At 54.8% G+C, this 273,765-nt stretch overlaps 17 protein-coding genes across 28 annotated transcripts in view; 8 read left to right on the forward strand and 9 right to left on the reverse strand.

Annotated features, from left to right (window-relative positions):
- Nucleotides 1-15,073: 15,073 nt before the first annotated feature.
- FAT2 (FAT atypical cadherin 2) lies at nt 15,074-70,648 on the forward strand. The gene is made up of 24 exons (XM_058034835.1): nt 15,074-15,123; nt 26,523-29,808; nt 30,204-30,518; nt 36,871-36,932; nt 37,844-38,155; nt 38,776-38,986; nt 41,315-41,454; nt 42,874-43,149; nt 43,583-43,793; nt 44,762-48,814; nt 51,141-51,337; nt 51,960-52,113; nt 52,786-53,019; nt 53,808-54,197; nt 54,979-55,193; nt 55,802-55,939; nt 56,773-56,916; nt 57,164-57,361; nt 58,485-59,292; nt 60,027-60,172; nt 63,248-63,689; nt 66,668-66,821; nt 68,474-69,066; nt 70,116-70,648. Exons 2-24 carry the CDS (start codon nt 26,544-26,546, stop codon nt 70,646-70,648), a joined length of 13,191 nt encoding a protein of 4,396 aa, XP_057890818.1. The 5' UTR covers nt 15,074-15,123; nt 26,523-26,543.
- A 2,488-nt stretch (nt 70,649-73,136) lies between these two features.
- On the reverse strand, nt 73,137-93,684 carry LOC131089878 (proton-coupled amino acid transporter 1-like). Its single transcript, XM_058034884.1, has 11 exons — nt 93,623-93,684; nt 90,053-90,200; nt 89,269-89,359; nt 88,583-88,671; nt 88,257-88,352; nt 87,483-87,567; nt 85,200-85,418; nt 84,863-84,961; nt 83,284-83,450; nt 78,456-78,625; nt 73,137-75,807 (listed from the first exon to the last, which is right to left on the reverse strand). Exons 2-11 carry the CDS (start codon nt 90,193-90,195, stop codon nt 75,539-75,541), a joined length of 1,428 nt encoding a protein of 475 aa, XP_057890867.1. The 5' UTR covers nt 90,196-90,200; nt 93,623-93,684; the 3' UTR covers nt 73,137-75,538.
- Nucleotides 93,685-94,759: 1,075 nt separating this feature from the next.
- On the reverse strand, nt 94,760-99,693 carry GM2A (ganglioside GM2 activator). Its single transcript, XM_058034692.1, has 4 exons — nt 99,434-99,693; nt 97,367-97,519; nt 96,342-96,524; nt 94,760-96,228 (listed from the first exon to the last, which is right to left on the reverse strand). Exons 1-4 carry the CDS (start codon nt 99,548-99,550, stop codon nt 96,073-96,075), a joined length of 609 nt encoding a protein of 202 aa, XP_057890675.1. The 5' UTR covers nt 99,551-99,693; the 3' UTR covers nt 94,760-96,072.
- Nucleotides 99,694-104,500: 4,807 nt separating this feature from the next.
- Nucleotides 104,501-113,588, forward strand: CCDC69 (coiled-coil domain containing 69). Its single transcript, XM_058035090.1, has 10 exons — nt 104,501-104,548; nt 109,441-109,510; nt 109,908-110,065; nt 110,258-110,333; nt 110,514-110,587; nt 110,797-110,898; nt 111,080-111,199; nt 111,434-111,531; nt 111,691-112,408; nt 113,580-113,588. Exons 1-10 carry the CDS (start codon nt 104,501-104,503, stop codon nt 113,586-113,588), a joined length of 1,473 nt encoding a protein of 490 aa, XP_057891073.1.
- A 348-nt stretch (nt 113,589-113,936) lies between these two features.
- LOC131090019 (cationic amino acid transporter 2-like) lies at nt 113,937-124,835 on the reverse strand. The gene is given in 16 exon segments (XM_058035091.1): nt 113,937-113,949; nt 114,022-114,179; nt 114,322-114,422; nt 114,671-114,779; nt 115,299-115,465; nt 115,775-115,917; nt 116,013-116,115; nt 116,434-116,570; nt 117,026-117,248; nt 117,626-117,762; nt 118,032-118,200; nt 118,457-118,612; nt 118,710-119,082; nt 123,350-123,760; nt 124,484-124,589; nt 124,798-124,835. Coding segments are annotated over 16 exon segments (2,544 nt in total).
- Nucleotides 123,098-139,872, forward strand: ANXA6 (annexin A6). 4 transcript variants are annotated; one of them, XM_058034840.1, is made up of 26 exons: nt 123,098-123,116; nt 126,193-126,250; nt 128,757-128,841; nt 129,088-129,182; nt 129,340-129,453; nt 129,560-129,650; nt 129,763-129,842; nt 129,919-129,975; nt 130,123-130,216; nt 130,299-130,394; nt 130,641-130,699; nt 130,956-131,078; nt 131,259-131,317; nt 131,735-131,810; nt 132,706-132,787; nt 133,120-133,214; nt 133,615-133,728; nt 134,141-134,231; nt 134,617-134,696; nt 134,891-134,944; nt 136,749-136,766; nt 137,568-137,664; nt 137,966-138,061; nt 138,344-138,402; nt 139,117-139,239; nt 139,516-139,872. In XM_058034840.1, exons 2-26 carry the CDS (start codon nt 126,233-126,235, stop codon nt 139,573-139,575), a joined length of 2,016 nt encoding a protein of 671 aa, XP_057890823.1. In that variant the 5' UTR covers nt 123,098-123,116; nt 126,193-126,232; the 3' UTR covers nt 139,576-139,872. The 4 variants fall into 4 exon arrangements, with proteins under 4 accessions (XP_057890823.1, XP_057890822.1, XP_057890825.1 ...); XM_058034839.1 differs by lacking the exon at nt 123,098-123,116 and adding an exon at nt 123,560-123,667; XM_058034841.1 differs by lacking the exon at nt 123,098-123,116 and adding an exon at nt 124,085-124,103.
- A 6,391-nt stretch (nt 139,873-146,263) lies between these two features.
- On the forward strand, nt 146,264-160,272 carry TNIP1 (TNFAIP3 interacting protein 1). Of its 4 annotated transcripts, none has more exons than XM_058034681.1 (17): nt 146,264-146,354; nt 152,051-152,221; nt 153,199-153,321; nt 153,608-153,690; nt 155,639-155,830; nt 155,999-156,093; nt 156,172-156,253; nt 156,490-156,582; nt 156,828-156,893; nt 157,179-157,310; nt 157,395-157,523; nt 157,799-157,915; nt 158,217-158,342; nt 158,637-158,717; nt 158,898-159,092; nt 159,343-159,433; nt 159,789-160,272. In XM_058034681.1, exons 2-17 carry the CDS (start codon nt 152,089-152,091, stop codon nt 159,812-159,814), a joined length of 1,764 nt encoding a protein of 587 aa, XP_057890664.1. In that variant the 5' UTR covers nt 146,264-146,354; nt 152,051-152,088; the 3' UTR covers nt 159,815-160,272. The 4 variants fall into 4 exon arrangements, with proteins under 4 accessions (XP_057890664.1, XP_057890662.1, XP_057890663.1 ...); XM_058034679.1 differs by having other exon boundaries at nt 159,794-160,272; XM_058034680.1 differs by having other exon boundaries at nt 156,493-156,582; nt 159,794-160,272.
- Nucleotides 160,273-160,892: 620 nt separating this feature from the next.
- GPX3 (glutathione peroxidase 3) lies at nt 160,893-163,594 on the reverse strand. The gene is made up of 5 exons (XM_058034791.1): nt 163,398-163,594; nt 162,257-162,410; nt 161,966-162,083; nt 161,698-161,797; nt 160,893-161,605 (listed from the first exon to the last, which is right to left on the reverse strand). Exons 1-5 carry the CDS (start codon nt 163,485-163,487, stop codon nt 161,384-161,386), a joined length of 684 nt encoding a protein of 227 aa, XP_057890774.1. The 5' UTR covers nt 163,488-163,594; the 3' UTR covers nt 160,893-161,383.
- Nucleotides 163,595-168,099: 4,505 nt separating this feature from the next.
- SMIM3 (small integral membrane protein 3) lies at nt 168,100-169,884 on the reverse strand. The gene is made up of 2 exons (XM_058034957.1): nt 169,821-169,884; nt 168,100-169,109 (listed from the first exon to the last, which is right to left on the reverse strand). The coding sequence occupies exon 2, from the start codon at nt 169,106-169,108 to the stop codon at nt 168,929-168,931; it is 180 nt and encodes a 59-aa protein (XP_057890940.1). The 5' UTR covers nt 169,109; nt 169,821-169,884; the 3' UTR covers nt 168,100-168,928.
- Nucleotides 169,885-172,298: 2,414 nt separating this feature from the next.
- DCTN4 (dynactin subunit 4) lies at nt 172,299-185,788 on the forward strand. 2 transcript variants are annotated; one of them, XM_058034934.1, is made up of 14 exons: nt 172,299-172,478; nt 173,749-173,819; nt 174,223-174,401; nt 176,301-176,344; nt 177,078-177,185; nt 177,753-177,773; nt 178,691-178,764; nt 179,102-179,214; nt 180,494-180,603; nt 182,000-182,073; nt 182,425-182,479; nt 182,947-183,054; nt 183,431-183,528; nt 183,699-185,788. In XM_058034934.1, the coding sequence occupies exons 1-14, from the start codon at nt 172,344-172,346 to the stop codon at nt 183,910-183,912; spliced, it is 1,404 nt and encodes a 467-aa protein (XP_057890917.1). In that variant the 5' UTR covers nt 172,299-172,343; the 3' UTR covers nt 183,913-185,788. The 2 variants fall into 2 exon arrangements, with proteins under 2 accessions (XP_057890917.1, XP_057890918.1); XM_058034935.1 differs by lacking the exon at nt 177,753-177,773.
- A 229-nt stretch (nt 185,789-186,017) lies between these two features.
- Nucleotides 186,018-193,236, forward strand: RBM22 (RNA binding motif protein 22). The gene is made up of 11 exons (XM_058034756.1): nt 186,018-186,101; nt 186,843-186,896; nt 187,800-187,829; nt 188,878-189,010; nt 189,277-189,377; nt 189,541-189,713; nt 190,245-190,445; nt 190,929-191,093; nt 191,501-191,589; nt 192,095-192,226; nt 192,890-193,236. The coding sequence occupies exons 1-11, from the start codon at nt 186,048-186,050 to the stop codon at nt 193,018-193,020; spliced, it is 1,263 nt and encodes a 420-aa protein (XP_057890739.1). The 5' UTR covers nt 186,018-186,047; the 3' UTR covers nt 193,021-193,236.
- Nucleotides 193,237-195,211: 1,975 nt separating this feature from the next.
- Nucleotides 195,212-199,385, reverse strand: MYOZ3 (myozenin 3). Its single transcript, XM_058035044.1, has 6 exons — nt 199,307-199,385; nt 198,838-199,001; nt 198,514-198,588; nt 198,267-198,411; nt 197,822-197,993; nt 195,212-195,374 (listed from the first exon to the last, which is right to left on the reverse strand). The coding sequence occupies exons 1-6, from the start codon at nt 199,335-199,337 to the stop codon at nt 195,212-195,214; spliced, it is 750 nt and encodes a 249-aa protein (XP_057891027.1). The 5' UTR covers nt 199,338-199,385.
- A 2,312-nt stretch (nt 199,386-201,697) lies between these two features.
- On the reverse strand, nt 201,698-212,026 carry SYNPO (synaptopodin). The gene is made up of 3 exons (XM_058035092.1): nt 211,741-212,026; nt 203,957-205,893; nt 201,698-202,750 (listed from the first exon to the last, which is right to left on the reverse strand). The coding sequence occupies exons 1-3, from the start codon at nt 212,024-212,026 to the stop codon at nt 202,016-202,018; spliced, it is 2,958 nt and encodes a 985-aa protein (XP_057891075.1). The 3' UTR covers nt 201,698-202,015.
- A 22,869-nt stretch (nt 212,027-234,895) lies between these two features.
- NDST1 (N-deacetylase and N-sulfotransferase 1) lies at nt 234,896-255,669 on the reverse strand. Its single transcript, XM_058034965.1, has 15 exons — nt 255,594-255,669; nt 243,647-244,547; nt 242,634-243,116; nt 242,341-242,428; nt 241,984-242,138; nt 240,777-240,962; nt 240,270-240,398; nt 239,929-240,111; nt 239,501-239,597; nt 239,233-239,356; nt 238,885-239,059; nt 238,219-238,389; nt 236,927-237,036; nt 236,102-236,204; nt 234,896-235,997 (listed from the first exon to the last, which is right to left on the reverse strand). Exons 2-15 carry the CDS (start codon nt 244,154-244,156, stop codon nt 235,878-235,880), a joined length of 2,634 nt encoding a protein of 877 aa, XP_057890948.1. The 5' UTR covers nt 244,157-244,547; nt 255,594-255,669; the 3' UTR covers nt 234,896-235,877.
- Nucleotides 255,670-260,572: 4,903 nt separating this feature from the next.
- Nucleotides 260,573-263,425, forward strand: RPS14 (ribosomal protein S14). The gene is made up of 5 exons (XM_058034693.1): nt 260,573-260,674; nt 261,851-262,001; nt 262,285-262,446; nt 262,630-262,706; nt 263,317-263,425. Exons 2-5 carry the CDS (start codon nt 261,853-261,855, stop codon nt 263,382-263,384), a joined length of 456 nt encoding a protein of 151 aa, XP_057890676.1. The 5' UTR covers nt 260,573-260,674; nt 261,851-261,852; the 3' UTR covers nt 263,385-263,425.
- Nucleotides 263,426-267,483: 4,058 nt separating this feature from the next.
- Nucleotides 267,484-271,397, forward strand: CD74 (CD74 molecule). 2 transcript variants are annotated; one of them, XM_058034618.1, is made up of 9 exons: nt 267,484-267,578; nt 268,743-268,918; nt 269,032-269,123; nt 269,212-269,265; nt 269,427-269,522; nt 269,755-269,839; nt 270,152-270,340; nt 270,665-270,757; nt 270,859-271,397. In XM_058034618.1, the coding sequence occupies exons 1-9, from the start codon at nt 267,508-267,510 to the stop codon at nt 270,864-270,866; spliced, it is 864 nt and encodes a 287-aa protein (XP_057890601.1). In that variant the 5' UTR covers nt 267,484-267,507; the 3' UTR covers nt 270,867-271,397. The 2 variants fall into 2 exon arrangements, with proteins under 2 accessions (XP_057890601.1, XP_057890602.1); XM_058034619.1 differs by lacking the exon at nt 270,152-270,340.
- Nucleotides 271,398-271,680: 283 nt separating this feature from the next.
- The window catches only part of TCOF1 (treacle ribosome biogenesis factor 1), a 19,805-nt gene continuing 17,720 nt past the window's right edge, over nt 271,681-273,765 (reverse strand). For 3 of the 4 annotated variants that reach the window (XM_058034617.1, XM_058034616.1, XM_058034614.1), the window contains exons 16-17: nt 273,200-273,297; nt 271,681-272,707 (exon numbers count right to left, since the gene is read on the reverse strand). In XM_058034617.1, coding sequence (XP_057890600.1) covers nt 272,675-272,707; nt 273,200-273,297 — 131 coding nt within the window. In that variant the 3' untranslated portion in view covers nt 271,681-272,674. The remainder of the gene's footprint in view (nt 272,708-273,199; nt 273,298-273,765) is intronic. The other variant, XM_058034615.1, reaches the window with a different exon arrangement.

Here is a 273,765-nt window from a genome sequence, read left to right on the forward strand (position 1 = left end):
TGGGTTTCACCTGATTTATTCCATATGCCTTCTATGGGCCTGTCCCTCACACAGGTCTAATAAATCACAAACCAAATCCTCTCAGAATAATATTAACAGCCATGTTTATAGTCAGCAGATTGCAGGAAATTCCCTCCCCACACCTATCACTGTCGGGCTTATCACTGAACTTACAGGGGCTGCGATTTTATTCCTGATTCCCGTGCCAGGAATAGATGAGCTGCGGGTCCCTCGCCCTGCCCCAGAGACGTGTATCTGAGATTCATCCCCTGCAGTTATTGATGGTGTGAATTACCACAGCACCTCTCAGCCCCTGTCCCAGGGTGCCTCAGCACCAGGCACGTGTGTGTGTGTCTGCCAGCAGCACCTGAAGGACGGTGGCACCACCAGGGTGAGGTCCCCTTCTGCCAAGACCAGCAGGGAACATCCCCATTGTTTGGTATCAAATAAGGCATGCATGGATGGGTGGGATGAGCCATAATACATCCTGAGAATGAAGGCAACCAGCAGTCTGATGTGATGCAGGATGAGGAGATACAGGTGAGTGCAGCCTTGCTGCCCTTTAGGGACCTGTGTCCAGATCAGACACAGCTTTGCTGCTGCTCAGATCACTCCTTGAGTAGGCAGCAGCAAGGCCCAACAGTCCTGGCCGATATTCCCACCAGAAAGCTCAGGTCAGAGTCACAGCCAAGCACAGAGCAGCCCCACACAGGGGAGCCCCAGGTGGGATGTCTTTGGTCCCCACCACCTCCTCCTGCCCTTTCTGAGTGCAGCAGGCTTTTCAGTGACTGGCCATAGGATTCCTTTGGCCTGTTAGGGACATATTTTTGCAAATCCCATCTAAAGAGATGCTCACCAGACATTAGCTTTTTGGGGAGCCTAAAGCAGCCTTACCCTCAGCTCCTAACTCCATTCTCCCAGGACCTGTAATGCAAAGAGGATTTTGCTCTAAGTGACTAATGCTCATCATGCTACACAGTGCACCAAAAGCAGACAGGTCAAAGAGGAAGACTCAGAAACTGGCTTTCTTTTAAAACTGGTGTCATTGCCACAAGTGGCTTTTATTGTAGTAGTTCTTAAATTAGATGCTCTTAACTGCTCTGAGCCAGTGGACAGCAAATGAAACAGCACAACATAAAGAACACAAGGAGGGTTTGCTCCATCCACACAAAATGGCACCCACTGCCTGAGGGAGGGGACAGCTGGGCAGGCAGGATGGCCCTGGAGCAGCTTCCCCAGCTGGAGAATCCCAGCCTGCAGCTGCAGCACAGCTGTGGGAATGGCAGAGAGACCAGCCCAGGTCAGGGCATGGCACAGCAATGTCCCCTCTGCAGTGTTCGTGTCCCAGCTTGCCTGGAGCACCAGCAGAGGATGAACCACGGGGCTGGGGACAATCTGCAGCCAGCACGGGGCAGGCTGGGCTGCTCTGCTGTCAAAGACATCTTTTATGAAATATCCTTTCCTTAGGATTTTTCCTTCTGAGAAGCTGAGAGGCCTCAGGAACAAAATGTAAACATTGATTATCTGCTGCTGTGGAATGCGACAGGTGCATCTGTGATTGGTCTCATGTGGTTGTTTCTAATTAATGGCCAATCACAGTCAGCTGCCTCGGACTCTTCTGTCCGAGACACAAGCTTTTGTTATCATTCTTTTTCTGTTCTCAGCTAGCCTTCTGATGAAATCCTTTCTTCTATTCTTTTAGTATAGTTTTAATATAATATATATCATAAAATAATAAATCATGCCTTCTGAAACATGGAGTCAGATCCTCATCTCTTCCCTCATCCTCAGACCCCTGTGAACACCGTCACACTCTGCTCTGCTCTGCTGTGTCCCGGGGCTGACAGCCACCAGAGCGCCCTGCAAGGCTGCACACGAGCAGCCAGCGCTGCATCCCTGATTCTCCCCCCTCTGCAGAACCTGCGTGCTGCATCCCAAGCAGCCCCGGGGCAGGAGGAAGGCCGCCCGCACTCCTCCTCTCCTCCCATGGCCCGTCCCGCTGGCAGCAGGCAGGGCTGGGTGAGCCACTCCTGGGTGATTCACTGCCCAGCAGGCAGAAATGCCTTCCCGGATACACACAGCTGGGCGCAGGGAGAAGGAGCGAGCGCTCGGAGCGCGGCTGAATCACCGAGCGCCGGCGTGCAGGGACAGCGCTCCGCTGGGGTCGCGGCCAGGTGAGCATTGCAACAGCGCGGGTGACTCACCGAACGGCACGGAAAACGGCATGCGGGGCAGCAGCGGGGAACGGGGGAGGAGAGCAGCCCGCCGGGGCACAACCCGGGGGCGGCAGGCTCGGAAACACCCAGGTCTGTCTCGGGGCGAGGAGGAGAACGCGCTCCTGCAGGAATGGGGCGCGGTGAGCGAGCCCACCCCGCTGAGGGAGCCTCCTCAGCCATGGATGCTGCACCCCAGCCCTGCCGGAGCTCCATGGGAAAGCTCCTCACTCTGCCACGGCACTAGGAGCTTTCCTCTTTGTGTTTCAGGACAGGAGGCAGCCACACAAGCTCCTTGTCACAGACATCTTTTATGGAAAATCCTTTCCTTAAGATTTTTCCTCCTGAGAAGCTGAGAGGCCTCAGGAACAAAATGTAAACAATGGTTATCTGCTGCTGTGAAATGCAACAGGTGGATCTGTGATTGGCCCATGCTGGTTATTTCTAATTAATGGCCAATCACAGTCAGCTGGCTCAGACAGAGAGTCCAAGCCACAAGCTTTTGTTATTCATTCTTTCTTTTTCTATTCTTAGCTAGCCTTCTGATGAAATCCTTTCTTCTATTCTTTTAGTATAGTTTTAATATAATATATATCATAAAAATAATAAATCAAGCCTTCTGAAACATAAAGTCAGATCCTCGTCTCTTCCCTCATCCCAAGACCCCTGTGAACACTGTCACAGCCCCCCATGAACAGGATGGTCACAGGAGATTTGGGCTGGATGCACCTTGCTGAATTCTGCCATGGAGTCACTCTCATCCCTGACAGTGGCACTGCCAGGTTCTGGGAAAACCAACCCGTGGACATTGCTCCTCTCCTCCCCTGCCCAGTCCCTGGGACAGCAAGACCTGCACCTGCACCCCAGCACCCAGAGGGCTCCATGGGCATTGCTGTGGGTAATTCCAGTGTCATGCCCTGTGCCCCAGCACTGAGCCAGTGTCCCCAGCACCCAGAGACTCCTATGGCACTGCTTTGGGTAATTCCAGTGGCATGCCCTGCACCTGCCCTACAGGGTAACAGGCTTTTTCCCACACCTATGTTTTCTTGCCTGTCCCTGAAGGCAAGGCAGCCCTGATCAGCATTTCCATGTTGTGCTGAAACAAGACACAAACTCCCTGGAGTCAGCTGTCCTAACAGCCTTGCCAGGGGCAGCAGGAAAATGGGCACAGATTCCCAGTCAGGTAACAAAACTTTCCCAATTCCTGCTAGGAAATGTGTGTCCCTAGCCCCATCCCTACTTCCAAGGAAGGGTGTTGGCTGAGAGCAGCAACGCTGAGCTGACAAGTCATGATGGAAAGCTGCATCCTCCTGCATCCCCCCAAACCAGCTGGATTTCCTCCTGGGGACTGCAGAGGAAGGGAAACTATGAACCTCCCACACCCAGACCAGCAGAGGGTCTCCCCCATCTCCCTCTAATGCCTCCAGTCCTCGGAGGATTTCAGGTTAATCAGGCTGGATCATTAGCTCAAGCCCTGTTGGTTCATGGAGCTCTGGGACCCCTTGTCCCAGAGGGCAGAGCCCACAGCATCCCCAGAGCAGTGTCCCCAGAGTGGTGGCAGTGTCTATGGGCATGACAACAGCATGGCAGAGCAGGGTACAGAGCCAGAGCCCTGCTGTGCAACATGCTGTTCAAATGGAGAACTGCAAAAAAAGGTAATACCTATCTATATAAATAAACCAGGCACATGTCCATTGGGAATTTCAGAAAAAAAAAAAAATCATTACCCTTTGGGATGCAAAGCAGCTAGGCCTGGAGAGCAGCTAAGAATTGTTATTAAATAAATTAATTAGCTCAGCAGAGCCCGCCAGGTACTGAACACTTTCCACTTCCAAGCAGGTAAATGAGTCCGTGGGAACAGAGGCTGCTCCACGCCTGCCAGGCAGCACAAGCTGCATTTTAATGTGCATGCAATTTCTGCAGCTCTGCCCCTGCAGGTGGCACACTGGGTGCTGTGTGACCCCAAAGAGCCCCCAAACACCAGGGAGCACAGCCACCTTCCCGTGTGCCTCAGTGCAGGAGGGGTTTGTGTGCAGGGATGCCTGTGCCCAGCTGAGCCCAGAGCCTTCCCTGCAGCACGTCTGGAGCCAGGGCTGGCACTGGGGTGGCACAGAGCAGTGCCAGGGCACGAGGAGTGCTGAGCATCACCTGGAGAGCACAGCCCCACGCTCTGCATGGCCCAGAGCTCTGCAGGCAGGATGGCTTTGATCCCTCCCCAGCCCCATCTCTGCCTTTAAACACCGACTTTGATCACCCTGGGGTCTGGCAGGAACAGGCTGAAGGAACTCCTCTGCCATGGTAACTGAGGGCTGGCAGCAGTGACAGGGCAGCACTGCCCTCCCTGCCAGGGCCAGGGGCTCAGCTGGGCTCTGACACAGCCACAGGAGTGACCCAGGGCCAGGCTGGGTCAGACACACTGGGAGGAGGTAAAGGAAGAGCAAAACAGGAGCTGGGAAGGAAAGGTGGAGGTGGTAAGCAGGAACTCTCCATCCTTCCTCCCATCCTTCCTCCAGGGCAGGTCCAGCTGCAATGACCCTTCCTGCATCACCCAATCCAAATTTCCTGCATCAAAAGGTGAACAAATCCCTGTCCCGCACCAGCTTTGCTGAAACTGAGAATTCCAAGGGGACTGTAGAAAACACCAGCAGTGCTCAAGCCTCCCTTCCAGGGAAGTGGGGAGTTAGATCTCTGTTACAAGAGGAAGTTCACAATTACAGCACAAGTCGTTACTGGAAAACAAAATTCCCTGGCATGTTGCAAATAAAATCTGAATTCCCCAGTCTGGGGTTCAAGACAGCCCACAGCCTTCATTCCAGGGCCCATCTGAGAGATAAAATGAGATGATATTTATGATGGCGGAGACAGATAAAAGTTGGTAGGGGAACAGCTCTGGGAGGGCATTTCAAACAAGGAGTATTACATCCGAAACAGCACAAGATTCACTTGCAGAAAGAAGCCCACAGTGCTGAAAACTCCTGAAATTAAATCTCTGTGCACACCCTCCCCAGTAACCTGAGCAGCACTACTGCAAACAGCTCCAGAGAGCAGGACCGTGCTGCCTCTTCCTCTCCTTGGGGAAAGAGGGTTATTAAGTCACTGAGGGTTATTAAGTCACTGAGAATCTTTGAACAGCCCTTATTTTTCACTGTGGGTGACAGCAGCTGTGTCCAGGGCATTCCAGAGCATCCAGCTGCTGCAGCACACCAGGACTGGGGTCTCTGCTTTGAGTGCAGCCCAAGAGTGACCCACAAAGCAGCAGTCAGTGCTCTCCCTACCCAGCAATGGATCCCCATCCAGGTTAATTCCTTAATGGACCCTGATCCCCACCCTGGATGAGCCCTCAGCATCCCCCATGGGGGCTGTCCTAAGAACAGAGCACAACCCCAACCTTACCAGCACTCCTGCCTGCCCATACAGATGTGCCTGCCTGTACAGATGTGTCTCCCTATATAAACACATCACCTGCCCTTTCCTCCCAGCCTCCTCCAGAGCCACCACAAGCCCCAGAAGCTCCCCAAGGAGCTGCAGAAGCCTCTCGTGTCACCCCACAGTTGAGCAATCCACAGATCTGCCACGTCTTGGGCAGGAATAGGCAGAGCTGCAGCCAGGCTGAGCTGCCCAGGGAGGACAGATCATTCCTGCCAGGAGCCAAGGCTCTGAAAAGGGACATTGTTTCAAGGATGATTTGCTGTTTTCCCCCTCACACACACACACACAGATCTGCAGCTCCAATCTGGCTTTTGTGTGAGGCACCTGCTACCACCTGTGGTCAGGGATGAGACCAGAGAGGGAAGAGCAAAGGAAGGAGGGAGTGGAAGCCAGGCTTCCTTAACCTTAACCTTAACCTTAACCTTAACCTTAACCTTAACCTTAACCTTAACCTTAACCTTAACCTTAATCTCCAGCCAGCTGCTCCCCTCCCCTTTATCAGGCAGCAAATCCCCACATTTTCCACATACCCTTTTTCTGCCAGCACAGTCCCTGGCCAGGTGTGATGCAGGCAGACCCACACCAACCTGACCTCTAAACTTCAGGAACTCAAATTAAAATGGGCCTGAGAGATAAACCAGCCTCCCAGGTTTACTTTTAAGCTCAATGCAAACAAACACAGAGGACATTTTGCAAAAGCTAACATTGCCTCCTGCTGCAGCACTTCAAAACCCAAAAAAAAAGAAACCCCTGGGTGATGGGATGGCTCAGAATGAGGTTTTGTCCATGGGTCAGAAGCATCTGTCAAACATGCAGCCAAGGAGGATGGAGAATGCCTTGAGGTCTCTGCAAAGCTCCTGCAAAGGGCTCAGTGGGAGGATTTGCATCTGCTGAGCAAAGAGCAGGGCCTGGGGCTGTGTCCCCACGTCCCACTGGTCCCACTGGTGGGGTTGCTCAAGCTCCAGGGCTCACCACCATGCTGGGAACGGGCAGGAGCACTGGCCAGAGCAGTCCTGTTCACACCCTGGCTCCTTCCAAAACACTCAGGGATGGTTTGGAGCAGGATGCCAGAACCGCCCGTCATCATACTTCACTTTTTTCCTTTAGTCTTTGCCTTAATCCTTTAATGAATTAAGTGGAGCAATTAAGCAGGATTTTTATTTCTTTTTAAAGTGAACACGCATGAAAATGGAGATGGGTATTTTTTGCAGTTTGAACGCTTAATATGATAATTAATGCAAAGCCCCTCAGCTTTAGGGATTCTCCACACCTCTCACCCAGGCCTTGTTCTGTTTATCTTCCTGGCAGACTGCCTCTCATTCCAATGAAGGTTGCCCCTTCCCCTTGCTCAGGCAATGCCCAAACTGCACAGATCAGGGCAGGAGGGAAGGGTGGGCACTCAGAGCTGGTCCACAGCAAAAGCCCCAAACAAGCATCAGGGGTGCAGAGTGCTGCCATAGCAGGAAATGGAGAAATCTCCTTTCTGGAGAAACTCAGATGGGACCAACCTTGCTGTCCAGCAGCGTATCCAGCCCTCACCTCAAGCAGATGAGCTGAGCCCTCATGCCCAGCTCACTGGGGAAGGTTTGCTGGGCAGGGTGATGAGGGCAGTGCCTTCCCCAGCCCTGACAAAACAGAAGTTTTGGCTCTGCAAAGGAGGCTGGACAGGCTCACCTTCCCAAGCAGCATCTCCACATCTGGTATCTTCTTGCCTTCCAGTCCTCAGGTCCCTGCTCCCTTCCTCTGCTTCCCCTCATCCATCTACTCCCTGTTTGGCTTAAAATATTTGCAAGTATGGCTGAACATCTCTGTGCCTCCGTTTCCCCACCAGTGAAAAGGAGGTTAACAGATGCCCCTGCTTCCCTGGAAGGATGCAGGCACTGGGAGATGACAGACATTTGGGGGATGCCATGGACCCAGCCCAACACCACTGAGGCTCTGCCACCCCTGTTCTGAGCACACATTTTAGACTGTCAGCACTACAGACATCATTACCCCCTGTTCCAGGGAGGAAGGGAAGGAGCCTGGGACAGATACACATCAGAGCAGCACAACTCCAAAGGTAAATTTCTCAGATATTTCTCCAAATGGTTGGACAAAGTGCTTCAAGGATAGGGAAGGCCTTGCTGTAGCCCCATGAGGTGTTACCAAACATGGCTCACTTGAAATCAGGCAGTGGGCCCCCAGTAAATCCCACAAAGACCATCCTGACTGGGCTGGATGGTATCCCTCAGCACTGGGATTTGCTGTTTGGGAAATGCCTCTGCGATCTGTGTTTCTTTCATTTTTCAATCCTTTTTTTTCTCTCAACTTATTATAAACTTCTTCCTTTTTTCACCAAAACACATTTCCCTGACACAAAAAGCTCCTGGTAAATGTTCTCTGACTCACTGAACTGCCCCAACAGATCTGCCTGCACAGGAACTGGACCATCCTGTTTGTGGGTACCAGAGCCACCCCCAGCCGTGTGCCCAGGGCTGAGGAAAGCTGTTCCATTGAGAAACACTCCCTGCCAGATGTGGGCAAGCCCTCCCTCACATCTGGAGAGCAGTCAGACATTTTGCTTTTCTCTCACAATTGTTTGTTTCCTTGTCCTGAGCAGGACAAGCCTTGGAGATGAGGTTCTTTGCCTCTTTCTGCAGAGAAGTCCACCAGCATTTTTTCCTGTAAGATTGTGGTTTTGCAAATCCAGAAGGAAGAAAATAATACACCCTGAAAAGCAACTTCAGTATTGGGAGAGAAGTTTGTCTCCTCTCTTTTGCTAACCTGTGAGAAATCAGTGTGTGTTTTTTACAATGGATTTTTTCAGTAGTAGAAATTCATGGAGGTCTGGGCTGCTGGTGCTGTGTCCCTTGGTGACCACTGCCCTTTAGAACACACCTGAGACCCAACTTTCTTCCATCCCAAGGCACAGAGTGCTGCAAAGCCTGTGGTGATCATGGCCAAACACAGCAGTCAATAAAGCTGATGACCTTTGCTTGGTTGTCCAGTCAGCCAAAGGAAACACTTTTCCCCTCTGGCTCCTATACTAGACACTTCAAAAATTATGGAGACTGCTCCCATAAGGTCCCTGGGAAATCTCAGGGACACACATCCATCGATATTTTGCAGTCTGAGACAGCAGCAACATCTCCTGCTGCACTGGTACAAGCCCAGACACCGTGCTTGGCTTCCTGTAAACAAAAGCTGTTTAGCTCTAAATTCCTCTTTTGGCTGAGGCTGCCCTGGTTCAGGGAGGATGGTATCGAGATAATCATCACATGGATTGTGTTCCTGGGACTGGGACTTGCACAACGGCGCCTCTTTAAAATGCCCTTGGAGCAAGGAACTTCCAGCCTGGTTTCTCTGCCAGGCAGGTCTGGGTGTCAGGTCTGAGCACCAAGGCAAAGGAGAAGGAGAGAGAAGGATCTGAGAGGGGAGCATGGAAGTCTGGGACTGCAATGGGTTAACAGATTAATAAACATTTACGGACTGCAATGGGTTAACAGATTAATAAAAATGTATGGACTGCAATGGGTAAACACATTAATAAAAACATATGGACTGCAATGGGTTAACACATTAATAAACATTTATGGACTGCAATGGCTTAACACATTAATAAACATTTATGGACTGCAATGGGTTAACAGATTAATAAACATTTATGGACTGCAATGGGCTAACATTAATAAAAATTTACGGACTGCAATGCAAAGAAGAGAGTACAAAGGATTTGGGCTGGAGAAGAACAGAACTTTCCCCCCAAAGCATGACAAAGCAGGAGAGGAGTGGTCTTTCCCAGGGAAAAGAGTTAGTGGTCCAGGGTTTTTCAGGCCAGACCAGAACAAGCACAAATTATTTCCCTATTTCAAAATTAACCTCCACTTTGAAAGAGTTTCTGCTCAAGCCAGGCAAACCAGAGACATTTGGGTGAAGCAAGAGTGTGGGCAGACCCTGCTCTGCCTGTGCCTGATCTCCCAGTGCCCGTGCAATCCCCAGCACACGATCCAGTGCACTGGACTAAAAGTTAAACATCCAGTCCAAGCTGGTTGTGTGGCATCAGTGAGGGGAGAGACTCATCCTCTGAGAATGGCTCATTCTCCCTGGACAGACACCTGAACTATGGAGCTGTAATTTAACTTCTCATCCTTGCTCTACCCTATAACCCACTGTCCTCTATCCCCAGCTCCTTGTAGGACCCAAACAATTCCCACCTTGTCCCCTCCTCTATTATCCACTGCCACCCCCACCAATCCCTTCCACAAACACCAAGCTGAAGTTTGGTTTCTCATTCAGGGTGGTGGAAAAGCACATCTGTGTTCACCCACCCATCACAGCCCCAGCTCCTTCCTGCAAAGCTGGGCCAGCAGAAGGCACTGACCATGTCCCTGCCCTGGCCATTATCCCAGGGGGATGTTATGATGCTTGCCTTGCAGTGCATGGTGGGGAGAAGGGGTCCAGTGCAGCAACTTCAGAAAGACTTTAATGTGGCACCATTCCTGGTGCACAAAAGCATGACCAAGCAAAGTCCTGTGAAGGGGACCAGCCCCTCAGTGAGTCACACCAGGAGGGTTTAGGGGTCTGTGATACACGAGGTATCTGGGAATGGCCAGGATACTGATAGAGAAACATCCTGCCAGAGCTGGAAGTGAGAGGCTGCTCCCTGAGCGTGCCAGAGAGGAACTCACCTCATCCCCCACCACCCACTCAAGCCTGGTGGGCAGTTTTGCTTGAGATCATTTCCCCAAGCCTCGCTGGGACGCGGTGGCTTCTCTTCCCACGGTGTCCTGTTGGGGACTGTGGTGACACGGTGACACAGCGCTCCGAGTGAGGGCTGGTGGCACAGCCAGGGATGAGATCAGCCATCCATGAGCTCAGCCATGCCTGAGATGAGCCATCCCTGAGCTCAGCCAGCCCTGAGCCATCCGGCACGCGAGGCAGGACCAGCGGCTCGGGATGAGCTCATGCACGGAGGGATGGAGGGGAGGAGGAGACACACTGACTCACCAGCTCATCCCATGATGAGGGCCTGCTACAGCCCCCTGTCCTGCCAGGAAAACCTGCAGCTCCAGCCCCCAGTGCGGCTCTGCTCGCAGGGATGATGGCAGTGGGACCATGGCACACTTTGGTACTCTGCCAGCGTGTCCTCACTGCCTTACCTGGACACCAAGCCTTCCCCCAGGGCCCTGAGCAGCACCTCTCCCCATCCCTTCAGGGTCCCATCTGTCTGTAGAGCGATGACATCCCCTTTGTGGGCTGGCATCCCAGCCTTCTGTTGCACTGAGCTCCTGACTCTGTCCTGGTGCCAGATGGCTTCGGAGGGAGATGACTTCATCTCTTTTAAAGGGGCAATGGATCTGTCAGCAGTGCCCTGTAGGAATCAATGTGCATCATGCTTGGTGGGAAGCCAACATGGGGAGCATGCCACAGCATCCTTATGATCCCACACAGGGCCCAAAGAGGCTTGGATTCCATTCCGACACTCCAACAGCCTCATGCCCTTCACTCTCAGCCATGCGTCATGCTTCGTCTGTCCCAACGATAAACTTGTGGAGTGGAGGACCAACAGGAGCTCCATGTGATGCCCTCCTGAGCGTCTAAGGGCAGGGACTACCCAGCACTCAGCCTCACAAGCCAAAGATGTCTTAATAGATCCCACACTGAATGGAGGGGAGTGGTCAGTGTGCATCAGCCTCTTATTCCCAAAATGATGTCTGATGGGTGGCCTGAGTCAAACTCATTCATCACCGGACTCCTCCTGGACTTCAGGCCAGGATAACCTGGAGCACAAAGGAAATCCCAGCTCAGATTTGCACTGGGTACAAAGGGTGAGTCTCAGAGTGAGAATGAGGTGTGCTCACAGAGATATGAGTCAAGGGCTGTGATTACCACCCTGCTGCAAGGGGAGAGATGGATCCAGCCTGTGCCCCTTGGGAGATTCCAAAGCACCCAAACGTCCCTCTCCAGGCAGCACCCCCTCATTCCCCAATGATCCTGCCTGTCTGGGAGCTGCAGGGTGCTTTACAGGAGCCATCCTGAGTCATGGGAGCAGCCCTGGTCAAGGAGGCTGCAGCCAGACCCGGCTCGGGGAGCCGATCCCTGCCCAGGAGTGGATCCTCCCTGCCCGGAGCAGACGCTGCTGCTGCCTGGGGAAGCGCTGCCGACGCCGTTCCCGGCAGATAATCGCCCCTTCCCCGGCAAGTCCCTGCACGCTGCCGTGCAAACAGACCCACAGAGCACGGCAGCAATGCAGGGCTGAAGGGCCAGACACACAGACGGGCTCTATTCCCTGCAAAGGGGAAACAGGAGCTGTTTGTCCCCGAGGGAGGGAACTCACAGATCCCAGCACACCCCTGAGCTTGCGCCAAGACTCTGCTGCCCACCCTCACCCACACAGCTGGAACATCCCAGCTCCAGCTCACCCTCACCCTCAGCAGGGACGATCAAGGGGTCACACCATCGTGGCTGTTTCTGAGGGCAGAAGGGTTTGGAGAAAACAAATCCAGTGCCACGTCTCAACAGCACTGCCCTGACCTGCTGGGCCACGGGGGCAACACTGCAGCTGCAAGGGCTGGCCAGGAAAGGCTCGTGTTTGGGAGGATGAGCTGCCAGATGGGCCTACAGGCAGATCTTCAGGGCACAGGCAGGGCAGTGAGTCCAGCCACAGCACGGAGGCCCCTGTAGATGTTTCTTGCTGGTCCAGAGAGGCCCACGGTGATTTCCCTACCCCAGCCTGAACATGCTGCTTCTCTGGAAAGCTCTGCATGCAGGTAACCCACAGCAGAACAGCTTGGCTTTATTACATGGAGATCTTGGGTGGAACCAGGAAATGAAATCTCTCCCCATGATTAGGGAGAAAGAAGCACCATTGCCAGCCAAGGATGGGGCTCTGACATCCCCCACACCCTGGAAAGGTCCCATTGCTTCTGGCAGGGTGAGATCCCAGCAGCAGGACATGTACATTTTCTGTAAAGGGATCATGGTGGCATGAAATGTTGACAGCAGCTTATGGAACCTTGCTGGCTTGTTTGACTGACTGTCTGAGTGGTGTGAAGAAGGACAAAGCCAGGCACCATGCACAGCCCCATCTTCTGTCTTTCCTCCTGGCACAGCTCCCCCAGCCAGGCCAATCCTCTCTGCTTGCAACCACAGGTAATTCTGCAACCCACCCCTTTCTGCAGGAGTTGCTCCTTGGGATAAACTTGGGACAACACTTTTCTTCCCAACCCTGCCTGACTTCAGGTTGAGCAGGAGAGCTGAGGAGGCAGAGCCAGAAAGTTTTCACCAGTTCCAGGTTCTCACTCACCACTGATATGGAATGAACAGCTGGAGCTCAGGAAAAGCTCTCCTCTGCTTCTTGTACTTCCTGGATCACTGGGACAGTAATCAATCCAAATGTGCTCTAAGAGACCATGTTTGTCTTTGTAAGGAAGGCAGAAGTCCATCTTAGCATCCTAGCTATGAGGATTTTGGGGGTTCCATAGCTAGATTGCTGCTTACACCAAAGCCATGATTTAATTAGGGAAGGTAATTTTGTTATTAAACCATCTGGTACATTTGAAAAAGCAGGTGGGCTTTTGGAAAACCAAGCCCTCCTTCAGTCATGTCTCTCATGGTCTGCTGCTCCATAGCCAAGGAAGGTTTTTTTCTGAGATCTCAGGTATCCACAGCCAACAAGAGCAGCCCTATGCTCTGCCACCTCTGTGGGAAGGAGCACCCAGTGCCACCAACCTGCTGGCAGCAAGGTGGAGTTGTCAGTGGCTTTTGCATTCACTGGATACTGTACATTTTCTGTAAGGGGATCAGGTAATAACCAGCTCACACCCAATTTTTCTGCAGGGCCTGACTGATACACAGCTCATCTGTGAGCACCAGCCTCCCCACAGAGCATTTCATCAGCAAAGAGAAGGGATGAAGGAGGGCCCCTGTCACCACCTGGGAGAGCAAGAAGACAGTGCAGACAGGGAGAGCTGGCTCGTGGGTGGCATGCTGAGATCAGCACTGCTGGCCTTGCTAGCTGAGGGCTCACACCTTGCTCCACAGGATGAGACCAGGCCCCCACTGCTCCAGAGGGAACAAGGCACCTCTGCAGTGGTGAAAGGCTCCAAACTCAGGGAATTGCTGGTTCTTGCAGCAATCAGCTGATGCCCTGAAGCCAGAGGTTTGCTCACTTGCACCTTGGTGTGTCTAAATATAATACAGGTATTGTTCTGAGCCCTGCGTCAGCCCTGCTGAGATCCAGCCACCAATACCTGATTTTCTCACCTTCCCCAGCTGTGACACATGCAGCTTGTGCCATTGTTGTGCCCATTCCTGTGCCGTTGTTGGGTGTAGCCTCATAAGGAGCAGCCAGGCACCTATGTGGACAGTTTGATGTTAAAACTGTCCAATTTTCATACTATTTTTTTTCCCTCTAAAACTATACAGAGGGCTTTCTGGTAATTTCATCTGCAAAAACACACCAGAGGGGAAGGAAACTTCACTTAAAGATGAGCATTTATTTCCCATGTTGAGAACTACCCTGTTCAAACCTCACTTCAATCTAAAGGGGGAACGTTAATATTTACTGGGGTTTGAGGTGGAAAGAAGAGAGGAGGCAGAAGGGGACAAAGAGGACTGAAGGACCCTCACAGAAGAGTCCGTGTGCTTCCTTGGTCCAGCCCTGAACAACTCCTCCGGAGCCAGGATGCTCTACAAAGATAAATCCCCCAAAGCTCCTGCTCGTTGTCTATCTCCCCACGCTGCCATCTCCCTCGCTGCCTCCTGCCTTTTCAGGGCAGGACCCCCTTTTCATCCCCTCTCCTCCGTGCAGCACGGAGCGCCCGGGGCTCGCTGGCACCAGCCGGCGTTTCTGGGGGCTCCCCAAACACAAAAAACAACAACAACAACCACCTTCAAAGTGCCTCTCGCACGCAGCTGCTCCGAGGGCAGATTCAGGTTTCCCCCACCCCCTTGTACCCATCCCTCCTCACAACACCCACCTGGCAGATAGCTAAAAACAATCTCTGAGTTTTTCAGGTGTGCTGGGAGGGATTTACCCGGCATATTCCGCCAGCCCACCACCGCCCCCCGCCCTGCAGTTGAAGCCCTGGATTTCAGGTTAATCTAACAGTAAAAAGCGCTGCAATTATTTGGCTCTAAGGCTTGGGTCCTTGCCCGGTTCTGACACAGGCACACTCAAACTTCACGGAGGGAGCGGGCGATGCCCTTCCTCCTCCTCCTCCTCCTCCTCCCGCAGCCCGTCACGGGAGGGCTGGCGCTCCTGCGAGCCAGTTCCACCCCTCGCAACTTTCCCCCTCGCCGCTCCCGAGCGCTGCCGCCGGAGCTGCAGCCGGCAGGAGCCCTTGCTGCAGGGATCTCCCGGAGCCCTCTGCTCTGACCTGCCCGCACCATGGAGCCCCGGCGGGCAGCCCGGAGCTGCTGCCGGAGAGGATTCGCAGCGCAGGGAGCGCAGAGGCAGCAGTGAACTTCAGGAGAGGCGCCTCTCCTGTTGCAACAGGTAAGGCACGCTGCTGGCCGGTGAGGGGAGTGGGAATGACTCAGGGAGCAGTCTGTGCAGCATGGATGGAGGAAGGCATGGAGGTTGAAGAGATTTAATCGTCAAACTGCTTTTGCATGTGAGTAACTTGCTGGGAGCAGCCTTCACCTACAGAGAGAGCTTTGGGATGCAGAGCTCTTCATCTCTTCCTCACTTGTGGCAGCCCTAGCACAGGGCTCATGGAAGGAGGCATGAAAAGTTTCATTCCTGTTTGCATCTGCCTTAGCTGGGGAGCTTCAGCAGGCTGCAGCCAGTGCAAGCAGGTGGGCTCCAGGTATCAAAGTAAAAGTGACGCTGCAGAGCAAGGCAGGTGTGGAGGGAGTGAGCACAGAAGCAATCCAGGTGTCTGAGCAGGGCAGGATTTCTGCAGGGAGCAAGCTTGTGCTGGAGTAAATGGATGAGCTGTGGCAGGAGCAGCGATGGCGTCTGGCTGTAGGCTCAGCTATTGGCCATGTCCAGCCCTGCTAACCACGGTGAGGTGACACAGCTCCAAACTCTGTCCCCACGTGCCCCACTGAGCCACTTCCACGGCTGCCTTGAACTGGGCTGTGCTTTGGGGATCCCCTGGGCTGTGCTCTGGGGATCCCCGAGTGCAGTCACAGCGCTGGTTTTCCCCTGCCCAGCTTCCCTGTACACCCAGGTTCCAGTAGCTCCTCACCTGCCCTTGTGCCCCTCCGCGATGGGCAGCAGAGCCACCCTTTGTGTCTGCACCTTCATTCACTGCCAGTGCCTTGTTATGGGATGAAACCCCAGACAGAGCAAGCCCAGTCCCACTTCAGGGCATGCAGGAATTATTTCCTATGTACATGTGCAGCCCTGATAAAGGAGGTGGAAATACAGGCAGGGAGGCCTGGGCACTGGGAGCCAACTGCAGTTATCAGCTAATCAGCCTCCCGGGAAATTGGAGTTGGACTCGGTGGAGCACAGCACTCCAGAGGGGCAAAGATCAGCAGTCACGCGACTGGGGTTGCTTCAGAGGAAACCCTCAAAGAAAGCTCCTGCTCCTTTGCCTTTGTGGCTGCGGAGGGCTGAGAGTTCCCAGGTGGTGTGGAAATTCAGGCTGTGTGGTGGTACGAGCTGGGCAGGCTCTGCTGGGCAGGCAGGGCTGTGGCCAGCGGGCTGCTGCGGGCCCTGGATCCTGGCAGGGGCACATGGATTGCTCTGTTCCCCCATTCCGGCGCTCCGAGGGGCAAAGAGCAGGCAGGGGATGTGCAGGGAGCTGCCGTGGCTCTCCAGGCTGTCAAGCTAGAGATACCTGGCAGGTTATTGGAGCTTTGGGATGGAAAGCAAACAGTCTGTACTGGGCTCCTGAGCAGGGCTGGGCTGTATCAGGATTCGGGACAGCAAAGTGTCCGGGCTTGGCATTGTGTGCTTTTATCATCTCCTAATGTGCAGCACCCCTCACTGTATCAGGAATGGTTCAGGGACATCCACCTGTGTGCTGTAGGATTGGGGTTCCTGAGGCTCTGGGCAGGGAGAGGTCTCTAACCCAGCCAGGGGTTCGGTCTCTGCTTCTCCCAGCCTTGCCGGTAGGCTCAGCGTGGTCTAGGACATTCCCAAAATGAGCCCGGGTGCCCTGCCTGGGCAGGGGAGAGCACAGCAGGATCCACTCTCTCCCTCCCGAGCCTTTCCCTCACACCACGAATGCATTTCAAACCCTAATGTTCCCAAACCAGTGCAGCTCCCAACCCTGCAAACAAACAAGCGCCGCTCATGTACGGAGGGAGAGTTCAAAGGAGGCAAGACACCTGGAATCCAACATCTGTTAGGGACTAATGCATTTTGCATCCTGCTTTCCTGCCAACTGCTCCGAGGCAAGCGCTGCAGGATGGTTCCAGCTCCCTGCGTGCTGCAGCAATGGCATTCCCTGCTCCCTGCACCTCGCTTTGTTCCGTGCCACGTGTGGAGCATGCAAGTGCAGCTGCACCTCGAGCTGTTAGCACCGGGCTTCCTCTTGTATCATGGACAAACATAAGAGGATTAAATACCCCTGAGCCCTTTTAAAATTTTTAAACTGGGTTGGCAACATGGATGCTGCATTGTCTATTAACAAGCTGATCTGCTGAGCAAGCATTTTTTTCCTCTAACCACACTTTTTCCTTGGCAATGAGGCAGGTAGTGCTTTATTAGCAAAGAAACTTTCTTCTCTAATTCTTGGAAGAAGGAGTCCAGGGAGGGGCGGGCTGCAAGGGCTGCTAGGAAGGTTTGTAGCTCCGAAATGGACAAGGAGCAGGGTTGAAAGAAACCAAAGGAAACACTTTCCTTTTCTGTATGGAGGGCATAATTAACTGGGGAACAAATTGCCACAGGATATTGCAGGCACCAAAAGTTGTGTTTGGCTTCAAACAAGGTTTTGATCCATTTGGGATGGATGGCCCCAGTGAAGGTTTTTAAATGCAGTAGCCCAAGTATCAGACAGGTACTTCCAATGATGCTGGAAAGTGGGAGAAGGAGTTCATTACCTGTGCCTTCTTTTTTATGCTCCTCCACTTAGCAATCAAAACTGGCCATTTTGGGAGAGGGGACAGAGAGGTAGCCAGGCAGGGCTATTTGGATGCTCTTCCATTGTGTGACTATTTCTGAGTGGCTGGGTTGCACGTGTGACAGGAGCTGTGACTCAGGCAGCCCGGGAGACGCGGGTTGAGCCATGAATAGCCGCTCCATATGGCCCCGGTTGACAGGGACACTCTGTGCCCTGCCTGCTTGTCACAGGTGCTCCACGCAGTGTCCACGCAGCCTTGCTGGCCCCACAGAGGTGCTGCCCTGGCAGATCTCAGAAATACTCTTAAAGCAGAGAGGATGGAGCAGGAGGGAGTGACCTGTGCTGGGAGCGCTGACAAGGACACAGTGTGGCAGTGAGGCCAGCCTGGGCAAACGCGGCTGTCTTGGGGGTTAATTTATTTTCTCGGTGAAACACCGAGCTCCCCAGGGCACGGGCTGGCCTTGCAGCAGCTTGGACACGGCACAGGAGGTGGGAGGCTGCGGGCAGCTCTGGGGGCTGAAGGGTTTCTATCAGCTCGCAGGTAACCCTTGCATTCAGTGAATCCCTGCTGCGGGGAATTTTTGTGGCACGGCTGTTGGCGTGCTGGCCAGCCATCCTTGATGCCCTGATTGTCTCATTCATTTTTTTTGCCCTCTGTGTCCTCACGCTGCCTCCAAAGGCAGGAAAGGGGCGGGAAGGAGCAGCTGGAGGCGGACAGATGGACGCGGAGAGAGAGGGGCTGAGCAGAGAGCTGCGCTCCGAGCTCACCTGCGGGCTGCAGGAGGGAAGGACCGGCAGGATCTGGGCCGGGCAAGGAGAGAAATCATCAGATCGGTGCAGGGACAGGTCTGCAGGGTGAATGGAATTGCCGGGTAGGAGGACAAGGTGAGGGAGGAGCGCGGTGGGCAGGGCTGTGTGCGGGGCAGACGAGGCTGGGCTGTCCCTCCTCACCTGCACCCAGCACAAGGGGCACAAGGTCCCTCACCAGCTTTCACACCAAGGTGCTCCTGGGCTCCTTCCCAAGGAATTTCAGCGATTTTAGGATAACGTGTGTGTTCCCCACGGGTAATCACAGAAAGGGCACTGGAGGTGATGAGGGCAGCGGCCTCGTTGCCAGCAGCCAGGCTGAGTTAAGGTGGCAGTGAGGACTGGCAGGGCCAGAGCCCCTTCACACTGGGCAGAGCTGCTGCTCTCCCCAGGCTGGGGTGGACTGGGTTGGTGTCCCTGGGTCAGGTGTGAGCTGTGTGTGGGACCTTGGCTCTCCCAGCTTTGCAGCACCCCGGTAAACAGCTGGTTTGTGAGCAGCACAATTCATGAAGCTGGGTTGCCCGCGGCGCTCCCTCTTGTGTGGATTCTCTGATGTCTAATAATCGGGTTGGGCTCACATTAGAGCTTTTTCTTCCAGCTGGGAGTCCTAATTTGGATTTCTCTCCTCTGTCCTGCTGCTTTTCACAAGCTTGTGCAAAGTTAACTCCTTTCAGGTCTTTGCCTATCTGGTTAAATGTGGCTGGAGCTGGCCAGTGGATCTGAAGGGTAGCAGGATTGACAGTGTGGTCCCACACACCCAAATCCCTCAGCAGTCTGCAGACAGGGGGATGATTATCAATGTAAGCTAACTTGCATCCCAAGCATGGGGAAAATGTGAAAGGCTCAGGATGAGTTTTGGCAGGAGAAAGCAATCAGAGAAGAGTCCAGGACCCCTTGTGGGCTCTCACAGATAGTTTGCAGTGACTGAGGTATGAGGTCCTTGGTGCTAAGGCCTCCATGGCAGCTGAATCACAGGGTGAGTGGTGCACAGTCCCAGCAGCAGCAGCAGAGCTGGAGCACACTCATGTGAGATCCTGGCATGCTCCACCTGGCTCTTGTGCCAACATGCTTGGGCTGCTGCACTGTAGTGCCCAACCCCAGGGCCCCTCACACCCTGCCTGGTGAGCAGCTCCCACCAAATCTCCTTCCTACCAGCACTGGCTGCCCCTTCTCCAGCCCCCAGGGCTGCTTCTTGTCCCAGCCAGCAGTGCCCATTCCCCTGACAGCCACAGTGGGATGTGCTGTCTCTCCCTGGCTCCTGGCTGTCACAGCTGCTGTCCTTATCCACCCCTCAACACCTCCTCTGGTTGTCTGTGCAGTGACATCTTTTGGATCATAAGCAGGATTTCCCCCCTTGCTCCCATAGCTGGTGAGAGCAGAGGAAAGGGATCAGGAATGATGCATAAGGATGGTTCCCTTTGCACAGCCCTTCTTCACTTCCCTCCTGCCATGCTTGCCCTGGGACAGGAGCCAGCAGCAAGGCAGCTGGCACTGCAAGGTTCCCTCAACCCCCAGACCTCACTGAGGGCTCCATAGCTCTGGAGCTGCTCAGTTAACTCCTGCTCTAGAATGATGCTGCAATGCCAAACAGAGAGAGATCATTGACCCTCACAACTCTGCAGAGAGTTCAGCTATGTTCAGGTTGTCCTGTGCCTAAAGATGAGCTCACAAAGTGACCCCTCAGCTAGGTGACACACCTGGGCCAGGCCTAGGTGTTGGCAGCAGTGCAAAATCCAGCTCTCCCTGGGTTCCTCACAGAGCAGGCAGAAATGCACATTGCAGGTAGAAAGGTGGCCTTTGGCTTCACATACCTGGTGATGCTGTGGGACAGAGGATGGCTTGGGGGCAAAGACACGCAGCAGCTGCCTGCTCCAGTGAAGGGTCACAGCAGGAGCAGCATCAGGGCACAGCCAAAGCCCCAAGGATGGAGGAATGGGTGAGATGTCCCAGGGGGAAGGGCGTGAGTGGCTAGCTGGAGGAAGCCACAGTGGAGCAAGGTGCCTTTAGAGTCAGTCTGGCTCTGAGCATCCAACCTGTGGAATTTGGGGGGAGGAGGAGTTGGACATCAGAGTAACTAAATGCTTCCCAGCTGCCCTTCCCATGGAAGGCCATCCTGCCATCTCCTCTCTGGCTCTACTCATCTGTGTCTTGCACCACTCAAGGGGCAGCATCCCCCCTGTTCCCACTGTCAGTCCTGAAGGGTGGTCCTGGCAGGACCCCCATAGGTGCCCTGGTCACAGCAGACCAGGTCTGGGGAAGGCAGGGCTGCCTCACAATGAAGCATTTTCACCAAGCCCTGCAGCAGTACAGAGAACAAGGTTATCTCTGCCAGATCCCCCTCTCAGCCAGGGCCCAGAGTGCCCCACATCACTCAGTGTCTTACAGGCTTCCCCCAAACTCCTTCAAGGGAGTCTCTGTTTCACCAACACCCTTAGAGGCTGCCGTCCCAGGCTCCCTGGGGTACCCAAACCCCCTGGGTTAGAGCCCCTGCCTGGTTCAGCTGGTAGATGATGAAGGAACATCTGCAGTGCTTTAGGGCTGTACCTGTCGTGCTCGGGTGTGTGGGACGTGTGTGTGACCTCGTGCCATGCTGGGCAGGCCAAGGAGAGAGTCTCTGCTCTGTATGCCAGCATGAGACTCATTAACCCATGGCTTTCCATGGCTCTGCAGCTGAGAAGCCCTCAGCAGAGCCCACCCCATCAATACCCAGCCCCTTTCCCCCAGGAGCAGAGCTCAGCCATGGAATAGCTGTGGCACAGGTCTGGCACTGCCCTGGCAGCATTTCATGGGACACTGGGAGCAAGGACAGTCCTTGGAGGTGAAGGGCACGTGCTCCAGGTTCTACATGACCAGCCACCTTGCTCCAGGCTGCCCAGCAACCTGGAAACAATTTCCAAAACTCTGTCCAAGCCATTCAGAGATTGGAAAGTGGAGATGGGGAAGGAACAGCCCAACTGTGCCTGGATGGAATCTGCCAGTCCAGCAGAAAGCTGCACCCACAGCAGCACAGCCCCTGAGCAGGCTGGTGCAGGCAGTTCTGCAAAACCATCCACAGGCGCTGGAAAACCCCGAGATACACTCAAGAAGGAAACACCGTAACTGCAGGGGCTCTTTTCATTAGTTTTCTGGCTTTGTGTAGTACCTCCAGGACGTGTTTCTCCTGTGCACTGCAAAAGCAAGCAGAGACTGCACAACCAAAGGCAGGAGCAGGATCTCTGAGGATGGGATAGTTTTGTTTGGTTTGTTTCAAAGTCCAGGAAAACAGTTTGAGAGATACCCATCTCCACAGAGCATTCAGACCCCACGGGGTGACTGTGAGCAGCCATCAGGGAGCTTCCCAATGGAAAAGAATCCAATTCCCACCAAAATCACCGTGGCAGAGGAGAGGGCGATCATTAACCAAGCAGCACAGCCTCCCTGCAGGGTGAGCACAGGATATTTCAGCTTTGGGAAGCAAAACATTTCACAGACATGGCCAGCACAGCGTCCATTTAACTCTGTGACTTTGCCGCACTGAAATCCCAGGGATTGCTGTCTGGTCGGTCCTGTTTGGGAGCAGCTGTAAGGACATTGGCCCTCTGTAGCTGGACCCCTTCTGCCCCACCAAGCCAAGGGAACAGTGTCCCATCTCCTATTGCCTTCCCAAAACCTTCTACTCACCATCTTACAGGATTGCTCCCTTTGCTCTCTGTTTCCCACTGGCCATTGAAATGCATGGTTAAACTAATTACTTGAACAGCCAGTCTCATCTCCTGTCTTTCCCTGTTCTTGCAGCCTCTGACAAAGAAGCTTGTGATGTGATTGGGGATGATTTTGCTTGGTCCTTATCATGGGGAAGAGGCTGTTTATTGTATTGAAAAAAAAAAAAGGGAGAGAAAATGGAGGGAGGTGAGGGAAGAAAATGAGAGGAAGAAGGAAAACTTGGGATGCATGCTGGCAAAAGATTAGTAAGGGAAGAGTTGTTCTGTTCCAGTGAAAATGATGATTTTTCTTTAAGCTTCTGATCTCAAAACCTTGTGCCAAGCCCCCACCACAGCTCGTGAGGGGAATGCTGCTCTGGGTGCACTCAGCACTCGCTTTGTTTTGTGTTTTGGGTTTTTATTGCTTTCAAATGCTGCTCTTGAAGGGAATCAAAAGGTGGGGCTGGGGCCACACCTGCTTCCTGGCAGGCTGCAGCACTTTGCTGCGATATGGCCAACAAACAGAGCAGCCCACAGCTTGCAGGAGACCCCTGGGAGGGCCCCCAGAGACCCCCTGGCCCTGCCCCAGCCCCTGACCCCAGCTGGCCAGAACAGCCTTTCCCTGCACCAAGCCCCCCAAATCACCATCTCCAGGGTCTCCCCACGCACACACTTTGAATCTCGGCGCTGTGTTTGTTCCCTCGTTTCAAGCCCGACAGATTTGGGCATGTCTTTGACAGAGGTTCACAATTTGGATGTTAAATTTAGCCGCGCGCTCGGGCTCTGATTAGAGATACCCGGGCTGTTTACTGCCTTTGTGGGGAGTTTGCATCCACGGGGCTGAGGGGGAAGCCCCCCGAGGCTCTCTGATCCTCGCCTGGTGATTAGGAGAGGAGGCTGAATCACCACATAATGATGCCCTGGTATTTCCCTCAGTGGGAGCGTGCCCTGCCTTCCTCACTCCATCCCACCGAGGGCTTCTCCAGCACTGCTGGCCCTCAATGCAGCAGCTCCAGCAGGCCACCAAAGAGAATCAGAGCACTCAAATAAATGAACAAATGGTCCCATGAGGTGAAGAGACCAGAGGCAAGTGAGGGTCTTCAAGTGTTAAATGCTTGCAGCTGATCTGCAGCCCTGAGGTGTGTTTGGCCCTTGCCACAGGTCCCATGGGTCATGCACTAATTACTGACAGCACAAGGACAGGAGGAATGGTTCTCTTAATCTGCATGAAAAATCTGATTGATTTCACCCAGTTTCCATCTGGAGATCCTTGAAATCTGTGGCAGGGAGCCCTGAGCTTGGCTGTGCTGCTCCTCCCTGATAGCCACCTGCATTTGGGAATTAGGGCTGGTAAATTGACTTTTTTTTGCTGGTTTCATGCTATGCAGAGCTTTCAACCCATGGAACAAAAGTCATAGAAACCCTCTCTTCTGCTGGTTCATTGCCATCATCTTCCAGGGTCAGTCCCAACAGGATTTTCCCTGGAGCTGAGCCAATTCACCAGATTTCTCCTCTCTTCAGGGCACTCTCCCCCATTTTTCTGTTAAGCTTCCCCAGGGCCCTTGGAAATGTCCCCCTGCCACTTCTGGATAATTTTGCGTTATGACTGTGCCATAAATGATTGCAGAAGCAGAGGACATATCAGGGACATCACAGACATCTCCTGGGGGATCTATTACACTTCAAATTGCACTAAAACCATGCTGGAAAAAGAGAAACAAGACCCTCAGAGCATGATTGCTTCCCAGTGCAGCCTACTAAGGGAGAAACTGCAGCAGCAGGTCATAGGGGATAATTTCCAGGCCCAGGGTGGGAAGTTGCTGTCAGGGGATACAGACTCTCTGTGATACTGAGCATGGTCCTAACACAAACTCTTGAAAAGTTGATGGTGATGCCTGCTAGACAATTCTACCCAGGTTTTGACTGTGTCTTTCAAAGTTTCAGATCACTTCCAGAGGAAATGAGGCTTCTGCCTCATGCCCCAGATGCGTAGTCACTCTCCATCCCTCGTAATAATTGCTGAAGCTGTTGATTGCTCTCAGTCCAGCTGGTAATTGAGAGCAAAGTTCTAAGAAATATTGAGGTCACAACAGGTTTTGAAAAACAATTATCTGGACAGAGGAATAAAACCCTGCTAATAGAGAGGGGAAAAGCAGCAATGTTAAGTGAAGCCCTTCTTAGATGTCAGGAAATAACACAGGGAAGAGGGAGGTTAAGTACATTCCAGGAGAGATTCAGACGAAAGCTTGCATCTTGTTAAATGCCAGAAAACCCACTCCTTGCTGAAGGTTATCCTCCCATATTGAATTGCTGGTGCCCAGGAAGGCATGTGCTCTGGATCCAGCTTTTCTTGTGGTTGTGGAGTTCATAACGTCTCTGCTCTGCGGCTTCTCTGATGTCTTATGAGAGATGAGTTCACATTGCCGTTCGAGTACAATTCAATTAAAAAGTCAATTAGCCCAGATACAAAGCCATCGGATTCATTAAGCCTGCTGCTGGTGGAGCAGCTCTGCTTTGGTTCTGGTTGATTCTGGTGCCTTGCTGCACTCTGGGCTGCGTGGATCTTGGCCCCAGCCACGCGTGCGCAGCCTGCCCACGTCTCCTCGCCAGGTTCAGCAGTTGAAAATGCTGCAAGGGAGTAGCTCTAGGCAGGTCCCTACATGCTGCACAGCTCTCAAGGGCTGTTAAGTAACAAGCAGCAAGCAGAGCTTTTAAGAACATGGTTTTCGACTTCTCAGAAGGAGCCACAGTGCCTTTCTGGGTCACCTATCTCTGCCCCCCCAAATTTTTCTTTAATTTGAAGTACATTTGGGGTTATGTTGTGTTTCCTAAAAGTGAAATGATGGCATGAAAAAATGAGTCTGAATTTTGTCAAAACTGAATTGTGTTGATTTTTCTCCAACTTTTGCTAGTTTGACTTCAGCTTCAGAGCAGTTGTTTCGTAAAGGGATGACCACAGAGTGATTTTTGGATATTTGGCTTCTGTTTACCAAGGAGAAAAGGATTTGAAGCAAATATGAAATTTACAGCTTTGTATTTATCAGTAATTAGATACCTCAGTGAGAGAATATGACACATACTGTTAGCTGGGATCTAACAATTTGTTCCTAACATTCAACTTGAGTTACAAATTGAACTAGTTCTGGTTCTTAAAGAGATGAGTCTTGAAAAAGTGTCTGGAAAAACAAGTCTTCCCTGTTTAAATTAGGAATGTGCCAAATGACTGGCAGGTACTTGATATATAATTTAAATTTAAAACAGGAAGAAACAGTTCTAGATAAAGATCTCCTAGGATATCTAGGGGAAATATATGCACCTATATTTAGCTTATCCCTGGTTTCAACCCCTAACTGCACACACAGCAGCATGCACTTAGCTTTTGAAAAGAACAGGCCTTGATCCTTTAACAAGCTCTGCAAAGCTCCCTAATAAAGTTGCATCCCTGTTAATCACATGTGTGCTCCCCAGTTCCTCCTTTGATACACCTTGTTCACAGAGATAAACAGCGGAGCCACAGGTGCTCGGGAGCTGTTGGAGAAGGGAGCTGATGGAAGGTGGTCATGGACAGCAGATCCTCCACAGGAATCCTGACCCTTGGGCTTTGCCATGACAAGGGAGCAGCCAGAGAGGTTACTGAGGCTGAGGGTGACATGGGCAAAGTGTCTAGCTGGAAACCTGCTCCTTCACTCAGCACACAGAGGACAGCAGGGTAAGGCCTGTGAATCAGAAGAGCTTTGAGGTAATTGAGACCGAGCTTGACTAGAAGGTGAGAGAAAGCTGTTGGAAAGGCCACATTGTGGGGCTGCACATTCAGAAGGAATTTTTACGACATGGCATGTGTTCCCCATCATTGCTGGGGAAGGACAACACATCCTGTAGCACAGGGAGAGAAAGGGAAGGCAACCGCAGAGAGGCACATAAATCAGTTTGTATTTTGACTCTCAAAGATAATTTTCAGAAATTTCAGTGGAGAGAGAAGTTAAGATGGAAAGGGGAGGCTGGAGAAACAAAAGAAGAGGAAGTTTGGATTATGGGTGGAGAGCGTAGATATGCTGTTTGACTTAGGAGAAAGCAGAATGAAGGGAGGGCAAGATTGTTCACAAAATACCAAGTCAGCCTAATCAGTGCATTTTGCATGTCTTAGCACATTTTGCCCCCTCTACAAAGGCAGAAACTGAAGCAGAGAAAGTGAAGAAATCTGAGCCAGCGTGGGGATGTGAGAGGACAGGTCTGTCACTGGGACAGAGGGAAGAAGAGCTGAGCTAACAATTGTACCAGTGAAGGTCAGGCTACAGACGAGCAGGGAGGTGAGGCTGAACCCTTGCAGACTTTTATCTGTAACACACTGACCTTAATGAGAATTACCAATGTTCTTCCTTTGACACCTGCAGGGCTCAAGGAGACACCGCACCATGGAAGTCTCCATCAGGAGTCACTTCCTGAGTGTTGCTGTTTTCCTGATGCATTGTGTGGTCCACAAGGCCAGCTGTGAGAAGGGCAACACTTCCCCTCTGCACTTCACCCACTTCTTCTACAATGCCACCATCTATGAGAATTCAGCCCCCAAGACCTATGTGGAGAGCTACGCCAAGATGGGTATTTACAAGAGAGAGCCTGAGTGGGACATCAGGTACAGAATAGCTTCTGGGGACAACACTGGTCTGTTTAAAACAGAGGAGCACGTGATTGGGGATTTCTGCTTCTTGAGAATAAGAACCAGGAGCAGCAACACAGCACTTTTAAACCGCGAGGTCAAAGACAGTTACATGCTAATAATCAAGGCCACAGAGAGCACTTTTGCCTACGAAGCCTGGGCCAAAGTCTTGATCCATATTCTGGACAGAAATGACTTGAAACCTCTCTTTTCACCCCCCTCCTACAAAGTGTCCATCAGAGAAGACACTCCTCTGAAAACAGTGGTCAGCACGCTCAGTGCCACTGATGCTGATGCTGGCCAGAATGCTGAGTTCTACTATGCCCTCAACACCAAGTCCAACCTATTCACTGTGCACCCCACCACGGGGGCAGTTATGGTCACAGGCAGGCTCAACAGCACCCATCGAGGCAGGCATAACCTGCAGGTTTTGGCTGTGGACAGAATGAGAAAGATCACAGAAGGGAATGGCTTTGGGAACTTGGCTAGTCTCACCATCCAGGTGGAGCCATCTGCCAGGAAACCCCCCTCCATCTCCTCGGTGAAGGTGACATCACCTGACTCAGGTGAAGACTTTATCTATGCAACTCTCTCTGTAGAAAGTGGTGACTCAGAAGCAGGGATTGATTCGGTCGAGTTTGTGGATGGAGATCCAGGAAGACATTTCAGAGCCATCAGATCCTACTTTGGGAGCACTGAGTTCATGATTGTGTCAAACAAAGAGATAAACTGGTTACTTTACCCCTTTGGTTTTAACCTCAGTGTGCAAGCCAAGGACAAGAGCAAGCCACCACTGTTCTCTCCTGTCAGAGTTGTCCACATACCTCCCTCTAAGTATGTTTCTGCCAGGTTTGAGAAAGAATTGTATCGGGTCCAGCTCAGTGAATTTTCCCCAGCTGGAAGCCAAGTTGTTATGGTGAAGATCACACCAGCTGTGCCACATCTTAAATACATTTTAAGACCTACTCCTGACAGCACAAGCTTTAAGATCAATCCTCACACTGGACTGATAACTACAGTCAGAGCAATGAACTTCCATGAGCAGTCTAGTTTTGAGCTTGAAGTTACAAGCAGCAACAGTCACACATCCACCACTGTTATTGTTGACATCACTGACTGCAACAATCACGTTCCAGTTTTTACTCAGTCTTCGTACCATGGGGCCTTTGATGAAAATGTTCCTCCTGGCACCAGCGTCTTTACAGTAAGGGCTACAGATGAAGACAAAGGAGACAATGGCTTTGTCACCTACAGCATAGCCAACCAGAAATCAGTTCCCTTTGTCATTGACCCCTATTCTGGTGTCATTTCCACTTCCAAGTCGATGGACTACGAGCTGATGCAGAGATGGTACCACCTGCGGGTGTGGGCGTCAGACTGGGGCTCACCCTTCCGCCACGAGACCGAGGTGTACGTCTCCCTCACGCTCAGCAATGTCAATGACAACGCTCCTGTGTTTGAGAAGGCAAGCTGCAGTGGCACCATCCCACGGGACTTTCCAGTTGGGAGCCCTGTGGCCACGGTCTCTGCAATCGACAGCGATGAGCTGCAGCATATCAAATACGAAATCAAGTCTGGCAACGACTTGCAGCATTTTGAACTGAATCCCATCTCTGGAGTAATATCCCTTAGAATATCTCTGCGAGATCTTCCTTCTGAACAGCCACTTTTCTACTCTTTGAAAATAACTGCAACAGACGGAGAGAACTATGCTTTGCCAACATCTGTAAACATCACTGTGGTCAGCCAAGGCCTCCCCGTCCAAATGCACTGTGAGGAAACAGGAGTCTTGAAGCAACTGACAGAAACCATCATACACTCCATCGAGTCTCAGTCTCAAGGCCATGGGCAGGATGATGAAACATCTCTGAACTTGCACCTTATAAACCATAATGCTCCTAAGTTTGATGACAGCTTTCCACGATCCATTGATATCATAGAGACTGTTCCCATCAACTCAACTATTGCTGACCTTTCAGCCTTTGATCCTGACACTGGTTTTAATGGAAAATTGGTTTATGTGATCTCAGATGGAAACGATGACAGCTGCTTTACAATTGACCTGGAACTGGGTCTCCTTCAAGTCCTTTCTCCTTTAGATCATGAGCAAACCAGCTTCTACATTCTCAACATTACTGTGTATGACCTTGGCACACCACAGAAATCATCTTGGAAACTATTGGCTGTGAATGTGTTGGATACCAATGATAATACTCCTAAATTCACTCAAGGTGCCTATTGGGTGGCAATACCAGAACATGTAGCAGCAGGGACAACAATAGCTCAACTGAAAGCAGAAGATGCTGATACTGATGACAATGGGAGAGTAAAATACTCCCTCCTAACCCCCACAGACAAGTTTGCCGTTAACAGTGTCACTGGAGAAGTGACAGTTACAGGTGCTCTAGATAGAGAATTGTGGCCTTGCTATGTGCTGAAAATAGAAGCTAGGGACCAGCCCAAAACAGGCTTCCAGCTGTTCTCTGTCACAGACCTCGTTGTGACTCTGGAGGATGTCAATGACAACACCCCTCAGTGCCTCCCAGCCCTCAACAGTGTGAAGGTCCCCGAAGACCTGCCCGTGGGGACCATTCTCCTGTTTGTGGAAGCTTTCGACCCTGATGCTGGCTCTGGTGGGGAGGTGAGGTACAGCCTCATCAACAATGAGGAGATGATGTTTCATGTGGATAAGCTGACCGGGGCACTGCGTTTGGACAAGGAGCTGGACTATGAGAAGAGGGACTCTTACAATCTCACCGTGCAGGTCAGTGACAGTGGGAAGCCCTTCTCTCGCTCTTCCCTCTGCCACCTGGAAGTGAACGTCATCGATGTCAACGAGAACTTGAACCCACCACGCTTTGCCTCCTTTGTCTTCAAAGGCTGGGTGCAGGAGAACAGCCCCAAGGGCACGTCTGTGATGATGGTCACAGCCAAGGACATCGACAGGGGCAGAGATGGAGAGGTTCAGTATTTCCTCCGAGAAGGCACTGGCCTGTCTGTCTTCCACATTGAGAAGGACACAGGTAAGGACATCTTCATTTAACAGTGTACCTTGAAGGCTTAAACTACCTGCTGTGTTTGGCTTGGCTCTTTACAATGTTCTATGCATTCAAGCCATTCTTGATTGTGCAGGGATTTACTAACTTACCCTTGGATTAGGGCTTTTTCTCCTTAAAATAACAGCACATCAATGTCTATCCTCCCCCAAAATACCATGGTTTTCTCTATCACCTGTGTACCAAAAATTAACCTCAGCAGCAGCAAGCCCCTCACACAATCTCACAGCCACACAAGGTGGGTGCGAGAGTTTGTGTGTGCAGCAAAGAGCAGGAAGCAGACTTGAGACTGCTCTGTCATCAAGGACTAAGCGGTCTGAGTTCCTTAAATCCCTCACAAACACTCCCTGTCCTTCTCCCAGGCACCATACGGACCATAGGATCGCTCGACCGAGAGGGAACATCTCACTACTGGCTGACTGTGCTGGCCCTTGACCTGGGAACAATTCCTCTGTCTTCTGTGACTGAAATTTATATTGAAGTCACTGATACCAATGACAACCCACCTCAGATGTCCAAACCTGTCTTCTATGCCTCTGTGATGGAGAATTCCCCACCAAACACATCCGTCCTTCAGCTTGATGCCTTTGATCCAGACTCCAGCTCAGAGGGAAAACTGACTTTTCACATCCTGACTGGAAATCCTCAAGGATTCTTCACCATTAACCTCATTACAGGTAAGACTGACCCAGCTCAGCATCTGTTTTTGAGGCTTCCAAGTGCCCAGAGGATGTTGCATATTCAATGTAAACAGCCCACACAGCTGCCTTTGTCACACTTCTCTGCTGCAGCAAAAGTCCCAGTCTCCAAATACACTCTGTGGGTCGGCTGAGGATTGAAACCCTCAACCTGAGGGCTGCCATTTGCATCCAGATGGCTCTTAGAATGACGCAAATGTGCTGCTTTCAAAGCCATAAACAGTTGCTTTTAATCTTCCCCCTTGTAAGCAACTGTTGCACATCCTGAGCCGGGGAACAACACCCTTCTGGAGGTGACTGTTCCTGACACAGACCCAGGCAGGATTAACAAAAATGAATTCCACTGCACTTAAAGGCTCCACCCATTCTCCAGCACCATTAATGTAGTAAGTGTAGTAAGCCTCTTCTGCCATCTTCCTAGACTATATCTTTCATCTGAGGATTATTTACCAGATCTTCCAGAGCCATCAAAAACCCGCTGATGTTTTGTGTAAACAGCTTCCTCAAACAATCCCAGCAGAGCTGACATTGGGCCAGTCTGGCAGGGAAGGCTGTGCCGAGCCCTTCATGCCATCAGCTCCTGGGAGAGGAGGGAAGGGAGGGCACAGACTATGGGAGAGGATTAATTGCATGACTTTGATCTCCTGGAGATGATAAAAGCAGTTCAGCTACTGCAGCGGGATGGAAGCTTGCTCTCAGATGAGGAGCTGGGTGGATTGGAAAAGGCTAGACCTGCTCTCAGCTGTGTGTTTCCAGTGGTGTGATGGCTCTCTGGCAGTGCTCTACAGCTGGCTAGGAGGGGAATGGAAGAAAGAAATTATTATTATTATGAAATACTAAAATATTTTTGTCACAAGAACCTCATGGGAAGTGTTTACATGGCACTGTATAAATGCACCTGGGGATGTCAGCTAACTGTGACCACTGCTGCCCACAGCTGGAGCTGTCTGTGCTGCCAGAAACCTTTTAGCCTGGTCAGGACATTGCTCTGCATCCAACTTTCCCACATAATCCAAACTGCCATGCACAACCCAGCCCCAGGGCAGCTTGCACAATGCAGGCTTCTGCAGAAATGTTCCTTCAGAAGCCCTGTGGCATAAAACCGCTGCCTGTTTGATGGGATGTGGAGCAGGATGGCTGTCAGGACACCGAGCTGGCTCCCCTCTTCAGCTGAGCAGCCATGCACCCTGCAGAAAATGCAGCCTTTATGCTGCAGGCAAAGCTTCCAGCCCCATTTGAGTGCAAAGTCACGATCCAAGGCTGTTCCGCAGCAAAATGAGTGACTCTGGCAAAATCCAAATGTTTGCTAATGAGACACCTCACCTCTGAGCCATCCCATTAATCCTACCTTAGACAAAAAAAGCTCTCTCAGGAATGAGTCATCTCCTCTCCATCTCTCCCTATACTCGAGTGATTTGCATGAGAAGAGTGATAAGTTTGTCAGTTCTGAAAGAAACTCATGGGCTGATCTTATCTCTTGGACAGTTGCTGGAAGTCTATTCTTTAAACCCTGAGCTTGGAGGTTGTTTAAGGTCCTGCTTCCAAGCCTGATGAGGATGCAATTATCCATTATTTTACTTGCATGTCACCCAAAAGAGCCTATAATACCTGTGAACATTGGCACAAATGGAGCAGTTATACCCTCATGTTTACAGTATCTAAAGAGAAATCATTTGCTGCTGCTGCCAGGAGGAATATCACAGCTTGTCTAACGTTCAGGGCCCTAGGCAGCCTTTTGGAAACCCAGTAGTAGTTTCATTCTGCAGGCTTGTTGTTCCCTTAAGTAGAATAAAACCATAATCTTTGGTCTCAGCTTGGTAGTGCAATGCTGGAAGATGAACTGCTGTCATCCCCATTAGTGCAGGATTATATATATATATAAAAAAAGGATTATCCCACTGCAGGGCAGAGACTATGATCAAGACATCTCCTTTTTGCCTATCCCACATGGTCATTGTCATCAAAAGACAGACAAATAAACACAGTGGCACTGAAATAAGAACACAAGAGGGCCAGAGGTCAGTCTGGGTCTCTCCTAGGTAGGACATTTCTGGTAGTGGCCTCTAGGCAAAGGGAGAGGAGGAGGAGGAAGCTCATTCTCATCCTGTGTCTTAATAGGAATTAAGGTCCTGATGTGCTGCTACAACAGGTGTATCTACACCCAGAATTACCCTGCAGAATAGCCCTGGATAATCATTTAGGGCAGAATGAAACACTATTGCAGGTAACCTAATTTGGTCCCTGGTTGTGTGTTTGATTCAGTGCCTTGACATGGGCTGGATTGTGGAGATATAACCAGCAGGGCCCTTGACTTCTCTTGAGGCCTTGCAGGGGAGCCAGAACAGCCATGGTAACTGTCCTGGCTTCTCCAGCATTCCCAAACACCACAGGAAGGCTCTAAGATCTCCAAGCTCCGAGCTCTCTAATGAGGGTGGAGGAAAAGGAGGAAAATACATGAAAGGCTGATGAGAAGAGGGAACAAAACTGTGCACTGAGATGAAAGCTCTGTGCCACGGGCAATGGAATCTCTCCAGCCCAGCCGGGCAGCTGGTGTGGAGCAGGGTTTGTGGGAGACAGGGGTAGAGGGATGCATGGAGAGATGGGCAGGTAGCAGGGCTTGGGGTATTATTGTGCCGGAAAGGTTTTCAGCTTGTTTTGTTCAGGATTTGATGTGAAGGGGGTTTGAGTGCAGACAGGACCAGGAGGAACTGGGAGGCTGTGGCAGGACAAAGCCATTCATCCTGCTGAAAGGCTGTTTGAAGAGTCCTTTTACTTTGGGTTATTTGTCTCCAGCTCTTATCTAGTGCTTGTTCTTCTGGTGTTTCTTGTGCTGTGGCAGTGTCCATTGGCTTCCCCAGGGTGTCTGTCGTTCCCTGCAAGGAGAGATTTCTCTGCATGGAGGGACATCCTGCTCTTTAGGCCCAAGGGATGGTTGCATGGCTGCTCCCCAAAATTAACATAACACACAGCTGAGCATGGAGCAGTGCACAGTGGGGTCAGAACAAGAGGTGGGATGGTAGGAAGAGAAGAATAAAAAGGTTAAATGGAAACAGGAGTAAGACAAGAGAAAGAGGGTTTTAGGAGGACAACCTCTTCCCTTCTCAAGCTCTTGTGAAAGCCTCAGTGCCTGCAAACCTGATTCTGCCTATTTTAGCTATCTTAGATTTTCCCCCCTGCAGCAAGGGCAGGGGGCCAGCAACCTCCAGCCCTGTTCTTGCCAGCAGAAGTTATTATTATTTTTTGTTCCCTGACAACAGTGCCCTGGTAATTCTGGTGCTCTTGTTCCAACATGACCAGCCTTCCTCTCTGCCCTTTGCAGGCAGCAAGCAGGAGAGAGGCAGACAATCCTTCCTCACTGCTGTGTGTGGACAGGCTGCTGGAGCACAGTCTGTGCCTGCCTGCATACAGGCAGCAGAAGGCATTGTTCCTGGGCCCTCACCTGGATGCAGAGCTTGGCTAATTGGCCAGCTGCAATTAAGACTTTTGACGGTGTTGTTCAGTCTCTGTAGGATTCAGCAGAAACCATCAGGGCCTCATGCAAGAACACAAATACAGGACACCCACTCAACTCCATCACAGGTCCCATGGGACAGGCTGGATGGGGTTTTCCAGCAGGGCAGGGCGCTGATAACTCACACACATGCACATGCACACACAAAACACTCATTAAAACTAAGCATGCACTTCCCAGGCCTTGTAGGGGACAGCAGAAAGAACCAAGGAACTGTGTCCCCAGGCCACAACAGCTGATGGCAGCTCCCTTTAATAACAGCTTCCACTTGCATTTTAGCCCTCTGGCCTCACAGGGTGTATAAGCAAGCAGCACCAAGAGAAAATGTGCATTAATCCCAGATGCCTCTCTCAGGAGCTGTGTGCAGGGTCCATCTCCCCAGCTCCAGGTGCTCCGTGCCCATGTGAACACTGCTGTCAGTTTGTGCATCTCAGCACCGCGGCTCCAAATGGGAATTAGGGTGATGAACCCTAATTAATTAACCACAAGGCCTTTCAGATCCCAGGGCAGAGTGGTGACCGGCTCCAGAGCGGGGAACCAGGAGTAAGGGACAGAGTTTGCCTGGGGTCAGGAGGAGAAGCCAACCCTTTGCCTTGTGGCTCAGCAGATGTGAAGATAAAGCAAAAAAATTCCATCTGGTGAGACTCCCAGCTGGGATACAGCACAGGTTATGTGACAGAGAGCAGAGTCAGCTCTTACTCCCCGGGAGAATGAGCATCTTCAGTGATACAGACATTCAAGTGTCATTAAATTCCAGTTCATCTGCCTTCACTACAGTCCTTCTCCAGCACTAGAAAGCTGAGCATAGTTCCTATGAGCTATGATCTTTCATGTTTTTCATTGAGTCATGGAAGAATTTCAGGCTGTGGCCAAACAAATCCAGATAGTTACTCTAGAGTGGTTAAGTTCTCTTCCATTAGCTGGTGTGCAGTAATCCAGTACAAACTAGGTGTTAGTCTGCTGCAACTGGATTTTGGAATTTGATAAACCAGAAACATCCCCAGTGTGCACATGAGTGTCTGTTTTCAATATCTTTGTGTCCTGTGGGCAAAATTATGAAGCATTCCCTGAAGTAGCTGCAGTCCTGTCCTCACTACCAACTTACTGGTAGTGAGGACAGGAACATCAGAGATCTCAGTGAGCTGCTGCTGCAATTCCTTCTCCAGGCCCCCATTAGAAGAGCATTTCCATGAGTTTTGCTGCTAATGGGGCCATACGGGCTCTCACTAACCTGGGAAAGTTTTAAAAGCTCCTCAGCCAGCGGGCTCTCTGCTGAGTCCTCTTCACCTGCTGAGATGTTAAAAGGATGATTAGGGAGAGGAAAAACCCCACTATGACAGACAAGCAAACAGAATTTTTCAAGCCATCTTGTCATAACGCATTAAGGAGTGTTGATTTATGATTGTAAGGGCATCAAATAAATGTTTATCACCGTGGCTGGTGCCAAATGTGAATAATCCCAGAGAACAAGTGGAAACGGTGAGCACGAGTCATGTTCCAAGCAGCTGCTCCTTCCTCCCTCCTTCAGCTGCCTCGTGTTTCCTGCAGCCATCTGAAATTTTCTCCTGCTGTCATGCTCAGACAGACATACACAAAAACTATAGTACACCTGAAGACAACACTGTTAATTAAAGCTGTCTGGTTTTGCACCAGAAATGAGAGTAGAGATGGGTTCGTGCAGCTGGGATGTACAAGTCTTTCATGGCACGTGCTCACACAGACATGGCATCCCATGGGAAGCATTTCCCAGGGTAGCATGAACCTCTGTCAGTGCTTGCTGTGCTCAGGGAAATTCACCCTGCCTTTTGCTGGTGTGAAGAAGGAAGGAAGCAGAACTTCCCTTCACAGGAGAGAGAGACCGTGATAACCGGGAGTGGACAAAAACACTCACCTGTGTCAGCCTTGATGACTTTCAGGAGTTCAAATATTATATATGCAATTTCCATTGTTGGTAAAGCAGTTGTAAAATGATTTGGAGCTGCTTTTCCTCAAAAGTGAAGAGTCAAGGCACTCAGCAAGGACTGTTGTGAAACCAGACCTGGAAAGAGAAGCCTCAACTCCATCCTTTTCGCTCTTTCATCTACTCAGCTTAGTCATTGATGGGCCAAAAAGGGGCAATTATGATGTTTTTGTTTCAACTCTATTTTGTTTCAACTCAAAGTTCTTCCCTCCTGCATCCAACCTATTCCCTGTGGCTAAACTACTGTTTATTTTTCAGAAATCCCTCAAATCTTGCAATTGTTGGAGGAGTCACCCTCTGTCTCAGCAAGGCTTAAATATTATACCAACATTATTTTTGACTGTGTACCTTATTTTTAGCCTGAATGCATTTGTTCTAGCAGTTGAGTAGAGGGTATTTCCCAAGACAGGAGACAAACTTTTGTCAAAACACTGTAAATTACAGAGAGCAAGGTTCAGCAGAGGAAAAACAGGAGTAGAGACTTGTTAAGAGGCCAGACTTGTGCCAGCACATGCAGAACGTTTCTTACTTAGAGGCATAAGAAAAGTTTTGTTTTCGTGGTCCTGCAGCTTTTCTCACCTAATGCCTTGCCAGCCCTCAACTGATGCAGGCATCTGGTAGGTGTTCCCCCTCCTCCGTGGTCTCTGTGATCAGAGAGCAGCAGCAACACCTCCACAGAGGGATTCAGGCTGGCAGGGGATGGGTTACCCTCTGGGGGTATCTGCCTTTCTCCTCTGATCACAAAGGGAGCCTGAAACGGGACAGGTGGGCAGGCTCATCTTGGGCATTCAGGGATCTGATCAGCCCCGGCTTTTCTTGCATGCTGAGTCTTGGAGCTCAAAGGGTTTCTTTCTTGGCAGGTCTGATTTCCACGACTTCACGGCAGCTGGATCGAGAATACAAGGCTGAACATATCCTAGAGGTGGGTAATGATGATTGTAATTAGCTTTATTTACCTACAAGTGTATTAAGTCCTCAAAGGGTTTTCCTTGCAAGTTGGAGCACAGAGAAAGAATCTCATCCCATCAGCTCCCAACTGCTGGGAAACTTAATTAAATGGTGTGTGTTAACCCCAGAGACAGCTGCAGCAGTACTGCAGGGTTTATTATTTTCTTGCTGAGGACTGGAGCAAAAGTTCTGTTCTGGAAGCTGTGGGAATGCAGGAAGGGGACTGGAACTGTCCTCTAGCAGGATGGTTTATACATCATGGGGGAAAGAACAAGCCAGAGAAACCCACCCTTGTTTATCTCATTGTATCAGATGTTGCTGTATAGCTTTGCTCACCAGCCCCCATCCCCAGCTGCTCACAGCTATGAGTATTCCCATCAGAGAGATCTGGAGGTTTTTGAGCCTATCAGGGTCTATCATTTCTGTCTGCAGTGCAACATGCTGGGAGCGTGCACAGGCAGGGCAGGGTGAGGATGGCTGGTGCCTGGCCAAGCCGTGGCAGTACAGATGTTTTCAGATCTCTAATCTGTGTGTGATCTCTAAAAAGCTCCTGACCCACTGCCCAGAGCAGCTGGAGGCAGGAACCCTGCAAACTCATCATGGACAGGCCCTGCACAGTGCCAGCTGCAGCCCCCAGGCTTTGCCCTGCAGAGAGGAGCAGTGCCTCTGAAAATGCTGAGATACAAACGCAGACCCACACAAAACCCCCTAGCTGAATCCTTGTCCACCAGGTTGGAGGCTGACTGGTCACACTCTAGGTCACCTAAGAGCCCTGTCACTCGCTCCCTTTGGTTGCTGAGTCCTTGCCCACCAGGATGGAGGTTTGCTGGTCACACTCTAGGTCGCCTCAGAGCCCTGTCACCTACTCCCTTTGCTTGCTGACAGGTGGCTGTCTCTGACAACGGAGAGCCAGCCCTGAAGTCCACCAGCAGAGTCGTGATCCAGGTGCTGGATGCCAACGACAGCCCTCCCAGTTTCCCCCACAAGCTGTTCATGGTGCAGCTCCCCGAGAGAGAGGCCTCAGAGACCCCGCTGCCCGTGTACAGGCTGATCGCCTCCGACCGCGACCAGGGCCAGAACAGCCAGGTCACCTACACCATCGAGGAGGAGGAGGAGGGCATCTTCACCATCAACCCCACAACCGGCACAGTCTTCTCCAGGAAAGCTTTTCCTGCCTCTGAATACAACATACTCACGGTGAGAGGAGGGGGAAGCGCAAAGAGCGGATGGGGAGAGACAGGCGGAGCGGGAAAGAGAGAAAGGGTTCAGAAAGAGAAAAGATGAAAGAGATGGAGAGAATGCAGCAGTGGAGAGGAGGAGAGCTTGAATAAGGCAAATGTGTTAAGGGAGAGAAAGTGGGAATGGTAGGAAGTGCAGACAGTAGGAAGCTATTAAAAATGGACAATAAATGTAAAATTAATTGTCCAACCTATCTTCAGAGAGGAATACAGTGATCCATGATCCCATATGGCTGTGGACCCAAACCTGAGCAGTTTTTGGGTTCCATCATGCCTCTATATGGCATTCTGATCAGGTCATGGAGCTTGGATGTGGGTTCAAAGCCTTCCCACAATCTGTGGTACTTGCAAACAAGGCTTGTGATCCAGGTCTCTGCTATGGATAGAGCTTGGCAGATTTACTTGACAGTAAAGAGGAATTTGAGCTGCATGGCTCTGTCTTGGAAGCAACCAGAGCATGAGCCACTGCCTCAGGGTCTGTTTCATGGGATTTTGGGCGCACTGGGAGCTGAAACTTTCCCTGGAGCTCCCATGAGCTAACTCAGCTCTCTCCCTGGGTGCACATGCCTTCCTCTGCAGGTCAAGGCCACAGACGGTGGCAGCCCCCCGCTCTCCTCCCACGTCAGGCTCCACATCAGCTGGGTCGCCCGGCCCAGCCCTTCCTCAGAGCCTCTGGCTTTTGATGAGCCCCACTTCAACTTCGCTGTGATGGAAACAGATCCTGTGAACCACATGGTGGGAGTGATCAGCATCGAGATGGGCCCCAGCCAAGTGTGGTTTAATATCACAGGTGAGGCACAGAAATCAGAGCAGTGTCCATGAGCGTTTGCTCTGGCTCCCTTGGCTTTCAGCGCTCGCATGCCTGAGCTAATGGAATTGTTTGCTTTAGGTGTAGGTGAGCTACAGGGAAAGCTTTCTCACAGGCACCAGGAGGTTTAAACAGCCATTAGACAAAGCTGCCCATCCAAGGCCTCAGGTGCCAAGTGCAATTACCCAACATGATTTTTTAATGGCAGTCTGGAACTTGCCTGTGTTTGAGGTGTTCTCCGATGTCACACGAAAGGCAGGGCATGCCAGTGCCAGCTCCTCCTGGAGTCAAGTGACACTCTTGGTTTTGTTAAAACTGCCAGCGAGGATCCAGGTGTGTGGCTGAGTGTTACAGATACCCCCCATATCTCTCTCCCTGTTGAGTCTTGAGCAGGGAATGGAGAAGGAAGCATTCCTCAAAGACTTGGTCTGCCCTAACTTGTGGGGCTCTCCCTTCTTCCTCACCACATCCCAGGGGTGATTTAGACATGGAATGTGGAACTCTAGGGCCTCCTTCAAGACACAGGATTCAGAGGGGACGTGGGCTGTCCCCCCAGGGGACTCTCCAGGCATTGTGTGCAGAACTGGTCCTACCAACAAGGGCCAATTGTGCTCGTGTAATTTGATGTTTTGAAGTGGTGCCCTAATCAACCTTGCACAGCCTTTCTCTGGTACTGCCTGCAGGGCCTGTCCTTGTCAGACAAAGCCTTAATTGGGCAAGTGAATAGTTTCTCCCCTTACTGTGTTAGGGCAAGGATAATGGTGTATAAATACAATTAACCAACAAAAGATACAACACTACAAGAAGCAAGAAAATATCGGTGCAAGGTTTATCTGGCATTAATAGTGTCTGCTTGGGTCTGCAGAATTAACGGTGTATTCCTCTGAATGTTATCCCATCATTTCCCTGCTAAGTGCTGGAGCGTAGCTTGACCTCATCTTTCCCAGTTCCCAGAGCTCCAAGTGATGCTGAAGGCTGTCTTGGTTTCTATCCTGCTGGAAAAGGACAGGATTTTATTTTCCCTGCAAGGGAAGGAAAGCATCATGGTAGCTGGCAACCAAGGGGATGATGCAGAGATCCAGGAGCCTTCAGCATCTCATTCAAAGCTTCCCCAGACCACAATCACTTTGTCACTGGGATTGATGGAGTCTGCAAAAACTCTGACAAAGCAACATCACTCCTCATCTCTTTCCTTTTCTGGGTGTCTTCTTTCCATCGGACACTGTGCACAGGGAGCTCTTCTGTCTTTTCTCAGGGAAAGACATCCATGGGTCTCTCTTCCCTCTGTCTGTGCTTCTTTCTGTCTCCTTCCCAGCAAGAGAGCAGTGGTCTGGATGGCTGGTGAGCACTGCATTCCTCCAGCAAGGGAAGATTTGTAATTCTACAACCAGCAAAGATTTTACCAGCTGGTAATAGAATAAAGCAGAACCCAGAGCATCCAGTAGCCAGGAAGGAAGAAGTTGAGACCTGAGATAAATTACAGGAAACTGTTTCAGCTTCTCCATATCTCAGAGCAGCTTTGCAGGGTTTAATGTGCAAGAGGGGCCCAACAGGCCCCAGCAAGTGAGGCATGAGAGAGGAGCTGCCATGCCAGGGCTGAGCAGCAGTAGTGTGAGGGACAGCTTTCTGCTGCTGAGCTGCTCAGGCCTGCTGTTCCTGGCCATTCTCAGCCATCTGGGTTGGAGTCAACAGGCTCTGCTCACCCTGGAAGCACCGTCTGCCTCCCCAACTGTTGGAGTGTTGAGAATTCAGGGAGCTCACAGGCTCCCAGCCACGATGATGGGGACCATTGCTGATATGCCCACAGTGTGACCTTGAATCAGAAGCCAGCAAGAGCCCTGTTCTGCCCAGCAGGTCCCTGCTCCATGCTAAGCTAGTGATGGTGCATGGCTGGAAACCTTGTGCAAATAAATCAATGCTCAAATGGGCCTGTTGCCAGTCTAGCCAGGATATCACATGCATAAGTGCATCCTTTCCCCTTCTCTTCTCCTCCTCCTCATTTTCTCTCATTCCCCTCATCTTCCTTTTCACACTCCTTGGTCACCATCTGTGACTGTCCCTTTGTCCAGCTTTGCCTCTTTGCCTTGTCCTCCCCATCTCCTGTGTGCATCCATCCATCCATCTATCTATCTATCTATCTATCTATCTATCTATCTATCTATCTATCTATCTATCTATCTATCTATCTATCATCTATCTATCTCATGTTATTTTGAGTTTCCAGATTTGGAATGAACCTTACCTGTGGCACTGTCCCCAGTCTGGCTGACTGTAACTGCCCTCCTGTTTCCCTGTCTCCCCCTGCCCCAGGTGGTGACGATGACATGGATTTTGACATTGAAAAGAGCACAGGCAGCATGGTCATTGCAAGACCTCTGGATGCAAGGAAGAAGTCAAGCTATAACCTCACAGTAGAAGTCACTGATGGGTCGAGTACGATCAAAACCCAGGTAATGTTTTTTTCTTTATTGGAGACCCTGTTGAGAGGGAGCATATGCCAAAGGGAACCTTTCCTCTGGATCTGCTGAGCTTTGGATCCCGTGCCAGGCACAGAAATGTCCTCACACTGTGATCCTCCATTACACAGTGACAGTGTAATGGAGGATCCTGCAGTACACAGATCTTACACCGAGCTATGATTGTTTTTATGTTGTTGGAAACACAGCTGGTCTAGGAAAGCTTGGATCTTTCCTGTTGATCCCAGGCAGCACACAGGGACACATCCACACCAGCCAAGCTCCAAAAGGAGGCACTTCACTCTCAGGCATGTCCCTGAGCCCCGGCTAAAATGATGAGATTTTGCTCATCTTTACTACCCTGAGGAGGGGTGTTCAAGGCATGATCTTTCACTAGTCATTTTCTCCATGCATAAGAAGCAGCCAAAAATCCAGCCCTCAATGCACAGGAAGACCTAGGATGTGAGTCACCTGTCAGTAATGCTTATCATGGGAAATTCTCTGTGGGGGATGATGAGTGAGGAACTCCACCATTCCTGTGAAACGTGATGCTAACGGATGGCCACATGTCTCAACTGTCTTCAAGTATTGTTCCAAATAAACAAACAAAGCCCCACCTTGCCTAGTGTGCATTCCATGCCACCTTGCATCTCATCCCCACGTTTATTTTGGCACTCAAGGCCGCGAGCAGATGTCAAGAAACCTGCTCGTGTAAAACCCCCATGGCATGCTCAGGTTTGCTGAAGGAAGCAAATTATTACACTTGGTTGAGGCTTCCTAAGATGCAGGAGGCACATCAGTAGGAGGGGCAGGACAGCCAGGGTAGGAGACCACACAGGAGAAAGCAGTGACTTCCCCAGCAGGATTCAGGATTCCCAGCATGTGCTATTCAACGCAGAGAGGAAAACTTGGCTAAAAAGGGTAGAACAGAAATTTTGCTTCTCCACACAGTTGCTGCTCTTGAGATAGGCCAGATCCTCCCTTCTTTAACCAAACATCCCCTTCTGTCAGCTTTCTGTTGAGTAAATAGTGGGGCTTGCTGTGTAGGCACCAGCCAGCAGCAAAGCTGGCACCACGACTGAGCTGCTGCTGCTTTCCATGGCAGGCTCTGACTGCTTCCCCATGTGCCAAGTGCAGGCACGTTCACTCTGAAGGCCTTGCCAGAGACTGGAGAGATTTTGAACAAGGAGAGGAAGCAAACTGAAAAACACAAAAGGGGAAAGCACAGCAGGTTTTCCTTGGGATCAAGGACAAAGGGGCTCTTGGTCATCACGGATGGCAAAGCTCCAAGAGTTGGAAAACTGTGATGGTTATGGCACTCAGAGTGTGTCAGCACCCAAGAAGGATTGGGAGCTGAGAGTTTACATGGCTGCTTGTCCAGTTGCTGCACTCACTGTGCTATCTCTCACACAGGCATTTATCCACGTGATTGACATCAACCAGCACCGTCCCCACTTTCTTCAGAGCCACTACGAGGTGAGGATTCCTGAAGATACCCCCTCAGGGAGAGAAATCCTTCGAGTCAGTGCAACAGACAAGGACAAAGGAAAGGGGCTTATCTACACCATCCATGGCAGTGTGGACCCCAAAAGCACAAGACTTTTCCAGCTGGATCCAGGCAATGGAGCCCTCACAACAGCAGAAGGCTTCAGTTCCCAGCCCATGCCTCAGCACACCCTCACAGTGATGGTGAGTCCTAACCAAGCCCAGCCAAGCTGAGTCCACCGGTTTGGCCAGGATATATGGGTCACTGGAGAAATTAAAAGTGGTTCTAGTCTTTGAGGGAGGATTTGTCTGGAGCAATAGGGAAGAGGAAAGCAGGGTGTTAACCTTTACTATATGGCTAAATGTAGGTAACACCCTGCATTCCTCTAACCACCTTCTTTGGAGGGCCACTGGATTCTTACAAAAGAAAACACAGTGTGTAATAGTTAATGTTTGCTTTCAAATTCAAGGCTGAGCTTTGGTTCTGAAACTTCCAGGCTCATTCCCAGCCAAGCGGTTGGTACCATTGCAAAACAGCCATCTCTGTAAGAGTGCTGATGAGTTACTTGGAATATGGTGCAGGCAAGACTGGCTCGTCCCTGGGTGTGACTGTTCCTGCTCTCTCTCTGCCATTCAGGTGCGAGACCAGGAGGTCCCCATCAAGCGGAACTTCGTCCGAGTCATCGTGCACGTGGACAGCTGCAACCTTCACCCTCCCCAGTTCAGCAGCATCCATTACGAAGCAGAAGTGCTGGACTCTGCCGTGGTGGGCACAGAGGTCATACAAGTCAGAGCCCTTGATCAGGACCAGGGAGCTAATGCTGAAATCCACTATTCCCTTCAGGCAGGTGAGAGCCATGCAACAAGAATGGTTTAGGTTGTGATCATACCTGCATTACCATGCTCTAACTGGTGGCCACTCGACCAGCTTTCTCTGGCTGTTCCAAGGAACATCAAATGGTTGCACAGTTCTAAAATGTGATTTTCTTCCTACCCAGAAAAAATCCAGAGTGAGTAGGTAATGTCCATATTATGGATTATTAGCATCTTTTCTTAAGAAGACAGCTTAATGTTGAGTCACTGGTCAAAGAAAAATAGTGACTGAACAAGTTAGAACAGCCTAAAATCTGCTCCTCTTCTTCCATGGGAACTATTCAGTTGTTAGGCAAAAGTACTCCCAATTCCCACAGGAGTCATCACCATTCCACTATTTCTACCAAGAAATACATCCTCAAGGAATGGTGAGAACCCTCTCAGCATTGACTGGTGGTGGTTTTGAGTCATTCATGTTCAATGGGCAAATATTTTATCATTCACTATGAAGGTTAAAACTGAAGTATTTATGTCTGTGCCACACGGCCTATTTAGCCTGTAAACTCTCTGCAGGAGACAAGCCATCCTTTGCTCCATCTTTCTCACTGCAATTTGGATCAAGGACTGAGGAATTTAATTGCCCCTGAAGTATTGGTAATTACAAGCATGACAGGGCTTGAAGGAACTAGTACTGTCTGTGCTACCATGTTCTGCACACGAGGCAAAAGCTTCAAGCACATGCTCTGCCACCACTAAATATGTTTAAATTAGAAGAGTGTTTATCTCCAATTTACATTTTGATTGATTCAAATGTTAGCTCACAGATCCCAATGGGTTTGTTGTTCTTACAATTAAAATTATTTAGAAATTAATTAATTTCTCTCAGTAGAAGAAACAGATGTTAATCAGGTCTGCAGTCAGGAGAATCTATGAAAAAGAGTTGTAGAAAACAAAGACCAGTAAGATGTCTGCATTCTTCACTCTGTAATTTCTCTTCTTGCAGGTAATGGGGAAGGCTTCTTTAGCATCGACCCATATTCTGGAATTGTTACAGTTGCCCAGAAACTGGACCCATCCAGGCAGGAGCGATTTACTCTCATTGTAAAGGCAGAAGATCAGGGGTTTCCTCAGCTTAAAGATTCTGCCACAGTACATGTCCACATTAGACCCTCGGATCGAACCCCTCCAAAATTTCCAGAGGCTGAATACATCACAGAGATCAGTGAATCCACTGCTATTGGCTCTCCTCTGATCCAGGTTTCAGCCACAAGCTTGTCACCAGTCAGCTATGAAATAAAAGATGGAAATGGAGATGGAGTGTTCTCCATGAACTATCAGTCAGGCCTTATTTCTACTCAGAAGAACTTAGATTTTGAGCAGGTGTCTTTTTACCAGTTGAAAATCCGTGGTACCAACATGGCTGGAGCATTTATGGACGCAGTGGTGCTCATCTATGTCATAGATGAGAATGACAATGTGCCAGTCTTCGTTAAGCCTTCCTTCGTTGGCTGGATCATGGAGAATGCCCCATCCCAAAGCATGGTTCTGGATGAAAGCAACGCTCCCCTCGTCACCTATGCAACAGATGCTGATCAAGACTCCAATGCTTTGCTGACCTATGAGATTTTGGAACCAGAGGCACTGAAATACTTCACCGTGGATCCCAGCACAGGGACGCTGACCAGTCGTGCTGATATAGACTATGAGCTCACCCCAGTTTTCCACTTCAGTGTACATGTGCATGACGGTGGAAGTCCCAGCTTGTTTGCATCCAAGCCTGCCAAGGTCACAATCCACGTTAAAGATGTCAATGATTCACCTCCAGTCTTTCTCAAAGACACCTATGACATTTCTGTCTTGCTACCTGCCCACCCAGGGATGGAGCTTTTGTCAGTGCAGGCGAAAGATGCAGACTCGGAGGTGACCTACAGCATCGTGGAAGGGAACCTTGACAATGCATTCCATATCCATCCACTAACAGGTCTCATCTCCATTCATAACACAACTGGCCTGAGAAGCTACCAAGAGCTCACAGTCAGAGCTGGTGATGGCTTGTATAAGAGCACTGCTCTGGTTAAGCTAAATTTAACTCAGGCACAAGGTACCAGCTTGAAATTTGAGCAAGACGTATATACAGCAACTGTGTTGGAGAACTCTACGGATGAGAAGACTCTAACCATTCTTGGGGTCAAAGGATATCAGCTAAATGAGCCCCTTTTCTACTCACTGTTGAATGAAAAGGAAAGGTTCAAAATGATCCAGGCCTCTGGAGTTCTTCAGACCAAGGGTGTGAAATTTGACCGCGAAATGCAAGACGTGCACGAGGTAGCTGTGGAAGTGAAGGACAACAGGAAGCCACCAAGAGTGTCCCAAGCCACAGTCAGAGTTTATGTAGAGGATGTCAATGACAACCCCCCACAATTTGAGAATGTGCCGTACTACGCCTCAGTGCAGGATGGCACAGAGCCAGGGGATGTCCTTTTTCAGGTGTCAGCAACAGACAAAGACATAGGGGATAATGGAGCTGTTACCTACTCATTTGCAGAGGAATACAAATACTTTTGGATTGACCCTTACCTTGGAGACATCTCCCTTAAGAGGCCTCTTGATTATCAAGCGTTAAATAAATACAACCTTCGGGTCATTGCTAAGGACAAAGGAGAGCCTCCCCTGCACGCTGAAGAGGAGGTTGTGATCAGTGTGAGGAACAGATCCAACCCTCTGTTCCAGAGTTTGTATTACCGAGTGAAGGTGCCAGAAAACGTCCCCCCATACACATCTATCCTCCACATCCAGGCCCGCAGCCCCGAAGGCTTGCGCCTCATCTACAACATTGTGGAAGAAGATTCCCTGAAACTCTTCAACACCGACTTCAAAACTGGTGTCCTCACTGTCACAGGGCAGCTGGACTATGAGCTAGAGACAAAACACACATTCACTGTCAGAGCCACAGACACAGCACTTGGATCCTTCTCAGAAGCCAGAGTAGAGGTGGAGGTGGAGGACATTAATGACAACCCTCCCATATTTTCTCAGATCGTTTACACAGCGTCTGTCTCGGAGAGTTTGCCACCACAGACCCCTGTTGTCCAGCTCTTTGCCTCTGACAAGGATTCGGGCAGAAACAAAGTGGTCTCCTATCAGATCATGGACGATGGTTCAGATGCTGCCAAGTTCTTTAATATTGATGCCAGCACAGGGCAAATAACAACAGCTCAAGCACTTGATTATGAAACAAATCAACAGTTCCGCATGAAAGTCAGAGCTGTGGATCACGGGGTGCCTCCACTCAGTAGCGATGCCCTGGTAATTGTAGATGTGACGGACATCAATGACAATCCCCCTGAGTTCAGCCAGCTTCAGTATGAAGCCAAGGTCAGTGAAATGGCTACGTGTGGGCACATTGTGATCAAAGTGCAGGCCCTGGACCCCGACAGTGGAGACACCACCCGGCTGGAGTACGTGATCCTCTCGGGTAATGACAACAGGCACTTTGCCATCAACAGCACTTCTGGGATAATATCCATGTTCAACCGCTGCAAAAAGGACTTGGAGCCGTCTTACAATCTCAGAGTTTCTGCTTCAGATGGAGTTTTCAAGAGCACTGTGCCTGTGTATATCAATACCACAAATGCCAACAAATACAGCCCCTCTTTCCAGCAGAATGTGTATGAGGCAGAGCTGGCAGAAAATGCTGAGATAGGAACCAAAGTGATTGAGCTGCTGGCAATTGACCCAGATGGTGGCCCCTATGGCACCATAGACTACACCATCATAAATAAACTCGCCCATGAGAAGTTCTCCATAGACAATAAAGGCTGTATTGCCACACTGCAAAAACTGGACAGGGAAAATTCCACAGAGAGGGTCATTGCCATTAAAGTCATGGCCAAGGATGGGGGTGGGAAGGTGGCCTTCTGCACTGTCAAAATAATCCTTACAGATGAGAATGACAACCCACCTCTGTTCAAAGCCTCTGAATACACCCTGTCCATCCAGTCCAATGTCAGCAAAGGCTCCCCTGTCATCCAGGTGCTGGCTTATGATGCTGATGAAGGTGCAAATGCAGATGTCATTTACTCTGTTGACTCTGTAGAAGATGTGGCAGAAGACCTTGTGGAGATCAATGCTGCCACTGGTGTTGTTAAGGTCAAGGAGAGTCTTATTGGTTTAGAAAACAGAGCCTTTAACTTCAAGGTGAAGGCAGAAGATGGCAGACCCCCTCACTGGAACTCCCTTGTTCCAGTGAATCTCCAGATTGTCCCCAGGGAGGTGACATTGCCAAGGTTTTCTGAGCCCCTTTATACATTCTCTGCATCTGAGGATCTTCCAGAGGGGTCAGAAATAGGGTCAGTCAAAGCTTTTGCAGAGGATCCCATTATATACAGCCTGGTGAAGGGAACCACTACAGAAAGTAACAAGGACGAGGTGTTCACACTGGATGAACAGACAGGGGCTTTGAGAATCAAAAAACCTATGGATCATGAGACCACCAAATGGTACCAGGTGGATGTCATGGCTCACTGCTCACATCTGGAGACTGAGCTGGTCTCTCTGGTCTCTGTGAATATCCAAGTGCAGGACGTGAATGACAACAGGCCTGTTTTTGAGGCAGATCCCTACAGAGCATTTGTCATGGAGAACATGCCTTCAGGAACCACAGTCATCCAAGTGACAGCTAATGACCAGGACATGGGAAGTGACGGGCAGGTGACCTACAGTCTGGAAGCAGAGTCTGGCAACCTCCGTGGGCTGTTCACCATCGACGGCGAGAGCGGCTGGATCACCACCCTGAAGGAGCTGGACTGCGAGGAGCAGGAGATCTACCGCTTCTACGTGGTGGCCACTGACCATGGCAGGAAGGTGCAGCTCTCTTCCCAAACCCTGGTGGAGGTCACGGTGTCTGATGAAAACGACAACGCCCCGCAGTTCACCTCAGAGTTCTACAGGGGGTCGGTCATTGAGAACGCGGAGCCGGGGCAGGTCGTTGTCACCCTGAGCACCATCGACGCCGACATTTCCGAGCAGAACCGCCGCGTCACCTGCTACATCACCGGTGAGTAGTTCCTGACTTCAAATCTCCAGTGGGCAAGGGGAGAATGTCATCTCAAAGTGAGGGTTTGAGACCTTGTCTTACAGGTTGTTAGTACAGATATAGTGTTATGCTGACAGTTCTGTCAGATGCAGGAGATGGAGGCTGAGCTCTGTCGTGAGCTGGACTCATATGAATCTGGGGAATACAAAACCCTTTAGTAACTGCAGTAGGTTGACCATTAAATAACTATCTCACCACTGAATAGTCCTATTTCTCTGGGAATAAATAAATAAGATACATATAAGTAATTATATGTAACTGCAGTGGGTTGATCATTAAAAAACAAATGATCATTAAAATAACTGTCTCACCACTGAATCGTCCTATTTCTCTGGGAATAAAAAAATAAATAAAATACATATTAGTAATTACACTGTACTGTAGAAATATTTATTTACATTTTCTTAAGAGAGGAATATTTCAGACAGCGTAATTGTAATGCCTAATGGAAGGACAGGAGAGGCAGTACAGCAGGGAGGAAGATTTTTTTCACACAGATATTGTGATCTGTATTTAAGTTATTTGACCCAGCCTTTTCTCCTGCCAGCACTGCAGTCAGTTTATACATCACATATGTACCTGTAGCCTATTTGTGTTTTTTAATAACTATGTATAACTTTATGGTATTAAGTATTGTTTCCTACAAAACCACTTGGAGGTTGGCTTAATAACAAGGCTGCAGATAGTCACTCTGCACTGGGGAATATTTAAGACTATCACGTCAATCTTAGAAAAGGTTTTGGCTAACAAGAAATACTAAAAATTACTCTTGCATCCCTGAAACATCACATATGCCAACTAAAATTAACCACTGCTGTAAAATAACAAAAAAGTTACACTGGAATGTTTGTTCTGCATTTGCACAAGTAGAAGCTTGCTTTTATGGTATTTTTTGACCCTAAAGGGTCTTTCTAAGACCTGGGGCAGATCCTTCAAATTAAAATGTTTGTTCAGGCTCAAAGGAGGACCCTTCAGGGTCAAAACATTAGGCCAGATCATGCTGCAGCCTGTTATCTATTGTTGTAACCATCTGAAACAGGGGAGGAATGCTGGTGCTTTCATTTGGTTTATGGCATGCCTAGGTATTTGAAGCCTTTGAGAGGAAAGATTTAATCCATTATGTATTCACGTTTCTGCCATCTTAAAGGTAGTAGTGACTTTCAAGTACTTTAAACCTGAGAGGATGCACACTTATGTCAGGGGTGAACACCTTGTGCTCTCTGCTCTGCGTGTACAAACACAGATCAGACTTCACAAATAAACATGGAAATGCAGCAAAAGAGAGGATTAGGTGAACACAGAGTCCAGCTTCCCCCTGTCCACACTGATTTCAAACACACAGAAACTAAATCTGGGCATGGGCTGGTGTTTCCCAGCATCAGAAGAAGAGCTAGTACAGGTGCCATTGTGCCTCCACAACCTCATCACTGCAGCACAAATGAAAGCAGAAAGGGAATGAATTTAATTTATCCCACTGTGTGAGACCCTTCAGAGTCCAGGATGAACAGATTCCACAGCCAGCTCTCTTCGCTGACCCCCATTGCCTGTTGTGTTTCCTCCTGGGTCAGCAGAGAGCACCAGCTCCTTCCCAGGAGAGAGGGATTCTCCTGTGGCAGCATCCAGCCCATTTAAAATCCAGTATGTGTGACGAGAGTAGGAGCAGCAGGGATCTGGTGTACCAGAGAGCCTGCCTAGTCTGGATTTACCTGTCTCTCATAATTTGGCTCTTACAGAAACAAAAAGTAGCCCCAGAAAACAAAGCTATATGTTAAATACTTCTACAGGTTAGAGGAAGTACAACTGTACATGGTACCATAACCGTAAGATCCAAACCATGTCTGCAGGGTGTTTACAGCTCTTGAATCCTTTTAGGAACATGCACAAAAAAGACTGACAGGCTCTGGGAAGGTGAGACAATGTGTTTTTGAGGCAATGAATATGCATATCTGCAGAACATTACTGACTTTTCTGCAATCAGTTGTTTCCTTCTGTCACTGTAATGTGCAGACAGGGAACAACTTAAATTGTGCAGGGTATTTCCCAGCTGTGCAGTGAGGTTGCCCAAAAGCTCCTCACCTGCTGGATGTGCCACCAGTGCCCTCTCTGCACCACCAGTGTGAGTCAGTCATGGAATCATTTGGGTTGGAAAAGACCTCTAGGAGCTTCCAGGTCCTTCGGGTCTCCCAAGGAGCCATCAGTGGACACACCCATATTCTGTTTCCTTACCCCTTCTGATTTTCAGCCCTTAGTAAATGCCTTTTTTTAATTGCTTCCTGCCCCCTTCTAGAAGGAGACGTACTGGGACAGTTCACAGTTGATGAAATTGAGGGCGAGTGGACAATTTCTTCCAAGAAGCCTCTGGACAGAGAAGATACAGAGAAATATCTCCTAAAGGTTATGGCCTCTGATGGGAAATTTCAGGCTACCACGGAAGTGGAAATTTTTGTATTGGATATCAATGACAATAGCCCTGAGTGTGGCCAGGTAAGACATCTGTTCTGGTACATCAGGGGCATAAAGGGAGATCCTGGGAGGAAAAGAAAACAATACAAAAGAAGAAAGAACAGGCAGAGCATGTTAAAGGATTTGGCCTGTCATAATTCTTCTCACACGATCCTGTTGCTTTGATTATGCTTAACAATTTTAATTAAGCAGCATGTCAAGCAAGAATATTAAATCTAGCCTCCAAGCATGTTTGCCAGCAGCAAGTGAGAGCCTAAGCATTATGAAGAGTAATTTTTGGAGATAAACAATGCCAGGAAGCCTCCTGGGAAGGGGCATGTAAATTACTGAGTTTTATATCCTGCTAAGCTGGGAGATTCCCATCAGGAGGTTAGCTGCTGTAGAGAGCTGATCGCTGGTGTGGACGTCACCCGTGGTGAGAACGAGCAGAGGTGGTTACTTCCCAAAGGAGATTCAAAGGCTTGTGTGAAATGAGCTCACTTGTCCCAGTCCACACCCCAGCAGCCAAGAATGGGAGGCACATTGTGTTCCCCTATAAAACACAGAGTTTATCCTCTGTGAAGCTTCTGTGGGTCTGTTCTCCTTCCATATGGGGTGGAGGTATTTTGGAGAGAGCTCAAATGATTTCTTCTGTCCTGGCCAGATACTCTACACTGGGAGAGTCTCTGAGGATGCTGGGCCAGGTCTTTTAATTTTGAAGATATCAGCAAGCGACCCCGACGTGGGCAGCAATGCTCAGATCACCTACAGCCTGCACGGCCCTGGTGCTGAGGAGTTCCGGCTGGGCCCACACACAGGTGAGAGCAGGGCTGCTTTCATCCTCTTCCTCACCCTCCCCTGAGAAATGCAAGCTCCCAACATGGCTCTACACTGACCTCCTCTCAGCCAACACAAGGAGATGTTTATTCCAGCTAGGAAGGAATGGCCACAGCGTAGAGGAGAGGGAAATCTACATCATCCCGTTTACTCTGTCTGTTTTGTTAAAATGAAGAGCAGACACCATTGCTAGCAGCCAGGTTTCAAGGAGGAAAGAGCAGCAAGTATTTGGCTTGAGCCAAAGACACAAGTTCTAAATCCCAAAACACCTCTTATTGTGTCTTGGTCAGTGTATTTACCCAAACAGACTTGATGATTGTTCTAGAGATCACTTGGGTTCATTACATTGCAGAAAGCTCAGTGCAGTGGAGTTTAGAAGTACAATTTATTTCTGAACAGTTTTATCCCATGATGGCATCCCTTGGATGAAGTTCAGCTGAACTTGCAGGACTGCCCATGCAAAGCCTTGCCAGGGCCCTGGCTGGCAATGATCCGAGGATAGCCCTGGGCAATGTGGCGTGGACACATCACCACTATTAGCTCAATTATTGTCTCCCACGGTTCATCCAGGAAAACAGCTGAACCTCTCTGAGGTCCTGTAGGCTGCAGCTGTGATTGCTGGAGACACGACCACCTCCTGTTCTTTCCCACAGGGGAGCTGACCACATCTGCACCTCTGGACCGTGAGCAGAAGCCCGTGTACCACCTCGTAGCCAAAGCCACTGATGGCGGGGGCCGTTCGTGCCAGGCTGATGTGACACTGATCATTGAGGACACCAATGACAACGCACCCAGGTTCTTCCCCAGCCACTGCGCCGTGGCCGTCTTTGATAACACCACAACCAAGACACCCATCGCTGTGGTTGCTGCCAGGGACCTTGATGAAGGTGAGTCAGAATGGGATTTACGTGTTGGTAGAGTTCATCTTTCATTCTGAATAGAAGCCTTTGAAACGCAGGGAAGTGCTACCGCAGTGGGTTTAGATGATTGAATCTTGGCGAAGATGTGCCTGGATCTCATCACTGACATATTCTTGACTACTGGGCTGGCATCAGCATTTTTGTGACCCTGTTGGAGCACAGTATCTGTAGAAACATGCAGACCTTCCTTGAGAATGTGCTCAGTAACTGTGGCTGTGATGCACAGCACAAACTGTGACCCAGGGATCCAAACTGGACAGAAACTTGTTCAAAGGTGAGGACTGAGAATGAGTGTAATAAAGGAGAAAAGGAGCTTTAGATATTGGTGGGGTAGGTAATATGGATGGGGAGGTCCTCCGGAAAACACAGAGATTCTCAGAAGTGTAGGTAAGGCTCCTAAGAAAGGAACTTTCAGTGAACTTCTCCAGCAGAGGCTGAATTTAGAACAGAAAGATCATATTTCTCTTCTTTGGAAGCAGATATGAAGAGAAATTACATTTGAAAACAAGGTAATTAAAAATGAGGAACACTAGTAAGTGCAGACAGCTGACACTGGTGGGTAATGGTGAGGGCTGGCTAGATGGCTGAACCTGCAGATGGACAGGAGCACACTCAATGTTGGTCTGATGTTCATACAGCCTCCATTTTCCCTGGGAATTGAAGCTCATTCTGTTAATATAATCCTAATGCATTGTAAATAAATAAACCAAACAGCATCCCTACCCATGAATTATTGCAATTTGTTTCCCTTCCAGGTCTCAACGCTGAGGTGGTCTATTCTCTGTCTGACTCTGCCAATGGACACTTTTCAATTGAGGAAACCACGGGGGTGATCCGGCTGGAAAAGCCCCTGAAGGACTCGCAGCACTCGGCCTTTGAGCTGACAGTCTGTGCCACCGACCGGGGCAGCCCGCAGCCCCTCTCTTCCCTGGGCACTGTCACTGTCTCTGTTGTGGATCTCAACGAGTACCTGCCTGTTTTCCTGGCCCCTGAGTACGTGGCCATGGTGAAAGAAGATGTGGCTGTTGGCACCGAGGTCCTCAACTTGTCAGTCCTGACGAGGGACAACGCAGAAAACACAGAGATCAAGTATGAAATTGTGAACGGCAATGACCACGGGAAATTTCAGCTCAACTCAAACACAGGTAAAATGATCTTGTGCCCTAGCAGGTCCAGGATGATCCAACATCAAAGGATGTCTTTGTGTGCATCTTCTCTGGTTCTTCCCCGTTTGGCTCCCACTTCTGCTTACCTCTGTTTTTACCCAGCACAGGAGTAGGGAATACAGTCTTCTTTTCTACTTCAGATTTTGCCATTCAAGTCACTTAAGGAGTGATCCAAATGTTACTGAAATTGATAGAAAGATTCCTCCTGTGTGTCTGAGACAGGTCCAGTGTGAATGAGGGATACATGGAGAACAGGATGAGAAAATTTTCCCACTTCAAAATTCAGGAGAAAGTGTTTTCATTTAAAAAGTCTTTCCATCAAGGTCCCACAAGGAACCTGCTGCCCAGGGTTACAGGCAGCTTTATTCAGTAGTGCTCAATGAACATAGATAATAGCACCCTAACCATGGGCAGGTGTTGAGCCCATAATTACCAGCCAAATAAAGCCCTGTACTGTTTGCACAGCAGTGTGATAAGAGCTGTTATCAGAAGGCCAGTGCTAACTCCCTGAAACAAGCCCTTGGCTGCATCAGCAATGACCTTCTGCCCTCGCTGTAACATCCTCATCAGTGGCTCCTCAGCCTCTCTGGTCACAAGGCTCTTGCTAATTCTTCCTCATCAAGGGGGTTAAAGTTAGGTCAACTACTGTTTCAGCTGGCAGTTTGGCAGTTGCCTTGGCATACCTGCAGTATTCCAAGAAATCTCACGTGCCATTCATTTGAAATATTTTCTGTCCTTTCCTCCCCATCTCTCAACGTAGGTGCCTTATACATCAACGGGAGCCTGGACTTTGAAGCAAGTCATGAGTATTACCTGTCCATTGAGGGCACGAGGAAGGGCTCAGCCTCTCTCAGTGATGTGACCATGGTGGTGATCAACATCACTGACATTAATGACCATGCACCAGAGTTCATCCAGGATCCCTACTCCACTGACATTCGGGAGGATGCTGCCATTGGAGAGATCATCCTCACGGTATGGCTGAACCACGCCAGCTGTCTTTACCTCCTCCTTATTTGTGCTATGCAATATTCACTCCTCTTGTGCACTTTTCTTTTCCTTGGACACAATGACCTCAGTGGGCTTGTGGTGTTCAGCATCTAAGATTAAAGTATGACTTTAAAAAAGGATGATTGGCAGAATTCCTGAAACTCCACAGGCATGGAGAAGACTTTGCCTTATGAGACACCTTTAAGTGAAAATTAAGGATGGGCTTAGGAGCTTTGAGAGAACATCCGAAGAAAACAAAAATGCCTGAAAAAGGACGATGCCCTTGTGGCTTGGGGAAGGCAGAGGCTCCCCTGGGCAGAATAGCAGAGTCCAAGGTGATGTGGAGTTCCCTGTCCAGCCTATAACCATCACAGGGGTGGTAAAATCAGGAAAAGGATGAGGAGAAAGCTGAGGAAACTATGTTGTTTTGAAAAAACTATTGGATGACACTTATCTGAGCTACCCTCCTTTCCCCCTCCTCACTTAGGCAAGGTCAAACCAATACCGTAAAATGACAAACTGGTCCCATTTCTCCATGGCATGTCCTTTTTGGCCCAAGGATCCTAGTGTTTTGTTGTTTTTCCTCCAAACAGGTGTCAGCTGATGACTTGGATGGGTCCATGAACAATCAGATCACATATTCCATTGTGGAAGGGAACCCACTGGGACATTTTGCCATTCAACCCAAAAATGGGCAGATCAGCATTGCCAAGCATCTGGACAGGGAGGAGGTGAGTTCATGAAAATGAGAATGGGAAGACTGAAACAGATGTGCCCCAAAAGACTTGAGGGAGAACAGCTTACTCAGCTACCTCCTGTTTTCTGAATTATTTACTCACAATATTGTAGGTAGAAGATAAGGCAATAATTTGTTTTCTAGACTCACAGATACTGCAGTAGGAAGGCTGGGCTTTAGGAAAGGCAGTATAGAATCATAGAAGGGTTTGGATTGGAAGGGACTTTGAGCATCATCTACTTCCAACCCCTTCTGTAGGCAGGGACACCTTCCACAGCTCTGAGTTTTGGTCTCAATATTGAGAATGTTGGTTGTGGAAACCAGCATGGTTGGGTTCTGCTTCTCTGCATTAGAGAAAACAGGTGTGGGGAGAAGAAAGGTGACCTGTACAATCTCTTATTCATAAAACAGCAGCAGCTTGTCTCAGCCTGCCAGAGTTGAGAAGCCTTTGGATAACACTCTGAGGCACATGATGGAATTCTTAGGATGTCCTGTGCAGGAACAGGAGAAGATCCTCATTGGTCCCTTCCAGCTCAGCTTATTGTGTGATTGTATGATTCTTAAACCACTATTGACAGGTGTTTGCCCAGCTTAGTTTCATCCATCTTTGCCAAGTTTCTCTTTTCTCCAACTGTTGTGAGGCTGATTTAGTTTAGCAATGAGCTTTGAGTGAGATTTATGGATGGAGAGCCTTAGCCAAAGGCAAGGCTGTTGTGGCCATGGCGCATGACCTCAGGCATTTCAACAAGCTGCAGCAGAATAAAACTGGGATGTGAAAAAGCCACCATTCCCATTTCTCCAAGTAATCCTGCACTACAAATCCTCCAGATCCCCAGTTACTCGCTGACAGTTCGAGCCACGGACAATGGCCAGCCTGCTCAGTTCAGTGATGTCCCTGTGCACGTCCGTGTGTCTGATGTCAATGACAACCCTCCTCGCTTCTTCCAGCTCAACTACAGTGTGGTGGTGCAGGTAAGCCAGGAGACAGTTTGTTCTCTCAATCCCTGTCATTGCACTCAGGAACTCATTCCTAGGCTGCTGTTGGAGTAAAGTGGGGAGACAGTGGTGAATCACATCGCTGCTTTGTACTCTGTGTGTTCTAGGGCAGGGTGGGATTTGTTTGCCTGTTCCTGATCCAGCAGCTCCTGGGGCACTGTGGGCTCCCCTGGGCCATTTCTCTTTGCTCTCCTTCCTCCAATAGTGTTGTTCCCCATTTCAGGAGAATGCTCCCGTGGGGACAAGTGTCCTGGAGCTGATTATGAGCGATAGAGACTCTCCAGAAAATGGACCACCATACTCGTTCCAGATAACCCAGGGCAATGATGGGAAAGCCTTTGAAGTCACCCAAAATGGTCTGCTGGTGACATCGTCTGTCCTGAACAGGAGAGTGAAAGAACAGTACCTATTGCAAGTCCAGGTAGAGCCTGTCTTACTGTCCTGGTGTCTGAATTCCCCAGTGAGCTTAAGTAGCAATAAAATGCGATTAGCATGGCCCAGCTAAATGAAAACATCTCTGGCTTTGAAGAAATCCAATCCAGGCACAAATTTTGCAGCTTGGAGCCAGCTGCAGAGCTCATTTCTCCACACAGTCTGCCCACAAGAAGCAGGGGGCCAGCTTCTGTGTTGATAAAATCAGATAATATGATCATGAACAATACTCTGTCAGCAGTTTCCTTAGACAGATGCTTTCCCCATAATCATTCTAGTGAATTGCAATTTAAAGTGAGACCTGGATCTGGTCCTACAAGCTTTCTGTAATTATCCTTGTCATTTAAGAAGTGGTTTCAGTTCCTCTTAAAAAAGGATTTCTATTGTTGCAGAATGAATTCATTATTTTTCAACGTTATCAGTAGGGATAGTCCATTACAAACAAAAGGATAATAACATGTAAAGTACATACTTTTCAGTAATGGCAATTGTTGCAAAAGCTGGGTACTATTATATTACAAACCTCAACCTCTAACTGCTTAGCATTAGGGAGAAATTTATCCCATAATCTGATTATTTGCATTTTTCTGTTTGAGGTTCCTTGACTCAATGCTAGACAGATATTGTCAGAGGTAGGACAGGGGCTTAAAGAGCCTGGAACGTGAGCGAATGTGTTGATGTGCGTAATTGCTTTACATCTCTGTACACTCAGTTTACACGTGGAACCACAAAGATTGGCAACATCACAAAAAATTATTAACCCTCAGGAATATTCAGAGCCACTCAGAGGTGCCTCAGCCCTGCTGAATGCAAAGGGAAGTGAGTGTGACCCCATCACTAGCAGAGGGCCTCAGTCAGTCTCCAAGGCCTCCTCAGTCTCCTCCATCCTTCCCTAAGGCAGGGAAGCTGCCCTTTCCCTAGGGCTTTCTCCAGGCAGAGTTCCAACACTGCTGCCAAGTTTTCCCATTCCTTCTTCACTCCCTGCCTGCTGCCTGAGAGCTTCCCCTCACTGCTCCCTGAAGGGCGCTCTCCTTTGCAAGACCTCCCCAGTCAGGTGAGATGAAAGTTAGTCAGTGTGTGGCTGTAACAGATCCTCCTCTTTTCCTTGCCAGGTCTCCGACAGCGGCATCCCTCCCCTCTCCTCATCTGCGTTTATAAACATCCAAGTGACTGAGCAGAGCCAATACGCCCCCTCAGCCCTTCCCCTGGAAATATTCATCACCACCAACGAGGAGGCCTTCCGAGGCGGCGTTCTGGGCAAGATCCATGCCACAGATCGGGACCCCCACGACACGCTGGTGTACACTCTGGTGGCACAGGTGCCCAAGGAGGGGCTCTTCTCAGTCGGGGCTGCAGATGGGAAGATCATTGCTGGGGACAAGCTCCCCCACGGGCACTACCTTCTGAACGTGACGGTGAGCGACGGGACGTTCACAGCCACCACGAGCGTCAGCGTCCACGTGTGGTGCTTCACGCAGGAGGCCTTGGACAAGGCCGTGGTGCTGCACTTCCGACACCTCTCCCCCGAGGAGTTTGTGGGGGACCACTGGCGCAACCTGCAGAGATTTCTGGGCAACATCCTCGTCACCCGGCGCCAGAACATCCACATGGCCAGCCTGCAGCCTGCAGCTGCCTCGGATGGAGTGGATCTGCTCCTGGCTGTGGGAGAGCCGCACGGCTCCTTGTACGAGCCGCGGGTGCTGGCCAGCAAGCTCACTGGGTCAGCTGGGGAGATGGACCAGCTCGTGGGGCTCCGGATGAAGAAAGCCATCCACGTGCCCTGTCACGGGTCAGACTGTGCCCACCGTGTCTGCAAGGAGACCATCCAGCTGGACCCAGGCATGATGTCCACATACAGCACGGCCCGGCTCAGCGTCCTCACCCCACGGCACAGCCTGGAGCAGATCTGCTTGTGCAACGGTGAGCAATCCTTCTATAAACCTGGGCATGTTGTGTTCTCCTTCAGTACATTATAGAGCACCTGGATTTTCCATGGAATTAGCTTGCCCAGTGACCAACAGTTCTGCCCACAACTTCAAAGACTTTAAAGTCCGAAAGTTTCATGTAGTCTCATTTTAAAAATTGATCTCCTGTAGCCTTTAATAACAGCAACATCTGTATCTCTCATTGGGAAAAGTCACTCATATTTAGCAGGAAATGAAGGTCAGTGATTAGAATTTTTTATCTTTGATCTCTTGTATTGATTCTGGACCAAAGCACAGAATAACAAATAAATTTGAGGAAAGCCCAATAAAATATATTTGTTACACTGGTTCTAGGATATTTCAAGAAATAATTGGAGGGAGCAGAGATCAGTGACATTAGGGCAGGAACGTAAGGGGATACCACAGAATAATATAAAAACTTACTAAGGACGGAGAAATTCAAGGGTTTTGTAGGCCACACTGAGGACACCTTGAAGGACAGAAATAGCCAGGTTGATATTTCAGTTCTTCACAGTTGAGTGCATAGAAGAAATACTGGGAGTTCCTGGTGGGGCTGTGGGAGATGCAGTGCAGGGATCCATGGGTTGCTGTGGATGGGACAACTCCTGGACAGCTGTGGCATCAGGCTAGCAAAAGAGGCAAGGCTTGATACAGTGCATAGCCTCAAAGTGCCACAGAGATGAGACCTCTCTTTCACTCTCCTTTCAGGAACAGCTGTGAGGTTTGGGGGCCACAGCTACATCTGGTACCAGCACTCCCAGGCTGGCTCCTGGCACATGCACTTTCGCCTCAAAACCCACCAGCACCACGCAGTCGTGTTCCACGCCAACGGGAGCGACCACGCCACGCTGGAGGTGGGTATGGCACTGCAGGGGACTGCTCTCCACAGCCACAAAAACCTCACTCTCTCAGGGAAGGGAATCACAGAAAGAATATGCAAAAATATGTACCCTTAGTGAAATACAAGACTTGGGAAGACTAAATGAGAGCCAAGCAGATTTTGGCAATTGCTGCAACTACAACAGGAAATCATTCTCTATACATGTAAATGCACGTATTGGTCTCTGGTGTGACTTCTGGTGAAGTCATCAGACACTCATAGCAGGTCTACATCACCCTCTTTCTGGTTTCTTCATTCGTCTCTTGCATCTCACCTCTCAGGGCAAAGAATTTATCAGGTGGAGTTGTTCCCAAACCAGTTTGTTTCCACTTTAGCAAAGGGCAAACTTTCTCCCATACCTCAGATTACAGGTTCTTTACAATAATGGACAGAAAAGAAAGAACAGGAATCCAAAATTGTATTTTTCACACAAACTCCCCTCTTTCCAACCACTTTCTTCAGACGGTTTCACTATTTTAGACACCTGCAGAGACAGGAGTATTTCATTCTGATTACTCTCCTCCCCTCAGCTGAGCACTGAACTTACCAAAGCATTCAAAGATCATCTCACTCTTCCACTTTGCCAACAGAAGGAAGGCAGCAAATTACTAAAGAAAAGCTGTTTTATGTATTCCTCATCAACTGAATTCAGACTAACTGGATACTAAGCTCACAGCACCTGCTTACTAGCTTACAGAGATTTGTCCTTGAGACTGATCACATTGAGATCTACACACTATAACCTACCTGGAAGTGTTCATCCTGTTCTTGGATTTCCCCATCCCTTCTCATGGTTTCACAACCCCATCTTCCTGTTGTTCCATCTTTCCACAGTTACTCAGACCCACTCAGACAGGGAGCTGCACAGCAGCCAACCCCCACGCACATGCCTTTTGCACATATTTCAAACTCCAGCTGCCACAGCCATCACTCCTGAAGAGCAGGAGAAGAGAAATACCATGCATGTGTCCTGTACCCATCTCTGAGAGTGACTTTAGGCTGAACTCTAAAGGGCCAGTGTGAAAAACTTCTCATAAAGGGTCTCATGCTTTCTACCTCACCTCTGGGAAGGAGTCACCAAAGAGCTCATCAGAAGGAATCCAGCACGCTGGGTGGTGCTCAGGAAGTACAAGATGACAAGAGACTCCACTGATTCAGGCCAGCACAGGGAGTCAAGGGAGAAAACGGTCATTATTGGTGGAGTTCAGTGAGCCCATGATGTCCTGTGGCCAAGCTTGTCTTCACAAACTTTTCAACAGGAAACATTCGTAAAGCCTCCTCCATAAAAGTGCCTGTAAATAATTTCTTTCCTGACTCACTTTATTAGCAAATCTTAGGGATAAAAAGATTTCTAAACCACCTGGCCTGATAAAAATGAAGGAATCCCTTAAGATTTTAAACTTTGTAGACTGAAGTACTCCAGATATGAGCCAAAGCCTTGAAAGGACCATAGCTGATGGTTTGTAGATTTGATGAAGAGGATGACCTCTCCCAAGAGCATGCATATCACCACTTTTCCATTCTCTAAGCTCTCCTGATGTTCAGAAATAGGTTACGGGAAGAGGATGGCAGACCAGGCAAGCTGGGAAAGGCTTGGCAGTGTGTCAGCTCTTGCTCCAGGGAATCGAGTTCTCACCTGTCTCCCAGCCCCAGAAATTGATAAGCCAAATCTACAGACCCATCTGAAGAGAAATCATGTTCCTGCAGATGAAATGAAGTGACAAAGCTCTCTGGTGTGCTTGCCAGTTGTGCAAAGGGATTTACACACATGTTGCCCCGAGGCCCTTCCATGCCATGTGCCAGCTGCTTCTTGTTCTTTCTTCCTTCAGCAGTTGCCATCTCCTCCCACTGGTATTTATGTATACCATGGGGTATAAACTCTCTAAGAGTTAGCTGTTGTTCTGCTCTGCCCCATAGTAGTCCCTTCATATTGTGTGTGGGTTTCTCTAAAGTCAGGGTAGCCCATAATCATTGCTACTCTTCTAACCCCTTCCAAGAATCAGACTCTCCTTGCTGTCTCTAATGTCCCCCATGGACATCTCTCCTGCCTGGGATCAATTGCTTGATGTTGCATAGCAGGCTCTGCAGGTTTCCCACCAACACTTCATTCCATCCCTTTTGTCCTTCTCCATAGGATCTTGGCTTCTGTGAGAGAGAGGTTTTATCAGCAAAGCACTGGGGAGATAGAGGTGAAAAAGGGGTTTAACCCTGACTTCACCCTGAAGCAACACAGCTAACTTTTCCTTTCTCTGTCTATATGACTTTTAAAGATGAATCTTGGGCCAGAAATAGGAATTTCTGATGTCCCAATTTAATGCAGAGGACGTTGGTGTGGTTCACTTTTAGCAGCTCAGTGCCTTGTCTCTCTCCAGTCTGTTGGAGATCAAGGATTGGATTGCAGCACCTATCAGTAACTTTGGCCTGGTTTTCCAGCATGGGTACAACAGTAATTCCTTTCTCTGCCTCCCAAGTCCTGCTTTTTCCCCCAGAGAAAGCTGCCAGTGCTTCTCCTCAATAAGATTCTTTCACCACCCTCAGCCCTGCCAAAGGGACAACTGCTCCAGCACCTTCCCTACCACCAATGAGACAGTGAGAACAGAACAAAAGCCACGTGGCCCAGAACAAGAGCCCATCTGTGACTGGTGATGCTCTTATGGATAGTCTGAATGCCAGGGCTCTGATCAGGCTCAGGAGGGTGGGAGAAAGGGCAAGCAGCTGCAGCAGTAGCTGTATGATCCCATGGCTCTATGACATGGAAAGATGGGCTTCCTTCCTTGCATGCTGGTCAAAGGCTGCCAGGAAGGACCACGGGTGAAATTGTGACTGAGAGGTGAGGGTGTTCTGCAAAATAAAGGAGTTGTAGTCACTTAATTCATCAAGACATAGGTTAAAAAAGGTGAAAGGGGCTGCATTTGGTACTTCTTGGAATCAGAAAATTGGGAGTAATCTCAACTGCCAGTGTGAAGGCCAGGAGAGGGGGATGAAGCAGCAGGAGAAATGAGTCCTCAGCCACCTGTGTCACAGCTACCTGTGATTGTGTGTTTTACAGATGGTTAATGGAGTGCCTCACCTTGGCTACAGCTGCCAGGGGAGCTCCTCTGGGAACCTGTCCTCCTCACGGTTTGTGAGCGACGGCGAGTGGCACTCGGTGTTCCTGGAGGTGAAGAACTCTTCCGTCCGCCTGCTCGTCGATGGCCTGGGCAACGCCTCCCTCCAGCTGCCAGGGACCTGTGGTGTCCCCCAGGGCAGGAGAGACCTGGTCTTTGGGGGCCTCCCAAAGCCGCTGCAGTCCCAGAGGGTCACTCGGGGGTTCAGGGGCTGCCTGGACCTGGTTGCAATCAACGGCAGAGAAGTGGTTCTCCTCCCAGGGAAAGGGCAGTCGAAGGAAGTCTTGGAGCAGGTGGGGATAAGGCAGTGCTGCTCCCCCAGCGGTGCCTGCAGCAGCAACCCTTGCCTCAACAACGGGATGTGCTCCGAAACTCATGGAGGAGGTACGTGAACATCCCACACAGGGCTGTGCAGAGCACTAAGCACTGAGGGGGGGGAAAGATGCAACAACTTTATTATCCCTGTAGAGGGGTTATTCCAGAGGGGAGGCAGAGATTCTCTATCCCAGGGGACCTCAGGTGACTCAGTGCAGCAGCAGCTGCAGGCTGTGAGATCATCATCCTGGCTCTCACCGGTGGACCACGGGCCCAGAGGGCAGGAAGGTGTTTCTGAGGAGTGTGCATGACATAGGAGAGCAGAGTGTTGCCAAAAACTCAAATGCATGTAGAGATTCCACCCACCCCTCTGCATCCTTTTTGCTTAAGGAGCTGTTAACAAGGCTGGAATCAGGCAAGATGGAATCATGTGGTGATGGAATCTGGGCAGAAACAAGCCAAGATCTTGGACTCTTCCCACTGCAGTGAGCGACTCCCCAGGGCTATGCAAAGGGATATGGGAAAACCGTAAGCTCAAATCCTAGAGTCCCAGGCTAACATGGGGTACACACACCCAAAAGAGGCTTGATACAGGCTCTGCCCCAGGCAGTGTCCCTGCTGCCCTCAGAGGGGCTCCTTGCAGTGAGCTGTGTCCTGTGTCACAGGGACAGGGGCTGTGAGCAGAAGAGCTGCTCCCAGTGATGTCCACCCTGTGTCACTGCCCTACAACTCCTTGTAGCTGCCAGCACAGCAGGGCTGCACCCCATAACACCCTCCGTGAGATGGGTACTGCCTGTGCCTCAGCCCCTCTGAGGGGCAGTGGGACTCTTCCCACGCTGCTGTGTGGGGCAGAAGCTGCTCCTGCAGCTCTCTGGGGCCCTTGCCAAAGCACACCCTGCCCAGCGAGCAAGTGAGGACAGAGGAGGCACCACCTTCCCCTGCCCTGCCCGCTGCCTCTGGGAACAAGATTCCCAGCCCTGTCGACTCAGCAGCTGCCTGGTTCAGGTGAACTTGTTTGACACCAGGTGTAAGTGTACAGAACAGTTAGTCTGGCTGGCACTCACACCTCAGCCTTCAGACCCTCTGCACAGAAAAGCTCACTTGCTGGGCTGGAAGGAGCTCAAAGCCCTGGAGGGGAAAACGCATCTCTGCTCTAAGTCAAGGCATCCCCTGCTTTCATTGCAGAGAGAATGCAGTGGGATGGGGAGGTGAAAAATCACTCCCTCAGTAATAACCTAATGATCATCACCTTTCCCATAGTTTCCTTCCAAGATGAACAATTTCTCCTGCAAATGGCCTAGGTGGCCAAGAAAGAGCCTGTGGGACGTGGCCCCAGGCAGGGCACTGTTGCAGGGAAGGGATTGCCTAAGGGATGTTTATTTGTGAGGTTATCCTGGTTCCCTGAGTGCCATGGGCTCAGTCCTGGGTACCCCAGGCAGGCAGCCCAAGTTTATGTAGAGCTGTGCCCACAGGGATCTCAGTGATCTCCTGCAGAGCTGTGCCCAGGATCTCAGTGAGTTCCTGCAGAGCTGTGCCCAGGCATCTCAGTGAGCTCCTGCAGAGCTGTGCCCAGGATCTCAGCGAGCTCCTGCAGAGCTGTGCCCAGGATCTCAGCGAGCTCCTGCAGAGCTGTGCCCAGGATCTCAGTGAGTTCCTGCAGAGCTGTGCCCAGGCATCTCAGTGAGTTCCTCCAGAGCTGTGCCCAGGATCTCAGCGAGCTCCTGCAGAGCTGTGCCCAGGATCTCAGCGAGCTCCTGCAGAGCTGTGCCCAGGATCTCAGCGAGCTCCTGCAGAGCTGTGCCCTGGATCTCAGTGAGTTCCTGCAGAGCTGTGCCCAGGATCTCAGTGAGTTCCTGCAGAGCTGTGCCCAGGGATCTCAGTGTAGGATTGCAGAGCTGTGCCCGGGATCTCAGCGAGCTCCTGCAGAGCTGTGCCCAGGATCTCAGTGAGTTCCTGCAGAGCTGTGCCCAGGGATCTCAGCGAGCTCCTGCAGAGCTGTGCCCAGGGTTCTCAGTGAGCTCCTGCAGAGCTGGGCCCAGGGACCTCAGCGTGGGATTGCAGCACAGGCAGGGACTCGCCTGGGGAACCACGTGGCCGTGTGAGAACACAGCTGTGGGGAGAGCACCCAGGCCAGCCCAGCACCACCCCAGGACCACAAACACAAGTGAGCCCCACATCCAGGACCTGTGTTTGGGCACACACAGCCCTGTGGGCAATGTCCAGCACCTGCTGCACCAGTGTCAGCACGTCCTTCTGGTACGGGCACTGACACACATGTGGGAACAGGCCCAGGTTGTTTGCCCTGTGCTCTAAAGCAGGGCTGTTCAGCTTGTGGATGAGTAGCAAAGACTTTTCAAGTGTGCTGGAAGGTGCAAACTCTGAATTTCCCTCACAGAAGCACCAGCCAGGTGACGAGCAGGAGCCCAGCACAGCCAGGGACATTCCCACGCTTGGGGCTATGCTAAACAGCAGCCAAAAGCACAAACAGCAGGAGCCCCTCCGAGTGCCTGGCTCTGCTGGCTTTCTCTCTGTCTGTGAGCAGACATCTCCTGCAAGCAGGAGAAACTCGGCAAGTTGAGACAGGCACTTCATACCACGAGAACTCGCAGGACCAAAGACTCCTGAGAACAACAAATTACAGGGGATTGCACTCAACAGAGTCAGAAACTGTGAATCAGCCAGCCAAGTTCCCCTTCCTTTATCCCAGATTTGTCCCTCAGCTTCTCCGTGCAATAAAGCCATGCCCTGGCTGCATCCCTGATCTGTGTCAGGAGAGGACGGGCTTGACTTGTTGCTCAATCAGCTCCCTAGTGCCACTGTGTTGTTCCAGAACAGCCACCCAGCCTCCAGCAGCCACACCAGGTCCTGTAATGAACCCACCAGGCCTCCAGGGATGGCCTGGGTGTCCCAGAGCATCTGCTGCAGCAGCAAATTCCTGTGCCTGGATACTGTGTGAGCCCCCTGTGGGGGCCATCAGCACCAGGCTCTGCTCCTCCCTGTCCTTGCCCGTTTTTCCTCACGGATATGTTCACTGTCACCCTCTCCAGGTTACACCTGCATCTGCCCCGGGCTGTTCTCTGGTGAGCACTGTGAGCTTGGGGACAGTCCCTGCGAGTCCAAGCCCTGCCTGCACGGGGGAACCTGCACCCTCTCGGCCACCGGCTACTCCTGCCACTGCCCGGACTGGTACCTGGGCGAAAGGTAAGGCCTGGGGGGGGTTTGGGACAGGTGACGTCCCCTGATGGGCTGAGAACGTGAGCCTTGCACCTTCCTGGAGCTCACCAGGTCCAACGCTCTGGGATTAATTGCAAACTGCAGGCGCCCGAGCATTGCAGCCAGGAGGTGCTGGAGGGCAGAGCTGAGCAGGGCAGGACACAAATAACTCTGCCATCGTGTGGCCGCTGCTCCTCTGAGCAGGAGGGAAAACTGAAACTTTCCTGCAAGTATTTTGGTGCCTGCAGGTGCTGTGGGGCAGTGCAAAGGCTCTCTGTGATGGGACACAGTGCTGCTGGCACACACTGCTGCTCCCTGTGACAGGAGCTGAGTTCAGCAGCAATGGGAACATCTTGGCTGTTATGGGGGGCCTGGCAGCAGGGTACAGGCAGGCGCTGCCCTGGGGCTGGGGGAACCTGCTGGCAGAGCTGTGAGGTGCCCCCTGCTTCAGTAGCCTCAACACCCACCCTGCAGAGTGCTAAAGGGGTTGTTTCTATCTGGGAACTCTGTGGGGTTCATGCAAAAGAAATCTCTGTCCCAGCTCGCAGCTGTGATTCATCCAGTTCGAATCCCAGCTCAAGACAGTGGGCATTACCACCCCAGCCCAGCAGCCCCTCTAAGACCCCCACCTTGCCTCCAGCCCAGCCTGGTCAGTGATTCCCAGCACAGGCTCAAACAGCATCAAACCCAGTTCATCCTTCTGCCTTGCCCATCACACCCAGTTCATGCTTCTTCCTTGCCCATTTAGCCAGGCTGGACACTGGTCCTGTGGATCAAGGCAAAAGCAGAAATGATCTGTTCAGCTCTTGGAATAAAGGCCTGTGGCTGAGCATTAGGTGGCAGTGTAATACCTGACATCGGCCAGAGCCTGTGGGTACACGTCACACACACCAGCTCACACATCCTAAATCACTGACTACAACAAGAGCAGTGCAGACTTCACAGAGTTTGTTCAGTAATGAGAACAAAAAAAGGGAGGAAAAGCCACTAAAGCACTGTATATTCCCCCCAGCATGGGGAGGTCATTGCTGTTGGAAGGAAAGGTCCCCTATACTGTTGGCAAACATTTACGTTGTGTGTGGGTTGGACCAGGACAGGGAATCAGAAATACCATCTCAGTTCTGCAGATGCTCCATAAAATGTCAAAAAGCCTCTTCAGCAAGGGTGTCCATTCACCATCTCACATGGTGGTCTTTTCCCAAATGTTTTCTGCAACCTGCAGATATCCACAGACCATCCAGAGGCTCCACAGAGCTTGGAGGACATGGGAGACTTCATAAGAGGTTAACACACCTCATACTGACCCTGGGCTTCCTAATTTAACAGGATGGGAGCATCTCTCTATGCAGTGCTAGCCCTAGAATTCCAAACACTGCTCTGAGGCAGAAAGCCCCCTATTTTAATTTGGGTGTACAACTGAAAAATAGCACCACCCTGTAAAACATGGCCTCTTGAAAACCATCATTTTATACTCAAGGATCTTCTGCCAGGATAAGCAGGTAGCAAGAATCCAGCGAGGGAGGGACAGCAGACCAGGACAGGGCATCTGTGGGTGGTGTAAGCCAGAGCCTGACCAGGATCAGGCAGTTCTGGTGCATCCCAGGCTCACAGGGCTCATCTCCATCCCTTTCTCCGCACAGGTGCGAGAAGCTGGCAGAGGAGTGCCCAGACAACCCGTGCCGCAACGCCGGGCGCTGCGTGAGCAGCCAGGGCTCCGTGTACTGCATCTGCCCGTCCGATTACCAGGGGGAGTACTGCACCCAGCCCATCATCACCCCGGCCATCGTGCCCACGCACTGGGCGCTGGGCCCCGAGGAGATCGCGGAGATCGCGGCCGGCGTGCTGGGGGCGGCCGTCCTGGCCGCGGTGTTCGTGCTGGTGCGCAAGCGCTGCTGCCACCGCGCCAAGGCGCACAAGCCGGTGGCCCGCGAGGACCCCGACCTGCTCTCCAAGAGCGAGTTCTCCAAGAGCGTGGGCGTGGGCACCCAGCCCGTGCCCCCCATCGAGCTCAACATCCTGGGCGACGCGGCGCACAACAACCTGGACCGGGCCGCGCCCGAGCCGCGCAAGGGCGCCGGCACCCCCGAGTTCGTCACCTTCAACTCGGCCAACGCCCCCAAGCACCGCGGCACCATCGTGTGCAGTGTGGCCCCCAACCTGCCCCCCGCCGCACCCCCATCCAACTCCGACAACGAGTCCTTCATCAAGTGCACCTGGGCCAGGGAGGAGATGGGTCAGTAGCCACAGCTTCTTCTTGTTCTTACATACCCCTCCTTCCCTTGGGAAGGGGATCTGAGGTTTGAAAACATGGAGGGAAAATGGTGTTGGCTGAAGCAAAGTAGTGTTGTCATCTCAAAAGTTCCATATCATCTTGGTGATTTCTCATGGGCATCACCTTACTGACTCTTTCCACGCTGACTCCTTCACAGCACAGCCAACAAACTCCAGCTTCCTTCTCACCCAGCTAACCCCCTCTTTTATAGCACTCATCCTTATTGGACACAGCTGTGGCCTGTTAAGTGCAGGCCTGTCTGAATCTTTGGTAATTAGTACAGCTGCAACTCCTCAGGGGTGAGATTACCTTCCACACTATCTTTATTTTCTTACATTCTATCTCTCTTACATTCTATCTCCTCCACAAAGTAGGGGCAAATGCTGCCCCAGCCCTGCTGTAGGGCTTTCATTGGCTCTTTCCTCCTGGTTCACCACTACATCCCAGTTTTCTGCTTTTTCTGCTTGGTTTTGTACACAGTCAGCAGGGAAACCATTAATGCACAGCAAGCTGTGATCCTGGGTCAGAAAGAAAACCTGTAAAAGAGAAAAATTGGGGAAAAAAAAAGTTAAGATCCTAAAAGTCAGTAGGAGTTTTAGTGAAGACATTTGCATCAGTACTCCTGGGCAGAAGGATCACATTCTCAGGGAAACACCTTGAATGGCTCTGGACAGCAAGGTTACCCCATGCAGGAGTTCCTCACAAAGGTAACTGCAGGGAAAGGGAGAGATCCAAGGCATCGCTGCCCCAGTCCCTTCATAACATGGGTTTCTTGCATCCAAACATAATGATGAAGTGTCTCTTTTGGGTGCTGCAGTAGTGGATATCTGTAGGCTGGTGGGGACCAGGGGTGATCTCAGGTTTCCACAATTCCCAAATTAGCGACCACATCTCTCTTTCCTAGTCTGCCGCATCTACAGGCTCAGAGCCTACAGAGAGAATTTGCAGGAGGGCAAGAGAGAGGCACCAGCTGCTAGAGCTGCATCTAACGTGACTTTCTTTCGTTCCAGTCTACCCAGCAGAAACCACCTACTGGCCGCCCCGGTACCTGTCATCAGATGTGCAGGAGTACTCCCACTACGAGATCATCCAGGGCCCCCCTGCCTCCTCCTCGCACCCTCCTCTCCCTCCGCCGCCCCCTCCCCCGGCAGACGCAGAGCCGGTCGCTCTCTACGGGGGCTTCCCCTTCCCGCTGGACCAGAGCAACAAGCGCGCCCCCATCCCGCCCCGCTACAGCAACCAGAACCTGGAGGACTTCCTGCCGCTGGGCCCCGTGGACGTGGGGCCATCCCAGTGCCAGAACGAGTACACGGCCATCAGCTACTACCCGGCGCAGCTGGTGCAGGGCGAGGGGGCCCTGTTCCAGCCCGAGCCGGGCTACAAGCGGGTCAGCATGCGCCTGAGCGTGGCCCAGCCCTCCTACGCCGACTGCGAGCTGGGCCACCAGCCCAGCATCCGAGCCCAGCCCCTGCCACCACCCAACTACGAGGGCTCTGACATGGTGGAGAGTGACTATGGGAGCTGTGAGGAGGTGATGTTCTAGCGGGGCTTGCTCCTGGCATGAGGAGAGAAGTTTCCACACAGAACAGAGGGCAGGGGGCTGGCACACGCTGCTGAAGGGAGGCCTGTGTGTGTCACTCTCAGCTTGCAGCATCCCCCCCCTGCATGGCTGGGTTGTAATTTTGGCTGGATCTTTCCCCTCGCTGCCCTCCATGGTGCTCCTGCTGCAGATGGAGGGGAGATGCTCCAGGCACTGCTGGGACATGGAGGATGCTCCTGGGATGCCAGTGACTAACTTGCCTCCTCACCGAGGGGACTGCCTCCAGCACCATGCTGCCTCCTCCCACGCCAGGCTTCCTGGCCACGGGGAGGATGAGGAGGAGGAGGGCAAGCACTGCAGGTATGGCAGCAGTCATGGAGGAGAAAGGTGTGGAAGGATTAGCAGTGCACAGCCTGGCAGCGCCCCTTGTGGGGTACAGAGGCTCCCTGCTCCCAGATCTGGCTCCAAGGGCTTGCATCAAGCCAACAGTTTGTTCGTGGAATGGATCAGCTGGTGCAAACCCTCTTCATGTCTGCTCCCTGACACTGGGGGAGAGAAGAGGGAATGCAGCTGGTCCCACCAGCACATCCCTGACTGGCTAACAGAAGTCCAAGGGGAAAAAAAAAAAAAAAAAAAAGAAAAAAAGAAAAAATAATTTGTGTAGAAAAACCAAGCAACAAGGTTTCTTACAGCAGGAACCGCCCACAGACTCAAAGCAGGCTGCCCAGCTGGGCTGTGTGCACACAAGCAAGGGGGACCCTGCCCTGAGGATTGTGTGCACAGCCTTGTCCCCGTGGCTGTCCCAGTCCCACGCTGATGCAGCTGCACACCCCGTGCTGTATCCCAGAAAGACTGGCCAGCACTGCCTGGAATCTCTGACCAGAGAGGGGCACTGAGGCTACTGAGCGTGGGTTTGCCTGTTTGTCCTTGTGCTTGGACATGTATTGTTTCTTCGTGAGAGGTTTGCTTTGGTTGGTTGTTTGATGTAATTTTTTTGTTGTTGTTGAATTTTTGGAAAGTATTAAAAGAGTTTGGATTTTTTTACTATTATGATTTTATTCAGTATCCCAGAGATTCTCTTGTAAATTATTAGGACATCCTTGCCTAGCTTCAGCCAAGGGAACAACAGCTTAGTATGGGCATGAAAAGCTTTCAGGGAAGTACCAACACAGCAAGTTAAACATTTTTTTGAGGATCCTCTATGTGCCACAGGGATGAGGCAGACAGACCCACAGTACCCTGTCTTGCTTTGGGAAACCATGAGCCTCCTCATGGTATCTCTTAGCTCAGGAGTAAAGGGCTTGAAAGGACCCAAATTGAAGCCTTTGATTTTTCGTCCCAAACAAACACCACTTGTTTTACCTCTCAAAGCTCTCATGCACTTCCATAAAACCTATTCACCAGCTCTGCTCAGCAGAAAGCAGTCCCTGCCTAGATCAGACCTCTTTTATCTAGGTGGTTTTATTCTGTTTGGTAAATTGCTCTGATCCTAAAATAATGCATTTCTGTAATTTGAGGACATTTAATTTTGAGGTGTCTCAGCAACAGGCACCACTTCTACCCATAGGGAAAACACAAATTGTTCTTCCCAGCAGCAGAAGCAGCACAAATAACAGTGATATTTTCCTTTAGATTTTTTAATTCCCCAGGGTTGCTTTGGCCAGTGGTCACAACACAGGGAAGGGCAAAGACAGCTTGTAATGAAGCTCCTCTAAGTAATACCTGGGAAGGAGCAGCCTCAGTACAGCCATTTTATGGGATGGGGACAGCCCTGCAGTGCTCACCCCTAAGAAAGGATGGCTGTGGATCCCACCATGGTGACTCTCCAGTCAGAAACACCCTGAAGCACCAGGAGTGCCTGTGCTCAGCAGTCCCTCCTGCCCTGTCATTCAAGTGACCTCAGATCCACAGTCCTCATCAGCCTGCAAAAGCCTCCTAGTTTAAGGAAAAAAAATCTGCCAGATTTCTAAAGATGAACTTTTTATAGCACTGATTTCCCAACAGCTCCATAATGACACACTGCAAGGGCATGAATTATTCAGCAGTGAGGATAAGCTGAGCTGCAGTAGTGCTGGCAGTCTCCCAGTGTGGGCTGACTTTTGCTCCTTTGATCTCTAGGGCGGATCTGCAGCAGCTCAGCATCCCCCATCTTTTTTCACATGCCAAGCTCTTTTTTTCAGCTGCAGCCCCACTTTTGGCATAAATATGGAGATGAAAAACCAAGGCCCAGCTTTGGTGAGGCAGAGAAGAGCTCAGCCCTACGAGCCCAGAAGCTCTGCCCACAACCTCCTTGCACAAATGAGGTCAAAAGAAAAATTAAATTTTCCAAGCAGCAAAGCTGGAACACTTTTATTTGAAACACTCACTGGGAGGGGAAACTGTGTGTGCTGTGTGGGAGCAGCACAGGATGGGATCCTGAGTGCCTGCTGGGCTCCACATCACCTGCTCCCTTCTTTTGGAAGAAAAACCCACACTTCACACCCCCAAAGCCTTTACACATAAAAAATAGATCATATTTATTGATCAAAGTAAGATACATGGTTCAGGTGCAGCACCAGCTCTTCTGCTGGGCAGGCACCTGTGCTGTACACTGACAATATCCATAGGCACAAGACATGGACGTGACCATTGCTATATTTACACAGACAAGTTTCTTGGTTACTGAGCAGCCTACAATACACAAGTGTCAAGTTTCCCTGTCCACCATTGACCCCTGGCTCAGCAGAGCCTCTCACACCACACGTGTCACCATCTTCAAGCAGCCCTGCTCACCCCATTAAAAGGGAAGAGCTGCAAAACCCATTTAATGCTTCTGTGATATCCCAGTCCCCTTGGAAATGAGGTCTGCGCTGCTGCTTGCAAAGCGAGTGCCAGGCTGGGGACATGCCTTGGCACACAGCTGTCCCTAAAATGTGGCCAAGCCTTCTTTGAGTGCACTACTAGCAGGGCAAGGAGAAGCATCACACATACCCTGCTGCTCACAGCACTCCCTCCTCTGCTTGACAGTTCTGACTCAAACCCAACCCCAAGGGCCACGCTGGGGTCAGCACACAGAGATGGACATGAATATTGCACTTGTCCCGCTCGTGTCATGCCCTGGAGTCCCTTCCCAGCCCTGGGTGCTTCCTCTCTATCCCCATGGCGCCCTCCAGAGGGAGGATTTGAGTTAAAGCTTTGCTCTGCTCCTGACCAAGCCAAGACCTTCCCCAGCACAGCCTTGGACGGGATGAGGTGAGCCCCAAGAGATGCAGAGAGCAAAGAGGGGCTGGAAAGGGGCAGAGACGTGGCACAGACCCACCCCACACCCGGCCATGGGTGCACACCGTGGCATGTGGCACCCAGAACTGCCAGCAAAGGGGCACAGTGCAGACACAAGCAGCACCCAAGGGAGAGGCAGGCTGCAGGGACACTGCTCCACACAGCCTTCCCCTCACAGCACCCGCTCAAACACCGAAAATAACTGCAAACCTCAAAACCTCACCCTCCACCACAGATGGGAACACAGCCCACTGGTGCTGTACTCAGCCTCCTTTCCCACCACCAGCAGCCTCTGCCCACCCCCAGGGAGACATGGCTGCAGTGGGATGAGGGATGAAGGCTCTCCAGAGAGAGCTGGCATTTGGGAGATGCTGTGTTAGCAGGCAGGAGTTCAATCTGTCCTGTGGAGGATGCATTTGCTCCCTTGTCTTAAAAAAGTAGAAATCCAGTAGAAAGGTGAGGAAACTCTCTAGGGAGGAAGCTGGGCTCTGAGAGAAAGGAAAGCAGCAGTGCCACAGGACCATGCCCACCAGGCATGCACCAGCCACGACAAAAGAAGCAACAGGAGCACAGGGAGAGGTGCCAGGGAGCTGCATCCTACAGGAGGAGAGGAGCTGGGCAGAAGCAGAGGATGCAGAGGGAGTGCAACCAGGAGAGGAAGGGTTAAAACCAGAAATATTATGGAGTTTTTGTGTGTGATTTGACATTCAGTATCAGCCTGCAGACGCAGGTGGAGCGTGCCAGGGCCAGCTCAGGCACTGTAAACAAGGTGATGATGTATCCTTGTGGTGTGTGGGCAGCATGTGGTGACCCCTGGGGAAACACCATCCCACCCAAAGGGGACCAGCTCAGCCCCTCATGATGGCAGAGCCTGTTTGCTCCCCACACACCTCAGTTCTGTAAAGCTTCTGAAAGCCAAGCGTTGGGTTGTGCGCTGGATGGGATAAAGAAGTGTCACCACTGAAAGCGTGGACCAGGGGTCAGCACACCCTCCCAGTGCCCAGCTCCAGGGCATGCTCAGCTGGAAACAGAGCTGAGGCACTGCAGGAGCCATGCCCACAGATGGGGATCCCACTGAGAGGGAGCGGTGGGCCCCAGCACGCTCCACACCTCAGGCTCTGCCCACTCTCCCTACAAGGCCGAGGTGAGGAGAGATCTCCACACTCTCTAACCTGAGCTGAGGTTTGTCTGTTGCTGTAAAAATAAAGTGCTCAGGGAAAAAAAAAAATAAAAATCAAACTGGCACAAAAAAAGAGCAGTCCCTGTTCCCCGCCCTGACTGAAAGGACAGGGGAAATATGGAAAGGTTGGGATTTTAAAAAATAATAAAATAAAATCTACATCCCTGGGATTCCTCACCTCTCAAATTGCCTATTTACAGAGGAACTGTTTTGCTCTACCATCTGCCCTAAGAGCCCCCAGAGAAGGCAGTGCCCCAGCCTGGATCCCACCTTCCAGGCAGAGCCAGGGCAGGATCCTGCTGCATCTGGGCTGTGGTGCTGGGCAGCCCCATCTCCTCACAGACCAAACCCACACTTCCCAAGAGGAGAGGGGAGCCTGTTCCCAGGAGAGCAGTGCCCAGGGTCCGTGCACCCCCAGCTCAGCACCCAGAGGGGCCAGCAGGGCGAGGGGGTGGTCACTGCACCAGGACAGTGGTGGCATTCACCACGGTGGCCGCGGGTGCCACCAGCTCCACCAGCGCCTCGTACGTGCCCACCACGAAGCCCACGAAGCCGAAGAGGCTGATGGCGATGTCCTTGGCAATGACAAGGGGGTGCATGCCCTCTGAGTAGTAGGTGGCAATCTCCAGCAGCGGGGGGAAGATGAGAGCCAGGGCGCTGCTGCTCACGGAGCCCACCAGGGAGATGACGAGGTCCAGGCGCGGGATGAGGATGGCCAGCACGCCTGGAGGAAGAACGGGCACAACATCAGCGCTGCCACCGGCCAGAGAGGCTCCTCCCCGTGTCAAAGCTAGCAGAACCCCACCCAGGAATGCCACTGGCTGGGTCCCACCTCTGCCCTCCTCCCTGACAGAAGACAAAGCTGCTTATTTTTCCGGTAACTCCTCCCCAAGCAGCAATTAAGCTGTTAAATTAACAAGGCTTTTTGTCGCCCTGGGCGCCACCAGAGCGAGCTGCAGGGCTGAGCAGGATGGGTGCTGCTGGCTGCCAGCATTCCCGACCCCCCTGTGCGAGCCAGCACTCCTGCTCCCCACACCTGGGGAGCCATAAAGCCTCAGAAACCCCATAAAAGCAGGAGAAGGGGAGAAAAAGGCATCTCCCCCCACCCCAAATCAATCCGTGTGGTTTGCGTGTGTTTAGAGCTGCTCCAGCAGCAGCACGCCCACGGCACAGCCCGGGGGAGAACATTTGTTAGGAATCATTTGTTAGGTGAAAACTGCAGCCAAGGAAAATCCCCCTGGGAGACTCCTGACAGCTTGAGCTTAGCAGTGTGAGCTTCAGCTTTGGGATATTTCTGCTCCTCCTCCTGCATGGCACCAGGAGGGGACAGAGGGATGTCACAACACAGCAGAACCCCCTGCAAGCAAAGCAGACTTCAGTGTTTAACCAATGACCAAGATAAAAAAATTGGTTTATTGCTTTGAAAGCTTTTCTGCTTAGAAACAGGAGACACCTAGAAGGGCCTAGGAGGAACAGCCCCTGAGGAGAAGGGACATCTCAGGGCTCCTTGTTGGAGGGATTTGTTCTCTCCCTGACAATCAGCTACAGAGAGCCTCCCTAAGCAAAAGATCACCCATGGAACTGCAGAAGGAAAGTTTGGGAGACTGACTGTGCCACCACTGCAACACTGCTGTTATCTGGATAAGCCTAGAGATAAACCATCCCTTCACCAAGGGAAACAGTAACAAAAGTCCTGAGCCAGTTTATCCTGGTGCTCAGCCCTGAACAGAGCCAAAGGAGTGCTCTGCTGCAAGCAGCATCCCTGCTCCAGCAGCCTCTGAGGAAAGCAGAGCAGCTCCCCTTCAACAGCATCAGCCCACCCCACACTGCTCTTTGGACTCAAAAGTAAACAAAATTATTAACTCCCCTCTAAAACAAGCAGATTTGAAGCACCAGCTGCAGTCCTCAGCCTCCGGGGAAACGGTCTGATTTCTGCAGGTATTAATTCAAAGAGGTTTTAAGCATGCTGGTTTTGAAGTTTAAGCTTGAAAGAGACCCATACACCAGACTGCATCCTCTCTTTAGGAGCCAAAGCTCTGGTGGGGGCTTGTTGTGTGGCCACGCAATCCTCCAATGAATATTCATGCAACCCCTCTAATGGCTTTTATCCTCAGCAGGAGCCAGAGATCCCTTAATGGAAGGGTGAGGGGAGGAGGTACAAAGGAACCTGCATCCTTCCACCAACACCTCTGCTGCCTCCCTGCCCCCAAACAGGAGGGTACTGCTGATGCCTAAAGCCATCCCAACTCTTCCATGGCTTGGCACAGCCCAACACCCTCCAGGAGAGGCTCCAACCCCACAAGCAACTTCCAAGTTCACCCACAGCATGAGGGTGGCCAGAGCATATCACCCAGCATGGCAGGATTTCATCCCTGCACCCTCTGAGGACATGAAGGCTTCAGGAACTCAGCACAGAGGAGATGGGTCTTGCCCACCTCTGTTAATGCAGCACTTCTGGCCTTTCATTAGTGAGAGCCAGAAGCAGCAGCACTCTGCTCTCAGCCAGCTCCACCACCCTGAGTTAGCACCCCACTCCTCTCAAACCCAAGCCAAAGCCAGCTGGGACACAGGGCCAGCTCCCTGATGCTCAGCTCTGCTGCTTCAGCGGCATCAAGCCATGGAGCAAAGCTCCATTTCAGCAGGGGACACCAGGGAGCTCAGTCAAGCATCTCAGCTGTGCTGACAACAGCAAGCATTTGGTCTTCAGGAATCAAAGCCAGGCAAAATCAGATACCACCTGATTCACTCCACCAGGCTCAAGTCAGGAGCCTGATCCACCAAAACCTCACTACTGGCCCCACACACCATGAAGGGAAGGGACCCTGTGGGGCTGCTCCAGGCACACGTGCCCAGCAGCACATCAGGGCTCTGTTTATGGTGTGCTGTGTCCTGCTGTGCTCTGCACTGCAATGAGTGTGTGAACAAGAACAGCCCATCCCTCACAGTCAGTGACCCCTCTGCAGCCATGTCCCCATCACACAGGCATGAGGAGCCTGGCTGCACACTGCCTACAGAAACAGCCTCTAGGCTAGGCTGCCCTGGCACTGAACCCTGTGCTGGCTGTTCATGCAAACCCTGGTGGGACTCAACATCCTGCAAAACTGCCATCCCCAGCCCTGAGGCTCCATGGGGATCTGCCACTTCTAAACAATGCAGTTTCCTACTCCTCCACTGAGAAGGCTGATCCCATACAGAGGGGGCAAAGGACCACAGCTGCTGCTCCTTGGAGGCACCTTGTTTGTATTAGCCAGGCCCAGGGACTACCAGCTGTGAGGGCTAAAGGCGAAGGCTTCAGGGACAGAGGTGAAGGCTCAGTGGGAAGGAGGTGCCACAGCCTCACAGGGAAGGTCAGACAAGGAGGTTTGTACTCACAGGTCACACACACCAGGGCCATCCTGAGGAGCAGGTTGACCAGCCAGCCCCAGCGCTCCGACACGCGGGCCACGAGGGGAGGGATGATGATCTCGGCAGGCACGTAGAACTGCACGGCGTAGGTGAAGAAAATCCCAAAGGAGAAGAGCAGCTTGACAGCTTGGTACAGCCTGCAAAGGACAAGGACACAGTGACACCGGGGCTCTTCCTCCAGCCCCTGCAACATCAACAGCAGAAAAGGAATGTTCTGCAAGGATTTTTGTGAGCTAGGGGTCTCAACTCCTGAACACCCTTAGAAAATTAGGGGTGATGCATTTAATCACTGAGCAAGAGACAGCAAGATGTATCAGCTGCAGCCATGATTACACATTCCAGCTGCTGCTTGGCTTCTGAGGAGGGGGAAAAGGACAGCACTGCTGGAATAAGTCTGGGCTTCCATGCAGAGTGAACATCAGAATGTTCCAAAAGCAAAGTCATGTGAACAGGTAACTCAGCCTCCTCCATCAAACAAAAAAGAGCAGCTATTTTTGGAATGCTGGTACATGTTTGGGGGAAAGAGAGTTAAAAGAGCAGTTTGGGCTGAGCAGAAGGAAGGCAGAGTGCAGACAGGCTGCAAACAGCACCTTGGGCTCACCCCAAGTCAAATCTCAGGGTGTCTCAGATCCTGCAGTGATACAGTGTGGCTGCAGGAGAGAGCCCATCACAAGTGACCAAAAGGCACCTCCCAGCCCCATCTCTGCCTTCAGCTTCCCAGCAGCAGAAAAAGCCTCTCCAAAAGAGAAGAAACATCTGGTTACCTCACATGTGATCCTAACCCTTCCCCAACTGAAGACACACTAACCAAGCAGGAAACAGGGGTCCTGGCCACACCACTTGGGTAAATATGGGGTGGATCCAAGCTGAGGATGTATCTGGCTCCTGCCTTCCCTCTACCTTCGTTGGGCCTGTGCCCTTCTGTATGTTGGGTCTTAGCACCCACCTTCTACAACAGCCTTAAATCAGAGAAATCCAAGTATTCCCATGCAAGACAGCTTGGAACACTAGTGGCAGAGTCTGGCAGAGTCAAACATTTCTCACAGATGGCATTAGGGATCACCTAAGTGAATGGAATGTTACACAAGTCTGTGGGACCAGTCCAGATGTATTCAAGGTTGCAGCCAACAGGAGCCTGAAGCCACCTTATCATCTTCAAAAGTGCTCAGGGAAAGGACCTATTGCCTTGGGAAAGGAATAATATCCACCTTCAAGAAGGATGAGGGAAGGTAGAGGCTAATCAGCCTCACCTCAATCCCCAGAAGAATATGGGTTAAGTCCTCCTGGTATCTATTTCCAGGCACATACTGGACAGTAAACAGCCAGCAGGGATTTGCCAAAGGGTAATCATGGAAATATCCTCATCAGTGACCTGGATGAGCTTTCAGTGACCCAGAGTACATTCTCATCAAATTCCAAGCAAGATCAAATTGGAGGAAATAGCTGACACAGCTCAGAGCAACAACATGATGTCACAAGCAAAGCTCAAACACAAACACAAATTTGCAAACACAAATTCTCATACATGTGAAGGCCTGGAGCCAGGAGAACAGAACCTGGGGGTCTTGGTGGGCAGCAGACTGAACATGGCCAGTAGCAGGACCCTGCAGTGATCAAGGTCAATCACAAAGCAGGTTGTGCTAGCAAAAGCACAGCCAGCAGGTGAAGGACAGGGATCAAGAGATTATTTTCTTGTTTGGGGCTTGTGCATTCTGAGTATTGTGTCCAGCCCTGATACTCCAGGACAGGACACTGACTTACTCTGCAGAGCAAGTTGAGTGCAGGCTACTAAAATGGTTGGGGTGGAGCATGATGTCCAAAAGAGGCTGCAAGCCCTGGGCTTGTTCAGCATGATGGGAAGGTTAAAAGGGGATGTTATTAATCTCTTCAGCTGCCTAATAGGAGGGCATGGAGGAGAGAGTATCAGCTCTTCTTGGAGCTGCACAGCAGAAGAACCAGTTGCAGTTAGAGCTGCATCTTCAAAAGATGGCTAAGGGCCTGGATTGGTAGGGAATCACTATCCTTACTGACAGTCAGCACTTAAGCTGGTGAGAGGACCCAGTGATCCCATGGTGTCCTCTCCAGCCTGAAATACCCTGAGGTTCCAGAGGCAAGCTGAACACAAAGTTATCTCCAGAATCCAGAGTGCACCTGTGCAGCCACACGTGTGCACAGGAGCCTTGAGCCACCAACCCACGGTTGGCATATCTTATCACTGCTTTCCCAAGACAGGGAATCTATAAAAGCCATAAAGTCCTCCAGGGCAATTCAAGCTGTTAATAAAAAAAGTACAGAAGAAGGCTGTGTACCTGTCCTGCACAGGTCATGAACCATGACAACAAGATCAAAGAGCATTTTAAATACCAAGAAGAGGAAGAATTCAAGCATTACCCTTGATCCACAGAAAAGAAAGGCCCATGCAGGGCCAGAGAGGCATTCTGCCAGCCACAGCAACGCCTGCTTCAGCCAGATTGCCATACCAGGCCATCCCTAAAGGCTGCAAGAAGTGAAATACTCTCCTGGGACCATAAGCTCTGTCATTACCTTCAACTGGCCACATGCAATGCAACAGCTTCCCCCTCATTACAGCATTTCTTCACCCTTCACATAGTGCAGTGAGGCAACCCTTCCTAGGAGGCAAGGAAGGATTTCTGCATAGCAGCACCATATTTTGGACACTGTGGTTAGACCTGGGCACTGGGAACTGACACACTCCTTGTTTGAGGAAGCTGTGGTTTCAGAGAAACGAGACTGGAGAAGTCCTTAGTCACCCTGCAACTCAACGATTCCTGCAAATCTGCTCCAGAGACCTCCAGGCAATGGCTGCAGCTAAGGAAGGCTGCAGCACCTCCACCACAATCCTTGCCTTGTCTCCCAGGCTGCAGGCAAACCCCATGACTTCTCACCCACAGCCCTTTATGACCAGCTCCTACAGCCCAGCCTTTTACTGCCAGGAAGAAAAGCCATGGGCGAGGCAGGATGGGCAAGACTTTCATTTCAAGAGCAAGTCTTCACCCAGCACCGTGGTTTAATCTGCAGGAGTGGTAGTGAAGACTTTATCACAACTGTCACAGCCCTTTAGATACCCCATTTCCAGGTCCAACATCCACTGCCAAGAGGCAACATGCACAAATATCAAGGTGTCCTGCATGCCAAGTGACAAGGACCACAGCACACCTTCCCTGCAGCTGGGTGTCACATGCCCAGGCTTCCCCAGACACTGCTTCCAAAGGGCTATTCTCTTCTCACTATCCAAAAACCCTATGGCTACTTTTAGAAAAGTAACTTTAGAATGCTTCACTTTCAGAAAAGTAGTTTAAGAAAAAGCAGAAAGTGTGGATACTCCTACAAACATGGATTTGCACTCTTCTCTCTGCAGCCTAGCAGGTCAGAGTAATCCCATTCTAAGGATCTGTTCTAAGGGAATGTCATTCCTCAGGGCACCCAGAGCTGAGATTCCTTGCAGAAGCCCCTTTGCAGCATTTCAGGTCAGCAGATGTCATTGCAGGCTGTGGCATGCAGAGCCCAAACCTGGAAAGGACTTGCTTTTCACCTTCAGGAGGAATAGCAGCATTTCATCCCCTCCACACTGTACTTCAGTTTACTGAGCAGAAGGGATTCACACCTCCTGTGCTTGGCATGGTGGGATTCAGACCTCCCTACAACACAGGCACATCCTTCCACCAGCCCCATCCCTCCTCACTGAGAGCAGGGACCTGGCAGAACTCCCAAAGCCTGCAGGGAACAGGACAAGGCTCTTGGCAGGAGCAGGATCTTCTACCACACCAACACCAACATCCAGCAGTGCAGTCACTACACAGACCCAGCATGAATGAACATCCATGCACTCAAACTGAAAAGAAACCCACACAGCAATAATTAAAGCAAAACCAGGCTCTATTTTTGTCAAATCTTTGCTGTCTCCAGAGCTCCAGCTGTGCAGCTCTACCAGGACAGCATGTGGGAGCACCAGTGACTCAAAACTTGAGTCCTGCCCAAATTTACACAACAGTGAGACAGTGAGTCCCACTGCAAGGTGCTGGGTGCTACTAGGAGAAGAGAGGATGGGCTGAAGTGGAGGACAGGCATGCCCAGCTCCAGGTCTCACTCAGAGACCATCAAAGAGGACTGCTTGCATTTCTCCTGTGGAAGAATATGGAGCAGTGACACTGAGCAGCCACCCATCCTCAGGGACAGAGCAGCACAGATTGGGCAGCTGCTGCAGCAGCCACCAGCCCTGGCAAGAGGAGAAACAACCCCTTCAGGCAGGCAGGCAGGCAGAGCTCAGACCCCACAGTAGGATGGGGTATCCTCATAGCTCCAGTGCTCATAGGCAAAGCATTGGCTCAATGTCACATCTCACTCCCTCTGGGAGCTCCCAGCTTTGGCTTGGTTTTTCATGTGCTACATTTGAGGAAGAGAAGTTTTGCACAATTCAGTGATGTTCTGGTACGGCTGCATGGGGGTTGTGTTCAACATCTGCTAGTCAGTGCATAATGAGCCTTAAAAAGATGCCACAAGGCTCCAAGAAAAGAAAAAAAAAAGAGCTGCACCTACCCAGGCAAGGACCTCCAGGGACCCAATGAAACAGCCTGAGCTCCAAACCCAGGCTCAGACACTACAGCAACAAGACTCTTCCAGCACATGCATCTGACAGTCTTTGTCAAACTCCTTGAAGTTTGCCTATGACAGTTCCTCAAGCTCACCCAGATTAGTGAGGTCCCCCTCTCCCACCTGCCTATCTGGGCCCCTCATTCCACACCCCCCAGTCCCTCCAGTGCCCACAGGGACTCACCAGCAGTTGGGCAGGTTGAGTGTAATGCTGGCCTGAATGTCTGCCCCGAAGCGCAGGTAGCCCAGGACACCCAGGCTGATGTACAGGATGGTGACAATGCTCATCCCCACGTACAGGATCACTGGGAACTGACGGGGCTTCTTCATCTTGTTCTCCAGAGGCAGCACCTGGGACAAGAGGAGGAGGAAGATGACAGAGCAACAGATTGCTCATTCCTCTATACCCCCCTCAGCCCCAAAAAGAAGGAGGGGCAGCCCCATGGTCAAGCACAGTCCACCATGCCAGGATTGATAGTCCCACATGAAGCCTGGAGAATCCAGCTAAAAAAAAAAACTACACTGAAGATCTGATTTCTGTGCTCCCATTGGAGCATAGCAAGTCTCCAACAGATCACCCACACCCTTGTCTTAAAGATGGGACCTGCTCCCTGCCCTTGGCATGAGCTGTGCCCCGTGCTGGGTCTTGGGGCAATGCCAACCACCCATATCTTGGGTGCATTATGCTCTGCACCTCAAAATAGCACAGCCATGCCCACTATTTTACACCGTCCTACTTTCCCCAGTAAATTCTGGGAAGACCAAGACACATTCTCCTCTGCTAGCAAGTTTATCTGGACAGATTTCAACCAGACAGGACAATAAAAAGAGCAAGAAGAGGTAATTCTCCCACCTCTATGCTACTGACACTAAATATAGGCCTTCAGTAAACAATTTTATAGATGTCCTTGGGTGGTGTTCATTTCAAGAAGAGAGACAATGGCAGTCTGGTGAGGAGGCAGGACAAGAAAAACTTTTATTTGCTTCTTCGCCTCCAAGTCATGTGAGGAAGAGAGCATTTGTGCCTCAGTGCTGGCAAGAGCCCTCTGCCCAGGGCACAGCATTCAGTGAGCACTCCTCCTGTAACGGACCTGGCCCTCTCCAGCCCTGTGTTTACACAGCCAGCTTATATTTAAGAGATGAAAACATTTTTTCCTCCTTTGAAGGGAGCTCCCGGAAACAACTCACAACATCTTAGGGAGTAATTAAGCTCTCCACCCACCCACCCAGCTTTTTTCACAGACACAGTTGGTCTATTTACAGCACCTTGCAGGAGAGGCCCATTTGCATGGGCAGGCTGGGGCCACGCTGCTGCCAAAGGGAGATCTCAGTGCCCCCGCAGCAGGGTGGGAAGGGAAGGATCACATCTTTTCATGCCACACTTTTTGGCCTCCCAATTAGGCAACTGCAGGATCCAGCCTGGTTACAAGACTCAGGACAATTCCTCATCTGCAGGTCAGCCAGCAGAGCCCAAGGCAGAGGCTGGTGTGATTCCCAATCTACTGCCAGATAAAGCCACCTCTAAAGCAGCAACCAACCTCATGAGGTTGGCAGCACGTGCTCCTCCAGCCTCAGATGGAAGCACCAGAGTTTGACCCAGGAGATAGCCTGGAGCTAAAGCTAACAGCACCATCCAGAATTTGGGCTACTGTCAGAAAAGTTCAGCTGCAACTGCAGCTGCAAAGCAAAGCAGGTGCTGCAGCAAGTCCGAGCAGGGCTGAGCCTCCTGTGCAGCAGCCCCACTGCCACATGCCCAGACTTACCACACCAATGCCTTCAAAAGCAAAGATTGCAGTGCCAAAGAACAGAGGGTAGGTCTTCCAGGCTGCTGCTAGAGGCAGGTTTCTGGGATCAGGAATATCCTGGAAAAAAGCCCATGCAGAGTTCAGACATAGGGAAGACAGGGAAGACCTGGCCTGTTCCCATCACTCCCTGTCACAGCCCCACGAGGCAGGAAAAGCCCTGCAGAGCAGAGGGAACCATCATGCCCACATTAACAAACAGTACCCCCAGCATCCAAATACCCCATTGCCAAGCTCTCTCCACCTGCCAAAGCATGGGAGAGCACAGCAATGAGAGAGGGGAGCCATACACACGTACCCTGACGATGTACTGGTAGATCACTACAAGGCTGCCAAGCATGGCCACGTTGGCCAGCATGGAGAAGATGGACAGGACCTTGAGGTTCTGGATGAAGGTGAGCAGCACCACAAAAGGCAGGATGGACAGCATGTACAGGCGGGAGTCCATGGTGGGGGTCATCACCACTGTCCTGTTTGGGCTGCAGTCATTGGTGGTCCCATTTGCAGCAGACACAACCTGGGGAAGCACAGGAAGCCCTGGTGAACTCCATCACACAGGTCTAAAAGCCACAGATCTTAGCAGCCCATTGCAGGTGGGTCAGAGTACCCCAAGAGGTCACTTCGAGCAGAGATAGCTGATTAAAATCAAAACAACAAGCTGTTTTCAGATAGCTCTGAAGCAAATCCCTGTTATCTTGCAGGGGGCAGAGGTGGGACTGGCTATGGCACCTCAGCCAGAACAGCAAATCCTGCCCAAGTCCAGATACACAGAGCAGGAGGACTCAGCAGCCAGGCACACAGGGGGCAGAAAGCACAGGCTGCATCTTTGCACTGCCCACGAGGTCAGCTGAGAAGAGAGGGAAGAGGCACTAAGTGCTATTTCCAAAGGAGTCCTTTCCCTCTTGCTGCACCAAGTTGTTATTTAAGTCACACAGTCCTTCAGTTCCCCAGTGCCCCGTTCACAAGGACACCTGGAAACTACCGCTGGCCCCAAGTTCACTGTCTCATGACAAACCATTTTTTCCCTTGGGGTCTTTCATTCCAAAGGCACTCCAGGCCATGTGCTCACTTCTAGAGGCAGCTCAGGCCCAGGGTGGCTGAGCCATCCCTCCCAAGAGAGCATGGGCTCCCTGAATCACCAAAACAACCATGACCAAGCTGGTTCAGGTACCAGGTCCTGTCCAGTCACTGCAGCAAAGAGCAGTCTGCAAACTGATTTAACCTGCTCCAGAGCAAGTTCTGCCCCAGAGGAGAGGCTGAAGGACTCTGTGTAAACCAGCATCCTCTGTGGGAGAGGGCAGTGCAGGGCCATGCACCCAAGGGACAGTGCTGCTCAAGCCCCAGCCTGCCCTGCCTCTTCATGCCTTGCTCCAAAGCCATTTTCCAAACCAAAGCCCTGCCCAACACAGTGGCACCTTGCCCAAGGTACCACCTGCACCATGACTTTCCACCTAACACGCTATTCCTCACCGCAAAAAGAAACAAGCAACACTCCCCTCACCCCACCCAAAAAAATTCCAAAACCAAAGCCAAGGGGTTTCCCACCTGTGGCCTAAAAAACTAGTGTGGATTTGCAGGTTTTTGAAAATTTCCCCTGAGGCTTGAGACAGCCTTCAATCTTTGCTGTGAGGGGCTGAAGAGAAAGAAGCCCACCTTGAAGTGGGGCAGGGGCTGCTCCCAGGGGTGGGGGCCAGCAGCAGCCTGGCCCCTGCACACACCCTGGACCCTCCTGCTGTCAGGGCTGGTAGATCACCAGTGTTGACCTATTTACTCCTCCTGCCACCCAACCATGGGAATCTCCTCACTGCTGCTCCAGGAGCATATGAAGAGTCTCACACTGGATGGACCCCCCCTTGCTCCCCTCTGAAGCTGATGGCCACCACTGAAGAGCTGACAAAGGGCACAGCCGTGGTGGCAGTGACCAGAGCACTGCTGCAAGGGCACAGCAGGAGCACATGGGGAAAAAAGCTAAGCAGTGCCTGCAAGGCACTGAGCTGGTGGAGGCTGGGAATGGGGACTCATTATTCCCAGTTTCTTGCAGAACAGGAGCCAGCCAAGCGGTTCAGGGTTTCTGTTTATTTCCTCCTGAGGCCTGGCAGGAAGAAACTCTTTCTCTAAAGATGTAATTAAGCTTCAGAGCCACAGGATGAGGAAAGAAACTGGAATGCAAACAGATCCAAGGAAGGGAGAAGAGATGTTCACAGCAGGTCCTGGAACTTACACGTTACCATCGACACCAATAAACCAATTACCGAGGGGGACAGGATAGAAAATGCACAGTCCCTCTGCTTTCATCCCTTTCCTGTTGTTCCCTCACTAAGGACAGCCTCACTTTTCCTGAGCAACACAGACACCTCCAGCACCTCTGCAAAATCACAGAGAGTCTCAGGAAAACCTGCTCTGTTTGAACAGGAAAACCAATCCTTCAAAATATCTGGGCAGAAGAGCGGACTTTTCAGAGCAGCATATCCTACAGAAACCAGACCTTTGGGGGAAAACAGGGCACAGGAGCTAAGAAAAACCCAAGCACCTTCACACCCTCTCACCTCCCCCCAGCTCATGAAGGAGGTCTAGGTCCAACCTGTTTCAGATTGTCCGCCAGAAAGACAAAGTACACACAGCAGAAACCCAGCTGAGTGATGATCAGGAAAAGTCCCACTATACGCCTGGAAAGCAAAAGAACAGCATCTGTCAGCCAGATCAGAAGATCTGCACTTGCAGAGCACAGCAATGCTGCTGTCCCCAAGGTTGGGGTGTACAGGTCAGAGCACACCCAACTCACTTCTCTGTGATCAGGAGAGAGGACTTTCTCTCCACCCAGCCTCGCCGATCTCAGGTTCTCCAGTCTCCCCATCCCATCCCTTCCACAAGGTCAGGACCAGCCTCAGGAGAAAAGTCTCCTTTTTGGGTTCAGCATACCCAGTCTGTTGCTGAATTGTCAGCAATATTCCCTGGACACAGGAATAGGTGAATGCTCCCACCCCCTGATGGGCAATGATCTGTGTGATGCAATGTGGGACACTCACAGGGCAGGGAGCAGTCACTGGACACGTTCCATGTCTGGCAAGATGGGCCAGCACTGCAAGACCCTACTCACCCCTTTGTTATGCTGTGGAGACTTAGTTATCCCACACATTTAGTGTAAGTCAGATCTGGCTGGGGACAGTACTGGATCAAAGACCTCAGCATTACCCTCTGGGGGACACTGAGCACTCAGGGCAGGTGAGCCAAACAGCATTTTATGGCACATGTGCTTATCTGCTGACACAGCTCAGGGACCAGAGGCCCTTCTGTCCCAGCTGCAGCACATGCTAGGCTCAAAGAGGAGTCCCTGCCTGGGGCAGGAGAACAGTACCTTCCCCAGATGGCATGTGTCCTCAGGCAGGCACTGGGAGTTGCCTCCAGCCCATACATCACAGCACCTCCATAGTCCAGGAACTGCTTCTGGAACCTGTCCAGAGAAGGGAGAAGGATCATCACATCAGCCCTGTCTGCTAGTTCCCAAGGCAAAGAGTGACATTAAAAGGAAAACAGTTCCTGTGAAAAACAAGAGAAGTTCCAAACTGAGGCTTTGGCATGGGCAACTTGCTGCTGAGGGGCTTCAGAAACACCCCAGGGCTTTTTGGGCAAGAGGGAAGAACTGTAGGAGTTGCAGGGCTGAGAAGGGGAGTTGCTCCTTACCTGTTGCAGAAGTGATGGGCACATTTGACCAGGATGCCCATGCAGTGCACAGCCACGACTCCCATCACCAGCAGGCTCAGAGGACCCAGCTGCAGGGAAGAGAGGGGGAAGGCTGCACTCTGATGGCCAGAGGCAGAGCTGCACTGTGCCTTCTACTTCCAGACAAAACTCCATGGGCTGGGTGAGTACAAACACTGCTGGAGGCTGAACCAGAGCTTTGGTGCAGCTCCCAGGAACCAGCCCCCCAGGACCAAGTAACCTGACAGAGCCACGAGGTTGGCAGGAACGATGCAAAATAAGCAAGTTGGGGCAGTTTGGGTGTAGCAAAGCACTTCTAGGATTGTTTTCCAAACTATTTTGCATATCTCTACTATGCAGGTGATGAAGAGGTTGTGACCTGGACACAGTGTCCTGCATGACCCCAGCAGAGGAAACCATGGGCCCAGCTCACACATTGATCTCCCCCACACCAGGCAGCAACAATGCAGGAGCAGCAGGAACAGTCCCAGCAGTGAAACAAAGCCACAGAGCTTAGGGTGCAAACATGTGCAAGTCACCAAACAATGAGAGGTGTCTGGGCAGGAACTCAAGCCCCAACACCCCCAACACTGGCCATGTAAGCTGCCCAGTGCCTTGGGGTCACTCTGCCCCACAGGCTCCAGCACAGCAGGGCTGAGCTGCCTTACCAGGATGCCAGCATTCTTTACAGCCAGAGGCAGCCCCAGCAGCCCTGTCCCAATATTCCCCTTCAGCAGATGGATCAGGGTCTGGTACCACCTGAGGGAGAGCAGATGCAGAGATCACAGTCAGCAGATGCCCACACCCAGACCATACACAGCTTATCCTGTTAAGGGTCCACAGCAGCTCTGAAGGGCTGCAGTGAATGCACATGGAGGTCATGATCCTGTCCCCTGAACCCAGCTTAACCAGCTGGGACCCAGCTAGGTGTGAAAGCAAAGACTGAACAAACAGATTTTGGATGGGCATTTGCAAAACCAACTTTATGGTAAAACCCAGCATAAGCAGAGCCCAGCACCAAGGACCTGCATAAGGAAGTCTCTGAGGTGAAGGGATCAGTCTCTCTCAGGCAAAGACAGCATCCTCTGCACACCTGGGCACAAGGAAGCCCCCAGAACATGGCTGGCTCTGAATCTGGGCATGCTGTTTGCTTGCCAGAGTTCCTCATCGAATGAAGGTAGAATGGGAAAATATTGGGAAAAGCATCAATCACTGCCCACTGCCAGCAAGCCCAGCTTCACCAGAGAGCAAAGAGCTACACTGGGGCAGCTGCCACTTGCTGCCAGCACCCCACAGATGCAGGACCACAGCTGTGCCCTCATCACCCTCATGAGAACTCCCCATAAAACCACAGTTCCACCATCCTCTAGCAAAGACAGCAGGGAGCCAGCATGACCTCCTGCACCCTCCCCAGTGCCAGGCCAGCCCAGGAAGGAGGGAAGCATCACTCACGTTGTCCCGTTGGTCTCCCCGAAGCGCTGGTAGGACTCGGGGTGGGCGAAGCCGTTCATGCCATCGGGAGGGCTGCCCTCAGGTGTCACATCTGTGGAGCTGTAGTCATTGTAGTCCTCGCTGCGGAGGCGCCGCGTGGACATGGTCCCTGTGGGGGCAGTGCCATCAGGGGTGTCCAGCTCAACAGCCCCATCCTCAGGCACCTTGGGGCCAGCCATGGTGCAGAGAGAGCGGCTCGCGCTGCCAGAGCAAGGTCTGCTCCAGGGCTTTTATACAGCCACATGCTCCCGCCCCAGCAATCACACAGTGGCATGTCCTAAGGTCAAAGGTGCACAGCACATTCCCACCGGCTCTTCCTTCAGGCTGGTGCCCGTGTTTTGGGCACACCCAGACAGAATGGGGTCAGGATCCTGCAGGCAGAGCCTGGATGTGACCTAATTCATGTCAGGCATGGGAACTGTGCACCCCTGTTCTAAGGGTGGTGAGTGTGGCACCACAGGCAGCGGGGTAGGGGGTGACATGCTGGCACTGTGTCCCCTGCTCTGGCACTTGGGACTAGGGCTGTCAAGTGGACGGGCCAGGAAAGTGTAACTGCTTTTAACTTGCACACACTGTGCTGCAAGGGAACAGCTTGCTCTTGCCAGGGAAGGGAAAGTTTCCTAACTTCTCTTTTTTTTCTTTTCCCTTTTTTTTTAACTTATTGAGGAATTTTTATGAAGGAGAATTTTTTTACAAAAATTTATTATACTCCCATTAGTGAGGAGCACAGATCATGTGCTGACAGCAAAACACCTGCCCCAAAGGTTTCACAGCCAAGGAGGTGACTATGGGGAAAAGGGACTTCCCAGGACGAGGCACCTGCACAGCCTGGAGCTCTTGCTCCAACAGAAACTCCAACAGTGTCCAACAAACCAGGGGCACCAGCACAAGCCTCACCAAGGACACACACCTCGTGCCTTTGTCCGGAAAATAATCAGCTGGTTCATGATGCCACACCCAGTATCCCAAACACCCACTGGGAAGGAGCACCAGAGGCAGGGAAATTATGTGTAAGGCTCTTGCGCCACAGACTGGTGATCCAGTCCCTGCCCCACGGCTCCTCTGGGCTGTCATGCCTCAGGCTTCACACCTGCCCCAGCAGTCCTGGTGCTCCCCCATCCCACTCCCCAGCACTGGTAAAGAACTGGGAGCAAGAGGAAGCAGCAGAGAAATGTTACTACTGCAAAAAACTGTCTCGTTTCCTGCCAGAGCTCTTCATGAACCCACCAAGTCATGCAAGAGCCTTCCAGATGCAACCTCAGCACAGACCAACACAGCTGGCTGTGCCAGGAAAGCTCAGCCTGGGCCACCTGGGTGCTGCTTCACCCACAGAGCACCGAGGCATTCTCCAGAGCACTGCTCTGCAAACCTGGCTGCTACATGGAAAACAAGCCAAGGGCTGCAACCACTGGGAGGGTCCAGCCTGGTGATCAGAAGGGTAGCAGAGAGCAAGGGATTTCCCCCAGGTCTGGATGCTCCAGATCCCAGCTGCTCTGGAGCAGCTATCCAGGCCACAGCAGTGCTGTATTTCCTGCAGCACCAGCAGCAGGAAGGAGCAGAGTGTCCCATGGAGTACCAGGCTCTGGAGCAGCAGTGAGGCTGGCTGGCAGGCAGGCTCTCCAGAGCCAAAGGCAGCACATGCATCACTCCTGCCCAGCCTCCTCCCTCACAGCTGGGACACGTCACGGTGTCCTGAACCGGCTCTGCCGCAGGCAGGGATCCGGCGGGGCAGGGAGCGGGAGGAGCGGCAGGAGGAGTTTACACAAGGAAAGCGTTAGAAGCTGTTTGTCATCACTGACAGGCCCGAGGGGCAGCACAGAAACCTGGCAGGCTCTGCCAAGCACCATGGGCTGGCAGAGGGCAGAGAGAGTGGGCAGAAGGGGTGCAGGACTGGGTTGGGCATAGGTGCCCATCCCAAGGAGGGCCTGCACAGCATCCAAAGCACCCAAGAGCAGTGAGTTTGAGATAAACACAATGTGCTGACATCACTCTACCTGACTGCTCCCTGTGGATTTTGTTTTCTCTTTCAAGCAGGCCCGTCTGCTTTCTGCTTTGAAGAGCCAGGGAAATGCATTCATCGTGACTTGCCTGCCTCGTGTCTGGATTAAAGGTTGCATAGCAGCAGGGAGCGAGCACTCTGCTCTCCCACAACCAACAAGGAAAAGCTGCAAAACTTGTCTCATCCACAAGAAAAACATTTAAAATCAAAGCAAAACCCCATTACACCATTTCCTTGTCACTGGAAACAGCAAAGGCAGGAACATTCGGTTCCCACTTCAAACCCAACTCCTCAGCCACTCTCATGTGCTTTTTTTGCCACCCACACACAGAAGCAATTTCATCCTATTAGGAAAGCTGGGGGGGGGGGGTGGTGACAGAAATTTGTCCCTTACAGCGACAGCCTCATGCCAGAAGTCAAAAGCAAGCTGCTACTTGCTGCTGACCATGACAGCTGTCCCCAGCTGAGCTGGGGCTGTGTGTAGATCAGGAAATCTTCGAGAAAAGTGAGCAAAACTCACTGTTGCTTCCTACCACACATGTTGAATCCTTCATTTCCAAAGCACTTCTTGTAATAACCCACCTCCTGACACAAAGGAGAGCCAACAACAAGCCCCTTCCCCAGGCCACCATGTCCATGCCAGCCTGACACCTCCCAGTCACAGCATCAGTCCTCTTGTCCCTGCGCTACCCAGTGCTCCCACAGCTCCAGAGAACCCCCAGATTCACCTTTCCGACGTTTCACAGCATGAGCCAGTGCCCTCAGCCCAGCTTCTCCCCACATGGAGGCTGCTGGGCACAAACTCCACCAGTGCCCACAGCTCCCACTGCAGCCAGGCTGTGCTGCCAGCTCCCCTTGCCCCTCCACAGAGCAGCACAGCTGAAGCCTGCACAGTGTGGGGCTCCCTGCACCCTCCCAGTGCCGCAGAGCATTCCGCACCCTTCCCAGCACCTCACATCGGGGGCTGTGCCCCCTGCACTGCATGGCACGCCCGGAGGAGCCCCATGGGGTGCCAGCCTTCCTGCAGGGCATTGCCAGCAGGCCCATGTCAGCCTCCAGCACCTCCAGAAACCCCCAGCACCCATGTCAGCCTCCAGCACCCCCAGGCAGCCCCAGCACACCCATGTCAGCCTCCAGCACCCCCAGCACACCCATGTCAGCCTCCAGCACCCCCAGCACACCCATGTCAGCCTCCAGCACCCATGTCAGCCTCCAGCACCCCCAGCACACCCATGTCAGCCTCCAGCACCCATGTCAGCTGCCAAGACCCCCAGGCCCTGAGCACCCGCCCCTGCACAGGGGCTGCCAACGAGGCCCCGGAGCCCCGAGTCCCTCAGCGCGCCCCGGCTGCCCCGAGCACCCACGCGGGACGGCGGCACTGCCGGCACGCCGCGCATCCACCGCAACCCCGGCTCTCCGGGCACGCGGCGGGCTGACAGGCGGCTGACAGCCCCCACCCATCCACCCGCAGCCCCCCGGTGCCCGTCCCGGTGCCTGTCCCCTCGGTCCCGGTCCCTGTCCCGGTTCCGCACCTCTCCGCCGCCCGCACCGCCCGGCCCCGCCGGGCCCGCTCGCTCGGCCGCGCCGTCACGTGACCGCGGCTCAGCTGAGCGCGGCGCATGCGCGCGGGCAGCTCTGAGGGCGAGGGGCGGGGCCGGGCGGGGCCGGGCGCGGGCGGTGGCGCCCCCTGGCGGCGGGCGGGCCCCGAGGCCGCTGCGGGGAAAGGCGGCGGCCGGGGATGGGAACCGAGCTGGGCAGCGGTCTGGAGCACAGCACTGTGAGGGATCTGAGCTTGTTCGGCCTGCAGGAGGCTCGGGGGTGGCTTTATCACACTCTTCAACTCCCTCAAGGGAGGGTAAAGCCGTGTGGCGTCGGGCTCTGCTCCCAGGCAGCCAGCGCCATGATAGGAGGACAAGGTGCTGGGCTGCGCCAGGGAATGTTTAGGTTGGACTTTAGGAGGGCTTTCTTCACAGAGAGAGTGATCAGACTGCCCAGGGAGATGGTGGAGTCACCATCCCTGGAGGTGTTTAAGGAAAGACGGGACATGACACTCAGCACCATGGTGAAGGGGACATAGTGGTGCTCAGTCAGGGGTTGGACTCGCAGAGTGAGGTGGTGATCACAGAGATCTTCAAGCTCATTGATTCTGTGCTTCTGTGATCCCCTTGCCTTGGGGCAAACCTGCAGAGCCATGGAGTTGTCAGGGTTAAAGAAGGTCACCCAAATGTGTGACACCCTCAAAGCCCCCCAGCATGAGCTGTGGCTCCCTGGGCCGTGGCTGTGTCCCTGTGTCCCCACATCACAAAGCAGCGTTTGCAGATCCCTGCTCCTCACACAGGAACTGCCCCCAGGGCTGCTCAGCTCCACTGGCCACAGCATCCTCCACTGCTGTCCCCACCACAGCACCTCCACTTCCCCAGCTCACACCCACATCCACACTATTCCCAGCGAAATAAATGTCACCTCCAGGTCACCCCCACCACAGCACCTCTACTTCCCCCAGCTCACACCCACATCCACACTATTTCCAGCGAAATAAATGTCACCTCCAGGTCACCCCCACCACGCCACCTCTACTTCCCCCAGCTCACACCCACATCCACACTATTTCCAGCGAAATAAATGTCACCTCCAGGTCACCCCCAGCAACAAGAGGCACCAGCTCCACGTCCTGGTAAAAAGATTTATTAAGAACCTGCAGAACCTGCCCAAAAGGAGGTTGCTGCCGTGGCACTGAAGGGGAGCAGGGGCAGAGGGTTAGTGCTTCTCCAGGCAAAGCCAGAGGGTGAAACAAAGTGAGTGGAGGGCACAGAAAGGCAGTGGGAGCACATCTGCGTGGTGGAGGAGCACCCGCAGCAGTTAAGGCCTATAAAGTGCTTGTAGAAGACCAGCCCTATGGAGGGGCTACAAAACACAAGCACGCAGGGACAGCAAGGGATGTGGGTGGCTGGTGGCACCTGGCACAGGGGAGTGATGACAGGCTCACGCCCTGCCCAAAGCTGCAGCAAGAAGGACTCTGCCTGCCCACATGACAGTCCCCAGCCACAGCCAGGACACCCCAAAACAGGATCTAGGCTGGTGGATTTCATGGTCATCTCCCAGTTATCCCATGTTCAGGATGCTGCTGTGTTTGGGTGCCTCTGCCAGCACAGGGGAAGGACAGTCCCAGTGCAGCATCCTGCCTTGGCTCACTCTCAGAGGAAAAATGAGATGAATGTGACTGGTCCTCAGCTAGGCTGTGCCCCAGCAGTGCATCACAGCCTTGTGTCCCCCTCTGGAGCACAGTCATCAACCAACAACCTCTTCTGCTGCTGGGAGTCACCAGCCTCTTGGTCCCCCTCTAAGTGGGAATGCCCATGTGGGGCTTGGGTGGTTTCTCAGGTGTTCCTGTTTGCCACAGGAGGAGCATGGGGAGGTGCCTTTCACAGGTGCCTTGTGCCACCAAGCTGGTTCCCCATGCAGGACAGGGATGCAGCAACAGCAGGTTCAAAGCTGCTGTGTGGGGTAGGGACACTTCTGCAAAACAGTCCTGTGCTCTGGCCAGAGATGGTGGGAAGCAGGAACACCCTCTGCAACTAGTGCTGCATCCCTCTAGCCTGCCCCAGCACTCCCAAACACTCCCTCATCCCCACGGACTGCTCCAAGAAATACTGCTTTTCTCTGGAATGTTTTTGTCTAAAATTGCCCTGATAGGAATAAGAAGAAAAAAAAAATTGGATAAAAAATTACAACCCCAGGTCATGCTGGAGTTAGGCTCCAAGGCCACCCTGTCCAGGCAGGAGACACCCTGGTGATGGGTTTGGGGACAGCAGAACAGCCAAAGGGGCCTCTCTGGGTGCAGCAGGGAAGGAGGCACTGGGGGGGACAGGAGGTGCCTCCTCCTGACAGCAGGAGGGAAGGACCTCACAGGGATGGGTTGGCACAGGATGGGATGGGACAGGGGACCAAGCTGGAGGGGATATGAGGGCAAGTGTGCCACCCCTCAGTGGGAGTGCAGGGAGAAGGCCAGTTTGACACAGCTGAGCTCCTCCCCGCCATTGCTGACCACCACCCGCACGCGGTAGTTGCCGTTGGTCATCCAGGAAGGGAGCTCCACATCGGGCACATCAAAATCGCTGGCTGGCAGGGAGTAGGAGCCCTGTGGAGAGAGGGGACAGACAGACAAGAGGTCAGCCAGAAGGCCAGCCCAGCAGCAGAGGGCACAGGGGCACCCAGTGGCAGTGCCAGTGTCACCGCGGGGCGCGGCCGTACCGCTTTGAAGGGGCAGTGGCAGGGGATGCCGTAGGTCAGCAGGGGCTCCGGGCAGGGCGTGCCGGGTGGGATGAGCTCATCCAGAATGCTGCAGACGTCGTTGTAGGTGCAGCTGCCCAGCTGGTCAATGCAGGGCAGCTGGATCCAGAGGTCACCCAGTGCCTTCTCTACCACCAGCGCTGCCTGCAGGGAAGGTGTTCAGCACCAGCACAACCAGCAGGGGCACCCACAGCTCCTCACCAGCCAACTCAACTCCCTCAGCTCCTGATCATGCAATCCTTGGGATGTCCATGTGGTCACTAAACCCCCCTCCTGCCTCCCCCTCCTGACTTTCAGTTCCTCTCAACCTGCAGCTTCTGTTCCTCCAACCTCAGTTTGACCCCTTAAGCTAACACCACCCCACACCTCACATCCCCACCTGCTTCCCCACTCTTCTGCCTGTCCCAAAACTCCCAGGGTGCTCCCATCCTGCAGCTCTGGCTCCTCACTCCCCTAGCACTCACCCCACAGTCCCAGGCCCAAACAGACACCATAGCATTGCTCAAGACAGCCCATGCACTCTAGACAAGAGACATGTTCTATCTCATTCCAAAAAACTCCCCAAAAGTGTTGCAGGGCAGCTGGCATGGCCCAGGGCTCCCAGAGCAGTGCTGTGCCATGTCCTTGGAGGGAGCAGCTGGGTTGGCTGCTGAAAAACAAGTGCTGCAGTGACATCCAGAAGCACCCACAGCACTTGGGTGTCACTTCCCTCCTGGAGCCAATACATCCCCAGGACATGAAACAACTCAGGTGGTTTCTGCCCTAGGAACAAGGTTGGGAGGCTCCAGCTGAACTGTCTGCTCCCAACACAGGTCTCCTCATGCCCACTGCCCTGTTCTGGCTTACAGAGCCCAGTGTGCTCAGCCCCACACCTCTCTGCACCTCACTCCCCAAGGGCTGCTCATTCCTGCACCCATTTCCCAGCTGCCAGTGGTTTGGGGAAGCTCTGCCCTCCCTCACCACACAGAGGGACATCTGGCACTTACCTTCAGAGGGGAGCCCATGGTCTTGCCACTCTTGACAGCCGCGCTGACACGCAGGCTCCCCGGGATGCTGATGGGGTCGGGTGCCACAGAGAGGCTCTGCAGCACCACGGGGTCCCTCTTGTCACCACAGTTCTCCCAAGCAAAGCCACCAACCTGCAGCACCAAGGGACAGGAGGAGTTAGAAGCGGGGCAAGCCTTGCCTTGTGTTTGCAGGAGGTTTATCCAGAGCTGCCCCTCTGACCCCTGCCAAACATCTGCTCACAAAGAGCCAGAAAATGACCTTCAGCCCCTTCAAATGCCAGTTCTTGAACTCCCGGCTCTCCAAGACTGAGGACATTGCAGAACCCTCTGTCCACGTGCCTCTGCATGTACTTTACACCCAAAGAGCATTACCAGACTGCAATTTCCAAACTTGCCTCAGCTCTGCCTCCAAACACCTGACGTGTGACCAAGGCAAGATGCATCCATCATGCCAACGGCACCAAGCAAGGTGTGTGAGGACAGGTCAGAGCAAGCTGGGACCAGATGGTGGCTGCACTGTCCAGTGGGATGCTGGGCAATGGTGTGGGGGGAACCTTGGGGGGGCTGTGGGGCTGACACAGCCTCCCACCTCATCCAGGACCAGCCCTGCTTTGTGAGCCCTCATCCACCAGTTCCAGCCACCTAGCTCCACATAGGAGCAGGAATCACACTCGGGGACCAGATGAGTGTCTGTGCTCATCCTCTGCCTGATGCACCCCAGGGGCCTGGTCCTGAGCTACAAATGAGTACAAATCCTGATCCAGAGTACAAATGAGCCAGGGAAGCAGCACTGCCCTAATGTGATAATGAAAATCCACACATAAGGAGATGTTACCCGAATGAGAGACATCACTTATGTGTCTGGTCTGAGTTAAGAGTCACTCTGGGACATCTCCCCTGTTCCCTACAAGCCACACCAACCTCTCCAGCCACCACCAGTAAAGACACTTTGGTTCAAAGGTGGAGGGCTAGCAAGACTTGTCTGGAACAGCCACTTCTGAGCCTGCCAGAGGCAAATGGCAGAGACCAGCCCCAGCTCCCTCCCAGAGCAGGTTTGGCTGGAGCATCCCGTGTCCCCACGGCATGACGCGGGGCTCTCCTGCCTGCTGGCAGCCGCAGAACCGGTGGAGGCTGTATTGCCTGGTGCCACACGGCAGCCCCAGCGGGCACAGCGCAGCCCACGCAGCCGAGCAGCCCATCCCACATCCCGCTGGCCCGCCGGGAGCAGCCCAGGGCAGGACACAGGGCTCAGGACAAGCCGGGACACGGGTAGGCTGCACCCCAACACTGAGCCAGAGCTGGGGGCCCCCAGCCCGAGAGTCTCCGGGCAAAGAGGCTCCAGCGAGCTGAGCATCAGTGTGTGGCTGCAGAATGCTGCCCGCCGAGCACCCTGCAGCCTTCCCAACCGGTTTCCCCTTCCCTCGGGCAAGCGCAGGAATCCTGGAAAATAAATTGCGATATTTCCCTTCACACCGCGTGAGAGTTACACATAGTAACTGGCTGTGTCTTAATCAGCGCGTGTTAATGAGCCAGACCAGAACTCCGTGGGAATAGGGAAGAAGAACCTGGGCTGGAAAAGATTCATGAAGGGGCAAAATGAGAGCCGGGATACGACCAGCCGAAAGAAGAGGCCGCTGGGTTTCAGCGTTGAGAAGTGTTTGTAAACACGATCCCTCCTGCTCCGAGCTGCCTCCAACCTCCAGCACTGCTCCCAGCGCGGGGGGGTGCGGGGCTCCATGGACCCACTCCCCTGCCCAGCCACAAACACCAGCGATCTTCCACCGTGACTGGATGGGAAAAGCTCCAGGGGTCCACGGACCCACTCCCCTGCCCAGGCACAAACACCAGCGATCCTCCACCGTAAATGGATGGGAAAAGCTCCAGGGGTCCACGGACCCACTCCCCTGCCCAGGCACAAACACGCACCCACCAGCGGGATAGGAAAAGCTCCTGTCTCCTGCAATCCCAGCGGGATGACGGAGTCTCACCCCTCTCCGCCCCGCCGAGTCCCCTCCGGCGGCCCGGGGGCTGCGGGGTCCCGCTCACCTTGCTGAGCCGCCGGGCCCCGCTGCGCTCCACCAGCAGCGGCGGCTGCGGCCCGGCCAGCGCGGCCGGGACGAGCTGCAGCGCGCACAGCGCCAGCGCCAGCCCCGCGCACAGCATCCTCCGGGAACGGGCCGGGACGAGTCCGGGAGCTGCTCCGAGCGGTGGGGAGGCGAGAGGAGGGCAGGCACCTCGGCGGCACCGGGCGGGCAGCGGCCGGTCTTTGAAGCCCCGAGCAGAGGGGACGAGCCCTCTCTCGGAGCCCGGCCCACCACCGCCCGATGCCACTCCTTCCCCCGAGGACGCTCCCATTTTCCCTTCCCCTTTTGCTCTCTTTTTTTTTTCCCCTCCCTTCCCTGGTTTGGCTGCCAAGCGCAGGACTGGACTCGCAGGGATGCTGGGACGGGAAGCGCCGCTTTCCCAAGATCCCAGAGCCGGCATTGGGAGCGGGGGGGCGGGAGCTGCACCCACCCCGCCGGGGCACACACATCGCCCCGCTGCCCTGGGGGAAGCACGACCGCCTCCCCACCACCCACCCCTCCAGCCAGGGCTGCGGCCCTCCGCACATCCCGCCCGGGGGTGCCCCGGCTGTGCGAGGGTCGGTACCCTCTGGGCAGTGCCCGGGACACCCACGCTCCCCCCGCGCTCGGCACAGGGCAGGCGGCAGCTGAAGAGCAGAGATATTTGAGATATTTCAGATATTTGAGACCCTCACACCCGATGCGTGTGAGCAGGGGGGAGGGGACGCTGGCATCGGGTAGCCCCCGAGTGGGCAGTTTGCCACAGCACCCCTACCACCCATCTATGTAAAATGCTGGATTTATCATCCCCTCTTCCATTCCTACCCCCTGTTTGCGGATCATTTTCCAGACAGAGCTGCCCCAGGCACCCCCATCATGCTGGAATGGTGACACGGGTACCCCTCTATCAGGATGGCACAGCAGCATGGATTTTCCCATATATTTTGGTGGACAGATGCTTTTATCCTGCGCAGGGGACTGAGCCAGCCGAGCACTCATGACACAAGTGTGGCAGGTCTCAGCCCTCCCCCCCTGCCACAGCGCAGTCAGGAGCCACTCGTGAGACCCTTCCCCACATTCAGCTCTGCTCTCCCTCGCACACGGACACTGCTTGGCCTCCCCGTATTGCTCCCAGCCCTGGCAAGGGTTGCCTGCCTTGTCCAAAGCCCCGTCTCAGCTCTATTTTTAGCCTTCCGTCCTTATTTAGCAGCGAGGCCGGGCGGCAGCGAGCGGCAGGGCGTGGGAGCAGGCAGGGGACGCGCTGGGCGCTGCTGCCCACCCCGAGCCCGCAGCGACAACTGCGCCGCCGATCCGCTGCCCAGGCTCCAGGGTGAGGCATAAATAGCCCGCACCTCCCAGCCGGGAGCGGGGTGGAAAGTTATCCCCGGGGATTAGCTTTCACTTTGAGGCCCTGGAGCAGCCGGAGGACAGGGATAAGGGTAGGGAGGCATGGGGACACAGAAGGAGCATTGTGTTTGGGGCTGGGAGGGGAGCAGAGCCCCTCACCTCAAGCCACTGGTATCTCGTATGCTTTTCTGCTTCTCACAGCCATTGTGAGTGAAGGTTTCACTTCCCTTTTCCATCCTTTTCCACTTCATTTTGCCATGGGGGTAAAAAGAGAATAAAGGACTGCGAGAACAGGTTAACCCACATCTTTTTGCTTGGAAAAGCACAGGCAGGGACAGGAATGACTTGAAATCGTTTCACTACCTCAAGGCAGAATCATGTGTGACCTAAATCCCCACTAAAAGAGCCTGTGACTTTTTTTGGGCTCCAACACATGTGAGAACTTCTCCAATTCAAACAGTTTTTTCAGCTATCTCACCCATGCAAAATTGAGTCACGAGGTCTCAGCAGACCTGGCTAAACACCTGAGATTTGCATTGAAGAAAAGCAGCCAGAACATCATTACCTCTCATTTACAAAAGCAAACAGATGGCAAATGATGAGCACGGTTTAACTACGACCACTCTCTGTCCCTTGCTTGGGCTGCAGCTCTACCAGGACCCATCAGGCATCACCACATGCCAGCTCATCACCCAAAAACCTTCCAGCAAAATATCCTCCACCTCTCTTTTTTTTTATTTTTCCAGACTAGGTTTCTGAAAATAAGACATACAAACAAGAAAAAAAAATAATTACCCCATCTGCACTCACAGAACCACTCTGCAAACAGACCATGCCAGGCTGGCACTGACACTGCCTTGTACCCATCCTGTTGTGCCCAGTCCTTACCAGCTAGAACCAGAGAGAGAGCCACAAGAGACATTTCAACAGTTTGCACAAATGCTTTTCTTATCCAAAAGCTTTGGCAAACATTTTAAATGACCATTGGTACAAATTACCTCGACTTTCCAGCTGTTATCCCATTTGCGGCAATTCAGCCGAGCATGTGATAAAGCCTCCTTGTCTCGCTTTTCTAGACAAAGCCCTGGAGATGTCTCCAGCTGCTGTCATTCCTGGGGAGACATCAAGATAACACCAAAAAAAGACATTAGAGCAAACTTCAAAGTGAGCTGAAGCTGCCTCAGGTGGGGGCACCACACCACCTCTGCTTTCCTGGACTCATTTTCCTGTCTTTGCATGGCTTGAAATTCCCTCGCTCCCACAGTCCCCTTTTTCTCCAGGCTGCCTCATGCAGTCCCCAGGCCCTTGTGCTCCCCGGATCCCCAGGGTGCTCTGGTTACCCCTACAATGCCATGGAAACCCCCTGCTTTGCTTAAAAGCAGCTGAACAGAACAGTTTCTGGCTGCTGAAGTGCTGCGCTGAAAAGGGAGCAAGTTTTCACTGCATTGGGGCAGAGGAGGATAAGGCAGGGCTGAGATGAAAGACCAGTCTGGCAGGCACATATCCCATGCAGTTTCCACAGGAAAGACTGGAGAAACTGAGGAATTGCTAAAAGCAAGCTAGAATAAGAGAGGTTTGGGGTAGCACAGGCAGGGCTTTTGGCAGGCAGCCTCACAAGTGCACCCACAGGCTGAAGGGAGGATGTAACATGGTCTGGGCAGCCGTGTCCCCAAAAGGCAGCAATCTAGAAGCACAGGGCTGTCACAGCAGAGCCTGCAAGCAGAGGCTGGGGATCTGGGGATGGGGGTGCTGCAGCTGGCTTTGCTGAACAGGCACATCCCCAAGCCCCAGCTCTGCCTTAGTCTGATGTGACCAAACTGTTTTTTCTCCACCATCGTCATGAAAAATCCTACCAGGAGCCCCATTTTGTGGCACGGGGGTGTCTCCAAGCACCCCCTCAGCACCTCACAGTAAAAAGCTGAAATTCCCACCAGCACATGTGCAAACTACTGTCCCTTTGTGCACCAGCAAGATGTGATGGCAGCTGGACAGGGTCCTCATCAGCTGCCCACACAGTTGCTTCTCTTTGCAGCCAGGCTCCAGCGATGTAAATTCAGCCTGGAAATCTGCATGTGCTTTGTGCTTGCCACTGTAGGCCTGCAGTCTCTGAAGTCTGGACCAGGATTTTTAATTAACCCTGGAGAGGTGGAGAACAGCACCTTGCGCTTGGCTTTTATCCCACAAACGATCTGCTCAGCCCAAATAAGTACTCTCATGCAGGGAAGGAGACTTGCCCCATGCTGAAGTGCTGGGAGAGATAAGAACTGAGACGCTCTCGGTGGTTTCTGAGCAGTGGGAGCAGATGCCAGAGGCTTCTGTGACTCACAAAATTTCACTCAGGTTTGGCAGCACCCACCCAAGAGGACGCAGGCAACTGGCCCCACCAGTCCCCTGGAGACTTGGGGCATCGTGGGCCTGCCCCTCACCTTCCCCACCCTCCCATCCAAGTGGTGTTTCACAATTTCCTCCCGTGCCAGGGTTACCAGGGCAAGAAAAACACCTCCAAGCCGAACGTGACAGGACAACCAGGCACCTCCACTCCTCCCTCGCTGCCCAGGCTAAATGCCAAGGTGTTGGCATCCCCAGAGCCACAGGCTGCTTGGACTTCTCCCAGGGGATATTTGGAAAATGTCAGAATAGAAACTTGTTGACAAAAAACTTGCGATGTTTCCATACAGGCACGGCCTCGTGATCAGGTTCAAACATTCCCATTTCAGCAGTTCTGGTTAGCAGCAATGGGTATTCAGGTCAAAATGTGTGGTCATTCAGGAATCTATAAAAATAATAATTTTTTTAAGTATTTCAAAAATAAAATCAAAATCAAAACATTTGGAAGAACCTACCTTTCCTCGCATTATTTTTTAGATGGGACACTTTCAAATCCATGTGTTTCCCTACGTGTTCAGGACCCATTTCCAAAGTGTAGGATTTCCCCCTGGAAAAGGAACCCTGGCTCCAGGCCCAGCGTTTGGGGTGTGTGGGATGCTCAAGGGAAGGGTTGTCAGGATGCAATCCCTCAGGCAATATGGATCACACCAAAACCCTCTCCAGCCAGCACGACGACCCCCAGAGCAGAGCTCCTGCCAGGAGTAACACCCCAAACCCACCACTTGTCCACAAGTACCCCCACACAAGCTGAAACTTGGTGGGCTGATGGTAAAAGGCAGATGGATTCTGCTTTCTCACTCTCATCCCTACTCCGAAGCGGGCTGGGGTGGGTTCAGCAGAGGCAGCCCCCTGAGCAGCTGGTCCTGCTCCCACCCCAGGAGCCTGGTGCAGGGCTCCTGTTCCCCTTTCTCCTCGCCCAGGAGGGGACACCTCCAACGCAGGGGTCCGGCTCTCCCTGTCCCACACCCAGAACGGAGCATCCTCAGTGCAGGGGGTCGTGGGACAGAGCATTCCCGCAGCACCCCGGCCCAGGGCGGGGACACCCCGGGGTGGAGGGGGCGCAGGGCCAGCCCCGGGGGCGGGCAGGCTGCGGCCGGGGGCCCTGCCCGCGGCTCGGGGGTGCAGAGCACCCTCTCCCGGCTCTGCCTGTCAACAGCTGCCGGACGTTTTTATTACTTTTTTTTTTTATTTTTTTTTTTTTTCTGCCTGCCAGCTGGGGCGGCTCATCCCGTCCCGTCCCGTCCCGGAGCGGTGCCGCTCGCCGGGGGATGCCGCGCCCCGCGCCCCGCGGCTGAGCGGGTCCCGCCGGGGCTCCATGGGCTGCACCGGCAGCGCCCTGCGCTGCTGCCCCGTCGGTGCCGAGGTAGCGGCTGCGGGGGCTTTGGGGCTGGGCTTGGGCTGGGCTTCTCTCGGGGTCGGGGCTCCGTGGGGTCGGGCTCTCGTGGGAGAGAGTGCACACGTTGTCGGGGCTCGATGGAGTTGGGGTTCGCGCGGGGCTGATGTTCGCGGGGAGTCCTGCTCGCACTGCTGGGGACGTGGGGTGCTGGGGCACCCGGCGTGGGTTCCTCCCTGTCCCGGGAGCGGTGGTGTCGGGCGGTGTGGCTGTCCCCGGCTGTGTGGGACCCCACGGGCATTGTGGAGGGGGAAATGGCAGCGGGGACAATGAAAGCTGGCAGCCACCCGCCCTCCTGCATCCTCCTGCACTCTGCTGCACCCCTCCAGGCTCAGGCCGACATCACGGGGATTTTATAGTTAACGGGGTGCAGGATCTGGGATGCCCGTGGGAAATGCTGGTCCCATAGATGACAGGGATGGGTTCCCCCAGCTAGTCCTCTGCCAGCTTCCCACAGCATCCTCCCTCATCCCAAAGGCTGTGTCCCCTTGAGCTGAAGGCATCGCTCCTGTAGGGGAACACTCTGAGTCCCCTCAGATCTCAGCACGTTGCTCTGTACTGAAAAGCTCTTCAGCAAGGTCTGAAATTATCTGCTGATTGTTATTATCATTGTTATTGTTATTATTTGATGTGCTCATGCTGCCCCAGTGCCTCACCACTGACCTCGGGAGATGTTTTTGCTGTTGGATGTGCTGTGCTTACTGCTGTTGCTGTTGTGATTGCTGGAGGGTGGCAGGGGAAGGAGGGAAGGCAGGAACACCCCTGGCACGGGTGGCCCTTTGCAGATCCAGCTGTGAGAGTCCCCACTTGGGAGCACAGAACCCACTGCAGGATGTGCAGGGGGAGCAGGCACGGCTCACACGCATCCAACAAGTGCCTTTATTTACAGCACTTGCAGGCTTGGTCGCTTCTCCACATCATGGAAAAAATCTCACTCTATGCTATGCCATAAGATCAGATATTTCTGGGCTAGTTTGTGACTCTGAGAGCTCTCAAGAACAGGCAGAGGACAGGGTGAAACAACAGCCCCAAGGCCCCAGGTGCTGAGAGCCCCACATTCACCGAAACACGGAAATTTGTCATTTGCCTACAGACGTCTCCCTTCCTGCACTTGCCCGCGCTCTGCTCAGCCCTGTGTCACCAACAGTCATTACCCATAAACAGCCCTGCTGCTGTGACTGAAAGTCATTCTGAAAGAAGCACTTAAAATCCCCGTTATGGTTTAAAGGCATAAGGGCAGGCGTGGGGCCACTCCTGCCCATGTTCTCATGTCCAGAGTACCAAAAGGCAGGAGGAGAGACCTTCACCTTCCATGCTGATGGGTGGATTTGCAAAGTTGGTCCCTTGAGGTTGCTTAGGGTTAGGGGAGACTTCAGACCCCAGGGATAAGCCCATCCAGAAGGCATGTGCAATTCATGGGGCTGGGGACTCCAATGGGGCTGGGGGCTGCATTTGAAGCCAGTCCCAGGTTTGACCTTGAGGAGCTGGTGCTGGGCTGGGTCTGGTGGGTGGATGACATACCAGGAGCCACTGTGTGCCCTGGGGGAGGTGCCTTGGCAGCCTCATCCTTCCCTGGCACCAGTCTGCGGGCAGCAGGGCGATAAGGGAGGCACAGAGAGAACCCAGCCCTGAGCTGTGGGTGCTGCGCCGGGGGTTTCCTTCCCCTTCAGCTCCATCCACCCCGGCTTGGCCACTCACGGTCACCACTCGCGCTTTGGTCACGCTCCTGGCGTGAGAGAGGCCAAGCTGCCTTCCCAAAAGTCAGGGCTGAGGTTTGGCCGCCTTCCAGGGCTGGGGTGAATTTATTTTGAAGTGCTAGAAACTGTACGGAGCACCAGGAGTCAGGGAAGGGTCAGAATGCAAAACTCGGGGCTGTCAACAGTGTGAAGTGTTTGCCTATGGTCTGCGGCACAGATCTGACTGCAGGAGAGGCGATAATCACCTCCCAACACAACCATCACCATGGCTGGAGGAAACACAGCAGCAGGGTTAGAAACAGGTCCCACGGAGCTGTGCCAGCACTGCTCTGACAGCGCTGAGCGTCGGCTGCGGGTCCTGGGAGGTGTCACAGTCATGGGCCAAATCCTGGCCCCCTTCTCCGCAGCCACAAAGCAAAGCCTCCTCCCCAGGAGCAGAGTCAGGATTTAAATACTCATTTCCTGCCTCTTTGTGATTTCCTTTGCTAGGTTGCATGGTTGAATTGCTTAATGTACTTGTAAAACAGGAAAAGAGGAAGAAAAATACAGTCCGAAACCGCACCTCACGCTGAGAGCTGAAGCAGAGGCTGCAGCCACCCCGGCTGCCCACACTGTGCCAGCTGCTCTGCACTGGTGCTCCCCACCCCAGAACCCTTGGAGATGACTCAGGTCCTGTTGGAAATCCCTATTAATCCATCCATAAACAGTTCTGCTCCAGACTATTAGAAATATTTAGTTCTGAGAATGTAGATACTTTTGGTTTTTCATAGCTAGAAGGTATTTTTGGCAGAGGTTCCCAAGAACTTACAGGATAAGCTACACTGTGGATGGCCCCCACCTGCAGGATGTATCAGGCTGCTTTTTCCCTGGCCAAAGCTGTTCCAGCTGGAGCAATTCCCAACCTGCTCCTTGCACTCACTGTGGATTCCAGGATGATTTTCCAGCTCTCCAAAATGCATCAGGCGATACCAGAGGTTTGGGTGCCGCAAAGCTTCTCTGGAAGTGACAGTGGAAAGTCCCTCCATATTTCAGAGCTTTCAGCCAAATTTTGCTGTTCACCCCAGAGGTGGAGCTTTTATTCCAAAGGACAATTGAGTGCTTATGATTAAAATTAGCTCTAGATGCTGTTTTAATTGCTCCTAGAGGTAGGAAGGTGCCTCACTCATAGCCTCAGGGCAAGTATTTAGATTTGTCTGTTGATGCTGGTGAACCTGTTGCTCCCTTCACCTGTTTCTGAATTCAGTGCTGGTGTCTCAAATCATCTTCCTTTAGAGACTGAGGGGCTCTGAGGTCCCATCCTGCTGGATTTGGGGTGTGGGGGAGAGGTGAAGATTCCCTGGGTGTGTGCTGGGGACATTGCTTGTGCTATGGAGGTCACCAGCCCTCAACTCTCTGTCCTTAGGCATCACTTATGCCAGTGAGCAGGACGAATGCAGTAGAGGTGGTTTGGTTTGGGGGTTTGGGGTCCCTCCTGGAGCTGGTAACAGCATCCTGCTCTCAGCTCTGCTGAGATCACCCAAAACCCTTGAGGTGTGTGTCACCCCCCTGTGTCAGCAGGGTCCTCCTACACAGACTTTGAAAAAGAGGGGGGGATATGGGGTGTGGGGCTAGGGGAGAAGGCCTTTTAGGACTCCTGTGATGCCCTCAGGACTGCAGAGCCTCAACTATCTCATTTATCTCTCCCCTTGCCCCCATCCCCTGACTTCAAAACCCCTGACAGGACAGGGGTACGGTAAATGCCAGGGAGATGCGGGCTGGCGTGAGGCGTGTCAGGGGACAGGCAGGGATTCCTGCGGACACTTTGCAGTCAGGTGTGCCAGGATTCAGCAGCATCCCAGGGCACCCCTCGCTTTCTGGATGAGCTGCATGGACAAGGAGAACGAGCCCTGTGAGCTCGGACTGCCGGCTGCCTCCTCGCCCCCTCGCCTGGGCCGCGTTCAACGCCGCGGCTGCTCATGCCATAGAAGGGAAGATAAAGCCGTGGCTTCCCAGAGCCTTGGAGCTCTCCTGCTCGCTGGAACTGCGCCTGCCCCCAGCTCCAGGAGGGGGGCTGCAGGGGAGGCGGGGACAGGGGCGGCTGTTTGCTTTCCCGTGCTTTTTCCCAAGCCAGGCTCCCTAATCCGGGCCGGATTTGGCCGCGCCGCCGTGCGGGGCCGAGCCGGGGAGCAGCCGGCACAGCGGGCACAGGGCTGCTCTCCTCAGCGATCGGCAGTTTTAGGGACAGCTCTGCCGGGGATGGAGAGCAGCTCCGTGCCTTCAGGCGAATTTTCTCACTCCTCGTGCACCTATGCAATATCCAGAATCACATCTCAGTGATGGGCATCAGGGACCACATTTGCCCTCTGCCAGCGAGGCCGAGCCGAGAGCCTGCGAGCTTTGCTTCTATCTTTCAGCAACTGATAAAAATATATCCACTTTTTTTTTTTTTTTTCTTTTCTCCCCTCCAAGTGACTAAATTAATCCCATGCAGGGCTGGAAGGCATCCCACGGAGCTGTGTTGCTGGAGGCAGCTCCTGGCTCTGGGTTATCTCAGCCCCGAGGCAGCGTGCGGGGCTGTGCAGCGCATTCCTGCACTCCTGAGCTCATTGCTTGGCCGCCTGCTCCCGCCTGCTGCCAGCCCTGCACAGGGGCTGGACCGCCTCTGATTTATGGCTATTTCTCATTTCTCACTCCTGCTCCAGCTGTGTCAAAGCCCATCTGTGTAAGGCCCTGGCAGAGCCCTGTGTTTGGGGGGCTGCAAGGTGCCAGGGACCAGACTGAGCTGAGCGTCCCAGGACAGGAGGAGGGTGGCAAGGGGGTGACAAAGCTGGGCCCTGCCAAGTGCTGCCTGCTCTCCCCAACCAAAAGTTTTGCTAATGGAGCCCATTTTGCACCAGCACCGTGTCGGTGGGGGTGGCATCCCCCAGGTTTTCCAGCTGAATGCTACCTGGTGATCTGTCTGGGATGCAGGGAATTGGCATGAGCTTGAGGCTGCCTGATGGGCAGTACATGCACACCCATGGGTGCCCAGTGCTGGGAGAGGGCAGGGGGCTGGGGAGGGGCCACTGCTCCACCAGGACCTGTGTTTTAGCAGAGCTGATGTGGGCTGAGTGCAGGGTGCTCTCTGCCTGCAGCCACCTGCCCCACTCTGTTCCCCCCTGCTCCAGCCCCCTCTCTCTCTGCCAGAGACAGCTAAAAGCCCAGCAGCAGAGGGGATCGGCTTCCCAGGAGCTCTCAGCCTTGAAGACACAGAATGGTGAGGAAAAAAATGTGTTTTCCCCCTGCTTTGCTTTCTCAGAGTGATATTAAGGAAGCAGTGGTCAGGCCCCAGCATGGCACCAGGGAGGATGGGGAGGATGTAGGTGCATGCTGGTGCAGGAGGGCAAACAGGGCATCCCAGAGACAAGGGCATCCCCTCCTGTCAGTCAGACAGGTCATCCCCAGAACAGGAGACTGACAAGCTCTGTGCGCTCTCTGAGCCTGGCAGCACCATCCCGACATGGACCAGAGAGATGGAGGGAGGTGTTTCTCCAGTGGGAGGGCAGCAGTGCTGAACCCGGCCCTGGCGCTGGCAGGTTCAGCTGCCCAGGGTGTGCAGGCAGCCCAGCCAGGGGGAGGCAGCCAGCGCTGCTTCAGCCGTGTTTGTCCCGCAGCCAAGGCCTGCCTGCTTCCTGAGCACGGCGAGAAGGCAGCGCGGCCTGAGGAGTGGGCGGAGAGCACGAGATTCCTCCGAGGCCAGGAGGAGGAGGAGGAGCAGCAGGATGCCGGCCAGGCAGGCACTGCCAGCATCTCCCAGGACATCGAGATCCAGGTGAGCTGGAAGAGCTGGTGCTGCTGGAGGCCGCAGCTGGGCATGGAGCATGTCACCAGCCTGGTCTTCCCTGGCACATGCTGGGCTCTCCCATTTTTGGGAGAAGGATGGGTCTAAGAAAGGGTGAGGAAGCCCAAAGCAGTGAAGCTCTACATCCCTCACACTGAGATTTCTCATCCAACTTCTTCCCAGGTGGAAAAGAGAAAAGAGTGGGAGCTGAAGGAACAGCTTGATGCCCTGAGGAGAGAGCACACAGAAACCCTGCAAGGTGTGTGCCAGGGCACTGGGGCTCCCTGCAGCTCCCCTCTCCTGCTACTGCCCTGTGCCTTTGGCTGCCTGTGGGGCCATGGGGATGCTGTTCCCAGCTCTCCACCTCTGTGGGGCTCAGGTGGAGCCAGCTGCCCCAATGTCCCCACACTGGTGGCACTCAGCTCATGTTCCCCCACAGAGATCCAGGGAGCACACGAGCAGGAGAAGCTGCTGCTGACAGAGTCCCACCACAGGTCTGAGGCAGCCTTACAGGTACCAGCAGAGAAATCCCTGGGGAGGGAGGCTTGTGGAGGGCTTGAGGACCATCTGATGGTTCTGTCATGGTGCCCCACATGGCCACCTCAGTCCCTGGTGTGCTTGGGGACTGCACCAGCTCCTCCAGCCCTGGTGTTATTTGGGTACCACAGCCCAGAAAGAAACCCCAGATACCTCTCATTCTGCTTTTCCCCTGGTTCTCCTAGGAGAAAATTCAGGCACTGAATTCCCAGCTGAAATCCTTCCAGGACAGGATGAAGCGGATGGAGGAGTCACTCCTGAGAACAGACTACAGGAAGCACATCCAGGTGCAGGGAGGGTGGCAGGGAGGGACCTGCTATGGGTGCTGACCCAGAGCCAAGGGGCCTCTCTGATGGACCCTGGCAGGGGGGGCTGGAACCAGAGGGGAGCACAGGACAGCTGAAGGGGGGAGCAAAGCCTGTCCTGGGGGGTGTTGAGCTCCCTTGGACACAAGTGATGGCCCTGCAGGAGCACGGGAGCCCCAGCCCGTTCTGGGAGCAGGAGCTGGAGAGCCTGCACTTCGTCATCGAGATGAAGAACGAGCACATCCACGGCCTGGACAAGAAGCTGCTGCACCTGGAGACCGTGGTGGGTTGAAAGGGGGGGTCACAGATGGGCTTTCCTCTTTTCAGCTCCTCTACCCACCTAAATTCTGCCCAGAAACTGCGGCTGGAGTAAAGGTGGATGGAGCCCATTTCCTCTCTTGGCATGGGGAGGGGATGGGTGAGCAATGCCACCAGGCCAGCATTTCACCCAAAATGGGGTGGCAGGGGGCTCAGCAGTGCTTCCCAGCTCTCTCCTCACCCTCCTGCCCCCTTCCAGGAGGAGAGGAACCTTCAGCTGGAGGAGAAGGTGAAAACTCTCCAGCAGGAGAACGAGGACCTGCAAGTTCGCACCCAGAACCACTTGGTCATGGCGAGGTGAGTGCTGGTCCCACCCCTCGGGGCACAGGTGACATCTTTGCCGGCGGGGACAGGCGGCAGTGCGGGAGCACCTCGCAGCCTGCGGTGCCACCGGGTGCTTTGCAGGGAGCAGAGGGGCTGGTGGGCGCTCAGGCTGTGCCCTGTGCCCGCAGGCAGCTCTCCGACGAGCTCCAGGCGGCCCGCGGGGCTCTGGAGAAGGAGGCGCAGCTGCTGGACCAGGCTCGCCGGGAGAAGGAGGAGCTGCTGTACCGAGTGCTGCACGCCGGGGACGGCGCCGCCTTCCCCATGGCCACCGGCGAGGTGCCCCTCATCGCCACGTAGCACCGGCGGCACCGGGGACTGCGGGGCTGCCCTGCGAGCCCGGGCTGCTCTCACCGGGGCTGCTCTCACCGGGGCTGCTCTCACCGGGGCTGCTCTCACCGGGGCTGCTCTCACCGGGGCTGCTCTCACCAGTGCCCCCAGTCGGGGCAGGGCTCTGGGCTGGCCGAGCCCTCGGGGCGCCTCACGGACCACAGTGATGGAGCCTTTCATGGCAGTGATGGAGCATTTCACAGCAGTGATGGAGCCTTTCACGGCAGTGATGGAGCATTTCACGGCAGTGATGGAGCATTTCACGGCAGTGATGGAGCACTTCACGGCAGTGATGGAGCATTTCACAGCAGTGATGGAGCATTTCACAGCAGTGATGGAGCCTTTCACGGCAGTGATGGAACATTTCACAGCAGTGATGGAGCATTTCACGGCAGTGATGGAGCATTTCACAGCAGTGATGGAGCACTTCACGGGACATTTACTCCTGCATTTCCCCAGCCCGTGTGGGGCTGCAGAGGGACCCTGGCCTCCCACCCACGCAGTCCGTGCACCCTTTGCTCTGGTGAGGGGGTGTCTGGGGGTGAAAGGGGTCAGCCGGGACACACAGACTTGCTTTGGGCCAGATCTGACCCAGCACTTGGCTCTGAATATAAACAGCACCAGTGCTGCCCCAGGGCATGAGGACAGTGAGGAGGCCACTAGGACAAGCACCAGGAGGATGAGGAGGGCACTGGGGACATGGTGTTAACGTCACCAGGCAGGGCTCCCACCCTACTATTCCCATCACCTCCTCCACCTTCAGCAAATGTCCCCCAGGTACAGCTCCTGCAGCTCAGGCATGTCCCAGCTCACAAAGACCCCAAGCCCTACGTGTCCCTGCTGCCCATCAGCAGCACCACCAGTCCCATCTCCTCCCCCAAAAGCTGGAGCAGCACATCAGGGAGCAGAGCATCCTCCAGGGGTACCAGGCTTTGGCAGGGCACACCCTCTGCTCCAGGCAGGGCATCCCCAGCAGGGAAGGTGCTGCCAGCAAGGCTGAGGGTCAGGGCTTGGATGCACACAAGCACTTTCCCCTGGGTGCACCAGTGTGGTGGGAGTCACTGCTCTGGGGCTGTCACAGACTGTCCCCTCCCTCCCCAGTGCTGTTTAACCAGAGGTGTACATGTGTGTGTGTGTGGGTGTGTGTGGGGGTGTGTTTGGGTCTGTGTAGGTGTATGGGTATGTGTGTGGGTGTGTGTGTGCACCAGCCAAGGTGCTGCTGGCTGTAGGGATTACAGATCTGCAAGAAGCAGCAGCCTCAGCAATCCCATGTCAGTGGTTTGGGGGACAAAGTGGGGGCTTTGTGTTCTCCACACCTCATACAGTGGGGAGAAGGGGAAGGGTGGGAGCTGGACCACAAAGTCTCAACAAAGAAGCTCCAGATGAGGGCCTCAAGGCTGATCCCCATTTTCCTGCTCCTTTTCCTCCATTTCAATGAGCTCCCAGCTCAGGGCAGACCCGGGCCCTCCCAGCATCAGGGCCACTGCATCAGCCACTTCCGTCCTTTGTGCTGACCCTAATCACAAACACAGCAGCTGAACGGGCAGCCAGGAAGGCAACGTGGACGTGGGGTCCAGCTCTGACCCACACACCCCCATGGGGTGGCCACAGCGGGAAATGGGGGAGCCTGTTGTGTCACAACCACGTCCCACCAGGGCACCCTCTGCTCCCCACACCATCTGTGCCCCCCCCAGGTGCTGTAACACAAAGCAGGGATAGCCCAGCAAAGCCTGCCTGGCTATGGCTGGAGGGATCAGGATTCTGGCACAAAGGGATGTGAGCTGGTGGGCTCTGGGATGCTGCTCTGGACACCTGGTACCACATCCCAGAGCCCCACAGGCAGATCCTGCGTGGGACTTGGAAGAATGTGCCCGACTCTGGGAAAGGGGACACCGGGAACTGAGGAGGAGGAATAAATGAGTGCAGAAAAGGACTTGCACACTGTGAAGGGGGAAAGCCTGGATCAGGCAGTCATGGGGGGGATGAGAGCAGCTCAGGCTGGGTGCCCAGGTGAAATGGAGGGTCAGGGCAACACGAGAGGCCTGTCCACCTCATTGTGAGCAGCTGAAGGAACAGGGTGGGCAAGGGGCCTGTGGGGGGCTGCAGGGAAAGGTTTCGAAGGAAAAAAAAACCCACAAAAACACAGCCCAGTAACAACAGCAAAACTACTTGTGTGCTTTATCCTCTCCAAAGAGAACTCTGTGTGCAGGGGCTCGCTGTGAGGATTTGGGGTGCTCAGGGAGGTTCACCAGACTCGGGCAGCAGCTCCTGCAGCTCTGGCAGGGCTGGCCCCTCTGTGGGACAGGACCCACAGCCCAAGGGGCTTCCCTGGGCACAGGCACAGGGTGGAGGGAGCCAGGCACTCAGGAACTGGCCAGCCCCTCAGTGCCCTGGAGCAGATGGGCACAGGGCAGTCCCACGGGGCTCCAGGGCCACCTCCCTGGCTCTGCTTTGGGGCAGCTCCTGGGGACCTGTCCCTTCAGGCCAGGGGCTCTCAGTGCTGTGCCACATCCCATAGCCAAAGTAAATGAGGAAACCTGGGAAAGGGCACAATAGGGTGTGAATGGGCTGCTTCTCTTCCTTCCCCTCCCAGCCACCGAGCGCTGGCCCCCTCCTTAGGGCCACATTTCAGAGGACACGGTGCTCCCACCACTGCCGGACATCAAGGGTCAGCATCCCCTCCCTCCCCACCACTGCTCAGAGCAACACTGGTGCCTCAAACCACCAGCCCTCCACCCAGAGGGGCTGGAGGCAGCCCCGGGGCCTCGGCAGGGGCCGTGCTCACCCGCAGCCATCCAGAGCAGGTACCGCAGCCAGGGGGCCGCGCTGAGCCGGGCCAGCAGCACAGCGTTGGTGGAGATGCTGAGGAGAGGCAGGAAGGGCAGGCAGGGAACCTGCAGGGTAAATTCCACGGCTAAATGCAGCTCTTTGTTGCTCTGGCTGGTTGTCCACAGGCAAGGGGAAGCCCAGCCTGGCTGTGAGGCTCAGAGACCCAAGCTGGGGCTGCAGCCTGTGCTGGAGAGGGATGCTTGGGAGGGTGTTTTGGTTGACAGGTCCTGCACTGCAGGATTTGAGATGAGAGGCTTGTAAAAGTATGCCAAGGTGTTAGGGCCAGATATCTTTTTTACTGAAGAGCACCTCTGGTTCCTCAGCAGGCACTGGGCTCAGCTGGGAGATGCCCCTTCAGCCCATGGGGGGAAGAGCCCTCATGGTCCCTATGGAAAACCCCACAAGCCACATGCTGCCTCCAGCAGTGCCTTATTAATGTGGATGCAGCAAAGATGTGCCTGACCTGCAGCTGAGGGAACAGCCCCAAATGGAACCCTATCCCCACAGGGCTGCAGCACCTCCTGCTCCCTGTGCCCCAGCTACACCCTCCTGGGCACACCCTGAGGGTTGGGCTGGGTGCTCACCATGAAGGACGCCTTGTCCTGGCTCTGAGGCTGCCTCCAGATGAGAAGAGCTGCTGCCAGGATCCCCAGGAGAGGCAGGGCCAGGGCTGTGATGCACCAGGCACCCCCAGCCCGCAGGCAGGGCAGCCCAGCAGAGCTCACCCAGCCCAGGGCACAGGCCAGGGCAGCTGCAGAGGGAGCACAGTGTCAGGGCAGCTCCCCTGGGCTGTGCCATCCCTCTGCAGGGCTGCCATGGAGAACAAATGACAACCGGGGGACACTGCTGTGGCTTCTCATGGTGGGTTTGGCTTTTCTCTCCCTCTGGGAGGTTTCCTGAGGTCCCACTGGGCAGTGGGGTGAGGGCAGGAAGGAGCCATGCAGCCCCTGCATCTGCTGCTGGGTGGTTTCCACCAGGCCAGCCCTTGCTACAGCAGCGATGTCCCCCCTGGGTCCCCCAGGCCAGCTCCCTTAGAGCCCATCCATCATCCCAGACACACCTGCAGCTGTCAGAGCCCAGACCACCAGGGCAGAGGAGCGAGGGGTGGCATGGGGGGGTGGCTGCACCAGGTGGTTCCACCATGGCTGCACAGCTGGGACCTTCCCCACAGGAGGGTCCCGAGGGCCGGGGTCAGGCCGGTACCTGAGGAGCAGACACTGGGTGTCAGTGCACACAAACCTGCACCTGCCCTGTCCCAGAAGCTGGGTGAGCCCTGTCCCCTGTCCCAGCAGTCTCACCTGAGCAGCAGCACACAGGCAGCCACCATGGAGTAGGCCAGCAGTGTGCCAATGGACATGGTGTCAACCAGGGCTTTCAGGTCGAAGAGAAGGGCCAGGAGAGCTGGGGGGAGGAGAAGCCCTTTCAGCCTCTGAGCAGAGCTGGCAGTGCTGCTGTGCCCACCTCAGTCATACTCTCCTGACTCCCACTGCAACAGAACCTGGTGGTGCTTTGGTCACTAGCACAAAGCATCCCGTCACCTCCTGCCTGGCAGTGCAGAGAGGCTGGGACTCCATCAAGGCCAAATGGTCCTCACCCACCGTGAGGAGATCTGGCTCTGGGTGAAGAGACAAGGCTCAAACAGCTGCAGGCAAGCTAGAGGGAGGGAGGACACCCACCAAAGCCTGCTCACAGCTGAGGGTGACCCAAGCACTCACCCACCTGCCACTGCCCCCGACACCAGAGTTGCCACCACCGGGCACTGACGGCGACTGACTTTGGCCAGAGGCTGGAAGAGGAGCCCGTCCCGAGCCATTGCATACAGGATCCTTGGCATGGGGAACATGGAGCCCAGGAGGCTGCATGAGACAGGGGAGGACATGGGGAAGAAGAGGGGAGGAATGCAGGAGGTGCCATCCTGCCTTTTGCCCCTCCAAGGGAGCTCCCATTCATCTGTATGGCCCATAACCTTCTCAAGACCATCTAACAAGGTCATCACCTTCCTCACCATCAGATGAGGGACAGTGTCAGTGAAGAGATGTCTCCAGTCACCTGTGCATGCCAGAACACCCCAGCTCATCCTTGTGGACATGGTGCCACCTGGCCACTTCCTTCAGTGGCATGCCAAGGACTTTGGCTGCTCTCCCTGATCAGGAAGGGCCAGGGTGGGAACATCTTTGTGTGGAAGGGATTTTAACCAAGCAGGAAAGGCAAGGAGGAATTCAGGAGAGAGGGCTTGGGGATATCTCCCGGATGTGTTCAGCTCCAGTAGCTGCTCTGAAGCACAGAAATGCCATCAGAGGATGCCCCTCACCTGGTGGTCAGGGCACACAGTGACCCCACAGCCACAGCGTACTTGGCACTGCTCCAGCCAATGTACTCAAAAGCCACTGGCAGAGGGCTCGTGGTGTCCAGCAGGTAGTAGGGCATCATCAGGGTGAGGGCAGCAGACACCCCAAGGTAGGCCAGGAAGCAGATGAGGAGGGAGAGAATGATGCCCATGGGGATGGATCTCTGCGGGTCCCTCACTTCTTCCCCTGGGGAGAACAAGCTCAGCTGTAGGAACAGAGGCTCATTTAATGCGCATGGCAGGCTAAGAGCCCAGCACAGGCTGGAGAGCAGATCCCATATCCCCCCAAGAGAGGACACAGAGACCTTCTAGCAACGACCACTGGATGTTCTGGGCCCCAGGGATATTGGGATATTGGGATATTGGGATAGAGAATGTCTCTGCTCCAGGATTAGCCCAGACATTCCACGAGGACTCAGGAAAGGCAGGCGAGGGTGGCTGCAGCACAGAGCTGGGAATGTGCCCAATTCCCAGCCTCACACCAGCTCCCAGCACTGTGGGGACAGTCACTGCCAGCCCAGCCTGCAGGGAGGGTCCCACCAGCAGCACCCCCACCCCAGTTACCTGTGGTAGCAATGCAGTCAAATCCAACAAAGGCATAGAAACAGGCAGAGGCTCCAGCCAAGGTGCCAGTGAAGCCATAAGGCATGAAGCCTCCCACCCCAAAGGCACTGGTGATGTTGTCAGCCATGGACTGATTCCTGGGGAGGAGGAAGAAGAACCAGGCTGTGCAGGGGGGTCAGTGCAATGGGGACCCAGGATGGGGTCAAGTTGAACATCCAGCCCCCTGAACCCACAGCATCAACCCAGCAGGGCTTAGGATTTTTTCTCTTTGGCACATTGCCAACAGGGAGAAACAGAGAAAGTGATGTCTCCTGGGATAAAGTGATGTCTCCTGGCATGAAGCACTGGGGGTCTGACTCCCTACCCCACTCTGAAGGCAGCACAGGGAGAGTGAAGCCCCTCATACCCAGCCTCCTGGGCAGCTGCCTGTGGCAGGTCGTCCTCCCTGAGCCTCCAGTTGCTCATGTGGCCTTTGATGAAGCCACTCACTGTGACAAAGAGCAAGACGAGCACGTTGAGAGCTGTGAAGGCTTTGTTGACCATGGTGGACTCCTTCACTCCAAAGGAAAGAAGCGCTGGAGAATAAAAAATCAAAACTGGATGAGGTCCTGGATGACACCAGGGTAGACATTCCTGGGGAGGGTGGAAAAGGGGGGCAGTGGTAAATTCAGGACAACTTGCAGATTTCCCCAGATTCCCTTTCCATCCCCCATTCTTTGCTCAGGGAAATGGCAAAGCCATCAGAGGGGTCAGCCCCATCCTGAAGAGCCCACAGTGGGGTGAGGAGCTCATCCTACCTGATGGAGGGTGGCACAGGGGGAGGCATCCTACCTGCCAGCAGGACCACCAGGCCAGCAGCAAAGGCATCTGGGTGCTCTGCCAGCCCCATAGAGCTCATGGCTGCATGAGCACCCAAAAACCTCCCCATCCTCTTGCCGAGGAGCTGGTCAAAGGTAGCACTCCAGGCCCGGGCAACGCTGGCAGTACCTGGGGAGAGGGGATGGCTGTGTGATGAGGCGATGGCTCGAAGCACACCCAGCAAAGCCACCAACACATGGTGAGAAAGATCAGGAGGGCCTTGTACCGATGACATAGGACAGCAGCAGGTTCCATCCAGCCAGGAAGGCGCAGAGCTCCCCCACTGTCACGTAGCTGTACAGGTAGGCAGAGCCAGCCAGGGGCACTCGGGCCCCCAGCTCGGCGTAGCACAGCCCTGCCAGGGCAGACACCGCGGCTGCAATCAGGAAAGAGAGCACGATGCTCGGGCCAGAGCTGCTCTTGGCCACCTCCCCGGCCAGGACGTAGACCCCAGCCCCCAGCGTGCTGCCCACCCCCAGGGCCGCCAGGTCCAGGGCCGAGAGGCAGCGGCGCAGGCTGGAGCCCCCCGGGCCGGCCGGGACTCGCCTCCTGCGGGACAGCAGCCGGGGAACGGAGCGCAGCCGGCTCCAGCACGGCACCTGCAGGACGGGAGAGCAGCAGCGGTGAGGCCACTGCTGCCACACTGTTTGCTGCCACACTGCTTTTCTGTCCCACTGTTTGCTGCCCCACTGTTTGCTGCCACACTGTTCGCTGCCCCACTGCTTTACTGTCCCACTGTTTGCTGCCACTGTTTTTCTGTCCCACTGTTTGCTGCCACACTGTTTGCTGCCACACTGTTTGCTGCCACACTGCTTTTCTGTCCCACTGTTTGCTGCCACACTGTTTGCTGCCACACTGCTTTTCTGTCCCACTGTTTGCTGCCACACTGTTTGCTGCCACACTGTTTGCTGCCACACTGTTTGCTGCCACACTGCTTTTCTGTCCCACTGTTTGCTGCCACACTGTTTTGCAGAGATAAACAAAACTCCACAACTTTTGTGAAAGTTGTAAAGCTGGAATGTTTATTACAGCGCTGGACACACGCGGGAATCATTCCTTTAAAATGACACGTGTACTTCTGGGAACTAGAGGTCCCTTTTTATCCCCCTCTCAAATCCATATGCATACAATTCCACAATAGGTTCAGACAGATTCATTTTTACGAATTTCGCGTGGCATTTGCAGCTAGTTCTTCTTTATCAGAAAGAATTCCTAGGTCAGGTTGACCTGCTCTCACAACAGTCTCTGTCTCTCTTTATCACCTTCTGTCTCCCCCCCTTCATCTCTGTCTTTCACTGAAGCAGTGTCTCTGAGCTCAGGCTTTTGCAGTCAGACTACACTGCAAGCTACATACTTAAAGATGTACGTTCCACCTAAATCAAAATGGATTTCTACCCTGGAAAATTTCTACTCTGCCTCACCCACTGACCACCCTGATGTGACACAAACCCAGCCTCAGTGGTGGCCTTGCAGCTCCCACCATCTCCAGTGCTCCTGGACTAGCTGGGTGCTGCCTGCTCTCTGTCCCTGCCAGTAAAACAGCCCATTTGGGAGCAGATTTGGGGCTCAAGCAGCTGTGCTGCTCTCTCATCCCCAGTGACAAATGCAGCTATGCATGTCCAATTTGAGAGAGGGGACAAGGACAAGTATTTGACCCCCCTGCCAGCTCAGAAAGTCCTGTTGCTCCGGCAGCCTCCTCAGCAGGGACACACAGTCAGGATTATCCCAGCTTTGACAATGAAACTATTTGAAATACAGAACCCATGCCAAACAAGGAAGGATGGGAGATGCTCTGCTCCTGGAAATTGCCTTGAAGTGCACCAGGGAGGACCCACGTGCTCAGCTGGAGATGCTCCCCCAGCCCCTGTAACTGTGGGTCAATGGCACAGCTCTGGGGGAGACGGGATCCCCTGGGCCATCAACCCGTGCAGTAATGCTTTGGTTTCTGGGGGCACCAATGGGGATGCCAGCCTGGCAGAAACCCCAAATTGTGTGACATCTGTGCTTGGGGGAAGGTGTGCTTGGTATGCCATGCCTGGGATTTGTGTGCCTTCCCCCATCCCACACATCCTTTCCCAGAAGCTCCAGGACTGGAGAATCTGCTCCACATCCCACGGTGCTGCCAGGACCTCCGGGTCACCCCACAGCAAAGCAAAGCCGTGCCACACACTCCAAACGCCATCATCTGCTCCTTCCATGGGGGGACACCCCGGGCAGTGGCACATCCCTGGGGCACAGGGGACATGCGATCGATCCCTGCTGCGGCCTGGAACTGGAGGGGACAGGGACAGCCCTGCCCGCAGCCAGACCCGCAGAATGAGCCCTTCCTGGTGTCGCAGGGAGCTCCAATGCCCAGGACAATGCTGTGCCCTGGGGGTGCGGAGGAGCCGCCCCCAGCATCTCTCGCCCTCTCACAGCCCCAGTCCCGCCCAGGACACCAAGCCCCGGCGATTTTCCCCTCTCCTGCAAACAAAAGACTCACCGCAGCCATCCTTTGCTCCAGAGCGAGCTGCTGAGGACAGGCAGCACCAGGAATGCCCCCCCGAGGCTGTCCCCTTAAATCCCTTCTGGGAGCACCCTGGCCCTCCCCCTGCTGACCACCGCTCCGGGCTGCACAATGGCAAATCTATGCAGAAATATTTTTCCCACAACGCCTTCCAAATCATACACACAGCCTGCAATGCTAATAGGCTCAGAGGTATTATTGAGGGGGTTTAATTCACTTCTCCAAGCTCCCTGGGCAGGTAGAAAGGGGAACTCTTTCCCTCTGTCCCCGCTCCTTGCACCGGGACCCACATCTGAGTCTGTGAAGCTGCTTTTGGAGGAAATTCAGGCGGAGAGGACAGTAACAAGGCTGGGTTGGGGTTTAGGGGTGCACATTTCAGTCTGTGGAGCTGCTTTTGGAGGAAATTCAGGCAGAGAGGAGCAGTAACAAGGCTGGGTTGGGGTTTAGGGGTGCACATTTCAGTTTGTGGAGCTGCTTTTGGAGGAAATTCAGGCGGAGAGGAGCAGTAACAAGACTGGGTTGGGGTTTAGGGGTGCACATTTCAGTTTGTGGAGCTGCTTTTGGAGGAAATTCAGGCAGAGAGGAGCAGTAACAAGGCTGGGTTGGGGTTTAGGGGTGTGTGCTCCTACAGCTATGACTGAGCCCAGCAGCCCCTGGGGAACACAGAGGGAGGTGAAATGGATTGCAGCAGCAAGGCACAGGAGCACAGACCCAGCTCCATGGGATGTCTGCAGCAGAATGTCCAGCTGAAGCTCCCCAAAGCAAAATCCTGGGGCTGCTTGCACTTCCCTGGGATGTGGGCATTCCTGGGGTGCAGCTCACAGGGGCTGAGCAGAGGAGGGCAAGCAGGGCAGGGGTAAATCCAGGGCTGGCCTTAAATGAGGGCACAGGGCTGTGTGGGTGGGGGTCCCAGGTGAGGTCCCTGGGACCAGAAGGGCACATGAGTGTCCTTGGGCACCAGCACAGTTGCTCTGCACGGCTGCTTCTGGCAAGGAGAGGCCATGGAGGAGGTGATGGGGTGACCTGGTTGGTCATCAGCATCCTGGGAGAAGAAGACCAAGTCTGGGCTCTGAGGAGGTGTTTTGGTGTGAGGAGCTAACTTTAATTTTATTGTAGATAGCACTCAGACTGGGTCTGCTTACAGTATTTTGAGACAAAAAGCTCTCAGGCTGTGGCTCAGCCCATCCTCTGGCTTTCAGCTTGCAAGGAGCAGAGGAAGGGAGTGGGAGCCATGGAGGAGGAAAGCAAGGAAGGATCCAGAGCATCCAAAGCATAGAGGTACACTCTGTCCTGGCTCTGTGGGGCAGCCCCATATCCAGAGACCCTGTGAGCACCTCTGGGGCAGGGGGCTCAGCACACAAGCCAGGGAGAGCAGGGCTGTTGTCCCACACTGCAGCACAGCCTGAACAAAGCCATGCTTGTCTCCCACGCCATCTCACATGAGCGAGGTCTCCAGATACCAGTGCCAGCCCTGGGGAACATTGCTCTGAGGGGAAAACAGGGCAGGAAGGAGCAGCCAGGGCTGGGAGGCCGTGAGGGTCTCACGCTGCCAGGGGAGCACAGCCCTGTGGCTGCATGCCAGCCATCCTGGGGGCTGTGCTGCCCCACACAGGCAGGGCTGAGCAGCTCAGCCGCCTTGAGAGACACCCAGGCCAGTGGGTACCACCAGGGCTGGGATGCCTGAAAGGTTACACACCAGCAGCCTTCAGCATTTCCAGGAGTCCTTTGGGGTTTTCTGCTCTGGCTGGTGTGACACAGCACCGCCCGTGGCTCCTGGGAAGCCCCGTCAGCTCCTCCAGCCCTGCCACTGGCTGGGTGGTGGCAAAGAAGGTTAAACGTGGGTGAGGCGGGGAAGGAAACGGCCTCAGGGCAGTGCAGGCAGCGGTACAGCCTGCCAGGAGCATCCTGGAGAGCCTCAGCCTGCATCTCATCCCTGTCTGCAGCACGGGAAGAGAAGACTGGGGGCAAAGCCAGCTCATCACTCCAGCCCGTGTCCTGTCCTGTGGGCGCTCATTGCAGAGCCTTGGTCAGCACCTCCCTCCTGAAACGGGTGCTGGGGGACCAAGGTCAGGCCGTTTGTCCCTCCTCAGACTCCTGCAGAGAGTCAGGGACGGACATTTCCCAGCGGTGAGCAGGGAAGGGGGGTGATTTGGGATGATTTGGGGTGATTTGGTGCGGGACGAGCTGGCTGGCTGGCGGCAGGGCCGGGAGGCACTGGGGTACCCCGCGCCTGGCAGGAAACCACAGCTGGGGGGACAGGAGGGTGACATTTCCTTGCGCTGAAATGCAATCAGCGGCATTGCCCGGCAGTGTGCGTGTGGCACCGAGCCACCGCTGCTGGCACAGCGCCCCGCACACACCAGCGGGGCTCTGTGCCAGGAGACCCCCATTCCCCACAGCAGGGCGACCTTGCGGGTGGCACCGGGCGCCGCCGCCCCGCGGGTGATTTTGCGGGTGATTTTGCGGGTGATTTTGCGGGGGTGACATTGCGCGCCGCGGGCTGAGCTCTGGCACGGCACCGGCGGTGGGATGTGGCCGTGGCAGGCGGGGACAGGGGGCGGTGACGCTGTGGCCGTGAGGAAACAGCTGCTGGCCAAGGACGAGCGCTCGGCCCCGCGCACAGCCCGAGCGCGGCCGCGGCTCCTGCGAGCGCCCCCGGCGAGAGCTCCGCGCTGCCGGTCAGTGCCCGCCCGGGCCGGGGCACCGCGGCTGCGGGGCGGGGGTGCGGGGCGGGGTGCCCGGCCGGGCCGGACACTTTTTACCGCAATGGCCTGGGGGGAGGAAAGTCGTGGAAAGCCTTGGCTGGGCTGGGCGGTGAGCTGCGCGAGGGGAGGCTCCATCCAAGGGGTGGCTGTAGGGGGAATCCCTGGGGTTTTTATATTTATGAAAAATCTTTCCTTCCTGACAAACCGCGGGGGCTGCGCTGCCGGTGCTGCTTTCTGAGGTGGGGGCTGCGGGCCCCGCTGGGTGTGTCCCGGCCGGGATGCGCCTCAGTCCGTCCCGGCTTTGGTGCTGCGGCGGCTGCGGAACCGCCCATCCCTCCTGCCCTCCTTCCAGCGGGGTCCAGGCTGGGGAGGGTTCCCCCCGCTTTGGTACCCACCAAGCTGTGCACAGGTAAAGGCAACCCACAGCAGCCCCGGGGCCCGGAGCTCCTCAAGGCCTGGAGGCTTTTGGCAGTGGGGTGGGGCAGGGCATTTTGGGGAAGCCCTGTCGGGAGGATGGTCCGGTATTTCTAACCCGGGGGAGCTCCCTTTGCTCCGGGACAGGGGGTGGCGGGGCGCTGGGTGTTGTGGCTCTGTGCTGGGGGAGACCCCCAAGCCAGTCGGGCTCTTGGGGTGCAGCCCTGAGCTCACAGCTCTGGGGGGGCTTTGGGGAGCCTGGAGGGGTGCACTGCTGGCAAAACAAGCTTCCACAGAGGCTGTGTGCATCACTCGGGACTTCCCACGGGATCCCCATCACCCACGTCTCGGTTGTTGGGTGGGGGGCAGGTGTACCCCCATGCTGCCCGATGGACGGGCTGTGTTTGTGCGGGGATTTTCCCGGGGCTGCTCTCCCGGGATCCGCGGAGGTGTCACCAGCAGCGGGGACAGGGACGGGACACTACAAGGACAGGTCGGGGACTGGGTGTGGTCGGCGATTCCCCGGCGCTGCCGAGATGAGCTGGGTGTTCTCAGCCCCGCTGCCACATGCATGGAGTGAGGGAGCGGGGCTGTGCCATGCTGGGATGTCCCCATGCCCAGGAGGTTTCACAGGCTCCAGAGGGGCATTACCAGGCTGCTTGTGCGGGGTGGGACCCCTTGGCACCCACCCAGCATCGGCGCTGCGGCCCCACGGCCTGCGGGACATGCGGGGCTGTCCCCGGCCCGCACCACGGGAAGGGGCGAGGCTCGCACCCTCCCCGGCTGGAGGCGAAAGGGGAGGTGAAAGCAGCTCCGCGTTTCTGCAAAACTCCCTGCCCTCAAGCACGGAGCCTGTGGGTGCTTTTGGGAGCTCCCTGTGCCCAGGCAGGGACACCCAGCTGCACAGATGGTGGCAGGGCTGGGTCTCCCCTTGCAGGGATGTGCAGCCAAGGCATGGGAAGTTCATGGGATTTCTCCTGCCCGCTCCATGGCATGAAACCGAACTCCTGTGGGTCAGAAATCCCCCGGGGTGGCCCTGCTCTGCTCTGCTCTGCATTTTTCTGCGACGTGTCTCAGAGGGAGGGTGAAGGAGCCAGGCGGGGCCTCAGCTGACGCTCAGCGGTTCATTCATGGCCGGGCTCCATTTTCCAGCTGGTTTTTTCCCTCTACCAGCTTCTTCTGGAGCAAATGGCGCTGCTGGGGGACTTTCTCTGGGAGGGTGAGAGAGCCCACACCGCAGTGGGTTGCAGTTATAAATGGTGCTGGTGTTAGAAAACAACCTGCGAGTTACCCTGGAAACCCAGCTGTGTTTCCTGGTCTCCAAGGATGTGTGGGACTGGTGGTGGCCTTGATGGCTGCACAGAAACTCAGATAACAGCTCTGGGGATGTTGTGGGGGCTGCCCAGCAACATGAGACAAGGAAATGTCCCCAGCAGCTGCTGAAGCTGGGATGGCCCCAGGGCTTGGGGCTGCAGGGGAGCAGGAGGGACATTGAGGGGTGCAGGGAGAAGCCCAGCCCTGCAGAGGATGCTCGGCCTGTTTCCACGTATTCAGCACATTTTTCTCCTCTGGTTTCTCTTGGTACTGACAGGAAACTGTGCAGGCTCTGCTCTGCCCCTGGCCTGTGGGGTGCCCTCAGTGCCAGATACCAAAGGCTCAGTAACCACGGGGTGGCTGTGCAAAGCCAGCAAAGCCCCTCTTCCTGATCCATCCTGCAGCACCTGGTAGTGCTCTCCCCTCTTCCTGATCCATCCTGCAGCACCTGGCAGTGCTCTCCCCTTTCCCCGATCCATCCTGCAGCACCTGGCAGTGCTCTCCCCTCTCCCTGATCCATCCTGCAGCACCTGGCAGTGCTCTCTCCCCTTTCCCTGATCCATCCTGCAGCACCTGGCAGTGCTCTCCCCTTTCCCCGATCCATCCTGCAGCACCTGGCAGTGCTCTCCCCTTTCCCTGATCCATCCTGCAGCACCTGGCAGTGCTCTCCCATGGGCACCACCCCCAGGAGAGAGCAAACCCTCCCTTGACTCACCCAGCCTGCAGAGAGGGGCCTTAGCTCACACTGACCTCTCTGTTCCCTTCCACAGCTCCTCCCTGCCCTCACGCCAGTGATTCCAGCTCTGAACCATGGCACCCCAAGGAAAGGTAAGGGTGACCTCCCCAGGGCAGGGCTGGGCCCAGGGCAGCCCCCAGGGCTGGGGCAGTGTCTCCAGCAGCAGCAGCAGGGATGGGGTGACGTGCATGGACGCCGTGCTGCCCAGAGCCTGTTTACATTCCTGCCTCTCCAGCCAGTGCTGTCTGGATGTGATGCAGATGGGGGAAGTGCTGGGCTGGGGAGCAGGGACAGCAAGGAGCAAAAATCCTTTTGGGACCACGGTGGGATGGGGAGGAGAAGCAGGGCCGTGGGAAGGGGATGAGAAGAGATGTTGCACTGGGGATTTGGGCATTTGATGGAGAAAACTCCTGCCTGAGCACGCTGCAAGGCATGCAGCCCTGTTTGGGCCTTTCCCCTCTCCCAGCCTGGATTATTTCCCACTCCAGGCTGGTGCAGCGTGGCAGCTGTGTGAGCAGGTGCTCCCCTGCAGCCAGGAAAACATCTCGGTGTGGGTGGAAGCCCTGCCTGGATGGGCAGGCGTGGCTGGCTCGGGGCAGCCTGCCTGCTGCCAGGGGAGGAGTCCAGCCCAGAGCCTCCTTGTGCTCTGCTGGGGCCAGGCTCTGCTTCCCATCCCCTGGAGAAATCCAGCAATTGTTCCCTCCCGCCTTACTACCCAAAGCCTCCTGCCCAGCTAAGGCAGTGCTCTGGGTGGGGAAACTGAGGCACAATGCAGCATTTTCCTGCAGCAGCCCAGGACCCCGAGCAGCCATGGGGTGGGAGAGAGCAAAGCCACGCTGGGAATTTCGCTTCCACCCTCCTGGCCCCAGTGTGGCTTATTTTTAGCTGGGAGGTCCCGGACAGGCCAGGATGACTCAGAGGCTGGAGGAGGGGAGGCAGGAGGCCCCTGGCAGCTGAAACAGCACGGAAAGGGGGAAGGGGCTATGAGGAGTATGGGTGAGCAGGATGCTGTTTCCATCCCAGCTGATGTTCCCACACTTGCCTGGGGCTCATCCCACACAGAATGCAGGGAGTGTGGGGTGATGCAGAGCACTGAGCTCCTGCCTCAGTTTCCCTTGCTCCAGCAAGGCAGGCAGCTCATGCTTTGATGGCTCAGCAGGCAGGAACACAGCCCTGCTCTTCCTCTCCATTTAACCAAAGCCAATATCTTGACTTCCCAATACCCCCCAGCCACCCTTGTCCACTCCTGCTGCCTCCAGGCACCTCCTTTGCCTTGCAATTTATTTCCATGCCTGTAAGGCATGTGTGTGGGAGCAGCTTGTGCCAAGCCAGGAGGGTCTGGGAGCTGCTGGGAAGTGGGGCTAAATGCAGCTCTCCTGATGAATCACCTGCAATACGATCTGTCCCGTGCCTGCCTGGTTCCCTGGAAGGGCAGCATCTCCTCTTGGGGACACCAGTGCCAGCAGCTCCTCCCAGAAGGGCCTGTGGGATGTGCCCAGCTTCTCTCTGGAGAGCAGGAGGAGAGAGGCTGGTTTGTTTGTGAAGGTGCTGGGGGGATGTGCAGCAGAGCTGCTGTGACATTGAGATGGGAGCCAGGAGAGCTGCCCTGAGTCCATCTCCTTGGGCTCATTCCTGGAGGCACTTCCTGGGTCAGGGACAGTGATGCCCATCTTCTCTGAGGATATGCTGGCTTTAGATGTCCATGCTGGCAGCAGGCCTGGGCCTTTGTGCAGCTCCTGAGATCTTCAGGAAGCCGTGCAGCAGATCCTGAGCAGATGAGCCCAGGGAGGTGCACAGACCCAGCAGAGCCAAGGAAGGATGCTCAGTTTCCCTGAGTGCTGACACAGCTGACAGCCCCAGCTCAGCTCCCTCCTGTTTGTCAGCATGACAGCTAAAGAAATGCTGCTGCTCAGTTCTCCCCACTCTGTGCCTCTGGTGGGGATGTATCCAGTTCCTCATGTGGGGCCAGGATGGTTTCACCTCTGCTTTCACCCAGGGTAGTGCTGATCTCATTCAGGCTCCTGTGGGGTGAATTCCCTGAACAAAGCTGACCTGGGAAGGGGGATTTTAGTCCCTCCTTTTTCCTGAGCTCTCTGGAGGTGTCATTCCTGGGCAGTCTGGAAGTGGCTGAAGAGCAGATAGAAGTGGCTGATATCAACCCCCAGGATCCCTCAGGCTCTCAGGAAAGCCTTTCCCAGTACCCAGGATCTCTGCTCCAGCCCCTTGGATCAGCCTGGGCCCCATGGCAGTGCATGCTGGAGCAGGACACGCTGTTGGCAGCTCTGGTGCTTCCCAGAGTTTTCCATTTAGCAGCCCATTTGTGCCTGTAATTTTGTCTCATCCTCAGCATCCAAAGTGGTTCCTTGCTTGCAACAGGCAGTGGAAAATTAATTCCCTCTGTAGGGAGAGTAAACAGGAAAGGGAACAACTGCAGAGGAAAACAATTGTTTATGTCTGAGCTTGAGCTTTGCCTTGGGCAACCTGAGCCATAAAGGATCTGACCTCAGTCCTGCTCAGCTTCAATTTCTCCTTCCCCCATCCCACTGAGGCTGCTCCTTCCTCTTGTACCTTCTCCCTCCTTTCCCTCCTTTCCCACAGGTCTACAGGGGCTCAGTGAAGGATTTCCAGGGCTTTGATGCCAACCAGGATGCAGAGGCCTTGTACAATGCCATGAAGGGATTTGGTATGGATGCTCCTCAGACTGTCCCAGGGCTACCCCTGGTGTCCCTTTTTCCTTGGTGTCCCTTTTTCCCTGGTTGACCCTTGCATGGCTGGGTGTCCTGCATCCCTTCCCCTCTCAGCTGACTGACTCTCCTGGTTTCCTCTCCTCCCTGGAGTCAGCTTGGCTCTGCTTGTCCTCCCAGCCCCAGCTCCAGAGCAGCTCTGGGCACAGCAGGCTGGCTGTGGTGACTCCTGGCTCTCCCCACAGGCAGTGACAAGGAGGCCATCCTCGACCTCATCACCTCCAGGAGCAACAAGCAGCGGGTGGAGATCTGCCAGGCCTACAAGTCCCTCTATGGGAAGGTAAGGCCGGGAACACTCCCTGGCCCTTGGCCCCACTGCAAACACAAATGCCAGGGCTGCCACCCCCCAGCCCATGCAGGGACCCACCCCTCCCTGGAGCCACTCAGAGATGCTGTGGAGCAGAGGATCCCCCAGCTCCTTTCTCCCCCTCCTCCAGGACCTGATTGCAGACCTGAAGTACGAGCTGACGGGCAAGTTTGAGCGGCTGATCGTGAGCCTGATGCGGCCCCCAGCCTATGGAGATGCCAAAGAGATCAAAGATGCCATCTCGGTGAGGAAGGGGTGGGCACCCTCCCAGGGGTGGGCACGCTGCCCAGGGCCCCTCTGAGGGCACCCCAGCCAGCCCAGGGCTCATGGGGCTGTGTCTGTGCCCGCAGGGCGTCGGCACAGATGAGAAGTGCCTCATTGAGATCCTGGCCTCCCGCACCAACCAGGAGATCCATGACCTGGTGGCTGCCTACAAAGATGGTGAGGGCTGAGAAGGGGAAGGGGCTGCCCTGTGTCCCCTTGGGCCACAAAAAGGGCAGAAGTGAAGGGATCCAGGGCTCCAGGCCTGACCTCTTCCTTCCTCTTCCACCAGCCTATGGGAGAGACCTGGAAGCTGACATAGTTGGAGACACATCCGGCCACTTCAAGAAGATGCTTGTTGTTCTGCTTCAGGTATGTCCATCTGTCCAGCATCTGCAGGTGGTGGGTGCCTGTACCCTGCAGGGCTGAGCCCATCTCTCTCCCACAGGGTGCCAGGGAAGAGGACGATGTGGTGAGCGAGGACTTGGTGGAGCAGGATGCCAAGGTGAGCCTTGGTGGGTCGCTCTGATGGGTGGTATCTGGGCAGGGATGGGGCTGGTGCACTGGGACATCTGGATTTAGGCTGCAAAAGGTGGGTGGGTGCCAAAGGAGCACCCTGAGTCAGGCTGTGCCACCTTCCCCATCCCACCAGGACCTGCTGGAAGCTGGGGAGCTGAAATGGGGCACAGATGAGGCCCAGTTCATCTTCATCCTTGGCCGGAGGAGCAGGCAGCATCTCCGCCTGGGTGAGCATCACCTGCGAGCTCAGGGTGGGCCTGAAGGTGCCTTGGCAGCTTCTCCAGGCATCTCCTTGCTCTCATCCCACAGTCTTTGATGAATATCTGAAGATTGCTGGGAAGCCCATTGAGAGGAGCATCCGGGGGGAGCTCTCTGGTGACTTTGAGAAGCTGATGTTGGCCGTGGGTAAGCCAGCCCCACATGGGGATCCTGCAGAAACACAGCACTACCCTTCCTGGGCTGGGAGGGCTCAGCACAGGGTCAGCGGGGTCAGGGCTGTGGCTGTACCTGGTATCTGGGAGCTCAGGGAGGCTCCTTCAGGATGGGTGGGGATGCTGGATGTGGTTCCCATGGGGTGTGGGTGCTCAGAGGTTGGGGGCACTGGTGAAGCTGGCTGCTGGCATCCCTCACCACACCTCAATTTCCCTGCAGTGAAGTGCATCAGGAGCAAAGCAGAGTATTTTGCTGAAAGGCTCTACAAGGCCATGAAGGTGAGTGTATTTCCCCTTATCTACAGGTCCCCAGCATTGCAGGCTCCCCTTGCCATGGGGTGCTGCTGGAGAGCAGGGTGACACAGGTCCATGAAGGCAGGACTTAGGTGACCTGGGGTCTCTGCCCTTCCCTCCAAAGGAGTTATTCCTTCAGAGCCAGGGCTGGGTAGAAATCAGATAGAGGGGTCCAACATGTGATGGGCTGAGCAGAGTTGCTCGGCCATCCCAGGCTTGATGTGGGGCTGGTCCATTGCAGGGTCTGGGCACCAGGGACAACACTCTGATCCGCATCATGGTGTCGCGCAGCGAGATCGACATGCTGGACATCCGGGAGGTGTTCAGGACCAAGTATGAGAAATCTCTCTACAACATGATAAAGGTAAGTGCTGGGGGTCCCTGCTCACCCTCCAAGCAGCTGCTGCTGCTGCCTCCCTCATGATGCCAGCACCCCAGGGAGGGCTGGGCTGGGTTCAGGGAGACCCCGCTCCATGAGCCCATCCCATGGCACTACCTTGTTTTTACCTGCTGCATGGTCCTCTGTCTCCATCTGCTTTTCCAGGAGGACACGTCTGGGGAGTACAAGAAGGCTCTGCTGAAGCTGTGTGGAGGGGATGATGAGTAAGACCACCTGTCACCCCCCTTTGTCCCTCTTTGTTCCCTTGGTGCTGGGTACAACATCTGGGTCAGAGCTTGGTGGAGCACCTGGACCAGCAGCACCCACAGTGACTGTGGTTTGGTACAGGGGCCCTGTGGCCCCTGTGAATGGCCAGCCACAACGTCATGGTCCCTTTTTGGCACATGGGAGCCCTGCAGAGCCTCCCTGGAGGGAGGATGCTCTGGTGGGGGAGGTTGGGATTCACCACACATTTCCTCCCATTCCCACCCATCCAGCCCCACAGCAAGCACCTGGTTCCTGCCCCTGTGCCCAGTGGATACAAAACACCCCTCGTGGAGGAGCAGGACAGGGTGAGGGGGGCTGCTGGCAGGTGCAGGCCCCCATGGCTCACTGTCCCCTGTCCTTGCCCTCCGTTGCAGTGCTGCAGGTGAGTTCTTCCCCGAGGCGGCGCAGGTGGCCTATCGGATGTGGGAGCTTAGTGCGGTCAAAGTAGAGGTCAGCACCCACCCCTGCACCCCTGTGTGCTGCCTGCCAGCTTGGGAACCCCTGGCTGCTCCTCTCTGCCATGGGGCACAGCCAGCCCCACTCCTCTGCTCTGACTCTCGCTCCCCAGCTTCTCTCGGTGCCATTTCTGGTTTTGGGGTACGAGGTTGGCAGGATGGAACCATGGCAGGGCTGGCTGCCCCCCGAGGGCTCCACTAACCCCCTCCTCTCTCTGAGGCCTTCCTCCCTTGGGGCAGTGGGTCCTGCATGTCTCTGCAATGCATCACATGCAGCCCTGGCTCCAGTGCCCACCAAAGAACTCCTGCCCCCTGGGGCAGCCCAGAGCTGGCCAGGGCATGGCTCCATATGGGGAGTGGCAACCTGCATGCAGCTGAAACTCCCACAAAAGGGTGCTCTGGGATGTGCAGAAAATACGCCCTGGGCCCTACATGAACACTCTGAGGATGGAGATGTGTTTGGAGCATAGGGACACAGGAGGATAGAACTGTAGGGCAGGAGTGGGCAACCTTTTAGTGACTCCTCCTCTGTCTCTCAGTGACATGGCCAGCCCAGGCTGAGATGTTCCAGGCTAGGGCAGGCAGGTGTAACACTGGGTAGGACACTGAGGCTCCAGGGACTGTCTGTTACTGTCCTCTTCCTGCACTCTGCTGGTCTGGCTATGGTTTGCCCCTTAATGGAAGGGGTGACAGTGGTGGGGAGATCCTCACTGATCCCCAGGTGCTTGCACTAACACAGAACCTGCTTTGGCCTCAGCTTGCTGGGCGGCACCTTCCCTCCTCTCCATCTCTCCTTCTCTCCTTCTCTCCATCTCTCCATCCCTTCATCCCTTCCTCCCTCCCTCCCTCTCATCCTGAGGGTGACCATGGCCCCCTCTCTGCACCCACAGCTGCGAGGAACCGTGCAGCCTGCAGGAGACTTCAACGATGATGGTGATGCACAGGTGCTGAGGAAGGCCATGAAGGGCCTGGGTAAGTGGGGACCGTGACTTTGGGCCCTTCCTGCTGCTCCTCAGCAGCTCCTGGGGCACAGAATCCACACAGGGCTGCATGGACGCCCCAGGGGGAATAGAGACTGTGGGAGTTCTCCCTTTCCTGTCTACCCAGTTTGCGGGGCTGGTGACGTGTCCATGATCAGGGGTGACACAGTGACACAGTGTGGCTCTGCTGTCAGTGACACAGTGTGGCTCTGCTGTCAGTGACACGGTGTGGCTCTGCTGCCAGTGACACGGTGTGGCTCTGCTGCCAGTGACACGGTGTGGCTCTGCTGTCAGTGACACGGTGTGGCTCTGCTGTCCTTGCAGGCACGGATGAAGGAGCCATCATAGAGGTGGTGACCAAGAGGAGCAACGCACAGAGGCAACAGATCATAAAGGCTTACAAGGCTCATTATGGCAGGGTACTGCAGCCTCCATCCCACCCTGCTTCCTCCTGCCCACATCCTGCCCCCTCCCACAGGGAGATCAGCCCCTCCCTGGAAGGAATCCTGCCCAGGGAGCAGTGGGCAGCTGGGGCACACCCACATGCCCTGGCATGGCTCCCCCAAGGAAAACAGTTGTCACAGCAGCCCAAGCGAGGGTGTCCCTTCCCCTTCCCTTGTCCCATCCCCAGCCCTGCACAGAGAACTCCAGAGCCAGAATCTCCCCAGAGCCACCCAAATATGTGACTTCAAACTGCCCCAAGGGTTTTCACACGTCTCCAATCCCTCACCTCTCCTCCCCTTTTTTTCTCTCATGTTGCCTCAACTGGTCCATCCCTGCAGAAGCAGCTGGGGACTGACCCCTCAAATGCTTTTGCAGGACCTGTTGGCAGACCTGAAGTCTGAGCTGTCGGGCAGCTTGGCCAAGCTGATCCTCGGGCTGATGCTGACACCAGCTCAGTACGATGCCAAGCAGCTGAGGAAGGCTGTGGAGGTAATTGTCAAACTGCTGGTGGGCCAGAGTTGTCAATGCCCACAGCTTCACGTGCCCCAGGGTCTCTCTCTTATGGAGAAGAAAATATCAGCATGGGAACAAAGACCTGGTTTGCACTCAAGACTTGCATGCCTCTTTGCAGCCCAGCATGCTCAGCCAGCTGGCAGCTACTGGAGAGCCAGGGCAGGGGCAAACCAGTGACATGCACTGGTATCCACCAGTCACACCAGCTGGTACCCCACCAGCAGTGTACTTGCACTTTTCCACGTTGATTCCTACCAGCCCATTTGCTGGGCATAGACTTTTGCCACATGGTTTCTGGACCCTTCCTTGCCTGGCACTGCAGGGCAGTGCCATCCTGTCTCCATTTGGTGTTGGCACCTGCAGCACCCACCATGGCTCTCTCTTCCAGGGGGCTGGCACAGATGAGAGCGTCCTCATCGAAATCATGGCCACGCGGAACAACCAGGAGATCAGGGCTATCAACGAGGCCTATCAGGAAGGTAGGGCACAGGTGGGACAGGGGAGCTCCCAGGTGCTGGGCACAGAGCACCCTGTGCAAGGTCCTTCCAGAGCCCAGGCAAAGTTTTGTCTCTGGGTTGGGTCTGTGGCTTGGTCCTCGCCTTTCTCCATCTCATGGTGACATGCCCCAGCTCTGCCATCAATGTCTCCTTCCCTGAGAGCTTTCACAATGATCCTATTTCCTCCAGAGTACCTAGAGAAGAGCTGTGCTTATGCTCAGGGCATTAGAGCTGCTGGGGTGATCCCTTCTTCCCTGGGTTTGAGTTCAGCATCTGCTTAGCCCTGCTTCCCATGGAGATCATGGGGACAACAGGCACTGGTGGGTGGGAATCTGAGCTGCAGGGCTCAGCCATCCCTTCTCCACAGCCTACCACAAGAGCCTGGAAGATGACCTGAGCTCTGACACATCGGGGCATTTCAAGAGGATTCTCGTCTCCCTGGCTCTGGTAAGAGCAGCTCTCACTGGGAATTCTCCTCTCCCTGCCACAGGCAGTGCTGGGGGTCTGGAAGGAGTGGCTGGAGGGACACAGCATCCCTGCCTGGCTGGGCAGTGCTGCTGGACTGTCTGCCACCCCCTCACGTGGGGCTCTCCCAGGAGATGTCCCCTCTCCATCTCCATGATTTTTGTGTCCAACCACAGGGCAACCGCGACGAAGGACCAGAGAACCTCACCCAGGCACACGAAGATGCCAAGGTAAGACCCATACTGGCAGTGCTCTCATGGGCTTTGCATTAAAAAAAAAGGAGAGGATGTTGCATGCCCTGGTCTGGAACTGACATTCTCAGGGAAGCAAATTCTGCTGGGCCAGGTGTCTGTGAACTGCAGGGGGAGATGCCAGGTGAAACGACACCCTTGGAAGCAAAGCTCCCATGCCCGATTCCTGAAGCTCTGCTGCTCCAAGCATGGGGAGAGCAGCCCCAGGGAGTTCCCCACCTGTAGGCTGCAGAGCTGCCACTCTGTGGTTCAGTAACACACACTGATGCTGAAATTTGAGTTTCAAACACAGCTTTGGGTTGGTCTGCAGGAGCCACCCACCTCTGTGTGTTGTGCAGGGGGCAGCCCTGACACACTGGGGTGCTCCACACCTCTCCTGGGTTGTGGTGAGACACCTGGAGGGGGGAGGCTGAGCAGCCAGAAGCAGTGCAGGGAGGTGTAGGGACCATTCCCTGGCTGAGCTCCTGGTCCCAGGAGACCTGTGACCCACGGGCTGTGTCCCCTGAGTCCCTGCTCCTCAGGGCTGCATCTTTTCTCTAAGGGGCTGGGAAGATCTGTGCAGGGTCCAACCTGAGATCTTGCTTGGCTGTGCTGTGCCAGCACTGCATGTTCCAACGCACAGGAGAGCAGCACAGCATTCCCAGCAGGGCTGCCACCAGCAGAGGGAGTGGATGCTGTGCTGCCTGTGTCCCTATCCATGCACTGCCTGCACCCTGCCACACTCTCTGCCTGTGTCCCTGTCTGTGCACTGCTTGCACCCTGTCACACTCTGCCTGTACTTCTGCCCTGGCACTGCCTGCACCCTGCCAAGCTCTCTGCCTGTACTTCTGCCCTGGCACTGCCTGCACCCTGCCACCCTCTCTGCCTGTACTTCTGCTCCAAAGGAGACTACCTAAAAACAGAGGCCAGACAAAATTAAGGGAATAAAAAGCAGTTATGTTTATTGAAGGGCCTTCAGGTACGTTTTGGGGCTACACCCAAAGTGGGTGACAGGTCAAAGGTTTTCATACTTTTATAAGTTTGCTCCATTTGCATATTAGGGGTTAATAGTCCAATTACAGCTTTAGGTAATGAAGTCATTTACCCCAAGTTTGCTCCCCCTCAGCTCCCTTTTGTTTACATTTCTTGGGGCCTGAGACAATAAGGTGTCCTTGATTCCCAGGCCTAGAGAGGAATTGTTTTGTCTGACTAAAATGGGAAAGCAGCAGATAATGGAGTTTAACTCTATATGGAGTTTAGAGTTATACACTAAGGCACTGCAGGATTACAAATACGTGAAAAACACAAAAGCTAAAAATCCTAAGGTATCACTGCCCATTCACTGCCTGCACCCCTGCTGCATGTTCTGCTGCTCACCTCCCCCTGCTGCACAGAGAGAGCCAGGGATGACATGCACAAGGACAAGCCAGCCAGGTGGCACCTGACCTGGCACCACACTTGTGTTCTGTCAGCACAGCTGCCCTTCCCCTCATCCCAATGGCAGAGGTGGGCTGGTGGAAGCCAGCCTAAAGCCAGGCAAGGATGCTCCAAGAGGAGCAACAGGCTGGCACCCAAGCTCCAGGGTTGGGGGATTCACTTTGTTTGGCAAAGACCACCCTCCCAAGGTCCTGGTGTAGAGGCCAAACTGGAGGAGGACACAGGTCCTGCTCATGGGGAAGCAGGAGACCTGGGGACAGGTAGTTTGAAGGGATTTTGCTAGACTTCCCTTGCTCTGTCAGGCAGTTATAAAAGTTGAGCAGCACCTTCTGACCCTGTTGTCTTCCTGTCTCTCTCTCTCCACCAGGTTGTTGCTGAGACCCTGGTGAGTGCCTGCCTTTTGCTCCTCACCCTTCTGCACGTTTGAAGGGATGCTGCAGCCCTGGGGTGCAGGGCTGGGGCTGGGAATTGCAGCCCCACAAGCCAGGCCTTTCTGATCCCATGGGCTGTGCTCACTGGCTTGGGACTCCTGCATCAGGATAGAGGACAAGGGGACAGATGGGACCTGCAATGAGGGCACTTCCCTGCAGTGTGGGGCAGGAGAGGGAGAAAGGCACCTGCCCTGCCCCTGGGGACCAAGCCTGCCTGCTGCCTGCATGTGGGACTTGTGTTCCAGGCAGTGTGGGACTCAGGGCTGCCTTCCCTGGCTCCCCAAAAGTGGGCATTGGGGATGGGGTGACTTTCTCCTGCAATGGCCTAATGGATGAGATGAGCACAGCCTCCCACTGATGCCCCCAGAGGAATGGCAGCCATTTCATTCATGGGCAGCACTGCTGTGGCCCAGGGTGGCTTCTGTATCTGGCAGCCCTGAATTTCCTCTTCAGGTGGTGTTGGTCACCCCTGAAACATCCTCCACAAAGGATAAAAAAAGTCTTAACCATGAGCATTGCAGAGCTTTTTCCATAAAAACTGGAACACATCTTTTCTTAGAGATAATCTCTGAGTATGCAGCTTCACATCCATGCAGAGGAAATGCCTTTTTTAGCAGGAAAAATCCTCAGCTATTTTCCTGCTCATAATCTCTTTACAAAAGGGTTTCCAGTCAGGATTTGGCTGTCCCAGGAAGAGCTTTTTGACAGCTCTTTGCTTTTTGACAGCTCCATGTTCACTCTTTGTTCTCTCCCAGAAACTTGCTGATGTGTCCAGCAATGACTCCAGCGACTCCCTGGAGACCCGATTCCTCAGCATCCTCTGCACCCGCAGCTACCCCCACCTCCGCAGAGGTAGGATCACACTTCTCCATCAGCTGCAACACCAGTGCTTGGAATTGGGCTGGGTGGGAGATGGGGAGATGGGAGTCCCCTCAAGGCTGAGGGTGAGCCCTGTCTCCCCAGCTGTGGTGGGCATGAGGCAGTGGGAAGAGATGGTATGGCCTGGCACTTGAGGTGGCCTGTTGAAGTCACCCAAGCCTGCTCTGGTCCCGCCTGGTCCAGAAGTCTCCAGAGCTGAGGCTCCAGTCTCTGGGGTGCCCAGGGCTGGGCTGGAGCAGCTCAGCAGTGACCCCTTCCTCTCCCCCATGGCCAGTGTTCCAGGAGTTCATCAAGATGACCAACCACGACGTGGAGCACGCCATCAAGAAGCGGATGTCGGGAGATGTCCGTGACGCCTTCGTGGCCATCGGTCAGTGCTGCCTCTGCACAGGGCTCAGAGGGCAGGCAGCCCCTCCAGCTGGCACTGCCAAGGCAGGGGGGCACCAGATTCCTGCTGGGAATCTCCATGCTGGGCCATGGAGACTCCACTGGGGCATGGGGTTGGGGCACTTATGGGGTCCCTAGAGAGGGTCAGGCCTGCACCCTTGTACCAAGGAGGGCTTGTGGCTGAGACAGTGGTGCCACAGCTCCTTGCTGTGCTGTGTCCCCTGGGTGCCATGAACCCTCTTTCTGTCCCCTCTGTGTGTCGCAGTCCGGAGTGTGAAGAACAAGCCAGCTTTCTTTGCTGACAAGCTCTACAAGTCCATGAAGGTGAGGACAGACCCTCCTGGGGCTGGGCTGGGCTCCTTTAGGACTGTGCTTTAACCCCCTGGAAGGGATGGGGTTTGTCTTCTGGCTGTCCCTGAGGGAGTAGGGAGGGCTTGGGCTCAAACCAACATCTGGGAGTATCAGGAGATGTGTCAGGCTGATGTATTGCTGGAAGCAAGTCCAGCATATGTGCAAGGAGAGATCACAGAACAGTTAGGGCTGGAAGGGACCTTTAAAGGTTTCATCTAGTCCAATTCCCTGCAATAAGCAGGGAAGTCTTCAAGACTATTTAAGGCCCCATCCAACCTGGTGGTGAATGTTTCCATAGAGGGGAGATCCACCATCTTTCTGGGAAACTTGTGCCAGTTTCACCACTCTCACTATAAAAAATTTCTTCCTTGTAACTAGTCTGAATCTTGCCTTTTAACTTAAAACCATTACCCCTTTTCTTATCACCACATTCACTGCTAAAAAGTTTGTCCCCATCTTTCTAAAGCCCCTTTTAAGTATTAAAAGATTGCAATAAGGTCTCTCCAGAGCATTCTCATCCTCAGGCTGAACAACCCCAGTTCCCTCAGCCTTTCCTCACAGGAGAGGTGTTCCAGACTCATTTTTGTGGCCTTCCTGTGGGCCACAGCTTGGACTGTGCTGGAGATGCCAGGAGCACCTGTGAGCCCCAGTCCCTGCAGGGCTCTTTGTTGAAGCTCTCCCTTGCAGGGTGCCGGCACAGATGAGAGGACCCTGACCCGGATCATGATTTCTCGGAGTGAGATTGACCTGTTCAACATCCGGGGCGAGTTCATAGACCTGTTTGACAAATCACTGCACCACATGATTGAGGTGAGGGGACAGGGACATCCCTTCCTGGCACATCACCTTGTCTGGCTGAGCTCTGGCCCTGAGCCATGAGCGGCACAAGGGCTGAGCATCACCTGGGCAGGGGGAACCTGCACCCAGCAGCCCCAGAGTTGGCTGGTCTGGGTCTAGAGAGGATGTGCTGGCATCTTCCACTGCTGCAGGGATGCCTGCAGGGTGTCCAGGACATGGAGCTGTGCCCAGCACCTGGAACCAGGCTTGCCCAGGGCTGGTTCTCTGACACAGCTCTCCCTCTTGCAGAAGGACACCTCCGGCGACTACCGCAAGGCTCTGCTGGCCCTGTGTGGTGGGGAGGACTAGGTGGCACCTGGGGCCCTTTGTGTCTGAGCCAGCACACAGCCACTGCCTTGATGTCACCGCAGCTTCAGGGGCTTCAGGGGACACTCAGTCCCCTCCGGAGAACAGCTCACTTTGCGCTGGAAAGCAGCACCACATTGCAAGCGGGGGAGTCTCGGGGAGGGGAGCAGAGGGGTCTGGGTAGGGAGATTGTCTGTCTTGAAGCAAAGTAATTCATACCTGAACATGCCACTAAACCAAAGAATTTACCCAGATGGAAAAGACAATTTAAAATCTGATAAATAAAACCTCACTGTTGCTGACCCTGGGGCGAGAGCAGTTGACTTACTGGGGCAGGTTTGGGTGGGACTGGGAAGCCCTGGTGTCTCCTTGCTCCCGTAGGCAAACTCGGGTAAGAGCCCAGCCCCAGCTCCAGGGAGGGCCCTGAAGACACCACAAAACCTCTCTGAGCAACGCTTCTGCTGAGACAGGGGCTGAAAATGCATGTGGGGCTGGCAGCAGTGCAGGGACTTCACCAAGGGCTTCACTTCATGCCTCTGAAAATCCCCAGCAGGGTTCATGCCGTTGTGTGGATGATGCTTTCATAAACCAGAGATACAAATCAGACTTGATGGCATCCACCCGTCCTCACACGCGGTTTCCTGTGCTTTCAAGCTGCTGAAGAAGCAGTAGAAAGGCACATGCCATACAGGCTACACCCCCAAACAGTTTGTTTGCACTTCCCCCAACACTCGGGAGAAAAGAACTGGAATTTCCAAAAGCGGGAAATTCCAGCACTTTCAATTGTTTCCAAGTCAGAACAAAAAGTTGTGAATACCCTAGTCTTCCTCAGAACAGCTGGGTGAGGAAAGCTTCACCTTCAAAATATCAAAGCAGTGTTAGGAATAATACCACAATATTATTACAACACTTCAAAACCAGCTGAGGTCAAGAAGCAGCAACATGTAGAGACAAACCAGGGAAGCTGAAACAACTCAGCTGGGTATTATCCCACTAAAAATTCCCTTGATGCCTTCCTGTAAAACATCCCCTTGTAACAAAATAGCCTTTCTTGATGAAAAACAGTCTGGTTGAAGCTTTTTCACCCTCCCCATAGAGATTTGGGTTCCTCTGTCTAATCTCTGTAAATAGGATTGGGCATTCCTGTCCAGACAGCGTCTTGGGGGCTCAACATACCCCACACCTGCAGCAGCCTACAGATCACCTGCTTGGCCAGGAACCTGCTGCAAAGACTGAGCAGCTGCAGAAGTTGTTTTGAAGGGAGGATGTAACCCCAACCTTCATCTGCCCGTCTCTTCCTGCGGCCCCGCACTGAGCTCTGAGCTTTGCAGCAGAACCTTCTGGAGACGAGGGTGGCACAGAGACTGCAGGGAGCAGAGCTGGGCACCTTCCTGCAGCTGGGAACAGGGCCCAGCAGTGAGGAAAGCCCAAGGAAGCTGTGATGCTTGGGTGACAGCCCATCATCCCTGGCAGAGCTGGATTTGGGGCAGTGGAGCCCTGTTCCTCCAGAGCAGGGGGAACCCTGCTCAGTGTTAGCACGGGGCCATGATACGTGAGCGACCATCTGCTTCATCCTTGGTGCCAAAACACACTCGAGGGGTTTGTACAGGGGGGATGTTCTCAGGAGTAAACACTCCTGGGAAATACACTATTTATCAGTGAATTTTCTGGCTGTACCACAATTGCTGTACACCAATGGACAGGGCCATTCACCACCCACAGTGTGGATGTGGCACAGGACTGCAAGTCAGCTCCTCAGGGCTAGTCCCCCGCCCAGCTCAGGGTGATGCCACCACCAGGAGGACTGGCTGATCAAAGCACACTGTTCCCAAAGGCAGGAATTTCCCTGGTGCCTGCTGCAGGCTGCTCCTACAATGCAGACAAGATAGCAGAGTCACACAATGTCTGGGCACAAGAAGGGACAGTGAGGTGGGGCTTCCTCCTTGAACAACTCCCTCTTCTGGAAAAATCCTGCAGACAAAAATCCTTTGTCTTGCCCCAGTGCCATAGTAATCCATCTCCTGCAGCACCTGCTGTTTCAGCTGGAGCAGAAAACAGCTGGTGGTATTTTAATTGCTGCAAATACTCAGCACAGTCAATATCCCATTTGAGCACAGGTTATTTCAGCACCTGCCCCATGCTGGGGTTGGGTCTGCCCTACAAAGAACCACAAACTGGCCTGAGTTCAACAGAGCTGCCTATCCTAAGGCAATGCCGGGAGGGTGATAGGATATTGGGAAGCACTAGCATGGCCTCTGGGACTCACTCATAAAGCAGCTTCATCCCTATCCCTGCAGCACCCCAGTCTCCAGAGGAAACAGACTTCATAACACCACTATTCATGAACACCTCTGCTCCCTGCTCTGGCTCCAACCCACCCAATCTGAGAGCAATCAGTACAAATCTCATGCCTAACCTCTGAGATCAACAAGGAGGTGAGCATTTCAAAGAAGGCTAGGAAAGGAAGGGGGAAAAATCAGCAAGGCTGTGAGCAGGGTAAGGGCTGGAGGCAGGTCCATGCTGGCCATCCACGCTTTAGCTTTCAGGGGTACTGCAGGGAAGAGCCTGGGATTTACACTTTGCGCATTGCCCAGCAATGTCGGGGGCAAGGGCTCGCTTCCAGGCAAAGCCAAGGCCAGATTTCACAGGTTGCAACATCCAGAAAACCCCACGAGCCCATGTTTGCTGCTCAGAGAGGGCCGGACCTCTGCTCTGAGTCAGCCACTAAAGATCCTCTTTGCTGCCAGCCCCGGGAGAGGAGGAGCCACAGAGGCACATGGGATGCTGGCCTAAATCCTTAGAACAATGTGAGCCCCTTCTGTCCCACCTGCCCTCTGAAGGGAGAAACTCAGCCTTCAGCCTTGGGAGGTGGAGAGCTGGGACTGGACAAACAGCTGAGCTCCCCAGGATTGTTCCCATATCTCTGGAGCAGCTCTACAGGACATGATGACTGCTGCTGAGCCCTGTTCTCAGGTATTGCAACTGGATGAGACACAGCCTGGGGAGAGAGGAAGAGGGGAAAATCCCCTCTGTGCCTATTGCTGGTTTCGTACAATGAGATTCCAAATTATTCAAAGCTTAAGTCATGCAAGGAAATCCTCTGAGCAATCCCACACCTGGTTCCCACAGTTTTTGGCGACACTATGCGACTGCACCAGGTCCCACCACAGCCCATCCTGCTGACTGTGAAGGAGGGAGAGGATGGCAGGAGGTGCTGATCTCCTATGAAATGGGTGACACTGAGTCTGGCCTCACATGCCAGAGGCAGAGGAAGAAGAGAGCCCTCATTCAGTGAGAAGGTAAAGCAGTGCAGTATCCCTGGAAAGCCAGGGTGTGATCCAGCCCCCCATGAAGGCAGGGTACTGCAGAGGAGCAGTAATGTTGGTGGAGGAGGAATGTTCCCCAATACCTCCCCTCTCTCCTATCTTGATCCTTTCCACAGTCCCTTCTGCCCTCCCAGCAGCCAACTATCCCAGGCTCCCTCCCCTGCCTCTCCCTTGCCCTCCATCCCAGAGCCCTCCCATCCTGCCAGGTTAATTTGAGTTTCTGATTTGCATAAGCAGCAGATCACAATGTTCTGGAAATCCCCTCCTGCAGCCAGAGCTTCCTCCCTGCTCTCACAGCGTCACTGTCGGCCTCCTGCTTCCTTTCGCTGCCGGAGCACTGGGACACATCCCACCAGCACTGCACAAACAGCAGCCCCCAGCTGCTGATCTGAGAGAGATCCATCGGCACAGCTGAGGCCTGAGTGGCCCTGGAATGCTGTGCCAAACCAGCTGCACCCCCTGCCTGCTCTGCTCCTGCCTTGCTCCAGATATGGGACCAGCTCCAGGCACAGCCAGGTCCTGGCTGGCCCCATCGCCCCATCAGGGTTCAAGTGAGCTCTGTTTGCCCAGCAGCAGAGGGCAGGGGGGTTTCTGAGCAATAAGAGCTGTTGGGCCAATGCCACTTTGAATTCACATCACTGGGCCCACCCTGCTCACTTCAGAGTGGGATCAACTTGAAGGAAGCCAGGCTTGATCTGAGACAAGCAGGACCTGAGGAGAGGGGAGTTCTACCACCCCCATCTGCAGCCTGTGCTCCTTCTCAGCCTGTTTCCCACAGCACAGCAGCAATCAGGGCATGTTCACATCAGTGAGCTGCAACTGAAGGTGCTGAATCTCTGTACCAAAAAAAAAAAACCCTAGTGTGTCAACGTGTCAGCTGTGAACACACCCTCACAGCCACACAGGCGTGCTCATAAACCACAGCTGCCATCAGGGGAGTCTTCTCCCCTGGGAGCATGGTGGGACCGAAGGAACGAGGAAGGACCAGCAGGACCAAAAGCCTTTCATTTTCATAGTGAAATTCATGCTGGTGTTTGGGCCAGCCTGAGCTGGCAACCTCAGGTAAAAACACAAAGAGCAGCTGGCTAGAGAGGTGGAGATACATCGAGTGAGGCTGTGCCATCCACAGGTTCCCAGGTGCAGGCAGACCCCAGACCCACAGCTCCTCACCCTCCTGCCCAGCACTCACTCTCCTGCCACCCAAACCAGATGGACTAAAGCCGAACCTTCTTCAGGCCTTGCAGTTCACACCTGGCAAGTGTAAACCAAACACCCTGCCAGGTACAACTCTACCTGCTGGCAAGGAGCTGGGGAAGCTGGAATCAGCCTCTATAAAATAGAAACATTTAAAGCTTTGGTGTTTATTCCAGCACCAGCTGGCTCCAGCCTTGGTTCTGACCGCCAGTTCTCCTGGCGGATGGTTTCCAGGGATTCTCTGCAACCCAGGAAAACCAGCACCTGTGCATCTCCATCAACAGACCCAGCTCTTCCCTGCTCCCCCAGGAAGATGCATGCCATTCTGACTACAGATAGGGACAAGGATGAGATGGAAATACACATGGAACAACAAAGCCTCTTGCCAGATGCAGCAGTTTCTCTGAGGAAGAGCACATTTGCAATCCCAGTGAAGTTGCCCAGAAACCAGGCAAGGAAAATGATGTAACGAGGCTCTCCAGTTGTCCAAAAGTGAATCACAGCCTCTACGACAGCTCTCCCCCCCTCCCCTTTTTGCTGACTAATACCTGACACGAAGGGCCCCTGGGAGGAACAGCACAGGAGAGCCCTTTAAGTGGTGCCTGGCTCCCTATCAAAACCACACAGAGGCTGTCTGGGACCTCCATCATGGGGAATTCCCCTTCTCCATGCCTAAAAGTAAGCTCAGCTGGGCCAGCCTCCCTGCATTTGGGGATCGCAGGCACAGAGCTCCTGCTCTGAAGGGCTCTCCCTCCCCCAGCCCCTCCAGGACCCAGCTGGTGAGTAGCACAATGATTTTTTTGGTGGGAGATTTCCCGTGATGGAGTGAGGGGAAGGCAGGCAGCTTTTGGGGTGCTGTAAAAACAAGCCACCCCTTTTGCTCCTCAAAGAAATAAGCAGGGTTTTGTTATTTCATGCAGGTTGAGGCATTAATTTATAGACAAGGTGTTTTTTCGTTCTGTGGGACTGCATTCAGCTTTGAAGACAGGTTTTTGAGGGTTTACAGAACAGCACTGGGCCTCTTGTTGGGGTAAAACAAGGCTTTCAGGGAACAAAAGGGAAGATGTTGGGCATATGTGGGGTCCTAGTCTCTCATTCCCAGCTGAGACTTCAAACACAAGCACAAAGAGCACGTCAGGGTCCCATCAGGACTGAGCTCTCGTAACCCACCAGGCTGACGTTGTACTGGCAGTGAAGGGCCAGTCAGTAAAAGGAGTTTCTGGGGTTTTAATTTTTTCGACCCAAAACATCAAATCCCCAAGAAGTGGTGGAGCTGTGTGAATATAGCTGAGTAAGAAGCCAGGCCTGGGGCAGCTGGAAACAGCTCAATCTGCAGTGAAGGTCCTTGATGAACCCAGCACCAGGTCACCTAAGGAGGACACGTCTGGAGCAAAGGCAAAGAGCAGCACAGCTGCTTACAGCGAGACTTCTTCATTCCTGGTCCATTGCTTTTATTTACACGTGTATTTAATAAAAACCTACCACCCTCTCCTTGTGGCAAAACCAACAGGACAAAGAAAATCAGGTAGCTGTTGAGCAAGTCTCGAAGAGCAAAGTGAACCCAGATGTTCCCTGTGCTTGGTGCTCCTCTGGCTGATTTCGGTGCTCGACCACGGCACAACTGCAGCAGCAGCACAGAGAAAAGGATCCCTGGAATACACTTAAGAGGGTGGAATTCCCTCATTTAACATTAACTTGGAGGCTCAGTGGGGAATTCTCTGTGCCTCAGAGGAACGCCAGCCTCGGCCAGCTGGCAGCACCGCGCTCCTCCTTCCCGGGGCTGAGGCCACCAGAGCGCTTCGGCACAGCCTCCCCTCAGCCATGAGGGGGTACACGAGGAGCCCCCCCGGCCCCGCCATTTTGTGTCTGCACAAGCCGGGGGAGCCGCTGCAAGGCTCGGCCTCGCCGCTCCCCTGCCAGCGCAACCTCCCGCAGGAAGAAGGCGCAGGCCGGCTGACACCGCCCTTCAGAGCCCCGAAAAGCCGGGCGGGACCCCCGTGTACCCCCAGGGAACCCACACGACACAGAGACGACGACTCCGCCATGACGAGCACCGTCCCCAGCAGCTCCCCGCCCTCCCCTTTATAGCCGCCGCCGCGCGCCCATTGGCTGCGCCGCCTGTCCGTCAGGCTGGGAATTTCCCGGGGGCGGACCCGGTGCCGGTGCCGGTGGCGGAGCGGAGGGACCCGGACCGAGACCCCCGACCCCGATCCGACCCCGACCGCGATCCGGGCGGCGGCCCCGCCGTGGGGCGCACGGCAGGTGAGCTCGGAGCGCTGCGGGGCCCTGCCGCCCTCGCGGACAGGAGCCCTGCCCGGGGCACCGGGGGCTTACGGGCACCGGGGTCGCGCCGCCCCAGCGAAGGGGCCCGGCCCGGCGGGAGCTGCCGGGATCGGGGCTGCGCCTTGCCCGTGTCTTGCCGGTTCTCGGGTGGTCGGGGTGAGAGCCCGGGAGGGGGCCGGGGCCGCGCCGTCCCCGGGGGATTGTCCCGGAGCCGCCCGGTGTCGCGGTAATGGTGCCGTGCCTCAGTTTCCCCTCTGCCGGGCAGGGCGGGGGACGGGCGGGCTGTCCGTGCTGCCGGCGGTGCCCGGGGGGTGCGGGTGGGGGTCCCCCGGCCCCCGGGCGGTGCTGGTGCCCGGGGCGGCCCCGCTCCTCCCTCGCCCCGCCTTGCACAACCCCGGCGTTTCCCCGGGCCCACGCCTCTGCCTCCCGGCTGCCCCCGGTGTGCGATCCCCCCGGGCAGGGCCGGTTCCTGGGCTCCCTCCGGCGGGGCGCGGCGGCCGTGGCCTCAGGTACCCCCCTGTCCGTGCTGTTTCTCTTTCCCTTTGACTTTTTCCCTCTGGGCCAACCGCGTGTGCCCGCAGCGGATGCTGATCCAGAGGTTCGAACAGCTGGAGTAGGGATGGCAGCATCCTCTTCTGTTGGGAGGGAGGCACAGCTTGTCTCCCCCTTTCCCCTCCCTCAATTCCATTCAAGACCCTCATGGAGGGCAGAGAGAAAAAAACCCCAAAAAAACCCCAAAAGAACAAAAAACCCAAACAGAAAAGATGCTGCCTGTCGCTGCTGCATTTGGGTGAGAGTAGCTCCAGGTGGGGCTCATGGGGATCTGCACCCCCTCAGAGATCTGGCTGTCCTGTGCCTGTGTCCCTGGCACACGGGTTGCCCCCTGTATCAAGAGGTCAAACACAGCCCTTTCCCTTGAGCAGGTTATTCCAATCGCTTGGGTGGGTTATTCCCATCACTTGGGTGGGTTATTCCCAGCCCCTGGGGGAATGGGAGCTGTTCTGCTGCCACAAGCTCTTTTGGAGTGCACATTTCATGGAGAGCACCGTCAGCTGAAGCATTCCTGAGACTGGACTTCAGGCACTGGGGTGAATTCTGGAGACAGGAAGGCTCCAACCAGGCACGTCCTTGAGAGCTGTTTCTGTGGTGAGGTGAAGCAAGCAAGAGGAAAACAGGAGAGGCTTTTTGCTGCCTTTGGCATCGTTCCTGGTTCTGCAAGAAATCCCACGACGCCCTTTCAGCCCGACCTACGCCAGGCAGACCTATTTAGCACAGGGCCGTGGGTTGTTGCTTGCCAGCAGCTGGTACAAAACTCTCGTGGGTGGAGGAAACCGAACCATCTACTCTTGTGGCATTGCAGATTTTGTTTTAAAGCAGCAGTTCTTGCACTTTGGGTGGCACTTTGCTGGTGTAGCTTTGTGGTGTCACTATCTGCTATCACCTATCAGCTTGGTTGTTGCTGGCTGAAGCATACCAGGCTGGACAGGAGTAGCTTGGAAGCTAGGGGAAGGCTGCAAGGAAAGGGGTGGCTGTGCCTTGTTCTGCTCTGGAGTGCTGTGACAAGCAGCCATGATGCTGCTGAGCTCTGCAGGGAGAAGTGGAGCAGGCAGGATGAGCCAGATGTCTTTGCAGCAGAAGACAGGGTCTTGCATAAATCCCCACCCCGTGCTGCCAGGAGAGCACCACCACCGTGCCTGGCTGCATGTCCTGCCTGCATTGAAGCCTGAGCCCATCCCGAGGAGCTCTGCAGCTGTGTGCGGTCAGCTGTGTTTGTAAACCTGGCAGACCCAGGGAAATGCTTTCTTTTCCTTGTGAGCAGCCTCATCAGAAGCAGGTTGTCTCATGAGGCCTCTTTGGAAGGTGGGCTTTTGAGCCAAGAGTGGGATTTCTGGCTGGGGGACATCTTTAATACCTACTGTGTTTTGGGTAGGGCTTTTGCCTTTCCCACCCTCTCTTTGTTGCTAAACTGGCTGGAGAGCAGCACACTGCAAGTGGAGGTTCAGACCTTTCCCTTTGAGACCTGAGCCTTGCAATGCATGCTTTTCCTTTCTTTTATTACTCCCAGCCCTGTGGACTGCAGTGCCCAAAAAGTCTCATTATTGCTGCCTCCTAAAGCAAACTCTACTTTTGCTTTCCTGCAAATTAGAGCAGTCCAGGAATGGTTTTCCCTTGTCTGGGAAGCTGCTGGAGCCCTGTGTAGAAGAAAACCAGTCTGGGGGCTACAGTGTTTTCCAGTAAAATGATGAAACAAAGAAACAAAATCACTCCATGTTGTCTGTGTGGCTTTTGCTTTCCCTCTGAGGAGGCAGGCTGGGGACCCAGCAGCCCCAGCCATGGGAAAATTATGCTGGCAGCCTGCAGGGATTTGCTTTCACCTCCTGTGATCCTGCTGCGGAGGAGGCTTCCTGTGAATCTTGAGCACTGAAGTAAGGAAAAACCCCTTCTCCTTAGGGGGTTCCCATGGTAGGATGGGAATTGAAGGGCTGCCAAGCTCTGGGAGGCTGCTCCCCACCTGGGGTCACTGCCCAAAGCAACCCCCCAGCAGTGCCAGCCCCCTCCTGCACAAGCTTCACATCCTAAGCCTTGCTATCTTCAGTGTTGAGTAATTTCAAAGTAGGAATCACATCTTTCTGCCACTTCTGCATGGCTGGAGCAGTGATGGCTGTGGCAGTGCTGCCTGTTGTTCTGGGTGACAGCAGTGACAGCTCCAGCTCACTCCCAAGCCACAGCACAGCTATTTAAACACCACTCTGCTTTCATCTTTGCCCATGAGTCTCCTCTGCCAGTTCACACTCTCGTTCTCTACTTTTGCTGAGTTGCCTTAAAAATTTGCTACCTAAAGGTCTTGGTGTCCCACATGGAAACAGCAACGCCCACAGGTGCCCGTCTGGCAGCCTCTGACAACGGCTGGGCACGGAGCCAGTGAGCTGCAGCCACGGTCTGAGCCTGGCCCTCGGGCCCCAGGGCTGTGAAATATTGTCAGATCACCTTAGGAACTGTTGACTGGCGAAGAGGGAAGTGTTCTCTGGTGGTTTGGTGGTTTCTGCTGGAGTTTGTAGTAGTTGTGTTTTCTTTGCGTATCTAACCACCGCTAGGTGCTGGTGTATGGTCTCTCTCTCCTCCACTTGTGTTTTTATTGAAATGAGATTTTTCACTGTAAATCTCACCTGTCAGAACTCTTAAAAAAAATACACAACAAACCAAGACTGGGATTGGTGACTTGGTCTCTGGACCCCAGGGTGACCTCTCTGTATCAACAATGCCTTGCAGAAATTGGACTGTGCCTTCACTCCAGGAAAACCCACCCTGTTCTCAGTGGTGGCCTGGAATGCTGTGGAAACCCCTCCCTCTTGCTGGCTATTGTTTGTTGTGAATTTGTGGCTGGTCTGTGCTAGGGTCAGCTGGAGACAGTCCAGTTCCTCTCTGCAGCTGTTGTTTGAAAGCAGCTCCTGTGGTCCCTTTGGTACAACCTCCCTGGTAGGGTACAGACCTTGAGTAGAAAAGTTCTTGATAGAATCTTGAGAACAGGGAATACCAGAGGCTTGCAGTGGCTCCGTCCAGCTGGGAGAATATGGGATCACTGTAAGTGCTGTGCTGTTTGGCAGGGTGGCCAGTGCAGCTGGACTCTGAGGGATTCCTGCAGGGGTGCACAGGGGACAGGCACCTCCCTTGTGCTATGGGACAAGGCAGAAAACCTCCAGGTTTGGGGTCTGGCATTAAGAGAATGAGGACTGGTATTTCAGGCTGCTTCCAAGCCACATGGGGAGATGGTACTGCAGGAGAGGGCAGCTCTTCCCTCTTCTTCATCCTCTTCCTACCTTCCCTGACACACACCTGGGCTCATGCTGGTGCAGGATGCAGATGCCCCACAAGGTGGTCACTGCAGGGTGGGTTTGGTACCCAGCTCCTCCCAGAGCCCCAGGTCTAGAGCAGCATGTGCTGACTGGGCAGCAGTGAGAAGCAGGCTGGGGTCCCCAGCCAGCCTGTGGCACTGTCCCCATCCTCTGCCAGGCTGGCCAGGTAGTGTGGACACAGGTGATGGCATTTCCCAGCCACAAGAGTCCCACTGGGCTGCGTGCTGGGCTCATCCAACCTGGCCCTGATCACTTCAGAGATGGGGCATCCACAGCTGCTCTGGGCAGCCTGTTCTGGTGCCTCACCCCCTCACAGTAAAGAATCTCTCCCTTATACCTAAATCAAACCTGCCCTCTGTTTAAGGCTGTGACAGTGCTGCCATCGCTGGGAGCCACAGCTCAGAAATGGCCTTGGCTCTTCCACAGCTTCCTGTCAGCTGCTCTGGGCTCCAGGAATAGCCTCTCCTCAGCTCACCCCACACCACACAGCTGGGCAGCTCCCAGTGGCACTTGCAGCTGCTTGGGATGGGGTCACTGGCTCCCCATCAAGGGGCCAGAGACAATGGAGGGCTTGGCAGCACCCACGGATGGCAGGAGGATGATGAGAGGCACCAGTGCACCTCCCAGAAGCAGAGAGCTGCTGAGGCCAGGGCTGATTCCCTGTCGCTGAGGCAGGCATTAATTGCTGTTCCAGTTGTGGATGCTGCCAGGTGACAGCTGTCATCTGGAAAGTCCCTGCCGCTCCCTGGGAGGCAGGTCATCCAAACTGGAGATCAGCCTGGATCACTCATGGTGTGAGCATTAGTCTGAGGCTGAGGCAGTTTTGGGTACAGACTACCCCCTTCCCCTTTCTGAATGCCTCCTCTCCTGCTCACCAGCTGTCTTGGCTGGGACAAGAGCCCCTTGGGGTGCTCCTGTTGTGCCCCCAGGCAGCATCCCAGCTTCAGCTGGCACCAGGACCTACTCAGCTGCTGCTCTGCTCCGTGTCCTGACAAGCTGGCATCAGGGGGGACAGGTCTGATAAGTTGTGCTGTGATTCACAGCTGCTGCTTTATCCCCCCAGGAGATGGGTGAGACCTGCAGCCAGGATCCTGCCCAGCTGTCCCCAGGCCAGACTTCAGCAAGGGGGAAGCCTTAGGCCACCCACAAGTGCAAGGGGTTGGAAAAGCAGTCAGCATCCTGCTTGTGGGTGTTTTGTCTCCTTGGGCTTTGCTCCCAGCCTGGCTCATGCCTGGATGTTTCCTGTGCCCAATTCAGGAACCATGCTGCTGGCAGCCAGTTTTTCTGGCTGAGCAGGAGGACAGAGTAGGTCACTGCCTGGCTCCTAGGGCTCATCCCCAATACTGCCCAAATGTCCCTCCAGCTGCTGGTTAAGGCTTTTGGAGTTGCAGACACTGCCTGTCCCCAGACAGCCCCTGACAAGCCTTCATGCACCCCAGAAATACCATGTGTTGAGCAGCATGCCCTGGTGACAGTGCCAGGTTTGGTCTGGTGTGGGTGAATGCTGCTGAGCTGCATCTCCATCTCTCCTGGCATGCAGCAACCACAGGTTGCAGATCTCTCTGTGACTGCAGTGCCCTGCATGGGTGAGAGCCAGCCCCAAGTGGGGCTGCTGGTGATGCCTGCTCGTGTGACAGCTCTCATGGCCGTGAGTCACCCCACACGTTCTCCCCAAGCAGGGCTGCAGGGGAAGTGCCTTCACCTGGCTCACTTGTTGGCTGGCTGGCAGGCAGTGAGGCACCAGCACAGCACCCCAGAGCCCTGTAGAGTTGTGACCAGGGGAGATAGAGAAAGGTGACACCGTGCTCCATTGCCTTGCAGGGATGCCTGGCTGGGAGGCAGGTGACTGAACAGCAGGCATGGAAGGGAGAGGACCTTATCATATCTATGACCCTGGTGGGGGCTCAGAGGAGAATGGATGCACGGCCCTGGAGCGGCTGGTGGAGGAGAACGCCCGCCTGAAGGAGAAGATGCAAGGCATCAAGTCTATTGGTAACTGCTGCGTGCCAGGGGGATGAGATCTGCCTTTGGGACAGCCCAGCCTGTGCCCACAGAGCCAGGGCTTGCTTGCTTGAGGAAAGGTGCTTGTAGGAGCTGGGGGTCTTGGCACTGGGGCAGCAGCAGCAAAGCTCTCCCTGTCCTGGAGGGTTGAGCAGGATGTCTGAGCTTTTTCACATGGCAGTGCAAAAAGAGCAAGAATTTTGCTGAACTTCTGGGGTGTTTAATGCTGGAATAAATGGCTGGAAAGAAAAGACAAGTGCCGAAGCGAGGACAACTCCTTGGAGTTCATGGGTGCTGGGACCAGTTCTGCTTTTGATGAAAATCCCCACCTCCTGCAAACCCTGTTGGGCCAGGGGCTTTTCCCAGGTGTTTCTCAAGGAACCTGCTGTTGAGTGCTCCCTGTGGCAGCAGGAACATGCCAGTGTTGAAATGTTCCAGCTGAGCTGTGCCACCCTCTTTCTTCTCCTTGTCAGCCTTCCCCCACTCCCACCCCCAGTTTTGCTTTCTGTCTCGTGAGCCAGCTTCCTCCTTTGAGTCCTGCTTCTGCAGCCGAATTTCCACCTGCCTCGTGATTCCTGTTGTGTCACCATGCCCTTACCTGGGACAGGGACTCACTGGTGTGACAGCAGCCCCCCCTCATCGGGGGAGGATCACATTGTTCATGGCAGACCCCAAAGTGGGGAGGTTGGACCTGTAAGTCTGCCACTCAGGCTTAAATTTGTCTCTTCTTGGAAGCAGAGGAGAGCCCCGGTGGTGCCTCCTGTAACCAGTGCTCTGTGTGTCAGCATGAGGATGTCTGACACCAGTGAGCCGCTGATCCAGCTTTGCCATTGGATTTATCCCAGAATAGTTGTTTCCAGATGAAGAAGGACTATTCTGGGTGCTGCTCCAGCCAGATGGGGTTTTTAAGTACTGCAGGACAGGCCCTGGGGGAAGGAGGCTGAGCACCCTTCTGTTGCCCACAACAGGAGAGCTTCTGGAGGAGTCCCAGGTCGAGGCATCCAAGCTGCGGCAGAAGGCAGAGGACCTTGTGAAGGACAATAAAATGCTGATTGGATCATCTTCCTTGGAGGACTTGGTGGAAACTGGAGGTAGGAGATGTGAGGCTCATGGGGGAGGAATAACCTGATGGCTCAGAATCCTGAGCTTGGGGGAAGGGAAAGGCTGTGCAAGAGACTTTAATGACTTCTGTGGTGTATCAAACCACTGCCATCCTCCCTTCTAAAAGGAGGTTTCTGTCCCATCCCCATAGGCTGGGTAGAAATCATCCATCAGTGCCTGAGCTTGCAGGGGTGTGCTGTCTGCATCCCTGGGCTGGGAGGAGGGAGGCTCTGCTCTCCACAAGGCTCATGGCTGCCTCCTCTCCCCTCTCCACAGCCGTCGGCCCCGATCCCAGCTTTGCACGGGCAGCCCCGGGCAGTGCCCAGCCGGACGTGGAAGCACAGAAGTCACCTCCCACTGTGAGTCTGCTGAGTGTGGAAGCTGGTGCTGGCATGGCTGCAGAGTGAGGCACTGTCCATCTCATTAAAGCAAAAGGAGGAAGCCTTTAGCCTCTAGAAACAGGGAGGAACCTGGAAGGAGGGGTCAGCTCCCCTGCTGCACTCCTGGTGGTTCCTCGCTTTGTGTGATGGGCATCCTGGGCTGCCATTCCCTGGGGAGCTCTGACCTGGCTGCCTCCCCTTGCAGGAATCCTCCTCAGGAGTTTCAGATTGCTGCCATCCAAGCACACATCCCCAGGAAGGCAGGAGAGCAGTGAGTGGCCCTGCTCCCTGCAGGATTTGGTGTTGGCAGCTGGGAAGCTGAGCCAGTGTCAGGGGTTTGAGGGTGTGAAGGGCTTCAGCTCTGTACCCAGGCAGGCACCAGCAGGGCTGGCTGACCCATGTCAAGGAAGCCCTTGGGCAAAGCACAGAGGGGGGATAAACTGGGCAAGCATCCTTCCCCAGACACAACTGGCCTGGGTGAGGGGTCAGTGAAGCAGCCCCGGCCATATGGGGACACCAATGTCTGCAGGTGCCACATGACAGTGACGGAAGAGCTGTGACAGCCCAGGTAGCTGTCAGTGATGCTCTGATGTTCTGCTCGTGCCCACACTGGGTGGAAAGACCAGGCCTCCAAGCCCTGTTATTGCTGACAGGGTCTGCCCTAGCCAAAGCTCTGTGTGCTCCATTTGCTGCCACCTGAACGCCCTCCTGACTGTCATTGTCCCATCCTCTTCTGGTTTTTTGTGTGCTGAAATGGAGGGGAGAAAGGATGGGGAGCCCAAGGGCAATGAACATCAGCTGGCACCAGTAAGAGGACATGTTCTCATTGCACATCCTATTCTCATTGCCCAGAGAGACTCTTGGAGGGGTTGGGTCTTACTGGACACTCCTGGGGTGCAGCTGTGAGGTGATGGAGAGCAGAATGGGATCTGCTTGGCCACCAGCTGCTGGTGCCTGAGCCAAGTCCAAGTCGTGTCCCCGCACCTGGATTCTCCCAGCTTGGGTCCTCACTGTCTCCCTTGCCAGCAGACACGGTGGGAGGAGCTGGCTGTGCTGTGCCCCACACACACCCTCCCACAGCAGGTTTGGGGCTGTAAACTCCGGGGTCAGGGTGCTGAGGACACACTGGGCTGCCCCTGTGGTGCAATCTGGGGCATTCCCACAGGCAGCAGGTGAGTCAGCGGGGCTGGGAGTGGAGCAGGCATAGGTGTGCCAGCACAACCCCAGCTCCTCCCAGCAGTCCATGTGTGCCAGTGGCACCTCCTAGGCTATGGAGGAGTTAACCAACCACACCAGAGGAGTATAAACCTCCTGGGGACACTCCCCATGGGCAGGGTGCACCCTGACACTGGTGGGTGTGACCTGGACTTTCCCAGGCACTGTTTAAAGCTGGTGCATCACCCATTTGGCTGTTACCTGCCAAAGGTCTCGGGTTCCTGGTGCCTGGCATGCCACAGCAGCAGGGAGCACAGAAGTAGGACAGGTGGAAGGAGAGCATGGGAGTTGGGGTAAGACCACCACCCCTTCCAGCACTGACCAGGATTTATGTAGAGAGGACAGTCTCAGGAGCTGGGATTTTTAGTCTTCGTGCAGATGGGAATAGCTCAGGTGGAGGAGACCAAGGGTGGAGATGCCAGCACTGCTGACAGCGATTTGAGAGTGTGTTCTGCCCAGACTGCCAAGGGGCACAGGGAATCCATGAGCTGCTCCTCCACCCAGGGACTCGGTGTGCCATACCCAGCAGCTGGGAATCAGACCTTTACAAAGCTGCCACAGTTTTTCAGCATGCTGAGAGGTGCTGCAGAGTGTCTTGGTGCTGGCCCAGCTCCACACCACAGCCCTGCATGAGACATGAAGTTGATCTGCCCTAAGAAGAACTTTACAATGCTCTTTTAGCTGCTCTGACCACACTTGATGCCATTCCCAGGACTTGGAGCAGGCCCCGAGCGAGGATGCCAACCTGCTGCCCCAGCTGCAGCAGCTGGAGAACACGCTGAGTGGCTGTGCCAAGGAGGCCAGCAAGGACCAGGTCTTTGTGCGCATGGGCTACATGGCCTCCGAGCTCAAGCGCTTGGCCTCCAAGGTGCACAAGAATGAGCAGAGAACGTCCTTCCTGCAGGTGAGCAAGGCTGGCACTTCATGCAGATTATCCTTGTGGTGTTTTTTCCCTCCAAACCCCTCATACCCACCCTGAGGTGGACACCCGTGTCCTTAGCGTGGCTTGGTGGGAGGTGTGGGTGGCCCAGGGCTGGCCGTGGTCCTCACACTGGCAGTGTTCACCCTGCAGACGTTGTGTGAGACGCTGCACAGTGAGAACAAGGAGCTGCGCACCAAGCTGGAGCATGACCTGGAGCAGAGAAACCAGGCTCTGGAGAAGCTCAGGTGAGGATGGGCTCTGTGGATGGGGACAGGGCTGCCCTGGAAGCTTCTTCCTGCTGACCCATCTCTTCCTGCCCACAGGTGTGAGAACCAGGAGCTCCGGAGGATGGTGACACTGAGCAGCCAGGACAGTGGGAAGAGGGAGGCTGCTGAGCAGCAGCAGGTGAGGAGGCAGCATCTCCTTGGAGAGGGCTGGGAAGGAGGCAGGGAGCCCGCTGACACTTCAGCAAAGATGGCCTCATTTTAATCCAGCCCCCAGTTTGTCCCAGTGTGACCAGCAGGACTTTTCAGGGTCTCAAGGGGATGGGGGAGGCAGTGGGAGGGGAACTGGCTCGAGTTTAGCCGGCCTTGGGCACAGCCTCCACAAAAGCCCTGAGGGTCCCCCCCGTGCGCGTCCAGCAGAGCGGGGCCATGGTGGAGAAGGCGCCGGGCAGAGAAGAGCTGGAGGCCAAGGAAAAGAAGGTGAAGATCCTGGAGCACCAGCGCAGGGAGGTGAGGACCAGGCTGGGAGGGAGGCACCACTAAGGAGGCGGGGAGTGGGCAGAGTGGGCACAGGGCTGGGATGGCACCAAGAGACTGGGGCAGGGCTTCAGAGCTGCAGGGAAGCACTGCTGGAGCTGGGATCTCCATCCAGCTGGTCCCCAAAGTGCTTTCATGACAGGAGTCTGCTGGGGACCACCACAGCTGGTTCATAGCAGGATTTGGGCTCCTGTTCAGCCATCCCTCTCTCCCTGCAGCTGCTGGAGGTGAATAAACAATGGGATCAGCATTTCCGCTCCATGAAGCAGAAGTACGAGCAGAAGGTAGGGCTGGGTGCTCAGGGCTGGGTGCTTGGGGGGCACATTCCTGCTGGGTGCTCAGGGCTGGGTGCTTGGGGGGCACATTCCTGCTGGGTGCTCAGGGCTGGGTGCTTGGGGGGGCACATTCCTGCTGGGTGCTCAGGGCTGGGTGCTTGGGGGACACATTCCTGCTGGGTGCTGTCTGTGGGCACTCAGAGGAAATGGTATAGGGAGATTTGGAGGCTGCCTGTGCCTCCTTTCCCCCAGCATGGATCCTTCGAGGCCAACGTCCCCACTCCCTCCTGGCAGGTCACAGACCTACACCAGGAGCTGGCTGAGGCCCGCAGGGCAGTGACCGAGCTGGAGTCGGAGCGGGAGCAAAAGCAACGGGATTTTGACCGCAAGCTGCTCCTGGCCAAGTCCCGGATCGAAACAGAGGAGGTGAGTCCCTTGGGAAGGGTGACAGGGAGCTGCCAGCCCTGTTGCCCTGCCCTGGCTGATCTCCCCCCACCCTGGGTCCTGCAGGCAGAGAAGGAGAGGCTGGCCATGGAGGTGAGGGACCTGCAGCAGAGGATGCGGTTCCTGCAGGAGCAGCTGGCTCCGGTCACCAGGCAGCGGGAATACCAGGAAAAGGAGATCCAGAGGCTGAACAAGGTGCACTGCAAAATGTCTTTAATGTTCTCCAGTCTCTTCACCTCTCTCAAATCCAAAACTGACCCTGATAACCCACTCTTGCCCAGCAGAGACTTATATCAGGTCCCCCACATCCCTCCGGGCTCTGAGAAAGGAGGGTTCAAGGAGAGTCTGTTGTCCTTCTTGTCTGTGCCCAGTTATACCCACTTCCCATGCTAGGCACATGCCCAGGGTCCTCCAGTGGCATCTTGGGCACTGAACTTGCTCTGACCCTGCTCCCCTCTCTTTCTTTCCAGGCACTAGAAGAGGCTCTGAATGTCCAAGCCTCTCCACCACCCATCTTTGCCATGGAGCCAGCAGGGAAGCTGCCACAGCAGGAGCTGCTGACCCAGAATGAGCTACTCAAGCAGCAGGTAGGGCAGGACACAGAGCCACTGGGGACAGACAAGGAAATGCATGTCCTGAATTTCCAAGCAAAGAGCTCTGTGTGCCAGCAGCAGCTGGGCAGGTGTCAGTGCTGGGATGGTGGGGTTGGGGACCCAACTCAGCATCCTCCAGGCATTCATCTGGAAGGACTGCAGCCATGGGCCATGGAGCCAGCCCACAGGGGCTTGGCATGGCTGGTGGAGTCAAGGATGGCAGCACAGTGATGGGGTTGCTTGGGGGAGGTGTCTGCCCTCAGCCAGGTGTACCCACATTCTTCTTTCCTGCCAGGTAAAAATTTTTGAGGAAGATTTCCAACGGGAACGGAATGACAGGGAGAGGATGAATGAGGAGAAGGAAGAGCTGAAGCAGCAGCTGGAAAAGCTGCAGAAGCAGTTGGTCCTCTCCAACAACCAGGTGAGCAGTGCTGGGTGCTACTAGCAGCACTCTGGGAGCCCTGTGTCAACCCCATGTGTCTCAGAAATGCTCGCCCCCAGTCCTGTACATACCTAAGAGTAAAGGCTGAAGGACAGGAAGGCCAGAGGGGTTTTTTGCTTGTCACTGCCAGAGAATCTCCTTTCATCTCCTCTTTCTGCATCTCTCCTGGGGGTCTGATGGGGGGAGATTGGTGCAGACATTCCCTCAGCAACCCTAACTCATGTAGATGGGGGATGGCAGGGTGGGCTCTGCACTAACCCCTCTTCCTCCCAGCTGCGAGCCTCCAAAGACGATTGCCAGAGGGAGAAGGAGGAGAAGGAGAAACTGAAGAAGCTGCTGAAACAGCACAAACAGGTAGGGATGGGATGGGATGGGATGGGATGGGATGGGATGGGATGGGATGGGATGGGATGGGATGGGATGGGATGGGATGGGATGAAACCTTCCTTGGGCAGAGGGGCTGGGGGCTGCAGGTGATGGGTGACGGTGGGCTGCCCTTGGGATCTCCCCATCATCTGTCCTGGCTCCTTGCAGGCTTCTGGAGAGAGGCTGCACGCCGAGCCAGGCCCGGGGCCGCTGGGCCCAGCCTGCCCCATGTACCAGTACCAGTACAGTCCCCCCATGGCTCCCCCCATGTACCACGGCTATGAGGAGTGGCAGCAGGTCCGGTACCCACCAGCCATGCCCGGCGAGCACACGCAAGGACAGAACTTCCACCATTTTCCCCCGGTGAGACTCCACCTCTGCCAGCAGGAGGGGGAGCAGAGGGTGACGTGTGGGCGGGTCTGGGGCTCCCTGCCCTCCAGGGCCACTGAGTCCCAGAGCAGGGAGCTGAGCGAGTGTGTGCTGGTGGCATGTGACTGCTCAGCCCCTTTCCTCCCCCTCCTTTTCCTCTTCACACGTTGTCAGTCGGTCAGAGTGCTGCCTGATGATTCACATGGCAGGTAATTCCCTGTCTCTGTTCCATCTCCTCCCACAGCCTGAGTACCCCTGGCGCCCGCCCTGTGCCATGGCTCGCAGCCAGAACGCCCAACCGGTGGCTGGGGTGAAACCAGTCCCCAAGGACTTGGGTAAGGCTCAGACCCTCCCTGACAGGGGTGCTCATCCTTCACCCTGAGACTTGAGGCACTTGGCTAAACACATGGGGGAGGGATGGGGGCACAGCTTTCCAGGCAGTGGCCTTTTTCCCTTAGCCCCCACCTCTCATCAGCTGAGGGGATGATTTTGCCATGGGGTTGGTGCCTGCTGCATCCCTGCCAGCATCCCCACAGCACCTAAAGTCAGGCTGAGCCCAAACAGCTCATGGAGTTATGGCAGTTGGTGCTCAGGGATAACAACCGTGCCACAGCTGGCATCTCTGCTGTGGGGCTTGTGTGAGGATGAAGAGCTGTGCTTACCCTGTGCCACCCCTCTCTTGTGTCTCAGAACAGGCAGGTCCCGGATTGCCCTAACGCCAAGGACCGGCCACGCTCCGACACCAGAGGAAGAGGAGTAGGGTGTGTGTGTGTGCCCGTGTGTGTGTGTCCAGGAGCTTCCTCCGGCCGCCAATGCCTGTGCAAGGACATGTGCTGCACGTGGGGGGCTCAGCAGCGCCTTCCCCCGAGGATATCATGAAGGAGGGACTGAAGGTGCCATCGTGGTGACAGCCAGCATGGGGTCAGTCCCCTGCAGCCATCCCCTTCCCCACGAGGAGCCAGGCCTGGCCTGGCAGCGCTACAGACCCGAGCCAGTGGAAGAGGAGCCAGTGTTTGCCAGGAGCTGCCCAGAGCAGAGCCCCTGGAGGAGTGGGGAACAGCGGGGACTCTCCCGGTGGTGGGAGACCCCACACTCGCCGGCAGGTGCTGGCCGCAGCCGTGGCCCGGCCTGAGGGTGGTTGGTGTCTTCGTATTTATTTAAGGACTGAAGTGTGCCTGAGTCTCTCTGGTTTTGTCCTGGGCAGTCTCTGGGGAGGGGGAGAGGGAGGGATACCAGGGCTGTTGGTCCCCGTGTGCGTGGAGACAGACTGAGTGCAAGGAGACCCCAACCCTTGCTTGGGCACCCCGGGATCTGTTGCCCCAAGTGCGTGCCCCCACCTCCCTCTGTGTGCTGAGCCCAGCCCCTCAGCCTCCCCTTTTCTGCCCCCCACCTCTGCCAGGGCAGGGAAGCCCCTGCTCCCCATCTGCCTTTCCATGCAGCAGTGGCCTTGGGGACAGTCTTTGACATTGCACACAGCAAATCTTGCTCCACGAAATAGGTCTGGAGAGGAAAAAACAAACACAACCCAGTTTCTGTAAGCGTGGCTGTCACAGGTGTGACAGCAGGAAGCACAGGATTCCAGTATGCTCCTCTCTGGGGGTTGTCTTTGGTCCTGCCTCCAGCCCTTTTTGCCCACCTGTGCTCTGCACTCCCTCCCCATCCTGTCCCCAAATGCTGGGCTGTGATGATAATTCTGTGGAAAAAATTGAGTTTCTCCAGCCAGGCACTGCTACCCCCAGGCTGGCCACTGTGCCCCCCACTCTACCTCCCCTACCCCTGGCCAACACGTGGGGCTGCACATTTGCAGAGCCTTTATTTGGTGTTTCTCTGGTGGGTTGGTGAGGGGCTGGCCACCCCTGCCCAGGAGAGCAGCACGTCTGTGTGCCAGGAGCACGGGCAGCCTGAATGCACTGAAGAGCTGCTCCGTGCTCGGCACGCTCAGGCCGGGCCCGCCCCAGCCCGGGGCTTTCGGGCCAAGCCTTCATGGAGATGTGGTCTCCTCCAGGGACAGCCAGCCCCTGCATCCTCCCACTGCCCGGGATGGTGGAGAGGAGGGGGCAGGCTGGAGATGTCACCGCCAGGGGTGGAGGTGGGACACAGGGATGTTGGAAGTATTTACTGAGGTCTCTGCCATGAGATCCTCAGCCCAGCATCCTGACTGGGGGGTGCCAAAGGAGCAATGGAGGGAACAGGGCGTGATTCCTGCTGCTGGGGAGCATCTGGGGAGGGAATGGAATGGGAAGCAGCCAGGGGGATGCTGGCCCTCGTGCCAGCAGCCCGAGGCTCTACTGGTCATCGTGGTTCTCCTGCTGCCGCCGCCTCAGGTAGGTCATGATGTTGTTCTTCACGACGGCGATGTTGGTGCGATGGTACCAGCGCATGACAGGCACACCCTCGGGGCTCACCAGGAACTTCTCAAAGTTCCACTTGATGTCATGGATCCGCAGAGGCTCCCAGAAGAGCCTGTTGGGGTTCCCAAAGTCCTCCACCACCGGGGGACAGGCGTTCTGCAACAGGGAGCCAATGGGTCACTGCCTTGCCCCTCCAAAAAGCAAACTGGGTCTGTCCCCCTCATCTCCCCTTGCCGTATAGCACCTACCTTCAGGAAGGTGAAGATCTTCTGCTCCTTGGCCCCGTTCACATCCCCTTTCTGGAACAGCTGGAAGTTGGGAACAAAGCCACCTCCTGGCCGGACATACCTACAAGGCAGGGAACAGGATGTTGTGCAATGGACAGCTCTGGGTGCTCACACAGGGGTGGTGACAGGTCCCCAAACCCCTTGTTTGGGTCCTGAGCCAGCAGCAGCTGCAGCCTGAGCTCCCACTCCTGGGGGAGAGGTGTCCCACAGCCCCCACCGCAGCACTCACTTAAGCGCAGGGAGGATCTCTGAGTTCTGGCCAGGTTCCTGCTTCCCAAATTGGTTGGAGGGGAAACCGAGGACCACGAGCCCCTCGTTTCTCAGCTCATCTTGTAGTGCATTCAATTCTGCATGCAAGGAGAGCCAGAAGTGGGTTAACAGAGGGCTGGGCACACCTCCACACCTGCAGTTACCATCTGGGACCATCATTCCAGCTAGGCTGGGCCTTGGGGAGCAGGCATTAACCCTTTCCCCAGCTCCCTGAAGCACAATGGACCATGGGGCCCTGCAGGACCCTTACCAACATACTGCAGTGTCAGGCCTCAGTATGTGGCTACGTTGACAAAGAGCACGGTCTTCCCCTTGTACCTCTCGAAGGGGATGTACTCGTCCCCATCGATGGTCAGGGCCCCGTAGCTGTAGATGGTGTCATTCACCGACGGGTAGCAGTCCACCTGTGGGGCGAGGAGCATCCTGTGGCAGCGGGCTGGGGGCTGCCAGCCACCCCCTCCCCATCCCCAGGGCCAGCAGGGCAATGGGGCCAGCTCTGCTGCGGGACAGCTGCCAGTGCTGTGTCCCCTGCCCGGAGTGCCGCTGGCAGCAGCCGCGCTGCGGCGTGCCAAGGTCGCGCTGCCGGGACGGGCTGGCTGCGGCGGGGGTCTGGCTGCAGCTGGGGGATGTTTACCGAGGAGAGAGCAGCAGGAAGGCGAGTGGCTGCAAAACAGCCGGGACACGGGGGAGGCCAGAGCCAGAATGCCGAGGCTGTGGGCAAGGGAACAGGACCCACCAGCCCTGGGGGACAGGGGCAGGGCAGGGGGTGCCGGTGGGATGGGGAATGGGTCGAGAAGGGTCGGGCTGGAGCAGCCTCTGCATCCGGGGCCGCAGGGGTTAACCCAGAGGAGCCCCCTCCTGTCCCCGCCAGCGTAGCCGGGCTCAGCCCGGTGCCACCGAGGGGCTATTTTGGGAGCTGGCAAAGGGTGAAATCACAGGGGTTGCACTCGAGGAATGAAGGCTCCGTGGGGCTGTGGGGTCCCTGTGGCAGGGTGGGGAGCCTGGCTGGGGGGTGACAGTGCCCCTGCCCGCTGAGCTGTGGGGACACGGTGGGTGCCACACCTTCCCGACTTGGGGGAACCCACCCGGACATTGCAGCGGGGAAAGCCCCCGTGCTCTGCCCCGGGGAGGTCACTTGGGGGACACAAGGCTCTGTCCCCCTTTGTCCCCAACTCCAGGACAGCGATTCTTGGCCCTTGGCAGGAACCAACTCAAACTCTCCCCGTGATCCAGGCACCGGGATTGCAGGGGGAAGGAGGGGGACTCAGGGGGCCGCCGTGTCCCTCCCGTGCCCCGGGGAGTCCTGCAGAGAGCCCGGGGAGCAGGCGAGTTCCCAGGGTGTCACACAGCCCCTAAACCCCCCGGACCGCCCCGTGTCCCCCTGCTCTTACCTTCTCCCTCTCCTCACTTCGCCCCAGCTGGACGAGCCCAGCCAAGAAAAGGGGCACAATCCAGCTGCTGCTGCGGGAGCAGCGCCCCATGGCTGCGTGCGGGGTGTGGGGTGCCAGCACCCCAGAAAGCCCGGGGCCAGCGGCCGGGACAAGCGCCGCTGTCGCCTGCTGTCACCTCGGAGCCCGGCGGCGGCCGAGAAATAGCTGCGGGCTGCGAGGGGGGAGCCAATGGCCGGGGGGGGCCGGGCCGGGCCCGCGTTAACCGTGTGGGCTCTGGGACGGACACACGGACACACGGACAGACGGACAGACACCGCCCGGGGCTGGCATCCAGGGGCACACGGGGCAGCGGCATGTGCCCAGGGTTTATGCAATGTGTCACCCGAGCCGGGATTAAACCCGCGGCGTGGGGGAGAGATATCGGGGAAGGGGGGACGGGGGGAGAGGGGAGAGGTGCCCCATTCTGCCCAGGTCACCCAGCCAGGTGACATTTCCCCCCCAAGAGCAGCACGGACCAAACCCCCCAGCGGCAGCATCGGGGTTCGCTGGGTGCCCCCAATGGCTGCTTGGGCTGGGCTGGGGAAGGCTGGGGAAGGCTGGGGAAGGCTGGGGAGGGCTGGGGAAGGCCGGTCCCGCTCCTCTCCTGTGTGCCCGGTGAAGAAGGCGCTGCCAGAGCCGTCTCCGGAGGAGGATCCCTCCTGCCAGGGGCTGTGGCTGCTCGGTGACCCTGCTGGGGTCAAGGGCAGGGCACTGCTGGGTGTCCCCAGGGACAGGAGTTTCCAGGGTCCTTGCTTAGCCAAGGAACGTGAACATTTACCCTGGGCTGTCTCCAAGGAAAATATCCGTGGTGAGGAGTAAATTCCCTGAAATCCCCCCCAAAAATTATTCAGTGGGATAATTAACTGGCTGGAGGGGAGCTGGGGGAGTTGGTGTTTTGGGGGGAGGCTGGCTAGCTGTGGTTTTGGGGTGGAGGACAGTGTGGGGTGGCAGGGGATGAGCCCTGGGGGCACCATGAGTGCCAGCAGGAGCTTTGGCTTTGCTAGAAAGCAGGGTCAGCCCTGCCTCCATGCTGTCACTGAGCCAGCTGCCGGAGACGCCACCAAGGAAGGGGAGTGAGGCCAGGGGTTAAGAGGAAGCTGGGAGCAATCTCCCAATCTGTGTTCCTCACCAGAAGGAACATCACGTCCTGGGAAAGGCTGGCGGTGTGAGGCTCCAACTGCATCCTCAGCTGGCGTGGGAGGGCTGGGGGTGGGGTCCATCTCCCAGGCACACAGAGAAGCCACGGAGCAGGGGAGCTGTGGCGTTTCTCTGTCACTGGCAGCATTTCCCAAAGCTTTAAACCTGCCCTGCTGCTGGGGCAATGGCTTAGCTCTGCCCTGCCTGGAGCCCAAGCAGTGTGGGGTGCTCCCCCAGGCCCAGGCAAACCCTCAGGGTGCTCAGCCACTGCCTGGGCATTGCACAGAGCCCATCAGAGCATGCCAAGAGCCCGGCCAGCCACAGGGGTGCTCCCGGTGACTCTCACAGACATGGCTGTGAGTGGAGCAAGGTGGCTCCTTGCCAAAACCAGGATTTGATCCTCCCCACCTACTTCCCAGGCTCTAGGGAGGTTTGAGGCCATGGGGCTGCAGCTCCTGGCACATTCTGCATCCTGCATCCAACAAGAACCAGTATGTGCCAGTGCTGTGCTCCCAACACAGCTCACACTTCTGAGCCTGCCCAGGGCTTGAGCCACCTCCTGCAACAGAGCTGGGACAGGTCTGGGGAGCTGTCAGGACTGAGCTCCCTGCCCCACATTTCCCACCACAGGAGCAGCCATATCTAGTTAGAGTGGTGTGTGGCACAGTGTGGTTGTGTCCCTTCCACGTGTCCCTGATCCCTGCCACGAGCAGTGAAAGTCTGAGTCACTCCTGGACTCGGTTTTCCTAAAACCAAAATAAAAATAAGGGACCTGTTCATCCAAGTCCCTCCTCCTTGGGTCCCAGTGCCAAATCAGCCTTGGTGGAGGCTGGGAATGGGGAAGGAGTTAATGAGACAGAGCCAATGGACTCCCTCTCTGCCACTGTGCTTCCCTGGCATCCTGGGCATGTCACTCGGTGTCCCCAGTGTGATGGACCCCCTCTCTGCCACTGATCTTCCCTGGCATCCCGGACATGTCACCCAGTGTTCCCAACACACTGTGCCACGTCATGCTGGAGGCTGCATGCTGCAGGATTGGGGTCCCCCACCCCAAAAGCAGCCGTGCAGGGCGGGCTGACCCTCACACGAACCGTCCTGCTCAGTTGTTTTTCCACCAGAGCTGATCTGGAGCCAGCCCCTGCCTGCTGCAGATGTTTGGCAGCAGTCTGGGATGAGAGGCCAGGCACTTCCAGCTCCCTGTCCCCCATGCTGCCACTGCCACTGCCACCAGCCTCCCTGGTGTCCCTGAGCCCGGTGCCAGGCTGCAGGGCCCCAGCTGAGCACCAGGAATGTGAAAGCAGCAGTGGGGACCATCCAGTGCTGCCTGCTGGGGTTGTCCCAGAGCTGACCCAGAGGTGTTTTCATGCAGAGGGACAGGGATGGTGCCAGCAGCGTGGCAGGACAGCAGCAGGCAGCATTGCTCTGGCTAGCAGCAGTGCAGCTTCCCTCTGGCAGCCTGGCTTGGCATCAATCCCAGGGCAACCTCTGAACCTTTGTTCTAAGCGTGCAACGGGAAGCAAAAGCAAAGCAAGCTCTGCCAGGAGAGAGGCCCCAGCTCTTTGAGCACCAGGCTTCCCCAGGCTGCCAGCGCACAGCTCAGCCAGCCCTCGCTGCTCTGCCCCAGCCCGTGTGCCCCCACACACTGCCCTGGCTCAGCAGCAGCCTCCCTGCTGCCCATGGTGCCAGCACCCTTTGGGGAGGGGGCCCCTTCCCGAGTGCCCCCACAGCCCCAGGCTCTGTGCTCTGCCCCCTCCAGCACTGCCATCCCCTCCTTTTCCAGGAGATTTGCTCCCTGTGGAAATGTCCCTGGCCCATTGCCCCCCTTCCCCCTGCAAAGGGAGGCAAGGTGAGAGCCAGAATCCTGTGTCTTCTCCCTTCTGGGGCTGCCCCACCTGCCTCCCCCAGCAGCAGCCCCCAGGGGCCAGCAGCCAGCTCCTGGCACATGCCAGCACCTCCAGGGAAGCATCCCAGGGGATGCTGAATCACCTCGGTGCCCACATCACCCTGCCTGCTGCAGCGTCACCGAGCAGGACCCGCTGCTCAGCAGAAAGGCATTTCTCCTTGGCAAAACTCCATGCAAACACAAGCTCCAGCACTGTCCAGGCACTGAACCCATGGCCACAGGGGGATTTTGTTATCTTGCTCCATCCTGGAGGAAGAATTTCTAACTTGACAGTGTTGGAAATCCAGTTTAAATTCATTCTCCGCCATCTTAATGCTTTAAAAAGTGTTGTGACTTTTCCCTGCTTTACCTCTGCTGCCATTTAGCTCCATGTTTGTTGTTGTTACGAGCAAACCCATCTTTCCAAGGCCTTTCCTGGAAATGTTTGCCACGGGTTTGAAACTTCCCAGAAAATCCATACCAATAAAGGAAATCTCTCAGTTCCCTCTGCTGCTCTTGACAAGGGGAGGGCAGAGGTGGGAACAGCAATCATGGATGGTTGCATGGATGAGGGGAAGGTGTTCCATGCTTTTCCTCATGTTTTGCTCCAAACCATGCTTCCTTTCCAAACCACTCCAAGGTTTGTGGCCTCTCCCCTATTCCTCTCATAGCAAAGCTGCTCAGCTCTAATTCCTGGTGCTGCTGGCTGTCCCCACATTGTCCCCAGGGAAGCAATGCTGGGGTGGAGCAAGGAGGAGAGCAGAGCCAGGGCTGCTCCCACCCTGCACATCTGTAATGTCCTCCAGCTGCTGCTGCACCATGCCAGCAAGGGAGGGAGAGAGGAAGAAAAACAGGAAAATAACTCTGGTTATTTGTCTCAAACTCTGGAACTTGAGAGGGGAAGAGAGAGTTGACAGCTCAAAACAGAAATATGTTTTGTTTGGCTGGGCAAAGAATAAGTGTCTGCTCCTTCCCAGCACAACCACAGCCAGTGCTCCAATGCAGGCACTTCTGCTCCCAGGGTCTGTATCCCTGTGCTAGGCTCCCTCCTCAAGGTGGGAAGGGTTTGCCCAAGGTCCTGCTTCCCTGGGAACCTCCTGCCCCTCTGGCCCCACCACCCAATGCAAAATCTGGATGTTGTGGATCAAGCCACACAGGGTTTCCAACACTGCAGGGCTGGTTGCTCCTTTCAGCACAGAAAATTGGATTTAAACAATTCCCACCAGCATCACCGTAGTGTTTCCCCACATCCTTCCTGACTCACGCTGCTCATTTTGTGACCTTCCTTGCTGTGAGTCACCAAGACGCCGTTTCAGCCCCAGGGCTCCTGCCACACTGACCCGGCACGAGGCTGGTGTGAGGGAAGTGGTGCCAGTCACCCGAGTGGGATAAAAACAGCCACAAGCACTGTCAGAAAGTCCTGAGGGATCCTTCCCACCCACGGGCTCCAGCCTGAGGTTTGCCCTCCTGGAGAGTGGGGCTGGGCTGGCAGTGAGCTTCCTGCTGGGCTCCAGGGACCTTGAGGCAAGGCAGGGCACGAGGGCAGAGCAGGGAGACTTTCTGGAGAGGCTGCAAAGTATCCCAGATCCTGCAGAGCCAGACAGCACCTGCAGTGTGGACAGAGCTGCATGACGCATTCACATGAAGGATAAAGTCCATTTATTTCATAACAAAGGGCAGTACAAGAGCTTACATGATCCCTTGCCACTGGCTGGGCACAAACCTGCTCCTCCTGCTTTGCCTGCCCAGGTGAGGCACACACACAGACTCCCCAGCAGGGCTGGTGTGCTGGGCAAACAGTGGGAGCTCTCACTCTCAGGAGTGGGGAGTGCAGCCAGCATGCAGACAGGAGGGCTGGCAGGAACTGCACACACTCCTCTGCCCCACAAGACACAGAGGAACCAAGAGTCCTGCAGGATTTTCCTACCATTTCTGCAGATACTGGGTAGAGGAGAAGCTGGTGCCAGCTGCACATCTGCTGTGCAGCCAGCACAAGCTTTGTCACCAAGCTGCTTTTAGCCAAGCACTAAATGCACAACCAGAAGCCACATCCATCTTGCTTTGACTCTTTTTTCCCCAGCCACCTTGACAGCTGGGCTCCAAAGGAGAAATAACTTTGTCAGGTATTTCCACTCCTTGCTGCTTGCCTGGGAGGAGACAGTGTCACCAGTGAAGGTGAGACCAGCCTGCCTCTCTCATAGAGTGAGATATTCCCAGCTGGACGTGTCCTCAAAGTCACACCTCTCCCCACTGCTGCCCGTGCTGGCATTTCCCCCACAGTCCCCATGAGCTCAGTGGGAAGATGAGCAGCGGGTACCCAGCGAGAGCCAGCTGCAGGAGCAGGTCTGGGCTGGCTCACCCCAGCTCCTGGCCAGGCTGCAGCTCTCAGGGTGCCCTGTGAAGGTGCCTGGCACAGGGTGCCATGGCTGTGGCCCCCAGCCCAGCGAGCTGGCCGTGCCCCCGTGCCCGTGGCTCACACGATGCCGTTGCGCGTGGGGTGTGTCCGCACTCGGTAGATGATGACGGCCGTGGCCGGGCACAGCAGCAGCGCTGTCATGATGAGGATGGTGGCCAGGATGATCAACACGATGACCCAGATATCCAGGATGTGCTTGGGGAGGTCGGTGGGACTTGTGAGGTGAGGGAGGTCCATCCTGCGGGGAAAAGGCAGAGGGGAGGTGGGGCAGCCCTCTCCATCCCTCCCCTAGCCAGAGTCCCCCCCAGTCCCCTGCTGCTCTCTCCAGGGACACTCCTGTGGCCGGGTCCAGCTTTCACCTTGGGCTCCTTCCAGAGCCTTTGCTAAAGGCTCCTTCAATTACCCGCAGGATTTACAGCATGCTTTAAAAGGCACTGGATAAAAGCCTAGGGAAAAACTTCCCTATTAATTGCTACTGTTTGTTACAGGAACTGATAAAGGAAGCCACAACCGGGTGTCCCGCCGGTCACGGGGACACGGTGGGGTCGGGTCAGCCAGGACCCACCTCGTTTCTGGGGAGCCTCGTGTGTCCCCCCATCCACACCTCGTGCTGAGTCACGGATTATCCATCAGCTGAGGGGAACCGAGGGGCCGGGGAGCGGGGACCCCCTGCCCGGGGACCGCGGCTGTGCCGCCGTCCTGCCCCGGCACCTCGGGGCTGGGGGACACGATGCCGTGGGGGAGAGGCGGCAGATGCCGTGCCCTGTCTGTGCCCTGTCTGTGCAGTGTCTGTGCCCTTCTGTGCCCTGCTGTGTCCTGCTGTGCCCTTCTGTGCCCTGCCCGTGCCCTGCCTGCCCTGCCCGTGCCCTGCTGTGCCCTGTCCGTGCCCTGCTGTGCCCTGCGTGCCCTGCCCGCGCCGTGCCAGTCCCACCTGCCCGCATCCCCGTACCTGCGGCGCTGCCAGGCTCCGGCTCCCGCTCCGAAGGCGGCTCCTGCTGCAGCTCCGGCGAGCAGCGGCGGATCCTGCCGGGAGAGAAACGCTCCCGCCGGGGAGAGAGAGACTCCGCCCGGCCCCGCCCGGCCCGGCCCGGCCCGGCCCGCGGGGCACGGCACGGGGGGAGAAGGGGAAGGGGGTAGGAAGAAGGGGAGGGAAGGAGGGAAAGGCAAAGCGAGGCAGGAGGCTTTTTCTACACCAGGATAAATATAAGAGCGCACTCCACCTCATCCCACCCACTGGGGTTCCACTGGGGGAGTGCCTCTGGAGCTGAACGCGAAGGTCTCAGGGAGGGACTGTGGGGACATTTCACTTCACAGTCCTTACCAAAGGGTCCTCCCTGCCCGGTCCCCTCCTGCCTCAGCAGGGCTCACAGGCACCCGCTTGTCCCGAGGCCCGGGGCAGGAGCACCCAGAGCCTCCACAGCCACAGCGCGGTGCCCGCAGTCCCCGGGGGCTCGGGCACGGTGATTTACGGACACACGGCCAGAGAGAGGGGGGACAGAGCTCAGCCGCCGCCTGGGAAAGCTGTTTGTGCTGCCCAGTGGAATATTCCACTCCACTGGTGATGCTGAATGGCAAAAGCAAGATGGGATGCTCTGACGTTCCTTCTGGGACACAAGCTCAGTGACAGTCATGGTGGGAGCCCCACACTGCACCTTTCACTCCTGCCTTTTCCCAGGGAAACCTCTTGGGTTCCTGGTGGTGGAAAGCTCTACCACATGTTCCTGTGAAAAACACTAATCACTTGTTTTTAAAATTTTAAAAGTTTAATAGTAATAAAATGGTTATTAAAAATAGTAATACAATTAGAGTAATAATAATTTGGACAATTTGAATTAGGATAATATGAGACAACAGAAATAAAGAGTTACAGATGTCCAGGTACATTTTTCTGGGCAGCACAGGCCGGAAAAAGGACACCCGTTAACCAAGGATTAACCCTTAAAAGCAATAGCCTGTTGCATATTTATATATCCCATACATGATGCATAAATTGCATTCAAACAAAGGATTCAGTCTGGTCATCCTCATCTTCTTCCTCCAAATCCTAAAGGTGTCTTCGATCCTGAGAGAGGCAGGAAGAAGTCAGTTTCTTCTGATAAGAGAACAATAAATTCTTTTTCTCTGAAAGATTTAGCAGTCCTGTGGCTGCTATCTGGTGCGAGTACCTCATTCCTTTCTTAAAAAAAAATATCCCACTTACACAGTTCCTATTTTAACTACAAAAGTTACCTTTTAACTAGAAAACTACATTTATCATACTATTAAAATGTTAATACAGCGCTACTAATCAATACAACAAAATACACATAGTAAATATCTGCGTAGAGCCATATGATATGCACTTTTCACACTCCCAAGACACCCCTGTGTGCCAGGCACTCCTGGACATGCAGCTCTGTGGGAGCAGGGCACGGGCAGCCTCCTCCCTGTCCCTCCAGCTGCTGCAGGGGGATAAAACCATGGGACTTTTATCTGAGCAGCAGCACATCCTCATGGACAGGGCTTTCCTGTGGGGCAGAGGGCAAGGACTGAGCGCAGGCACTGTGTGGGGATGGATCCCGGGGTAAGGGTGAGACTCAGGCCACAGGCCAGGCTGGCTCTGCCTTGTTTGGGCTCTCCAGCAGCACACTGGGAGGGGTTTGCTGATGCCAGCTCTGCCCTCAGCAGAGAATGAAGCAGTTGTAGTGTAGACACCGAGCTTCAGATCTCTTAAAGCCTACTGATGTGTTTATTCTCTCTGCACGCAGAGAGCATCCGCAGAGCTCGTGCTTTCCTGCTGATCCCACTGCACGGGAATGTTCATTCTCGTCAGGATCCTGTCTTGGTGGAGGTGAGACTGAAGAGAAACCGCCTTTGGGGTGTGAAAAGATCACCCTGTCTGCTCTGCTCTGGTGAGAGCCACCTGGGCTGTGTCCAGCTCTGGGCCCCAGTGTGACAAGGACACGGAGCTGCTGGGGGGACTCCAGAGGCGGCCATGGAGATGTTCTGAGGGCTGAGCCCCCCTGCTCGGGAGCCAGGCTGGGAAAACTGGAGAAGGCACGGCTCCAGGAAACCTCAGAGCCCCTTCCAGGGCCTAAAGGAGCTCTAAGAGAGCTGGAGAGGGACTGGGGACAAGGGCTCGGAGTGACGGGATAAGATGGGACTGCTTCCCACTGCCAGAGGCAGGGACAGATGGGATACTGGGGAGAAATCCTGCTCTGTGAGGGTGGGGAGCACTGGCACGGACCAGCTGCGGCAGGGTCCAAGGCCGGGCTGGAGGGGCTCCGGGACCAAGGAAGGTGTCGCTACCGTGGCCACGGGTGGCGTTAGATGGCACTCGGTAGCATTCCGTGGCCCCGGGTGGCACTTGGTGGCACTAAGGGGAGGTCACGCCCCCTCGCAGGCCACGCCCCCTGCTAGCGCGCAGTGTCACGTGGGAAGACCGGCGTGGTGACGTCAGGCGGCGGCGCGGCGGAGCCCGCCCCCTCCCAAGATGGCGTCGCTGCTGCAATCGGAGCGGGTGCTGTACCTGGTGCGCGGCGAGAAGGAGCTGCGGGCGCCGCTGCCGCAGCTGTACTTCTGCCGCTACTGCAGCGAGCTCCGCTCGCTCGAGTGCGTCTCGCACGAGGTAACGGCGGACCGGCCGCGCCGCACCCGCGCACCGGGCGGGACCGGGCGGGATGGTACTCTCTCTGCGCGCAGCGATTGGGTCGCTCTCCTGCCACTCACTGACTTTCTGCTTTTCTATTGGTTGTTGGCGCGGCTGGCGGGTGGGCGCCGCGCTGCACGGAGCGCGCGGATTGGCCGCGAGTGACGGATGGGGCGGGGCTGTGCGTTGATTGGCTGTGCTCGCCTGTCCGTCGGCGGCACTCGGGCTGTGATTGGCTGGGGCGAGCGCACAGGGGCGGTTCCCCTCATGGGGGACGAGCCCCCCTAAATGGCACTGGCCGGGGCCCCCCCAAACCTCGGTGGGGCCCGAGCGGGGCCGCGGGGACCCTTCACCTTCAGCGGGGACCCCTCACCCTCGTGGGAACCCAGCCTTTAGGTCTAGACCCCTCCCCACCACACCCATGCCCATAGGGCCCGGCCGAGGAGGGGCACAGGGACCCCCAGACCCGCGCCCCATGCCGGGTTTTTTTTTGTAGCTACGATTTTTGCGGTGAAGGGAGGGTTTTACTTCGTAAATTGTCATATTAAAATCGCCGAGACTCATTTTGTTGGAAGCATGGTTGAATTAAGAAATTGTGATAGATTTGGGAAGCGTTGAAGGAATGACTGTGCAGCCCAGATGTCAGAAAAGGCAGCTTTAATGAAATTAAGGCCTCTGAAGAGAGGATTCGCGACCTGGATGTATCTGTCATGAATTCACTGTGGTGTGAGCAGTGCAGTCATTGTGCGTGGCCATGCTTAATAATCACTTTGAATTCCTCTTCAAGAAGGGGGCCCAGTCTTGCTGCTGTTGTTTTAATGAAAAAAATTCACTGTGACAGCCGAGAGATACAAACCATTTTCTGAAATATTCATATATCTGACCAGTGTAACTGTGAGGACACAATAAATTCAGGTCCAAATAGAAAACAAAATGTTAAAACTTTTGTTCAAGCTGAAAAATGAGATTCTGGTTATTGCTAAAAGTCAACACCCAGCTGATCTTTTCCTATTTACCAGGCAGAGTAGTTTAATCCATTCTGAATTAAGAAACCTCATAATTTTTGTTATTAAAGATCAAAATCTGGCTGAGATGGGCTAAGGTTTTGGATACCAAAAAACGTCTCAAGCCTTCACTGGCTTCACCCTGCTGTTGCAAGGCACAGATCCTTGTTGGATCCTGTGGCAGTTTGTGGCTTTTTGGGCAAAGGTGTGCCAGATAACGTGTGATATGGCTGTGTCTTCTTCAGGTTGACTCTCACTACTGCCCCAGCTGCCTGGAAAACATGCCTTCAGCTGAAGCCAAGCTGAAAAAGAACAGGTAAAGTTGCTTTGGAGTTTTTTTTTTTCATCAAGGCTCCCTATTTAAAACAATCCCTTCCCATGTCTGTCTGAAATACTTCAAAAATTTCATGGCTGTTTTTTGTGTTTGAGTCTGTTTTGGGGAATAGGTGTCTTTCCATGATGAACAGGGCTGTTCATGACTTTTGGGGGTATTTTTATGACCCGGGATGTTAATACAGAGGATTTTTAGTGTCACTTTGTGTTTCTCACTGCTGCTGCTCTTATGCTGCCTCTGAATCCACCAAGTTCCTGTCCCAGCCCGTTGTCCCTAGCGCTGTTGCCTAGGAATTAACAATCTGTTGTTTTAGTGCTGATGTGGTTGTTGGGAACATTTCTCTCAGCCTGGCACCCTTCTCAGAGCCCTGCCTTGTTGTTTGCAGGTGTGCCAACTGCTTTGACTGCCCGTGCTGCATGCACACCCTCTCCACACGGGCCACGAGCATCCCTGCGCCGCTGCCCGACGACCCGGCCAAGACCACCATGAAGAAAGCCTATTACCTGGCCTGTGGCTTCTGCCGCTGGACTTCCCGGGATGTGGGCATGGCAGACAAGTCTGTTGGTAAGGGACAGTTCAGAGACACAAAGCTGAGTGACAGCATGAGCCCAGTTTGTGTTTTGAAGGTAACAGATAATCCAGTTCCAGCAAAGTTTGCCAGTTTCCAGCTTGGCACCGCTCTGGCGGCCAGGGCGAGCGGCTGCAAACCCAGGCCATTTTCCATGGGAAAAAGGAGTCATTTCCCCAGAGTCTGGGGATCAGATCCAAGGTGGTGTTTGGGGCTCTGAGGTTTGAAGGGTCCTAGTTGCTGGCAGCTTTAGTTTTGGAGGAATCCGGCAAAGTTTGCAAATTTCTCGCATGGCAGACAAGTGTGTTGGTAAGGAACAGTTCAAAGACTGTCTTGGTATTTGTTTAGGAAGGCAGGAGCCTCCCCTGAAATGGAGAATGTAAACCCTCCCCACCCCTCTGAATTGCTATAAATTTTAAATTAAGGGGCTCTCTGGCAAAATAATGTGGGAGGAGGAAATAACAGGCCTTTAATAGGGAAGAAAATAAAAGGATAAAATAATCAATGGAGTAAACTAGAACAACACTGACAGAGTCAGAACTCAGCCTGGCACCCTGTGGGTCAGGGTGTTGGTAGCAGTCCAATTGGAATTGTGGCTGCAGCCCTCCTGCAGTGTCAGGGGTGGTTCTGTTGGAGCAGGGATCCTGGAGAAAGGTGCAGTCTCTTCCTTCTGAAGATCAGTGGAAGAAGAGGCAGCTGCTGTTCCTGTGGGAAATCCAGTGGAGAAGCCATGCTGGTATTCCAAAATCTCCAGATTATATCTGGCTAGCAATGCTTGGCTCCTCCCTCTGGGGAGAGCATCTCACAATGGGATACTGTAGTTCTTATCAGTCATGCAGTGACATTCAATAGCTGTTATCAGCAGATGTCCCTTCCAGAGGAGAGGGAATCACTGATTGTGGTCACTTAGAGAGAGATAAGGAAAACTGCCCACTTGACAAAAGACAACTGCCATACAGCTGGTAATAGAATACATCTTGTCTTGCAATCTGGAACAAAACACAAAACTGAGTTACAGCAAGAGCCCAGTCTGTGTTTTGAAGGTAACAGATAATCCAGTTAGCTCCAGACTGTGCTATAGACTTGAAATCTGGTGAGGATTGGAGTTGTAGTTGGAAATTCACAGCAAAACTCTTCTTTGTTGCTGAGGAGTCCTCTGAAGAGCTGAGTTAGTGGAATGTGTGACCCACTTTCATGCCTGTGTTACCTGACTAGTGAGAAAACTGTCAAACTGTTTCAGTCAGTGCACTCTCCCCACTGCTGAGATCTTGTTTGTGTGCTTTCACAGGCTTTGAAGCTGCTCAGTCTGACAGCATAAACACCTAATTTATTTTCCATCACTTTTGTTCACTTAGACTTATTCCAGAGTTGCTAGTCAGTGTTTGAACTTGGCTTTTCTCTTCACAAGAGCACTAGAACAAAGCTTTCATCTATTTTTTGGTACATGAGATGTACAGAAAATATCTGTCAGGTGGGGTTGAGTAGACCAAGCAGATCCTCTGACTTCCAGTGTTGATGTGACTGAAAATGGAGCTGAGGATGCAGAGACAGCAGAAACCAGTTATAAGAGACACACATAATAACACAAGTACCTGCTGCTGAAGTGACTCCTGGGTTCTGTCCTGAGTATCTCTCAAGCAACATTTGTTTAAAAACACAATATAAAAGCTGTCAGAGCTCCTTCATTCCAAACCTGCCTGTGCAACTCTTTGAGATGTGTATTTGTGATTTGTACAGACATGAACTTAAACAATTGCAGTGGTAGGTGTAGCAAAAATAGGGAATGCCATATTTTATAAATAACACCAAAATAGTTGAATGTTGGGTGTGATTTCTGTGTGGCATCTGGAAACCTCCTGTGGACTTTGCTTTTTCTCTTCTCTTCTCTTGTGCAGCGAGTGGGGGCTGGCAGGAGCCGGAGAATCCTCACACACAGAGGGTGAGTGACTGGGAAAGCTGTGCTTGGGCTGAAATGCATCAGCCAGAAAGAACTGTTAGAGTGTCAGGCCCTCTCAATCACTTTTTCTGCATCTATATAATCCTTCAGATACCAGTTCCAGTTCCTAATCTGCACCTTGAATGGAGGGAAGGCCTCTTAGAGGCTCCCTGAGGATATCGCAGTATAAAATCTGCTTTTGAGAAGAAGCTCAGTTGAAACCAACCTATCTAATGGTGCTGTTAAGGTGAATGTGCTGTGTATGTATGTGGAAAAAAAAAGCTGTTTTCCAATCAAAAGTGTGTCCAGAATCTGAAAAACACAACTGCACCTTTAACACCCTTCCCTTTTACCCATTAGGGCTCCACTCTAAATGTGACCAGCCTTGGGGAGGGGGGAAAAGATGCTAACGATGCTGTTTGCTCTGCCAGTCCAAATTGCTCAGAGTTGGCCACATGACATTACTCTATGCAGTGATGGCAAATTCATGAATGAAGTTTCAGTTGCTGAATTGCAAAGTGAGATTTGGACACTGCCCTCCAACACATATCATTCCAAGGAAGGGTCATTTTGTCACCCACAGTGTGGGTTAAGACACGTTAAGGTACTTCTTGAAGTAGATCCTGCACAATACGGCTGGTACTAGGAACAGAGTGGAACAAGCAGCAGGAACCCCAGCTAGTTCACAAGGAAATGCTGCAGCTGAGGTGACAGTGCTCCCTGTTCCTCCCTCCAGATTAACAAGCTGGTTGAGTACTACCAGCAGCTGGCTCAGAAGGAGAAGATCGAGCGGGACAGGAAGAAGCTGGTGCGACGCCGCAACTACGTCCCACTGGCCTTCTCGGTGAGCTGCTGTGCCATCCTCCCAGAGCAGCAAAAGGGATCCACAACAGCCTCAGCCTGGAAAATCAGATAGTTGGTAGCATGATAGGGCTGCCCAACTTTGGCTAATTGAGGACAACATGAAGGAAACAAGGCTTTGTTTAGGGATGAATACTTTTACGTGCATTGCTACTCTCTCTGATAGTCCTCCCCAGCAGTGCCAGAAGGTTTATACTTGCCATGCCTAGGAATATGTTCTCCAGCAGTGAAGTGCAGTCCAGCTGCAGCCACATTGCCTGTGGCAGCTCTTTCTCAGGACAGTTCATCCCACAGCTTAGTGCCAGATAGATCAGCATTGTCTGACACTTCTCTGCTTGAAATCTCTACTGAAGTTAACCTTAAGACTTGGTTGTGGCTTGAATGACTTGTTTATTGTACCTGGCAGGTAAATGCTCACTTTGTTTAGCTGGGTGACTGCATATGCTTGCTACTTCAATGAACTGTGCTTGCTCTGTGCCCTTGCTTGTGTCTTATGGCTGCATTTTTTGTCTCCGTTGCTACCTGCTGCTATTTTGGGGGCTCTCCACAGCAACACACTATACATGTAGTGGTAAGTCCTTTCACAGTTTCTGCTGGTGTTAAAGCTCTCATGGTACCAACTGAAGGGGAGTAACAGATCCTACACCATGCCTCAGGGCCTCTGGCTTAGGTGTGCCTAGAACAAACACATGTGAAGCCTAACTCTTTTGAGGGTAACATTTGTTACAAAAAGTATTTTGTGTTTAGAAACAGGACGGTGTGTTTGAGTAAGTAATGTACACTTGAAAAGCAGTCCTTCACCAAACTAAGCTGAAACACAGCTGTCTGCTTGGCCAAGGCAGGTGGTACTAACATTAATCATCTCATCCTTGAAAAATCACCAGAGTAGCTGATGCTCACATTTCTCATTTGGTGAGAATTCAGGCTTTTAGCCCTGCCCAGAAGGAAGATGGTTGCCCCCAAGCACCCTGGTTACAGCTCAGCTGTAGAAAGTTGAGGAGTAGCTCAGCTATTGCTGGTGAGAGACACTTGTAGGTAACAAGGCTTGCAGGAGCTTTTAACAGCTTTCAGCTGCTTTTGTAGTGCTACAGAGCCTTTCAGATTGATGCATAACCACATCAACCCACTTTTTTTGGCAGCTGAGCTCTCATTCTACACTAGTTGACATGGAGTTGCTCTGAAGAGAATATCCAGGGAAGATGTGTCAGTAGTGCAGGCTGGTGATTTGTGGAAGTAGCAAAAAGCTTTATTAGCAGTAGCCACACACATCTTTCTTTCCCCATCTGCAGTGCAGTGGGAATTGTTTTCTCCTTGCTAACAGTTTAAGCAGAAAAATGTATCTTAGGAAGCGTTGAATACCTTTTCCTTTTTGCTTTCCTTTGCTTATACCCCCATGCTTGTCATGCAGCTCAAAGGATGAGTTTGCAGCAGGTTTTTGTGTCCCATCAGGGGCAGACCTGAGGGTGACAGTTCCTTTTTTCCTTGTAGGACAAATACAGCCTTGGGACGAGGCTGCAGCGCCAGAGGCCCGGAGCTCCCATCAGTGCCCTCGCTGGACTCTCGTGAGTCTCAGGGTTGGGGTTACCTTTGGGGGGAGCTTTGGAGGGGTAGGCAAGAGAGCAGTAAAGCAGCTCTAGGAAGATGATAGACAATTAGCAGATAGCAGTGAGAGGAGATTTCTCCCTTTGAGTACTCGAGAGGTGTCAGATCCTCAGGCATCTCTGTGCAGCAGCTCCAGATGTTCTGCTTTCTCCCAAGAGGAACAAGGGACTGCTCACACCCTTGTTGCAATTATTGTTGTGCAATCTCAGCTCTCACTGTCTTCTGGGCTATAATGCAGTTGCTGTCAGAGCACACATGCCCTATTTCATGACTGAGTTGCCCCTTATTTTGCTTCAGCCTGAAAGAAGGAGATGACCACAAGGAGATCAAGATTGAGCCTGCTGATGCAGTGGAAGAAGTGGAGCCTCTTCCTGAAGATTACTACACAAGACCAATCAATCTGACAGAAGGTAAAACCTTAGTATTCTGTTACTTTTTGGCTTATATTTTGTAACATGGGCATTGCCTACAAGCCTGTGACATTTTGTCATGACCCAGGTTCCTGGTCATTTTTATGCTGGGATTGAAATACTGGGAAACACTTGACTTTTTAAATGGTAACTTTGAATGCAGCCTCAGCTTCATGTTATACATGGAAAGCTCAGAGCCAGAAGGCCTGAAGGGTTATTTAATTTTCTTGCTGGCCTTAATTTCTGTGTGTGTGAGGCATCAACTTTTGGATGGAGAAAAAAGCTGACGTCCTTTTTCAAATAATAGCAGGAAATAAGGAAATAGCAGCTGCTGGGGATCTGGCACCAGAAGTGGGCTGTTGAGTAACAATTGCGCATTGCTTTGACATCAGCTTGGAACAGCCTGTGTACACTTGCCAGTTCTTTAGCTGACTCATAAATTTAATCCATAAATACTGTAAATTGATCAGTAAGACTTGATGTGAGCAGGATAAAGCAGCAGGTACAGGAGTGATGTGGGCTTCCAGCTGAGGTAGCTCCAAGTGGAACAGATGATGTTGGTAGTTCTGCAGGTCCACAAAGTATCAATAAATTCATGAGAGGTTTATGGAAAGGGGTAGATCTTCTTGGTCTCCTTTTCTCATGAGGCTGTTGGCACTGTGAGTTTGATGCTGGTGAAGAAGACAACTTCCCTGGTTCCTCACAGTGAGGAAAAGGCTGCCAGATGGCTCACTTGTCTCTTAGGCACTGGTGCATGAGGAGCCTGCATTTTGAGAGAAACCCATGGGAGGTTTTGACTGCTGGGAGTTTCTTGCTTTGGGAACAGTTTTCTCTAATTCTACATGTGAGTCTGAGTTATGCAAACTCTTTGCTAAGAAGCTGTGTATTGTACTCATGCAGCACCCAGCTGTGAGTGTAACAAAGATGTGAAACTCATTTCTCTAGTGAGGGAAAGAACTGTGTTCCAAATGGTTAGGAAACTCTTGTTTCCATCCCAGTTCAGCTGTAAAAAAAGATGCGAGTACCTTGTTTCTCCTGGGCTAGCACTGATGTTGCTCTCGTGTTACTGTGCCCAGTCAGGGCAGCCCTTTATTCAGCTTTTGCCTTTCTATTTATTTCTAGAAATGTGATAGCTGCCAGTGCCTTCTGAATTACGAGGTGCAGGTGAAATTAAGTGTCTTAGAGATGGTGGCAGATCTCCACGCGGTACGAGGTGTTTATGTAGAATCCAGTTTCAGTTCCTGAGTCATTTCTTTGTCTTTTTCTGCTGTGCTGCCAGTGACGACTCTGCGGCAGCGCCTGCTGCAGCCTGACTTCCAGCCCATCTGCGCCTCCCAGCTCTACCCCCGTCACAAGCACCTGCTGATCAAACGCTCGCTGCGCTGCCGGGTAGGCAATTCAATCCTCAGCACTGCCCTGCTGCAGGAGCCTCCTCCAGCCAGGTCTCATGAGCTCCCAGAGGCCTAGAACACACCCAAGGTAGCTCAGCCACACTTGGAGGCATAAAAATCAGCAGGATGGCTTCTGTTGCAGTGTTGGAAACAAAAAGGTTTAATAAAAGGTGAAATAACAAACAGAGAGAAACGGAGCTAGGTACAGAAAGTCTTTGCTCTTGGTAAAACACCTTACAAAAGTGATTAGTTTTTTTGTTTACGTCTGTTGCCCAGGCAGGACATTTTGGCTTCTGTCTAATTAGCTTTAAGTTTGAGGTGAAGTCTCCTAGGCCTATGAGGTGGCTTTTTCACCTAATCAAAGAGAGAAACTTCTGAGCTTCTTTTCTTTTTAAGGAGACAAAGGATAGTTTTGTCACTCTGTCAACAAAGAGCACACTCCTACATGCCCTTTCCAGGCTCTCAGCACTCAGGTGCTGGGAAATGGTCTCTGTGTTTCTCTTTTAAAAGAAATGGCTCAAATGCTTCTGGTTGTTGAAAGTTCTCAGCCAAGTTAGTGGTAGCAACACTGAGGGGGTGAGGGAGGCTGTGGTGTCTCTGGTGTGATGACAGTTGTGAAAGGGGGACAGCACTGTCAAAGGTGCATAAAGATACAAAGCTAATGCCCTGCCTTGCCAGGGAGTCAAAGAATACTGCCAGTGCAGTTGAGATAAAAAAAAAAATTGCTGTTACTAAGGACAAAAGTCAACAAACAAATTATTAGGGAGAGGCAGTGCAGAATACTTAAGATGTCACTAGAGTGAAGGCAGGAAGATGGTATTTCAGAGAAGCAAAGCAGAGATCTATGAAGACAGGCAAGGATTAAATTCAAGTTCTGCTGTTGGCTCTCTGCATGGCCCTTATTACACTATTTGTTTTCTCAGTCATACAAGGATGTTTATTTGTCTAGTTCCTAAAGTACTAGAGAATATTATTGTAAGTATTTAATATGCAGGATGCTGAACAAATGCAGGGTAGTTTCTCAGAAATAAGTAATGTCAGACTGATCCTGTATTTGAAGAGTAGCCTATAAGGAGATCAGGACTTCTAGCTGCTTCATTTATTTAATGGATTCTGGAGCATAAGGCAGTTATTTGTGCTGCAGTCAGTGTCCAGGTGTTTTCAAGATTGGTTCCAAGTCTTGTGTTTCTGAGGTTGTGCTGGTAGTGCTGGATATGACATTTTGGAGTGTCAATAGCTGAGCACATTGATGGCTACATGCACCCCAGGTAGTTTTTGTGTGCTGTGCTGGAGGCTGTAATGTCATGGCTGGTGACACAGCACTTGTGGCTCTGATTCTTCAGTGTGTAACTGCACACTGCCTTTGGTACTGACTTAAATACCTTTCTCTCTAGAAATGTGAGCATAACCTGAGCAAACCAGAATTCAATCCAACCTCTATCAAATTCAAGATCCAGCTGGTTGCTGTGTAAGTAAGAAATGGGAACTGGGGACAACAACTCCCTGTTCATGCTTAGTTATTGCCTTCTATTTTAATTTCCTTTGACCTCTTGTGGGATTGTGTCATCCCTTAGGATGGTGTAATCACCTTTTTAAATATATTTAGCTTATCTGTGATAGGTTTGCTTGCTGATCTACTAAAGATTTCAGCGGTTTGACAAAAACACTGCCTGCTGTGCCAGCCCCAGACTGTAGCAGGGTTTTGTAGGGTTAGGGTTATACAGCAAAAGGACACTTCATTTTGATTTTTAGGAAAGCTCTGATAGCTTTACAGACAGCAGCACAGTTCCTCACAGTCATTTGCTCTGTTGTTTTGTAGTAACTACATCCCTGAAGTGAGAATCATGTCTATTCCCAACCTGCGCTACATGAAGGTCAGTAGCTTTTCCAGAAATGTCTGAGGCTGAGACACAGCCAGGAGCTGTGAATGGGGGATCTTCTTGATCGATGACATGATGTGATGATTGTTCCCTGAGGGCTCCACTCACTCCATTTAGAGGGTGCAGGGTTTAAGGGAGTGGCCAGAGTAATTCTACGTGTACTTGTCACTGCAGCAGTAGATTGCTGTGAAGTGTGACATCACCACTTGTCCATGTCTGAAGAATAAAGGGTGTGGAATTGATATCCCAGCTAGACTCCCAAGATACATATTTCTTATATTAAGAGTTTTGCATGGTATTGATGCCTTTTTTATGGACAGGGGGCAGTCACTGTCCATCCATTGAGAGGATGTGATGCAATTTTTGAATGTGTTGATGAGTCAGAGAAGATGGAGGTGCTTACAGTAACAATGAATTTTAGCACAATTGCTTCTTGAACTGTGATTCCTGAATCTCCCCAGGAGAGCCAAGTCCTTCTGACTCTGACTAACCCTGTGGAGAATGTCACACATGTCACATTGCTGGAGTGTGAGGAGGGAGACCCTGATAACATCAACAGCACTGCCAAGGTATTGATTGTACTCTCCTGCTGGGTAAGCCCATGGCTTTACCACTCCCATTTGTCCTTCCACAGGACACACTTTTCATATGTACTTCAACCCCTGCTAGCTGTGCTGCATTTCCCTCCTTGGAGTATAAATTACTGTCACCAATATAAACAGCAGCTCATTAAGTATTTTGAAATTTTGGCTGTTCCTTGATAATGAAAACCCAAGGGAGAAATTTATTATTTCACTGGCAGGGTGGTAATCAGGTGGTCCTGGAGCAGAGAAAAGCTGAGGATGAGTCAGTTTTCTGTTAAACTGCATGAAGCAGACCTCAGAAGAGGAGAGCCCTCCTGCTTGCAGTGCTAAAAAGCTTCTTTCTCTCCCTGCTCTGTTTCAGGTGGCAGTTCCTCCTAAGGAGCTTATTCTGGCTGGCAAAGATGCTGCAGCAGAATATGATGAGCTGGCAGAGCCTCAAGACTTCCAGGATGATCCTGAGTGAGTGTCCTGTGGGGATCCTCTCCCTTAAAAACTCTGCTCTTTGAGTAACTCCCTCTCCTCCTGTCTGTCTCCAGTGTGGCTTGAGTTCCTGTGAGAGCATTGTTCCACTTGGAACAATGCTTTGAGAACTTGGCTGACCCAGTGTTCCTGTGTGTTCTGCCCTGCAGCATTATTGCCTTTAGAAAAGCCAATAAGGTGGGAGTTTTCATCAAGGTCACCCCACAGAAAGAAGAGGGCGAGGTGACCGTGAGTTTCAAGATGAAGCACGAGTTCAAAAACCTCACTGCTCCCATCAGGCCCAACGAGGATGGTGACCACCCCTCTGAGGTGATCTGGCTCACCCACCACGTGGAGCTCAGCCTCGGCCCCGTGCTCCCCTAGCGGCTCCCAGCGCTGCTCCCGACGGCTGGATGGACTGGCACCCTGAGAAAGCGCCTCTGAAAGGTTCTGCACAGCTCCCCTGTGACGTGTGGGTGTGCCACGGGCCCGGCCAGCTGCCAGGAGGGGGCTGAGCTGCCGTGGATTGGGCTGGTTTGTTCTCTCTCCCCTTGTGTAGTGCCCACTAACCACCACTCCACTTCCCCTCACTGCCCCAGGCTAGAGTAACTTGCAGCACGTCTTAGAGCACAGAAAAAGATCTCCCTCCAGGTTTGCACTGAATTGGGCTTTATCAACAGATGATTAGGGCTGAATTTGGATTTATCAGCAGAAAAGAACCCATACTGTTTTTTTCTCAGCCCACAAACCTGATGTTACATACCCAATAATGAACAACTTCTCTTTCACACAGAGCAATGTCCTTCCCAAACAAACATTTTAAGGAGTGTCCCTGCCTTCTGCATCCTGGCAAGTTACTGCCAGCAGCATGATCTTTTAGTTTGGTTTTCTGCTCCCTCATAGGATACCTCAACTGTGTGGGCTGGGCTGTAGAGCCCTCCCCCTCTGGCATATGTAGCTTGCTTAGCCAAGGTGGCAGATGTTTGTTCACAAAGGAGTTGATCAGTTTGCCTTTAAACTTTAAACATAGTGTACTGTAGTGTTCATGGATCTGACTGGCAACCAAGCCTGCTGCATCTCAGCTGGGTGTGGCAGCAGGATGTGCTCCAGGCTGGGAATTCAGGTGCTGCTGCAGCTCTCAGAAAGCTCTGGAGAGGCAGGGATGCTCCAGAGAGGCTCCCTGGCAGACCTCAGCTCAGAAAATGTTGTGTTGCTAGGGGTTGTAGCTATGAGGGTATGAAACCTGGAGAGTTAAGATTAGTTCTGGTAATTATAAAGCTACAGTGGTGATTTGGGTGTGTAATCTTTGTTTTTCCAGTTAGGGTGGGTGGGAGGGAGGTGTAAAGGTGGAAACTCATTATGTGTTAAGGACACACACTGTACTAGAAGGTCATTTACCCAGGGTATAATTTGGCTGCAGTCCAAGCTAAAATGGGTGATTAAGAGCTGTGTATCCAGGAGACTGAATTACTGAGAAGTGCATGGCTGGTGCAGGCAGGTGAGATGGCTCTTCCTGCAGAGCATTTCCACTTCAGACCTTGACCTTTGTTAAACATTTCTGAGGGGCTTTGACACGCTGCTGTGCTGGGAAAAGCTTGAACACCAGCCAGCCATGGCCCTGTCATGATGCTTGTGCCATGGCTCTGCCAATCCTCTGCATGGAGGGGCAGGATGAGGCTGCCTGCTCTCTTCGGGGGTACTGCAGCCCCCCAAAACATCTCCCTTAGCTCAAGGAGCCTGCTGTGCTGTGCTGGGGGCTCACAACTCACAGCCTGGCCCTGCAGCGGGTCTCAAAGCAGCGAGGCATCACGTTTACAGCTCTGTGTAGGTGACACACAGATGTACAGCATGAGTTTGAGATTTGTAGTTAGTAGTTAATGTGTAATGCTAGTGCCTGCTGTGGCTTTCCCTGTCCGGATAACAAAGCACTTCACCTCTGGCCACAACTTCTCTGTTCAGTAGCCAAAGCAGCTGCTGCACTTGGACACCACCACAGAAAGACCTCCCAGGACCCAGGCCTGGAGCTGTGCCTGGGGTTTGCTGCAGGCAACGTGACCTGGGCTCTTCTCACTACAAACAAAGGGTGCACTGGGCTGTGGCGCTCTGAGCTCGGCGAGCTGCTCTCCCCTCCCCGCAGGTGCTGTAGGCCATAGGAAAGGAATTGCCGTGTCCCTGCCCCTGTCCCTGCTCCCCGACAGGCGCCTGTTGCCTTGTGCTTGACGTCGTGTAGTGACCTTCAATAAACCACACGTGGCTCTCGGATTCTGTGCGCTGCCTCTTATTCCAAAACAATCGTTATTTAAACAAAACAAAAGGCGGGGCTCCCCCGTCCGTTCCCAATGGTCTCGTCCCCGTGCTCCCCCCCCTTCATTTCTCGTGGTCTCGCCCGTTCAGCCGTGCCTGGAGCGCCCCCTGCCGCTGTGACGTCACCGCTGCCGCAGCCCGTCTTTTCCGTCACGGCGCTGGTGGAAGTGACGTCACTTCCGGCCGCCGCCTGCCGGCAGCGGAGCGGGGCCGCCATGTCCACATCGCTGGGCTCCAACACGTACAACCGGCAGAACTGGGAGGATGCGGTGAGCGGGGCGGCCGCGAGGGGCCGGGGCAGCCGGGAGGGGCGGGCCTGGGCCGGCGGGCTCGGCTCCGCCGCGGGAGCGCGGGAGGCGGCAAGGCCGCGAGGCGGGCGGAGTGCGGGGAGGCGGCCCCGGGGCTGGGACCTGCCAGGGGGACCCGCTGCCGTCCCTGGGGACCCGCTGCCGTCCCTGGGGACCCGCCAGCTGCCACGGGGACCCTTCACCCGCCCTGGGGACCCGCCAGCTGCGGCGGAGGCTGTGCCGCGGTTCCCCGGCTCTCCCCGCGGCCCAAAGGCAGCGAGCTGCCCGCCGCTCCTTCCCCCGCGCCGCCCTGAGGGGCTGCAGCAGCTGCGGGGCCGAGCTGGGCCCCTCGGGTGCCCCTGGCCACGTCCCTTCCTGCTGAAGCCTCCCCAGAGCGGGCCCAGTGCAGGCAATCGCTGCTGAGGGATAACGGGGGCGGTGTCGCCTGCTGCAGTCCGGGCGCTGACAGGTTCACATCTCAAGAATACGATTTTTACTTGGTTATTCTACGTTTTACTCCAAGTATAATAGCCAGCAGATTATCATTCTGCAAGAAGCTGGGCCTGGGTCATGGCTTGCAGCTCTCCCAGTGTCTCTGAATCCATTTGCATCTTTTAATCTGTCTGATGAGTTAAACTAGATAATTTTTCATAGCGTGACTTGAATGCTGTTGTGGTGGCAGAGCTTGTTAAAAATTCCTGATTTTCTTCTTGCTCCGTTCAGGACTTCCCTATCCTGTGCCAGACGTGTCTTGGAGAAAATCCCTACATTCGGATGGTAGGTGCTTGTTGGGCCCTGCAGCCCTTCCCTCTCTCTGTGCTGGCCCTAAAACTGGGTTTGGGGACTGAAATAGGGCTGGGTACAGGAGGAGGTGCTGAAATGAGCACACACTGCTGAACAGCTGCTTCTGCACAACAGGATCTGGTTCCAGCTGTTGCTGGTGTGTAATATCACAGTTAGAGGTGTGATTTAAGAACAAATCAATCACAAAGGAGAGAAGATGATCCAGTCCAGTGTCTGGAGTGCAGGAAATGGTAGAAAATGAAATTTTAGTGTTGGCAAGCTCCAACATGGACAGTTGTGAGCTGCTCAAATTCTAATAAGTGCAATTTTTAAAATGTGCCAAATACCCACCTCTAAAATTAAGTTAAAAGTGATTTATGAAGGTAGTTTAAATTCCTGTTTGTTTTCCTGGGTTTGCTCTGTGCAGGGTGAGTCAGTCCATGTTCTGTTGCTTTTCTCTGCCTGGCCTGGTTGCCCATGACCTACATTGACATTATCTCCTTCATATTCATGTTCCACAAATTTTCTCAGAGAGATTGGTTTGTTCTTATGAAACAGAACCCTAATGCTACTATGGGGGATATTTCTAAACCTGTTTGTTTCCATGGGTTATTTAATGTAACATCACCTTTCCTTAAAAAGAGCTGATAATGCTCTTTTCATTCTCACCTTTCATCAGTACAGGAGGTGGGACTTGAAGTACTCTGTTACTTGAAAGTTTCTAAACCAAAAGTGTATTGAGAGTATTTAGAATTTATTATTTTTTGTCCTGTTGACTTCCCAAGGTGTAAACCAAATACATAGGGATGAGTGTATCTAAATGCAGCATAAATATAAAAAAACCTACTGTGTTATCATATCAATGATATGTTTCATTTTTATTTTTCTGTATTTCAGACCAAAGAAAAATATGGAAAAGAATGCAAGGTATGTTTGTGTGTTTTGAAGAAAGATTGTCAAAATTGGTGCAGATCTAGGAATAATCCATTTTAATGATTAAAAACCTGTCAGCTTCAGAAGAGTGCTTATCTGGGTTAACTTAAAATATTTATGTAACTACTTAAATTTTTAGGTCAGTCTACTGTGCTTGTTAGACAAAGTCAGTTGGTTCTAAAATAGTAAAATTATTGAGCAAATCCTGAGTATGTCTAAACAAGTTTTCATGTTTATCAAAATGAGGTTTTGCAAATACTTTTGTACTATATGTGAAGTTATTGCAGGATTTTAAATGATCCATGTTTTCTTGGGTGGGTTGGTTGTTTTTACTGAGAAGTGCAAAATACCTGGAGTTTGGGTTTTACTGTGTATGTTATTAATGGCTATTTGGTGCTTTGTGTTGGCTGTCCAGGAAATAAGCCACAGTTATTTCCAAGAGCAAAAAATACTCAGTGTTGCCTGGACCGAGGGAAATTAAATTTTTGCCCTTTTATCAGTTTTCATCTGAGGTAGAGAAAAAGTATAATTTGGAGTCTGCACATACTGAGATTGTATTATGAGCTCAGGCTGTACCTGCAGAGGAAGCAAATGCATCATTCCATGAGATAAGAGGGAACATCACTCTTCTGCACCAAAGCTCTCATGACCTCCTGCAGGTTGCTGCTGTGCTGGTGCCTGATGTACCCATCATTGTAATTCATCTCTAGAAGCTCCACACTGACATCACCTGGAATCAAAGAGAATTTATTTATCTTTGAGTAGATCTGCGTTTAAATAAAGAAATAAATAAATGCAATAAATAAAAAGAAAAACAGCAACCAAAAAAAAAAAAAAAAAAACCAGCTTCCCTAACACTTATTCCTGTCAAAGTAAAACCCCAATTAGAAACGAGTTTTTCCTGAGCTCTGAATTTTAGCTTTAGGACCAAGAAGTTGTGTTTATGGTTTGGAGAAGCTGGATGGGTTTGGAGTGTGTTTCCCTGCCAGGAGCAGACAGTAGCTGTGTGCAGGGTGAACCAAGTGCCCCCTTTGTGTCCCAGATTTGTGCCAGGCCCTTCACGGTGTTCCGCTGGTGCCCCGGCGTGCGGATGCGCTTCAAGAAGACTGAAGTGTGCCAGACCTGCAGCAAGCTGAAGAATGTCTGTCAGACCTGTCTGCTCGACCTGGAGTATGGTGTGTACCCAAAAACCTCATCCAGGACAGGGAGCTGCCCTCTGAAATGGGAGCTGGTGGAATCACTTTAAGTGTGTGCATGTAATTGGCACTGCACAGTCTTTGAGAAGAATAGGCCTTGTCTCTTCAGAGGTTCAAGGGCAGAGTGGTTTCCCTGAGAAGCAGATGATTTACCTCTGGTCACTGCAGGTTACAGAAATCACTCTTTCTGCTCTTTCAGCTTGTTCTTCATATGGATTGGTTGGGGTTTTTTTGATTCATTTTAGGTTTGCCTATCCAAGTCCGGGATGCAGGACTCTCCCTTAAGGATGAAATGCCTAAATCTGACGTCAACAAAGAATACTACACCCAGAACATGGAGCGAGAGGTGAGTGTAGCCAGCCATGATCATGCTTTTTGTGTGCCTGTGTGTGGGGAGGAAAGGGCAGCAGTGACCTAGCTTCTCTTAAAACCACTTGCTTGCTCTGATTCTGTGCATTAGTGTTCAGTGCTGATATACACATAATTATTTGTGTTCTGCCTGCTTTTAGATAGCCAATTCTGATGGCACCAGACCAGTTGGTGCACTAGGAAAAGCTACTTCTACCAGTGACATGCTGCTGAAGCTGGCCCGAACCACTCCATACTACAAACGCAACCGTCCTCACATCTGTTCCTTCTGGGTGAAAGGAGAGTGCAAGAGAGGAGAGGAGTGTCCCTACAGGTACAGACACAGCTTGGACAGTCCATCTCTGCACCACAGGCAGATGCAGCTTCCCTTGGAGACGCTGCAGTGGGCAGGAGACACTACAGTGATTTGGGTCAGGGCAACACTTGCATCCAGTGCCAGCAAATGAATCTCTGTGATGGAAGTTGGTTTGTGAGAAGTTGGCTGTGTCCTTTGCCAAAGCAGTGACTGCAGCTCTTCTGTTGTGTAGTCAATTTTTCCCCTTTGTGGCGTCAGTCCCCTCAAGCAGAGATCTCTGTATTTGAACAAGAGGCTGTTTCAAACCCAGCTCTTGTGTTTTGTAGTGCTGAGTGCTGAGCTGTCAGAAGCACCATTCATTCAGAACTTGACGCAGTCCTGGCTGCAGCTGAAGTCTTCAGGGCTTTGTTCCATTTTGGCATGTTTATGTGGACAGGGTTAAGGATATAATTGACCCGAGGCTTTGAGAAGGGAAACTGGCATCTACAGTAATTTTAATCCATTCAGTCATCCCTGATGTTATAAAGTGCTTTGTTTGCTGAACCTTAGACATGAGAAACCTACAGATCCAGATGATCCTCTGGCTGACCAGAACATCAAGGATCGTTACTATGGAATTAATGATCCTGTGGCTGACAAACTTCTGAAACGAGCATCAACCATGCCTCGTCTAGATCCTCCTGAGGACAAGACTATTACTACCCTGTATGTTGGAGGGCTTGGAGATACCATCACTGAATCAGATCTCAGGTGTGTTGGTGAATTGGTATTGCCCTTGCCTTTTTGTTTGACACTTCGATAATGGCTCTTCAAGTGAGGAACAAAAATAAATCTGGATTTCAGGGTTTTTTAATGGGGAACTGGTTGGTGGGCAAGTGCAGAGGAGTGCCAGCTTGTTGGAGAACAGGCAGGCACATTTCAAATGCTTTGATTAAAATGTATCTCTTTAAAGATGAGCCATCCCTTTGTGCTGTTGGGGATACTGTGTAACCCTTTTTACAAGGAGGTCCTGTATCCTCTAGCTAGCTGCTGAGAGAAGCTACTGCAGAGCTTTAGTTGCTCCATAATTGCATGGAGGGCTAATTATCATTAACTGCTTGATTATTGATTTCTAATGATTCGTTCGAGCTGGAAATGGAGAAGAGAAATTTCTGTGCATGCCTATCTCACCTGCTCTATACCCTGTGACTGGGAGGAGTGGAGAATCATAATACATTTTTTTGTCCCATACAGAAATCACTTCTACCAGTTTGGGGAGATCCGGACGATCACGGTGGTGCAGAGGCAGCAATGTGCTTTCATCCAGTTTGCCACCAGGCAGGCTGCAGAGGTGGCTGCTGAGAAATCCTTCAACAAACTCATCGTCAACGGCCGCAGGCTCAATGTCAAATGGGGAAGGTGAGTGTGGGGGCAGGAAGCCATGAGGATTTGCAAGTTCTTCTCTCAGTTTACAGTCTTGACCTCCAGGATTATTATGCAGAAGTTGATACTTGTTTGGTAAATATTTGGGGTCCTCTTGCATTTTGGTTTTATTTTTACAATGGGATCTGGCTTGGAGATGACACAAACAGCATAAGGGATTTCTTGGTTGAGGATTATGGATGAGCTTTGGTAGCTTTTTTCCTAGTCCATCTCCTGTAAACACTGTTTGCAAACTTGGTACCATCTGTCTGATGTTCTGTGAGTTTTTCGTCTTTGGCCTGAAGAAACAGATCTGGAATAGATAATGTGAAGCCACTGTGATGTAAATATCTCCTTATCCTGCTTTCCTCATCCTTGCTCTCAAACTTTTGTCTGTTTTTCAGGTCCCAGGCAGCAAGAGGAAAAGAAAAGGACAAGGAAGGCACTACAGAATCGGGGATAAAGCTGGAGCCAGTTCCAGGACTTCCTGGAGGTAAAGGAGTTGTATTCATCCCCGAAACACTTAATGCTGACCCACTTCCACCTGTGAGACTGCTGTTAAACTTCCAGGAGCAGTGACAGTTCAGGATGGTAGAGGCTGTGGTGAGCCCAGAGCAGTTACAGGAGGTTTGCAGCACATCCAGCTGGATGGGAGATGAGCTTTGTCTAGGAGCAGATCCTTGATGAAAAGAGAGTTCTTTATGTGATGAGTGAAAAGTTAAAGCTGAATTCAACTTCCTTAGCTCACAGATACTTGCAACCCACGCTTGTAATGTCCAGTGAGTGTTGTGTGATGGACAAAGCAAAGCTGGTTTCAGATGAAGGAATGTGGTGACTGGAGTTTCAGGGCAGTTCAGCTTCTCACTCCAGTTCATACATGAAATAGTAACAACAGTTTGCCCTTGTGAAAGCGTGGGTTGTGCTCCATGTCTGAAGGCAGACACCTCTGCTTGTCTTGCCTGAGAGATTTTCCATAACTATATGTACTTTCTCTGCAGCCCTCCCCCCTCCTCCAGCTGCAGAAGAGGAGGCTTCTGCAAATTACTTCAATCTACCTCCAAGTGGCCCTTCAGCCGTGGTGAACATTGCCCTGCCACCCCCTCCTGGCATCGCTCCACCGCCGCCTCCAGGTACCTGTGCCTCCCCTCCAGAGGGGTGTGAAATTCAGTGTTAGACATCTCTTCCTCCCTGCCAGGCCCTGCTGCACTACTGATGCATGCCCTGAGCTGATTTTCCTCATCCCTGATCACACAGTGTAAACGGATGAGCTAAACTGAGCTGTCAGCACAGTTTAATTGAACTGAGCTGCCTGTTGTGGTTGGTATTTGCTTGCAAATTCCCAGGCACGTTGGTTACTGGTACTGAGACATACTCAGTGCTTTTAATGGCACATTAACCCAGACTTCAAAGGGTAATTTTGCAGATGGTTGAATGCTGGCATGTCCTTGGCTTTCTATATATCTATCCAGAGATACTTTTTTTCTTTTTAATGGAATTTTGGACTCTCACGGATGTATTTGCTCTGCTCTGTGGTTGAGTAGGAAACATTTAGATGGGTATTAGAGACACCTGCCCAGTCCCCCCACCAGCTTTTATTTGTAAGGATGTGTGTTGGGTAGGGATTGGCCCTAGTTGTACTGAAAAGAGGGGCAGGAGTTTGGGGAGATGGGAGATGTGCACATTTGTGGGTTACAGCTGTCAGCCAGCTGTGGTATCAGCACTTTGAAGCAGCAGTACACACACATCAGGTTTTCTTTTGCTTTGCCTGAAGCTGCCAACTTTTGTTTCTGCAGGTTTTGGACCACACATGTTCCACGCCATGGGGCCCCCACCTCCCTTCATGAGAGCCCCGGGCCCCATCCACTACCCATCCCAGGATCCCCAGAGGATGGGTGCCCACGCAGGAAAGCACAGCAGCCCCTAGCACGTCCTGCCACCCTCATCCTTGAAGTAAATGTTATTTTCTAGTTACCATGGTAGCACCATATGTTGAGCTGTGGGTGAGCTAGAGATGCCTTATTTCCCTGCTTGCAGCCACAGGGCAAGCTCAGCTCCGTGTCTCCACTTATAATCGGGTTCTTGATATGTCCCAGGTCTTTCTATTAGTGTGGGGGGTGGGTGGGGGACAGACAGAAGGGCTGTCAGGGGTCTGTGGGTCTGGGGTACCAGAATTGCAGTGCTAGCTGTGTATCCCATTGGCACACTTTTGAAATAAACTTCTGGAAAAACAAAACCAAACCCTTTTCTAGCCATTTGATATCCTCAGTTGGAATGTTATGGACTGTAAAAATGTAACCAGAGACTTTTCTGTCAGGTAACTAATGATGTATTATTCTAATGAGGTATTAAACCAGGACTGAATAAGAGTTGAAAAACGAGTTCATCAGACCTGCCAAACCCATGGCTTGGCCTTACCACTGTACAGAATTTTTCTCCCTCCTTTTTCCTGACTTCTTGGTTAAGAAAACACAAGAAAACAAAGCAGAGGAGGTGTAGAACTTGTGGCACCACAGGCTGGCTTTCTCTGGAGAAAGAGCTGGGCTTTGGGCATGGGTGATTAGTTCTGCTTTTGTCAGGGGAGAGCTCACCCAGGGTGTGTTGGACATGCTGGTGGATGGGAGACAGCTGTGGCATTTGCACTGCTCTGGTCCAGAGTGTCTGTAGCCAGAACCTGTGAATGCTGTAACAGATTTGGCATGCAGGAGGCTTCACATCATCCCAATTTATTTATTATTTCCAGTAACCAGCCAGTAACCCAGAGTGCCTAGATTCTGCAGATGCTGGACAAAGAGGAGAGAAATGGAACTGGAACAGAGCAGCAATTAAACATCACAGATTTATTGTTTCTAAGGAACAAACCATTTTTCTTTCTGCTTGCTTGCCCCCTCCTGCTTCTGTGGGAAACTGAGTAATGAAAGCTTCCCACCTGAATGATGTGTTGTGGCAGCAGAATCCCTGCGTGGGGTTTGCTCTGCACAGCGTTACAAACTTCACAAATGAGGCAGCTGCTAACTGCAATTTTACCACAACGTTTACTTGCCCCATTTAACCACAGTGGTGGAAAAAGGAACTTTTATCCTTGTGCTTTTGGGAGTATAAGAAAGGGTAATGTTAAGAACCTGACAAAAGCAGTTGAAGGAAGCCTGTGTTGAGTCAGAGGTTTTTGTGAATGGGGTTCCCCAGGTATTCTGGTGACTGTAGCTGTTGTTAGCTGCATGTCCCACTGTGTGTCACTGCTAGAAATGTTGGTGTAGTTGGATCCTCACTGCTGATTTCCACATTCCCAAGAAAGCCTGTGCTTGCTCTGGAGGCACAGCTGTGCTGCTTTTCCTTCCCACTGGTGTGGAAGTTACCAGAACACCCTGGCACATCCTCACACTGCTGTGGTTCTGCAGGGCCTGATCATTGACCAACTACATGAAGCAAACCTGTCATAAGTCACTCAGAGAGCCTGGATTAGATGTTCAAGCAAGACATGCAAAGAGCAGTAGGAAGGGGAAATAGCTGCCAAGTGCTAGCCAGTAGCTTCTGGAAAACAGAGCACAAGTTTCCAACTCCCAGCATTCCTCTCCCCTCTATCATGGCTGTGCTGTATTGGTAAACATTTGTTGTTGTCCAGCCAAGCTCAAGGTAGGTACTTTAAACATGCCAGTGCCTCAGGTAACTTGTTTTATTATTGCTCTTCCATTATCACCTCTCTGTGTCCTGACTGCAATGACAGATGCAGAGCTGTCCTGAAGATGGAATTTCTCTGCAAAAGCACCAGGTGTGCGAGCAGGTCTCGTGTGCCAGTGAGGATGCAGTGAGGCAGCCTTGGTGTGTTGCAGCTGGTGGTGCTGCTGTTTTCCATGAGGCAGGGGAGAGGACAGGCTCTATGGGAGCTTGCAGGATCTGCTGGATTAACAGCCAGGGCTTGGCTGGTTGGCTTGGCACTGACTGCAAGGGGAGCTCAGAATGGTCCCACACTCGAGCTCATTCAAACCCCACTCAAAGATGACAACCCAGGCCCATCAGCTGAGCTTCCATGGAGGATTCCTGCCCTCCCTGCCCTGTCCTGTGAGCATGTCTGAGTCCAGTGAGGGAACCATCCGTGGCCACGGGGAAGGGAACACATCCTACAGCTCTTCGCTCTCCGGCAGGATCCGCACCCAGCCTTGGGCCACCCTGTTGAAGTTGGGCCTGTGGGAAATCACCTCCAGCACACTCAGGTTATCCAGCTCCACAGTGGGCAGGGAGAACAGCTCACCAACCAACGCCCTGTCAAACGGGGCTGGGGTCCTGCAGCACAAGGAGAAGCACACTTAGTCACAAGGAGAGGCTGGCCGTGTTGTGAACGTGTTAGAAAAAACAAATTTGGATTTACTGAGCCCAGCACAATGTAGCAATGCCTGTTGCATTGCCTAACCCTCCTCTTCCTCCCCAGGACACTGTTAGAGCCCTGCCAGCCCACTGGGATGGTTCTCTGGTACAGAGCCCACCTCAGCTCAAGCCTGAAGAGTGGGGTTTGATGCCTGGGTGTTGGTGGAAGTGTTCTGCACGTGGAAGGACTTAGGCTCAGACCAGTGACAGTGACAAACCCCTGGTGTTGAGAGTGCCTGATCTGCAGCTCCTGTGTCCTGCACAGGGCTGGGGCTGACGCTGCTCTGGATCACACCAGCACATGCAGCTCTCTTGGCCCTGCCTCCATCCTGCCTTTTGGGACCGCTCCTCCTGAACAATGACTAACAGGAGGAGCAGTGTGGGGGCAAGAGCTGTCATCTCTTTCTGGAGAAATGTGGAAAGGGACTGGGGAAGAGTGTGCCAGCCCCCAAAAAGCCAAGAATGTTGGTTTTGGAGCAGCACATGGGGGCTGAGTTATCAGTGAGGCAAAACTGGGAATGTTTGCTTTGGGAAGCACAGCTAGAACATGAATAACGTGGCACTGTTTTGCAATAAGGGGAAAGGCAAATGAGACAAGTTTGTTCTAGGAACTTTCTTTTGGGAAAAGAGAGTCTTTGTCAAAGCTTGGTTTTCACTCTCTCTTAAAGCAGCACATCTTAGCAAGGTGGCCCAGGTTTTTGCATCAGTCTGAATATCTTAAATTGTGGATAAATCAGCCTGCTTTAACGCAGTTGTTGTGGAGATGGTGGACTTGCCCTTGCTCTGTGACCCATGAGAGAGAGCTGTGCTGGGATTCAGCTAGCCTTAGGCAAGACCACTGGCTTTTCGACAGCCAGCTTGTTCCAAAAAGTTTGTTTGTCTGTGGCTTGGTATTTGAACTGAGAAGTGATTTAAAAGCTTGGAAAATTGTGAAAAGCCCAGTTAAAAGCAGATTTGCTTTCTGAATCTTCCTGCCTCACTGAAGAATTAGAGGAGGTGGCAAGAGGCTTGGAGTTAAATTAGCATCCATCTGTATTAAATTACAGTTGAAGACTTAAAATAGAAAGGCAGTGTGTGAGAGGGGAGAAATGGTACAGGGTAGAGTATTATTCAGAAACATGCCCTTGCTTCAGTCCCTGTCCATAAATAAATCCTGAGGCAGAAACATGGCTAAATGTTGAAAGAAAAGAGCCAAGTGTCTGCAGCAGCTCCTTGTCCTCCCCCTGCAGCCCCTCCTTGGCTCTAACTCCTCAAGGACAGCCACATGGCAAAGCCCCAGGGCTGAGGGGGAGGAGAGCAGCAAAGGGACCGTGGTGACCAGGCTCATCTCTGCTCTTTAGGATGGCTTTTCCCACAAGGAGGGGTTGTGGTCCCTCACAGCCCCTTCTGCCAAGTGCTGAAAGCACAGCATGCCTCAAATCCAGCCCTGGGGAGCTGCTGCTGCTGTTGGCACATGGTCTGCTGGGGACCAGTGCTGTGTCCCAGGGGGAAACTCCAGTGGGAACTTGCCTACTGGAAGGTGACTTTGGCCAGGCCACCAAAGCCAATGTAATTCCATCCTCATCACAGAGAATTTCAGGGAGGAGGACAGACAGGACTCTTTTTGCTGATTCCCTGGGATGATGTTCAGCTTAAAACTTCAGTTCTTCTTATTCTGCCATGGGCTGCTGATGCTTTGCTGCCAGCAGATCTCCATCTCCTGGATCCCCCCCTAAACTCCTTTCCAGAAAGGAGATCTGTCTTGGCAGCCTTTACTCCAGGGTCCCACCCTTGACCCCAGTGTAATCTGGGGGTGTGAGGGGGCACCAGCTGTGCTCCCCCAGAAGCAGCCACAGGGCAGGGAGCTTGCCCTGGCCTGGAGGCTTTGGGCTCCAGCAGGTGTTTGGAAGGAATCTGGTGACCTCTTAGCACTCTGTGGGAAGATTAACCTTATACCCCCACTGCTTCCAGCAGCTGCTTGAATACCTTAAGGAAATTAGGAAAGAGACTTGGCACTGTGTCATTCCTCCATGCAGCCCAGAGCTGTGCCCAGCTGGGAACAGGAATGATTCCTACTCCACAGGGCCATGTTTGTAAGAATTGGTCCTCCCAAACTTCATCCCTCTCACTGAGGTTACCCAGTGAGATCAAGCTGCTTAAGGCTGTGTGAGCCCAGTAGTGGAGCTGAGAGGAGATCTGGGGCAGAGCTGCTGGAGGCAGCAGGGAGCCACAGAGGAGCTCCTGAGAAGGAAAAGAGCATCCTGAGCCCCTCTGGGGTGTAAAGAGGACATCAATGGTTACATTTCCCTGGCAGGATGGTGGGTGCTCCTGGAGGCTCAAGGGCTTGGCCAAGGGCTGTTGTGGCTGGTGGTGTCAGCCCCTGTTACCTGTTGAAGCTCCTGAAGTCCCACGCAGGGGGTCTCATGGGCGGCGGGTTCTTGCTGTACACAGCATTGTCCCTGTCACCAAACAGCTCCTGCCACGGGGAGCGGTAGCCCTTGGGGATGGCAGTGGCATTGAACTTCTCATGGGGGATCTCTTTGAGGGGGCTGGAGTACCCTGTGCAGGGGGGAGACACAGTGTGGGTGCTGGGGTCAGAGCCAGGGGGCTGGGAACAGCCTGGCCTCTGCATGGCCACGGCCTGTGACTGGGGCAGGAATGAGTATCTATAACATATATATATTTCTGTATCTATACATACATATTTGTACACATAAAATCTCTGGGGGAGGGCTGGGCAGACCCCTGAGCAAGCAGCAGCTCACTGCCTCCAGCCCCCTGGTGCTGAGATCACAGCAGAGCTGTGTTCAGGTGCAGGGAGCTTTGACTGACCTGGGGCCAGGGCACTGGGGTTCAGCACTTTGCTCATGTGCAGGACCTTCTCTGACTTCTTGGGTACTTCTGGGGGGCCACCTTGGGGTGATGCTGCTACGTGGAGCTCGGAGTGATAATTCTGGCCCCCAGCATTCTCACCTGCCTGTGGAGGGGAGAGTTAACAGGCACAGGGGGAGCTCCCCCTGCCCCGTCTGGAACTCAGGGGGTGCTTGAAAGCACCTCAGAGCTTCCTCCATCTACTCACCATGTGCTCATTCACTGTTCCTTCTGGACCACCTTTCCCAGTGTGGTGGGAGCCACCTACCCCTTGCCCTGGGAGCTGCAGGAGACAGTCAGTGGGTGCAGAGGGCGATCAGCACCATCCCCCTCTTTCCTGGATGTTGAACCCCGTGTTTGCCCATCTCCATGCCCAGCCCACCAGGACATCTCTCCTCCCCGCTCACCTCTGCATAGCAGTCAGCCAACCATGGCTGCCCTGCAGAGAGACCACTGACCCTGGCAGGAATCAGGAATTCCTTGCCTGGAAAGGCTGCAAGGGCCAGGGAAGAAGGGCTGGCCTCAGACCCACCTGCCTGGAGCCGCTGGGGTGCTCAAAGACAAAGCGCTGCACGCGCTTCTGGCGCTGCTGGAAGAGCCGGGAGCCGCGGTTGTTGGGCAGGGAGAGCTCCTCGATCATCAGGTCCTGTGTTGTGCTCATCTTCTTCCCCAGGTCCAGCTGGGGCTCTGAGGAGGCTGGAGAGCACAGCTGCAGCTGAGGATGCTGCAGGGTTGGGGACCCCCCCAAGGCAGCACAGACCGTGTGTCCCCTCGTTGGGGTCTCTGCTCTGTGGCTGGGCCGTTTGCCCACCTCGGGGACTGGCGTTTCCTCAGTGTGAGGAGTGCCAGGGAGCTCCCGAGGTTCAAGCAGCCTCTCCCACCCTGTGCATGGACTGTTCCAGCAAAAACAGGGCAAGTGGCCTCAACCAGAGCTGGGTCTGGCCCCTAGGCAGGGAGGCCAGCACTGTCCTGGGGCTGGTGACACACCTGCACCCCCTTACCATTTTCAGGGCCCGGTCTCATGATGGCCATCACCTGCTGCCGTGCTCCTGGGGCAGCTCTGGGCGAGGGGGATGGATCCTGTCAGGCTGGAAGAGAAAGGCACTCCAGGAGTGACACCAAACATGGGAACATGTCAGCCCCAGGCATGCCCCAGAGAGGTGCTAGGATTCAGCTGAGCATCTCCCCTGGTCAGCATCACCCCTAAGCATCTTCTTGCACCGCTCTCTGTCCCCTTCAACAGACACAGGGAATGTTCCTATCACACTGTCCCTCAGCCCCTGCCTGTCCTTCTTCCTCTCTGCCTTTCTTTAGGGCAGAAACTGTCCTTGCCCCTGTCTTTGCCCACAGTGAGCTGTTCTCCTTGTGCCCTAGGTGCCCTCAGAGCAGCAGGTGCTGGCCGAGCAGGGGCCCTGGCTACTGCCCCCCCAGCACCTCCGCCTTAGCAGAGCTATTTTCAGCTGCTGGCTCCCAGGGTGCAGGAGCTGCAGCCCTGAACCTGCAGGGAGATGGTGAGCCCAGCCAGCAGCCAGCAGGATCATGGCACCACTCAGCTGAGTTGCTCCAATGTGGAGAGGTGGCTGGAAACCAGCTCCAGTGTGAGCCCCCTGAGCTGCCCACCTGCAGCAGAGCCCTCCTGTGCTGCTGGGACACTCGGCTCCCCAAGTGCTGTTCCACCCTGTTTGGTGCCTCTGGCACTGCTCAGCTCGGGCTGATGCAGGGCAGCTTCCCCTGAGGGCCCTGCAGTGCCGGGGGTCCCGTGGGGCTGGGGTGCCTGGCACAGCTCCCTGCCAGCTCTGAGCTCAGCACTGACCATCCTCACAACGAGCCAGGGACCTGCACCCCATCCTTCCCTCTGCCCCCCTCCAGGGAGAGCGTACCCTGACCCCCACAGTGGTGCTGTCCCCTTTTCCAAGGACATCCCCAAGCCCCGTGCACCCACCCGCCTGCTGACCCCCACGTGGGGCCTCACCTTCCCTACCTGGCCAGGGGATACCCCAGATGCTTCTGGGGCGCTGAAGATGATTCTCCTGCTGTGCTGGAGATGAGGCTGAAGCCAAGCTGCAGCCACCAGCACCCGGTGGCCTCTGCTGGCCCTCCCTGGCCCCCTCAGGCTCCTGCTGCTCGCCCCAAGCCGTGCTGGGCTCCAGCCCAGATGCCAAGGTCCAGCCAGGGACAGAAGTTATTTCTGGCTGAGAAAGGGGGCGGAGCAGGGCTGTGACCCTTGGGGACTGCGATGCCATCACCCCGGCGTGGAGCAGGTCTGACTCACAGGGATGAGGATGCCACAATCCTGGCATGGAGCAGGGCTCTGAGCCTTGGGGACCAGGACGCCACAAGCCAGCGTGAAGCAGGGCTCACCCACATGGATGTAGACTCTGTCACCTGGCACGGAGCAGGGCTGACCCCTGGGGACATGTGGCAGCAGCAGGAGGTGGCAGTGTGCCATTTGTGCCCAGGCCACCTGGGGGACAGATCAGAGCCAGCCTGGGTGGAATAACGGAGGTTTATTTCAGAACTGGGTATACAGCGGTGTGGTGAAGGCAGGCTGTGCTGGCTGCTGCAGCCAGGGGGGGAGATGTGTCCTGGGAATGGGGACTGTGCTCCAGGAGGGGCTGCTGCAGTGTGGAGGTGCTCCAGGGATCAGGGATGGCTTCAGCAGTGTGTCCTGGGGAAAGGGAAGGGGTGATGGGCTCTGTGAGCAGGAATATGCCAGAGCCCTGGCGGCCCAAACACAGCCTCCTCTCCAGGGCTGGCCCCAAGGTGTGGGGACGCTGACATCCTCAGAATCGCCTTCTGTGCCAACACCTCCTTCAAACCCTCTGCAACTTCTGCCATTTCCTTCAGCTCCTCCAGTTCCCCACCTGCCCTGGCTGTCACAGCACCCGTTGGTTCCTGTGTGTGCCTCCATCCACCGGAGTGGGGATGTGGTGAACTTGGATAGGGGGACAGTGACAGGTACACGGTGGGGCTGTCCCTCTTGGTCTGGGCAGGGCGGGACGGCACCTGTAAACAGTCCCCTTAACATGGCAATAAATAACTTTGGCTCTTTTTGGTCTCTAAGGAAAGAAGGATTTGGAGAATTTCTTTGAGAAGGAGTCAAAAGTTTAAAAGAAAAAGGCAATGAAGAACTTGTGGGCTGTAACTAAAAACTAAGTTTTCCTCTCCAAAATCTGGTTTTAATTGACACCAGCCAAATCTGGAGGCTGGGAGAGCCTGCTCATGGCATCCAATCGATGCAGCCCACCCTCAGCAGATGTGCCCCCCCTCCAAAGGGAAGCAGAGCTGCAGGGATAACACCTGGGAATGGGGACAAGGGCTCCCGGGGCACCACCCAGCCCATCCCATGCTGGCTGTGCGGGATGGGGCTGGCAGGCATCAGGGACGGGCCGGCTGCCCCCTCTGCTCCTGCCTGCTGAGCACGCAGTCCTGCCCCGAAAGGTTAGCGCCTAAAAATAGAGCGGGGCCATGCGACGGCGGGCGGCCGGGAGGCACCTGACCCCGCTGGCACACAGAGGGGTCGTGGCAGCTCCGAAGGGACACTGTTTTTTGGGGGGACACTGTTTTTTGGGGGGACACTGTTTTTTGGGTGGACACAGTTTTATGGGGACATCAGCCCCGGGGATTGGTGTGTTCCCGGTGGGGATGAGCGGGGGCATCACCCGGGCTGACGGGTGCAGGGAGAGTGTTTTTTGGCGGGGCTGGCTGGTCTAGGAGGTGCAGGGAGCCCCGGAGGGCAGAGCCCCCGTCTTCAGCCTCAGGCTGCTGCTCCAGCCCCGCGGACAGAGGTTGAAGCTGTGGATTCCCGGGCTCTTGGTCCCCGAGTCTTCGGAGTCGAGGGAGACGTCCGAGTCCGTCGGGGACCGGGAGGTGCCGCGCTTGGCCGGGGAGCGGCCGCCCACCACGGGGGATGGCAGGGGGCTCTTGGGGGACAGCGGGGCCGCGGGGCAGGGAGAGGCGCTGGACGGCAGCAGGAGCCGGCGCCCCTCGGCCCAGGCGGCCCGGGGGATGCCGGGGGAGGCGCAGGGCTGGGGGCTCCTGCGGGTGGGCGAGGGGCTGCCCAGGCTCCCCAGCGCGCTGCCCGCTGCCTGCAGCGCCGGCGCTCTCGGCCCCAGCCGGGGCGATTGGGGCAGGCTGGGGGGCCCGGCGGGGATGGGGGTGAAGGGCCGGGAGCTCTCCAGCCCCGGCGCTTTGGGAGAGGAGCTCTTCCTGCGGGCGGCGTTGATGATGTTCCTGGCCAGCCGCGCTTGCATCTGCCGGCTGGCGCGGGGCTCCGCGTCCTGCCGCAGCGGGGACAGCGACCGCTCGCTCCACGGAGGGGACGTGGGAGGCCCCTCGTCCAGCTCGGGCACCGAGGCCGGGCTGGCCCAGCCGTCCAGGCTGCCCGGGCGCCGCGCCAGCCGGGGCGTCCAGGTGGGCGACGCAGGGAGGGACGAGCGCCTGTCCTGGAGAGGGACAGAGAGCGGGTTAGTGACTCGGGGGGACGCGGGGACAGAGCAGGGGGACGGTGCCAGGAGGGTGACGAGGGAAGATTCATGCTGGCACAGCCTCACGGGAGCTGGGGATGTCTCCTCGTGCATTGCACCCCTGCGAGTTCTCCCCAAAACACATTTGATCCTGCACCCCCTCGCCCACCAAGGAGATGAGGGCAGGCTGAGCCTGCCGTCAATCATCCTTGCCCAGAATATGTCCCAGGACCTGTCATTACCTGCAGCTTCCTAAAGGCTCCCTGTGGGGGATGCTCGGAGCCCCCCTGCACTGCCCCAGGATCCATCACCCAGCACTGCTCCCCAGGCGGCAGGAAAGAGAACAGCCAGGTGTGACAGCGCAGAGAGTGTATTCAGAAAGGGGGAAAAGAAAAATGCAGGAGAAGTCAAGCACAGTCAAAAGGCAACTTGGCACCAGGGGGAAAGTGGCAGGAGGGCACGGGCAGGGGCACAGCTGGATGACAAACCTTGGGCTGAGCATCACCCAGCAGCCCTGCCCTCAGCACCCTCCTCATCCCAGCCGTGCCACACTGAGCCCAGGTGGGGACAGGGACCCCACAGGGACTGTGGGCTCAGTGACACTGGGCTCTGCCATTCCCCAAGGGATGCAGTTCTTCCTCCACAGTGAGGAAGCAAACGAGGACAGATCCTGAAGGAGCAACAGAAGAGCCAGCAGCAGGCACAGTGAGGCAGAAAGGCAGTGTGTCCCTTCCAGGTTTGCTTTGGTTGAGCTGAGAAGAGCCCAGGACAGAGGAGATGTGGAGGAGCAGGCAGAGTTCTGAGAGTGGAAAAGCCAGAGGTGAGGAAAGGAGGGAGCAGAGGTGAGATGCTCCATAACAGTTTCCAGGAGAGAGAAGAGCAAGAGCAGCAGGATTCTTTGGGAATCCTGCACCTCTGTGCCCAGTTCCTGCTGCCTCCCCGAGACTCCTCAGCTCCTCTTTCACAGGGGCTCAGCAGCGCTTGTCACCCACTGTCCCAGCACTGCAGCCTCACATCACAACCACTTTTCTATTTTCTTTTCTGCCCCCTCCCCACAACTTTTTTTTCGTGGTTGGTTTGGCTTTTGGCTCTCCCATGAGCAGCTAGTTCGGGAGGACTCAGCCTAGCACCGCTGTGATTTTCTCTCTGCCACCACTACTTGTAGTACAAGGAAGGTTTCCACACCTGCGGCTCGATGCCGGCGTTCCTGGTGGAGTAGGAGGGCCGGGGTGCCTGGAACCCCGCCTTGGCCCGCGGCGGCAACAGGCGGCAGGGCGAGGCCAGCAGCGCCTCGGCCGGGGCTGCAGGGCTGGCTCGGCTCTCCTGGGCCAGGGGCAGAGCCCCGGCAGCGCTGGGGAAGGGGCTGGCACTGCTCTGGCCGGCGCTGGGCACCACGGGGGGATGCCAAACCGGGGAAGGAGGCAGCGGAGAGGCCGGGCAGGAGGCTTGCTGGGGACAGGGGTAGGAGTCGGGAAGAGAGGGTCTGGGCGGAGGCACCTCCTGGGGCAGGGACCTTGCTGGCCCCTTGGATGGGGAGAGGATGAAGAGAGAAGACTGGAGCTGGTAAGGCTGGTGCCTGGAGATCTCCAGCTCCTTCTGGGACACCTCGCTCTCCATGAGGTTGTTGCCATACAGCGATGCAGGAGGGGTTTTGGAGGGCCTGCAGGGACTCTTGGAGGGGCGTCTGGAGACCATGGGTGACAGGTAGGCATTGTTGTCATACTTCCAGGAGGGAGGCAGGGACATGGTGGGCGATGGTGACCGCAGCAGCTCGGGCTGGGAGGGGGCCTCAATGATGAATTTCTCCATCCTGGACTGTCGGCGGGCAAAGAGCTCGGCCCCCTTCCCTCTCGCCTCAGTGAGGATGTGGCTGGGCTGTGGCTTCTTCTTGGGCTGGATGGTGGGAGACTTGAGGCAGGAGGACCACGCTGGAGTATCCTCAGCTGGTGGGAGGTGCTGCACACCCCTGGCTGTGCTGTTGGGGACAAAGTTCGAAGCTTCAGCCCCGAGGGCAAAGGGCTCATCCTCGGCACTGGGCTCCCCCTGCTCCTTCTGCTTCTTCCTGCTGTCTGCACTCTGGACCAGGTCCAGCAGGTCGGGGTTGGGGCTCAGCTTTGGCTTCTCCAAGAAGGTGAACATGGACTTTCTGCTGCCTCTGCGTGCAGCCGACTCCTCCAGGATCCCAGTTTTGGGCAGGGGGTTTGGTCCGCTCACCCCGCAGCCCAGGAGGGGATCCGGCAGCACCTTCTGCTCCTGGCTGGGGTACAGGGCCGAGTAGGCAGGGGGGGAGCGGACACGGGTGAGGGGTGGGGGGCTGCTGAGGGTCTCTGCATAGGTTGGTGGTGGGGGCAGCTCGGGGGCGGGGGGCTCCTCGGCCGGCTGGGCGCTGGCGGGGGATGCCTGGGTGCCGAAGGGTCTGGCTGTCCTGTTCTTCACGGGCTTGGGCTTGGCCAGGGTGAGATGGACCTCGTAGTACTGCCGGCCCTGTGTCCCGTTCTGCTGCTGCCCTCCTGGGGGTGCCATCCCTGTGGCTGTCCCCGCTGGCGCGCTGGGCACCTCGCTGGGCACCTCAGCAGGCATCTCAGCAGGAACTTCACCGGGCACTTTGCCGTTCTTGCCCTCCTCGGGGCTCTGTGGCAGGACAAAAGCTGCTGTGTTCGGCCCCGCAGGGGCTGCTGCATTTCCGAGCCCCTCCACCCCTCTCTCCATCCCGCTGGCCGCCTGCTCCTGCACGCCGTTGGTGGCGGCCGCTGCCATGTTCTCCTTCAGGTAAACGCTGAGTGGCACCTGCTGGCCTTCGGCAGGAAGCTCCTGGCACGGGGAGGCGTTTGCCAGCATCCCTTCTCCAGGATTGCCGGGCTGGCCGGGCTCTGGTTTCATGCCCTGGCCCTGGCTGTGCTCCATGGCTCCTTGGCGAGGCCGGGGCTCAGGGGGGCTCAGGGCCTGCCCCCCGCCATGCCCAGCCCCCGTGAGCCCCTCGACGCGCTGCCGGCGCCGGTGGAACAGCAGCACGCCCTTGGAGCTGGGCCCGGGCGCCGTGGTGAGCTGGGCCGCGATCCTCTGGCTCCGCGCCTTCGCCTCCTTCAGCTCCTTCTCCGAGAGGCTGGCGCTGCGGGAGAGACCTGGGCACAGGGGAGAGGGGCGTTAGGGCTCTCAGAGGGAATGTGGGGTGGGATCCTCCCCCCGAGGACTGGCAGCCTTTCCTCCGGGCATCCCCCAGCATCCCGACTCCTTCCCTGACAGGGGAGATGCACCGCGGCTGGGTTACACGGTCCGGGGACAACGGGGACCCAGCACAGCCATCACAGAGATGCTGGGACAGATGGGGAGGCCCAGGGGACACCCAGTGACACTCAGGACCTTCCCACCATCCCAGCCCGTGTTTCAGCTGGGCTCTGCGCACCCACCGCGCTGATCACATGGGAAAGGAATTTCTCGGAGCGGGTCTCGGGTTGCAGCTCACATGGCTTCGGCCCCGGCTCACAGAGGAAGGGGAGAGGCCAGCGGGTGTCCCCCGGCCCCTCGCCCCGAATCCCGGCATGCTCAGCCCCCAGCGGGCAGGCCACAAACCCGGGGAGATGCCAGCAAGGCCGGTGGGCAGCCCTGGTGGGAGAATCATGTGTGGAGCAACACGAGATGGCAGCAGCCGACAGAGGCTGTGCAGATCCTGCCCAGCCGGACACAGGCACGGACACAGCGAGGAGCCAGGCTCACACCTCGGGACTCAACACAAGCTCTAAAAGCGATGTGCTAAAAGCCTGGCCCGAGCCAGCCCGGTGCCGGACAAAGGTCAGGGCACCAGCCCTTCCCTGAGACGGAGAGGATGTGGAGCTGCCGGGAATGCATTTTCTCAGCGTGAGCCATTTCCTATGAGCTTGCCCCCCCGAAAGCGCCCGTGGGAAGGGCAGCGTCCCCCACCCTGCCGAGGCACTCTGGGCACAGACACCATCGGCATCAGCCCCGCACGCAGCGAGGGGCAGCCCCTCTCCAAAGGCGCTGCCAGGAGGGCTCTGACGGTGCCTCTGCTCTGCTCTGGCCCCAGCAGGGAGGTGGGTGGCCAAGGCAGCCCGCTCCCAGCCCTGCTCTTCTTTCCTTCCCATCCCTTCCCTTCCCGTCTTCCCTTCCTTCATGTGTTCCTCATTTTCTTGCCTTCTGTGCTGCTTGGGACTCTTCCAGGATATTTTCAGCAGTGGCTCAGCCTACCAGCGAGGGAAAGGGATGGATGACTAAGCCAAATCCTTCCAGCAAGCCCACGGTTAGCAGGAGGGCTGCTGGAAACCGGGCAACTCCTGTTCCTCACCCTTCATCCCTCCTGCCTCCCTCAGCACCCGGCAAGTCCTTGCACACAGCTCAGGTGCGCAGGATGAAGCCCTCAGGAGGGTTTTATCTGGGCAGGGGGCAGAGATGCCAGTGGAAACTCTCCTGGAGACGTCGGCAGCGGTGTCGCCGGCGGTCAGAGTCCCCCGTTCGCGCCCAGCATTGTTTCATGCCCCGTTTCTGTTTGCTTTGGCGGCCGCACAGAGCGGGGCCGCTGCTTCCTCCGGCCGGGCTGCCTGGAGGGCGGCCAGCACCGCGGCTCCGCTCCGCGGGGTCACCCTCGCCGCCTTTATCTCCGCAGCGGAGCCGAGCCGCGGCCAAGGAGCCCTTGAGAAAGCGGCCACAGGCTCCAGATGTCTGCGGGCTCCGTGCTCCGAGCGGAGCATCCATCCCCGCGCCCTCCTCAGGCGGCCGGGGCTGCCTCAGAAGCCGAGCTCTCGGCGGAGCCATTTCGCAGCCTCTTGCTCTTGCTACTGCCTTTTAACAGCAAACGAGGGGGCCCTGGGGGATCTCCTCCGTGCTGGAGGCATGACTCAGCTCTTGGCCAGCCCGTTCCCGCTTGCACTAGCCGCCAGATACGCTCCCACGTAGCCGGGACCGACACCGGGATTTGCCCGCCGGGGTTTTGCCCCCGGGTGTCTCCGTGGCTTTGCTCCGGGCCAGGGTGTGCTGCAGGGTGGGCTCTGACAGCTAAAATCCCCACCTGCAATCCATTTCCATCCACACCCGTCCCCTCCAGTCTCCCAGCAGCCCCCTGCCCACCCAGCACTGGTCAGCCCTGGGCTGTACCACCTGGATCCACTGGAAATGAATCCCTCAGGAGACCTCTGGGGGTGCTGGGGGTAAGAATTGCTCTTCACATCCGATTTTTATGACACAGATGAAGAGCACTGAAGCCTCTGGCAGTCCAGAGGAAATTGCTGCAGCCTGAGCCATGGGATGAGGTTATTCACCCTTTATCCATGTGCCATGGTGTCTGGAGGGATTCTGTCACCTGGGGCAGCTTCTACACCACATATCCCCTCCCAGTCACAGGGAACATTCCTTCATCCTTCCCTGCCATCTCCTGCCAGCTGGCAGCCCTGGGTGGGCTCAGGATGGTCCTTTTCCCCAGCCCCAGGCAGGCAGGAGGGAGCTGAATGCACGGAGAATGTGCATGGCACGAAGCCATGCAGGAAGGAGGAGAAAGTAAAAAGATTACATGTGTCTAAGGGCACTGGGAACTGGTTTCCACCCATTACCCTGAGCCCAGTCCAAATTCCAACAGGTGACAGCTTTTCCTTCCTTCCTTCCTTCCTTCCTTCCTTCCTTCCTTCCTTCCTTCCTTCCTTCCTTCCTTCCTTCCTTCCTTCCTTCCTTCCTTCCTTCCTTCCTTCCTTCCTTCCTTCCTTCCTTCCTTCCTTCCTTCCTTCCTTCCTTCCTTCCTTCCTTCCTTCCTTCCTTCCTTCCTTCCTTCCTTCCTTCCTTCCTTCCTTCCTTCCTTCCTTCCTTCCTTCCTTCCTTCCTTCCTTCCTTCCTTCCTTCCTTCCTTCCTTCCTTCCTTCCTTCCTTCCTTCCTTCCTTCCTTCCTTCCTTCCTTCCTTCCTTCCTTCCTTCCTTCCTTCCTTCCTTCCTTCCTTCCTTCCTTCCTTCCTTCCTTCCTTCCTTCCTTCCTTCCTTCCTTCCTTCCTTCCTTCCTTCCTTCCTTCCTTCCTTCCTTCCTTCCTTCCTTCCTTCCTTCCTTCCTTCCTTCCTTCTCTCCTCTCCAAATATCCCATTTTTTCCAAGCCAATGAGCCCCACCAGCCCTCTCCACTGCCTTGTGCCCTCCCTGGGTCTCTCTGTGGTCCAGGGATGCTGCAGGAGGTGCCCCCTGTGCCCCATGGAACTGCCAGAGTCCTGGCACACAGAGCAGCCCCAGGTGCTACTGTGGTTTAACACACTCCAGCTCTGGCCACAGGAGCCTATAGATCTCTATCTATAGATTTACAGACCTCTATCTATAGATTTATAGACCTTTATCTGTAGATTTATAGATCTCTATCTATAGATTTACATAGGCACTTGCTCTGTAGGTTTTCCATTGCTCCAGGGGTGATTTCCTGGTGAACATCCCCCGAGTGCAGGGCTTAACAGCTTCTCTCTGAGCTGTCAGTCACCCTCCCCACAGCATGTGCAGTGCTCTCTCCTCCAGAGAGAGGATGACGAAGGTGATGAAAGGCATTTTTGTTACTCTCACTTCCTGGACAGATGGGGGGAAAAAATTCCTTCCATCCCAGCTTTCCATGCAAAGGATGGATCCCCCTGAAGGGTGCTAAAGCAGGATGTCTGAAGTGCAGCCAGGAAAGGCTGGAATCACCATCTGACCCCAAATGGAGGTGAAGGATGTTTCAGACATGGCTGGTGACCCATCCTGCCCTAAGGTGGACTCCAAGAGCTGAAATGGGATGAAGATATGGCCTTAAATTGCAGCTTCACTGAATTGACAAATTCAGTGAAAGCTGATGATCCTGACATGACTGGGAAGGAAAAAGGAAGGAAAAAGTGACTTGGGAGCTGTGCCTGGTGAGAAGTCCTTGTTTGAAGAAGACAAGAGGTACCCAAGCATTAATGGGACCTGCAGGGTGTCACACGTGAAATCTCAGAGTCAGAGCTGGCAGGTGACTCCAAAGTCTCCATTTTGGGCTCTGTCCCTGGCCTGCCCAAGTGTGGATGCTCAGCCATCCTGGTGCTGCTGCCCAGCTTGGCCGTGCTCAGGGTGTCCTACCAGACCACCCCCTGACACAGCACCCACCATCCACAACCAGCAGGCACTTTTCCCCATTTCCAAACATTTCTTGGACTTCTGTGGTCAACCCAAACGGAGCCTCTTGCTGGCAAAATCCCACTGGCAAAACCAAGAGTGAAACCAAGACAAACCCCATTTCCAGAGGGACACGCTCTGTGCCACCTGACACCAACCCCAGTGCACATCCACAGCCAGGCAAGGCTGGGGAGAGGAGATGCAGTGTTTTCACCCAAACATTGAGGACTTTGGCCACTGAGGAAATGTAAGCAGGTTTTTTGGCAGAGCAGCAAGCTGGCCCCTTGCCCCAGCTACAGCTGTGCAGGATTTTTTGCAACGCGTACCAACTCACCCACATTTCAGTCTGTGCACACATTCCCCTCCAGCTCCCAGTTATCCCAAATAATCTGCAGCTAGGAAAACACAGAGGGTAGCACAGACAGGCAGCTGAGCTAGCTAGAAACGGATATGATTCAAACATATGGACAGAAGGATGACAATTTTCTGCCTCATTCCCAGCTTCCAGCCCTCCCATGCCCCAGATACAAAACCTCCATGAAGTTCTCATCCCTGCTGGCCCTGCAGCACCAAAAAGATCCAGCTCAAGTGGTGGGTGCTGTGGTGGGATCAGCCTCTCCTGCCTGGCAGACGCTCTGTGCTGGGCCTCTCCACACGGGCGCCTGTGCCAGTGACAAAATGTGGCACAGCGAGAGAATTCGTTGCGCTTGCAAGTTCTGCCTGTGCTCTGTTCGCAGGGGCTTTGCTGGATTTGGAGCTGTTTGCCTCCCCAGCCCTGGCTGGCACTCAGCACCCAAATCCTGCTGAAATGGCCCCACAGGCTCCAGGCAGCAAGTGCTGGGGCACCCAATTCCCACGCAGGGGAGGGGAAGAGGTGGTGGGGATTGAGTGGGGGCTGCCTGCCCCTGCCCATCCCCAGGAACTGGGGGATGCAGTAAGCAGCCTCAGCCCTAAATGTGTCCACAGTGGGCAAGAAGAAGCTGTTGCCACCACACAGCTTCCCCAGCTGGCTAAAATCAAGCTTTTATCTTGGAAAAGCTGCCCAGACAGCCCTGCCATCCATGCACCCCGAGGGCAGCAGAACCAGCCCGTCCCACGGCCGGGTACCACGGGTGCTCCATCCATCCCGCCTGGGAAATGCCTCCCAGCCCCGTTGTGCCCAAAGCCTCTGGAGCTCTCTGTGACCCATCCCGGGCTGCGAGGTCCGGGGCAGCCCCGCCGGGCCGGTGCCCCGAGAAGGTCAAACGGCTCCGAGTGTCCCGGCGGGGTGGGCAGAGCGGCGGAACGCAGCGGGGCCTTTGCCTGTCCCTTGCACAACCCGTAAGGGATCCATCCCGCTGGCTGCCAAGCCCAGGGCCAGCCTCGTGTCCCCAGCATGGGTGGCACGGCCAGGGGAGGTCACGTCCCTGCCGCACGGGACAGGGGACATGGCCTGGGAAGGAGTTCTGTGGAGCTGCGAGGTGCCACCCTGCGAGCCCCCAGGGAGGACCCCCAGGTCCCTTCCACGTCCCCGCCCGTGTCCTCGCCGTGCCTCCCACACCCGCATCGGACACTCGGGTGCCGGCGGAGGGAAGCGACACCTGCCCCGCTCATTCCTGGGCGCAAACCCCGCTGAGCCCCGGCTGGGTGCGCCCATCGCCCACCCTTCGCCCACCATGGCACCCACGGGACACCTGGGCATGCACTCCCGCCCCCCCCGTGCGCCCCGGACCCCTGAGCACCCCCTGCTCACTGCCGCCCCCCGGACACCCCCAGACCCCGACAGCCCCGCTGCGTGCCCGCACAGCCTCCCTGCCCCGTCCCTCTGCAGTGCCACCCCCGCCCGGAGCCCCCCGGCCCGTGCCCCCCGCACCCCTCCAGCCCCGCCGTACCCGCGGTGCCGGGTGCCGGTGCCGCCTCCCCGCGCAGCCCGACTGCACCGGCGAGGAGGCGGCGGGCAGGAAAGTTGCGGCAGCTCCGCCCTCGGAGCGGGCCCGGGGGGGCGGCGGGCGGGGGCCGGCCCGGGGGGGTGGCGGGTCCCGCCGGCACTGCCCCTGCCCCTGCCCGCCCCGACAGACCGACAGACCGACAGACCGACCGGACGGGACGAGTCCCCCCGCCCGGCCACTCTGGCAGCCGCCCCGCCGCCCCCGATGCTCCTGCTCCGCTGCTTCTCATCCCGGCTGGGTCTGCCCTGAGCCCGCTGCGAGGGCGGGGGAGAAGCCTGGGCATCCCTTACCCAGCCTGGGCATCCCCTTCCCCAGCCTGGGCATCCCCTAACCCAGCCTGGGCACCCCCTTCCCCAGCCTGGGCATCCCCTCACCCAGCCTGGGCATCCCCTTCCCCAGCCTGGGCATCCCTTACCCAGCCTGGGCATCCCTCACCCAGCCTGGGCATCCCTTACCCAGCCTGGGCATCCCCTAACCCAGCCTGGGCATCCCCTAACCCAGCCTGGGCATCCCTTACCCAGCTTCCCACATCCCCTTCCCACTCCGGGGCATCCCCTGATCCCATCCTGGTGCATCCCTCTCTCCCAGCCCTGCACATTCCCTATAACCGTCCTGAGCATCCTCTCACCCATCCCGGGACACTCCCTTTCCCAGCCCCTCACCCTTTTTCCTCCTTCCCCCCCTCAGCACCTCACATTTCAGACGCTGCTGGATGTGTGGATCTTCCCCCTCCCGCAGGTTCCCTCAGTGCTAAAGTTTTGAAGCACTTGTAGGGAGGCAAAAATCTAGAGACAAAAATCCAGCACGGGTGTCACTGCCCTGGGGACCTGCTGGGAACAGCCCTCAGCACCCTCTGCCAGGGCTGGGCTGCTCCCAAGGGAACCACAGAGGATCCCTGGCTCTGCAGCGTCACCTCCACCACCCCTCTGGGCTGCAGAGTGAGACCGGCCTCACCCCCTTGCCATGCCTGTCCACACCTCAGGATGAGCTCTTGGCTCGATTTTTTGCCTTTCTAATTTCCTTTCTTCCTGCCCCTCTGTGCTTTTTTGTGCTTTCCTGGTTTTTTGAGGGAGCCTGGCGCTGGCTCTGCAGCCCCCAGGGAGTGAAACCTTCCGTTTATTTGCACACCAGACAGAGAAACCAGTCCTGCCTCCTGCATCTCCCATGCTCTGCCTCTTCCCGGGGCTCCTGCGCTCCCCAGGCTGCCCTGAGAGGTGCCAGCCAGCTCGGGCTGCCGTGCTGGATGTGTGAGAGCAGCCAGCCTGGCCCTGGGCTGCTGGATGGGGACCAAAGGGGCACCTGGGACCCGCCTGGGTGGCTCCACACAGCTCCAGGTGGGGCTCCCGTTTGGCTCCTGGCTCCCAGGGCCAGCCTGCACCACTCTGGGTGTGGATGGATGTTCCCTCTTCTCCTGAAGAGGCTGGAAGAGGTGGGGGGGTCCTGCACCCCGTGGCAGCTAAAGAGAAGAGCAGCAAGCCCCTGACACCAGCCAGGGATGCTCCTGCTGCAGGAACAGCCCCAGCGCCACTTGTGAGGGCTCCTGCCCTTCCCTCTCACCTGCACTGATCCAAAGCTCTCTCCCCCGAGCCTGGAGGCTTTTGGCAAGGTCCCTGCTGCCAGGACCCTCGGGGACATCCTGCCTGCAGGCTCTGGAAAGTCTGACGGGTCCTGCAGGCACTGGCTGCTGGTGATCTCACTTGGAGGGGGAGGAAACGGGACAGACAAACTCTTTCCAACAAACCTGTTGAGTTACTTTAAAATTCCAGGCTGGCAGCAAAAGCGCTGGATGGCTGCATGGATTAGGAAAATGCTGAGCCTGGACAGAGTCAGGCCTGACCTTTCCCCACCACAGATCTGCCATCCCGGAGCGGTGAGAAATGGGAAGACTATTTGGGTCCATCTGGTTTGTGTGCTGAGCCCTGAAACACGATGCTGCTGGGGCAGCTGGGAGCCAAAGGGCTTGGCTGAGCTTCCCAGCCCGTTCCCATCCAGGAGCTGCTGCTTTGGAGGATCCCTGACCCTGCAGAAAGGCAGGGAGTGGGTTCTGGACACTGGGATTGTGTCAAGCACCCCCAGTCAGTCCCACCCAGCCCTGGGGGCTGCCTGGGGGCTCTGAGCTGAGCAGCAGCATCCCAAAATGCCAGACAGGGACACACCTGGCACGGTGTGGCAGCTGAGATAACAGCTGGGCAGGAGCAAAATAGAAATCAGGGTGGAAGAGGGGTTTAAAAATGGGTCCAGCGCCTGTAAGAGGATGGGTGCTGTGGGAGCATCTCCACAGGGATGTGGGGCATCCCAGGCATGGAGCAGCCACAGGAACCCTGGGCATGAGCCTGTAGTGGTGTCACTGTGGCTGAAGGGACACTCATGGGGGGAGGAATGGCTGTGGCACGGGCTGTGAAGTGAGGAGATGGCAGAGAGCATTGTAGGAACCAAGCGCCTGAAATAAAGTGCTTGGTATTGAAACCAGGGGCTGACAGAATTGGCCCAAAGCCATGTGAGGAACACTTGGTCATCCCAAATCGATGGAGGAGAGGTGTCCCTGTCCCAGACAGTGCCACAGGAGCTGCTCCTGATCTCTCTTGGGCAGGATCCCACCCAGTCCCACGGCCAGGGTGAGGGCTGGGAGCTCCATCCTGGCCCTGCCCCGCTGAGGGATGGGCTGAGCTCCTGGGGACAGTGGGAACCCGCCCGCTGCCTTCCCACCCCCCTCCCGAGAAAAGCCACAGATTCCTCCTTATTTGTAAGGCCAAAGAGATCATCTCAAGCTAAATTAGTCCCAGCAGCTCTGCTGGAAGCCTGGGACCTCAAACCCAGGGAAAGTCCTGCCCTGGGAAGAGCTGGGTGTTCTCACCAGGAGCACAGCAGTGCCTTTCCAGGGGGACAGTGGCCAAAGGGGGTTTCTCTTACCTGTTTTCCTTGGCTCAAAGTCAGGGTTGATGAGGACCCGTTGGATCTTCACCACTTTCCACTCCTGGCTGGGATTCTCTGCTGTGCGGGGCAGCTCTGGGGCAGAGCCAGGGCACTTTGGGGGGGCTGCAGGCTCCTCTGCCAAGGCCAGGCTGCTGCCATTCACTGGGGGCCGTGGTGCCTCCCCATTGAGCCCCTTGAGGTCCCTCTGGCAGCTCCCACTGCATTTCCCTCCCAGCAGTGCCATCTGTGCCTCCTGCTCGCCTGGCTCGGAGGCTGGAGCACCCCAGAGCCGAGGGCAGCTCTGCCCCCCTCTGCTGCCCCTGTCCCCCCCAGTGTCCCCCCTGGCTGTCCCTTGGACACAGGGGCGCTGCTCAGCCTCGCCAGGCACGGGGCAGCCGGGCTGGGCATGGAGGCAGAAGTGCTGCAGCCTTGTCCTCAGCATCTTTCTTCACTGATTGCCCTCACTGGCACTCCACAGGCTCTGCATGGCCAGGGGGGTTCATGGATCCCCCCTCAGAGCAGGGGCAACGTGAGGGAGGGCAGCCACTGCTCCTGCAGGAAGATCAGGCACGGTGCCACAGGAGCAGGTGGGTTTTGGAGACCCAGATGTGTTCAGGGCAGGCAGGCCAGCAGGGAGGATTTTGCAGGAATTTCTCTTTTCCAGGCAGAAGACCATCATCCAAAGACCTGTGTGAAGGGAAGGAAGAGTGTTGAGGATGCTGATTTGCTATGACCATGGAGCAGCTCCCAGCACCCCCAACCCAACTCCAGCTCCAGCACCACTTCCCATGAGGAAGAACCCCCTGAGATGCAATTTGGAAATGCCCCAACCCCACCACCATATCCACCACCCCAGCACCCTCCATCCATCCATCCATCCATCCATCCATCCATCCATCCATCCATCCATCCATCCATCCATCATCCATCCATCCATCCATCCATCCATCCATCCATCCATCCATCCATCCATCATCCATCCATCCATCCATCCATCCATCCATCCATCCATCCATCCATCCATCATCCATCCATCCATCATCCATCCATCATCCATCCATCCATCCATCCATCCATCCATCCATCCATCCATCCATCCATCCATCCATCCTCACCCTGGGACAGCCCCTGTGCCCTGCTCCCCCTGCTTTGCCAGCCCAGATGTGGCTGTGGCACCCCTGTCAGTGCTCAGCCCTGGGGCACCACTGCTCTGCAGCTGGGAGTGCCCAGCCAGGCACCAAAGCCCTGAGGGTGTTGCTCAGGGTTATCAGGAACAAAAAGGGGAAAATTTCCAGCACACATTAAACTGTGTTTAACCATTGAGTGACTCATGCGGAGCCAGGACCAGCAGACAGACACACTTCCCTCCTGCCAGGCACAAATCCTGCTGGGATGACGGAGCCAAGCACCAGCACAGACGAGTTATCAGCTGGGACAGGGGGATGTCATCTCTCCCAGGGCAGGATATGGGTTACAGTGTACGGAAATTCCTGTGAGTCCTCTCACACAGCATCACCCAGCCCTGCTCACGGCAAGGCTGCTCCTGGGGAGCACCTCCTGGGAGATGCACAGCACCCAGGGCACGTGGAGCGTGATGGATTTCCCGAACTAGCAGCCAGCTGGGAGGAAAAGAGGTTCCTGCTCATCTCACACCCCTCCCTGAGTTATTGTGAGGTTTCTCAGTGAAATAAGAAAAAGCACCAGGTCAATATCACAGCTTAAGCTCTGGCAAGAATACACCCTGCAGCTTCCTCGAGGCTCACGCAGCTTCTCTGCAAAACTTTTCCTGTCCTTAGCAAGGTTATTTTGGAAAAGAAAGCAGATTAGAAAGCAGGCGCTCGGGCATTTCCCAAACACAAGGCTGCATTTTTTGGAGAACGCCCAAAGGAAATCTTCTGCCCTTTTTGAATTCCTTCCTCTCTGCTGCAATTATTCAGCACAGATTTGCAAAGAGAACCTGAGGAGAAAATGTCAATGTTTCTCTCTGAAAAGAAATTTCACTCTCCTCTTTACATAATTTGGGGGATCAATAGTTGCAGGAAGCCACCCACATCTTTCCTTAGAAACATGGCAAGTTGTTGGAGCTGGAGAGAGCCAGTTTATCTCAAATGAGGACAAAGAAAAAGTTCCCCAAAATAGCCCCAGCCCAGCGTGGGTGGGCAGAGAACCTCTCAGGGTGGGTCTGCATCTCCCCACTCCCATTTCCTCACCCTATCCCTGGGGAGCAGGATTCTGGGGCAGCACAATCCTGTCCATCCACTCCAGAGCTGCCTTGACAGTTTGCTGGGGGGGCTGGGACTCCCTGAAAGCTTCTTCCAGAGCTTCCCTTCCATGTGAGAGCACCTTCCATGCGCAGGCATCTCCTGGGAGTGCCACCCACAGCCCCAGGGCCCCCCAGGCAAACCCTTCCTGCTGAGACCCGAGCTGTGGTGTTCCCTGAGGACACTCTCAGCACCAAAATACTGAATCAGGCATCTGCTGCCCCTCTGGGGGCTAGGCTGGGCCTGGCACAGAGGTGGGGAATGGTGGCAGAGCTATGGAGAGCAGCCTCCTTCCCCCAGGACACAGCTCCTGGGCTTTGCCAGCAGCACAGCAGGGGAATATTTATGAGTGCCACGGATCTCGAGCAGAAGCTGCTGGGCTGATCCTGCGTGTTGGAATACCAGCCAGGTAGGATGTGTGTAAATGCCTCGGGTGCATCACTGTGCTGGCAATAACAGGCAGCAACAGCAGCCACAGCCACAAAGCCAGGCTGAGATAGCCCCCACCTGCAAACAAAGGCTGTAAAGAGGGGTGAGGGTCATTCCAGACAGCATTTCAGGGGTGCAGCTCCAGAGGACACCCAAAAAGAGCAGCAGTGCCCAGCTCAGAGTCCCAAGAAGCAGCTGCTCACTGTGTCCATCTGAGAGGCTCCTCAAGATTCCTGATGGCAGCAAGTCCCTACGAGCAAAATGGTGCTGGGGAGGGAGTAACAACAATAACATCAACAAAAAGTCCTTCAATTCACAAAGTGTTGAAATCTGGCAGCAAGGAGATCTTTTGCTCGACTTCTCTTCCTGCCCACTCGCTGGCGAGTGATGCACGGCCCCCCCACCTGCCTTTCTCACACCCTGTCACCCTCCCCCCCCAGCTATTGAAAAAAGGAAAACTAAAGTTAACTTTCCACGTCCCACACAAATATTTTTGGCAGGCGTTGCTGGCATTCAGGCTGCCGAGCCCGGGGGAGACGGGGTCTGCTCAGAGCCTTTGTCTCCATCTGCTCCCGGCACCCGGCTGGGGGTCTGGGCTGCTCTGTCCCAGACACAGCGCAGGGACAGGAGGTGGCACAGCTGTAAAATAATGGGCGACACCTCCAGGACAGCCCTGGGGACCGTGAGTGACCCAGCCACGGCAGTGCCATGAAATGGGGGGCAGATTCACACCCAAACTTTGGCCCTGTCCTCGCTTCCCCGTGTTGCTCTCAGCCGCATCCCTGCCCCTCGCTGGGCTTTCATCACCACGAAACGAGCCGGGCAGGGCTGTGAAGCCGCCCCAGCCCCGCGGGGCTCTCGGGTTTCCCGGGTCAGGCAGCGGGTCGCTGTCACTCAGGCTGGACCCTGCTGCCCAGACTTGCAGTCCCCAGCTCCAGTCACAAGATCGGCGCGGTCCCTTTCCAAAATAGCCCAGCTGCAATGAATACATCTGGGGAGCTTTACACCTCCCCTGTGCCAGCAGCTGAGTGTCCCCTCGGGGGAGCTGGGCACCTTCCTCCTCCACGTGGCACCTTCCTCCCGTGGCCCCTTCCCTCCGGAGAGGGGCGGCCGCATCCCGGGGGCAGCCCCGCATCGCTGTCAGGGAGCGCTGCCCTCTCAGCTGACACCGGAGCCACCTCGGGTGTCACCAGCAGCGTTCGGCTGCCCCGTGCACAGCCACGCTCCGTCTGCTGCAATCCAATATCCCCCCGGCTCCCCGGATACCTGGCCAGGAGGGCTGAGCTGTGTGCTGGGGCACGGCATAGCCGAGCAGCCCGTGCCCCCTGCACAAGGTGCCACTGCTGAACCCTGCAGGTGTCACCTGTGCCACCCCAGCATCCTTCCATGGCACAGCCAGGCCGCTCGCTGCCCGAAGGGATGGCAGCAGGACAGACACAGCTGGGCTCTGCGGGATGGAGGGACCGAGGAAGGGAAGCCTTCTCTGGCAGGGTCCAGTGCCCGGGGAAGGGGCACAGGGAAAGAGGGATGGATGTGCTTGCCTCCCTCGGCAGGACAAGGGATGTCCCGTGAGGAGCAATGGCAGTGTGGACAGGGATGGCTCAGTCCTGGCTCAGGGCAGGCACGGCAGCGTGCTGGGGAAAACAGAACCCTTTTGCAGCGCTGATTTACTACCTGACGGAAACCGGGATGGAAAAAACAACATTCCTGAATTCCTGTCCCCGTGCAACCCCTGCGATCCGCAGCACCCCGGCCGGCCGGCGGGGACAGGGGCTGGGCACGGGCTGGGCATGGGCTGGGCACGGGCTGGGCACAGCTTGGACCCGGGCTGGGCACGGGCTGGGCACGGGCTGGGCACGGCTGCCGGTCCCGGCCCTGTGCCCGCACCCCGAGCCCGCAGCTGCTGCGGAGAGGCAGCAAGGGAATGCCAGGGATGGGCACGGGGGCTGCGGGCGTGATTCAGCGCTGAGCCAGGCAAGGAGGAGGAGGAGGAGAAGGAGGATGACAGTGGCATCCCGGCCAGCTGGACCGTGTCCCCTCGCTGTCCGCCCCAGGCTGGAAGGAAGGGCTGGGTGTGGGCAGAGCGCATCCCTCTGAGCTCCGCCAGCCCGGGGCTCGTCCCTCCGCCTTCAGGGGGAGTGGAGCTCTCCCTGGGCAGGGCAGGGAGCAGGATGGGGAGCAGGAAGGGGATGCTGCCCCTTGGAGGGCTGAAATGTGTTTGTACCCCGGCACAGCCAGCCCAGCCCGGCCCCAGAGGGTGTTTGCCCCGCTCTGCCACCCCCATTCCAAGGGGGTTCTGGTCAGGTTTTGGTGCTCAGCATGCCCACTCCCCGCTCCCACTGCTCAGCCCATGTTCCAGTCCCAGTCCCAATAAACCCTGATGCTCCACAGGGTTTGCATCCATAAAACATCGCTCTGTGCACTCCAGCCAAGCAGCACTGATCCTGCTCTGCCCTCCGGGCTGGGTTCAGCAGTGAATCTTCCCCTCCCTGCCACCCCTGTGGGGCTCATCTGACCTGGGGGTCCCAGCCAGGCCATCCTGGGAGCTGCCCATGTCCTGAGTGCACGACAGCCCCACGCAGGGCAGGTCCCAGCCTGTGCTGTCCTGCCCTGTGCTCAGCCTGAGCCCTGACCCCAGCTCCAGCTGCTGCATTCCAGGCAGTGAGCACAGCCCCAGCCTGGCTCCCACAGCTGCCTCAAGCCCTTCTCCTCCTCAGTGCAGTTCTGGGGAGCAAAGCACCGGGTTTGCCATGTCCCACCAGGGAGTAAGTGCCAGGTTTGCCACGTCCCACCAGCTCAGCCTGATGCCAGCCCAAGGTGTCACCGGGGGGTGGCCATCCTCAGGGACCTGTGCCCTGCTGCTGTGGGACAGAGGGGGATCAGCTGGAGCCTCAGCACATCACTACAGGGAGCCAGGGATGAAACTGCAGCTCAGCCTTTTCAAAGCTCAAATGGAATGTAAAAATCACAGAGGTCCAAGAGAGAAGATGAGCTGAAAATCAAGCTCTGGTCAGCGTGGCACAGCTGTCCCAGGACTGGCACCACCACGGCTGCAGGGTGAGCTGCATTGGCAAGCCAGGCTCTGGCAGCTTTTAGCTCCACACTTCCCTGTGAGCCCGGGGCAGCTCCCCCTCCTCACCCATCCTGCAGGAACATCCCAGCTCTCTGGCACAGCAGGTCCCACACCCAGATTTGCCCTCAGAGCTGCAGCAGCAGCAGCTGCCAGAGGGAGGGAAGGGAGGGAAGGGAAGGGAGGGCGGGCTGGCACAGCGGCGCCTTCACGCATTTCCCAGGCAATACCAAGCACATTTCCTGGGAGAGGATGAGGGAACTCTCACTGAACAAAACCCTGCTCCTGGAGGAGAGCACTCTCTGGATGGGGTCACCCCTGCATGTCTGATGCCTGTTGATGGTTGTGCCAAAAACCGTGTTGGGTGGGAGGACAGGGCAGCCCCTGCAGTGGGGTTGGGGTTCACCCTGCAGTGGGGGTGGAACTCATCCCACAGCCCTGAGATGAGTGGGATGAACTTTCTGGCAGTGGAGTTACAGCTCATCCTGCAGCCTCAGTGGCCCCAGGGAGCTCAGCCTCAGCAGACACAAAGCACAAGACAGCAACCAAACCCCACAGGGGCTCGAAAATCCAGTTTAAACAACCTCTGAGCATTCAGGGCTGCCTGAGCTGGGACAGCTGAGTCTGAGCATCTCAGCTCCCCAGGCTCCCAACCAGGCTGCAGAACTTCCCAGGTAACCCTGGGGGCTGGCACGGCCACTGCTGGGCTGCACAGCCGTGTTTGACATTGTCACAGCCCTGCCTGGGTCCTCCTGGACAGACAAACCAGGGGCTGTCACCTGGGGCTGTCAGGATCAGGGCGTGTGACATGGTAGTGCAGAGACCCAAGGTCAATAGCAGACCTGACAGCTCAGCCAAGGTTTGCTGAGCCCAGCAGCCCTGTCCTCCCCTCTGTGAACCCCTCACCATCACCTCCAGGCATCCCTGAAGCCCTAAAGCTCCCTGAAGAGCAGAACTGTGCTGCTAAGGAACAGGGAGCGCTCCCTGCTGCCTCCCAAACCTGCAGCCCTGGCCGTGCCTCAGCCCCCAGCTCTGATCCCAGGGAGGCAGGATGGGAGCTGGGAGCAGAGATGGGCGCACAGAGATGGGTGCACACAGCCTGGGAGCTGCCAGGCCCGGGATAAAGGACATTTGAGCAGCACAGGGACAGAGTGCACACGAGTGCAGGGTTTGGCCCCTCTGAGCCCCACGGGTCTGTCCATGGGAAACAAAGAGCATCCCGGGGAAGGGAGTGTTTTCTTTCCAGACCAGGAAAGCAGCCAAACCCCAGCACATGCCCATTCCCAGGCCTTGGCCCCAGCAGCACAGCAGGCTGGTGGCCTTGAGACATGAGGTCCTTTCCCATTGATCTCCCCCAAGGCTGAGCCTGGCCAGCCCAGCAAGGCAGGAGAGCAGCCCTGTGCTCCTGGGGGCTCTGGGGGTCCCTGAGGCCAGGGCAATGCCACCCCTCGCTGCTCAGAGGGGTTTTGGGCTGCGGCTGTGTGTGTGTGTGTGTGCTCAGCAGTCTGGCTCCCTTCTGGCAGAGCCGCTTGTGCAGTAGGAATAAACACGCCGAGGACACATCCAGGCCAGTGCAAACAGCCCCTGACCGAGCTGCTCTCTCCCAACACTCTGTTTTTCTTTCTCTGCTTTTCCTCTCCTCTCTTAACCCCTTCAGGAGCCCAGGGGACCTGTGCCCAGTGGCCGAGGAGCTGCTGGAGCCAAACCCCATGAAACCCTGGGATTCTGACCACAAGGAAGGGCTGGGACAGCAGTGAGCTTCCAGGGCTCCCCTCAGGGCTGGTTTTGCTGCCCTCAAGTCCCCTGGCTGTCGTTTCCCTCCCTCTTCTTCCTCCCCAACCTCCTTTCTGCCCTCCACAGCTCATCCTTTCCCCAACAGCTCCGGAGGGTCCTGGGGGAAAGGGCTGCTCCCCCTCCCAGTGCCCATTTCACCCAGCCAAGCACTGGGCGCTGGCAGGGGGCACCTCACTGTGGGCAGGACAGAGGAGCCATGGTGAGGAAAGCACTCCCGGGAAGCAGAAAACCCCACAGGGTTCTCCACTCTGCCGGGAGCCCTCTCCGTCCTGGAGGCTGCCGTGTGACACCGCTCTGTCCCCAAGGTCACCGAGAGCCGTGCCCTGCCAGCATCCCGCTGGGACGGCCGCGGATCGGGGGCACCTCTGGCGAGCCCGGGGATGCTCGCTCTCGCCACGCTCACCTCTTTCTCCTCCCCTTGTCGCCCTGGGGAAGCGGAGCTGGCTGCTGTCCATGCGCTCGGGCCGAGCCCGGAGCGGGTCCCGTCCCGCTGCCCGGAGCCGTGCCCGGAGCTGGAGCCCGGCTCTGCTCCTGCTCCTGCTCCTGCTCCTGCTCCTGCTCCTGCTCCTGCTCCTGCTCCTGCTCCTGCTCCGCTGCAGCCGCGCAGGGCAGCGAGAACGGGGGGAGAGGGGCGGGAGGAGGGGAGGGGGGAAATGAAACTTTAATAGCACAGAGCCCCTTTTGTTTCCCAGCATATGGGATATTTCATACATGCTGAAGGCATTAACCACCTATATTCTTCAAGCGCTGGCGGCGGCTGGGAGCGCAGCCCTGAGCTCAGCTCGGGGCACAGCGCCTGTCCTGGGGGGCTGCAGCAAGCAGCAAGCAGCCCCTCTGCCCTGGGATCCCCCCCAGAAACGGGGAGACCCTAAATTACAGCCTGGAGAACTGCTCTGCATGGGTTTGTCTCCCCAAAAGAGCAACCAAGCCCCCAAACTCGAAGCCAAGAAAGGGATGTCCCTTTCCTTGTACTTTGGGCATGATGTGAAGTGGGGGAAACTAACCCAAACATCCCCAACATGAGACCCCAGCCATCCCTCCGGTCCTGGGGACATGGCAGAGCCCAAAGGTCCCATGAGCTGTGGCTAACAGTGGCAGAGAGGGGCTGAGGAGGGCTGGTGTCATGTCCCCTCCCTGCCCAAATCCCAAGGACACAAAGACATCCCTGGGGCAGCAAGCAGGCAAGGTGCTGACAGGGAAGGAGTGGGAAATACCCGCATGGGATACCCTCCTCGTGCTGTTTACCCATTTTCTCCCTTCTGTCCCCTTTTGTGGTGTCTGGGGACAGGCCATGGTGCCTGTAAAATGGGTGACACCATCTTTGCAAGTGGGGAAGGGACATCTCCAGGTCCTGAGCACAGACAGTGACTGCCACTGCCCCATGCATCAGCCCCCTCAGGGTGGGATGGGGATGTCTAGGCTCCTTGGCACTGCATCCTTCCCTTAATCCCATAGAAGAGATGTTGGCTTTGACCTTCTGGGCAGGAGAGGACATCCACAGGTGGCAAGACTCCAAGCGTGGTCTGAGATGGAGTGGGCCACATGCATGCTCTGTTTTCACTAGATTGGGTGGATTCCTCAGCACTGGGGCCCTTCATTGGTGCCCACCCCCTGACTGGCACCCATGAGGGCTCCCAAAGTGGGCTCCCCTTCACCAGCCCTCATGTTTTTGCCCAGCCAGGGGAAGAAAGGCAGGAGCCCACTCACGCAGGGTGTTGGGATATGCTGTCCATCCCACAGAGCCACAGCTCCACTTGTCCCTGAGCCCCCAGCCCTGCTCTAAGCAGGATGCCCAGTAAATCCTTACTTTGTCCAGTGTTTATCCAGTCACACTCTAATTTGAAATAAAAAAGGCAGCCAGTAAAAGGCCTTTATAGCTCTTCAGAGCTCATAAACCGGCAGCGCTGGCGGACGGGGGCCAGATGATTGGGGGCTGCTAGGAAAATTTATTGCAGATTTTGGTAACTTAAACATTACAGCTCTGTGAGCCCCGGGACTGGTTTGCTGAGCAGCTCCCAGCGGCAGGGATGGAACAAGGGATGCTTTATTGGGGAAGGGAAGGGGGGGCTGACAGGTCTCACCCAGACCCACAGTTAACATCCACCCAGATTTAGACTGGCTCGTTTTTAAGGCAAGGCTTTGCACAGACTGAATCCATCCTCGTGCCAGGAGGGAGTGCATGTCCAGGATCCTATCCTCATGCCCAGGATCCAATCCTCATGTCCAGGATCCTGTCCTCATGTCCAGGGCTGCTGGACACGGGGCTGCATCCCCCTGGCATGAAGGCAGCCCTCAGCAGCATCGCAGGGAGATGATGAATGGGACTGTGCCAGCACCTCCTTGTGCCAAATCCCCTGGCTCTGTGGAGACCTTGCACCAAGCCCTGCCTGGGCAGGAAAAGCTGGGACAGGCTGGCCAAGCTTTTCGTGGGAGTCTGTAGAATTTGGAGAGAATGAGAGGAAGCGGCCGGGGTGGGGAGCGTGCGAGGGAAGGCGGGTAGCAGGAGGGAAGGCATTTTTTCCTTGCCAGTGCCTTGGCTGATTCGGTGTGAACTGCTATAAATTTGTTCCTTATCTCTCAGGCCATTTAATGTTTTCATGCAAAGAAAATAGTCTGCAGGAAAAAAACCCCGCTGATAAAAGATCCCTTTGGCATTGGGAAGAATGTTAAATGTCTCTAATCAGCAGGGTCTGGGGCTTGGAGTGCTCCTGGAGCTGGCAGGGAGCTGAGAAGTTGTGGGGACTGGGCAAAGCTTGGAGCAGGCTCTCCCAGCAGCCTCCCAGCTCTGGGGGGAGTTGGCATCTGCACCCCTGGGTGCCCCCTGCACACAGAGGACACAGTGCCCAGTGTGGGACAGCAGTGGCTGTGGCTGGGATGGCTCCAGACACTTCACCCTGCAGGTTCAACATGGATTAAACCAAATACTGCCAGAGAGATTTAAAAGTGGGAATATGAGGTGCAAATTCTATGGGAGAAAAGATATGGATCCAAACCTTTCTTGACTGCTTTCCAGGACCAGGCAGGAACATGGGCTGTGCCAGGGATGCCCACAGGTCTTTGCACCTCCAGAACCTTCATCCCTCGCCTGTCCTGCCCCCATGGGGAAGCCAGGGGGAAGCTCCAGAGCTCCATGTGGCTGGAAGCATTCTTCCCAAGAAAACTGGCCCGTGGACCAGCTGCTTTTTGGATTTACAATTGCAAAAGCAAATCCTGCACAATTCCTCCTTGAAACGAACCTCCTGGCCCTTATTGACGGTGCCCTTGCTCCTGCTGAGGACTGGGATGCAGGGCTGGAGGCACAGGGGGCACGAGCATCCCTCTCTGCAGGATCAGGAACTGCCTGGCTGCACTTCCCATGAGTGTGGGCACTGAGCTGTGTCCCTCCAGGCACTGGGTGATGCAAACACACCACCACATGCTGCTGCATTCCCTGGGAGCATCCCCACCGTGTGGCTCCCTGAGGGCCATCCTACCCTGCAGCCTGAGGCCAGCAGAGCCATGGCACAGGGACACAGGAGCCTCTGAGCTGCAGCTTCACGTCCAGGCTGGAAAACAAACAAGGCAGCAAAAATGTAACTACAAAGGGGATTTTTCAGGGTGGGAAGGAATGGTTACTGATGACTCTCCCCCCCCCCTTTTTTTTCCCTCTTTTGGTAATGCTTCATTTTATACTCCAAGGGAGCAGAAATGCCATTGCAAATGAAAAAATCAAACCCTTCTGTTTCAACACACTCCCCAGCTCAATGTCCCCATGCAGCAGCACACCTACCTACCAGCTTTTCTCCCTAACACAGCCCTGGCCCGGCAGAGCCCATTTCCAGGCAGCCTTCCCCCTTTGGCCAGTCCCATATCCCAGCGTCCTGCCTCCTCTGCCAGCCCCGCTCCCAGGCCCATGCCGCCATCCACATCCCCTCTCCACAGGCAAACACATTTTGTTCCACCTCCATCACGTGGCAGTGGGATGTGCGTTCTGGTGCCAGAGCACGCACGGCCGGCCGCGCCAGCAGCGCCTGCACAGAGCTGCTGCTGTGCTCTGCATCGCACTTGGCCGTTGTGGGGTGGTTTTGGCTGTGCCTGGGATGGTGGGGAGGAGCCAGGAGCTGGCACTTGCCATCAACACTGACCTGCTGGAATTGGTGTGGAGCCAGGTGTCTCACTCTTTGCTTGGACATCTGTCTGTGTGCCCACTCTGGCCTTGCTGTGGGGCATTTCTGTGCCTTTCAGAGGCAAAACCAGATGGATTTTGTAAAGCTGGGCGTTGTTTGGCAGGCTGGCAGCACCACTGGCACCACAATGGCATCGTGGGATGAGGACAGTGGCCATGCATCAGCCCTGGGCACCCAGCATCCTCCTGCCAGGGGATGTGGGCATGAGGGTCCCAGGCTCTCATCTCTGAGGTGCCCAGTGGCAGCTCCCCTTGGACTCCAGTGCAGCCCCACTGCTTTCCCTGCCCTCTGGAGGACCCCCCCATCCCATCCCATCCCATCCCATCCCATCCCATCCCATCCCATCCCATCCCATCCCATCCCATCCCATCCCATCCTGTCTCCTGTGACGCAGGCGGCTTCGCTCCCAGACAGGCGGTGCTTGCCCCGAGCCCCAGGCAAAGAAAGCCCCTTTGTTCAGCTGAGCCAGCAGGGCTGGCTGACCCCAGTGACCTCCACCACCCGAAAACACAGTCCCTGCTGTCCCATGGGCCAGGGCAGGCATGAGGACAGGGACGGGGACAGCCCCGGACACCCCTCCTGGGTCAGGGTCAGTGCCCAGGGACACGGGCATGGGTCACTGAGGGTGCAAGGGCATGGAGCTGCTCTGTCCAGCCAGGAGGCATGGGCGGATGGATGGAGGGATGCTGTACAGCCAAACCTTTCATCTCTTGCTCTTTGAGACGGGCAGAAATCACTGGGAAATAGTGGAGCTGCCAAGCTCACCAGGGTGGGATGGGGAGCGGGGCTGGCGCTGAACAAGCTGCTGCTAATGAGAAACAGGTGGAGAGCCCAGCACCCCCCTCTCCACCCAGCCTTTCTCAGCCCTCGGGGTCAGCCTGTATTTTCTTAAGTCCTGATTGCAGAGAAATTGGAGGCTTGTGTGCCAGTGGGTTCTGGTGTGCTCCAAAGCAAAGGGAGCCTGACAGGACCTGTGTTTATGTTTGGGAATGGTTGGAGACTGTTCTGGCACTTTGCACCCTGGCTGAGCAGGGCACAGGACCCGTGGGATGATGCCTGCCCTGATCCTGCTCCAGCAGGAGCATCCCAGCTGGGAATGGCAGCCGCCCATCCAACAGCACCCAACTCATCCCCGGTTTGCATGCGGGAGAAGAGGAACCCTGAGCTGCTGAGCCAGAGAGGAAACGAGAGCAGAAAAATGTGATAAACAGCTGTAAAGCCCAGCCCTGGCTCTGTGCTGCTCCCGCCGTCGCGGGTCGGCCCCTCAGACTGTTTATGGAAAGCCCAGTTTGCCGAGAAATCCATCTCCCGTTTCCTGTTGATCGCTGGGAGCCAAGGTCCCTCCGCCAAGGGCCGCGCCGCCCGCGCACGTCTCGCTGCGAGACCGAGCAGGGGCTGAGCACAGGGCAGGCAGGAGCTCAGGGAATGGGGAACCACTCCTGGGGGGCTGCAGAGTCCCCTGGGAGCTGATCACAGCTCTCTGGTGAGACACAGCAACCAACTCAGACAGAGAACTGGGAATTCTTCCTCCAACTCCTCAGCACCGAGGAGTGCGGGTGGGATGCTCACGGCCACCTGTGGACATCCAGGGCTGGGAGTGCCCATCTCGTTTCCATCAAGGATTCCTTCACCCTCAGGGCTCACCAGGCACATCCAAGGCCCCGGGCTGGGGACGGGTGCTGGGTCCCCCCTTGCCTCCCTCGCTTGCTGCTGGTGTGACCCCTCTGGAGGCCGTGCAGGAGCTGCAGCTCACTCAAGGCCAACCCCATTGTCGGTGCAGCCGTGCCGGGGGGGCGGAGCCAGCCTGGGACGGGGCCGGAGCTGCAGATCCTGCCGCTCATGCCTGAGTCATCAGCCCGCGGGAGCTGAGCAAGGCAGGGCCGGGTGCTGACCTGAAATCCAGCCGGTTCTTTTCTCTGAATCAGGGCAGGGAGGGAGGGAAAAAGGCTGGGGGAAGGGGGGAGCAGTGAGTGGGTTTTGGCTGCTCAAATCTCCCCTTTTTCCAAACTGCTCCAGGGCCAAGGCAGTGCCACAGGGATGGAGGGAGGCTGCAGTGAGTCACAATGGGGACAGACACAAGGAGATGACAGCCTGCAAGGAAAAGGAAGGGGCTGGGAGATGTCAGGCGTATGTGTGCCCATGTTTTCACTGGGCTCATCCCAACTAATCCTTGGAAGAAGAAGAAAGAGGGGAAGAAGCAGAAAGAGCTTTCCACCCCCGGTGCCAGGTCCCCTCCCTGAGCCGCAGTTCCCGCTGGGCGGGGATGGGGATCTCGCCCGGCATGTGCCTGCTCCAGCTCCAGCACGGGGCCAAATCTGAGACAAGACACATTCCCCCAGGGACAGCCCCATCCCAGCAGAGCTGCGGGCCAGGGGCAGATCTGGATCCTGCTGGCTGGGGAGGATGGCTGCACACCAAAACTCATCTCTGAGTGGTCGAATGGGTCAAAACAAGCCCATCCCATGGGCAGCTGGACCTCCCCTCCCCACACCGTCCCCTCCTCAAACCCCATCAGCAATCGCTGTTGCAGGAAATCCTGACTCCAGCACTTCCATGGGATTTCACAGACCCCCCAGCAACCCCAGCACCGGATCCAGGGAGAACACCCACGCCAGGCCCACCCCATCCCTACCCTGGGCTGCTCCCCATGAGCAGGGGGGCTCCCCCAGCCCAGCTGGGGAGCTGGGGACCGTCACCCATGTGGTCACCAGCTGCTTGGAAACATTTCCCTGGCTCCAGGTTATGTGAACAGATTTTTATAATTATTAGCCTTGGTAATTTACCGTAAAATATTTATTCTGGCTCATTCCAAGGCGTTTGATTCGTGTTGGGTCCGTACGGCTTGGGGGGGTGTGCGTGGGGAGCCACGCGGCCGCGCGGGGCTGGATGCTCGCTCCCTTCCTGTATAAATATCCTCATGGATGTGTGTGGCCCGGGGAGGAGACCCTGGTGGCAGCCGGGACTGGGGGTCCGGCTCACTGTGCGCCTCCAAACCCCCTCCTACTGCAAGCCCAGCGCCCCCAGCCCTGCCGGACACGGGGCAGGGGAGGGTGGAGGTGATGTCCTGCATGGAAGGATGAGGGGGGAAAGCACCCTCGGTGAGGTGGGTGGAGGTGGCAGGAGGGACCAGGGGAGGGCCCCGGGGTGGCAGCGGCGACCCCAGCTCGCCTGGGTGGTCGGCAGGGCTGGGCTGCTCACGCCCTGGATGGGCTGGGAAGATGGAGCTGAGATGGGCTCTGTAGCCCCCAGTTGGGGAGGAAAGGACACCCCGAGCCCCCCCTGCCCGCCCCGGCGCTGGGACCCCCGGCACGGCTCCCCAGGCCCCGCGGGCTCCGGCAGCGGCGCCCCCCGCGATGGGCGGGGAGGCTCCAGCGGTGAAACTCAAGCCAGATGTGCAGCAGCGGGAACCCTTTAACATTTCCCTGCTCGGTGCCTGCAGCTGGAAAGCCCCTCCAGCAGCCCTGGCTCCCGAGATTCTCCTCCCTCGCTCCCCAAGTGTGCCCTGAAAAGGAGCTGCAGATGCTGCCCCAGGGAGGAACAAGGGCAGGGACACACGGGGGATGCTCCAGCAGCTCTGGGCACTGCTGGGATCATTGGCGAGGGCAGCAACCTGAAAGCACCAGCAAACAAAGGCCACCGAGTCCCCACGGGGCTTAAAATGACAAGGAGAAGTATTAGAATGGTTGAAAATTACAGATTGTGTGGGCTGAGTTCCACCCCCACAGCAGTGCCAGCCCCCTGACAGTGGGAATGTGCTGGTACCAGCATGGGATTTGCCTCTCCGTGAGCTCAGACAAGTTCCATCTGCATTGACGTGGCCAGAAGCTGGATTTGCTCAAGGAAAAGTTGCCAGGACGGCCAGAATCACACACATCTTGTCACCCTTTGTCCCCCTCAGAGTCTGGAGCCTTGTTTAGTGTCTGCCTTTGCTTTTCTTTAGGGCTCAGCATCCCCCCACACCCTTTCCTCATCCTCGGCCTCCTGACGTGACAGGACACCCCAGCCTGCCTCCCAGCTGGCCCCTGCATTATTAAAGCAGATCCTCCTTATCAGCCTTTATCTTTTTCCACTCATGCAAAACCTGCCTGGCTCCAGCTTTGGCAGCCATCAGTACCTCCAGCACTGAGGACTTCGGGTCGTCCCTTCAGTGCTGCCCCTCAGTCCATCCCCTTGTGCCCTCTGGGGGTGACAAACCCAGTGCTTCCCTGCCTCCAGAGCCCTGGGAAGGAGCCCTGCTGCCCCAGGCTGGAGCTGCTCCCACACCTGGTTCCAATAACAAACAGGGGAAGGGACAAAGGCGCCTTCAGGAGGGCAGGGGGATGCAGGGAGAGGGGCAGTGCAGGGCTGGGATGGGGGGCAGGCGGAGGGGGCACCAGCCCAGCAGCTCTGGGGGCTGGAAGGGCCCAGCTGCCCATGAGCACATCTCTGAACAAACAGCACTCACACGAAGGGGTTAACTGCAGCACCGGAAAGCTGGGATTAATGGAAATTGGTTATAAGAATTTTCCCAGATGGAAGAAACATCTTTTTGTCATCTGTCCTTTGACATTTCAAGTCTATTTTGCATCCCCAGCATTTTCTGATTTGGGCTGTGACATTTAAAATGGCCAATTTGTGTTTACAGTCTTAGGCGTTGTAAATACCTTATATATAAATGGCTTTGCATGTATAGGAGACATTCTCTACATTTGTATCTTTGAAACAAGAGCTATAAATCTTTACAGGAAAATGTAGATCTACAAAACCATTTATATCAGCTTTGTAGTCAAAGGGTAGATGAACATGTAAAGAAATACACTGACTTTTTCAGACACTGGGATTTAGTCTTGTTTTATCACAAAGTGTAAATATGTCACTTCAAAATCATGAGAGGCATTAAAAGAAATATTTTGCATGGCTTTTATTCAAGGACTTGCTGACTTGCACTGTTCCCCCCTTCCAGGCATCATTCCCCTCCAATCACAGGTCCCATGACAAGGATGCAGCAGGGTCAGGGCTGCAGAGCCAAGGTCACATCCCAGCAGCTGTGGGGGGGATGCAAAGGGACACAGCTCTCCAGGGGGGCCTGGCATGGCCACAGTCCCCTCCCAGCACACAGCACTGTGTCACACCACCTGGGGCCTCAGGAGGCTTTCAACAGCCCTGAATCTGACCTTCCACGAGGGTCCCATCATCCCAGCAGGAGCGTGACCCCAGACAGAGCCTCTCCAGCAGCACCTCTGTCACCTCCCTGTCCATGACAAGATCCCCTGGGAGGCCCCCAGCTTGCAGCAAAGGGCTGTGGAAGGAGGTGAAGCCATTGCTGTGCTCACAGTCCTGCCACAGTATGAAATACTTGCAGTGTCTGCTTTACCCTCAGCTGGGCTGGGGACACCTTTGTCAGGGAGCTCCTCATGGTCAGGGATCTCTGTTACTGACTGGCTGCAGACACAGCCTGTGAGAGAGCTGTGTCTGTGGCCTGTCCTGACTCCTCCATGGATTCCAGAGCCAAGGTCTTGGACAGCCCAGTGCTGGCTGGGCTCTGGCCCTTCTGTGTGCCTCTTTGGAGGAGCAGGGATGGGGGAGTGACAGTGACATTCCTTCAAGCTAAATCTGTGGTTTCGATATAATTTGATTGAAATAATTCTGATTTCTGTGGAGTCTCATTGTAAAGCTTGATTTAAATGTCGAGGCTCAGCAGGCTGAGAAGGCTGGGGAGAGCACAGAGTGAATGGAGGAGGAACCCATCCCACCCATAAACTGCTGAGCACCCCCACCTCCATCTGCTTTGGGGAGCAAACACAGGAGATGGCTTTCAAGTCATCCAAGAGTTCTGATGGCTTTCAAGTCATCCCCACCCAGCCTGCTCACCAGATGATGGAAGGCACAATATCCCTCTGCAGGGGTTGGCATCCCAGCAGCCACAGGGAGCCAGGGCACTGCAGGCAGCAGGCAGGATGAGCTGGCTGGGTGAACATGCACCCCAAGCGCTGCCACTGCCACCTCATTCCCTGCAAAACCCCTCTCCAACCCCTCCCTCCCACAGCTGGGGGTCTCAAATCAAGTGAGGCACGTCGGGGTGGGATCCTGGTCTGTTCAGCTGTGCTGGGGACAAGGAGAGGGTTAGGGGGCCACAGGTCCCTGCATTCAGTGGCACATCCCTATCAGTTACCCCACTGCCTGCAGCTGCAGCCTCCAGCCCTGAGCCCAGCCAGGTGAGCTCTGCACCCTGCTGCTGATCATCATCATCATCATTATCATCATCATCATCATCATCATCATCATCATCATCATCATCATCATCATCATCATCATCATCATCATCATCCCTTCCCTGCACTCTGCTGCCAGCATCCCTCCTTCCCTGCATCCCTCCTGCCCACATCTCTCCCTGCCCATGTCCCTCCTGGCCCCTGTTTGGGCTGTGGCACCACCAGCACTCCCTGAGCCCCTGGGAAGAGCAGCCCAGGCACAGCTGTGCCCCCTGTCCCTCCTGCAGACATTTCCAGCAGGGATTCCCTGGCACATCCCAACAGCCAGGAGGACGCAGGACACGTTGGGGCACGGAGGTGGGATGTGTCAGGACGAGGATATGGGACATGTCAGGGCACGCTGCAGGATGAATCAAGGTGCAGAGTGCAGCCATTAGGTGTGTACCCAACCTCACAGCAGTTTGTGGGCTGGAAAGCAGCCCTCATCATGGCCACTGTGTCCTGCCTGCAGGCTGGGGCTGCCAGGAGCATCCTCACCTGCTCCTGTGGGAGCCCCAGGGAGCTGCTGACTGCCACAAGTGCCCCATGCAGCTCATGGAAGCTCAGAGCTGGGCAGGGCTGCCGTGGGGTCTCTGGTAGGGGGCTGCAGGATAAGGCTGCAGCAGGGACAGCCCAGACAAGCCCTGCAGTCCAGGGGCAGTGAGGGTTTGAGCCTGCTGGCTGCAGCTGCCCAGCCTCTGGCCCTTGCTCAGCCCAGAAAGGATTTTGCCAACTTTGCACATTTTTGGCAGAAGCTAAAAAACATCACTGGTGCCAGGGCAAGGGGAACAGATCCTCCCTCACACAGGGCTCTCCTGTGGCTGTGGGAGGGCAGAGACCTCCTCATCCTCCTGGGCACCCCGGGGCCATGGCATGGGGCTGAGCTGTGCTTATGAACCTGTTAATTAACAAGCAATTAATTCAGGACTAAGCTGAGCACCAGCTGGGCCCACCTGGGGCAGCCCAGGGCCAAGATGGAAGTTTCCTTACACATCATCTGGGGCTGGAGGATGCTTCTTCCTGGGCGTGGGGACACAGGAATGGAACAGTGGTGGGTGCCTGGCCAGGATGTGCTCCAGGGAATGAGCTCAGGGAACGAGCAGCCTCCCCTCCTGGACAAGCAGCTCCATGGTTCCCCCAGATCTCCCCCGGCAGCCCCCTCTCCTCCCTCCACGCGGCTCCTGCGGCACCACACGTCGTTTGTCACTCGGACAGGTTCAAACACAGCCGGCTGGGATTCATTAGGCTCCGTCTCGGTTTCCTGCGGCGCTCGGCAGGGGCCGGCCAGGAAGGCAGCGGGGAGGCGGCAGCAGCAGAAGGGCGGGCAGGCTCGGGCAGGCAGGGAATGGAGCGTGGGGCAGGGGGGAAAGGCAAGCAGGGACCCCCGGCCCCACAAATCCCTCCCCGTGCTCAGGCAGGCGGCGCTGGATGCTGTCCCGGGAGGAGGAGGAGGCTGTGGGAGCTGAGCAGCATCCACGGATCCGGGACTGGAGAGCTGCTGCCACCTCGTGCATGGAGAGCTCCTCTTCCAAACCCCACAGAGATGGGCCCAAAGGCAGCCAGGACCCCCAGGGGCAGGGCGGGATCACGCCAGCGAGCAGAGACACAGGCAACAACAGCAAATAAAACCAGAGCCCCCCCATTTATTAGCAGTTGGTTCAAGAGGACCCTACAGCAGTGCTTGGGAGCCTCCCCAGCACAGCCCCCGTGGCCCCAGGTGGGCTACAGGGCTCCTGTGAAACATCCAGGTGGGAATGCTGCTGCCAGCAGGGCAGTGAGACATCCACCCCACTGCCCTGGCCCCACTGGGGCAGCACTGGGCATTGCTCCCCTCCCATGGAACTGCTGCCATCCCCATCCACCCCACTGCCCTGGCCCCACTGGGGCAGCACTGGGCATGGCCTCCCTCCCATGGAACTGCTGCCATCCCACACGCTGCAGGGCAGCTCCATCCAAGGGGAACTGTGGGCCCACATCCCAGCAAACCCGTGGTGGCTCAGTCTCCTCTCTCTGCCAGCAATCCCAGGGCGTGGGAGAGGCTGCAGCTCTGTGCAGCCCCACTGGCACAAAGATGTGTCTCCCACTGGGAAACCCTCCTGTTTCCCCTCTGACCTTTGTCCTTGTCATGTCTAACGACCAAAGAGACCATGTAAAACCCTCGGGGTTTAGGTACAAATCCTGGCACTGAAGAAAAAACACCTCCCTGCAAAATGGGAACCAAATGAACACCCCCCCACCCCACCCCCTTAAAACCCAGCATTATTAAAATACTTTCGTTTTTAATATTCAAGAGGTTTGAAGTTCTCTCAGCATTCTTCTGATTGCCTTTATCCCAACGTCTGCTCTGTCCCCGAGCTCTCCTCCATGCCAGGGTGTGCTGGGCACCACTTGGCTTTACCACAGGAAACACCACGTGTGTACAAGAGTGCAGGAAGGGCTTGGGGGTCATGAGCAAACTGGGACCAGTATGCCCAGACCAGCATGCCAGCCCCTTCTCCTGCTAGGCCACATCCCCACTACACTGCCCATGGAGGGGGAGCCAGAGGCTGAGGAGCTGGAATATGATGACAGAGATGACAAAAGAAATTGTGCCCCAGTCTTTGAAAGGAAAATCCACCTTGTTCTCAGCTTTTCCAAGTAGGTGCTGGGGGAATCCAGCAGACTCTCCTGTTTCCTGCCATGAGGCTGATGGCAGGAGTGGGTCTGGTTTCCCCTGTGCTTTGGGTCTCCACCAGCTCCATCCCTCTGCTCCAGCTCAGCAAAGTCACCACAGTGCACCCAGAACAGCTCCTCCACCCTTGGACCAGGAAGTGAGGGACAGCTCTGGTGCTGCTCTCAGGCCCAAGGCAGCTGGAACCCATTTTGAGCAGAGAAAGGGGGAATTTGTGCCACTTCCCTATGCCAGAGCAGGGTGGGAAGTGACGAGGAATTAAAAAGGAAAAATAAAATGAAAGAGATACAGGTGTGAGGCAGGCAGAGAGGCGGGAGCACAGGGATTGCAGAGTTGGATCACTGCTCAGACAGCCTCCAGTGGAGCCCTGTGCTCCTGGGGATCCTCTCCAAGCCTCTGGTGCAGCCATACGCTCCTGGGGATCCCCTCCAAGCCTCCATGATGCTGTGTGCTCCTGGGGTCCCCTCCAAGGCCAGGTATTGCTGAGAAGGTCCTGCTGGCACAGGGTCAGCCCCGCTCAGGTATTGCTGGGGGTGGCAGCAGCAGCTACCTGGTGCTCTGCAGCTCCTCCCGCAGCCAGGTGGGCAAAGTCTGCCCCATTTTGTACAGGAGCTTGGAGAGCTCTATGTTATGGTCCCTGTAATAGTCCCGCAGGAAGGAGCGTGACTGCAACGGGAGAGGAAAGAGGAGAGTCAGGGGACCAGCCTGGAGCCCACCAGCCCAGCACAGCCCTGCTCAGGGCCAGCCCAGGAGGCTTTCTGTATACTCACATCCAAATCCATCTCGGGGTACTTCCTCCCTTTGCTCTTTCCCAAGCATTTTGTTTTTCCTCCATCCAGAAGCTGACACCAGAATCCTTTCTTTGGATCAAACCTGCGAAGCGAGAGCTCTGCCTTAGCCCTCTTATCCCCCTCACACCTTCCATGGACATCCTGTCAAGCAGGTCCCACTGCTGTCCAGCCCTGCACAGGGCACTTCTCCACCTCTGGAATCCACAGCCCAGCTAACATCTTGTCATCAACTCCCTGGTACCACAGGACCCCCCTGCAGCTGTGCAGTAAGCAGTCCACCAAGGCTCATTCATTGCCCTGATGAAGGAGCAGAGTCTACCTGGGTTTAATTACCATTTTCTGTGACACTTTTGTCCCTGGATGCCCTCAAGTGCCCCACAGCACCTGAGTGGACAAATACATAGGCAAGCCATGGCAGAGGTAAATTATTATTTCTCTCTGGAGGCTTCCCACGGTGGGGTTTAATGGAAGGCTCAGAGCAAGGTGACACCAGCAGAGGTGCCACACAGCCAGCAGCTCCTCTCATGCATTTATGAGGAGATGGAGTGCCAGGGCTCAATACCATCATCTGTGTCACAAATGCTGAAACCTCCTCCAGGAGCCCAGGGCTGCTCTTGGGCTGCCTGCAGTGACCTCACTGTAGTGTTTGGATAAGTCTCAGGTGAAAGCTCAACCTCATCAAACTCAGCAGCAGCTCTGTGGAGAGGCCAGGGCTGGAGGCTGCTCTGGGTCCGTGTCCCCAGGGCATGCAGTGCATGGGAGCAGTGGCAGGGTGGAGGAAGGAGAAGCTGGGGAAGGACTCACGCCAGGGTCTTGTGATAATCGATGAAGTTGGTCACACCGAGGAATTTCTGGACTGTGTCCATCACTTTGGCAGGTTCTGTTCGGAGCAGCTTGCCATCCAGCACCAGGATCTGCAGGGAGCAAGGCACAGGGGTGAGGTGTCACTGGCTCCAGCCCTGCTCTCCTGAGGCAAGAGGACACCTTTAACACACCTTAGATCACCTTGGAGCCAAATCTGCCACCAGGACACCTGCTAAATACCAATGTGCCCTAGTGCTCCCTTACACTGGCTGCTGGAAAATGAAATGCAACTAAAGCCAGGGCCAGGACACACCCAGGACAACATCAGAGCTTCTGCTCAGGGCTCCCCAACCCACAGGCAGCTGGGATTGCAACACAGCAATTACACTAGCAGCAGGCAACTAATAAGACTTGATAAGGTTAATCAACAGTGGAAAAATCATTCAGGGATTGATCCCATGCTCTCCAGCAGTGCTGCACTGTGTGGGTCACAGCAGGGCTGCCATCCAGCTCCCATTTTCCCTGCAGACAGCCTGAACTATGGGCATCTTCACCAGCTATTTTTGTCCTGTTCAATGCCATGGTGCCACCAGACAGGGCAGCCTCAGGGCTCTGTGGCCAAGAGTGAGGGTCAGTGTTGGGTGACGCTGCAGAGCCACCCACAGCCTTCTGCCCCCACTCCCTTTCAACCCTGTGGCAACCCACACAAAGCCATCACTGTGTGTTATCCATCACCAGGCTCCCTTCTCGCACAGAACCTCTCCTCTGCCCCTTCTCCAAGTACTTTTACTCCTCTCCCCGTAGTTTGAACGGTCTAAGAAAAACAGCTCCCAGGGGAAGGATGCAAGATCTCTTTCCCCCACATCCTTGCGTGGGTGAGGGCTGTAGGACTGGCTGCTGTGACAGTGTTCACAGGGGTCTTAGGATGAAGGAAGAGAGGAGGATCTGACTCCATGTTTCAGAAGGCTTGATTTATTATTTTATGATACATATTATATTAAAACTATATTAAAAGAATAGAAGAAAGGATTTAATCAGAAGGCTAGCTAAGAATAGAAAAAAAAGCAATAATAACAAAGGCTTGTGGCTCGGACAGAGAGCTCACTGTGTTTGCCCATTAATTAGAAACAACCAACACGGACCAATCACAGATGCACCTGTTGCATTCCACAGCAGCAGATAACCATTGGTTACATTTTGTTCCTGAGGCCTTTCAGCTTCTCAGGAGGAAAAAATCCTAAGGACAGGATTTTTCATAGAAGGTGTGTGTGCCAGGTCGCTGGCATCCCTACCTGGTTGGCGTGGTAGCTGCTGAGCCAGCGCTCGATGTGGGTGGCGTACCAGCCCGGCACCAGGCAGCGGCTCTGCAGCGCCCGCAGCCGCGGCCCCGCCTCGGGCCCCGCCGTGATCACCTCGTGGAACGTGTACTTCAGGGCAACCACGTCGTCGTGAGCTCGCTGGTGCTGTCACAGAATCACAGAATCACAAAATCACAGAATTTCTAGGTTGGAAGAGACCTTTAAGATCATCGAGTCCAACCCATGTTCTAACACCTCAACTAGATCATGGCACCAAGTGCCTCATCCAGGCTTTTTTTAAACACATCGAGGGATGGTGACTCCACCACCTCCCTGGGCAGATGATTCCAGTATTTGACCACTCTTTCCATGAAAAACTTCCTCCTTAATTCTAGCCTGTATGTCCCTTGGCACAGCTTGAGACTGTGTCCTCTTGTTCTGTCTGTTGTTGCCCGGAGAAAGAGACCGACCCCCAGCTCCTGCCAGGCAGGAGCAAGGCAGGTTTGTCCCCAGGGTAACCCAATCCTGGGCTGCCCATGAGGTGCAGCAGCTCCCAGGCCACCACAATGCATCCTCATGCATCACATTCAGCCACAGTCACTCCACATCCCCGGCCAAGCCCACAGGACTGCCCAACCCAGGGGAGGGGCAGAGGCTCACCTGATACCAGGAGTAGGCTCGATCTGCAGGGTTGATGAGGATGGTGATGATTTTGGCCTTGGACAGCAGGGCTGCAGCTCGCCGAGGAGCCACTTCAGAGTCAAAGTAGTTGGCACTTTTCTCAAAGTAGAAGTCAGAGGTGGTGTTGGAGGGGATGGGGAAGAATTCCATGTACCTGGGGAAGGCACAGAGTGAGGCTGGCAGACAGGCACCACAAGATGGCCCCAGCACCGCCCTCACAGGTGACATCTCAGACACTCAGAAGGGAAATCTCACAGCACCACTGCCCGCCTTCCCAAAGTTATGGGCACTCCCCCATAGCACAATCCCCACAATGCAGAGACCCACCAGTCGATGCCCTTGTGATAGTTGTGTCCATTGAAGAACTGTATCTCCTCAAAGGTCTCTGAGCTGGGGTAGTTGCTGCTCAGGTCCGGGTGCATCCCCAGGAAGAGATAAAGGGCAGTGGTTCCTTTGGACAGACAGAAATAGGGAGCTGACACAGGCCAAACCTCCCTCCAAGCTCGGCTTCAGGGCAGGAGGGCTGACAGAGGCTCTTTGTGGGTCCTGCCAAGCCCCCCAGCATGCTCACAGAACTGAAAGTGAAGGGAATCACCTGTTTTTTGAGGCCCAATGATGAGAAGCTTTGGGAATCGGTCACAGGTCTTTTCTTTGGACCAAATGTCCTTGTGTCGTTTGTCTTCGCAGGGATCCTGAAACACAGTGTGGAGGATCAGAGACAGAGCAGCCTGGATGGGACCCCACACCACTGCTCAGCCTCTCCAGCCTCAGCAGACACAGGGGTGGCCACCCTGCTCAGCAGGCAGGACCAAGACTGGGCTTATCTCCAGGTCTACAGGACAAACCCCTTTCTGGCACTGCCTGCAGAACTAGCAAGAGGTGAAAAGCCACAGCTTACCCACGGAACCAGGAAGAAATCCAGGTTGGAAGCTACCTGAGGCCCAAAGCAGGGCCAGCTGCACCCCACTATCCTCTCCCAGCACAATAAAAAAGGTCACCCCCCTATTGTAGGCAAAGGGGTACCTGCCACAGTGGGTCCTTCTCCTCGGAAAAGATCTGGAAGTATTTCTGTGCCAGCTGCACAGGGGGCAGTGTCTGCAGCTTCAAGTTGGTCCAGGAGTTGAGGAAGCGGACCAGGTGCTTGAAGGTGTACAAGCCCAGGCGGTCGTTGCCATAGTTGGACAGGTGGGTCATGAAGATGCTGATCTGAAGCCAGGAGGACAGAGCAGGGGTTAGTGGAGCCTCACCCAGCAGCCATCTCACAAATGGCCCCACCCTGGCTGAGGACACTGGGGACATCTCCCACAGCAGGGCCAGGACAGCTCTGCAAGACATCTGTCTGTCTGTCCCTGGGCAGTACTTACAGGGTTCAGGAGGACAGTCAGGAACAGTTCACCCCCGTTGATGATTTTGTCCAGTTCACTGGAGCCACCAGGGTACTCATTGTAGAAAATGGTGTGTGTGAACAGGCCACAGGTTTGCCGGGGGAGTACCTGGGGCAGGAAAAAAGATATGGATGGAACAGGTGGGAGAACCAGGGCAATGAAATGGCCACATGGCCTCCCCCAGGCTTTGAGAGCTGGGTGTCCATCCCTTCACACAAAAAGGGGAAACCTGGCTTCAATCCCTCAGAGGCCAGGACCAGTTCCACTGCCCCTCACCACCCTTGACTTGAATCTGTACACAGAAAGGAAGGATGTGGACAGATGGAAACACCAAAAACCGTCCTCACACAAGCTTCACCCATGCAGGATGAGCAAGGGGGAACAACCCCCTCAAACTGGAGCTGCACAGAAACCACGTCCCGAGGTGCTGGTTCTGGTGGGGGAGGCAGGAGAAGAGAGGGCCCAGAGACAAAGGGCAGCACCCACCATGATGCCGTTGTGGATGAAGCCACGGCGGTAGCGGGCGGGTTTCAGGTGTGGATATTCCTCCGTGCTCGTCACCCTGATGGACCAAACCTGCTTCCAGGCCTCGTACAGCTGCACATGCACAGGGTACACGCCCGAGTGGTGGGGGGCCACAGCGTACCCCATGTCTGTGGGGATGCCATGCTCCTGCAGAGAACAGAGTGTGGAATGGGTGACTGTGGAGACCCCAAAATCTCAAACCAATCCCTATCCATTCCCAGCTACAAAGTGTCTATTTGTGCCTCTGCATCCTCTCCTAAGCCTGGCTGTCTCCACAAAAGGGAGCCCAGGAGCAGCCATGCTGGGTGGACACCCACTCCTCTGCTTCATTCAGACCATTCTCATCCCTGTCTTCTGCTGTCACCCACAGAACAGCCACAGCCAAGCTGTTGTGTGAAGAATGAGGAGTACAGCTATATAGGTCTGCAGATTGGTTTGTATCAGTAAATACAAAACAGCCTGGAAAGCCTGAGCTGGAACATTGCCCATCCTAAGTAGGAAAGGTCTGGTCTCTCTCTAATTAAGCACTTGTAATTATCAGATAATAAATTCAAGTTAGTTTGAAGATCCCTCTCTTAGGCCATGGGATCCAATTATTAACAGGTCTGGCTTTACCAGTTTGGATTCAAGACAGCTGTCAGTCAATCACAGCATGAACTGGTGTCAGTGTCACACAAAGACCAAGCTGTCAGCACAAGACCAAGCTGAAGGTCAGAGGCTCCCTTTAAACCAAACATGTCCCTGACAGTCCAGCCTTTAGAGGGAGTTTCCACCAGCCAGAGCCTCCCAGCACAGCCACGGCTCCAGATCCCACATCATCACCAGCACACATTCACACGGTGCCAGGCTGAGCATCCCCCTGGGCTGCACCTCTGCATCCCCACAGTTCCAGGCCAGGTGAGCACAGCTGCAGAGCACAGGCCTTGAACAGCCACTGGGGCAGCTCACTGCCACAGCAACAAGTTGGCTGCTGCAGATAAATCCTTTAGCTCTAGTTACTAGAGTACAAATGGATTTACCCACACAGCTGCAACATGGGGGACATGACTTAATGTCACCAGGTCCCTCTGCTCCAGCAAGAAGGAGGTATTCCCTGGGAATCTTCTTTGCTCCTCTTCTACCATCCTCCCCTCACCACAAGCAACCCCATAGGAAGCATTTTACTCACGACAGCGAATTTCTTGTTTAAGGTCATCTGCTCAGCAAGAACCGACTGGTTGTGGAAGAGGTGAGGCTGCATGTGGCTCCACATGTGGGGGAACCACCAGAACTCCTTCACGTAGGACAGCAGCAGGTCATCACCTTCGTCCTCAGCATCAGTACCTGTGGCAGGACACTTGCTGTCACCACTGAGCACAGAGAGCTGTGTGAGCAGCTGGGGCAGGGGGAGGGCCAGCCCCTCTTGGGGGCCAGGTGATGGAAGAATAGGGTGGGATGCCTGAGGACTCTCCTACAGCCCAACAGCATCCTCTCTGAGCACCAGCTGTACAGCACCCAGGAGAAGTGGTGCCCTTGCCCTCCTCACCTGTGTGGAAGAATTTCCCTGAGTATCCCAGGTTGAAGGTGAAGTTCGGGATGTGGGTGCGCAGCTCGTTCTGGGTGTCAAACAGTGCCTGGGACAAGGGGAGAGAAAGTAAAGTGTCCTCAGCATGTGGCCTCAGGGACAGCTGCCACATCAGGGCAAGCACCAATGTCCCTGAGCGCTTTGCAGAGGGACTCTCAGAGGGACAAGGGAGCAGGAAAGTCCATCTCTGGAGCACCCCTGAGCAAGCACACGAGTCCAGCCCTGCCCACCCAGCCAGGAGAGCACAGACACACCTTGACATCCTCCACCTTCATGCGTGTGCCCTCCTTGCCCACAAAGATGTCATCGATGTCCACCAGGATGTAGCGGTCAAGGGGCAGAGACAACCTCTTGCCAGTCAGGAAGGAGACCGAGTCCACAAAGACCAACTTGTGCAGCCAGAAGTTGAGGTTGTTGCCAAAGAGCACCCTCTGAATGCCATCGTGGAGGCCCAGGTCCTGCATCACGGTGGTGTGCAGGGCAGCATCCACGCTCATGTGAGGGATGGACTCAGCTGACTTGGTCTTGGCCAGGAGGACGGGCTCGTAGGTGGAGTGGTTGGACTGGAAGACAGTCCAGTCCTCCCCGGGGAGCACACCCTTCTCCACCTCGCTGGGCCGCGTGATGTACAGCAGGGGCGACTTGGGGTTGATGCTGCAGTCCTTCAGCGCCAGGTTGGAGTGGAGGAAGAGTGGGAAGCCCTTCAGCTGGGCACTCAGAAGGCTGTTCTCGTTGGCCTGCATGGGGAAAATGGGAGCTACAGGAGATGGGACACTGGGGACAAGGCAGGGGCTCACCAACAGCCACAGCAACAGAGGCAGCAGCTCACCACCCCTTGAGATCCAGGTTCTGGGTTCTCTCTTTCCTCTCTGGAGAATGGGGTGCCCTCATCCCCCCCACACACTCAGTCCTGCTCATGTCCTATGTGCAAAGTGCCCCAAGGCTAGGAGCCCTGGGCAGAAGAAGGGCTGCTGAGCAAAATATCTATTCATGCTTTTGGCAAACCCCAGCAAGGGTCACTGCTAGAAAACAAGTGCTAAAAGCAACTGGACTGATCCCAGAAGTGTGTTTTTTTCCCCCCAAAATCTCCAAAGGCCACACAGCCCTTCCAAAGGGAGAGAGCTTCTCTGCTAGAAGCCTGTGCCCCACACCAACTCATGCTGCTTGTAGAAAGCATGGGGAGGGCAAAGTCCCTGTGGGGCAGCAGGAAACAGGGCTCACATCAGGCCTGGCCGTGGGATTTGGTTTGCCCCTTGTGCCCCCTTACCTTGAAGAAGCCGATGATGCCCACGCCGTACTCCACGCAGTACTTGTCCAGCAGCTCCCGGTTCCAGGCGTCCAGGTTGACGTACTTGAGGATGTTCTCGTAGATGATGAGCGCAAAGCGTCCCCGGTCCTTGTCGGTCAGCGTGGGCATGTCCCCCTTGCCCGGGGCAATCTCTGTCCTGTATTTGAAGCGACTCGACTCCAAAATGGCCACAATCTCCTGGCCCAGCTGGGAGTAGAGGCTCTCCACGAACACCAGCACCAAGGGGTCCGTGCGGGAGGAGTCGGCCACCTTGAGGGTCTTCAGTGGCAGCAAGCGGGAAGGGGCGACCTTGGGCTCGTCGCAGTCCGGCCCCGCCACGTCCCCAGAGGGCTCCAAGCCCCTTTTCCACCCATATAAATAATAAGCAGAGACGAAAACACTGAGCAGGCAGAAAGCAAAGAGCAGGAGCAACACCACCTGCGGAGAGAGCTGCCAGATACCCCGCCGGGCCCTGGCCAGCACAGTCATCCTTGCATCCGCTGGGTGAGGTGGGGTCCCTCTCCCCTGCCCGCCCCCTCCCCTCACGAGCCCCGGGGAGGGGAAGAAGCAAGCAACCAACCAACGAAAAATCAGGTAAAATCAAATTGAATACTACTAATAAATTAAAATACTAGCAGGCTGCCTGTGCAGGCTCTCCCCTCCAGCAGTCCGGCGTCCCTCGCCGTCTGCTTCATGTCACCATGGCAGAGGCACCAAGAGTCCCTGTGCTGAGCCAAAATTCTTGTGGTGATGGCAGCAACAGCAGCAGCAGCAGCTCCATGGCCTCAGCGGGGCGAGGGGGCGGCGGGCGGCCTCGGCGTGGATCCTGCTGGGAATGTGGGCATGGCGGATCCCTGCTTCCCCGGCTCCACACGGCACCCTGAGAGAGAGAGAGGGGTGGGATGAGAGGGCAGGGACAGTGCCAACCTGCTGCTGTTGTTTCTGCCAGCCTGACAGCTCCAGAAGAGTCCTCACAAGCTCACTGGCGTGCCAGGGCTTGCACAAGAAAGCCGTGGCACCAGGGATGCAGCAGGAGTGCGGCACACCGTGCCGTGGGATCCAGGCTGTGGGTGCACCTGGAGTGCAGGTGCATCACCAGGTGCTATGGAGGGGAGACCCCAGACCCCAGTGAATATCTGGTACCTCAAGCCATTCTTCCCTGTGCCCAGCAGGAGCTGCACTGTGCTGAGGAGAATGGGGGGTGGTCTGAGCCCCCATGGCCCAGCTCGGCTGGCAGGGAGGGACACGGGAGGGACATGGGGAGCCTGCCAGCTGGGTGGCTCAATGCTGAGCCAGGAGCCGCCAGCCAAGGTCACCGAGATGGGAATGCAGGAGTGACCACATGGAACCAAAGGGACCTTGGGAATATTTCTGTCTTCCCTGTGAAAGGCTCATTTGAAAAAAGAAAAGGAAAACAATAAGCACTACTTGCCAGAAGGTGAAGCCAACTAGGGGACAGACTGATGAGGCCAATGCATTTAAGGAAAAGAAGTGACTCACAGCATTGTCCCCAGACACATTACCAGTGTTGGGGACAAGGGCAGGAGTCCCTGCTCCTCCCAGGGAGAGCTCCCTGTGCCCTGCCAGCACCGTGGCTGAGCACCCTTCCTGCTGACACCAGCCGGGCTCCTAACAGGATTAAATGTGGCTGGCTGAGCGGCACTGTGGATTACAGGCTGGGGCTTGGCAGGGTAATCCTGTCATCCCTGCCCTTCCCAGCAGCAATTCCTGCTCCAGGCAGTGCTTCCCAACCCTGCCAACATGGCACTGCTTCAGCCAGCCCTCTGTAGGTGCTCCTGGCAGCCAGTCTCCTTGCAGCCTCCATCACTGTCTCCTCCTTCACCATCTCCAGGACACACCAGCAATCTCCCCTTGTTGTCTGTGCTGGGCATGGTGGAACACTTGGGTTTATTGATTTGTAATTTATTTTTGTGCACATGGATGATTAGCCCCCCTGAGGTGCGTCCTGTCTATTCCACCTCAGTCCTTCTGCCCCTCCAGCATCCCTGAGACAACAGCACTGCTGGGGTTTTGGGACAGGGCACTTCTCCAGGTCTGCTGATTTTAGGGATGTGCTTGTGCAGAGGCTTCCCTGCACCTCCCTGCCTAGGGATGCAGTGAGCTGGGAATGCATTATCCAGCACCTGGCTGTGCCATCCCACTCCCTCTCCATTTCTTTCATCTCCCAGGAGCAGAGGGTGCTGGCAGCTGCATTCCCACAGTGACAGGCAGGCAAATGGCAGCAGTGGGTTTGATGTCAAGCACCAGAGCCAGCAGCTGATGGACAGGACTGTGTGTCCATCCTTGCTCCACCCTCCATGAAACAGGGAAGAGGGCTCTGCATCTACATCACATGCCACTTCCAAGAGCGCTTCATTAGTCCATTCTCTCCTAAGAGCTTTTAATTACAGGTACTTAATGATCAGGCTTTGGAGACAGCATCCCTGGCCAGACTCTGGTTGAGTCTCCCCAGGCTGCCACGTCAAAGCCTGCCCAGGCAGGGGGCCAGCACTGGACCCCCAGAGCAGCCAGGTGAGAGCTGGGGCTGGGATTGGCAGCATCCTGCCCCAAGGACCTGCCAGTGTGGCAGGAAGCAGGCAGGAATCCTGCTCTGCCAGTTCACTGCCAGAGCAAACCCTCCATGGGGAGCATGCCAATGGCTCTGGGGTGATGCTGCAGGGTGGGGATGCTCCTGCCCAGGGCTTTCCCCTGCGCAGTGGGTGCTGGCTGCATCCTTCCCAGCAAACCGCTGCACAGCCCCAGCAGTGGTGGGAGAGCTCATTGCCAGAGAAGGAAGCAGGTTCATGCCCCAAAGCACAAAACAAGTCCTTGAGACCAACAGCTTTTCTAAAACAAAAACAGAAACAAGATGGTAAAATTTAAAAAACCACAAGACCTGGCAAGGTGACAGCCAGGGTCAAACTTCCTTTTAACCTGATTTTTAGATGCGGCTAAGGTGCCTTTTAAAACCACAGTGGTTATTTAAAAGGCACCAGCTGGAAATGTCAGCCTGAGTCTCACACACAGACCTCAGGCCCCCAAAATCGGTGCTGGCAGGCTCCCATCTCCAGGCAGGTGCTCAGCCACAGCTGCACATCAAGGACCCCGGGAGAAAGAGCCCTGGAAAATGCTCTTTTCTCGTGGGTCTCTGAGCAATGCCCTGGCACAGACTCCACTGGAGAGGAGGCTCAGTGAGGAGGCTTAGCCACTGTGCTCTTAATCCGGCTGCCCTGACAAACACAATCAGCATCCAAGCAGCTTCCCGGCGTGGCTGGGAGCCCGGAGCGCCCCGCGGAGCCGGATCCGACCCCAGGGCGGGCACGGAGCACAACCAGGGGACAGGGAAACCCTTTACTTTTCAAATCTAAGAGAGCTGCAGGAGGAAAGGAAAAATGTTTGAAAAGCTTTTCAAAACACACCCCATGGTGCAGTTTGGGGATGGTGGTTTCCCCCTGCTCAGAGTTATTTTCCACAAATGCTGCCTGGGGCACCACTGCACCCCAGAAAGTCAGGGAGGCACCAGATGGGATGAGAGGGAATGAAACCATCTCCATTAGTGGCTTACAGCACTCTTCCTTTAAATTCCAGTGAGACTTTGCAGAGATGCAATGGAAGGATTGAATATAAGCAAGGAAGTGCAAACATATCTGGAGGACAAGGAAGGGTCAGTGATCCCAGAAGACAACCACAGCAGGGTTTGATTTATTGGGGGGTGGAATAGGTCTGACTGCAGGTGCAAGCAGTGAAGATCAGGCAGTTCACAAGTCCCATATGTTGGATAAATCAACTGTCCCAAGCCCATGGCTCAGAAACAAGAGGAGAGCTCAAAACCATGGGTGTGACAGAGCAAGAAATTGCTCACACATTTCCTCTGTACTACTTTGGAAAGGGTGGAAGGGGAAGAGCAGGCATCCACTGTCATGCAGAAAATACTTCAAGATTCTGTGCAAGAACCTTGGTCCACAATTCTAGGAGCTCCAAAACCTCCAACATTCAACCCACAGAGATGAAGCCACATCCTAAACATCCCAGCCAGATGGGTCACCCTGCTCCTCTCCTGCTGGCACCCTTTGGGTGGGCATCCCTGGTTCTCACTCCTCATCAGTGCAGGGAGAGGCCCACCACGCTGATTAATCACCTCCTCAGCACCGTGCCAGCTCCACTTCTCCATGTGAGCCAGCCCTGGGGGTTAAGCATGGATGGAGGAGGATTTAGAGGCAGGATGCTAAATTGCATTGCACAGCTCAGCGATTTGCAATCACTCCTGCTCGCTCCAACACTTCCCTTCCCCTCTCCGACCACTGCAGGGAATGTGGATGGATCAGCCTCCCCTACACATCTGCTGCACTTCCCACTGGAAAGCAAAAGGCTACTGGAAGGTCTAAATTTGGCCAGGCTGGGGATCAGGTCCCCAGCAGGTGGATAGTGCATGTCCAACCCCACCTTCTGTCTCTCCCACACCTCAGGAACCCCCGCCAGCATCCCCAGAGATCACCAAGTGGTGCCCTGCAGCCCTGGGAATAAGCACTACCTGTAAAAGATGCACAAGAGGCAGCTAAATTATTATTAATAGGTTTAAGTTCCCTCTAGAGGGAATCCCCTTCACTCACTGGTAATATTTAGAGGGCTACAGATCTAAAACCACTGAGCTAAGCATGTCCTTAGAGAGGAGATTAATGCCATCACGTTATTCAGGAGACAACTGCAAGCTCAAGACAGGGGAGGTTGCTTTGAAAATTAAAAAGTAACTGGCATGGAAAAATGGCCTTTAAACACCCACCTCTGCACTGCTGCCTTTATCAGCTCTAAATGACAGTGATCCCAGCTATGACTGGAAATATCTGCAGGCAGCTGGAAGCACTGGCAAGGGAAGAGAGCTATCTCAGGGTGTGAAGGACCACTGGCTGTCCCTGTCCCCATCTCCTCCCTCCCCAGCCACAGCTGGACCCACTGACCAAGAGAAGGCACAATCAGGAAATGATCTCCTTTATTGTGGTGCATGGTGGGGTGATGATCCCACCAGGATGCCCCTGGAGCTGGGGCACAATCCCTGGGTCACAGGAGATGAACCCTAGCAGCCCAGGAAGAGAAACCCAGCATAAAAACACTGCAAAACCAAGGTGATTCCCATGTTCTGACAGCCTGGATGAGCCTTTAGGACGGGCCCAAGAGACCTGGACAGCTGTAGCGACATCCATTTGCCTCCTGCCAAGCTGCAAAGCCTGGGTGTCTGGGCAGGAGCAGACAGAGAGAGGAAAACACAGAGAAGGACACAGAGGAGCAGAAAGGAGCTTGTCCCAGTCACCCACTTGCCAGAGGTTTTGTAATGCTAGATAAGGAGCATCTTAGTAGTAATTACACAGGCTGCTTAAGCGCTTTGCAAACAGTAGTTACAACCTACCAGGGAGAAAAACACCTTGCTCTGGGAGAGGGACAATCCCTGTGCTCCTTTCCTGAGGACACCAGCCTCCCACCAGTGCCCAGGAGGTGCCAAGTTAAAAATGGACAAGGGCAGCCCCAGCAGCTGCCCCTGGGACAGGCTGTGACAGGCAGCCACTGGTGCTGCTCCCCCTGCAAACACACATGGCTCAGCTTCTCCCCTTCCTGCACAGGCTGGCTATGACCAGACACAAGGCAGTATCAGGAAAACTCATCTGTGATTTATAAAGTCGGGAGAATTTCCACCCCAGGGGGACTTCAGCAGGAAAATCCTCCCTTTTTCTCAGATCTTTTTTGTTAAGATCTGATTTATAGAGCCTGGTCAGAAATGAGCAGTTGGAGCATTCACCTGGATTGCCAAACTAAGCTTGCCCCTGACACTCACTCTGCTCTGGAAATAAACCTCTGGCTTTGCCTGCCCACCACCTTCCTGTTCCTGGGGGAAAGAAACCAATATGAGCAATGAGACCAGTGAAAGTGGTTAAGAATTTTCACTTTAAAAAAATTTATTTTTAGTCAAAGTGTCCAGCTCTGGAAGAGGCATTTTTTTTCACCCATAAAGCCCTGTTAGCACTTCAGTTTTACTGCAAAAGATAAAAGTAATGTTTTTCTCAGGTTTTCTTCAAAAAAACAATCATGAGAACAGCTCATTGCCTGCAGAGGGATGAAAAAGCAAGGTTCAGTGTGTGTGACATGTATATGCTGAATTTTTAGGGGAGAAAAAACCTGAATTTTTTTTTTTTTTTTTTAAATCTAAATCCCTAAAAACTGGGTTAAGTTTCTGGAAGCCCACGATTAAAACTTTTCATGGCAGAACAGCTGGTAAGCCCAACTGGTGGGTTTCTAAGACTAGTTCTAGCAAACCCCACATCTCAAACCCACATGCCAAGGTCCTGTCCCTGCTAATGCCCATCTCCCACTCTGTTCCCCAGCCCCATCAGTGAGGCTGTACAGAGGAATCCTCTGCAGAGGTCACCCCATTTCTGATCCTGGGGCAGCAGTGGCTCCCACCCTCCTTGTCCTCAGCACTCTGATCTGGACCAGCACCTCACCATCTCCCAGTCCCCACATTAAATCAGTCTCCTCCACAAACTAGGCCAGCAATTAGCAGCAGTCATTAGTTTTCCTATGCCCCAGGGGCACTGGGGTTGGGCAGCTGATCCCTCAGCACTGATGATCCCCAACACCACCCCAACAAAACACCCCAACACTCCACAGCCAGGTTATGGTTTGGGTTGTGCCACTGCAGCCCCCCCAAAAAAGCCCTTCACAGGTGACTCCTCCTCAGGGGTGTTTTTTGTCCTTGAATCCTTGGGAACAGCCTCGGAGCAGAGCTTGGGGAATTCTCCCAAACCTTAATTGAAAGAGGCGCTTAACGAGGAGAGTTTCTTTTGTCTGTTAATTGAAACAGGTTCTTACCGACAAAACTCCCCATGAATTTTAAGTGGGTTCACAGGGGGAAAAAATCCACTCAATGAATTGGGTTTTCCTGCTCCGAAATGTGCCGTGTCGGTTCCTGTGGCTTTCCAAGCACCCAAGAGCCTTTCTAGATAATCGGGGTCTGAATCCCAAGCATTTTAAAAGGGAAAAGAATGAGGGGAAAATAATCTCACATGCATTTTTATATTTCACTGGAGTGGCAGCCTGCCCTCTCACAGGCAGGTCGCACAAGGACTCCTACCTAAAAAACATGGACTGAAAACCCCTTGATGCCACCATTTGCTGCCTCTGACACTTGGCTTGGGCAGACTTTCCCTGCAGAGATGCTGGTCCTGCCACGAGCGTGAGGGTGACACTGGATCTCGGAGAGCCTTGAGGCAGCAGCGATTCCCTGTGCTCAGCCATGGCAGCACTGCCAGCCCCACAGGATGGGCCAGCTGCTTCCTTTTCTTGACAGCTTCCCAAGCTGGTAGGAGAGCAAGGAGAGCAGAGCCACCCTGCCAGCTGTTCAGGGGAGCACAGGCTGCCCGGTGAGTGCTCACCCAGCCCCAAACCAGCACTTTTGCAAAGCAGAATCCATAAAACCACAGCATGGACCAGCTCACACAGAGCAACCCACCCCCTCTGTCAGTGCCCACATTCCAGAGAAATCCCTGCAAGGATGGAGCTGCTCCCTCCTCCCAGGGGCTCCCCGGGATGCTCCTGTCACACCACATCCATCCTGCCTGATGTCCCAGTGCTTTGCTGAGCTGCCTCTGACCTCCACTTTGCTGCAGACACCGCCAGGAGCCCAAAGCAGCCTCAGGGCCCCTCAGCCAGCATTGAATGAGGGGTCAGGGCAGCCCCTGCCATGCTGTTGTTCCAGGGGGGCTCCCGGGGGGCAGGTCCTTTGGGAAGGGCTGGGCAGCACACACTGACGCACAGGCAGCAGCTTCCAGGGCCAGCACGCTCCAAGGTCATGGCCAGGACAGGCTGGAGGTCAGATCTTTTATTAGACCAATGGACACAGTTGGAAAAAGCGACACATTTTGGCCGCTGAGGCATTTCTCAGCCCCAAGAGCACATCTGTTTTTTCCTAAAGGTATTAGTTAGGCTAATAAAAGACATTACCTCTGCATGTAAACTTTGTCACCCTTCAAATGTACCAGAGGCTGCAAGGCTCAGCAGCTCAGGGAAAACACAGGGAGCAGGAACGGAGCACAGGGGACACTTGTGAGATTTGTTTTGTTTTCACCCCCTAGAACATCACTGGCAAAGGCAACACTTGCCCCCAACAAGCAACTGAGCTGCCTCTTGCCTCTCCTATTTCCAGACCCAGGTCTGAGGGTGCAGGAACCTAATGGCACGACCAGGATAAGTATGTTGCTTTGGTTTGGTTTCTGCTCTAGCATCAGCCCTATCCTCTCCTTCTCTGCAGGGGCTCCAAGGCAAGTGAATGCTCAACCTGTCATGCCCCACCTGCACCAACTCCTCCCCTCCTGGCCTCAATCCCACTCTCTGACGCAAATCCATGAGACCAGCAGTGCACCAGCACAGCAAGGGATGGATCAAGGCCGATGGAGGAGACTGAAAATGGCCTGAGCCACGTGCCCAGGCATTGACAGCACTCAGCCATACTTCAAAACTGTGGCTAACACTCTTTAATGCATCCCCTTTCTTTAGCCTAGGGCTGTAGGCCTGTACAAGGCTGTGAAGATGCAGATAGTGTTGGAAGGAAGGGGAATACTTGGTGGAGCGCTGACAAGTGGCTAAAAGGTTACTACTTGTAGCCCTGTATCTGGATACCTGCACCCAGGTGTCTGGGTTTTGCCAGACATGGGAAGCAGAGCCAGGACAGCAGCAGGCTACCCCAAGGAGCAGCAACATCCTAGGGGCTGCCATCCTTCCTAAGCATACCCAGAGCTTTGGGGTGAGACACACATCTCCCCATGAGGCAGAGGGAGCTGAGCTGGACATCCCTCGCTACATCCAACCCTCAACATGCCCAAGCTCAGAGACAGGAGACACTTCTTCCCGCTTTACATTAGTGAATGTAAATTCCAAGATATTTTGGGTTCCCTGGCAGAAGCAGGGCAACAGGACAGAGGTCCTAGAAGACAGTCCTGACCTTTCCAAGACAACCTCCAATTCCACAGCTTTCACCAGACCAGTAGCAGGGCTGAACTCACGACATGCCCACTCATTAATACCAGAGCAGTTCCTCTTGGGATACTTCCCATTTAGGGATCTCTTGGCCTTACTAAACCCCTTTAGGAAGGCTTGTGCCACCTGAGGGTTGTGCAGAAGGTAGTGTCCTGTTTCTGGAGGCTGCAGCAAGGTCCTGCTGGTTTTGGAGAGGGCATGGAAACTGAGGTGCTCCCAGTGGCAGTCCCCTGTCACTGGCCACAGTCACAAAGGGATTTACAGCTCAATATTGATCAGTCTTCTGCCATTACAGACAGTGGCTCTTGCAGGAAAACAACATGAATCACAAGCTACAGGTCACCATCTCTCCGTGTCTGCAGGGTGAGACCCATCCAGCCCTTCCAGGGGTCTGGCATGAGGGCTGTCCAGCTCCTCCACACCTGGGCATCATCTCCCATTGGCACCTGCAGACTGGGCACAGCCCTCAAGGCTCACAAGATGGTCTCCAAGAAAGCAGCATCCTATTTTCCCTTCACTGAGGTCCTCCTGCCCCTGTGTCAAGTTCCAATACCACCAACATACACGTGACAATGGCACAAAGCAATGCCACCACCTCAGCCAAAAACACACAGGGAAGTCAAGGGCTGTCCTGAAGTTGGAAGGGTTGGAAACATCAGTGAGAGACTGGCAGCCCCTGTCCTCTGAGGCCATGAAGCTAAGACAAGACACAGAAACGTAGTATCTCGCTTCTCTTGTCTGGAGTCCTAACCTTATTCTGGCAAGCTCTACCTCAACAGCCAAAAATAAAAACACAGCTCATTAACGTACATCTAGAAGGCAGAATTACACAAAAAACCCCTTTTAAGTGAAACCCTCCATGACTCTGCCCCAGAGTACAAAGAGCCAAGAGAGCATCTCCATCTCCAGCATGCAGTCAGAAGCTGGCCAAGATGGGAAACTTGGTGAGACCACAGCCCTCCATCCTCAGCCCAGCACCCAGAGATATCCCAAAATCAAACCTGCTTACAAAAGCAGGCGCTGATGGTGACACTCTGCAGCAGGGACACACTCGGCTGTGCCATACTTCACCATGATACGCTACTGAAGAAAATATTAATCGTTGCCTCTTCATTCCAGCCTGGGTTTTGACTTATGAGGTGTCTTCTTCCTTCAGTTTAAATTACCACCAACAGCGAATTAAATACATCCTGTTCTACAGTACTGACAGAGACACACAGGAAGGGGGGAAAAACCCAAAACAACCTGTCAGGAAAAGTCTGTTTGCCTGGATGCTGGTGGCATGGATTTTCCAATGGATTTTTTTTCCAAACAAAATCATATCAGACAACCAGCTTCCCAAAGGCACAGGAAGCGGGAAGGGCTTTGTGTGTGTGAGCTTCCCCAGCAGCATCTGTGTCCTGTGCCAGCAGCTCTAGGTTGGAAGGGGCAGATTTGGGGGGCTGTAGCTGGTGAGGTGTCATGGCATGTACTGGGGCTGGGCAATGGGTGGCATGGGGAGGTCCTGGCTTCCCCATATCCACACATGGATGCCCCAGCCATGGAGGGGCACTGGGAAACATGAGCTTCGCCTTCACTATCCTTGCCCAAAATGAACACTGACACAGGCAAAGGGAAGATGCTCAGTCATTTTGCCAGAGGCCACCAGCATTGGGGTTTATTTTCCTGCCATATCAAGCCCCGCACGTTTTTTCTATTGTTTAATTTCCTTCTTCTCCACCCACGGCAAGTTCACTCAGAAGAGAGGAACTTATTTCCTATTGAATTTGTCCTGCTTGTTTTATTTGGAAAAGGGCGGCTTCCTCAGCTGCGGTCCCCATGTGCAGCTGAGAGGAGCAGGCACGGGGCTGCTCACCTCCCCATCTTCACCAGCCCAGCCCAGTAAAAACCACAGTCGAGATGTGAGTAACAAAGGTGCTGCTTTGCTGCAGGAAGAGCTGCTGTTCCAAGGCTGCCGGTGACAAAGGGGCACTGCAAGGCGCCGGTTTCCCAGCCCTGCAAGCACCGTTAGTGGGAAGACAACCATCCCATGGTGTGCTGGGGCAGCAGCTGGCTGGGATCATGAGATGGAAGAGTCCCGGTGCTGGGATATGTATGACTGCGGTGCTGGGAGGGAGCACCAGCCTCGATAGAAAGCAAAGTCTTCCAGGTGATGCCAAAGGTCGCCCAAGCTGGTGTGGCTTCTGTGCGGCCGGGCATCAGGGGCTGCCCCCATCCGCAGGGGACAGCCTGGTGCGGTGGTAGAGGCAAACCCAAAAGACTTGGGGAGATAATACACACAGCAATGCACGAGCGGCCCAGGAGCTCACCAGCGGGGGAGAAAATGCCAGGACCTCTTCAAGAGGGGGTGGTGAGGTGCTCCACAGGAGCGCCAGCCAGGCTGGGCCAGCCGTGCCATGCGCAAGGTGCGCACCTCCAGGTGTCCTGGCCGCGCTGCCCTGGCTCTCCGCTCCCGCACGGTTTTATCCACCTCCACTCGCACTGCTCGGCAGCGGGGACACCCCAGGCCGAGCACCCGCGCCTGGCACCGTGCTGCAGCCTGGCCTCGGCTGCTCCCGGCGGTGCCCGGAGCGGCGGGGCCACGGCAGCCCCGGGCACGGCGCGGCCTCGCCGCCTCCTCCGAGCCCCGAGACCCCTCGGCCTGGCGGGGCCGCGGTTCGGCTCGGGGGGCTCCCGCCGGCCCCCCGCTCCACCCGGGCCGGCTCCTCCCGAGGGCACCGGGCCGTTCCGCCGCGGGGCCGGGCGGGGTGTGCCGCCGTTGGCGGGGGACGGGAGCACCGCCGGGCCCGGTTCCCGGCGCAGCCCGGCCGGGGCGGTGCGAGGCCCGGCGGGCCCGGCCCGCGCTGCCGCCCGCCCGCTCCCCCGCCCGCCCTTTGTCTGCGCCGCCGCCCCGCTCGGGCCGTACCTGCCGCCGCCGGGCCCGCTCCGCTCCGCTCCTCTCCGCTCCGCTCCGCCAGGCCGCCGCCGCCCGCTCCGCCGGCCCGGCCCCGCTCGGCGCGTCCCGCCCGCCGCCCGGGCAGGCACCGCCCCCGCCGCCCCCCGCCAGCAGCGCCCGGGGGCCGCGCGGGGCTCCGCGGCTCGGCCGGAGCGGGGCTGGCCCGGGACAGCGCCGGGGGCAGCGCGGGGCTCGGGGCTGCCCCGCCCGCCCAGCGCAGCCCCCGCTCCGCGCCCCTCCGGGCCCGGTGGCCGTGAGCAGCCGGGCGGTAATCCCCCGGCGGGAGGGCTCAGATCCCCGCGCCCCGGGTGCCTGTGATGATCGTGGTGCTCGGCGATGCTCCCGCCAGGCCCCCCCGTTCCCGCTGTTTGCCGGGATGAGCACGATGGGGTGTCCAAAGGGTATGGCCCAGGCTGTGTTTGGTGTAGCTGGGGTGTCAGGCTCCTACCCAGAGCCTTTTCGTCCTTCCCCCAGTGTGCACACACCCTTTGTGTCAGATTTCTAAGGCCGGTCAAACCTGAGGTTGTCCCCAGCCTCCTGCCCATCTGCAGAACCCAGGTATCATTTCAGGGTGCTGGGATCACATCGTTTCAGCTTTTCGTCCCTGACTTCAAGATAAGCTCAAGGGCCACATCCAAGTTACTGGCTGGCTGCCCCCAACTTGCATGCACACAACACAAAATTCCCTTCATTCCTCAGAGAGGGGGGAAATGAGCTGCTCCATTCCTGCCCTGCCCTTGCAGGCTGCTGGCGACTGTGCCGGCATGTGGAGACACGCTCAGGTCCAGAGTTAATCACCCACTCGAGCCGCCCAGGTCTGCCTCACTGCCCACGTTAGAAGGGATGTGGTGCATTAAGACAACCCTGTCCAGCCCATGGGGACAAGTTTCATGTCCAGCCCGTGGGGATGATATGTGGCAGAAGGTCTGCTCGGTTTGGTTAAGGCAGCATACCCTGGGAGAGCTTCCGACTGAACAAGAGTCGAGGAAGCAATTTCAATCAAATGCAACAAGCAGATAAACAAACAAAAGGAAAAACAAGAAAGGAAATTGAAGGGAAATAGACACAAAGAATGGCAGACTATTATGGTTGGAAATTTTCTAAGTGTTCATTGAAGTCAAAGACTTCTTATCCTTAAACATTTCACTTCCCTCACAAGCATTTTCTCTGAAGATCCCTGAATATTTTTCAAATGCCAAAGTTACTTGAAAGCTCAGAAAACAAAACGGGACAAACAGCAAGTTTTTCAACTGTGAACTGCTGTAAAGGGTATTAAAGGGATTATTTTTTTTTCAGCCTTAAATGATTTGCAAACTCAGCCTGAAAAAAGTATCTCCCCTGGGAACAGCATTCTGAGGCCACACTAACCTCCGCCAGAGGAGATTCATGCACAAATCATTGAGCAAAAAGCCAGCAATGAGTAATCAAAGGCACACACCAAACTCCAAGAACAATCTGCAGAATCCACAGTCTCAAGTGGTAAAGTTTTCCACTGAATAACTTCTTCTGAGAAAAAGGAATTTGTTGAATTCTAGGTCTTCTAGGTCTGGCATTTGTGAATACCTCTTTTTTTTTTTTTTTTTTTTTTAAGAAAAAAAGACTCACTGGAAACAGAAAACTGCTCAGAAAGGCACTGGGATTTATTAATACCAGCTTTGCCATTTTACATGAGTATCAGGTAGCTTTTTTTTCTTGCCTGTCTTCTGTTTGCAAACACAAAGGAAACCAATTCGTTTCCTGCGTGCTTTAAGCTACAGGCTCTTCTTCAGCACATCTGTCAGAAAGCAGTTCAGCAGCTTTCCTCTGCATTGTTTCCAATTTATTAATCAACACTTCCAGCTCCCTACTGAGTTACAGCCACATTATGGTCCCCTTGAAGTCCATGGCAGCACTTCCACCAACTTCATTAGGACCAGAAACTCGCTCTTGAAGTCTCTGCCAATTCCTTAAGTGCTTTAACTTCAGTGTTAGAGATTTTTGTTTTAATCTTCCTACGCCTGTTTCTGACACATCATTTTACATGTGTGCATGCACCAACTGCCCTTCTTGAAACTAAAAATGGCCTTAAAAGCAAATGGAAAAGTTTGGGATTTTTTTTTCACCTGTGAATGATGCAATTGGGACCCTGAATGTCTCTTTGCCATAGCTGTTAGAGGAGAGATGCCATCCTGAGGGGTCTGTTAGAGAGCCCCAACTGCAGACTCTGCTCCCTATCAGGCAGACAGCTGGGGTTCAGCCTGCTGCAGGGGGAATTTTGGCCTCTTCCAGTTCCAGTCTCTGTTTCAAGGCCACCAGTAGGGCCACTGGTCCATGGCTCATGGGAACAGCTCACAGCCATGGAAACAGTGATATCTGAGCACCAAAAGTTCTTTCTTGTGGGAAGCCTGGAGCTGGGGCCTTTGCAGGTCAGGCCAGTCACTTGCCACTGACCCCACTCAGCCTGAACCAGTTTACCCCAAGGCCAAAGCCCGGCAGGAGAAGATGTTAGGAGCAGCATTCCCCTTTGCCTGCCCTTTTTTGTTTAGTCACCAGCTGAGTTATGAAATCCGCCTGCAGCGTCACCGTGTCTGTGGGTTTCCCATGGGCTGGAGAGGCTATTACCAAGGAGCAGCTGGAATGTTAATTACCCATTAAGGAACTAAATCTGGGGGATTTCTCAAAGCAAATACACATCATCTCTGGCACTAACCCCACAGTGGCCTGAGCATCCTTCCCAGCCAGGCTGGAGGACGCAATCCTTGCAGCCCCTGCTGGAAGCCCCTCCCTTCTCATCCCAGCCAGGGAATGCTCTCAGCGTGGTCCTCAGCAGCAGGACGGCCTGGCTGGAGCTGGCGTTCCAGCCCCAGGAACATTTTGCAGGGCAGGCAGCTCCCTTGCAGACACACCAGAACTAGTGCAAGGCAAAGTGAAAGGGAAGAATGTGTCCCAGGGAGTGGAGAAAACTCCATCCTGCCCAGTGGAGCAGTCTGTCTCCCAGCAACTTTAGGGCTGAGGGCAGCACAGGATTTTGAACCAGTGGGTTAATTCTTTTAGCAGCTCATATGGTTATTTCAGCCTGTTGCCCATAAGCTGAGGCTTGTCTCTTTGCCTCTGGCTTGCATCTGTTCCAGGGGAATATCCATAGGCTCGTACAGTCCTCTTGGAGGACTGTCACAGGCAGAGCAGCACACGTGGCTCCGTGGGGACAAAGCCAGCCTGCCTGGCTGTCTGTGCACACCTCACCAGCCCCAGGCTCCTCCTCAGACAGGGCACCCACAGCACACATGCCCTGACACAGGCTGACCTCTGCTGCTGACTCTTTCCTTCCCCTTTCCTCCAAATCAGGCCGCTGCCACCGGAGCTCCTGGCTAGAATTACAGCAGCTCTGCCAATGTGTATTTTAAAAGCCTCTCCTTCCATATCCAAACAGGAAGAACCCTGATGCAGCGGCAAAAGTGTATCGAGCACAGGAGCAAGTGAAGGTGTTCACAGGGTCAAGACCAGGGTTACAGTGGCATCCCTGAGCACAGAGAGCTTTCCCAGGGAAAAGTCCCAGCAAGAGTGGGGGCGGTGCAGCCGGACAAGGAGCCTTCAGAATCAAATCTCTTTTTCCTGCTGGCAGCCCAGAGGTTTGCATCCTGGAATGCCTGGCCAGAGAAAGGAAAAGATATGGGAAATCTGGATGAGCAATATGGGCAAGTGGATGCTACCCTAAAAACACATAGCACCCCACAGCTGCAGAGGAGATGGACATGAGAAGGGAGGCAGACATTTCTGATGGGCCAGCACCAAATGCTCTCAGTGATGCAGAGGTGCTGGACCCTCCCTGCAGATGTTTCCAGGCCTTTGGACTGCGCAGCCTCGCTAGCAGTGCTGTTATAAGGAGCCTCCCTTGTCCAGCTGCTTTTCCTCCACCAGCCCAGCTCTGAGCACAGTTCTGGATGCAGATCTGAAGCTCTGTCAGGCATTCCCATGGAGGGACCGTGGGTGCTCCTGCTCTGTCACTCACACCCCAGCCCATGTGGCTCAGAGCTCTGTGTTTTCCAGAGGCAGCCCAGCACCAGGTGGAGCAGCTGGAAGCAGGGCAGGATGATGCCCAGGAAGCATTTCATCAGCTCTATAAATTCAATTTTGTTGTGCCTCTGTTCTGAAGGTTTTTGGTGTTCCCCATCCTTACCCTCCTGAGCACTTATTAAATCACTTGGAAACAGAAAATATTGCCTTGTTGGACTTCCTTTATGTAAAATTTTACAAACTGACATTCTTTTTGTTGAACACATCCCCTCCATCACAGCTCAAGGGTATTCCTGCACCATCACTCATGGTTCACAGCTGCAGTCTCTGCTTCTCCCATCCGCTGCCAGAGCTCCTGAGAGAATCACCGCGACTGAAACCTCTCCCATCAGCTCCTTGACAAAATACGCCACTCAGACATATTAAACCACCACACACATCCCCCTGTGGGTGAATTCCCCACCAGCTCCTCGCAGTCAGGGCTCCGGCGGGGACAAGCAGCTGCCTGCAGACCCCCAGGACCCCTCACCATGCTCAGCCCCGACAGGGAGCAAGGGAGAAAGGCCTGAGCCCCAACCTGGCTGTAGCTGAGCCGGGGCACAGCCGGCTGCAGCGGCGTGGCCGGGGGGAAGCAGAATGCTTGCTGGAGTTACACACATTTCCCTCCGGTTGTTTTTTAAACCGGTTCGTTTCCAAAGCTCTCCCGGGCCGGCTCCGTCTGGAGCGCAAACACCCGCGGACCTGCCGCCATCTTGGGGAGGGAGCCGGGGGGGGGACGCCGCCATCTTGGGGAGGTCGGGCCGGCGGGAGAATTGATTGTGTGCGGGGGAGAGGCGGCCGCGCTATACCGGAGAGATCAGCGCGGCCCGGCCCGGCCTCGGGAGGGACGGTCACGGTTTGGCCCGACCCGGAGAGACCGGGATTGGGATGGGGACACAGCCCTGCGCCTGCGGCAGCGGACACGCCGCCTCCCGCCATCCCTTCCGGGTGAGGCGGTGACCCACGCCCCCTGACCCCGCCGCTTCCTTTCCGCGGCAGCCGCTGGAGCAGACGGGCAGGTGAGTCCGGGCCGCGCCGCATCCGCCGCCATCCGCCCGCCCGCGCCTCGCCGCCGCCTCCGCGCCCGCCGCCCGCCCTCGCGGGACCGGGGCTGCGCGGGGCAGCGCGCTGGGCGCGGGGCAGGCGCGCCCGGCGGAGCGGGGCCATGGGCCGCGGGAGAGCCGCGGGCTGGAGTAGCGGAGCGCCCGGCTGGGGCTGCAGGGCCCCGGGCCGGCCCTCCCCCGGATCCTAAGCGGTCGGGGCCGCGGTGAAACGCGGCGCGTTCGTGGCTCGCAGCTCGATACCGGCGATACAGCGTGTGCTGCGTGCTCCTTGCGGGCCTCGCTGGGCTGGGGAGAACGCTGTCCGTGGAGCCCGTGCGCCATGGATGGGTCGAGGAGGGGATGTGGTGCTATGGAAGTGGCCGCGCAGATACTGCTGTAAATCGATGTTACAGCGCTCAGGGCAGTTGGTGGAGAGGGCACGGCCGAGGGTGATCTGGGTTGTGTTTGGGTTGGGTACCTCGGTGCAGCGGCCGGACATGTCCCTTGTGCAGGGCGCCGGCTGTAGCAGGAGTTTGGCAGGAGAGGGCAATAGGGAACCGTTTGTCTGCGCTTGGGAGCGGATGCGCAGGATCGCCGGCCATCAAACCGAGCACAGCCGAGTGCTGCCCCTGCTGTCTGCCAACTCTGAGGGGGGGCTTCGGGAGAAGGAGACTTGGCTGGGCTAGTCCCAGTTATGTGGTTGGGAGACCAATAATATGGAAAAACCCAAGCTGGTACTTTAAAGGTCTGCAGACTCAGGGCTTACTGACAATACTGGGTCTGTGTAATTGTTTGGTTTGGTGTTTTCTTCCCATAAACCCACTTAAACAAAGGGAAATGCTCAGCATTGCTGGTTATCAAGGAAATGAGCTCCCTTGTGCACTGCTGTGTTGGGACTTGGGGACATCAGCTGCCATGAAGTGCAGCAGGAGAGACTCCACTAAACATCTACTCACAGTAGATGATGGCCTGTGTGCCAGGATACAGCAAAGCTGGGAATTAAGGGGTTTATAGGAAATGTACCTGTGTTTTGCCAGTGGTAACTCATTTTTTCTTGCTTGGTAAAAGGTTGAAATAGCAGGAATTTCATAAAATTCTTGAACAATGCTGAGAAACTGCTGACACTCAGACATGTCTTTTGTTGTTGCTCAGAAATGGCACCTCGCAAGGGCAAGGAGAAGAAGGAAGAGCAGGTCATCAGCTTGGGACCCCAGGTTGCTGAAGGAGAGAATGTGTTTGGCGTCTGCCACATCTTTGCCTCCTTCAATGACACCTTCGTCCATGTGACTGATCTGTCTGGCAAGTGAGTATGGGACAGGCATCACCTCCCTGCAGTGCCCAGCTACTTCGGGTGTGAAAGCAGAAAATGGGTTTGGCAAGAGGTTCCACCAAATCCTTGAGTTTCTGCTGAGCTTCATGCACGGTGCATATACATGAACTGGGTGGCTTGGTGAGCTCTTCTGATCAAGGTGGTGTTCAGGGTACTGTGTGGCTTACTGATCTGGTAACATTGGAAATAATAGGTTCTGATTTGGGGGAGGAGCAAGGAATGGCTTTGTTTTGAGCATCACCTTGTCCTTCTGTAGGGAAACCATCTGCCGTGTGACGGGTGGGATGAAGGTGAAGGCAGACAGAGATGAGTCCTCTCCCTACGCAGCCATGCTGGCAGCCCAGGACGTTGCCCAGAGGTGCAAGGAGCTGGGCATCACTGCCCTGCACATCAAGCTGCGTGCAACTGGGGGCAACAGGTACAGCAGCAGGGCTGGGGCACCAGTGGGGATATGGCTGTGGGGGCTGGTGGTGAATGGGTGTGGAACACCAGGAGAGTGGTTTGGTATGGAGAAAGTGTGGCTTTCATATTCCTGGCTGTTTGTAAACTGTGTTCAGCTTCTGGGTCATTAAAGGGGTTGTTGGTTCTGACTCTCCTCCAGGACCAAGACTCCTGGACCCGGTGCTCAGTCAGCCCTGAGAGCTCTGGCCCGCTCTGGAATGAAGATTGGCCGCATTGGTGAGTGAGGAAAAAAGGGAATATTTAGTGAAATGATTGCTCTGCTTGATCTTAACTTCGTGGTCACTTAGATGGCGTCAGTGAAAGAATTTCATGTAAACAGATCCTTAAATTGACCAGTAGGTGGTGAGAGCAGCACTCAGAACCCAGGTTTCTGTGTGCAGTGCAAACCCCAGCTCGGAGCAGGTTGCTGCTCCTCCTCTGATGTCACACGGCTGTTCTGGCACCTAAAAATACCTTGTTGGTCTCGGTGACTCAGTAATAATGGAGTTCTCCAGCTGTTGTAGGGAGACTCCTGAACTTTGTGGGGAAGTCACAAGATGCAGTGGTGGTGGTTGTGCTGAAAATTCTTCAAACATAATGTGTTTCTTTTGAACTGCTGTGGCTGCGTGGTTTAAGTGGGATGGGAGATGGGAATTTTTGTTTGCACAGCGTCAAAGCCCTCGGTACCCAGCCTGTGGCAAGTTCCTAGATCCCTTCACAGAGAGTTCCTTCTGCACATGTGCAGCTCCTGTGGTGTCCAGGTGATGGGTGTTGGGTGATGGCTGTGCCCAGGTGGTGCCTGGGGTGCCTCTGGAAGGTAACTGTGCTCTGGATTCTCTCCCTGCAGAGGATGTCACCCCCATCCCCTCCGACAGCACTCGCAGGAAGGGCGGTCGCCGTGGACGTCGTCTGTAACCAGCGCAGCACCTTCTGTTATTAAAGCTCTCTTAAACCTCGGTTTGGCTCTGTGTTTCCTTACTGGGGTGTGCTCAGAAGCCAAGGGGCTTCAGGTAATTCCATCCACAGATGGCTTGTGCTGTGGAGCAAGGCATCTGGCTTGGAGGGGAACCAGGCTGGCTGCTCCAAAGCCATAGGGGTCTTGGGATTCATACAGTAAAAGCTGCTTTTAAAATGAGTTATAACCTCTTGCATCTCCTGGAAAAGAAAGCTGGACTGGGAACGAGAAACTGCTGCTGGATTTTCTGCAAAATGTTGCTTAATGCATCACTTCCCCTTTCTCTGGAAAAAGTCCTTTCTCTGCCTGGATATCTGTTCCTAAGCCAGCATTTCCCTTGGCACAGCCATAGTGTTTTATTTGTTAATTTTATATGTGGCCATGGAAAATATTACAACAAACTTCCCTTACTGCCTTAAACATGCACCATTTGCCGTTCAGATCACTTTTCCTGTCCTTAAAGTGGTGGTTGAACTCCACAAGGAGAAGGTGTCAAAAACATGAAACCAGAAGCAGCTCAGCCAACATGGAGCTGAAGGAGGAAAGGGCAGGAGAGAGGAGGGAGCAGGGAATGGGGCACTGTTACCAACAGCTCCAACTCTGTTTTTTGATAGGCTTTGCATGCTGTGAAAGCTGTTGCTGTTCTTGTTGGCCACGTCTGAGGGCATGGCAGATCAATCTGGCAGCGTTTCAGGTTCCCTCCTGCTAGTGGGGTTTTTAGTTTGTTGCAATTTTGCTGGTTGGTTGGTGTTGGGTTATTTTGTTAATACTGGTTTTTACACGATGAAAAGCCACAGTTAGTACAAGATTGGATGTGGCACTCAGTGCCATGGTTTAGTTGAGGTGTTAGGGCTGGGTTGTACTCAGTGATCTTAGAAGTCTCTTCCAGTCTAGTGATTTGTGTGTTCCATGTGAGTTACTCTGTCCCAGGGGACATCACCATGGTTGTTTCATGGGGTATATCTGGGGAGAGCTCTATATCAGAAATCCAACACAGGACCTTTGCTGCTGCAAAAATTCAGCAGGCTCTGCTCATCTGTCAGTGCAGGGGGACGTGTTTCCACTGACTCCCTCTGCTGCCCACCCTGGTCCAGGCGGGTTCAGCCTCTACCACATGCAGAAAGGGGAAGGTGTCTGCTCCACGGGAAGGTGGATTTGCTCTATTAACCCTTAGTCCTTGGAAGCTGGATCCGTGCAGGTGCACACAGGGCTGGCTGAGCTGAGTTGCTGTACACCCAGCCTGTGCCATGTGCTGCCCTGGCAGTGCTGTGCCATGGGCAAGCTGGTGCCTGGGCTCACTGCACAATTAAAGGTTAAAATTGCTTTGACTTCTTAGCTGACCTGACGTCTTTGAAGCAGTTTCCTGTGTTGATGCATAACCCCAAAGAGGAAATGATGAATGAGGAAGAGAAACCAAAGCCCCAGCAAAGAGCAGCTTCCTGGCTCATGTCCTGGGGCTTTCTGGAGGGAAAGGCCCTCCTGTCAGAGTGGCATGGATGGATCTCCTGGCTCTGGACACTCCCTGGTCTCACCTAGCTGGCTTGTCTTGAATGATTGCCTGCCCACCCTGTGTTGCCCTGGCAGGGATGCTCGTCCTGTGGAGGGCATGGGGCTGTTCAGGGGCTGTGCTCCCTCCCCAGACAGTCAGTGGTCACTGGTTAGCCCTGTGGCTCAGCCTTTCCCCTCAGGTTTGCCCAGGGCTGGTCCTGTGCTGCTGAGGGTGTCACCTCAGGGTTGGTGGGAAATGTGGGTGTGTTCCCCAAACCTTTGTGCCGGGTCTGGGGCTGAGAGCTGTGAGATGAGGCCCAGCTGGTGGTGAATGGCTTCCTGTGAATGCCCACTGGGTTATTCCACCTCACTGCCTGAAATAATTGCTCTGCTGGCCTGGTCCTCATCAGAGTCCTGAAATCACTCCTTGCTCCAGATGGCTTTTTTGTCCTCAAAAAAGACTTGTGAAATTTTTGATGGGCAGCACCAAACACAAGGCCTTGGGGTAACAGGGTGGTGACAATTCATTGCCAGCCTCAGGCGATGGGAGAGTGAGGAGGGTCAGACAGGATGGAAGCTGCTCTCTGAAAGTGTCTTTGTCTTCCCTGGAAAATCAGTTCACAGACTGAGAACCCACCACCCTGTGGCTATCACAGCCCTGGGCAGAAAGTTGTGTGTGAGGCATTGAAGAGCTGACTGGAAATGTCTGTGTGTGGAGCAGGGGCTGACTTGGGGCTGACATTCCTCCTCCAGGCTGGGGCTCGAGGGGCTCAGCCTGCCTGGGAGGGGATGTTGCTCACCCCCAGGTTGTCACCCACGTTTGTGGTTTGCACAGCCGGCCCAGCTCCATGGAATCGCTGGGGTTTTGTTGGTGAAGTTCCTGTTCTGACTTTCTCTGGTTCCCCTTATGGCTGAGGCTGGTCACGGAACGCACCAGGAGCGTGGCCTCCAGGCAGGGATTGTGGCCCAAAACTGAGGAGCTGAGTGTGGGCTGGGGCTGTGAGGAAAACCAGTGTGTCCCCCAAAAGTCCCAGTGCCCATGATGGCAGAGACAAAAAATGTATGGAAGGCTTTTGTGTTCTTTCTTCCCCCCCACTCCTTTTTTTTTCTTCCTTTTTTTTTTTTTTAACTTCTCTTTCTTCCATTTTCTCTAGATATCCTCTCCGTTTTTATCTTCTTTTCAAACCCCTCTGATGGTTTCTAAACACAGCTTTGCTACAGGCTGGGGTGAGGCTGATGGACACCCTGGGGCAGTGCTGTGTGAATCCCTGGGTGCCCAGGCCTTTCTCAGCTGGGTTGCAGGGTCAGGACCAGGCTCCAGGCACCAAAACCCTTCCCCTGTGCGGGGCTGCAATTTCCCACCTGGAAAGCAGGAGCACAGTCTCACCACGTTTCCTCCAGGAACAGCATCTGCCAGGAGACCCCACCCTACCCCTCTAAGTGCTTTGAAATGATCCCTTTGCTTGCTCTCCTGCCAGCTGGGAGGCTCAGCAGTGAATCGGGAAAAGAAATGGAGTCTCTGAACATGTCCCTGCTCGCCCCAGGGGGTTTGCCAGGTAACCCGTGGTGCCTGTTTAGGTAGGGTGTGGCAGAACTTTCACCTCCACATTTGCAGTTTCACTTTTGGCTGAGCTCTGGCCATGGTTGTGCTGAGCCCTGCTGCTGGAGCCAGCTTGGTGGTGGGCTCAGTGTGACCTCAGCCCAGCATGGACATGGGGGTCTGTTACCCTTGGGTGCTCTGGGACATTGTGAAACACCTCCAAACACAGCATTATGGAGTGGATGGCTGCTCCTGCCCATGTGGCCCTTGTGGGGCTGTGGGGGGCTGGAGACCCTCACTGCCCCACTCCCACTGGTGCTTTGGCATCGCTCACATTGAGGGGCTGTTTCTTCTCTCTTGGCTGTGGGGGTTCAGCCCTGGAAGCTGCTGCAGGCCAAGCAAAGAGGGTAGTGCTAGAAGGAAGGAGGGCTTGAAAGCCCTTGATCCTTTAGTCACCATCCCCTCAGCCTGAGAAGCGCTGTCCAAGAGCCCCCACACAGGGAGGGTCCAGGAGGGGCTTGAGCCCCAGTGCATTTTTTCCCCAGCAGCAGGGGAGGGGGCCAGGGAGGAGGGGTGCACCCTGGCACTGTGCCCCCACGGAGGCTCCTGCTCAGCTTTTGGTGCGGGGGGTCCTCCCCATGGTGTCCCACCCCCCTGTCCCAGCTCTGCACCTCACTTCCTTCCTCACACCTTTCCTCTCACCCTCCCCACTGCCACCCCCCTTTTCTCACCTCCTGCCCCCCTGGGGGTACCAGAGCCTCTGGGCCCCTGGCACCGGTGTCACCAGCGGGGCACGGTGACCTGCTGGTGGCGTGGGGTGGGCAGTGAAGCCCCAGAGAGCGGCCGTGGAGCTCAGGGCTGTGTCCAGCATCATCTCTGAACTGGAGACCTCTGCAGCAGAGCTCTGCCTGACAACCAGTGATGCAAGTGCCAGCAGCCAATAGGACATTTTTTTTGGCTTCCCCCCCCGGGTGTCAGGGCGGGGTGGGGACCCGAGGGTATTTCCAGAAGCCTCTCTCGGGGTGCTCATTCTCTTCGGGGACCCCAACGGAGCCATGGCTGACGAGCAGCGGGACCTCATCTCTGACCGCGCCAGCGGTGTGCTCAGCGTTGGGGACACCCAGAGGTGCCACTGCTGGGGACACGGGGATGGGGCACACGGGGAGGGCAAAGTGGGCACAGCGAGGACGTGGAACAGGGGGGTATTGTGTGGTTGTGGGATGGAAGGGGATACAGTCGGGTCAAGGGGGCACAGAGTGACTGTGGGGTAGGGGATGGGGTGTAGGCTGTGGGAATGGGGCACTGTGGAGCTAAGAGGGCCATGGGAGGGTCTGTGAGGCAAGGCAGGGCACGGGGGGCTGTGGGATGGGGGGAATTGGGTGGCTGTGGGATGGGAGGCATGGGGCGGCAGTGGGAGGAGAACATGGGGCGGCTGTGGGATGGGGGATTTGGGTGGCTGTGGAATGGGACGGCACGGGGTGGCAGCGGGATGAAAGGGGTCACTGCACCGCTGGGCCGAGGGGACAGGGCGTGGCGGTGGGGGGGCCAGGCTCACAGGGTGGGGCGTGGAGCCATGGCTTGAAGCTTTGGGGGAAGCAGCTCAGTGGGAAGAGGCTGTGGGACGGGCAGGATGAAGGCGTGGCCATGGGGCAGGAGCGGCCCCTGGACCCGAATGGCTTTATGGGGCTGACCCCCCCATGTCCCAACTCTTCCCCATGTCCCAACCGCCGCAGGGGGGGACACCCCACCCAAAACTTGCAGCCAATCAGAAGCCCTAGATTTGTGACGTCACCAGTCTCCAGGCAGACGCCCGCGCAGCGCGTCCCGCTCGGGACTTGTCCCTGGGCCGGGCAGGGTCCGCTCCGTCCCCGGGCCGCGGGGACAGGGGGGGACCTCCGGCCACCGCTGCGCCTCGACAGCGCCACATTCAGCCAGCGGGGCAGGATCGGGCACAACATTTTAAACAGCATCCATGAGTCGCGTCCCCTGCCCCATGGACCAGCGGGATTCCTTCCAAGCGGCTTCACCATCCCGCAGAAGGCGGTGCCCAGTGATGCTGTTCCCCAAAATCCCCTGGCAGCGCCCTCCGGTCCCCCTCCCGTGTCCCCCCTTCCCCCGCCCCCACGGTGGGTTTCGCTTCCCGGTGTGGAGGGGTGCTGAGGTTTCACTTCTGCTCTCTGCGATGGGGGAATTTGCATTTGTCTGGCTGCAAACCCCCGGGAGGGGGGGACAGCAGGATGTCACCTGCCGCTGCCGCTGGGCGGCTGAGCTCCCTGTGCGTGTCCCGCAGGGCTGCGCTGGGGCGCAAAGCCGCCTTCTCCACGCTCTCCATCCTGGTGGCGCTGCTCATCGCCGGCCAGGCTGTCACCGTCTACTACGTGTACCAGCAGAGCGGGCAGATCAGCAAGCTGACCAAGACCTCCCAGAACCTGCAGCTGGAGGCTCTGCAGAGGAAGCTGCCTGGCAGTCAGTAGCCCCATGGGTGGGGAGGTGGAGGGGGAGAAGGGATGAATCCCTCCGGGACCCTCCTGGATCACCCGGCCCGGTTGGGTCCCCTCACAGTTCTCCTTCCTCGGCAGATGCCGTGCCAGTGAATAAGATGAAGATGGCCAAGGCAAACACACCTCTGGTGATGAATGTCATGCATCCCGCATCCTTCGAAGACCTTTCGGTAAGAGAAGTCCACCACTGCTTGGCACTCCTGCTGCCCTCAGGCCTTGCTGCCGTGCTCACACTGCCCCTTTGCCTTTTCTCTTAAGTTCAAGGCTCCTGCTAGCAACAAAACCGAGGACATCGTGAAGCACCTGCTGCTGGTAAGGTCCCCTGCTCCCTGCCCTGGTCTGGGGTCTCTCAGGTGCTCAGAGCTGGTGGGAGCTCTGATCTCCTGCAGCATGTCTGGCTGATCCTGCAGAACTCCAAACCCCACCCTCCCACCTCATTTTTCTTTGCCCTCACTGTGGTGGTTGCTCTACAGCAAGGAGACCCCAGCAGGAAGTTCCCAGAGCTGAAGGACAACCTGATGGACAACTTGAAGCACCTGAGAAGCACTATGAATCATATGGACTGGAAGGTCAGTGCTTGTCACTGTCATCCTGTCCCACCTGCCTCCTGTCCAGGAGTGCTTTGGGAAGGGACATTTATGAGGATAAACAAAGTCTGGCTTTAGCCAGGCTTGGGCTGCTCCCACCCAGAGGAGGGGATGGTGTTCACCACCTTCCCTGTCCAAGCCAGAGCTCAGGACATGGCTGCCCTGGGGTGAACTTCCCCCATGCCCATTAATGTGCTGGACCCTCTCATTGCAGTCCTTCGAGTCCTGGATGCACAAGTGGCTGCTGTTCCTGATGGCCAACAACCCCCAGGACCGCAAGACAATCCCAGCAGAGAAAGGTATTGGGGACGGGGCTGCAGAGCTGGGCACAGGCAGGGAGATGCTGGCATGGGATATCTCACATGGACCTATTTGTTCTGTGGGGAACCCTGTTTTGTGGCTGTTGGAACATCACAGAACATCTCTGCCTGTAGGGTGAACAAAAGGCTGGAGCCCCACCCCAAATCCTCCATCCCTGGTCAGACCGAGAGCCTCAGAAAGGTCCCTGAGAGCAGGGCTTGTTCACCTTTAACTGTTTGTAGACAGAATCTCCTGCTGAGGAAAAGGCCCTGGGGGCTGATGGAGTGTCCCCTGTGTTTCTATTGCCCTAGTGCTAACTAAGTGCCAAGCAGAGGCAGCTTTTGGGAGTGATCTGCTGGGCCACTTCCGCCCCCAGTGCGATGAGAACGGCGACTACCTGCCCAAGCAGTGCCTCCCCTCCGCCGGCTACTGCTGGTGCTGCTACAAAAATGGCACCAAGATTGAGGGCACTGCCACTCGGGGAAAGCTGGACTGCCCTGGTAGGTGGCCAGGGAGGGGATACCGAGGAAGGAGTGCCTGGACTGCTTGGGAGTAGAGCTAGGAGAGGTGGGCATCCTGGGGAGAGAGTTAGGAGAGGTGGGCATCCAGGCTTCAGGGAGCACCCCTCACCCATCCAGTGCCAGTATGTCGAGGCTTTAAGGGACCCCAAAACCCACATCCCCCCGAGATGTGCAGTCAGGGCTTTCCATGAGCCCCCCTTGCCCCCCACTCAGCACTGGGTGCCCTGCTGCCCTCAGAGGGATGGGGGTGGGTGATGGGGCAGCCCCAGGGTCCAGCACCCACATCCTGCCCTCCCTTTGCAGGCACTGCTGCTCCCAGTGCTGCTGCTGGCACCCCAGACCCAGAGGAGATGATCTTCTCTGGGGTGGACATGCTTAAGCTGACCCCAAGCAAAGGTGAGTGTCCTAGAGCCCCCAGAGTCCTGGGGACTGCTGCAGAGGGGTTTTGGGAAGTCCTTGAGCTGTTTTACTGAGTACCTCCTCTTGTTCCCCCGCAGAAGCGTAGAAGAGGATGCCAGCAGCTGCCTTCAGCATCCCTGCTCCTTCAGCTCCTGATCAAGTTTTTCTTTTTCTGCTCTTACATTGCTTTTCCAAGGCAGTTAACAGTGGGCATGGCTGCACAGCTGCCACCACCATCAGAGTCCCCTCAGAAGGTGGTTAGAGCAGGCTGGAAAATTATTTCAACCACCTCAGATCTATAAATCCCATTCTCTTTGACTCAACCTCCAACAACACCCAGGCAGCAGTGCAGCTCACCCCTGCTGAAGAACTTAAGCTTCCTTAGACTGAACAAATATTAAAAGCAGCCAAATAACCCCCACCAGCTTCTTAACTGATTGCTGTAGGCTGGAGCCCTGTTAGATTCCTGGAGTAAATGGGTTTTTATTGTGGAGTGCTCAGGTTTGTACAGATTCGCCTACAGGCTCAGCAGTGGGTAACCATAGGCAGAGGGGCTGATTTTCCTGACTATATCTGATTGTTCCTTTACAAATGATCTCACAAGCGAATATTCTCAAATAAACTTTTGAATAACAAAGCCTTGTAAGCAACTCCAGCAGGGCTTCGTGTGTTGTTTGCAGCTGTCTGAGGTTATAAAGAAATGAAACTTAACAAAAAAGAGATAAAGAAAAATCTCTGCAGGCACTTGGACAGCTGTGTCTGCACCCAGGACTGGCTGTGTTCCTTGTCCCATCCCTTGTTTGGTGTCACTGGGGCCCTGGGGTCCCCCTGTCCCAGACAGGCAGACCTGGGCTCTGCTCTCCCACCCATAACATCCTCCAGAGCCAGCCAGCTCTGAAGAAAGCAGCTGAAGAAAAATCTGTCTGTTGTTTTTTTTATTTTGTATTTCATAAAAAAAAACAACACAAAAACCGACTCTGCCTTGGCTGAGAACAGCTGCTGGACACAACTGTTCAGTGCAACTCCAGGGACATGATAATCACTGCTGTCAGTGTCAGAGTAAAAAGGAAGCCCAAGAGCTTTCTTTGTAGTAGCAAAAGGACTGACACCACAAGTCACAGGAGGAGGGGAAAAAAGGTAAAAGTTTTTCTCAAAAATATAGCTCTGTGGTAAGAGAAAGGGATGGCTGGGTGTCAACAAGGGGAAAAGCAGTTTATGCTCTGCTCTGGTCAAACTGCCTCCTCCACTTCCATTCCATTTGGAGGGACTATAAACACAAATCTGAGCCTCAGGAGGGCAGGAGGAGGCAGAAAGTTACACAACTGTTCTAAAAGTCACAGTTAAAAGAAATTATAAATTACTATTAAAAAAAAAAAGTTGGAATTCTCCAGGTGAGCTTCCTTTTCCTCTCTTCTGTTTGATCTTCACCCATAAATCTTTAATCACAGGAATGCGGTACCTTTGGGGAGAGGAGTTAGAAGTTAGGGATGGGGAGGAGGAGAGCAGCCTTACAGCTGAGCAGAGCGTGGGCAGAGGCAGCTGGTCCACTTGCAGGTGGCTACAACATCACCATCCAATCCCATCACTTTTCCAAGCTCCCTGGGGTCAGCAGGGACAGACAGACACTGCCAGAGGTCACTCATCTCTGCTGTGACAGAGGTCAGCAACACCCAGGCTGGACATCTCAGCAGCTAAAGAGTTGAGGTCACACACATCCAGAGAAGCCAGCACACGGCTGCACGACCTTCCTCACACTGCTCCACTCCCTGGCCCTCTGATCCAAGGCCAGGCTGGCTCAGGGAGCTCTCACAGGGCTCTTTTTGTCTTCCCAAATCTGGCCCAGGAGTTCTGAATGTGGCCAAGGTGACGCCGCTCAGGGTGCCAATGGCCCGTCCCCACAGGCCATGTACCTTCTCACAATCCTTCAGGATCAGCTCCTTTCTTCTTCTGAAATGGAAAGGGGAGAAAATACATCAGCATCATTTGCACCACAGACATGAAGGACCCAGAAAGCCAGAGAGGCTTCATGGACATGTCCCTGTAGAGGTGGCAGCCACCACAAGGAACATCCTGTAGTCTCCCTGTGTCACCCTTCAAGCCCTTGGGATGGGATGCAGAAGTCTACCAAGGCCTCAGGAATCCAGCTTCTGCTGAGAATGAGATGAGCAGGCAGCTGGAGAGCAGCACTTGCTCCTTAGACAGGGCCAAGTCCTTTGCCACCAAAGGGTCCCTGGGTTTGAGCATTCCAGGGAGAGGAATCTCCTAGGGCAGCAATACAGGAACAAGGCCTTTGAGTCACTCTAGCTCCAACCAAAGGTCAGGGTGTCTCCAGACTGGCCACAGTGAACTGTGGGCTTCCCTGCACTGCCAGCAAGGCCAGGACATGGCTCTGTTCACTTCTGCTGGGGTGAGCACCACAGCCCAGGGTGTGACACATACCTTCTTCTTCTTCTTTTGAACCTCAGCAGAGCCATCTGCTGCAGGCTCCCCTTCCAAAGATGCTTTTTTGCTCTTCTTTTCTTTTCCAGTCTTCTTTTCTAGGAGTGAGAAAGAAAAGCCAACTAAGAGAGGGACTCTGGTATTGTTAAAGGGAGCAGACTGGTAGGAGCATCTCCAATAAGATTTTGATCACATCCAAACCTGAGCAAGATTTCCAGAGCAGGAATTGGGTGAAGGCAGAGCTCTACCCACAGGCAGCTGCACCCAGGGATGTTTCCCCAATACCCCTGAGCCAGAGCAGCTTGATCCCACCATCTGTGCACACACATGGGTGGAATTACACAGAATTCCCTTCTTTCCACCTCCTGCTGCCCACCTGCTCCAAGGAATTGCTTCAGAGCTGGTGTAGATGGGCACATGGCAGAAATGAGAGCCAGGGGAGCTGCTGACACAGGGTGGACATGAGGTTCAGCTCAGCACAAGAGGCTCCACTCATCCCTGTTAAACAGCCCACACAAGGGCCAATAGACAAGTCTCCTCCAAAAATAAGGGCTGTGTTTCAGCAG

This window comes from Melospiza georgiana, chromosome 15, assembly GCF_028018845.1.
Source record: "Melospiza georgiana isolate bMelGeo1 chromosome 15, bMelGeo1.pri, whole genome shotgun sequence".
NCBI classification, from domain to species: Eukaryota; Metazoa; Chordata; class Aves; order Passeriformes; family Passerellidae; genus Melospiza; species Melospiza georgiana.

Coding starts and splice junctions, on each gene's coding strand:
- FAT2 (XM_058034835.1), top strand. CDS start 26,544: ATGGAAGTCTCCATCAGGAGTCACTTCCTGAGTGTTGCTGTTTTCCTG. Junction 41,455..42,873: donor CGAGTACGATCAAAACCCAG/GTAATGTTTTTT, acceptor TCTCTCACACAG/GCATTTATCCACGTGATTGA. Junction 56,917..57,163: donor ACTACAGTGTGGTGGTGCAG/GTAAGCCAGGAG, acceptor TCCCCATTTCAG/GAGAATGCTCCCGTGGGGAC.
- LOC131089878 (XM_058034884.1), bottom strand. CDS start 90,195: ATGTCCACGCGGCGCCTCCGCAGCGAGGACTACAATGACTACAGCTCC. Junction 87,568..88,256: donor ACACATGCCATCTGGGGAAG/GTACTGTTCTCC, acceptor TTTGCTTTCCAG/GCGTATAGTGGGACTTTTCC. Junction 85,419..87,482: donor TGGCGGACAATCTGAAACAG/GTTGGACCTAGA, acceptor GTGCTTCCCCAG/GTTGTGTCTGCTGCAAATGG.
- GM2A (XM_058034692.1), bottom strand. CDS start 99,550: ATGCTGTGCGCGGGGCTGGCGCTGGCGCTGTGCGCGCTGCAGCTCGTC. Junction 97,520..99,433: donor GGGCCCGGCGGCTCAGCAAG/GTGAGCGGGACC, acceptor TTGGTGCTGCAG/GTTGGTGGCTTTGCTTGGGA. Junction 96,525..97,366: donor CCATGGGCTCCCCTCTGAAG/GTAAGTGCCAGA, acceptor CCTTCCCTGCAG/GCAGCGCTGGTGGTAGAGAA.
- CCDC69 (XM_058035090.1), top strand. CDS start 104,501: ATGGGCTGCACCGGCAGCGCCCTGCGCTGCTGCCCCGTCGGTGCCGAG. Junction 110,334..110,513: donor GCACACAGAAACCCTGCAAG/GTGTGTGCCAGG, acceptor GTTCCCCCACAG/AGATCCAGGGAGCACACGAG. Junction 111,532..111,690: donor AACCACTTGGTCATGGCGAG/GTGAGTGCTGGT, acceptor GCCCGCAGGCAG/CTCTCCGACGAGCTCCAGGC.
- ANXA6 (XM_058034840.1), top strand. Junction 133,215..133,614: donor ACAAGGCTCATTATGGCAGG/GTACTGCAGCCT, acceptor ATGCTTTTGCAG/GACCTGTTGGCAGACCTGAA. Junction 134,697..134,890: donor TTCTCGTCTCCCTGGCTCTG/GTAAGAGCAGCT, acceptor GTCCAACCACAG/GGCAACCGCGACGAAGGACC.
- TNIP1 (XM_058034679.1), top strand. CDS start 152,089: ATGGAAGGGAGAGGACCTTATCATATCTATGACCCTGGTGGGGGCTCA. Junction 156,254..156,489: donor AGGCTGCTGAGCAGCAGCAG/GTGAGGAGGCAG, acceptor GTGCGCGTCCAG/CAGAGCGGGGCCATGGTGGA. Junction 156,894..157,178: donor AGCAGAAGTACGAGCAGAAG/GTAGGGCTGGGT, acceptor CCCTCCTGGCAG/GTCACAGACCTACACCAGGA.
- SMIM3 (XM_058034957.1), bottom strand. CDS start 169,108: ATGGACCTCCCTCACCTCACAAGTCCCACCGACCTCCCCAAGCACATC.
- DCTN4 (XM_058034934.1), top strand. CDS start 172,344: ATGGCGTCGCTGCTGCAATCGGAGCGGGTGCTGTACCTGGTGCGCGGC. Junction 173,820..174,222: donor GCCAAGCTGAAAAAGAACAG/GTAAAGTTGCTT, acceptor TGTTGTTTGCAG/GTGTGCCAACTGCTTTGACT. Junction 182,074..182,424: donor AAGATCCAGCTGGTTGCTGT/GTAAGTAAGAAA, acceptor GTTGTTTTGTAG/TAACTACATCCCTGAAGTGA.
- RBM22 (XM_058034756.1), top strand. CDS start 186,048: ATGTCCACATCGCTGGGCTCCAACACGTACAACCGGCAGAACTGGGAG. Junction 189,378..189,540: donor CCCAGAACATGGAGCGAGAG/GTGAGTGTAGCC, acceptor GCCTGCTTTTAG/ATAGCCAATTCTGATGGCAC. Junction 191,590..192,094: donor AGTTCCAGGACTTCCTGGAG/GTAAAGGAGTTG, acceptor CTTTCTCTGCAG/CCCTCCCCCCTCCTCCAGCT.
- MYOZ3 (XM_058035044.1), bottom strand. CDS start 199,337: ATGGCCATCATGAGACCGGGCCCTGAAAATG. Junction 198,412..198,513: donor GAACAGTGAATGAGCACATG/GTGAGTAGATGG, acceptor TCCCCTCCACAG/GCAGGTGAGAATGCTGGGGG. Junction 195,375..197,821: donor GACTTCAGGAGCTTCAACAG/GTAACAGGGGCT, acceptor CTTGTGCTGCAG/GACCCCAGCCCCGTTTGACA.
- SYNPO (XM_058035092.1), bottom strand. CDS start 212,026: ATGAGAAGCAGCGGAGCAGGAGCATCGGGGGCGGCGGGGCGGCTGCCA. Junction 205,894..211,740: donor ACCGGCACCCGGCACCGCGG/GTACGGCGGGGC, acceptor CCCTGTGCCCAG/GTCTCTCCCGCAGCGCCAGC. Junction 202,751..203,956: donor ACGCCGGCATCGAGCCGCAG/GTGTGGAAACCT, acceptor GTCCCTCTCCAG/GACAGGCGCTCGTCCCTCCC.
- NDST1 (XM_058034965.1), bottom strand. CDS start 244,156: ATGACTGTGCTGGCCAGGGCCCGGCGGGGTATCTGGCAGCTCTCTCCG. Junction 242,139..242,340: donor AGGGAAATTCTTCCACACAG/GTGAGGAGGGCA, acceptor GTCCTGCCACAG/GTACTGATGCTGAGGACGAA. Junction 239,598..239,928: donor AGAAGGACCCACTGTGGCAG/GTACCCCTTTGC, acceptor ACTGTGTTTCAG/GATCCCTGCGAAGACAAACG.
- RPS14 (XM_058034693.1), top strand. CDS start 261,853: ATGGCACCTCGCAAGGGCAAGGAGAAGAAGGAAGAGCAGGTCATCAGC. Junction 262,002..262,284: donor GTGACTGATCTGTCTGGCAA/GTGAGTATGGGA, acceptor GTCCTTCTGTAG/GGAAACCATCTGCCGTGTGA. Junction 262,447..262,629: donor CGTGCAACTGGGGGCAACAG/GTACAGCAGCAG, acceptor ACTCTCCTCCAG/GACCAAGACTCCTGGACCCG.
- CD74 (XM_058034618.1), top strand. CDS start 267,508: ATGGCTGACGAGCAGCGGGACCTCATCTCTGACCGCGCCAGCGGTGTG. Junction 268,919..269,031: donor GCAGAGGAAGCTGCCTGGCA/GTCAGTAGCCCC, acceptor CTTCCTCGGCAG/ATGCCGTGCCAGTGAATAAG. Junction 270,341..270,664: donor GGGAAAGCTGGACTGCCCTG/GTAGGTGGCCAG, acceptor CTCCCTTTGCAG/GCACTGCTGCTCCCAGTGCT.